This window comes from Dendrobates tinctorius, unplaced genomic scaffold (genome assembly GCF_039654945.1).
Source record: "Dendrobates tinctorius isolate UK_male_01 unplaced genomic scaffold, ASM3965494v1 ptg000063l, whole genome shotgun sequence".
In the NCBI taxonomy this organism is placed as follows: Eukaryota; Metazoa; Chordata; class Amphibia; order Anura; family Dendrobatidae; genus Dendrobates; species Dendrobates tinctorius.
This window is the reverse complement of record NW_027361731.1, coordinates 29,778,860-30,050,676: the sequence shown is the minus strand read 5'-3', so window position 1 is coordinate 30,050,676 and position 271,817 is coordinate 29,778,860. Positions and strand designations below refer to the sequence as shown.

General features: G+C 47.7%; 2 protein-coding genes across 2 annotated transcripts; both read left to right on the top strand.

The window, feature by feature from the left end:
• Positions 1 to 16,004: 16,004 nt before the first annotated feature.
• On the top strand, positions 16,005 to 40,809 carry SCO1 (synthesis of cytochrome C oxidase 1). The gene is made up of 7 exons (XM_073579772.1): positions 16,005 to 16,161; positions 38,912 to 39,019; positions 39,189 to 39,279; positions 39,452 to 39,649; positions 39,815 to 39,907; positions 39,979 to 40,094; positions 40,508 to 40,809. The coding sequence occupies exons 1-7, from the start codon at positions 16,066 to 16,068 to the stop codon at positions 40,640 to 40,642; spliced, it is 837 nt and encodes a 278-aa protein (XP_073435873.1). The 5' UTR covers positions 16,005 to 16,065; the 3' UTR covers positions 40,643 to 40,809.
• A 26,999-nt stretch (positions 40,810 to 67,808) lies between these two features.
• LOC141094061 (myosin-3-like) lies at positions 67,809 to 199,082 on the top strand. Its single transcript, XM_073579770.1, has 40 exons — positions 67,809 to 68,030; positions 72,685 to 72,896; positions 73,095 to 73,238; positions 90,034 to 90,190; positions 90,424 to 90,451; positions 90,596 to 90,707; positions 91,060 to 91,152; positions 91,233 to 91,296; positions 92,772 to 92,870; positions 93,005 to 93,108; positions 93,198 to 93,336; positions 95,223 to 95,341; positions 95,425 to 95,574; positions 95,647 to 95,817; positions 97,127 to 97,436; positions 97,587 to 97,660; positions 98,004 to 98,091; positions 98,168 to 98,285; positions 98,435 to 98,558; positions 171,843 to 171,979; positions 173,553 to 173,808; positions 175,531 to 175,773; positions 175,850 to 176,026; positions 176,174 to 176,319; positions 176,461 to 176,551; positions 176,739 to 177,128; positions 178,916 to 179,042; positions 179,637 to 179,755; positions 179,845 to 180,041; positions 180,329 to 180,512; positions 182,721 to 182,886; positions 182,962 to 183,086; positions 184,059 to 184,367; positions 184,642 to 184,845; positions 185,036 to 185,161; positions 185,249 to 185,419; positions 191,131 to 191,235; positions 191,308 to 191,403; positions 195,928 to 196,065; positions 196,914 to 199,082. The coding sequence occupies exons 2-40, from the start codon at positions 72,693 to 72,695 to the stop codon at positions 196,935 to 196,937; spliced, it is 5,829 nt and encodes a 1,942-aa protein (XP_073435871.1). The 5' UTR covers positions 67,809 to 68,030; positions 72,685 to 72,692; the 3' UTR covers positions 196,938 to 199,082.
• The last annotated feature ends 72,735 nt before the right edge of the window (positions 199,083 to 271,817 follow it).

Here is a 271,817-nt window from a genome sequence, read left to right as displayed (position 1 = left end):
ATTGTCTCCACATACCCAGAACATGTCACTAGGTAGGTCCCATAGGGCTGAATGTTGTAATACCAGTCTATGAACTAAATCTATGAACGCAGATACATTCTGAAGCATACACCAATTTGGAAGTTGTCCTAGAGGGCTACAATACCCTACATCGGGATTTCCACAGGTGGGAGTTCCTTTCTCATATCCAGATGACTCGTTGCAAGGTATATTACCTGAAATATTAAAACAAGTTTCATTATTGCCCTGGGGAAATAAATTGGAATACTCCCAGGACGTGTTATGCAACCTTCTTTCTAGCAGTATTGGTTTGAAGGCATCAGTAGAGTGGGAAGTTACATTAAAACTAACTTGTAGGCCATACATTGGAATTTGCCCCAGGTAGGTTAATCGAGTTCTATTCCTGGGTACCCAAGCCCCCCTTTATATGCCAGATATTGAAGGTATGTGTTACTTCCTGAAAGATTACCCTGCCACCAAGGGTATCCTACCCATCCCACAATAGGTATTCCAACAGTTGTGTTCCATAACTTCACATTATTTGTGGCATTATTAGCAAGTGTATCAGAACAACTGGTCCAGGCAAATAATTCCTCGGGTGGCACAGGAATAACAAGGAACGGAATACTAGTGGCTGATACTGGTGAATGTGTGCAGATCCAGCAAATGATTTGACCAATCATTCAGTAATTTTTCATGATGTTGTATAAACTTATTATTCAAGGACATTGGAGAATTTAAACTATCCCACGCAGCTACCATTATTACAGAAAATGCAACAAAACCAAAACATTATGCACTCTTATGCTTTGTTAACTCCTGTGGCTAGTTTGCAATGCGATGCGTGGATCCAGGTTGGTCGTCCTTCCAACTTAACAGAAGTAGGCGTTGTTAGGAGTACTTGGTAAGGTCCTTGATATCGGGGTTCAAGGGTCTTTCTGGAGTGTTTCTTGACATATACGTAATCACCAGGTTGTAGACAGTGAGTTCCTTCCACACTATCTGGATCTGGAATGGAAGAGAAAACTAGAGAATGCATTTGAGTTAAATGCTTTTGCAACTGGATTACGTAACTTGTCAAATTATCCACATTGAGTGTTAAGACCTGTGGGTAGTACAACCCTGTGTTCGGTGGTCTTCCAAACAGTATCTCGAAGGGTGACAGTTTAGTTTTCCCCGTGGGTGTGTACCTTACTGAGAATAATGTTAATGGGAGACACTCTGGCCATGGTTTATGGGTTTGTTCCATGGTTTTCTGTATTTTCAATTTTAGTGTCCCGTTCATTCTCTCTACCTTCCCTGAACTCTGTGGGTGGTAGGGTGTATGAAATGCTTGTTCTACACCTATCATTTGCATTACATTTTGCATTACCTCAGCAGTAAAGTGTGTACCTCTGTCTGATTCAATTGTTTCAGGGACACCGAATCGTGGTATTAGTTCCATCACCAGTTTCTTTGCAGTAGCTCGAGCTGTAGCCGTTTTCACCGGGTAGGCCTCTGGCCATCCAGAGAAGAGATCTACACATACTAGGATATTTGCATACACTCCTACCTTGGTAGCTGTATGTCGTCAATCTGCCGTCTCTGAAACGGGTAGAGAGGCCTAGGTGTCGCTTTCTTAGGGACTTTTACTGTTTTACCTGGGTTGTGCTGTGCACAGATGAGGCATGATTGTACAAGTTTCGCGGCTGCGCAACTGAAGCCAGGAGCGATCCAGAAGGCATCTACCATGGCACACATGTGACTTTTTGAGGTGTGATTGGGGCCATGTGCTGCTTGCGCCATGATTGGGAACAGGGACTTTGGTGGGCACATTTTATCCTTATTCTCCCATACTCCATTTGAGTTCAGCTCAGCTCCCAGTCTCCCCCGGTGTACCTTCTCTGTTTGGGCAGCCTTTTGCTGGAGGGATTTCAGGACATCTAGACCCAATGTGGCTGGAATACGCTGACTCCCCGCCACCGTCCACTGCTCTCTCTAGGCCGCCTTGTGCTATTTTAGCAGCCTCGTTCGCCCTTCTATTGCCCTCTACCTCCACGGAGTCACCTTTGTGTGTGCTTTTACCTTGACAATGCCAACCTGGACTGGTAACATCAATGCCTCCATCAATTGTTTCACCAGCTCTGCATTTTTAATGGGCTTCGAATCTGTGAAAATATTAGCGACCTTACCTGCAGCGGCTCTACACGCCTCAGTGAGTGCCTTCAACTCTGCCTCCTGCGCCGACATGTGAGGAGAGAGTGGTTCCGCTCGGATTACCTCATGTGAGGATACTACTGCATATCCACTGTAGAATCGTCCATCCTGGTGGTATCTGGGGCCATCTACAAAAAAGAAACTCAAAGTCTGCATTAGGAACAGGTTTTTCATGAATGTGTGCAAACCCAACTGTCTCCTGACTCATCAGTTCTATGCAGACATGTTCATGCGTCATGTCAAAGTATCCTTCCTCACTTGCCAATACGGTCACCAATTCCCCCTTTTCTGAATCCATAGGCAGGAGGGTGGCTGGATTCAGAACGTTACATCTTTTGAGGAGTGACATACTCAGGAATTAGTAGAGCACACTCAAGTCGGAGCAGTCTGGCCATAGACAAATGTTTTGGTTGAACTTGTAGGAGTATGGCATGGATGTCATGTGGGGAATAGATTGTCAAAAGAAACGTCAGTGTCATCTCACATGCCTTCCCTATTACGTCTCCACTTTTTTCCTTGTGCTCCAGCATACATGACAGGTCGTTTTATTGTCCTTGTTTGCTCAATTTCTTTAGCTACCTTAAGGAGGTCTTTCGGATCTACATGTCTCCATTCAGGTCTGGCTGTCTGTACTGCGTCTCGTAAGTCTTTGTTCATACCGTCAATGAATGCATTCACCAGTATTCTAACATCAAGTGGGTTTATGCAAATGTACCCCATGTCTGCCCATTTCAGCTGTAACCGTCCAAGGTATATCTCTACTCTCTCTCCTTTTTGCTGTGTCACATTAGTCAGGAGTACAGACTGCTCTGATTGTTCCACTGCAGCCCATTGTCTTAGTGACTCACAGTACGTCTCCCCAGATCGTGCAGATTTATCATCCATGCCCCAAGCCTGATTCTTTGTCACATCTGTGTGTGTCTTAATTATATGATCTAGTGCGTCACCTGCCTTTAAACTCACCAACCTCTCTAGGTCTGCCCAGGTACACTTATATGTCTGCTGTACTTCCTTTATGTGTCTGTAAAACGGGAATGGTTGGTCTTCAGGGGCAGGCAGCTGCTTCAGCAAAGCTAGCTGGTCAGAGGGGCTCCAGGGATAATACACCTGCATCTTTCTTATTCTAGTCACACTTCTAGGTCCTGCTGGGGTTGGCCGTCTGATGTCTACTGTCAGCTTACTCCTCAAGGGCCAATGTCCCCACTACCCACTATCCACACTATTATGTCAGCTTCTTATGATCTTGTCTGGATAGGATTTAGTGCAATTCTCTTAGGTCAGTAGCACAGGTCACACAAGTAGCTATTCAGTCTGGGTTTGTCTGAGTCTGACCACAGTGTTTACAAGTCCATCTGTTTTGTCTGGGTCTCTGGTTACACTTTGTCAATCAAACATTCATAATACACCTTCCACACTGCTGCACATTCTCAAGCATCATTTATTCACTTGCTATTTTCTTCCCTTGTCTGTGCCTTTTTCTACATCCAAACATTCACACTCTGGTATTTTTGCCTTTTTCAATATTTGTCCCACTTGTTTTACTGCTTCCTTCCTTCTCTGTCTTTTGTAATTTGACACAATTTGCTATACAAATCAATCACACAACTAGAAGCAGGTTCAAACACATTAATGACCAAGCAATCACTTACAATTCCCTTCTAAATTAGGCACCATATCTTACTTTTAACTTCCAATCTTCAATTAAGTACTGTTGCTTTAAAATGCACAAATCTTTCAGCGTGTACCTTACGGATAGAATTACAGAGAATTTTGAGCACAGCTCACACTCAGCAGAGATAAGAGCGAAGGGAGAAGAAAAACTACGCAGCGCCATCCTTCACCCCTCCCGTCAGAATGCAGCGTCGTCCTTCACAGAATTCTGTAGTTCTTTAGACTTATCAAAATCAATTTCTACAAAGAAACTCAAAATCACGGGATTTCACTGTAAGGGCAGATAACTGTATAATGAGATTAACCATGCCTTGCCCTTTTTCTGGCCAAATGCATTCAGGAAACTTTACAATGTAATGCCACATATAACACGAACTATATCATTACTCAATTCATTCAGTCTCAGATGTAGATTTGAAATATCTATAACGCATCTGTCCGGGATTCCACCACAACTAGAAAGGTCACAAATCTCTTGACACAAAAATGATGTGTGATGATTCATTCATACGTGCTCATTCACTGATTTTTATTTTTTTTATTTTTTTTTTTTTTATACTCAATTACTCATCTCTCATCTTATTCAGAGGTTCTCATAGACATATATACAAGGATTCACACAGCCTGCCTATCTTGCACTTTGGATTTGATTAATACTTTTTCCAGGTTCTTTGCTGCACTACTTCCATATCTATCCTCAATTATATCACATAACCGATTTCCTTCTTCAGGTGTCTTTCCCTGACTGTTCCCCATCTTATCTTTTATTCTTATCCTGTCTCTCTTGTTGTCTTCCTGTTAGTCCCCTGCCTTAGGTGGTGTATTGGGTAAGCTCAAGACTAGGCTCTACTATACCTCGTTACCTTCTTCCTAAGGTGCTAACAGGCTAAATGGAGTGTCTGTTCCTCGGTGTACTACGTGTTTCGTGTACTTATATGCTATGTAGCATCCGAACAGAAATACTCCCACAACACACAGGATTGTAAACAAAGTATCCATCTATCGGGGTTTTTCAGTCATATCTTGTCACAGGCTCATTTCACGGTCCTGTGCTCATTCGGTCACACTCTTATCTGTCACAAGGTTTATTCGTAAAGGGTGTTGATTTAAGCTTAGGCGGTGACCTCCCCGAAAGGACGCTGTCACATGACCCAGTTAGGCAATATCACCACTCTTTGAACGAATACCTACTGTGCAGCTTATTTGTCTACTTTCCACAACCTTTCAAATCAAAGTAGCCATTCAACAACCTCCTCTATTCCTAGTGCGGAATCGTCTATTGTGAAAAACTTGTCCGTCCGGGCTGCGCAGTATGAACTGTTCACCCAGCCTTATATTCCATAATGTCAGACCTCTCCCATTTTGATTTGCATCAGCTCTTTTTCTAAAAATAGCTGTGCACACACAGAACCTACAGTAACCTCTCATTCGAGCAGAAATTACATATGCGTGTCACACCCGATTTCCTCAGAGTTCTTATATGGACCTGATTTTACGGCCCCCTCCTCTACTAGATTCCCCTTTATACGGACCTTAGTTATAATGATAGATTATGAAGAGCAGAGAAGAGAAAAATTGATCTCTTACCTGGCCAGGTGTTTAGGTCTGCTGTTCACAATTTCATCAGTAACTGGAGTGGTCTGTAGATCGGGTAGTCTTGGAGAGGTGCCTATATCAGGTCCCTGTTTCGGGCGCCAGGAAACTGTCGGGATCCCTCAGATTACTCTTTCATCTGAAGGACCGATGTTCTTAGGTGTGAAGCACCATATGTCTCTAATCAATTGCTCCGTCGAGAAGGATAACACAGACACGGCTGTATAATACCACTCCCCAGATACCTGATCTATGAGGGGTATTTACCTCACATATCCCCAGATACCTGATCTATGAGGGGTATTTACCTCACATATCCCCAGATACCTGATCTATGAGGGGTATTTACCTCACATATCCCCAGATACCTGATCTATGAGGGGTATTTACCTCACATATCCCCAGATACCTGATCAATGAGGGGTATTTACCTCACATATCCCCAGATACCCGATCTATGAGGGGTATTTACCTCACAAATCCCCAGATACCCGATCTATGAGGGGTATTTACCTCACATATCCCCAGATACCTGATCTATGAGGGGTATTTACCTCACATATCCCCTGATACCTGATCTATGAGGGGTATTTACCTCACATATCCCCAGATACCTGATCAATGAGGGGTATTTACCTCACATATCCCCAGATACCCGATCTATGAGGGGTATTTACCTCACATATCCCCAGATACCCGATCTATGAGGGGTATTTACCTCACATATCCCCAGATACCTGATCTATGAGGGGTATTTACCTCACATATCCCCAGATACCTGATCAATGAGGGGTATTTACCTCACATATCCCCAGATACCTGATCTATGAGGGGTATTTACCTCACATATCCCCAGATACCTGATCTATGAGGGGTATTTACCTCACATTTCCCCAGATACCTGATCAATGAGGGGTATTTACCTCACATATCCCCAGATACCCGATCTATGAGGGGTATTTACCTCACATATCCCCAGATACCCGATCTATGAGGGGTATTTACCTCACATATCCCCAGATACCTGATCTATGAGGGGTATTTACCTCACATATCCCCAGATACCTGATCTATGAGGGGTATTTACCTCACATATCCCCAGATACCTGATCTATGAGGGGTATTTACCTCACATATCCCCAGATACCTGATCTATGAGGGGTATTTACCTCACATATCCCCAGATACCCGATCAATGAGGGGTATTTACCTCACATATCCCCAGATACCCGATCTATGAGGGGTATTTACCTCACATATCCCCAGATACCCGATCTATGAGGGGTATTTACCTCACATATCCCCAGATACCCGATCTATGAGGGGTATTTACCTCACATATCCCCAGATACCTGATCTATGAGGGGTATTTACCTCACATATCCCCTGTCGGGATCCCTCAGATTACTCTTTCATCTGAAGGACCGATGTTCTTAGGTGTGAAGCATCATATGTCTCTAATTAAATCAGCTCCGTCGAGAAGGATAACACAGACACCAGCTGTATAATACCACTCGGGATGCCTCTCAAGACGCCTCTGGCTTATCAGTTAGGCTTCCGTCTTTTATAGTAAAGAATTTAAACATTTTACAGACATGCGCAGTACAAATGATTTTACAACTTGTTTTCGACAAAGAAAGTCATTTAGGCGAAAAAGCAGAGGTATTTGACCTTGGTTCACAAGGGAGATGTCTGAGACATCTCCTCGAAGAACAGATAAGGTTTTAAACAAGAGAATGCAACATAGACAGAACTCAATTTAACTCCTTCAGTTCCTATCACCCCAGATACCTGATCAATGAGGGGTATTTACCTCACATATCCCCAGATACCTGATCTATGAGGGGTATTTACCTCACATATCCCCAGATACCTGATCTATGAGGGGTATTTACCTCACATATCCCCAGATACCTGATCAATGAGGGGTATTTACCTCACATATCCCCAGATACCCGATCTATGAGGGGTATTTACCTCACATATCCCCAGATACCCGATCTATGAGGGGTATTTACCTCACATATCCCCAGATACCCGATCTATGAGGGGTATTTACCTCACATATCCCCAGATACCTGATCAATGAGGGGAATTTACCTCACATATCCCCAGATACCTGATCTATGAGGGGTATTTACCTCACATATCCCCAGATACCTGATCTATGAGGGGTATTTACCTCACATATCCCCAGATACCTGATCAATGAGGGGTATTTACCTCACATATCCCCAGATACCCGATCTATGAGGGGTATTTACCTCACATATCCCCAGATACCCGATCTATGAGGGGTATTTACCTCACATATCCCCAGATACCTGATCTATGAGGGGTATTTACCTCACATATCCCCAGATACCTGATCTATGAGGGGTATTTACCTCACATATCCCCAGATACCTGATCTATGAGGGGTATTTACCTCACATATCCCCAGATACCTGATCTATGAGGGGTATTTACCTCACATATCCCCAGATACCCGATCAATGAGGGGTATTTACCTCACATATCCCCAGATACCCGATCTATGAGGGGTATTTACCTCACATATCCCCAGATACCCGATCTATGAGGGGTATTTACCTCACATATCCCCAGATACCTGATCTATGAGGGGTATTTACCTCACATATCCCCAGATACCTGATCAATGAGGGGTATTTACCTCACATATCCCCAGATACCTGATCTATGAGGGGTATTTACCTCACATATCCCCAGATACCTGATCAATGAGGGGTATTTACTGACATATCCCCAGATACCTGATCTATGAGGGGTATTTACTGGCATATCCCTAGATAGCTGATCTATGAGGGATATTTACCTGACACATCCTCATGTTCTCAGATAACTGATCTATGAGGGGTATTTACCTCACATATCGCTGATCTGATCTAAGAGAAGCATTTACCTCACATACTCCCAGATACCTGATCCATGAGAGGTGATAGGAACTGAAGGAGTTAAATTGAGTTCTGTCTATGTTGCATTCTCTTGTTTAAAACCTTATCTTTTCTTCGAGGAGATGTCTCAGACATCTCCCTTGTGAACCAAGGTCAAATACCTCTGCTTTTTCGCCTAAATGACTTTCTTTGTCTAAAACAAGTTGTAAAATCATTTGTACTGCGCATGTCTGTAAAATGTTTAAATTCTTTACTATAAAAGACGGAAGCCTAACTGATAAGCCAGAGGCGTCTTGGAGGCATCCTGAGTTGTACCATACAGCTGGTGTCTGTGTAGTTCTTCTCGACGGAGCTGATTTAATTAGAGACATATGATGCTTCACACCTAAGAACATCGGTCCTTCAGATGAAAGAGTAATCTGAGGGATCCCGACAGTTTCCTTGCGCCCGAAACAGGGACCTGATATAGGCACCTCTCCAAGACTACCCGATCTACAGACCACTCCAGTTACTGATGAAATTGTGAACAGCAGACCTAAACACCTGGCCAGGTAAGAGATCAATTTTTCTCTTCTCTGCTCTTCATAATCTATCATTATAACTAAGGTCCGTATAAAGGGGAATCTAGTAGAGGAGGGGGCCGTAAAATCAGGTCCATATAAGAACTCTGAGGAAATCGGGTGTGACACGCATATGTAATTTCTGCTCGAATGAGAGGTTACTGTAGGTTCTGTGTGTGCACAGCTATTTTTAGAAAAAGAGCTGATGCAAATCAAAATGGGAGAGGTCTGACATTACGGAATATAAGGCTGGGTGAACAGTCCATACTGCGCAGCCCGGACGGACAAGTTTTTCACAATAGACGATTCCGCACTAGAAATAGAGGAGGTTGTTGAATGGCTACTTTGATTTGAAAGGTTGTGGAAAGTAGACAAATAAGCTGCACAGTAGGTATTCGTTCAAAGAGTGGTGATATTGCCTAACTGGGCCATGTGACAGCGTCCTTTCGGGGAGGTCACCGCCTAAGCTTAAATCAACACCCTTTACGAATAAACCTTGTGACAGATAAGAGTGTGACCGAATGAGCACAGGACCGTGAAATGAGCCTGTGACAGGATATGACTGAAGAACCCCAGTAGATGGACACTTTATTTACAATCCTGTGTGTTGTGGGAGTATTTCTGTTCGGATGCTACATAGCATATAAGTACACGAAACACGTAGTACACCGAGGAACAGACACTCCATTTAGCCTGTTAGCACCTTAGGAAGAAGGTAACGAGGTATAGTAGAGCCTAGTCTTGAGCTTACCCAATACACCACCTAAGGCAGGGGACTAACAGGAAGACAACAAGAGAGACAGGATAAGAATAAAAGATAAGATGGGGAACAGTCAGGGAAAGATACCTGAAGAAGGAAATCGGTTATGTGATATAATTGAGGATAGATATGGAAGTAGTGCAGCAAAGAACCTGGAAAAAGTATTAATCAAATCCAAAGTGCAAGATAGTCAGGCTGTGTGAATCCTTGTATATATGTCTATGAGAACCTCTGAATAAGATGAGAGATGAGTAATTGAGTAAAAAAAAAAAAAAAAAATCAGTGAATGAGCACGTATGAATGAATCATCACACATCATTTTTGTGTCAAGAGATTTGTGACCTTTCTAGTTGTGGTGGAATCCCGGACAGATGCGTTATAGATATTTCAAATCTACATCTGAGACTGAATGAATTGAGTAATGATATAGTTCGTGTTATATGTGGCATTACATTGTAAAGTTTCCTGAATGCATTTGGCCAGAAAAAGGGCAAGACATGGTTAATCTCATTATACAGTTATCTGCCCTTACAGTGAAATCCCGTGATTTTGAGTTTCTTTGTAGAAATTGATTTTGATAAGTCTAAAGAACTACAGAATTCTGTGAAGGACGACGCTGCATTCTGACGGGAGGGGTGAAGGATGGAGCTGCGTAGTTTTTCTTCTCCCTTCGCTCTTATCTCTGCTGAGTGTGAGCTGTGCTCAAAATTCTCTGTAATTCTATCCATAAGGTACACGCTGAAAGATTTGTGCATTTTAAAGCAACAGTACTTAATTGAAGATTGGAAGTTAAAAGTAAGATTTGGTGCCTAATTTAGAAGGGAATTGTAAGTGATTGCTTGGTCATTAATGTGTTTGAACCTGCTTCTAGTTGTGTGATTGATTTGTATAGCAAATTGTGTCAAATTACAAGAGACAGAGAAGGAAGGAAGCAGTAAAACAAGGGGACAAACATTGAAAAAGGCAAAAATACCAGAGTGTGAATGTTTGGATGTACAAAAAGGCACAGACAAGGGAAGAAAATAGCAAGTGAATAAATGATGCTTGAGAATGTGCAGCAGTATGGAAGGTGTATTATGAATGTTTGATTGACAAAGTGTAACCAGAGACCCAGACAAAACAGATGGACTTGTAAACACTGTGGTCAGACTCAGACAAACCCAGACTGAATAGCTACTTGTGTGACCTGTGCTACTGACCTAAGAGAATTGCACTAAATCCTATCCAGACAAGATCATAAGAAGCTGACATAATAGTGTGGATAGTGGGTAGTGGGGACATTGGCCCTTGAGGAGTAAGCTGACAGTAGACATCAGACGGCCAACCCCAGCAGGACCTAGAAGTGTGACTAGAATAAGAAAGATACAGGTGTATTATCCCTGGAGCCCCTCTGACCAGCTAGCTTTGCTGAAGCAGCTGCCTGCCCCTGAAGACCAACCATTCCCGTTTTACAGACACATAAAGGAAGTACAGCAGACATATAAGTGTACCTGGGCAGACCTAGAGAGGTTGGTGAGTTTAAAGGCAGGTGACGCACTAGATCATATAATTAAGACACACAGATGTGACAAAGGATCAGGCTTGGGGCATGGATGATAAATCTGCACGATCTGGGGAGACGTACTGTGAGTCACTAAGACAATGGACTGCAGTGGAACAATCAGAGCAGTCTGTACTCCTGACTAATGTGACACAGCAAAGAGGAGAGAGAGTAGAGATGTACCTTGGACGGTTACAGCTGAAATGGGCAGACATGGGGTACATTTGCATAAACCCACTTGATGTTAGAATACTGGTGAATGCATTCATTGACGGTATGAACAAAGACTTACAAGACGCAGTACAGACAGCCAGACCTGAATGGAGACATGTAGATCCGAAAGACCTCCTTAAGGTAGCTAAAGAAATTGAGCAAACAAGGACAATAAAACGACCTGTCATGTATGCTGGAGCACAAGGAAAAAAGTGGAGACGTAATAGGGAAGGCATGTGAGATGACACTGACGTTTCTTTTGACAATCTATTCCCCACATGACATCCATGCCATACTCCTACAAGTTCAACCAAAACATCTGTCTATGGCCAGACAGCTCCGACTTGAGTGTGCTCTACTAATTCCTGAGTATGTCACTCCTCAAAAGATGTAACGTTCTGAATCCAGCCACCCTCCTGCCTGTGGATTCAGAAAAGGGGGAATTGGTGAGCGTATTGGCAAGTGAGGAAGGATACTTTGACATGACGCATGAACATGTCTGCATAGAACTGATGAGTCAGGAGACAGTTGGGTTTGCACACATTCATGAAAAACCTGTTCCTAATGCAGACTTTGAGTTTCTTTTTTGTAGATGGCCCCAGATACCACCAGGATGGACGATTCTACACTGGATATGCAGTAGTATCCTCACATGAGGTAATCCGAGCGGAACCACTCTCTCCTCACATGTCGGCGCAGGAGGCAGAGTTGAAGGCACTCACTGAGGCGTGTAGAGCCGCTGCAGGTAAAGTCGCTAATATTTTCACAGATTCGAAGCCCATTAAAAATGCAGAGCTGGTGAAACAATTGATGGAGGCATTGATGTTACCAGTCCAGGTTGGCATTGTCAAGGTAAAAGCACACACAAAGGTGACTCCGTGGAGGTAGAGGGCAATAGAAGGGCGAACGAGGCTGCTAAAATAGCACAAGGCGGCCTAGAGAGAGCAGTGGACGGTGGCGGGGAGTCAGCGTATTCCAGCCACATTGGGTCTAGATGTCCTGAAATCCCTCCAGCAAAAGGCTGCCCAAACAGAGAAGGTACACCGAGGGAGACTGGGAGCTGAGCTGAACTCAAATGGAGTATGGGAGAATAAGGATAAAATGTGCCCACCAAAGTCCCTGTTCCCAATCATGGCGCAAGCAGCACATGGCCCCAATCACACCTCAAAAAGTCACATGTGTGCCATGGTAGATGCCTTCTGGATCGCTCCTGGCTTCAGTTGCGCAGCCGCGAAACTTGTACAATCATGCCTCATCTGTGCACAGCACAACCCAGGTAAAACAGTAAAAGTCCCTAAGAAAGCGACACCTAGGCCTCTCTACCCGTTTCAGAGACGGCAGATTGACGACATACAGCTACCAAGGTAGGAGTGTATGCAAATATCCTAGTATGTGTAGATCTCTTCTCTGGATGGCCAGAGGCCTACCCGGTGAAAACGGCTACAGCTCGAGCTACTGCAAAGAAACTGTTGATGGAACTAGTACCACGATTCGGTGTCCCTGAAACAATTGAATCAGACAGAGGTACACACTTTACTGCTGAGGTAATGCAAAATGTAATGCAAATGATAGGTGTAGAACAAGCATTTCATACACCCTACCACCCACAGAGTTCAGGGAAGGTAGAGAGAATGAACGGGACACTAAAATTGAAAATACAGAAAACCATGGAACAAACCCATAAACCATGGCCAGAGTGTCTCCCATTAGCATTATTCTCAGTAAGGTACACACCCACGGGGAAAACTAAACTGTCACCCTTCGAGATACTGTTTGGAAGACCACCGAACACAGGGTTGTACTACCCACAGGTCTTAACACTTAATGTGGATAATTTGACAAGTTATGTAATCCAGTTGCAAAAGCATTTAACTCAAATGCATTCTCTAGTTTTCTCTTCCATTCCAGATCCAGATAGTGTGGAAGGAACTCATTGTCTACAACCTGGTGATTACGTATATGTCAAGAAACACTCCAGAAAGACCCTTGAACCCCGATATCAAGGACCTTACCAAGTACTCCTAACAACGCCTACTTCTGTTAAGTTGGAAGGACGACCAACCTGGATCCACGCATCGCATTGCAAACTAGCCACAGGAGTTAACAAAGCATAAGAGTGCATAATGTTTTGGTTTGGTTTTGTTGCATTATCTGTAATAATGGTAGCTGCGTGGGACAATCTAAATTCTCCAATGTCCTTGAATAATAAGTTTATACAACATCATGAAAAAATACTAAATGATTGGTCAAAAGACACTCAGTCTCCAGCAGATTGCTGGATCTGCACACATTCACCAATATCGGCCACTAGTATTCCGTTCCTTGTTATTCCTGTGCCACCCGAGGAATTATTTGCCTGGACCAGTTGTTCTGATACACTTGCTAATAATGCCACAAATAATGTGAAGTTATGGAACACAACTGTTGAAATACCTATTGTGGGATGGGTAGGATACCCTTGGTGGCAGGGTAATCTTTCAGGAAGTAATACTCACCTTCAATATCTGGCATATAAAGGGGGGGCTTGGGTACCCAGGAATAGAACTCGATTAACCTACCTGGGGCAAATTCCAATGTATAGCCTACAAGTTAGTTTTAATGTAACTTCTCACTCTACTGATGCCTTTAAGCCAATACTGCTAGAAAGAAGGTTGCATAATACGTCCTGGGAGTATTCCAATTTATTTCCCCAGGGCACTAACGAAACTTGTATTAATATTTCAGGTAATATACCTTGTAACGAGTCATCTGGATATGAGAAAGGAACTCCCACCTGTGGAAATCCCGATGTAGGGTATTGTAGCCCTTTAGGACAACTTCCAAATTGGTGTATGCTTCAGAATGTATCTGCGTTCATAGATTTAGTCCATAGACTGGTATTACAACATTCAGCCCTATGGGACCTACCTAGTGACATGTACTGGGTATGTGGAGACAATGCATATAAATGGTTGCCAGTAGGGGTAAAAGGTGCTTGTACTCTGGGTCGTTTGACTCCAGCTACCTTTGTTATTCCGAATGACCAGTTGAATACTCAGAGCATACCTAAACACACGTTGTACAAAAGAGCTGCTGACAATACACCTCGCCTCTCTGGGAGACCACATATAGTGCAGATGAGTGTGGCCAATAAAATTGTCAGCTCTATTTTTATTTATCCTATGATTACTCAAATGTGGGATAAATTAGTCAGGGCTACAGATTACTTAGATGACCAAATATGGGATATATTGGATATATTGAACACCACCGTTGCTGTCCAAAATCAGCTCATCATAGCCACTAATCAGCATACCATAGTATTAGATTATTTAACTGCAGCGCAAGGAGGTATGTGTCAAGTCATCGGACCAGCTTGCTGTCATTATATAGATCCCAACAGTAGTTTAAAGTTAAGATCAAAAATAGAGGATGTTCAAAAACTTAGAGATCAGTACAATAAAGACAATGATCCTACTAAGGATAGTTGGTGGTCAGATACATTCTCCTTTCTTAATCCAGCTAATTGGTTTAAGGGTATTGGAGGCTGGATAGCTGGGATTATACTAAGTCTATTACGTATTGTTGTCTGTATCTTCGTAATATATGTGCTATTGAAACTTGTTTTTTGGTGTATCTCTGTATGCAAGAAAAGATGTAGAAATAGATAAGGAAGTTTGACTGTAAACAACAAGAATTTAACTATTATTCCTTTGAGTCCTAGATTGACATCTCATTTCTGGCATGAAGGAGCGTACTCTTGCAATGATGGACGTGGCTTCAGTATCTGGGGGATGGAGAAGGTAGAAGACCTGTCTCCCTTGGGCAACCCGTCGGCCTGGGATAGTACCTGGTGAACGAGCCACTATCCGCTGTTGTTGCAGGATCCAGTGTTCCAGAGTGTGGAAAATGAAGATGTCAAAGGGGGGAATGATAGGAACTGAAGGAGTTAAATTGAGTTCTGTCTATGTTGCATTCTCTTGTTTAAAACCTTATCTGTTCTTCGAGGAGATGTCTCAGACATCTCCCTTGTGAACCAAGGTCAAATACCTCTGCTTTTTCGCCTAAATGACTTTCTTTGTCGAAAACAAGTTGTAAAATCATTTGTACTGCGCATGTCTGTAAAATGTTTAAATTCTTTACTATAAAAGACGGAAGCCTAACTGATAAGCCAGAGGCGTCTTGGAGGCATCCTGAGTTGTACCATACAGCTGGTGTCTGTGTTATCCTTCTCGACGGAGCAATTGATTAGAGACATATGATGCTTCACACCTAAGAACATCGGTCCTTCAGATGAAAGAGTAATCTGAGGGATCCCGACAGAGGCATTTAGCTCATTTATTTCCATGGTCACCGTATCTGTGATGGCCGTTAATTCTACGGTCACCGTGTCTGTGAGGGACAGTTATTTCAGAGTTTTCAGCTGCATTTACCTCATGTAATACCCGGCTGAATCGGAAACATTGTCCCCGGCTCTCCTGCTCCATGGAGATGAACACAGATGTGCCGGATAACAATAATCTTTCATTACTGGAGAATATCACGATTCACTTTGTTGTTATGAGCCCGGAACCATAATGACAGGAGTTGTGTCAGGCGGAGCGGAGGGGAGCGCACAGCGGAAGCGCTGGTATCCTGATGCTGGAGGTCACTGTCATGGCGGCTCAGTGTGCAGTGTTATGTGCGCGGCTGAGCCCGAGAGGAATGACGCGGGGTCTCCCGGTCTCCTGCAGGGTGAGTCCTGACCCTCCCCCATATATACTGCACCCAGAATACACCCCTCCCCCAATATATAGTGCACCCAGAATACACCCCTCCCCCAATATATAGTGCACCCAGAATACACCCCTTCCCCAATATATACTGCACCCAGAATACACCCCTTCCCCAATATATACTGCACCCAGAATACACCCCTCCCCCATATATACTGCACCCCAGAATACACCCCTTCCCCAATATATACTGCACCTAGAATACACCCCTTCCCCAATATATACTGCACCCAGAATACACTCCTCCCCCAATATATACTGCACCCAGAATACACCCCTCCCCCAATATATACTGCACCCCAGAATACACCCCTCCCCAATATATACTGCACCCAGAATACACCCCTTCCCCAATATATACTGCACCCCAGAATACACCCCTCCCCAATATATACTGCACCCCAGAATACACCCCTCCCCAATATATACTGCACCCCAGAATACACCCCTCCCCCAATATATACTGCACCCAGAATACACCCCTTCCCCAATATATACTGCACCCCAGAATACACCCCTTCCCCAATATATACTGCACCCAGAATACACCCCTTCCCCAATATATACTGCACCCAGAATACACTCCTCCCCCAATATATACTGCACCCAGAATACACCCTTCCCCAATATATACTGCACCCAGAATACACCCCTTCCCCAATATATACTGCACCCAGAATACACCCCTCCCCAATATATACTGCACCCAGAATACACTCCTCCCCCAATATATACTGCACCCCAGAATACACCCTTCCCCAATATATACTGCACCCAGAATACACCCCTTCCCCAATATATACTGCACCCCAGAATACACCCCTTCCCCAATATATACTGCACCCAGAATACACCCCTTCCCCAATATATACTGCACCCAGAATACACTCCTCCCCCAATATATACTGCACCCCAGAATACACCCCTCCCCAATATATACTGCACCCAGAATACACTCCTCCCCCAATATATACTGCACCCCAGAATACACCCTTCCCCAATATATACTGCACCCAGAATACACCCCTTCCCCAATATATACTGCACCCCAGAATACACCCCTTCCCCAATATATACTGCACCCAGAATACACCCCTCCCCAATATATACTGCACCCCAGAATACACCCCTCCCCAATATATACTGCACCCAGAATACACCCCTTCCCCAATATATACTGCACCCCAGAATACACTCCTCCCCCAATATATACTGCACCCCAGAATACACCCCTCCCCAATATATACTGCACCCCAGAATACACCCCTCCCCCAATATATACTGCACCCAGAATACACTCCTCCCCAATATATACTGCACCCAGAATACACCCCTCCCCCAATATATAGTGCACCCAGAATACACCCCTCCCCCAATATATACTGCACCCCAGAATACACCCCTTCCCCAATATATACTGCACCCAGAATACACTCCTCCCCAATATATACTGCACCCAGAATACACCCCTCCCCCAATATATACTGCACCCAGAATACACCCCTCCCCCAATATATAGTGCACCCAGAATACACCCCTCCCCCAATATATACTGCACCCCAGAATACACTCCTCCCCAATATATACTGCACCCAGAATACACCCCTCCCCAATATATACTGCACCCCAGAATACACTCCTCCCCAATATATACTGCACCCAGAATACACCCCTCCCCCAATATATACTGCACCCAGAATACACCCCTTCCCCAATATATACTGCACCCAGAATACACCCCTTCCCCAATATATACTGCACCCCAGAATACACTCCTCCCCCAATATATACTGCACCCCAGAATACACCCCTCCCCAATATATACTGCACCCCAGAATACACCCCTCCCCCAATATATACTGCACCCAGAATACACTCCTCCCCAATATATACTGCACCCAGAATACACCCCTCCCCCAATATATACTGCACCCAGAATACACCCCTTCCCCAATATATACTGCACCCAGAATACACCCCTTCCCCAATATATACTGCACCCAGAATACACCCCTTCCCCAATATATACTGCACCCAGAATACACCCCTTCCCCAATATATACTGCACCCAGAATACACCCCTCCCCCAATATATACTGCACCCAGAATACACCCCTTCCCCAATATATACTGCACCCAGAATACACCCCTTCCCCAATATATACTGCACCCAGAATACACCCCTCCCCCAATATATACTGCACCCCAGAATACACTCCTCCCCAATATATACTGCACCCAGAATACACCCCTCCCCAATATATACTGCACCCCAGAATACACTCCTCCCCAATATATACTGCACCCAGAATACACCCCTCCCCCAATATATACTGCACCCAGAATACACCCCTTCCCCAATATATACTGCACCCAGAATACACCCCTTCCCCAATATATACTGCACCCCAGAATACACTCCTCCCCCAATATATACTGCACCCCAGAATACACCCCTCCCCAATATATACTGCACCCCAGAATACACCCCTCCCCCAATATATACTGCACCCAGAATACACCCCTCCCCCAATATATAGTGCACCCAGAATACACTCCTCCCCAATATATACTGCACCCCAGAATACACTCCTCCCCCAATATATACTGCACCCCAGAATACACCCCTCCCCCAATATATACTGCACCCAGAATACACCCCTCCCCAATATATAGTGCACCCAGAATACACTCCTCCCCAATATATACTGCACCCCAGAATACACCCCTTCCCCAATATATACTGCACCCAGAATACACTCCTCCCCAATATATACTGCACCCAGAATACACCCCTCCCCCAATATATACTGCACCCAGAATACACCCCTCCCCCAATATATAGTGCACCCAGAATACACCCCTCCCCCAATATATACTGCACCCCAGAATACACTCCTCCCCAATATATACTGCACCCAGAATACACCCCTCCCCAATATATACTGCACCCCAGAATACACTCCTCCCCAATATATACTGCACCCAGAATACACCCCTCCCCCAATATATACTGCACCCAGAATACACCCCTTCCCCAATATATACTGCACCCAGAATACACCCCTTCCCCAATATATACTGCACCCCAGAATACACTCCTCCCCCAATATATACTGCACCCCAGAATACACCCCTCCCCAATATATACTGCACCCCAGAATACACCCCTCCCCCAATATATACTGCACCCAGAATACACCCCTTCCCCAATATATACTGCACCCAGAATACACCCCTTCCCCAATATATACTGCACCCCAGAATACACTCCTCCCCCAATATATACTGCACCCCAGAATACACTCCTCCCCAATATATACTGCACCCAGAATACACTCCTCCCCAATATATAGTGCACCCAGAATACACCCCTTCCCCAATATATACTGCACCCAGAATACACCCCTTCCCCAATATATACTGCACCCAGAATACACTCTTCCCCAATATATACTGCACCCAGAATACACCCCTCCCCCAATATATACTGCACCCAGAATACACCCCTCCCCCAATATATACTGCACCCCAGAATACACTCCTCCCCAATATATACTGCACCCAGAATACACCCCTCCCCCAATATATACTGCACCCAGAATACACCCCTCCCCCAATATATACTGCACCCAGAATACACCCCTTCCCCAATATATACTGCACCCAGAATACACCCCTTCCCCAATATATACTGCACCCAGAATACACCCCTTCCCCAATATATACTGCACCCAGAATACACCCCTTCCCCAATATATACTGCACCCCAGAATACACCCCTCCCCAATATATACTGCACCCCAGAATACACTCCTCCCCAATATATACTGCACCCAGAATACACCCCTCCCCCAATATATACTGCACCCAGAATACACCCCTCCCCCAATATATACTGCACCCAGAATACACCCCTTCCCCAATATATACTGCACCCAGAATACACCCCTTCCCCAATATATACTGCACCCAGAATACACCCCTTCCCCCATATATACTGCACCCAGAATACACCCCTTCCCCAATATATACTGCACCCCAGAATACACCCCTTCCCCAATATATACTGCACCCAGAATACACCCCTTCCCCAATATATACTGCACCCAGAATACACCCCTCCCCCAATATATACTGCACCCAGAATACACCCCTTCCCCAATATATACTGCACCCAGAATACACCCCTTCCCCAATATATACTGCACCCAGAATACACCCCTTCCCCAATATATACTGCACCCCAGAATACACCCCTCCCCAATATATACTGCACCCCAGAATACACTCCTCCCCAATATATACTGCACCCCAGAATACACTCCTCCCCAATATATACTGCACCCAGAATACACCCCTCCCCAATATATACTGCACCCAGAATACACCCCTCCCCAATATATACTGCACCCCAGAATACACCCCTCCCCAATATATACTGCACCCAGAATACACCCCTCCCCCAATATATACTGCACCCAGAATACACCCCTTCCCCAATATATACTGCACCCAGAATACACCCCTTCCCCAATATATACTGCACCCCAGAATACACTCCTCCCCCAATATATACTGCACCCCAGAATACACTCCTCCCCAATATATACTGCACCCCAGAATACACCCCTCCCCAATATATACTGCACCCCAGAATACACTCCTCCCCAATATATACTGCACCCCAGAATACACTCCTCCCCAATATATACTGCACCCAGAATACACCCCTTCCCCAATATATACTGCACCCAGAATACACCCCTCCCCCAATATATACTGCACCCAGAATACACCCCTTCCCCAATATATACTGCACCCAGAATACACCCCTTCCCCAATATATACTGCACCCAGAATACACCCCTTCCCCAATATATACTGCACCCAGAATACACCCCTCCCCCAATATATACTGCACCCAGAATACACCCCTTCCCCAATATATACTGCACCCAGAATACACCCCTTCCCCAATATATACTGCACCCAGAATACACCCCTTCCCCAATATATACTGCACCCCAGAATACACTCCTCCCCAATATATACTGCACCCCAGAATACACTCCTCCCCAATATATACTGCACCCCAGAATACACTCCTCCCCAATATATACTGCACCCAGAATACACCCCTCCCCCAATATATACTGCACCCAGAATACACCCCTTCCCCAATATATACTGCACCCAGAATACACCCCTTCCCCAATATATACTGCACCCCAGAATACACTCCTCCCCCAATATATACTGCACCCCAGAATACACTCCTCCCCAATATATACTGCACCCCAGAATACACCCCTCCCCCAATATATACTGCACCCCAGAATACACCCCTCCCCAATATATACTGCACCCCAGAATACACTCCTCCCCAATATATACTGCACCCCAGAATACACTCCTCCCCAATATATACTGCACCCCAGAATACACTCCTCCCCAATATATACTGCACCCCAGAATACACCCCTCCCCCATATATACTGCACCCCAGAATACACCCCTCCCCCAATATATACTGCACCCCAGAATACACCCCTCCCCCAATATATACTGCACCCCAGAATACACCCCTCCCCCAATATATACTGCACCCCAGAATACACCCCTCCCCAATATATACTGCACCCCAGAATACACTCCTCCCCAATATATACTGCACCCCAGAATACACCCCTCCCCCATATATACTGCACCCCAGAATACACCCCTCCCCCAATATATACTGCACCCCAGAATACACCCCTCCCGTAATATATACTGCACCCCAGAATACACCCCTCCCCCAATATATACTGCACCCAGAATACACCCCTCCCCAATATATACTGCACCCCAGAATACACCCCTCCCCCATATATACTGCACCCCAGAATACACCCCTCCCCCAATATATACTGCACCCCAGAATACACCCCTCCCCCAATATATACTGCACCCCAGAATACACCCCTCCCCCAATATATACTGCACCCCAGAATACACCCCTCCCCCAATATATACTGCACCCCAGAATACACCCCTCCCCCAATATATACTGCACCCCAGAATACACCCCTCCCCCAATATATACTGCACCCCAGAATACACCCCTCCCCCAATATATACTGCACCCCAGAATACACCCCTCCCCCAATATATACTGCACCCCAGAATACACCCCTCCCCCAATATATACTGCACCCCAGAATACACCCCTCCCCCAATATATACTGCACCCCAGAATACACCCCTCCCCCAATATATACTGCACCCAGAATACACCCCTCCCCAATATATACTGCACCCCATAATACACCCCTCCCCAATATATACTGCACCCCAGAATACACCCCTCCCCCAATATATACTGCACCCCAGAATACACCCCTCCCCCAATATATACTGCACCCCAGAATACACCCCTCCCCAATATATACTGCACCCCAGAATACACCCCTCCCCAATATATACTGCACCCCAGAATACACCCCTCCCCAATATATACTGCACCCCAGAATACACCCCTCCCCAATATATACTGCACCCCAGAATACACCCCTCCCCAATATATACTGCACCCAGAATACACCCCTCCCCCAATATATACTGCACCCAGAATACACCCCTTCCCCAATATATACTGCACCCCAGAATACACCCCTCCCCCAATATATACTGCACCCCAGAATACACTCCTCCCCAATATATACTGCACCCCAGAATACACCCCTCCCCAATATATACTGCACCCCAGAATACACTCCTCCCCAATATATACTGCACCCCAGAATACACTCCTCCCCAATATATACTGCACCCCAGAATACACTCCTCCCCAATATATACTGCACCCCAGAATACACCCCTCCCCCATATATACTGCACCCCAGAATACACCCCTCCCCCAATATATACTGCACCCCAGAATACACCCCTCCCCCAATATATACTGCACCCCAGAATACACCCCTCCCCAATATATACTGCACCCCAGAATACACTCCTCCCCAATATATACTGCACCCCAGAATACACTCCTCCCCAATATATACTGCACCCCAGAATACACCCCTCCCCCATATATACTGCACCCCAGAATACACCCCTCCCCCAATATATACTGCACCCCAGAATACACCCCTCCCCAATATATATTGCACCCCAGAATACACTCCTCCCCAATATATACTGCACCCCAGAATACACCCCTCCCCCATATATACTGCACCCCAGAATACACCCCTCTCCCAATATATACTGCACCCCAGAATACACCCCTCCCCCAATATATACTGCACCCCAGAATACACCCCTCCCCCAATATATACTGCACCCAGAATACACCCCTCCCCAATATATACTGCACCCCAGAATACACCCCTCCCCCATTTATACTGCACCCCAGAATACACCCCTCCACCAATATATACTGCACCCCAGAATACACCCCTCCCCCAATATATACTGCACCCCAGAATACACCCCTCCCCAATATATACTGCACCCCAGAATACACCCCTCCCCCATATATACTGCACCCCAGAATACACCCCTCCACCAATATATACTGCACCCCAGAATACACCCCTCCCCCAATATATACTGCACCCCAGAATACACCCCTCCCCCAATATATACTGCACCCCAGAATACACCCCTCCCCCAATATATACTGCACCCCAGAATACACCCCTCCCCCAATATATACTGCACCCCAGAATACACCCCTCCCCCAATATATACTGCACCCCAGAATACACCCCTCCCCCAATATATACTGCACCCCAGAATACACCCCTCCCCCAATATATACTGCACCCCAGAATACACCCCTCCCCCAATATATACTGCACCCCAGAATACACCCCTCCCCCAATATATACTGCACCCCAGAATACACCCCTCCCCCAATATATACTGCACCCCAGAATACACCCCTCCCCCAATATATACTGCACCCCAGAATACACCCCTCCCCCAATATATACTGCACCCCAGAATACACCCCTCCCCCAATATATACTGCACCCCAGAATACACCCCTCCCCCAATATATACTGCACCCCAGAATACACCCCTCCCCCAATATATACTGCACCCCAGAATACACCCCTCCCCCAATATATACTGCACCCCAGAATACACCCCTCCCCAATATATACAGCACCCCAGAATACACCCCTCCCCAATATATACTGCACCCCAGAATACACCCCCTCCCCAATATATACTGCACCCCAGAATACACCCCTCCCCCAATATATACTGCACCTCAGAATACACCCCTCCCCCAATATATACTGCACCTCAGAATACACCCCTCCCCCAATATATACTGCACCCCAGAATACACCCCTCCCCCAATATATACTGCACCCCAGAATACACCCCTCCCCCAATATATACTGCACCCCAGAATACACCCCCCAATATATACTGCACCCCAGAATACACCCCTCCCCCAATATATACTGCACCCCAGAATACACCCCTCCCCCATATATACTGCACCCCAGAATACACCCCTCCCCCAATATATACTGCACCCCAGAATACACCCCTCCCCCAATATATACTGCACCCCAGAATACACCCCTCCCCCAATATATACTGCACCCCAGAATACACCCCTCCCCCAATATATACTGCACCCCAGAATACACCCCTCCCCCAATATATACTGCACCCCGGAATACACCCCTCCCCCAATATATACTGCACCCCGGAATACACCCCTCCCCCAATATATACTGCACCCCGGAATACACCCCTCCCCCAATATATACTGCACCCCGGAATACACCCCTCCCCCAATATATACTGCACCCCGGAATACACCCCTCCCCCAATATATACTGCACCCCGGAATACACCCCTCCCCAATATATACTGCACCCCGGAATACACCCCTCCCCCATATATACTGCACCCCGGAATACACCCCTCCCCCAATATATACTGCACCCCAGAATACACCCCTCCCCCAATATATACTGCACCCCAGAATACACCCCTCCCCCAATATATACTGCACCCCAGAATACACCCCTCCCCCAATATATGCTGCACCCCAGAATACACCCCTCCCCCAATATATACTGCACCCCAGAATACACCCCTCCCCCAATATATACTGCACCCCAGAATACACCCCTCCCCCAATATATACTGCACCCCAGAATACACCCCTCCCCCAATATATACTGCACCCCAGAATACACCCCTCCCCCAATATATACTGCACCCCAGAATACACCCCTCCCCCAATATATACTGCACCCCAGAATACACCCCTCCCCCAATATATACTGCACCCCAGAATACACCCCTCCCCCAATATATACTGCACCCCAGAATACACCCCTCCCCCAATATATACTGCACCCCAGAATACACCCCTCCCCCAATATATACTGCACCCCAGAATACACCCCTCCCCCAATATATACTGCACCCCAGAATACACCCCTCCCCCAATATATACTGCACCCCAGAATACACCCCTCCCCCAATATATACTGCACCCCAGAATACACCCCTCCCCCAATATATACTGCACCCCAGAATACACCCCTCCCCCAATATATACTGCACCCCAGAATACACCCCTCCCCCAATATATACTGCACCCCAGAATACACCCCTCCCCCAATATATACTGCACCCCAGAATACACCCCTCCCCAATATATACAGCACCCCAGAATACACCCCTCCCCAATATATACTGCACCCCAGAATATACCCCCTCCCCAATATATACTGCACCCCAGAATACACCCCTCCCCCAATATATACTGCACCTCAGAATACACCCCTCCCCCAATATATACTGCACCCCAGAATACACCCCTCCCCCAATATATACTGCACCCCAGAATACACCCCTCCCCCAATATATACTGCACCCCAGAATACACCCCCCAATATATACTGCACCCCAGAATACACCCCTCCCCCAATATATACTGCACCCCAGAATACACCCCTCCCCCAATATATACTGCACCCCAGAATACACCCCTCCCCCAATATATACTGCACCCCAGAATACACCCCTCCCCCAATATATACTGCACCCAGAATACACCCCTCCCCAATATATACTTCACCCCATAATACACCCCTCCCCAATATATACTGCACCCTGAATACACCCCTCCCCCAATATATACTGCACCCCGAATACACCCCTCCCCAATATATACTGCACCCCAGAATACACCCCTCCCCAATATATACTGCACCCCAGAATACACCCCTCCCCAATATATACTGCACCCCAGAATACACCCCTCCCCAATATATACTGCACCCCAGAATACACCCCTCCCCAATATATACTGCACCCCAGAATACACCCCTCCCCAATATATACAGCACCCCAGAATACACCCCTCCCCAATATATACTGCACCCCAGAATACACCCCCTCCCCAATATATACTGCACCCCAGAATACACCCCTCCCCCAATATATACTGCACCCCAGAATACACCCCTCCCCAATATATACTGCACCCCAGAATACACCCCTCCCCAATATATACTGCACCCCAGAATACACCCCTCCCCCAATATATACTGCACCCCAGAATACACCCCTCCCCCATATATACTGCACCCAGAATACACCCCTCCCCAATATATACTGCACCCAGAATACACCCCTCCCCAATATATACTGCACCCCAGAATACACTCCTCCCCAATATATACTGCACCCCAGAATACACCCCTCCCCCATATATACTGCACCCCAGAATACACCCCTCCCCCAATATATACTGCACCCCAGAATACACCCCTCCCCCAATATATACTGCACCCCAGAATACACCCCTCCCCCAATATATACTGCACCCCAGAATACACCCCTCCCCCAATATATACTGCACCCCAGAATACACCCCTCCCCAATATATACTGCACCCCAGAATACACCCCTCCCCCAATATATACTGCACCCCAGAATACACCCCTCCCCAATATATACTGCACCCCAAATACACCCCTCCCCAATATATACTGCACCCCAGAATACACCCCTCCCCAATATATACTGCACCCCAGAATACACCCCTCCCCAATATATACTGCACCCCAGAATACACCCCTCCCCCAATATATACTGCACCCCAGAATACACCCCTCCCCAATATATACTGCACCCCATAATACACCCCTCCCCAATATATACTGCACCCCGAATACACCCCTCCCCAATATATACTGCACCCCAGAATACACCCCTCCCCAATATATACTGCACACCAGAATACACCCCTCCCCAATATATACTGCACCCCAGAATACACCCCTCCCCAATATATACAGAACCCCAGAATACACCCCTCCCCCAGTATATACTCCACCCCAGAATACAACCCTCCCCCAGTATGTACTGCACCCCAGAATACACTCCTCCCCAATATATACGACACCCCAGAATACACCCCTCCCCCAATATATACTGCACCCCAGAATACACCCCTCCCCCAATATATACTGCACCCCAGAATACACCCCTCCCCCAGTATATACTGCACCTCAGAAAAAACCCTCTTCCAATTTACACTACACCCCTCTCCAATATACAGCTCTGGCAAAAATTAAGAGACCACTTTCAAATGTTCAGTTTGTCTGATTTTCCTCTTTATATTTTTGAGTAAAATGTAAATTGCTCTTTTATTCTATAAACTACCGGCAACATGTCCGAATTTCCAAGCAATAAATTTTGTATTTATTTTCAGAAAATGGGAAATGGTCAAAATAACAAAAAAAATGCAAAGCTCAAATAATGCTAAGAAAACAAGTTCATAATGATTTAGAAACAGCAATACTAATGTTTTACCTCAGGAAGAGTTCAGAAATCAATATTTTGTGGAATAACCATGATTGTTAATTCCAGCTTTCCACCAGTCTCTCACACTGCTTTTGGGTGACCTTATGCCTGGTACACAATGTCAGCAGTTCTTTGTTTGATGGCTTGTGACTATCCGTCTTCCTCTTGATTACATTCCAGAGGTTTTCAGTGGGGTTCAGTTCTGGAGATTGGGCTGGCCATGACAAGGATTTGATGTGGTGGTCCTTCATCCACACATTGATTGACCTAGCTGTGTGGCATGGCGCATTGCCCTCAGAGTTGGGGAACATTGCCTGAGCAGAAGGAATCAGCTGTTTTTCCAGGATAACCTTGTATGCGGCTTGATTCATACATCCTTTGTAAAGGTTAACCTGCCCAATTCCAGCCTTGTACGCCTCTTCCAGGTCTCCGTCTAACCATTAAACTGTGTTCCAAATTATTATGCAAAAAGAGTTTAGGAGTGATAAGGTTAGAATTTTGTTGTTTGTCTTTTAAACTCCTTGATGGTGATGTGTGTCAGGGCTCTTTATATCACTGAGAGCAATTGCAGATACCTGTGCACATTAGTTTGGCCGGTGTGTCCAAATAAAGGCAAGACTACTTAAGAAGGCTGTTCCACATTATTAAGCAACCTACATTTTTTGCCAAAATGGGAAAGAAAAAGGATGTGTCGGCTGCTGAGAAGCAACAAATTGTGGAGTATTTAGGTCAAGGCATGACTACAATCAACATTGCCAAGACACTTCATCGTGATCATCGCACAATCAAGAAGTATGTAGCTGATTCCCAGCACACACGTGTGCGTGCTGATAAGGAAAAATTAAGGACTCTTTCCAACAGGCAATTGCGTCAGGTTAAAAGAGCAGCTGCAAAAATGCCTTGTCATAGCAGCAGACAAGTTTTTGAAGCTGCTGGTGCCTCCAACGTCCCCCGAACAACAAGATGCAGGGTCCTTCGGAGGTTTGCAGCTGTGCGTAAGCCATCCTGTCGACCACCTCTATCCACTGCACACAAGCAGAAACGGCTCCAGTGGGCCAAACGATACATGAAGACTGATGAGTGCCGTGCAACGCTCGATGGTCCAGATGGATGGAGTGGAGGATGGCTGGTTGATGGACACCCCATGAAAACACGGCTAAGGCGCCAACAAGGAGGAGGTGGAGTAATGTTTTGGGCTGGAATCATGGGGAGAGAGATTGTCGGCCCCTTTAGGATCCTTGAAGGGGTAAAGATGAACTCCATAATCTATGTGGAGTTTCTAAAACAGCACTTCCTGCCATGGTTCAAGAGGAAGAACCGTGTTTTCCACAGCAAGATCATTTTCATGCATGATAATGCACCGTCTCATGCTGCAAATAACACATCTGCATCTCTGGCTGCTATGGGCATAAAAGAGGACAAACATATGGTGTGGCCACCATCTTCCCCTGACCTCAACCCCATTGAGAACCTCTGGAGCATCATCAAAAGGAGTGTCTATGATGGCGGGAGGCAGTTCACATCTAAGCAACAGCTCTGGGAGGGGATTCTGTCCACATGCAAAACAATTGAAGCACAAACCATCCAAAAACTGACAAATTCAATGGACGAGAGAGTTCAGAAGCTTCTTTCCAACAAGTAGTCCTATGTGCAAATGTAGCATCACCTAGAATAACGTTTTGACTTGAAAACTGTTTGATTTCATTTTGTAATAAGCTGATAATGCTTATAATTTCACAATTCACCATTTTTTTGTTCAAAATATAAAGGTTGAAAACTCTTCTGTGCATAATAATTTGGAACATGCATTTTGAGTTTCTTATTTTTAAAAATATACTGTTTTCATAGGCAGTTTGTTCAAAAACATTGCAATTATACTAGAATAGTAGATGACTGGAAAATAAGAATGACTGCAATTCATATAGGTAATTTAGAGAAAATATGAGGAAATATTTTTTGCATAATAATTTGGAACACAGTGTAGACGACCAGGTGTTGGGCAAAGCTGAAAATTAGACTCATCAGAGAAGATTACCTTACTCCAGTCCTCCATGGTCCAATCCTTAATGGTCTTTGGCAAACTTCAGCCTGGCTCTTCTTTGCTTCTCATTGATGAAAGGCTTTTTTCTAGCTTTACATGACTGGAGCCCTGCCTCTAGGGTCCTGTTACGAATTGTTCTTGCCGTGCACTTCACCCCAGCTGCCATTTGCCATTCCTTTTGTAGGTCACTTGATGTGCTGCGGTTGCTGAGTGACATTCAAATAAGATGAAAAACATATATGTGACATGCACAAGTGTGAACAAGTCGGTAAGACAATGTCCACACCACCCAATGGCTGAACCACAACAAGAGAGCACAAAATGGCAAATATGAAAAAATACTCTGCAGTAAAAAACATATAAAAGTAATCAGCAAGTGCTGTATAACAAATACAGGGTATTTAGTCGACACATTTTTTGCAAAAAATACATACCAAGCTGCTTCACCACTTCACGGTAACCCTTCACAAAGCAGTCCCTATCTAATGTATTCAAAACCTGAACATGTGAACAGTGTCTGAATGAACAGGATACAGACAGGCGCTTCCCAGTATATGGGCTTGTTGGTGAAAGACAGCTCATTTATGTGCATGTCACATATACTGGGAAGCGCCTGTCTGTATCCTGTTCATTCAGACACTGTTCACATGTTCAGGTTTTGAATACATTAGATAGGGACTGCTTCGTGAAGGGTTACCGCGAAGTGGTGAAGCAGCTTGGTATGTATTTTTTGCAAAAAATGTGTCGACTAAATACCCTGTATTTGTTATACAGCACTTGCTGATTACTTTTATATGTTTTTTACTGCAGAGTATTTTTTCATATTTGCCATTTTGTGCTCTCTTGTTGTGGTTCAGCCATTGGGTGGTGTGGGCATTGTCTTACCGACTTGTTCACACTTGTGCATGTCACATATATGTTTTTAATCCTTTTTTTCCGTGCTCAGCACGGTTTGGGAGACCCCACCCTCCTCCTTTGTGACATGCACATAAATGAGCTGTCTTTCACCAACAAGCCCATATACTGGGAAGCGCCTGTCTGTATCCTGTTCATTCAGACACTGTTCACATGTTCAGGTTTTGAATACATTAGATAGGGACTACATTGTGAAGGGTTACCGTGAAGTGGTGAAGCAGCTTGGTATGTATTTTTTGCAAAAAATGTGTCGACTAAATACCCTGTATTTGTTATACAGCACTTGCTGATTACTTTTATATGTTTTTTACTGCAGAGTATTTTTTCATATTTGCCATTTTGTGCTCTCTTGTTGTGGTTCATTCAAATAAGATGGTCATCCCGATCAGTGGAGAGTTGTTTTTGCCCTATGTCGGCCTGTAGCTTTGTTGTCCCCAATGTCTGCTGCTTGACCTTGTTGTAATGGACTGCGGTCTTAAAAATTTTAAGGAAGGTGGCAACATGATGCTCACTGTGTCCCTCTGCTAGTAAAGCCAGAATTCAGCCCTTCTTTTCCTCACTCAAGACTTTTCTTTGATCACCTGAACCAAATTTATTTAATGAAGGAAAGTATAAAAGAAAAACCCTGCTGTAGTGTTCACAATCCTCTTGCAATAGGACAAGCTGGATGGCAAAACAAGTGCTAGTAATATCCCAAAAGTAATAGAAATGAAAAAATTACTTTTAACCGTGCCAAAGGAGTTGAAACAGCACAATAAGTAGAATGAGGTGTCCTCTGCTTGGAATTCAACTGACACTGGAATGGAATGGCTGTCAGACATGGAGAGAAGATGATTTTTATAAAACTGTGCAGTGGTCTCTTAATTTTTACCAGAGCTGTATCCTAGACCCAGAATACACCCCTACCCCAATATTTACTGTACCTTTCCCCAATATATACTACACCCTAGAACAGGGGTGGCAATTAATTTTCTTAAGGAGCCACATGAGAGACTGTGACTGTTGTTGAGGGCCAAACAAATAGGCCAAAATTAATTCTTCTCAATATTAATATCAGAATACAGTATTATAATTATACTATAATAATAAATAATAAATTTTATTTCTATAGCGCCGACATATTCCGCAGCACTTTACATGTCAGAGGGGATTTGTACAGACAATAGACATTACAGCATAACAATAATCACATACAGTAGATTATAACAAAATACCAAGAGGAATGAGGGCCCTGCTCGCAAGCTTACAGTCTATGAGTCATACTAGCTGAAGAGCCCGGCGCTGCCCGGGCATAGTAACTAACTGTGGTTAGTTATAGCAAATTATAATTATCCTCCATTGCATAGTCCCGTGCCCATATACCCATCATACATATCCTCCATCCCATAGTCCCGTGCCCATATACCCATCATACATATCCTCTATCCCATAGGCCCGTGCCCATATACCCATCATACATATCCTCCATCCCATAGTCGAGTGCCCATATACCCATCATACATATCCTCCATCCCATAGTCGAGTGCCCATATACCCGTCATACATATCCTCCATCCCATAGTCGAGTGCCCATATACCCATCACACATCCTTCATCTCATAGTCCCATGACCATATACCCATCACACATCCTTCATCCCATAGTCCCATGCCCATATACCCATCATACATATTCTCCATCCCATAGTCGAGTGCCCATATACCCATCACACAGCCTTCATCTCATAGTCCCATGCCCATATACCCATCATACATACATCATACATCTGACATCCTCATTTGAACCCAAATACAGCCCCTTCTGTATATTGTATGAGCCCCCCTAATATATTGTAAGAGCCCCTACACAGACTCCCTGTATATACTGCATGAGCCCCACACAGCCTCCCTGTATATACTGCATGAGCCCCTACACAGACTCCCTGTATATACTGCATGAGCCCCACACAGACTCCCTGTATATACTGCATGAGCCCCACACAGCATCCCTGTATATACTGCATGAGCCCCTACACAGACTCCCTGTATATACTGCATGAGCCCCACACAGACTCCCTGTATATACTGCATGAGCCCCACACAGCCTCCCTGTATATACTGCACGAGCCCCACACAGCCTCCCTGTATATACTGCACGAGCCCCACACAGACTCCCTGTATATACTGCACGAGCCCCACACAGCCTCCCTGTATATACTGCACGAGCCCCACACAGCCTCCCTGTATATACTGCACGAGCCCCACACAGCCTTCCTGTGTATACTGCACGAGCCCCACACAGCCTTCCTGTGTATACTGCACGAGCCCCACACAGCCTCCCTGTATATACTGCACGAGCCCCACACAGCCTCCCTGTATATACTGCACGAGCCCCACACAGCCTCCCTGTATATACTGCACGAGCCCCACACAGCCTCCCTGCATACACTGCACGAGCCCCACACAGCCTCCCTGTATATACTGCACGAGCCCCACACAGCCTCCCTGTATACACTGCACGAGCCCCACACAGCCTCCCTGTATATACTGCACGAGCCCCACACAGCCTCCCTGTATATACTGCACGAGCCCCACACAGCCTCCCTGTATATACTGCACGAGCCCCACACAGCCTCCCTGTATACACTGCACGAGCCCCACACAGCCTCCCTGTATACACTGCACGAGCCCCACACAGCCTCCCTGTATACACTGCATGAGCCCCACACAGCCTCCCTGTATATACTGCACGAGCCCCACACAGCCTCCCTGTATATACTGCACGAGCCCCACACAGCCTCCCTGTATATACTGCACGAGCCCCACACAGCCTCCCTGTATATACTGCACGAGCCCCACACAGCCTCCCTGTATATACTGCATGAGCCCCACACAGCCTCCCCGTATATACTGCACGAGCCCTACACAGCCTCCCAATGTGCCGGACAAGGCCCCATAGCCTCCCCTTGTAAAGTTCAACACCCCCATAGCCTCCCCTTGTAAAGTTCAACACCCCCATAGCCTCCCCATGCCCACCCAAACATCTCATACACATGAAAAAAATGAACACCACTTACTCACCTTGGTCTTGTTCCCTGGCGCTCTGCTTGTCTCCCTGCCTCCGGTACACTGACTCTTCGTACCGAAGCACACAGCTGACGCGATGAAATGATGTAATCGCGTCATCTGTTTCACACGCTGATTGTTGGAGGAAGTGGCCGGCAGCTCCTCCTCCACCAATGCTGTCAGCGGCGTCTATGGATACAAAGTAGAATGGAGACAGTGAGCGGGCATGGTGCGGCCCGTGGAACGCTGTTTTCCAGCCTTTCGGCTGTCTCAGTCCGCTGGCCGGACTGAGACAGCCAAAGGGCCGTATGTGGCCTGCAGGCCACACTTTGCCCAGGACTGCCCTAGAATATACCCCTCCCCCAATATATACTATTCCCCAGAGTACACCCCACCCCCCAATTTATACCACACCCCAGAATACATCCTTCCCCCAATTCATACTACACCTCAAAATAACCCCTCCCCCAATATATACTGCTCTCCAAAATACTTCCCTCCCCCAATATATAGTGCACGCCAAAATACACCCCTCCACAAATATATTCTACACCCTAGAATACATTACTCCCCAATATATACTGCACCCCTCCCCAAAATACAGCTCTGTAAAAATTTAGAGACCACCACATCAAAACTCTGTCATGGGCAGCCCATTCTCCAGACCTGAACCCCATTGAAAACCTCTGGAATATAATCAAGAGGAAGATGGATGGTCACAAGCCATCACACAAAGAAGAGCTGCTTAAATGTTTGCACCAGAAGCAGTGTGAAAGACTGGCGGAAAGCATGCCAAGATGCATGAAAGCTGTTTTTAAAAATCATGGTTATTCCAAGAAATATTGATTTCTGAACTCTTCCTGAGTTAAAACATTAGAATTGTTGTTTCTAAATGATTATGAACTTGTTTTCTTAGCATTATTTTATTTTTAATCTTGACCATTTTTCTTTGTCAGGAAAAAAGTACAAAATGTATTGCTTGGAAATTCGGAGACATGTCAGTAGTTTATAGAATAAAAGACCAATTTACATTTTACTCAAAAATATAAAGAGAAAAATCAGACAAACTGAACATTTGAAAGTGGTTTCTTAATTTTTGCCAGAGCTGTATACTACACCCCAAAATACACACCTTCCCAACATATACTACTCCCCAAAATACTCCCCTCCCCAATATATTCTACACCCAAGAATATGCCCCTACCCAAATATATCCTACACCACAAAACACGCTTTCCCAAATATATCCTATACAACAGAATACACCCCTCCCTAATATATACTAAACCCTCCCCCCCATATATACTACACCCCTCCCCCAATTTATACTACACCGAAGAACACACCCTTTTTTACATTGCATATCTCCAAATTTCTTATTTCTGAGGGTTTTTTACCTCGCGTATCTCCAGATTTCTTAGTTCTGAGGGTTTTTTACCTCACGAATCTCTAAATTTCTTATTTCTGAGTTTTTTTACCTCGCGTAGCTCCAATTTTCTTATTTATCAGGGTTTTTGCATCGTGTATCTCCAGATTTCTTAGTTCTCAGCAGGGCTGTGGAGTCGGTAAGCCAAACCTGCGACTCCGACTCCTCAATTTCCCTTCCACCGACTCCACGACTCCGACTCCCACATATATTGCTTATATTTAAGTGAAAAATTTATTGTAGTACTGTACAATGTGAACATCAGAAATTAAATCATTTCTATAATCAAGATATTTAGGTAGAACATAATATCTATTTATTGGAATACAACTTTAGAACACAAAAAACTAATAAATTGTAAATATGTAATACACTATGTAATATCGATTACATACATACGGTACAGACTAAAGTTTGGACACATCTTCTCATTCAAAGAGTTTTCTTTATTTTCATGACTATGAAAATTGTAGATTCACTCTGAAGGCATCAAAACTATGAATTATCACATGTGGAATTATATAATTAACAAAAAAGCGTGAAACAACTGAAAATACTGTGTCTTATATTCTAGGTTCTTCAAAGTAGCCACCTTTTGCTTTGATTACTGCTTTGCACACTCTTGGCATTCTCTTGATGAGCTTCAAGAGGTAGTCACTGGAAATGGTCTTCCAACAGTCTTGAAGGATTTCCCAGAGATGCTTAGCACTTGTTGGCCCTTTTGCCTTCACTCTGCAGTCCAGATCACCCCAAACCATCTCGATTGGGTTCAGGTCTGGTGACTGTGGAGGCCAGGTCATCTGGGGTAGCACCCCATCACTCTCCTTCTTGGTCAAATAGCCCTTACACAGCCAGGAGGTGTGTTTGGGGTCATTGTCCTGCTGAAAAATAAATGATGGTCCAACTAAACGCAAACCGGTTGGAATAGAGTGCCGCTGCAAGATGCTGTGGTAGCCATGCTGGTTCAGTATGCCTTCAATTTTGAATAAATCCCCAACAGTGTCAGCAGCAAAGCACCCCCCACACCATCACACCTCCTCCTCCATGCTTCACGGTGGGAACCAGGCATGTAGAGTCCATCCGTTCACCTTTTCTGCGTCACGCAAAGACACGGTGGTTGGAACCAAAGATCTCAAATTTGGACTCATCAGACCAAAGCACAGATTTCCACTGGTCTAATGTCCATTCCTTGTGTTCTTTAGCCCAAACAAGTCTCTTCTGCTTGTTGCCTGTCCTTAGCAGTGGTTTCCTAGCAGCTATTTTACCATGAAGGCCTGCTACACAAAGTCTCCTCTTAACAGTTGTTGTAGAGATGTGTCTGCTGCTAGAACTCTGTGTGGCATTGACCTGGTCTCTAATCTGAGCTGCTGTTAACCTGCGATTTCTGAGGCTGGTGACTCGGATGAACTTATCCTCCGCAGCAGAGGTGACTCTTGGTCTTCCTTTCCTGGGGTGGTCTCGTGAGCCAGTTTCTTTGTAGCGCTTGATGGTTTTTGCCAATGCACTTGGGGACACTTTCAAAGTTTTCCTAGTTTTTTGGACTGACTGACCTTCATTTCTTAAAGTAATGATGGCCACTCATTTTTCTTTACTCAGCTGCTTTTTTTCTTGCCATAATACAAATTCTAACAGTCTATTCAGTAGGACTATCACCTGTGTATCCACCAGACTTCTGCACAACACAACTGATGGTCCCAACCTCATTTATAAGGCAAGAAATCCCACTTATTAAACCTGACAGGGCACACCTGTGAAGTGAAAATCATTTCCGGTGACTACCTCTTGAAGCTCATCAAGAGAATGCCAAGAGTGTGCAAAGCAGAAATCAAAGCAAAAGGTGGCTACTTTGAAGAACCTAGAATATAAGACATACAATATTTTCAGTTGTTTCACACTTTTTTATTAATTATATAATTCCACATGTGTTAATTCATAGTTTTGATGCCTTCAGAGTGAATCTACAATTTTCATAGTCATGAAAATAAAGAGAGCGCTTTGAATGAGAAGGTGTGTCCAAACTTTTGGTCTGTTCTGTGTGTGTGTATATATATATATATATGTATATATGTGTGTATATATGTGTATATATGTATATATATGTGTGTATATATATATATATATATATATATATGTGTATATATGTGTATATATATATATGTATGTGTATATATATATATATATATATATGTGTATATATACACACACACACACACACACACACTATGACTTATAGCAGGATAAAGCCTAGATCCTCAGGCTACATTCACACTATGGGCGCAGACAGGATCAAACCTGGGGGGGCAGAACCTCATACTGCACACCTCAGCTGCTGCAGAACCTCATACTGCACACCCCTACACTTGAAAATAAAGCCTGCACCTTAAGAAGATGTGGTGATGAATGCAGTCTATTTATTCCAACTATCAGTTGATGTTGATGTTACTGAAGATGAGCAATGCCTGTCCTGGGCGTCCTTTTGGGCAGCTATGAGGTGTACCTGACTAGTGCTAAAAAAAGGGAGTGTTAGTCTGTGTACTACCTGGCTTTCATTCATTTTGGTACAGATATGATATGGATAGACAGATATGGATAAATGGATATACACATACAGTAGATAGAGCAGATTTCTAATCTGCTTTTGCTATTGAAAACATTACCTATGAGCTCAAAAACCTTTCAGGTGATGCGGTTTTTTAAAAAGCTGATTGGCTTTTGCAACTGAAAAACGTATCCTCAAAAAACGCAGGAAAAACGCTGTGTGTGAATGTAGCCTTAGATCAGGAATAGAACAGTCATTTATAGGACATTTCATAACTTTCCCAAATTCCTATGAAAAAATATTCAGCACATCCTGCATTGAACTACTGTACCCAATTTATTATATATTTTAGGAGTCGGAGTCGGTCCATTTTATACCGACTCCACCAAAATGAGCTCCGACTCCACAGCCCTGGTTCTCAGGGGTTTTTACCTTGTGTATCTCCAGATTTCTTAGTTCTCAGGGTTTTTTACCTTGCGTATCTTCAGATTTCTTTTTTCTCAGGGTTTTTTTTTTTTTACTTTCAACAATATTTATGGTCTGTGAGGGGTATTTATTTCATGCACAAGGAGTATGATCTATGCAGAGTTTTGACCTCCTGTATGTCCAGATACATAATATATGAGGCAACATCTGGTACCCAGCCGACAAGGCACATGCTTCCCCAGTTCCACCTCTGACCCCAGTGTGAGGTATCCGTATTACCACCGACCCTCATCCTAAGTGCTCTACACCCCCATAATCAGAGGCCCCCACCCTTTAATATTTCCTCCACCACAACACTACTCCACCCCATACATAGTCTACACCCTGTCATCAATCACTCCCATCATATGTTCTACACCCCACCCCTGTTTTTTTCTGCCACCATTCACCACAGTTTTTTGCTGTTGATTCCTTCAGATTTATATTTCGGGAAACACATGGCGGAGCTGCGCCTGTTCTGGTCGGTTGCTGAGTACCCTTCCCCCACCCCCTCCAGGATACAAGAAGAGGGAATCAAAAGCAGGGGTAAGGCTACAAAATGGTGGATGTCTCTCACTGTTGCCCCTTCATCATTGGGAGTCTTGGGTGTATGCGCATCTCCCATGTCTCTTCTATGGCGGTGTAATTTGCCCCTTTTGTCAGCCCTTTCCATATAGAGTGGCCATCTGACCTTTCTTGCCTTCTGTCCCAGTAGCCGGTGTCCTGGAAGTCCTTGGCGATCACTGTGGCGGTGGGAGGAGCGCTGATGGCTGGCATGAAATACGTTAAAAAGGAGAAAGAGGAAAGTGAGTTTGTAGCTTTTGAAACGGGGGACATACAGCCAAGCAAATAAGTCACCAGAGGGGTTATCCCAGCGAATCACACCCGTCAGCAGACATGAACCGGCCCTGTAAGACAAAACTTTTTCTTCTCTTTACGGGTGGCTGGATATTTTAATATTTTTTTTTTTTCACTCAGAGATTGAGCAGGAAAAGAACCGGTCACTGGGGAAGCCATTACTTGGTGGACCCTTCTCTTTAATCGATCACAACGGCCTCCCGAAGACGGACCAGCATTTCCTGGGCCAGTGGATCCTGCTGTACTTCGGGTTCACACACTGCCCGGACATCTGCCCCGAAGAGATCGAGAAGATGGTGCAGGTCGTGGACGAGATAGGTAAATTGCTGCGATTCTCACCTTGTTGCCTATCTTTCCCTGACTCCTACACAATCTGACAGATGTGTGGAGGTGGCCATATTGTTGGTTTTTCAACATTCCCAGGGAGAGAGCACAGCGGGTGAGTATTTTATCAGTAGTGACCCCCCCATCTTACGCTTTCAGAAGCCCTCAAAGACGTTCCGAACCTCACCCCTGTGTTCATCACCATTGATCCGGAACGGGACGATAAAGACGCAGTCGCCAGTTATATTAAAGGTATGATGGGGGTTATTACTCCTGGAGATCTCGTGGTGAATATCACCCCCAATAACTTGTTCTCTGTGCAGAATTCTCTCCAAGATTGGTGGGTCTGACCGGTACGGTGGGGCAGATCGAACAGGTGGCCAAGGCGTATCGGGTGTACTTCAGCCCAGGACCAAAAGACGATGATAGCGACTACATTGTGAGTAGGGCGGCCATGTCTGTGGTTTGCTTGGCACCTGAAAATCACCTCTGGAATTTAAAGGGGATTCCCTATTAGATCTGTGGGGGTCCAACACCTGCCATCTCAATTATCAGCAAACTAATACACTGTGCCATCGTGGTTTTGTAGCTCAGTGCCCATTAAAGTGAATGTGATATCTGAGCTACTGTTTCGAGAACGAGCACTGCACGGAATTGTGCTCTGTTCCTTGTAAATAGGCCCTTGCCCCCCATAATGCATAAAGCATAAGCTGCCCCCTGCTGACTGCCTCCAAAAACGCTTTCATTTACCAACAGTATCATGTTTATTTTGCCTCCCATCAAAACCTCCCGTTATCAATGAGATCGAATGTTCCCACCCACAATGTAACCGTATCCTCTCCTCCCCCGCAGGTGGACCATACCATTGTCATGTACCTAGTGGGACCAGATGGTGGCTTTGTAGATTATTATGGACAGAACAAGACAAGCTCAGAAATCACAGCCTCCATAGCGCTACATATGACGCGATTCCAGAACGCGCGATAACTACCGCGTTCTCCATGTTTACTGTGGACTAGATCTTCCCTTTCCAAGGTGGCAGCTGCCAGTTTACACTCTCCATTTTCTATATTTTATACATATATAGGCTGCTATGAGCAATGATTATAAATTATAAATATTATTAAACAGAAATGATCAGAATGATTTTTCTACAGACGAGTCCTGGGTTTTATTTTTATATAATATAGTAGTTATATTCTTGTACATAGGAGCAGTATTATAGTAATTATATTCTTGTACATAGGAGCAGTATTATAGTAATTATATTCTTGTACATAGGAGCAGTATTATAGTAGTTATATTCTTGTACATAGGGGAAGTATTATAGTAGTTATATTCTTGTACATAGGGGGCAGTATTATAGTAGTTATATTCTTGTATATAGGAGCAGTATTAGTAGTTATATTCTTGTACATAGGGGGCAGTATTATAGTAGTTATATTCTTGTACATAGGAGCAGTATTATAGCAGTTATATTCTTGTACATAGGAGCAGTATTATAGTAGTTATATTCCTGTACATAGGGGGCAGTAATGTAGTAGTTATATTCTTGTATATAGGGGCAGTATTATAGTTGTTATATTCTTGTACATAGGGGCAGTATTATAGTAGTTATATTCTTGTACATAGGAGCAGTATTATAGTAATTATATTCTTGTACATAGGAGCAGTATTATAGTAATTATATTCTTGTACATAGGAGCAGTATTATAGTAGTTATATTCTTGTACATAGGGGAAGTATTATAGTAGTTATATTCTTGTACATAGGGGGCAGTATTATAGTAGTTATATTCTTGTATATAGGAGCAGTATTAGTAGTTATATTCTTGTACATAGGGGGCAGTATTATAGTAGTTATATTCTTGTACATAGGAGCAGTATTATAGCAGTTATATTCTTGTACATAGGAGCAGTATTATAGTAGTTATATTCCTGTACATAGGGGGCAGTAATGTAGTAGTTATATTCTTGTATATAGGGGCAGTATTATAGTTGTTATATTCTTGTACATAGGGGCAGTATTATAGTAGTTATATTCTTGTACATAGGGGGCAGTATTATAGTAGTTATATTCTTGTACATGGGGCAGTATTATAGTACTTATATTCTTGTACATAGGAGCAGTATTATAGTAGTTATATTCTTGTACATAGGGGCAGTATTATAGTACTTATATTCTTGTACATAGGAGCAGTATTATAGTAGTTATATTCTTGTACATAGGAGCAGTATTATAGTAGTTATATTCTTGTACATAGGGGGCAGTATTATAGTAGTTATATTCTTGTACATAGGAACAGTATTATAGTAGTTATATTCTTGTACATAGGGGGCAGTATTATAGTAGTTATATTCTTGTACATAGGGGGCAGTATTATAGTAGTTATATTTTTGCACATAGGGGCAGTATTATAGTAGTTATATTCTTGTACATAGGGGCAGTATTATAGTAGTTATATTCTTGTACATAGGGGGCAGTATTATAGTAGTTATATTCTTGTACATGGGGCAGTATTATAGTACTTATATTCTTGTACATAGGAGCAGTATTATAGTACTTATATTCTTGTACATAGGGGCAGTATTATAGTACTTATATTCTTGTACATAGGAGCAGTATTATAGTAGTTATATTCTTGTACATAGGAGCAGTATTATAGTAGTTATATTCTTGTACATAGGGGGCAGTATTATAGTAGTTATATTCTTGTACATGGGGCAGTATTATAGTACTTATATTCTTGTACATAGGGAGCAGTATTATAGTAGTTATATTCTTGTACATAGGAGCAGTATTATAGTAATTATATTCTTGTACATAGGGGCAGTATTATAGTAATTATATTCTTGTACATAGGAGCAGTATTATAGTAGTTATATTCTTGTACATAGGGGAAGTATTATAGTAGTTATATTCTTGTACATAGGGGGCAGTATTATAGTAGTTATATTCTTGTATATAGGAGCAGTATTAGTAGTTATATTCTTGTACATAGGGGGCAGTATTATAGTAGTTATATTCTTGTACATAGGAGCAGTATTATAGCAGTTATATTCTTGTACATAGGAGCAGTATTATAGTAGTTATATTCCTGTACATAGGGGGCAGTAATGTAGTAGTTATATTCTTGTATATAGGGGCAGTATTATAGTTGTTATATTCTTGTACATAGGGGCAGTATTATAGTAGTTATATTCTTGTACATAGGGGGCAGTATTATAGTAGTTATATTCTTGTACATGGGGCAGTATTATAGTACTTATATTCTTGTACATAGGAGCAGTATTATAGTAGTTATATTCTTGTACATAGGGGCAGTATTATAGTACTTATATTCTTGTACATAGGAGCAGTATTATAGTAGTTATATTCTTGTACATAGGAGCAGTATTATAGTAGTTATATTCTTGTACATAGGGGGCAGTATTATAGTAGTTATATTCTTGTACATAGGAACAGTATTATAGTAGTTATATTCTTGTACATAGGGGGCAGTATTATAGTAGTTATATTCTTGTACATAGGGGGCAGTATTATAGTAGTTATATTTTTGCACATAGGGGCAGTATTATAGTAGTTATATTCTTGTACATAGGGGCAGTATTATAGTAGTTATATTCTTGTACATAGGGGGCAGTATTATAGTAGTTATATTCTTGTACATGGGGCAGTATTATAGTACTTATATTCTTGTACATAGGAGCAGTATTATAGTACTTATATTCTTGTACATAGGGGCAGTATTATAGTACTTATATTCTTGTACATAGGAGCAGTATTATAGTAGTTATATTCTTGTACATAGGAGCAGTATTATAGTAGTTATATTCTTGTACATAGGGGGCAGTATTATAGTAGTTATATTCTTGTACATGGGGCAGTATTATAGTACTTATATTCTTGTACATAGGGAGCAGTATTATAGTAGTTATATTCTTGTACATAGGGGGCAGTATTATAGTAGTTATATTCTTGTACATGGGGCAGTATTATAGTACTTATATTCTTGTACATAGGAGCAGTATTATAGTAGTTATATTCTTGTACATAGGGGCAGTATTATAGTAGTTATATTCTTGTACATAGGAGCAGTATTATAGTAGTTATATTCTTGTACATAGGAGCAGTATTATAGTAGTTATATTCTTGTACATAGGAGCAGTATTATAGTAGTTATATTCTTGTACATAGGAGCAGTATTATAGTAGTTATATTCTTGTACATAGGAACAGTATTATAGTAGTTATATTCTTGTACATAGGGGGCAGTATTATAGTAGTTATATTCTTGTACATAGGGGGCAGTATTATAGTAGTTATATTTTTGCACATAGGGGCAGTATTATAGTAGTTATATTCTTGTACATAGGAGCAGTATTATAGTAGTTATATTCTTGTACATAGGAGCAGTATTATAGTAGTTATATTCTTGTACATAGGAGGATTATTATAGTAGTTATATTCTTGTACATAGGGGGCAGTATTATAGTAGTTATATTCTTGTACATAGGGGCAGTATTATAGTAGTTATATTCTTGTACATAAGGGCAGTATTATGGTAGTTATATTCTTGTACATAGGGGCAGTATTATAGTAGTTATATTCTTGTACATAGGGGTCATTATTATAGTAGGTATATTCTTGTACGTAGGGGGCAGTATTATAGTAGTTATATTCTTGTACATAGGAGCAGTATTATAGTAGTTATATTCTTGTACATTGGAGCAGTATTATAGTAGTTATATTCTTGTACATTGGAGCAGTATTATAGTAGTTATATTCTTGTACATAGGAGCAGTATTATAGTAGTTATATTCTTGTACATAAGGGCAGTATTATGGTAGTTATATTCTTGTACATAGGGGCAGTATTATAGTAGTTATATTCTTGTACATAGGAGCAGTATTATAGTAGTTATATTCTTGTACATAGGAGCAGTATTATAGTAGTTATATTCTTGTACATAGGAGCAGTATTATAGTAGTTATATTCTTGTACATTGGAGCAGTATTATAGTAGTTATATTCTTGTACATAGGAGCAGTATTATAGTAGTTATATTCTTGTACATAAGGGCAGTATTATGGTAGTTATATTCTTGTACATAGGGGCAGTATTATAGTAGTTATATTCTTGTACATAGGGGTCATTATTATAGTAGGTATATTCTTGTACGTAGGGGGCAGTATTATAGTAGGTATATTCTTCTACATAGGGGGCAGTATTATAGTAGTTATATTCTTGTACATAGGGGGAGTATTATAGTAGTTATATTCTTGTACATAGGGGCAGTATTATAGTAGTTATATTCTTGTACATAGGGGGCAGTATCATTGTACTTTGATCTTCTTTTATGATTTTTTTACATTTTCGGACCCTTCTCTTGCTGCCTCCTATTGATTGCCTGATGTGTGGGTGTGCCGGTCTGGTGCTGGTCTGGTCTTGTGAGTGCGGTGTCATCTGGTTGTAATCCTTTGCCCTTTGAAGTCCATTCTCCGCTGGGTCTTTAGGCTGCGGATCTTCTTTCTCGTGGGACATCTGCCGCATTCTCTGGAGTCGACAATGAATCTTCCTTCTATAAAAGGCCCACGGATTTCTTATGTCAAAGTCAGGGTGAAGGAGACGTCTCCTTTATTTGCTGCTTATGACTCATCGGACGTCTTGGATGGACTGGGCCGCGGCTTCCTCAGACTGTTAACAGCAGTAGCTGCTAATGCTTCAGCGTCTGCACCATTTAATGTGTCAATATTATCAATTGTATGATACAGAACCTGATTTCCGGGATAAGCGGTTCTGTATACCTAAGCTCCATTTATTAGGGAATTGTATTATGAGCATTTGCTTCTTGTAGGAATTGCACTTTTTATGTGAGATGTATGCCTCTGTTACATCCTCTCTCTTTAAATAAGGTACGTATAGTGTTGTTCTCACCACATTGCTGGTTTACTTAACCCCCGACCTGACGGGATCATATTCACTGTGAATGTGACCAGCTTATCCCCAGCAGCTGAGTATTTCCCGCAGTAGTAATAGCTAGATAACTACTTAAATAGCAATCAACTACAATCTGTTATTCCTCCATTCAGCACTTCATACTCCTCTGTTTTGTAAATGCATCCAATTTATAACTGGTTTCTTTATAAATACTCAATGCAACTGCTCAACTGGCAATTCCTTCATTTACTAGAGCCGTGTCACGGATAACAGCCGGGCAGGAGCTGTTTTTGGAATGTGCTCATCTTTTCAGAATTATTTAAGATCCCCAACTTGCAGGTTATCTTTAACCCTGGAGGTCTCAGGCAGAAGATATCGTCATCATGTTTGCTATCGGGATTTTACCTTTCGGTAGAAATTATGGCATGTATAGCATCATCTCTCTGCCGTTATTTAGTTGGATGGGTTCTGTCGGCCTTACGGTGATTTGAGTGACTGATTTCTGTTCAGCCCTTAGATATAACATTGAAAATATATCTGCTATAAATATCGGATCGATGCAAGCCCCAGTATTAATATCTGGACACCGAAGACAAAGTCTTAAAAAGATTTTTTTATCGGAGGAAGCACTATCCTTGAAACGACAGCAGTCATGCAGTTCTCGGGCTATGCGCAAACAGATCTCAGACATGTATTCTTCATAGCAAATCTCTCTGTTGTAATGATCTGGTCACCGCAGGAGGTCCCTACTTCAATGGAGATGGAAGTGTCCGATCTCTATCTCATTTCCCTTGTTTTAATTAGTCCAATAAGAAGGCCGACTTCAATGAGGTTGAAGTGTCAGCACTTCTCCCTTCTATGGAGACATTTTATGGATGTTAGGTAATAACTCAACAGTTCTTCCTGACTTTGCAGAAAAGTGAATTTTAAAGCTAAGATAGTCGCTCAGATAGCAATTACCTAATAGGAACAGATTTGCTTAGTTGTGAAGGAGCAAATAGCTGCCATAAAATCACTCAGAATGCAATTCCCCAATAAGTGCTGGACAGCAGAGCTTGACATTGCTTTTCTTGCTCCGAGTGTCTTGAGCCGCCTCTAATCCCTCCATATAATGTTTCTTGGCTTAGGCTGGGGGCTCAGGATGCCCGTTATTAGCAGCTGGCATTTACCCATTGTCTTGGGGGGCTGCGTCCAACCCTCATCTTCTTGGAGGAACGAGACGCTTTCATAGAGATGGCATCTGGAGCAGATGGAGGAGATTTAGGGGCAAATGTCATGAAAGTCTGAGCGACGACAGACAGGTCTATATCGGGGCGACACCCGAAGGGGGAGGGGCCACCACTTATAGCTGGAAAATATCTCTTTTTTTCGATATGATGTCACGTAACATCCCAGGGTGGCGTCATCTCATCTAGCAGAAAGTGGTATAACGTAAAATCTCTTACATCTAGAGCACTTAAAGGGCTCTTCCACTTTTTTCCTATTATCCACATATGGCCTGCCTGTCCTAGCGCAGTACTGGTGTTCATATACTGGAGAGCTACTACTTTGTGCCATTTTCATGGTAGTAAAATTCAGAAAAAACGATGCTTTACAGCATGCTGCACACAATCCGGAGGCGGAGCTTACTACATGAGCTTGTTTCACTGTTGTGTGGGGGAGTAGGAAGCACCGCATTTGCGGTTGAACGCATGGTGGACACCATATTTGGAGTCCTGGGTTGGGTTGAGCACTGTATTTGTGAGTCGACCCTTTGCCAGGCATTGTATTTTGGGTTCCGGCCCTGTGGTGACCACTGTTTTGGGGGTCCTGTCCTGTAGCGGGCATTGTATTTGGTTTCTGGTCCTGTGCTGACCACTGTTATGGGGTCCTGTCGTGTTGCTGACATTGTATTTGGAGTCTAGTTCTGTGGTGGGCACTGTAATTGGGGTCTGGTCCAGTGGCGAGCAATATATTTTTGGTCTGGCATTAGGCTGGGCACTGTATTTGCTGTCCAGCAAATTATTTGGCTTTAGACCTGTGGTGTGCACTGTATTTGGGTCTAGTTCCGTGGTGGACACTGTATTTGGGTCTAGTCCCGTGGTAGGCACTGAATTTGGGTCTAGTCATGGTAGGCACTGTATTTGGTTCTACTCCCATGGTGGGTATTGTATTTTAGTCTAATCCCTTGATGGGCACTGTATTTGTGGTCCGGCATTGGGCCGTGTTCTGTATTTGTTGTCTGCCCCTGTGGAAGACACTGTATTTGGGTCTAGTCCCATCATGGGCACTGTATTTTGGTCTAGTCCCATGGTGGTCACTGTATTTTGGTCTAGTTCCATGGTGGGCACTGTATTTGGGTCTAGTACCGTGGTGTGCACTGTATTTGGGTCTAGTCCCATGGTGGGCGCTGTATTTGGGTCAAGTCCCATGGTGGGCACTGTATTTGGGACTAATTCCATGCTGGGCACTGCATTTTTGTGTAGTCCCGTGGTAGGCTCTGTATTTGGGTCTAGTCCCGTGGTAGGCACTGAATTTGGGTCTAGTCCCATGGTAGGCACTGTATTTGGGTCTAGTCCCATGGTGGGTATTGTATTTTGGTCTAATCCCATGATGGGCACTGTATTTGTGGTCCGGCATTGGCCCATGTTCTGCATTTGCTGTCTGCCCCTGTGGAAGACACTGTATTTGGGTCTAGTGCCATGGTGGGCACTGTATTTGGGTCTAGTGCCATGGTGGGCACTGTATTTGGGTTTAGTCCCATGGTGGGCACTGTATTTGAGGTCTGACATTGGGGATGGCACTGTAGGGTCTTGTCTAGTGGCGTGCACTGTATTTTTGGTCTGGCATTAGGCTGGGCATTGTATTAGCTGTCTGGCCCTGTGGAGGGCACAGTATTTTGGGTCTAGTCCCGTGGTGGGCACTGTATTTGGGTCTAGACCCGTGGTGCGCACTGTATGTGGGTGTAGTCTCATGGTGCGTACTGTATTTAGGGTCTAGTCCTATGGTGGGCACTGTATTTGAGGTCTAGTCCCGTGGTGGGCACTGTATTTGGGTCTAGTTCCATGGTGGGCACTGTATGTGGGTGTAGTCTCATGGTGGGCACGATATTTGGGGTCTAGTCCTGTTGTGGGCACTGTATTTGGGTCTAGTCCCGTGGTGGGCTCAGTATTTTGGGTCTAGTCCTATGGTGGGCACTGTATTTGGGTCTAGTCCCGTGGTGGGCACTGTATTTGGGTCTAGTCTCGTGGTGGGCACTGTATTTGGGTCTAGTCTCATGGTGGGCACTGTATTTGGGTCTAGTCCCGTGGTGGGCACTGTATTTGGTTCTAGTCCCGTGGTGGGCACTGTATTTTGGGTCTAGTCCCCTGGTGGGCACTGTATTTTGGGTCTAGTCCCCTGGTGGGCACTGTATTTGGGTTTAGTCCCGTGGTGGGCACTGTATTTGGGTCTAGTCCCGTGGTGGGCACAGTATTTTGGGTCTGGTCCCGGGGTGGGCACTATTTTTTAGGTTGGTTCATTTTAAGGACTATGTGGAGTCTGGCATTGTATTTCGGGTCCTGTTCACTGTATTTGGTGATCTTGTCCTGTGGTGGGCACTCCGGTGCTATAAAGAGAACAGTATTTGAGTCTGCTACTTGGGCGGGCACTATATTTTGCAGTTCAGATGAAGAGTAGGAGAGAGTCCGGCTCCGAGAACAGTGTTGGGCCTGGAGCAAAGTAAGAAGGTGGGAGGCCGTAATGTACACAGTGACTGCACCAGCAGAATAGTGAGCGCAGCTCTGGTGTATAATACAGAATGTAACTCAGGAACAGTAATGTATGTACACAGTGACTCCACAAGCAGAATAGTGAGTGCAGCTCTGGGGTATAATACAGGATGTAACTCAGGATCAGTAATGTATGTACACAGTGACTGCACCAGCAGAATATTGAGTGCAGCTCTGGGGTATAATACAGGATGTAACTCAGGATCAGTAATGTAATGTATGTACACAGTGACTGCACCAGCAGAATAGTGAGTGCAGCTCTGGGGTATAATACAGGATGTAACTCAGAATCAGTAATGTATGTACACAGTGACTGCATTAGCAGAATAGTGCAGCTATATTCAGCTGTTTCTCCCTCTGGTGATTGTGGGTGCGGTCGCTACTGATCCTGCTTTGTGCTCTTGAGCTCCAGAGATCTATCACCTCTCCACCCGGGGACCTGCTCTCTCTCTTACCCAGGGGAGTGGGTTTCCTGGGATGAGTGAAGGAGTCAAGTCCCCAGGCTTCTGTTTCCCGGATCAGGCCGGCAGGGGCAGAAGAAACCAGCCTGCACATCTGAGGACTCGGAGGTGAGACGCTCCAACAGGAGTTACAGCAATGTGGCTCCTACTCCCCCCAGGTCTGCTGAGACCCAGAGAAGCCGCAAGGCTTCCAACATGGAGAAGAAGACTGCTCGCGTGCATGATGGCGGTTCTTCCAGAGGAAGACAGTGCTCACGGAGGTGAGGCTCACCTCATTGAGAAAGGTTGGGGGCTGCTGAGACCCCGGGAGTCTCTGTCCACCTACGGCTCCCTGGTCATGAGCCACCTCCGTGAGTATGAAGATGCAAGCAAGACCTTCAGGAGGCTCTGGGAGGATCTGCGCTGCACAAGCGCCAAAGCTGCAGGTTCCTCCAAGCCGAGGAAGATGCAACTCCAGGCGGAGGTAAAGAGGCTGAAGCTTGAAATTAATGAGTTGGAGGTGAGGAAAGCATTCCTTAGAGAAAAAAAAGTGTATGAGGACAGATTCAGAGAAATGGCTGACACCAAAGAGCAAAGGCAGATGGGGCTGCAGCCTGAGAGCCAGGTGGATGAGGAGGATGACCAGCAGAAAGCCTCACCTGGCAGCCTGCAAAGTCACCCGCAGGCCACGTGCAGCAAGCTCCCTCCAGGATAGGTGACATTGACATCTGGTCACGTTTCTGCTGGCTCTGGGGAGGACAGTGATAACAGCGGCCATGGAGGGACACTAATGGAGATTAAGCTCCTGGAGTCCCCAGTGTGCCTTCAAAATTTCCATCTTGGTGACGATTTACCAGGAGGCACCTGGGGGCCAGAAGAAAAATGCAAAGACCACCAAGCCAAAACTGTAGGAAGCGGTAAGCTATCTATATGCCCCCTCCCTGTACTCCCTGAGTCAGCTGCAATGTCAGCTCGCTGTATAAGCCCCGTTGCCCAGCCCAACCCGGGTTCTGCTGTGGATGCGGTGAAAAGGCGCAGGGAGAGTACAAAGCATTGTAGTGAGGTACAGAGCTCCATCTCTGCTTGTAGCAGGAGGTGCATCAGTCGAGAGGCTGGACAGTGAGGGTGGCCCGGCGACGGGGGATCGGTCAGGCCACGATACTGTGGTGCAGTCCTCAGTGGGAGGGGGGAGTGGCCCACTGTCAGGGGCAGCTCCGGTAGCCAGTGCTCCTGAATACTGTTGCCGCTGATCACTTAGTTGAGAAGCGGCGGCAGTGTGAGGAGGTTTCCGGGGCTGGGAGTTCCGGTCCTCCCAAAGTCTTATTCTGTGTTGGCACCGCTGATCAGCAAGATCCTGATATAAAGGATCAGCGGCTCCTCACAGCAGCAAAAGATCAACGGTGCCTGGTATCAACAGTGAAACAACGGAAAATATCAACTGATGATGCGGAGGGCACACATAAGACCAGAGGTGAGGTTGTCCCTAGTGCCTGATGCGGAGGTCAAAATGTCACCCCCTGGTCCGGTTGCCCCTCGGTGGTGGCAGAATCCATCAGGAGTTATGCCACTGTCACCTTCGGGGGAAGTAGGGCGTCCTCGGCTTTGGGAACAGCATGCTGCAACGGCGTCTCCTGGAGGTTCTAATGAAGGGGGAGGGATTACTAATGGTAGAGGGTCGAAAGGTTGATCTATCCTTATGGATAGAGAGGCATGGCCTCGAGGCCTTCCGAGAGTAAAAAGGGGTGGAATGCAGTGTGGTCGCTCCCAACAGCCGGCTGGTAGTGTGCATGTCCCCCAAGGTCTAAGGTTATGGAGCTCCTACTGAGGATGGGCTTCAAGTCAATTGACATTTATGCCTTGATACATCCCTATTCCACACCTGAGTTTGATGTCAACTTTGTTCGGCCAGAGTGGCTTGAGCTCTTCTGGTCGAATTATGAGTTGGCAAAAAATTAGCCCGGCTGGCAAGACTTTGCCATTCAGGCGGTGTCTCGCCAAAACCAAGTCAAGAAAGTGACCATGATGACTTGTAACAAGTCACTTTTTTGTTATGACATCATGAGGTGGTGGAGATGCCAAAGAAGAACCGTGATGAGTTTGGTTATCTGGTCAGGGGCCTGGACGTTTATGGTAAAACTTAAGTGTTCATGTGGTACGGTTGCCCACATTCCATCATCTGCCTTCCTGGGTAGGGATCATATCCAGGTCTTCTACCAGGGGCAACCGAAGCTCTGTCACAAGTGCAGCAACCCCACACACTTCAATGCAAACTGCACTCTGCATAAATGTGCATTGTGTGGGGATTATCTGCCATCTTGCTGCATCTTGTGTGGAGATTAGGTGCCATCTCTGTGGTCACTTAGGTCACCCATTCAGCCGTTGTCCTCGCTCCTTCGCTACTGCGGTCGTGACACTGGTGGGAGAAAGCCGTGAGGCTGATTCTGCTGGGGAAGGGACTAGCAGGGATGAGGGAGATGAGGGGCCAAGGAGGAAAAGCATTAAAAAGATGCCTGCCCAGCTGAGATGTCTTGACTGGCGCAGACAGGAGAGGAAGTTGGGAGAACCCCGGGCTACTGAGGTGGCCCCTGTCCTGGACGCCAGTCTTGCTGCTGAGGCACTGAGGGATGATGAGTTAGATGAGGAGGTCAGGAGGATCCACAGGTAGGAAAGCGCAACTGCCTCTGAATCCTCCCATTATGAAAGTATGGATGAGGATAATAGGCAGTGGCTAGAGGACAAGAGTAAGTTTGGCACCAAAAAGAAGAGATATAAAACATCTTCTCCCACTCTGACCAAGCTACCAATGGAAGGAAAAACTGACTCGCCTCTGGTTGGTCTTTCCAACCAGTTCCAAGCCCTTAAGAACATCTCTCCTGAGGAGGAGGAATCTGAGGGTGAGTTTCCGGCTTCTGCGGGGCTCACGGGGTGCCGAGTATCCTTATGGGAATGTAAGGCTCTTCGAGGGAGGGACTGGCCCAGACTCTGGAGATGAGGACGACAAAAAGAAAAAACACGTGGGAATAGACACCTCTGTGTCAAAGAGAGGGAAGGATTCCTCCTCTGAGTCAGAGGATAAGGGAGAGTGGGAAGAAGAAAGTCATCTAACTCAATCACCAATGATGGCGGTACCCTCTCTGTTGACCCTGACGTCCATTAATGTTGCCAGCATAAAGTCAAATACAGCAAGATTTGCGGGCTTTGATTTTCTCAGTCGGGTTGAAGCTGACATTTTCTTTTTGCAAGAGACCAGGCTGCCAAACATGTGTTTAAAGCTAAGAGGGAGTGGAGACTCGGGCCCTCATTTTGATCTCTTGCGGCTGAACCGTATAACGGAGTGGCTTTCCTTTTTACCGCACTGGTGGAATGCCGACAGGTTATTGAGTTAGAAATGGGGAGTTGCCTGATCTTAGATGTCCTCATGAAGGGACAAGAGCTCCGGCTCATTAACATCTATGGTCCCCAATCTAAGTGAGACCGGAAGTGTCTTTTTATGAGGATGAAGCCGTAGCTTTTTACAAGTCGACAGGTTGTCTTTGGAGGGGACTTCAATACTGTCACGAGGCCCCGAGAGAGGAGGTTCCAGAGACAATCTGACTTATGATAACGTCACCCTTAATAGTATAGTTAGTGAGGCTCGCCTGGTGGATGTCCACATTCGGCACACCCCAGGCCACGAGGGGTTCACCTATCATAGAGGTAACTGTAGGTCCAGAATAGATAGCTTCATCCTTTAAATAAAACCTATCTCTTCAGCAGTGTCTGTTGTTGAGGTGGAGTTTTCCGACCACTATTTAATTTTGTTTTCTCTGAATGTTGCAAAGACCCTCCGGATGGGAAGAGGCTTTTAGAGGCTCAATTCCTCTCTTGGAAGAAGCGGAGATAAGACAGTCCTTTGAGGATGGGAAGAGGCTTTTTGAGGCTCAATTTATCTCTCTTGGAAGAAGCGGAGATAAGACAGTCCTTTGAGGATTTTCTTCAGAGCCAGGTACCCTTACTGGATCTTTGTAGTAGTAAGTCAGAGTGGCCTCCAGATCAAGGATCCTGGAGGTTGTCAAATCCTTCTACTCTTGGGGAAAAGGGATCTTGATTGGGATGAGATGTTAGCTTTCCTGGCTGAAGCCTTCCCCGAACCAGGGGTAGACCCCTCTCTTGACATTTTGACAGAGATGATCAGGGAAGAGGAAGTTAACTTGGAGATTGAAAGGCTTGCCCCCAAAAATTTCGCCCGGTCCAGATGGCTTAACATCTGAGTTCTATAAGACCTTTAAGGACGCTTTGGTTCCCCTCTTGACTGAGGTATTCAATGAGTGTCTTTCCTCGGGCACTCTGCCAAAGTCAATGAGGAAGTCTGCCCTGATCATCTTGTCAAACGGTAAGGACCCATCTTGCATTGAGAATTGGCATTCCATAGCGCTTCTCAATACAGACAGGAAGGTTCTGGCAAAGGCGCTGTTTAATCGGCTGGTGAAATTTGCACCCAGACTCCTTTTGGAGGCCCAGTGTTGCTCTGTTCCAGGTCGCAGCATGTTTAGTGCTGTGCTCAGTGTCCGAGAGGCAGTGGAGCAGGGTAGTGCTGTCGAGGTAGCTATTTTGGGAGGGCTAATTAACCCTTCACGGTTGAGCCAGTGATTTCCAAATTATTCCAGTGTTGCTAGCAACTCAAATGACCACACGGAGACTGGGGTCTCTGTACGGGAGGATCGAGGCAGATCACTAAGCCCCTTTATTTTAGTCACATCTTTTATAATCTTTTGCTTAATTATGCAAGGTTCTCAAGTACCAATAGCATCATTTCACTTTATAAGCCAATAATATTGCAAGAAAACCGGAAACTACATATATGTCCGTACCTAGATAGCGTAGAAAGTAGTATAATGGCATATTCTTCAGAGTTTTACACCCCCCGCCTCCCTTATCTTATACAGATGGGAACAGTCTGGTTTCATGACAGCCCATGCCAATTATAAAAATTTATCTTACAACAACAAAAACGGAGAAACGAAACCTTACAGAGAAATGGAGAAGTGAAACTCAAGCTCTGATTTTAGTATTAACCCTTCACATTGCTGGTCACTGGAAGGGGTGCATGATGTCACTGGACCAGGCAAAAGCGTTTGATTGGATTAATAACAAGTACCTCTGGTTTGTCCTTCTGAGATATGGCCTGCCGGGAGGCTTTGTTGATTGGCTTAAGACCTTGTATGGTGGGGCAGAGAGTTTCCTGCTTGTGATCGGTTGGACTGGCAGCTCTTTTGAGGTTGAATCTGGTGTTCGCCAGGGTTGTCCCTTCAGCCCGCTGCTGTACGTGTTTGCGATTGACCCACTTCTTAGGAGGGTGGAGCGTGGACCGTTGGCTGGGATCGGGATGGACCGAGCAGCACTGGAAGCCACTCTGAGGGTATGTGCACACGCTGAGGATTTTGCTGCGGATCCGCTGCGGATTTGGCCTCTGCGGATCCGCAGCAGTTCTGCAGACAGTGTACAGTACCATGTAAGTCTATGGGATTTACAATCCGGTGTGCACATGCTGCGTTTTTTTCACTGCGGAAAAGCTGCGGTTTTGAATCCGCAGAAAGAATTGACATGTCAATTCTTTCTGCGGATTCCGCTGCGGTTTGCCACCTATTCTATTGTCCAGGTGTCAAACCGCAGGGGAAAACCGCTGGCCAATCCGCAGATAAAACCGCAGGTCATTTTACCTGCGGTTTTACCTGCGGATCCGCAGAGAAAAATCCGCAGGTGAATCCGCAGCGTGTGCACATAGCCTCAGGGTGGTGGCTTATGCCGATGTCACTGTTTTTGTTTCCTCTCACGAGGAGGCAGGGTGGCTGTTGTTAGAGGTAGATCGCTTCTAGGAAAAAATCCGGGTCCAAGATCAACTGATATAAATGTGAGAGTCTCTGGCTGGGAGGAGGAGATCCTGGTTTTGATCTCCCGAACATCCTTCCAGGACTCAAAGTCTCTGCAAAATTCCTTTGCATCGAATTTGGCCTTGGGGATTACTCCAAACAAAATTGAGACAGCAGGCTAGAGATCGCCACTCAGAAGGTGAACCAATGGAAGGGTTGGTCTTTGACCCTAAGGGAAAAGGTAAACCTGATCGAAACTTACCTGCTTCCTTTACTGATTAATTTGGGCAGCATGGGCATCTTGCCGGAGTCTCTCTGGACTCGGGTCTACAGTTTGTTATTCCAACTGTTATGGGGGAATAGACTGAACCTGGTCAAGAGGATGGTTACTTACCATATGAGGAGACTAGGAGGGTTGGGTATGGTCAACCATGTGGTATTCCTTGTGTATACCTTCATTAAGATCAGTATTGCAAACCTCTGGAAAGAGAGGGCTCCTGTAGAAGATGGTTTCAGCCTTTCTTCTAGGAATGGGAGACAGGAGGGCAAGTGATCTTTGGACACCGCTTGGACATCTTCCGGCTTACGCTACCTTGGTTCTGAAGGTAATTCGCCGGTGGGGTCTGGGAATGTGGGAAATCAGGACTCTGCCATGGAAACTCCTTAACAAAAAGATTCTGTTGACCCATTTCCAGCGGCCTCTGGCGCTCAGGGATTGCTCAAGTCGGGATCTTCGGGTAGGTTTGCATCTTTTGAATTCTATCAGGATCCCCTCAAAGTTTTGGGACTTGGCTTGGCGCTGCTTCCATGGGAAACTGTGTGTGAGAGACAATCTGTAGGAGCTCTGAGGACAGGAACTGTCCTCGGGAGTAGAGTTGAGCGACTTTGGTTGGATCGGGTTTCATGAAACAAAATTTGAGTCGGATGAAACTGGTCCGACTAGAGCAAAAAAAGTCGGAGTTTCGTCTGAAACCCGACCCCAATGCAAGTCAATAGGGAATAAAATTCGGCATTGAGCGGATGACATTCATCCACTCAATGCCGACTTTTATTCCCCATTGACTTGCATTGGGGTCGGGTTTCGGACGAAACTCCGACTTTTTTTTGCCCTAGTCGGACCAGTTTCATCCGACTCAAATTTTGTTTCATGAAACCCGATCCAACCAAAGTCGCTCAACTCTACTCGGGAGCATTGTGGTACCGTGCTGGAAAGCATGGACCATTTCCTGCTTCATTGTCCCTTCAACACAGAGGTGTACAACAGGGTGGGCGCCTCCATTGGCTGGTCTCGGCTGGCCAGTCTCTCCTATGTGGAATGGGCCTATGGAGCATTCGGAGACCTTGGTGGCCGGGACCGCTGCACCTTATTTCTAGTCAGCGCAGTGGTTAGGTATCACACGTGTAACGAACGGTGCTTAGTATCGCCGCAACAGAAAATCCTTCCAGTGAACGATGTGTTTAGGACCATATTCTGTGATCTGGTGAAGGTGCGCTCTCTGGAGTATGAGACTGGGCAAACGTAGGGTCGCTCCCCTCTGGAGGGGCTTTTCTTTTAGTGTGCCCTAGTCTGGTCATCTCCTTTCCTGGTGGCGGGCTGATGCTGACACTGTAGCATTTTGTTTTGTTTATCAGTATGCAGTGATGTAGGGCTGCAGGCGCCAAACTTGGGATTTGTGATTTGTGGTTATTGTAGTGTTTGTTTCTGTATATATTGTATATAGGGATCTAGATTTGGGTGTAGGTGTTAGGTTGGGTGGTGGGAAAAGAGGGAAGGTGGGGTCATCTTTTGGGACTATGGGACACTGATCTGGCCTATAGACGTTGGACATGGACTGAGGCATGAGACACAGGACCAGCTCTCAGGTCAGTGCAGGGGTTGGGAATGGTGGGCTTGAGCGTGGGGTGTTTAGTTTAGTCTTGTATATGTGTCACGTCAGCGGTGACCGCCGCCGTTCTGCCTCCACTTACCCGTCCATGGCTCGTTGCGCTGTGCCCGCCTCCTCCTCGCTCCCGTCCTCCCGGCGCGTGGCTGTCCCGCGCAGGTGCCCTAGGCCGTGGGCGCGCACTCTGCAGGTTTCTTAACCCTGCAGTGCCCGCCCAGAGGTCCTGGCCGACCAATCATCCAGCGGCCTATGGTATATCAGGCGTCTCCAAGATGGTGGAGACGCCTGATTATCGTGTGCTAACCCTTGCAATATTCTGGCCGAGTTGTAGGGGTCCCCCCTACAACTTCTTTCTGTACTCAGTCCTGTACTCTGTACCCCGTCCTGTACTTTGTACCCCGTCCTGTACTCTGTACTCAGTCCTGTACTCTGTACTCAGTCCTGTACTGTGTACTCCGTCCTGTACTCCACACTCAGTCCTGTACTCCGTACTCCGTTCTGTACCCTGTCCCCGTCCTGTACTCTACTCAGTCCTGTACTCCGTCCTGTACTCCTTACTCCGTCCTGTACTCCGTACTCCGTACTCCGCCCTGTGTTCCTGATCCGTCCTGTATCTCCGGTCCTTCCTGTGCTCTGGTTCCCCCAGTTGTTCTCTGGTCCTTTGAGCCGCCCCTCTTGGTTCTAGCTGTCGCGGTATCTGTCTTCCGAGGGTCTGCCCCGAACGGTCCCTGTATAGGGGTCGGCTCCACCTGGCGCGCTCGCCCCCAGGAGCTCCAGTTCCGTGATCCAGAGGGTCCACTCGGACGTTGCCTTCCTTGGTCGTCACAGCATAATCAGGCCATGGACCCCGCTAGTGCTTCGGTGGCCACGCAGAAAGAATTGCTCTTTTTGCGGGAGAACCAGACTAGAATAATGTCCTTCATGAAGTCCATGGACACCCAGCTTTCCGCCTTACAAACTGCTGACCCTGGGAACGCTCCGTTGCTAGCTGGGCTCCAGCAGGAGCTCGCGCAGCAGCGTGATGCCCAGTCCCACATTCTGAGTTACATGGCGTCTGTAGATGACCGACTTCTGTCTCTTCAGTCCTCTGTGGCCGCTTCGGCTCTACCTCGGGACCCCGTATCTCACCCGCCACCACGCCTAGGAAAGCCCCCCAGGTATAGCGGTGACCCCAAGTTATGTCGGGGTTTTTTAAATCAGTGCCGGTTACACTTTGAGCTCCTGCCCCAGCAATACCTCTCTGATCGAGCCAAAGTAGCGTTTATTGTGTCCCATCTTGAGGGGGAGGACTTGGCTTGGGTGAATCCCCTGTGGGGGAGAGATGACCCGGTGGTATCTAGCATACAGAACTTCTTGGATACTTTCCGCAGGGTATTTGACGAGCCTGGACGCGTGGCCTCTACCACTGAGGCTCTTTTCAACCTCCGTCAGGGATCTCTCACAGTAGGACAGTTTGCCATCCTCTTCCGGACACTATCCTCTGAGCTGGGGTGGAAAAATGAGGCCTTGGATGGGGCCTTTTGGAGGGGACTCTCGGGCAAAATAAAAGATGAGCTTGCCGGCCGAGACACTTCAACCACCCTGGAGGATCTCATATCACTTGCCACTCGTATAGATTTACGGTTTCAAGAACGCTCCTGAGAGACAGTTAGGGAGAGGAGACCCTTTAGGCTATACAGGTGTGGCCAAAAGTATTGACACCCCTGCATTTCTGTCAGATAATACTCAGTTTCTTCCTGAAAATGATTGCAAACACAAATTCTTTGGTATTATTATCTTCATTTAATTTGTCTTAAATGAAAAAACACAAAAAGAATTGTCCTAAAGCCAAATTGGATAAAATTCCACACCAAACATAAAAAAGAAGGTGGAAAAAAGTATTGGCACTGTTCGAAAAATCATGCGATGCTTCTCTAATTTGTGTAATTAACAGAACCTGTAACTTACCTGTGGCACCTAACAGGTGTTGGCAATAACTAAATCACACTTGCAGCCAGTTGACATGGAGTAAAGTTGACTCAACCTCTGTCCTGTGTCTTTGTGTGTACCACATTGAGCATGGAGAAAAGAAATAAGACCAAAGAACTGTCTGAGGACTTGAGAAACCAAATTGTGAGGAAGCATGAGCAATCTCAAGGCTACAAGTCCATCTCCAAAGACCTGAATGCTCCTGTGTCTACCGTGCGCAGTGTCATCAAGAAGTTTAAAGCCCATGGCACTGTGGCTATCCTCCCTAGATGTGGACGGAAAAGAAAAATTGACAAGAGATTTCAACGCAAGATTGTGCGGATGTTGGATAAAGAACCTCGACTAACATCCAAACAAGTTCAAGCTGCCCTGCAGTCCGAGGGTACAACAGTGTCAACCCGTAATATCCGTCGGCGTCTGAATGAAAAGGGACTGCATGGTAGGAGACCCAGGAAGACCCCACTTCTTAGCCCGAGACATAAAAAAGCCAGGCTGGAGTTTGCCAAAACTTACCTGAAAAAGCCTAAAACGTTTTGGAAGAATGTTCTCTGGTCAGATGAGACAAAAGTAGAGCTTTTTGGGCAAAGGCATCAGCATAGAGTTTACAGGAGAAAAAAAGAGGCATGGTCCCTACAGTCAAACATGTCGGAGGTTCCCTGATGTTTTGGGGTTGCTTTGCTGCCTCTGGCACTGGACTGCTTGACCGTGTGCATGGCATTATGAAGTCTGAAGACTACCAACAAATTTTGCAGCATAATGTAGGGCCCAGTGTGAGAAAGCTGGGTCTCCTTCAGAGGTCATGGGTCTTCCAGCAGGACAATGACCCAAAACACACTTCAAAAAGCACTAGAAAATGGTTTGAGAGAAAGCACTGGAGACTTCTAAGGTGGCCAGCAATGAGTCCAGACCTGAATCCCATAGAACACCTGTGGAGAGATCTAAAAATGGCAGTTTGGAGAAGGCACCCTTCTAATATCAGGGACCTGGAGCAGTTTGCCAAAGAAGAATGGTCTAAAATTCCAGCAGAGCATTGTAAGAAACTCATTGATGGTTACCGGAAGCGGTTGGTCGCAGTTATTTTGGCTAAAGGTTGTGCAACCAAGTATTAGGCTGAGGGTGTCAATACTTTTGTCTGGCCCATTTTTGGAGTTTTGTGTGAAATGATCAATGTTTTGCTTTTTGCTTCATTCTCTTTTGTGTTTTTTCATTTAAGACAAATTAAATGAAGATGATAATACCAAAGAATTTGTGTTTGCAATCATTTTCAGGAAGAAACTGAGTATTATCTGACAGAATTGCAGGGGTGTCAATACTTTTGGCCACAACGGTATCAAGCACCCATTCCCTGCTCCCCGGTGTCTGCTAGTAATTCCGCTCCTGAGCCCATGCAGGTGGACAGAGTAAAGTTGTCTGAACAACGGCGCAGGGAGAGGATGACTCAGGGGTTATGCCTTTACTGCGGCGGGGCCAATCATTTTGTGCGTACCTGCCCGGAGAGGCTGGGAAACGCCTCCCCCTAGGCCAGGTAAGAGAGGCCTCCCTAGGTGATACTGATTCCTCTCTGCCCCTTACCATTTTGGCTCTAATTGTTTTAGGTCGGGAGCATAGATCTGTGGAGGCGTATGTGGACTCGGGTGCGGCTGGTAACTTCATCCGGCTCAAGGAAGTGGATCAGTTCCAGATTCCTGTGGTTACTCTAGAGAATCCACGCACAATCGCCTCTGTGGATGGCAAACCACTACCTGAACCCATCACCATGGTCACCGTCGAGGTGGAATTTCAAGTTGGAGCACTTCACCGGGAGAAGATTGCCTTTTACGTCCTGCCTAAATTGTCCCACGCCGTGCTCCTCGGCCTACCCTGGCTACGCTTACATGAGCCCGTTCTGGACTGGCACTCTGGGGAGATCCTACGTTGGGGACACTCCTGCCATGAACACTGTTTGTTGTCGGTACCTCATTCTGGATCACTGCAAGCTCCGGCCGATCTTCCTGGACTTCCTACGGCTTATCATCTGTACGCCGATGTCTTCAGCAAGAAAGAGGTAGAGACCCTGCCGCCGCATCGGTCCTACGATTGCCCAATAAAGTTGATTCCGGGAGCTACTCCCCCCAGGGGCAGAACCTATCCACTATCTCCAGCGGAAACCTCGGCCATGTCCGAGTACATCCTGAAAAACTTGGCCCGGGGTTTTATTCGGAAGTCTTCCTCTCCTGCCGGAGCAGGGTTCTTCGTCCGGAAGAAAGATGGATCCCTGCGGCCGTGTATTGACTACCGAGGCTTGAACAGTATCACAGTCAAAAATAGGTATCCCCTCCCGCTAATCCCAGAACTCTTTGACCGTTTGAGAGGGGCCCGGATCTTTTCCAAATTGGATCTGCGGGGAGCCTATAACTTGATCCAAATCCGTGCCGGGGACGAGTGGAAGACAGCCTTCAATACTCGGGATGGCCATTACGAGTATTTGGTCATGCCTTTTGGTCTCTGCAATGCCCCGGCAGTGTTCCAGGAGTTCATTAATAAGATCTTCCGAGACCTGCTGTACTCATGTGTTGTTGTATATCTAGATGACATCCTCGTGTTTTCACCTGACTTGTCCTCCCATCGGAGGAGTGTTCGGCTGGTCCTGCAATGTCTACGGGAGAACTGACTCTATGCTAAACTGGAGAAATGCCTGTTTGAGCAGACTTCATTGCCCTTCTTAGGGTATATTATCACGGACTCCGAGGTGAACATGGACCCTGAGAAATTATCTGCTGTTCTCAATTGGCCACGTCTGGTCGGAGTAAAAGCCATCCAACGGTTCCTGGGTTTCGCCAATTATTACAGGCAGTTCATCCCTCACTTTTCTTCAGTGACCAAGCCCATCTCCGCTCTGACATGAAAAGGGACAAAAGCAAACGTTTGGCCTTCAGAGGCCGAGGAGGCCTTTCTTGCCCTGAAACGGTTCTTTGCTACAGCCCGATTTTACACCGGCCGATAGTTAGTAGGCCCTTCATCCTAGAGGTGGATGCGTCCTCCACCGGAGCTGGGGCGGTCCTTTCCCAGCGAACATCTTCGGGTCACTTGGTGCCTTGCGGGTTCTTCTCTAAATCATTCTCTCCCGCAGAATGCAACTATTCAATTGGAGATCGTGAGTTACTGGCCATTAAGATGGCTCTGGAGGAGTGGCGGTATCTTCTAGAGGGGGCGGTCCATCCATTCATAATCTTCACGGACCACAAAAATTTGTCATATCTTCAGTCTGCGCAAAGGCTCAACTCCAGGCAAACCAGGTGGTCGCTGTATTTTTCCCGCTTTGTCTTCAAACTCCATTTTCGGCCTGGGGATAGCAATACCAAAGCTGATGCCCTATCCAGGTCCTTGCAATCACCTGAGACTGAAGAGGTTCCTTCATATATCATTGAGCCTGCCAAAGTTATCACCGTGTCACCTGTGGCGCTCTCTCCCATTCCGCCAGGCAAGACTTTCGTCCCACAGAATAAGAGGTCAGAAGTACTGGACTGGGGGCACTCCTCCAAGATTGCAGGTCACGTCGGAGTCAAGAAGACCCTCAGCCTTCTTTCTCGCTACTATTGGTGGCATTCTCTTCGTCAAGATGTGATAGATTTTGTAGCCTCCTGCATGACTTGTGTGCAGAACAAAGTACCAAGGAGTCTGCCGTCCGGTCTACTTCACCCTCTGCCTCCCCCTGAGGCCCCTTGGCGACAGATCGGTATGGACTTCGTTACTGATTTACCTTGCTCTTCTGGGTGTACTACTATCCTAGTAGTGGTCGATCGCTTCTCCAACATGGCCCATTTTATCCCGTTGCCCGGATTACCTACGGCACCTGAGTTGGCAAAGGTCTTCATCCACCAGATCTTTAGACTTCATGGACTCCCTCAACGAATTGTCTCGAGGGGTCCAGTTTACCTCCCGATTCTGGAGAGCACTCAGCAAACTCATGGGTATATCGCTGGATTTCTCCTCCACCTATCATCCTCAGTCCAATGGGCAAGTGGAACGGACCAATCAGGTATTGGCAGCCTACCTGCGTCACTTTTCTAACGCCCATCAAGACAACTGGGTGTCCCTCCTGCCATGGGCAGAGTTTGCCCATAACAATCATCCTAATGAGTCCACCACTAAAACGCCGTTCTTTGTGGTTTCTGGCCAGAACCCTGGTGTTCCGCTACCTCTCCACGCCTTCTGGTGTGCCTGCAGCAGATGCCCTCTCTTCTGAGTTTTCTCAGGTCTGGAGGGAGACCAGAGAGGCACTTGAAAAATCCAGTATCCGGATTAAGAGACATGCTGACAAGAGACGCAGGGACCTTCCGCCATACCAACCTGGCGACGAAGTCTGGCTTTCGACCAAGCATATCTGCCTAAAGATGCCTTCTTTCAAACTGGGTCCCCGGTACATCGGCCCGTTTGAGGTTCTTGGACGCATTAAGAACGTGGCTTACAAATTGAGGTTGCCGGCTTCACTCCGGGTCCCTAACGCCTTCCATGTCTCACTCCTTAAACCTGTAGTTCTTAATCGGTATCGCCCTGTACCACCTCCTTCCCCTCAGCCAGTAGGGGCCGATAACATCTTTGAAGTAAGAGACATTCTAGCCATGAAAAGAGTTCAGGGGCGAACGTTCTTCCTTATCGATTGGAAGGGTTTTGGTCCTGAAGTGAGGTCCTGGGAACCTAGAGAGAATGTTACTGCTCCACTTATTTTAAGGAAGTTTTTGTCCAATCTCAGGAAGGGGAGACGTAAAGGGGGGGGGTACCGTCATGTTGGCGGTGACCGCCACCGTTCCAGCAGCGGCAGGGCCCGCTGCCGCCTCCACTTACCCGCCCATGGCTCGTCGCGCTGTGCCCGCCTCCTCCTCCTCGCTCCCGTCCTCCCGGCGCGTGGCTGTCCCGTGCAGGCGCCCTAGGCCGCGGGTGCGCGCTCTGCAGGTTTCTTAACCCTGCAGTGCCCGCCCAGTGGTTCCGGCTGCCCAATCATCCAGCGGCTTATGGTATATCAGGCGTCTCCAAGATGGGGAAGACGCCTGATTATCGTGTGCTAACCCTTGCGGTATTCTGGCCGAGTTGTAAGGGTCCCCCCTACAACTTCTTCCTGTACTCAGTCCTGTACTCCGTCCTGTACTCCATACCCCGTCCTGTACTCCGTCCTGAGACTATCACAGAGCAGGTGCATTTATACAGGGACTTGATTACACACAGGTGGATTATATTTATCATCATTAGTCATTTAGGACATTGGATCATTCAGAGATCCACAATGAACTTCTGGAGCGAGTTTGCTGCACTGAAAGTAAAGGGCCGAATAATATTGCACGCCCCACTTTTCAGTTTTTGACTTTCCACAAAAATTTAAAATAACCAATAAATTTCGTTCAACTCCACAATTGTGTCCCACTTGTTGATTCTACACCAAAAATTTATATTTGGTATCTTTATGTTTGAAGCATGATATGTGGGAAAACATTGAAAAGTTCCAGGGGGCCGAAACTTTCGCAAGGCACTGAATATAGAGTGGAATATTACGGAGGTGAGCTGTGTGTGGGGGACATTATGGAAAGGGGCAGTGTGGGTGGAATATTATGGAGAGGAGCAGTTTGGGAGGGATATCAAGCACAATAAGGGACAATTACTTATTCAGGGGTGCAGCATAGGAGATATCTTTATTTATGGGGCAGTATAATGATACTTTTATTTCTAAGGGTACTGTATAGGATGTGTTGCTGGAGATGGAGAAGAGGGAAGTTTGCAGAGAATGCTGTAGGCATGAAATCTCATCATGGCATCTGCCTACGTGGAGACAAAAAGGATGGGAATGATCAGAGAAGATGTCACCTATATGGTACCTGGATGTAAATGTTTACATCCTTTCTGCATCTCATGAGTACTATTGTTTCTGTATGGTCCACAATCTGATGATGGCTGGTAACAACAACTCCTAGTATCTCCTTACCATTGTTAAGGCCATATTGGGAGTTGCAGATTTAAGTGACACAAATAAAGTCCTGACCTGACACTGTAATTGATCACTGTACTGTGCCTGGTGATGTGTTCATGTACTGATTGTGGTTCTGGCGCTGTATTCATGTACTGATAGTGGTTTTGGTGCTGTATTCATGTACTGATGATGGTTCTGGCACTGTATTCATTTACTGATGGTGGTTCTGACGCTGTATTCATGTGCTAGTGGTGGTTCTGCTGCTGTATTCATGTACTGACAGTGGTTCTGGTGCTGTATTCATGTACTGATGATGGTTCTGGCACTGTATTCATTTACTGATGGTGGTTCTGACACTGTATTCATGTGCTAGTGGTGGTTCTGGTGCTGTATTCATGTACTGATGGTGGTTCTGGTGCTGTATTAATGTACTGATGGTGGTTCTGGTGCTGTATTCATGTACTGATGATGGTTCTGGCGCTGTATTCATGTACTGATGGTGGTTCTGGTGCTGTATTCATGTACTGATGATGGTTCTGCTGCTGTATTCATGTACTGATGGTGGTTCTGACGCTGTATTCAAGTACTGACGGTAGTTCTGATCATTTAGCAATCCATACCGTGCTTCATGTTAAAACTGAAAAATCCTTAAAATTTAGTTTTGAGATTATGAATAGGATTTGATTGAATATCTGCTGCAAAAACTTTGAGGTTACCTACGATGTTATAGGTGCACATATAACAGTACTTACCCTAGGGCTCCCCCCATTGTGCCGCAGTTAGAACTAAAGGGCCTGTCACACTAAGCGATATCGCTAGCAATATCGCTATAACGTCACTGGTTTTTGTGACATTATAGCGATATTGCTAGCGATATCGCTATGTCTGATACTTACCTCCGACCGCTCCCCCGCTGGTTATCGCTGATCGCGCGAGAACGTCCTGGACTGTTTCTCGTCGTCACCTTCCTGCTGGGGCTTCCTGCTGTGGAGACGAGCGACGCATGGACGCGGGCGGGAGGACGTCAGGATCGCCTCGTCTGACAGGTAAGTAGCGACCCCCGACCCCTGCTATGTCGCTGGTGAGATCTGCCTGTGTGGCAGCTCACTAGTGACCACTTAGCGATGCACCAGCGATCCTGACCGCGTCATATCGCTGGTCGGGATCGCTGGTGCATCGCTAAGTGTGACAATACCTTTAGGGTAACATATCATATGTAGAAATCAGCATTTAACCCTTCAGAGTAGGTGTTTCTCTGTGTTCCCTGGTCCTGCATAGTGCAGCATCTCATGCTGTGTTCATCAGGGGGCGCCATGGAAGAGGCAGCCTCTTGGTGCTAATCCTATTATTAAGGCCCAGGGGTCGTGACTTCTCACCTTCGCCAAATTCTTAAGTGGAAACAAAATCGAGAAAGCGACATCATCGCTATATATACATTGTAAAGCCAACGAAAAAAAAGCATCCCCCGTACGGAGGAGCGTCCAATTATAGAGGAGGGATAAACAGTAGGGATTAGCTGAGCACTTTATAAAGCTCAGTGCTCCTCACCCACAGGACTCTGTGAGGATCTGCCATCTGTAAGTCCTTGTCCTGGTCAAGTGTCCCGGGCACAGGTGGGGCGAGGGAGGGGGATGAGCATGTTATATTATTACAGTCCAGTATATTACATCCATGACCTGGGGCTGCTGTTAAACTACGATTCCCAGAATGCACTGCAGCCGTTACGGTGGAGAAGCGTCCGGAGAGCCATGTTGTAAATTATGTGGTATCATTTGTTATATATCTGCTTTTATACTACGTTGTGTTGCAGTCAGTTACGTTCCATGTGATATTGTGTTTTACATCAGGTTTTATATCATATATATATTGTATTGTTGTGTTTTATGCTTTACATCAGGTTTTATACTGTATCATTGTGTTTTATGTTTTATATCAGGTTGTATATTGTATGGTTGAGTTTTATGCCTTACATCAGGTTTTATATTATATAATATATCACTGTGTTATATATCCGGATTTATATCATATATTATATCAGTGTTTTATATCAGTATTTATATCATATACTATATTGTTGTGATTTATGTTTTACATCAGGATTTATAGCATATATTATATTGTTGTGATTTATGTTTTACATCAGGTTTTATATTATAATTTTAGAGTTGACCATGAAGATTTGCACTGCCCCGGTCCGGTGTCCGGTCGTCGCCTGCGCTGCTCTTCATTTCTCCACTCGGTGTCCTGGGTGCTTTCTTCCTTTATGTCACAAGGTGCCAGGCCTCACATAGCATCATGGTGGGGGGGGGGGTCGTTCTACAACAGCACGGGGCCTAGTGAGGACAAGAAGCTTCGGGAGACTGCTGTGGAAGGAACGGACACTGGAGCAAGGCAGCGCAAATCATGGCTCAACGCTGTATATTATATTTCTCCAACTTGTTATATTATGTATCATGTTGCGTTCTTATATATGACAGTATTGCACTGTATACTATTACGTTATAGTCATTTATAACATGTCATGTGAATCACGAGCTGATCCCTCCATACCTTTCTTGTGACCCTGCAGATCTTCATTGCACCTTATCAGTTGGTGGCTGGACTGAAGAGGTAAGATTTTTTTTTTAATGAAGTTCCCCTTTAAATATCAGCCGCAGGGCAGTACACCTGTCACCAGTACACCTTTTATGTGGGTGGATGGCTGACTTTGGAGGATGAGGTCTCCAGCACTGAAATAGCTCCCGTCTTACAAGAACCTTATAAATACTGTGGTTACATTCTAGAGTCATGATGAAGACTCCAAGTTCTTCTCGTCCTGGCCCCTGAGTCATCCCTATAGTGCACATGTACGCTTTTAAAGTGACCCAACACCTTTAACCCCTTACCAACATTTTATTTAGAGGAAACTGAGCAGTAATCTATATTATTGTATTTTTTTTTAGGAAGATTTTGTGAGTTTCTGCTCAAAAAATCCATTGTGGAAACTTTCCAAAACTCCTAAAAAAATAAAAACTCCTAAAAAAATAAAAACTTCTGAAAACTTAATGAAAAGGCTCAGATACGCACACACAGAATTTTTTTGAGTAGTTTTTCAAGCAAAAATTGAGCAGAAACTCTGAGTTCCTGCTCCAAAAACTGAGTAAAAAGATCTTGTGTACGTGTAGGTAGGACCAACCGACAGGGGGGTGGTCCGTTACTGGCCGCAGACAGACTCGAGACAGAGACAGGATCATGTCCAACAGTTCTTCTTTATTGATCGTACTTTCCACGACCCGCAGCACCACACAGCAGCTGCGCGACAAACTCCACAGCTCCACACAGCAGCTGTGCGGCAAACTCCGCAGCTCCACACAGCAGCTGCTCAACTCGGCACTCAGGCTCGGGTACCTTCACTTCCTTCCTTTAGCTAATTAACGTCCCTTGCGGCTCTTTCACTGTGGCTGCCCTAAGCCTACCACCACAGCGTTTCACCAGTCCGAGTCCATTCGTTTTGTGGTACCCCAGGCTGTCTCTGTCTGCGGCCCCTCCTGTCACGGCCACCCCTCGTGACCTATTTCAGCTGTCAGTCCCCCTCCGGAGCTTCTTTTCTGTCCTCTCTCTTCAGCAGACCTTTCTGTCTCCTGCGCTCCTCTCACTGACTGACCTTTCCAGAACCTTCTCTAAACCTTTTATATCCTTCACGTTCTGGTAACCCCGCCCCCATGACTTGACAGTTTCTTTAGCCAATGGCTGTTGTTCAGTCCTATCCTCACAACTCTCCACTGCCCGCTAATGGTCAAACTCTAATATTACACTCTTCCTCTTCATCTCCAGCTGTTTGCCATCTTTCACTATAACAGTCCTCATACACTAGCTACACCTCTGCCCTCACACTGCCGACAGGTCCGTCCGTCAGTCCACCTTCCCTACACTCCCCCTTCCTTTATCCATTGTCATCCTCGACAATCTTGTCTCCCTCTTTTCCGTTCTGAAACTTCCCCACCTTTTGTCGGACCGGTTGTTGAGCCAAACCCGTGATACGCGGGGACTGAACCAAACCGGGAGCAATCATGCTCGGAGTAGCTTACGGCTTACTCGCCAGTGCATATGCCATCATGACAATTCCTTCAGGTTGGGTTAGGTCCATCCGGACTACTCTACGGATGCATACCTCCCACTGTTCTCCCTTTCTGTCACCCTCTTCCATTCGGACCGCCGTGACTGAGGCCCTAACCTATCAGGTCATCGTCAGCGTCCTCCTGTCTTTTGTGGGGGTGTATGTCTGGTACTCAGGGTCTGACTTAGGGACTGTTGTCTGCTCTGATCCCATCAGTCTCTCTCTGTCCCATCAATTTTTAAATAGTCATGGTCGGCGTTTTCCTCTTTACTCTCAGTACCCGGGACCTGTTGAACATCTTCATTTTGCATACAGATAACATTTCCAACTTCACTATATATACTAAACACAGTTTTCAACTATACTCTGTTTTAATGCTTCTACTTTTAAACCTCTTTTTTTTTTTTAGCATTTTTTTTTAAAGTAAAGCATAACCTTTCTTTTTTTTTTTAAACAACACATAAACATTGTAAACCTTGGTGCTCCCCCTTCCTTTGAAGAGAGCACCCCTCCACAGTATGCATCCCTTTTCAATCAGGAGTGGGCTACTTTTACCCCATCGAGGACTTAGAACTGTCCCCCAGGCCATGCAATGGTGCACAGCAGTCCCGGCAGTCCATTTTCACGGATACTCTGGGCCACCTCCTGGCGGCCGATTTTTCACCAACAACAAGGGGCTCCACACCCGTGGAGTCTCTGGGATTCTTGCAGTGTCTCTGGGCCTCGAGTGTCCCTGATGCCCGAGGCCCAGGAGTCCTTGTCTCTTTATGGGGGCTCATACCCCTCAGGGTAGGTAATGACTGCTACCGCATAGTAGCCGCGAGGGCAATACTCCTTGTAATAGGAGACCAGGTTTCCCTCCCGCAGATCCCGGCTGTGCTTGATGGTTGTTACAATCAAATATATTTTGTAGCCGGTGGCGAGGTCCTGGATGAAGCTGTAGCCCCTGGCGGTATTCATATGCACCAGCCGCCCATACGACCGAGGGGTAGACAAGGCGGCCTCCCCTTTCTCGTGGAGCAGCGCCCACACCTCCCGCTCTTTGGCCTTCTTCTGCTCGATAACCTCCACAACCCAGGCGGAGGGTCCGGTGTAGGCTGCAGAGTCGGGTGGGCGGGCCGCGGTCGAGAGTGGAGCAGAGGCGGCCGCAGACATTGAGCAGGCCGCAACCGGAGTAGCGGACGGGACAGAGGCGGCCACAGGCATCGGCGGGTAGGCTGTGGAGTAGGCCGCAGCCGGGATCAAGGCGGCTGTGGGCTTCGGCGAGTAGGCCGCAGCTGAGGCTGTGGATGGAACAGCGGTGGCCGCGGATACCGGTAAGTAGGACGTGGTCATCTGAGGCGGGCCCGAAGTGGCGGCAGGCCCCTATGGATAGGCCGCCGCCGGAAGGCGGAGCGTGGCAGGGGGGCCGCAGGTTGGTTCCGCGCTGGCGCTGCCAGGCGGGGCGGCTCGGGTCATTGGCAGGAGCCGCGGTGTCATCCGGGGCCGGGGTCGCTGGAGGTCGGCCGGGGAGGCCGAGGGCCGGTGTCAGAGCCCTGGGGCCTGTCTTGTGCATGGGGCGTGGGGGCGGGATCTGCCTGCGGTGCCGCCGGCTGGGCCGAGGGAACGCTCACCTTCCGCGGCTCCCGGCAGGCTTTCCCGCAGCTCCTTCAGCAGCTGTTGATTTTCACCCCGCCATCCGGCAGGGCTGGCCTCCAGGCCCGGTGGTTCCGCAGGGAAGTTCTGTGAATATTCCTCCAGCGGCTGTTCCAGCTGGGTCCGGATTCGCTCCTCTTCCCTGGCAGACATCCGAGGTAACGAGAGCGGCTCCAAGGGACAGGTCTCTCGACGGGACTCAACCTCCTGACGCCATCTCCATTCCAGGCGTCCGAGGCCACGGCAGCTGCAGCGTCGCATCTTTGTCCGAGTTCCCGAAGCTCAATGGTGCCAAGCAGCAGCATCCAGTCTCTCCACCTGGGCAACTCCCGTTCTTGGGTGGGGCGTTGATCGACCTCTCCACCCACCTTCCAGGGTCCAGCATGGGAGGGCAGCTGTCTCCTGATGTAGGCCGCTCCCCCCAGGGGCGGGTGCGCCATAGTCTCAGATTGTCCAGTGTGGTTGCAAACTCCTGAGGTTCTTTTTGGCGCTGAAATGCCACAGCCATTTTGTCAAAGCACTTTTTCCTCTCCGGATCCACATGACGACAGCCAGCAATCCACAGTCTGGTTTTTTTTTTTTTTATCATCCACAAGGAAAAAAAAAAAAACAACTTGGGTCCTTTGGTTCTTTTGTCGCAGGCTTGCCGCAGAAGATGATGTATTTGCGGCAATGATCCTGCCGACTGCGCCAAATGTAGGTAGGGCCAGCCGACAGGGGGGTGGTCCGTTACTGGCCGCAGACAGACTCAAGACAGAGACAGGATCGTGTCCAACAGGTCTTCTTTATTGATCGTACTTTCCACGACCCACAGCACCTCACAGCAGCTGCGCGACAAACTCCACAGCTCCACACAGCAGCTGCGCACAGCAGTTGCTCGACTCTGCACACAGGCTCCACACAGCTCCACACAGCAGCTGCTCGACTCCGCACACAGGCTCGGGTACCTTCACTTCCTTCCTTTAGCTAATTAACGTCCCTCGCGGCTCTTTCACTGTGGCTGCCCTAGGCCTACCACCACAGCGTTTCACCAGTCCGAGTCCGTTCGTTTTGTGGTACCCCAGGCTGTCTCTGTCTGCGGCCCCTCCTGTCACGGCCACCCCCGTGACCTATTTCAGCTGTCAGTCCCCCTCCGGAGCTTCATTTTTGTCCTCTCTCTTCAGCAGACCTTTCTGTCTCCTGCGCTCCTCTCATTTACCTTTCCAGAACCTTCTCTCAACCTTTTATATCCTTCACGTTCTGGTAACCCCGCCCCCATGTCGTGACAGTTTCTTTAGCCAATGGCTGTTGTTCAGTCCCATCCTCACAACTCTCCACTGCCCTCTAATGGTCAAACTCTAATATTACACTCTTCCTCTTTATCTCCAGCTGTTTCCCATCTTTCACTATAACAGGCCACCTACACTATGCTACACCTCTGCCCTCACACTGCCGACAGGTCCGTCAGTCCACCTTCCCTACATACGCGTAATCCCAAGAGCGTGAAGGGGAAGGTGGCAGATTATTAAACTTTCCCACTTTCTGCTCCGTTAGCTGCAGCCATGAGTAGTGACCAGGAGATGATGGTGTTCGGCGTGGCAGCTCCTTTCCTAAGAAAAACCGAGAAGGAAAGGACGGAGGCACAGAATCAGCCCTTCGATGCCAAAACCTACTGCTTCGTTACCGACCCAACCATCGAATACATCAAAGGGAAAATCAAGAGTTCAGAGGCCGGAAAGACAACTGTGGACACAGAGAACGGGCAGGTAAGATCCATGACGGCATAGGTATACGGTGACGCTCCCCGGTGGGAATCTGTTAGATAACTCCGGGGGGTGGAGTACCGACTGTTAACACTGGAGGAGCCACCAACCATGTGGACAATTCAGTGGTCAAAGGAACAATCACAGGGATTGTCAGGCAGGGTCAGGACTTACGCCGTCCCTTCTTTCTTGACATTTTAGACCGTCACAGTGAAGCCTGAAAATGTCTTCCCCATGAACCCACCCAAGTTCGATAAAATCGAAGACATGGCGATGCTAACTCATCTGCACGAGCCGGCTGTCCTGTTCAACCTCAAGGATCGCTACAAGGCCTGGATGATTTATGTAAGAGAATGAGTAATGATAAGTACTATACCCAGATCACAAGGACATAGAGCGGTGATATCACTGTATATACATCACTGGTGAGAGGTCAGTATAGTGATCAGTACTACACCCAGATCACCAGGATATAGAGCGGTGATATCACTGTATATACATCACTGGTGAGAGGTCAGTATAGTGATCAGTACTACACCCAGATCACCAGAATATAGAGCGGTGATATCACTGTGTATACATCACTGGTGAGAGGTCAGTATAGTGATCAGTACTACACCCAGATCACCAGGATATAGAGCAGTGATATCACTGTATATACATCACTGGTGAGAGGTCAGTATAGTGATCAGTACTACACCCAGATCACCAGGATATAGAGCTGTGATATCACTGTATATACATCACTGGTGAGAGGTCAGTATAGTGATCAGTACTACACCCAGATCACCAGAATATAGAGCGGTGATATCACTGTGTATACATCACTGGTGAGAGGTCAGTATAGTGATCAGTACTACACCCAGATCACCAGGATATAGAGCGGTGATATCACTGTATATACATCACTGGTGAGAGGTCAGTATAGTGATCAGTACTACCCCCAGATCACCAGGATATAGAGCGGTGATATCACTGTATATACATCACTGGTGAGAGGTCAGTATAGTGATCAGTACTACACCCAGATCACCAGAATATAGAGCGGTGATATCACTGTGTATACATCACTGGTGAGAGGTCAGTATAGTGATCAGTACTACACCCAGATCACCAGGATATAGAGCAGTGATATCACTGTATATACATCACTGGTGAGAGGTCAGTATAGTGATCAGTACTACACCCAGATCACCAGGATATAGAGCGGTGATATCACTGTATATACATCACTGGTGAGAGGTCATTATAGTGATCAGTACTACACCCAGATCACCAGGATATAGAGCAGTGATATCACTGTATATACATCACTGGTGAGAGGTCAGTATAGTGATCAGTACTACACCCGGATCACCAGGATATAGAGCTGTGATATCACTGTATATACATCACTGGTGAGAGGTCATTATAGTGATCAGTACTACACCCAGATCACCAGGATATAGAGCGGTGATATCACTGTATATACATCACTGGTGAGAGGTCATTATAGTGATCAGTACTACACCCAGATCACCAGGATATAGAGCGGTGATATCACTGTGTATACATCACTGGTGAGAGGTCAGTATAGTGATCAGTACTACACCCAGATCACCAGGATATAGAGCAGTGATATCACTGTATATACATCACTGGTGAGAGGTCAGTATAGTGATCAGTACTACACCCGGATCACCAGGATATAGAGCTGTGATATCACTGTATATACATCACTGGTGAGAGGTCATTATAGTGATCAGTACTACACCCAGATCACCAGGATATAGAGCGGTGATATCACTGTATATACATCACTGGTGAGAGGTCATTATAGTGATCAGTACTACACCCAGATCACCAGGATATAGAGCAGTGATATCACTGTATATACATCACTGGTGAGAGGTCAGTATAGTGATCAGTACTACACCCAGATCACCAGGATATAGAGCTGTGATATCACTGTATATACATCACTGGTGAGAGGTCATTATAGTGATCAGTACTACACCCAGATCACCAGGATATAGAGCAGTGATATCACTGTATATACATCACTGGTGAGAGGTCAGTATAGTGATCAGTACTACACCCAGATCACCAGGATATAGAGCAGTGATATCACTGTATATACATCACTGGTGAGAGGTCAGTATAGTGATCAGTACTACACCCAGATCACCAGGATATAGAGCTGTGATATCACTGTATATACATCACTGGTGAGAGGTCATTATAGTGATCAGTACTACACCCAGATCACCAGGATATAGAGCAGTGATATCACTGTATATACATCACTGGTGAGAGGTCAGTATAGTGATCAGTACTACACCCAGATCACCAGGATATAGAGCAGTGATATCACTGTATATACATCACTGGTGAGAGGTCAGTATAGTGATCAGTACTACACCCAGATCACCAGGATATAGAGCGGTGATATCACTGTATATACATCACTGGTGAGAGGTCAGTATAGTGATCAGTACTACACCCGGATCACCAGGATATAGAGCTGTGATATCACTGTATATACATCACTGGTGAGAGGTCATTATAGTGATCAGTACTACACCCAGATCACCAGGATATAGAGCGGTGATATCACTGTATATACATCACTGGTGAGAGGTCAGTATAGTGATCAGTACTACACCCAGATCACCAGGATATAGAGCGGTGATATCACTGTATATACATCACTGGTGAGAGGTCAGTATAGTGATCAGTACTACCCCCAGATCACCAGGACATAGAGCGGTGATATCACTGTATATACATCACTGGTGAGAGGTCAGTATAGTGATCAGTACTACCCCCAGATCACCAGGATATAGAGCGGTGATATCACTGTATATATGTAGGGTCGGTAGGGCGAGCTGGAGGGGTGGTCCCTCTTCTTACCGCGCAGAGACGAAAACAGAGACACGATGAGGCAGATTCTGGGTGCAACAGGTCCAAGTTTATTGTTCACCGTCCGACTGACGGTCCTCGCAGCACACCGCGATATCTCTCTCTCAGCCCTCCGTGTCCAGGGCCGCTTCAACACCGTACGTTACACTAGGGACGTATTTATACGTACCATCCCGTCTCACACTGTGACAATCCTGACAGCACTGTGGCCGCCTTAGGCCCGTACACCATCAGCACTTTACTGGCCAGTTTCGTCGTTACACATACGGTGTCCTTCACCCAGAGCCTCGTCTCTGCTGCGGTCCTTTCCTGTCAGGACCACCCCCTGACGTTTCCTCTCCTCAGTCCCCTTGGTCGGATTCTCCTCAGGGCACACAGACTGGCGTAGTCCTCCTGTCACCTGAGCTCCCCCTGGGGACTGGAACCTTCTGGAACCCTCCCTCAGTATTTATAACTCCCCCGGTTCATTGAAACTGTCACTAACTGTCACCACGCCCCCCATGACCAACGGTTTCTAAAGCCCTAAGCTGCTGTAAAGTCCTTTGCTCACACTCCACCCTGCCATCTAATGGTCATCCCAAGGTACTGCACGTCCACTACACTTTCCTAGTTGTTTCCCCACTGTAATCACTGACTCCTACCTACATTGTGCAAACCTATCTTTCTTCACTCTGACTAGTCCGTCCGTCCGTCAGGTCACCTTCCCTACATATACATCACTGGTGAGAGGTCAGTATAGTGATCAGTACTACTCCCAGATCACCAGGACATAGAGCGGTGATATCACTCTATATACATCACTGGTGAGAGGTCAGTATAGTGATCAGTACTACTCCCAGATCACCAGGATATAGAGCGGTGATATCACTGTATATACATCACTGGTGAGAGGTCAGTATAGTGATCAGTACTACACCCGGATCACCAGGACATAGAGCGGTGATATCACTGTATATACATCACTGGTGAGAGGTCAGTATAGTGATCAGTACTACACCCGGATCACCAGGACATAGAGCGGTGATATCACTGTATATACATCACTGGTGAGAGGTCAGTATAGTGATCAGTACTACTCCCAGATCACCAGGACATAGAGCGGTGATATCACTGTATATACATCACTGGTGAGAGGTCAGTATAGTGATCAGTACTACACCCAGATCACCAGGATATAGAGCGGTGATATCACTGTATATACATCACTGGTGAGAGGTCAGTATAGTGATCAGTACTACCCCCAGATCACCAGGACATAGAGCGGTGATATCACTGTATATACATCACTGGTGAGAGGTCAGTATAGTGATCAGTACTACACCCAGATCACCAGGATATAGAGCGGTGATATCACTGTATATACATCACTGGTGAGAGGTCAGTATAGTGATCAGTACTACACCCAGATCACCAGGATATAGAGCGGTGATATCACTGTATATACATCACTGGTGAGGTCAGTATAGTGATCAGTACTACACCCAGATCACCAGGATATAGAGCGGTGATATCACTGTATATACATCACTGGTGAGAGGTCAGTATAGTGATCAGTACTACACCCAGATCACCAGGATATAGAGCGGTGATATCACTGTATATACATCACTGGTGAGAGGTCAGTATAGTGATCAGTACTACCCCCAGATCACCAGGACATAGAGCGGTGATATCACTGTATATACATCACTGGTGAGAGGTCAGTATAGTGATCAGTACTACACCCAGATCACCAGGATATAGAGCGGTGATATCACTGTATATACATCACTGGTGAGAGGTCAGTATAGTGATCAGTACTACACCCAGATCACCAGGATATAGAGCAGTGATATCACTGTATATACATCACTGGTGAGAGGTCAGTATAGTGATCAGTACTACACCCAGATCACCAGGACATAGAGCGGTGATATCACTGTATATACATCACTGGTGAGAGGTCAGTATAGTGATCAGTACTACACCCAGATCACCAGGACATAGAGCGGTGATATCACTGTATATACATCACTGGTGAGAGGTCAGTATAGTGATCAGTACTACCCCCAGATCACCAGGACATAGAGCGGTGATATCACTGTATATACATCACTGGTGAGAGGTCAGTATAGTGATCAGTACTACACCCAGATCACCAGGATATAGAGCGGTGATATCACTGTATATACATCACTGGTGAGAGGTCAGTATAGTGATCAGTACTACACCCAGATCACCAGGACATAGAGCGGTGATATCACTGTATATACATCACTGGTGAGAGGTCAGTATAGTGATCAGTACTACACCCAGATCACCAGGATATAGAGCGGTGATATCACTGTATATACATCACTGGTGAGAGGTCAGTATAGTGATCAGTACTACACCCAGATCACCAGGATATAGAGCGGTGATATCACTGTATATACATCACTGGTGAGAGGTCAGTATAGTGATCAGTACTACCCCCAGATCACCAGGACATAGAGCGGTGATATCACTGTATATACATCACTGGTGAGAGGTCAGTATAGTGATCAGTACTACACCCAGATCACCAGGATATAGAGCGGTGATATCACTGTATATACATCACTGGTGAGAGGTCAGTATAGTGATCAGTACTACACCCAGATCACCAGGATATAGAGCAGTGATATCACTGTATATACATCACTGGTGAGAGGTCAGTATAGTGATCAGTACTACACCCAGATCACCAGGACATAGAGCGGTGATATCACTGTATATACATCACTGGTGAGAGGTCAGTATAGTGATCAGTACTACACCCAGATCACCAGGACATAGAGCGGTGATATCACTGTATATACATCACTGGTGAGAGGTCAGTATAGTGATCAGTACTACCCCCAGATCACCAGGACATAGAGCGGTGATATCACTGTATATACATCACTGGTGAGAGGTCAGTATAGTGATCAGTACTACACCCAGATCACCAGGATATAGAGCGGTGATATCACTGTATATACATCACTGGTGAGAGGTCAGTATAGTGATCAGTACTACACCCAGATCACCAGGACATAGAGCGGTGATATCACTGTATATACATCACTGGTGAGAGGTCAGTATAGTGATCAGTACTACCCCCAGATCACCAGGATATAGAGCGGTGATATCACTGTATATACATCACTGGTGAGAGGTCAGTATAGTGATCAGTACTACACCCAGATCACCAGGACATAGAGCGGTGATATCACTGTATATACATCACTGGTGAGAGGTCAGTATAGTGATCAGTACTACCCCCAGATCACCAGGATATAGAGCGGTGATATCACTGTATATACATCACTGGTGAGAGGTCAGTATAGTGATCAGTACTACACCCAGATCACCAGGATATAGAGCGGTGATATCACTGTATATACATCACTGGTGAGAGGTCAGTATAGTGATCAGTACTACACCCAGATCACCAGGATATAGAGCAGTGATATCACTGTATATACATCACTGGTGAGAGGTCAGTATAGTGATCAGTACTACACCCAGATCACCAGGACATAGAGCAGTGATATCACTGTATATACATCACTGGTGAGAGGTCAGTATAGTGATCAGTACTACTCCCAGATCACCAGGATATAGAGCAGTGATATCACTGTATATACATCACTGGTGAGAGGTCAGTATAGTGATCAGTACTACTCCCAGATCACCAGGATATAGAGCTGTGATATCACAGTATATACATCACTGGTGAGAGGTCAGTATAGTGATCAGTACTACTCCCAGATCACCAGGATATAGAGCGGTGATATCACTGTATATACATCACTGGTGAGAGGTCAGTATAGTGATCAGTACTACACCCAGATCACCAGGCTATAGAGCGGTGATATCACTGTATATACATCACTGGTGAGAGGTCAGTATAGTGATCAGTACTACACCCAGATCACCAGGATATAGAGCGGTGATATCACTGTATATACATCACTGGTGAGAGGTCAGTATAGTGATCAGTACTACACCCAGATCACCAGGACATAGAGCAGTGATATCACTGTATATACATCACTGGTGAGAGGTCAGTATAGTGATCAGTACTACCCCCAGATCACCAGGATATAGAGCGGTGATATCACTGTATATACATCACTGGTGAGAGGTCAGTATAGTGATCAGTACTACACCCAGATCACCAGGATATAGAGCGGTGATATCACTGTATATACATCACTGGTGAGAGGTCAGTATAGTGATCAGTACTACACCCAGATCACCAGGATATAGAGCTGTGATATCACTGTATATACATCACTGGTGAGAGGTCAGTATAGTGATCAGTACTACTCCCAGATCACCAGGATATAGAGCGGTGATATCACTGTATATACATCACTGGTGAGAGGTCAGTATAGTGATCAGTACTACTCCCAGATCACCAGGATATAGAGCAGTGATATCACTGTATATACATCACTGGTGAGAGGTCAGTATAGTGATCAGTACTACTCCCAGATCACCAGGATATAGAGCGGTGATATCACTGTATATACATCACTGGTGAGAGGTCAGTATAGTGATCAGTACTACTCCCAGATCACCAGGATATAGAGCAGTGATATCACTGTATATACATCACTGGTGAGAGGTCAGTATAGTGATCAGTACTACACCCGGATCACCAGGATATAGAGCGGTGATATCACTGTATATACATCACTGGTGAGAGGTCAGTATAGTGATCAGTACTACACCCAGATCACCAGGATATAGAGCAGTGATATCACTGTATATACATCACTGGTGAGAGGTCAGTATAGTGATCAGTACTACACCCAGATCACCAGGACATAGAGCAGTGATATCACTGTATATACATCACTGGTGAGAGGTCAGTATAGTGATCAGTACTACCCCCAGATCACCAGGATATAGAGCGGTGATATCACTGTATATACATCACTGGTGAGAGGTCAGTATAGTGATCAGTACTACACCCAGATCACCAGGATATAGAGCGGTGATATCACTGTATATACATCACTGGTGAGAGGTCAGTATAGTGATCAGTACTACACCCAGATCACCAGGATATAGAGCTGTGATATCACTGTATATACATCACTGGTGAGAGGTCAGTATAGTGATCAGTACTACTCCCAGATCACCAGGATATAGAGCGGTGATATCACTGTATATACATCACTGGTGAGAGGTCAGTATAGTGATCAGTACTACTCCCAGATCACCAGGATATAGAGCAGTGATATCACTGTATATACATCACTGGTGAGAGGTCAGTATAGTGATCAGTACTACTCCCAGATCACCAGGATATAGAGCGGTGATATCACTGTATATACATCACTGGTGAGAGGTCAGTATAGTGATCAGTACTACTCCCAGATCACCAGGATATAGAGCAGTGATATCACTGTATATACATCACTGGTGAGAGGTCAGTATAGTGATCAGTACTACACCCGGATCACCAGGATATAGAGCGGTGATATCACTGTATATACATCACTGGTGAGAGGTCAGTATAGTGATCAGTACTACACCCAGATCACCAGGATATAGAGCAGTGATATCACTGTATATACATCACTGGTGAGAGGTCAGTATAGTGATCAGTACTACACCCAGATCACCAGGCTATAGAGCGGTGATATCACTGTATATACATCACTGGTGAGAGGTCAGTATAGTGATCAGTACTACACCCAGATCACCAGGATATAGAGCAGTGATATCACTGTATATACATCACTGGTGAGAGGTCAGTATAGTGATCAGTACTACACCCAGATCACCAGGATATAGAGCGGTGATATCACTGTATATACATCACTGGTGAGAGGTCAGTATAGTGATCAGTACTACACCCAGATCACCAGGACATAGAGCGGTGATATCACTGTATATACATCACTGGTGAGAGGTCAGTATAGTGATCAGTACTACCCCCAGATCACCAGGACATAGAGCGGTGATATCACTGTATATACATCACTGGTGAGAGGTCAGTATAGTGATCAGTACTACACCCAGATCACCAGGATATAGAGCGGTGATATCACTGTATATACATCACTGGTGAGAGGTCAGTATAGTGATCAGTACTACACCCAGATCACCAGGACATAGAGCGGTGATATCACTGTATATACATCACTGGTGAGAGGTCAGTATAGTGATCAGTACTACCCCCAGATCACCAGGATATAGAGCGGTGATATCACTGTATATACATCACTGGTGAGAGGTCAGTATAGTGATCAGTACTACACCCAGATCACCAGGACATAGAGCGGTGATATCACTGTATATACATCACTGGTGAGAGGTCAGTATAGTGATCAGTACTACCCCCAGATCACCAGGATATAGAGCGGTGATATCACTGTATATACATCACTGGTGAGAGGTCAGTATAGTGATCAGTACTACACCCAGATCACCAGGATATAGAGCGGTGATATCACTGTATATACATCACTGGTGAGAGGTCAGTATAGTGATCAGTACTACACCCAGATCACCAGGATATAGAGCGGTGATATCACTGTATATACATCACTGGTGAGAGGTCAGTATAGTGATCAGTACTACACCCGGATCACCAGGATATAGAGCGGTGATATCACTGTATATACATCACTGGTGAGAGGTCAGTATAATGATCAGTACTACACCCAGATCACCAGGATATAGAGCGGTGATATCACTGTATATACATCACTGGTGAGAGGTCAGTATAGTGATCAGTACTACACCCGGATCACCAGGATATAGAGCGGTGATATCACTGTATATACATCACTGGTGAGAGGTCAGTATAGTGATCAGTACTACACCCAAATCACCAGGATATAGAGCGGTGATATCACTGTATATACACTGGTGAGAGGTCAGTATAGTGATCAGTACTACACCCAGATCACCAGGATATAGAGCGGTGATATCACTGTATATACATCACTGGTGAGAGGTCAGTATAGTGATCAGTACTACACCCAGATCACCAGGATATAGAGCGGTGATATCACTGTATATACATAACTGGTGAGAGGTCAGTATAGTGATCAGTACTACCCCCAGATCACCAGGATATAGAGCGGTGATATCACTGTATATACATCACTGGTGAGAGGTCAGTATAGTGATCAGTACTACCCCCAGATCACCAGGATATAGAGCGGTGATATCACTGTATATACATCACTGGTGAGAGGTCAGTATAGTGATCAGTACTACTCCCAGATCACCAGGATATAGAGCGGTGATATCACTGTATATACATCACTGGTGAGAGGTCAGTATAGTGATCAGTACTACACCCAGATCACCAGGATATAGAGCCGTGATATCACTGTATATACATCACTGGTGAGAGGTCAGTATAGTGATCAGTACTACTCCCAGATCACCAGGATATAGAGCTGTGATATCACTGTATATACATCACTGGTGAGAGGTCAGTATAGTGATCAGTACTACTCCCAGATCACCAGGATATAGAGCGGTGATATCACTGTATATACATCACTGGTGAGAGGTCAGTATAGTGATCAGTACTACACCCAGATCACCAGGCTATAGAGCGGTGATATCACTGTATATACATCACTGGTGAGAGGTCAGTATAGTGATCAGTACTACTCCCAGATCACCAGGATATAGAGCAGTGATATCACTGTATATACATCACTGGTGAGAGGTCAGTATAGTGATCAGTACTACTCCCAGATCACCAGGATATAGAGCGGTGATATCACTGTATATACATCACTGGTGAGAGGTCAGTATAGTGATCAGTACTACTCCCAGATCACCAGGATATAGAGCAGTGATATCACTGTATATACATCACTGGTGAGAGGTCAGTATAGTGATCAGTACTACACCCGGATCACCAGGATATAGAGCGGTGATATCACTGTATATACATCACTGGTGAGAGGTCAGTATAGTGATCAGTACTACACCCAGATCACCAGGATATAGAGCAGTGATATCACTGTATATACATCACTGGTGAGAGGTCAGTATAGTGATCAGTACTACACCCAGATCACCAGGATATAGAGCGGTGATATCACTGTATATACATCACTGGTGAGAGGTCAGTATAGTGATCAGTACTACACCCGGATCACCAGGATATAGAACAGTGATATCACTGTATATACATCACTGGTGAGAGGTCAGTATAGTGATCAGTACTACACCCAGATCACCAGGATATAGAGCGGTGATATCACTGTATATACATCACTGGTGAGAGGTCAGTATAGTGATCAGTACTACACCCAGATCACCAGGATATAGAGCAGTGATATCACTGTATATACATCACTGGTGAGAGGTCAGTATAGTGATCAGTACTACACCCAGATCACCAGGATATAGAGAGGTGATATCACTGTATATACATCACTGGTGAGAGGTCAGTATAGTGATCAGTACTACTCCCAGATCACCAGGATATAGAGCGGTGATATCACTGTATATACATCACTGGTGAGAGGTCAGTATAGTGATCAGTACTACACCCAGATCACCAGGACATAGAGCGGTGATATCACTGTATATACATCACTGGTGAGAGGTCAGTATAGTGATCAGTACTACACCCAGATCACCAGGATATAGAGCGGTGATATCACTGTATATACATCACTGGTGAGAGGTCAGTATAGTGATCAGTACTACACCCAGATCACCTGGATATAGAGAGGTGATATCACTGTATATACATCACTGGTGAGAGGTCAGTATAGTGATCAGTACTACTCCCAGATCACCAGGATATAGAGCGGTGATATCACTGTATATACATCACTGGTGAGAGGTCAGTATAGTGATCAGTACTACTCCCAGATCACCAGGATATAGAGCCGTGATATCACTGTATATACATCACTGGTGAGAGGTCAGTATAGTGATCAGTACTACACCCAGATCACCAGGACATAGAGTGGTGATATCACTGTATATACATCACTGGTGAGAGGTCAGTATAGTGATCAGTACTACACCCGGATCACCAGGATATAGAGCGGTGATATCACTGTATATACATCACTGGTGAGAGGTCAGTATAGTGATCAGTACTACACCCAGATCACCAGGATATAGAGCGGCGATATCACTGTATATACATCACTGGTGAGAGGTCAGTATAGTGATCAGTACTACTCCCAGATCACCAGGATATAGAGCGGTGATATCACTGTATATACATCACTGGTGAGAGGTCAGTATAGTGATCAGTACTACACCCAGATCACCAGGATATAGAGCGGTGATATCACTGTATATACATCACTGGTGAGAGGTCAGTATAGTGATCAGTACTACACCCAGATCACCAGGATATAGAGCGGTGATATCACTGTATATACATCACTGGTGAGAGGTCAGTATAGTGATCAGTACTACACCCGGATCACCAGGATATAGAGCGGTGATATCACTGTGTATACATCACTGGTGAGAGGTCAGTATAGTGACCAGTACTACACCCATATCACCAGCATATAGTGCAGTGATATCACTGTATATACATCACTGGTGAGAGGTCAGTATAGTGATCAGTACTACACCCAGATCACCAGGATATAGAGCGGTGATATCACTGTGTATACATCACTGGTGAGAGGTCAGTATAGTGACCAGTACTACACCCATATCACCAGCATATAGTGCAGTGATATCACTGTATATACATCACTGGTGAGAGGTCAGTATAGTGATCAGTACTACTCCCAGATCACCAGGACATAGAGCGGTGATATCACTGTATATACATCACTGGTGAGAGGTCAGTATAGTGATCAGTACTACACCCGGATCACCAGGATATAGAGCGGTGATATCACTGTATATACATCACTGGTGAGAGGTCAGTATAGTGATCAGTACTACACCCAGATCACCAGGATATAGAGCGGTGATATCACTGTATATACATCACTGGTGAGAGGTCAGTATAGTGATCAGTACTACACCCAGATCACCAGGATATAGAGCGGTGATATCACTGTATATACATCACTGGTGAGAGGTCAGTATAGTGATCAGTACTACTTCCAGATCACCAGGATATAGAGCAGTGATATCACTGTATATACATCACTGGTGAGAGGTCAGTATAGTGATCAGTACTACACCCGGATCACCAGGATATAGAGCGGTGATATCACTGTATATACATCACTGGTGAGAGGTCAGTATAGTGATCAGTACTACACCCAGATCACCAGGATATAGAGCCGTGATATCACTGTATATACATCACTGGTGAGAGGTCAGTATAGTGATCAGTACTACACCCAGATCACCAGGACATAGAGTGGTGATATCACTGTATATACATCACTGGTGAGAGGTCAGTATAGTGATCAGTACTACACCCGGATCACCAGGATATAGAGCGGTGATATCACTGTATATACATCACTGGTGAGAGGTCAGTATAGTGATCAGTACTACACCCAGATCACCAGGATATAGAGCGGTGATATCACTGTATATACATCACTGGTGAGAGGTCAGTATAGTGATCAGTACTACACCCAGATCACCAGGATATAGAGCAGTGATATCACTGTATATACATCACTGGTGAGAGGTCAGTATAGTGATCAGTACTACACCCAGATCACCAGGATATAGAGCGGTGATATCACTGTATATACATCACTGGTGAGAGGTCAGTATAGTGATCAGTACTACACCCAGATCACCAGGATATAGAGCGGTGATATCACTGTATATACATCACTGGTGAGAGGTCAGTATAGTGATCAGTACTACACCCAGATCACCAGGATATAGAGCAGTGATATCACTGTATATACATCACTGGTGAGAGGTCAGTATAGTGATCAGTACTACACCCAGATCACCAGGATATAGAGCAGTGATATCACTGTATATACATCACTGGTGAGAGGTCAGTATAGTGATCAGTACTACACCCAGATCACCAGGATATAGAGAGGTGATATCACTGTATATACATCACTGGTGAGAGGTCAGTATAGTGATCAGTACTACACCCAGATCACCAGGATATAGAGCGGTGATATCACTGTATATACATCACTGGTGAGAGGTCAGTATAGTGATCAGTACTACACCCGGATCACCAGGATATAGAACAGTGATATCACTGTATATACATCACTGGTGAGAGGTCAGTATAGTGATCAGTACTACACCCAGATCACCAGGATATAGAGCGGTGATATCACTGTATATACATCACTGGTGAGAGGTCAGTATAGTGATCAGTACTACACCCAGATCACCAGGATATAGAGCAGTGATATCACTGTATATACATCACTGGTGAGAGGTCAGTATAGTGATCAGTACTACACCCAGATCACCAGGATATAGAGCGGTGATATCACTGTATATACATCACTGGTGAGAGGTCAGTATAGTGATCAGTACTACTCCCAGATCACCAGGATATAGAGCGGTGATACCACTGTATATACATCACTGGTGAGAGGTCAGTATAGTGATCAGTACTACACCCAGATCACCAGGATATAGAGCGGTGATATCACTGTATATACATCACTGGTGAGAGGTCAGTATAGTGATCAGTACTACACCCAGATCACCTGGATATAGAGAGGTGATATCACTGTATATACATCACTGGTGAGAGGTCAGTATAGTGATCAGTACTACTCCCAGATCACCAGGATATAGAGCGGTGATATCACTGTATATACATCACTGGTGAGAGGTCAGTATAGTGATCAGTACTACACCCAGATCACCAGGATATAGAGCGGTGATATCACTGTATATACATCACTGGTGAGAGGTCAGTATAGTGATCAGTACTACTCCCAGATCACCAGGATATAGAGCCGTGATATCACTGTATATACATCACTGGTGAGAGGTCAGTATAGTGATCAGTACTACACCCAGATCACCAGGACATAGAGTGGTGATATCACTGTATATACATCACTGGTGAGAGGTCAGTATAGTGATCAGTACTACACCCGGATCACCAGGATATAGAGCGGTGATATCACTGTATATACATCACTGGTGAGAGGTCAGTATAGTGATCAGTACTACACCCAGATCACCAGGATATAGAGCGGTGATATCACTGTATATACATCACTGGTGAGAGGTCAGTATAGTGATCAGTACTACACCCAGATCACCAGGATATAGAGCGGTGATATCACTGTATATACATCACTGGTGAGAGGTCAGTATAGTGATCAGTACTACACCCGGATCACCAGGATATAGAGCGGTGATATCACTGTGTATACATCACTGGTGAGAGGTCAGTATAGTGACCAGTACTACACCCATATCACCAGCATATAGTGCAGTGATATCACTGTATATACATCACTGGTGAGAGGTCAGTATAGTGATCAGTACTACACCCAGATCACCAGGATATAGAGCGGTGATATCACTGTGTATACATCACTGGTGAGAGGTCAGTATAGTGACCAGTACTACACCCATATCACCAGCATATAGTGCAGTGATATCACTGTATATACATCACTGGTGAGAGGTCAGTATAGTGATCAGTACTACTCCCAGATCACCAGCATATAGTGCAGTGATATCACTGTATATACATCACTGGTGAGAGGTCAGTATAGTGATCAGTACTACACCCAGATCACCAGGACATAAATAGGTGAAATCAATGTACATACAGCTGGTGAAATAAGTATTTAACACATCACCAATTTTCTAATTAAATATATTTGTATAGGTGCTTTTAACATGACATTCTCACCAGATGTCTAGAACAACCTATTGTATCCACACAGTTTATGAAATCAAACCATAAATTAAATAATGTGTAATAATGAGGAATGGCACAGGGAAAAGTATTAATCACATGAAGAGAGGAGCAAAGAGATGAGATCTATCAGTAATTAGAAAGTAATCCTGCCACTGAGTGACAACTAATATCAGCTAGATCACCTGATGGTCTATAAAAAGGGAAAACCAGTGAGCTTTCTCAAGACCTTCACAACCTTATTGTTGTAAAACATACTGATAGCGTTGGTTACAGAAGAATTTCTGTACTACTGAAGGATTCAGTGAGCACTGTTGGGACATAATCCGGAAGTGGAAGGAATATAATTTCAACTTAACCAGCCACATTCAGGTGCTCCCAGCAAGATTACAGACAGAGGAGTAAACAAAATTACCAAAAAAGTTATGCAAAAGCCAAGAATCACCTGTGGAGAACTGCAGAACGACCTGGAATCAGCAGATACAATTGTTTCAATGAAAATACTAATTAATGCACTCAAGCTCCATAGCCTTTATGCACACTCACCACACAACCTCTATTGCTTGAATGTATGCTCACCATGCAACCTCTATGGCCTGTATGAACGCTCATCACCCAACATCCATTACCTATATACACACTTACCATGCAACATCCATGATCTGTATGCACACTCACTATGCAAGACTCCATTGCAGAACAAAAGCATGTTCAAGCGCATTTAAAGTTTGTGCAATAACATTTAGACAAGCATGTGAAATACTGGTAGAATATGAAATGAGACTAAAATTGAACTCTTTGGATGCCGTAATACACATCATATTTGGAGATCAAAAGGAACTGCATATCACTTCAAAAACACCATACTAAAAGTGAAGTTTGGAGGTGGCATCATCTTGTTGTTGGGCAGTTTTTGCAGCATACGGCACTGGCAAACTTAATGTGTTTGAAGTAAGGATGAATGGACAAATGTACCGAGACATTAATAAACAAAACCTCTGCTGCCATCTACCAGGATGATGAAGATAAAACAAAGCTGGACATTTCAGCAGGGCAATTATCCCAAACACGCGGCCAAGGAAACTCTCAATAGGTTTCAGAGAAAGAAAATAAAGCTGCTAGTTTGGCCGAGCCGATGACCGGATCTGAGTCCAATAGAGAATGTATGAAAGGAACTAAAGCTCAGAGTTCATAGAAGGAGACATGGAAACATCAGGATGTGTTTGTGTGGACGAGTGGGCCAAAGTCACACCTGAGCAATGCCTGCGACTAGTTTCTCCATACATGAGACGTCTTGAAGCTTCATTACCAACAGAGGCATTTATACCAAGTATTAGTTACATGTCAATAACGTGATCAATCCTCGTTTCCGGTATCATTTCTCATTATTACACATAATTTATGGACCTCTCTTTGCTGACATCTACTATAAGCCTCACTCCTGTGTTGCAGACATATTCGGGATTGTTCTGTGTCACCGTGAACCCCTACAAGTGGCTGCCTGTGTACAACCCCGAGGTGGTCAATGCCTACCGAGGCAAGAAGCGTCAGGAGGCCCCACCTCACATCTTCTCCATCTCCGATAACGCCTATCAGTTCATGCTGACCGGTGAGTCTCTGTGCTTTATCGAGCTTTAAACTACATTATGTTGTATTCTTTTGTCGCATCCAGAGCTGCATTCACAATTCTGAATCACAAAAAATAAGAAGCCGAACCAGTACAGTTCAGAAGCGAGGATGACCGATCAGGCAGTGCAGCTCTGGCTGTGACTAGAGTATAAGATGTAATAGTACAGTAGCCAAAGAACTTGTCAGTGAAAATGTTTCCTCCTTCACCCACAGATCGTGAAAACCAGTCTATCCTGATCACGTATGTGTACACTGAACTTTTTTTCCTTCCCATGATTACTTCAAATATTATTTTTTTTAACAGTTAAATATATTATTTAATTAGTATTTTTTTTAAAATGAGATTTCGGTATTGTAATGAGAGGGTGATTGTGATGTTCTGTAGCGGAGAATCCGGGGCTGGGAAGACCGTGAATACGAAACGCGTCATCCAATACTTTGCAACAATTGCAGCTGTTGGCGACACAAAGAAGAAGGAGTCAGGAAGCGGCATGAAGGTGAGGTGCGAAAATCGTCGAGATTCTGCCGGAGAGTTCGAAACTCAAACAGAAAGTTTGCAAGAAAAGCCATCTTAAAATATGATAATAAATATATGAAATATTATTATTATATTATACCATTTTCAGTTTTGTATTTCTTTTTTCTCTTAGCAATTAACCCATTTTAGACCTTCTTTGACTTACAAGAAAGCTGAAGATTTTGTCAAAATTTTTCATCGGAAAAATGGCCAATTTTTTGGTTATGTGTTTTTCTGTATTAGCAGAAACTTGAAATATTGCTTTACTGACTTGGGTTTTAATCTTCTGTTTTATTTTATTTCTAATAGTTTTTTTTCCTTTTTGTGTACAGGGAACCCTGGAAGATCAAATCATCCAGGCCAATCCCCTCCTGGAAGCCTTCGGCAACGCCAAGACCGTGAGGAATGACAACTCTTCCCGATTTGTATGTTTTTTGTTTCTATTTTTTTTTTACATTTTATATTATGCTATATATGAATTATAGATTTTTTTTCTACCCATTAGGGAAAATTTATTCGTATCCACTTCGGAACTACAGGAAAACTCGCTTCAGCGGATATCGAAACATGTAAATATTTATTTATGTAACTGCGCTTTCAAAAATGCGTGTAAATATTTATATTTTAATTTATTTCCTTTTTGGAATATTTACAGATGTAAAAAAATAAATAAATTGTAATTTCTATAAATTTTTAATTTATAAAAATACATTTTTTAATTTTGTATTTTATTCTTAGAAAATATATCAAATAAATATAAATAGATTCAAAGTAAATGTGTAATATGTGTATAAATTATGTAGTTTATAAAAATAGCATTTTTAATTTTGGATATTATTTTTGCAAAATATATAAAAGAAATATATTAATAGATTTAAAATAAATCTAATATATATTTATACATTATTTAGGTTCTAAAAATATGATTTTTAAAAAATATATCTAATAAATGTAAATTAATAGATTTAAAATAAATGTGTAATATATTTGTTTAAATTATTTAATTTATAAAAATGTGTAATTTTGCATTTTTTTCTTAGAAAATATCTCAAATCTATATTAATAGAATTAAAATAAATGTGTAAGATATTTTTATTAATTATTTAATTTATAAAAAATAAAAATTGTAATTTTGCATTTTATTAGAAAATATATCAAATAAATATATATTAATAGATTTAAAATAAATGTGTAATGTGTATAAATTATGTAGTTTATAAAAAATAGCATTTTTAATTTTGTATTTTATTCTTAGAAAATATATAAAATATATATTAATAGATTTAAAATAAATGTGTAATATGTGTATAAATTCTGTAATTTATGAAAATAACATTTTTAATTTTGTATGTTATTCTTAGAAAATATATAAAATAAATATTCATTAATAGATTTAAAATAAATCTAATATATTTATAAATGATTTAAGTTATAAAAATATATTTTTTTAAAAAGATATCAAATATAAATTAATAGATTTAAAATAAATGTGTAATATATTTGTTTAAATTATTTTATTTATAAAAATTTGTAATTTTGCATGTTTTTCTTAGAAAATATCTCAAATCTATAATAATAGAATTAAAATAAATGTGTAAGATATTTTTATTAATTATTTAATTTATAAAAAATAAATTTTTTAATTTTGCATTTTAGTCTTAGAAAGTATCAAATAAATATGTATTAATAGAATAAAAATAAATTTGTAATATATTTTAATACATTATAAAAATATATTTTTTATTTTGCATTTTATTCTTAGAAAATATATAAAATAAATATATATTAATAGAATTAAAATAAATTTGTAATTTTTATAAATTATTTATAAAAATATAATTTTTCATTTTGTATTTTATTCTTCAAACATATATCAAATAAATATATATTTTTAGAATTAAGCTAAATTTGTAATATATTTTTATAAATTATTTAATTTATAAAAATAAAACATTTTTTTACAGGAAAATTTTTAACTCGATTAATACATTTTAATAATTTGTGGGTCCTCTGAGATTCCCGTTTCTCAATAATCTCATTGCAGATCTTTTGGAGAAATCGAGAGTAACTTTCCAGCTTCTGGCAGAACGAAGTTATCACATTTTCTACCAAATCTTGTCAAACAAGAAGCCTGAATTAATCGGTTCGTAGTCACTTTGATCAGACAACTTTTTTTTGCAATAATAAAGTGTTGAAAAACTTGTTTAAAATTTTAAAATTTAAAAAAAATAAAAGAAATATAAAGTTTTTTTAATAGTTATTTCACATTTTTTTCAGATATGCTATTGATCACTACAAATCCATACGATTTTCCATACATCAGCCAAGGGGAGATTAAGGTGGCCAGCATCGATGATTCCGAGGAGCTGCTGGCCACAGATGTACGTTGTGTGTTTATAATGAGTTTTTCACATGGTTTGGATAGGACTGATTTTTATTTTTTTATTTGATTTTTGGCTTGTGATTGCAGAACGCCATCGATATTTTGGGTTTTTCACCTGAGGAGAAAGTTGGCATTTACAAATTGACGGGCGCAGTCATGCATTATGGAGTCATGAAGTTCAAGCAAAAGCCAAGAGAAGAGCAAGCGGAACCCGATGGGACTGAAGGTGAGCCCTGAGCGGGGATGGTTCACTTTGGTAGCTTCAGGTTCCATCTTAAGGACTAGATTAGGTTCCAAGAGTACGATGAATGGCAAGTAGACCAGGTGGACAGGAAAGGCTGCTATGATTGCCCAAGTTTGATTTACATGGCTGTCTTCTTCCATCTATGAGTGAGCAGTGTCAAGTGTTTTTGGCAACAGTCTCATTCCTGAAAACTGTATTCACACCTTCCAGGACTCACCTGAATATATCTTCAAGACAGTAGTCAAGGCAGTCCTACGAATATAGTTAGGGATAGTGCTAGTTGTAGGGATAGAGTCGAGTGCTATTTTCTTTCATCCAAGAGTCAGAGGTGCAAAGTGTTTTAAATCCTAACCCTAAGGACTGTGTTCCCACCTTCCAGAACAACCCTGATTATACCTTCAAGACAGTAGTCATAACAGTCCTAAAGTTAGGGATAGTGGTAGGGTTAAGGGATAGGGTTAGATTCAGGGCTATTTTCTTCCATCCAAGAGTTAACGTTGCCAAGTTTTTTTTAGTACCAACCCTAAAGACTGTGGTCACACCTTACAGGCCAGCCCTGTTTATACCTTTAAGACAGTAGTCATCTAATACTGGGTTAGGGATAGAGTTAGGTTTAGGTCTATTTTCTTCTATACAAGAGTCGGAGGTGTCAAGTGTTTTTAGCATAAGTCTCAACCCTGAAGACTGTGGTCACATCTTCTGAGCCATCCATAAACACAGTAGTCATAGGAGTGTTAGGACTAGGGTTAGGGATGGTGCTAAGGTTAGGTGTAGGGATTAGGTTGATGGCTATTTTCTTCCATTCAAGACCTGGAGATACCAAGTGTTTTTAGTCCCAGCCCTAAAGACTGTGGTCACACTTTTCAGAACACCCTAATTATACCTTCAAGACAGTAGTAATAGCAGTCCTAGGGTTAGAGATAGTTCTAAGGTTAAGGATACGGTTACGTTAAGTACTATTTTCTTTCATTCAAGAGTTGGAGGTGCCAAGTGTTTTTTAATCCCAACCCAAAAGGCTGTGGTCACACCTTCCAGGCCATACGTGAATATACCTTCAAGACAGAGATGTAATTATAGCAGTCCTAGCGTTAGGGATAGGGTTAGGTTGAGAGTTATTTTCTTCCATCCAAGAGTTGCAGATGACAAATGTTTTTAGAACAAATCTCATCCTTGAAGATGGTGGGTACACCATCCAGACCACCTGTGAATATACCTTCAAGGCAGAATTCATAGCAGTCCTAGGACTAGGGTTAGTGCTAGGGTTGGGTGTAGGGATAATGTTAGATTGAGTACTATGTTTTTCCATTCAAGAGTCGAAGGTGCCAAGAGTTCTAGTTGTAATGCTAAACACAGTGGTCACATCTTCCAGGCCACACCCGATTATATGTTCACAACAATAGTCAGAGCAGTTCTTAATTGGTGCCCATGGCACTGCTCTCATCATAATCTCTATGATGAGACTGATTGATTGAGTTAATTTAACCCCCCACATTTACAGCAGATTTGTGCACTGAATTTATGGAGCAGGCTCCATGAAGGAAGAGTGCCAGCTACATTATATAAGTGGCACCTGAGAATACCTGCTGCGATCACAACAGTTTGACCTATTAGATGCAGCAGGAATTTCGGAAAGGGGTGGGTTGCTTCCTTCACCCATCATAGTGAAGTGACAATGGTTTGTCATGGGAGCCAGAATTCTACTGATGACTTTTGTGTCTGCCATATTGGTACACCTATGAAGTCTGTGGCCGGTCTTCACAAGAGACTGTTAGTTATACAATACACTGCAATACCATAATATGGAAAAGTGAGAATGTGCTCTTTGGTGTCAGCTGGAGGCTTACTCACCATCACTGTCTCTACCCCAGTGGCTGATAAAACCGCGTACCTGACGGGCCTGAACTCTGCAGACTTGCTGAAAGCTCTCTGCTATCCCAGGGTCAAAGTGGGCAATGAATACGTGACCAAGGGCCAAACCGTGGAGCAAGTAAGGACACAATGACCCCCAGCTCTCCGTCTCATCGTGAGCTGACTGGCAGCTGACATCAAACACATCATTATATTGTGCAGGTCCATCATAACGTCAACGCCCTCAGCAAGTCAGTGTACGAGAAGCTCTTCTTGTGGATGGTAGCGCGTATAAACCAGCAGCTCGATACCAAACTCCCCAGACAGCACTTCATCGGGGTCCTGGATATTGCCGGCTTTGAGATCTTTGAGGTTGGTCTCTGTGGTCCCGGTCGCCCTCGATGAGAGGTCCTCAATTGTATAACCAATATATGTCACTTGTAGTTGAACAGCTTGGAACAACTGTGCATCAACTTCACCAACGAGAAGCTGCAGCAGTTCTTCAACCACCACATGTTTGTCCTGGAGCAAGAGGAGTACAAGAAGGAAGGAATCGAGTGGGAGTTCATCGACTTCGGCATGGACCTGGCCGCCTGCATCGAGCTCATTGAGAAGGTATTTTTGTCCTTTTAGATTCTTACCTTCGGTTTCTTGGCTAGAAAAACAAAACATTTGTATTAAGTTTTGACTGGCCTAGTGCGGGCTGCAAGTATTTTTCATAAACTATCCCATGGACCATTAACACTCTCTTAGTTCCTTCCACCAATCCATTATTGAACCCCTTATGTTTTATGTAGCTACTTTATTATACTAACCCTAGCCCTAGTCCTATCCCTAACCCTAGACCTGTCCCTATCCCTAGTCCTGTTCCTAACCCTAGTCCTGTCCATAACCCTAGTCCTGTCCCTAACTCTGGAACTGTCCCTAACCGTAGTCCTGTCCCTAACCCTAGTCCTGCCCCTAGCCCTAGTCCTAAACCTGACCCTAGTCCTATCCTTAACCCTAGCTGTATCATCTAACATAGTTTTATCCTTAACTCTAGTCCATGTCCTAACACTAGTCTTATCCCTAACTCTAGTCCTAAACCTGACGCTAGACCTATCCTTAACCCTAACTGTATCTTCTAACATAGTTTTATCCTTAACTCTAGTCCTACCCCTTACCCTAGACCTATCTTTAACCCTGGTCCTACCCCTTACCCTAGACCTATCCCTTACTCTAGACCTATCCCTAACCATAGACCTATCCCTAACCATAGTCCTCTCCCTAACCATAGTCCTCTCCCTAACCATAGTCCTCTCCCTAATCTTGATTTTATGCTTAACCCTAGTTTTATCTTTAACCCTAGCCTCAACCACTTTTACCAGCCCTAACCAGATTCCTAACCCTAGTCCTAGCCCTAACCACAGTCCTGGCCATAACAATAGTCCTAGCCCTTACCCAAGTGCCCTTGTCCTAGCCATAACCACAGTCCTGGCCATAACAATAGTCCTAGCCCTTACCCTAGTGCACATGTCCTAACCCTAACCACAGTCCTGGCCATAACAATAGTCCTAGCCCTTACCCTAGTGCCCTTGTCCCTTGGCCTAGCCCTAACCACAGTCCTAGCCCTTACCCTAGTGCTATCCATAACCCTAGTCTTATCCCTATCCTTAACTGTACCCCTGTAGCTGTGGGAAAAAATAATGCAGCCCTTGTCACCACAGTCACTGCTATGCCAAGTGCAGCAGCCGAGGACAAATTCATCTTGACTGCTGCCCTCTGCACAGGAACCTACTGCACAGCGGCAATCAAACCGCCTGCCGGGCAGGCATTCACTATGCCCCTGCTCCGATCAAACAAAATGAGGCAGCGGGATCGGGAGGCAAAATTTTGCGCCCTCTTTTGCCCCACCACTGAAACCCACATCCCATGTGTTCGGCAGCCGATGGGCATCTTCTCCATCCTGGAAGAGGAGTGCATGTTCCCCAAGGCCACCGACACTTCATTCAAGAACAAGCTGTACGATCAACATCTTGGCAAATCCAACAACTTCCAGAAGCCGAAACTGACCAAGGGTAAAGCTGAGGCTCACTTCTCCCTGGTCCACTATGCTGGGACTGTGGACTACAACATCTCTGGCTGGCTGGAGAAGAACAAGGACCCGCTGAACGAGACTGTGGTAGGACTCTATCAGAAGTCATCAATGAAGATCCTGGCTAACCTCTACTCAACATACTCCGGAGCGGAAGCAGGTGAGAACCAGTGGGACTATTCAGGGGTCACACCTTCGGGACAGCCATCCTTCACTCTCAGCTTGGTGGTAAGAAGACAGGGCCCATGTAAAAAAAACTTGAAGGTTTTCATTTTCCCTCAATAATTGTGAAATGCTGCTCCTGTTACAGCTGAAGGGGCAACGGCCAAGAAAGGAGCGAAGAAGAAGGGCTCCTCCTTTCAGACCGTCTCTGCCCTTTTCCGGGTAAGATGTTTGTCTTTATCCATTGTGTGTTACATAGGACTGCAGGTGACATCTGTGCTGTTACATATGTGGTGTTACATATGACTGCAGGTAACATTTCTGGTGTTACATAGAACTGCAGGTGACATCTGTGCTGTTACATAGGACTGCAGGAGACATCTGTGGTGTGACATATGTGGTGTCATATATGACTGCAGGTGACATATCTGGTGTTATATAGGATTGCAGGTGACATCTGTGGTGTTACGTAGGACTGCAGGTGACATCTGTGTTACATAGGACTGCAGGTGACATCTGGGGTGTTACATAGGACTGCAGGTGACCTTTTCATCCTTCTGTGTAGGAGAATCTGAATAAGTTGATGTCTAACCTGCGGACCACTCATCCACATTTTGTGCGCTGCCTTATCCCCAATGAGACCAAGACCCCCGGTAATGTGACTTTCCGCCCTGATATCTTTCTCCGCCCGTGGGTCATGTGACTGACTGTCCGTTTACCTTCCGACAGGTGAAATGGATCACCATCTGGTCCTGCACCAGCTGCGGTGTAACGGGGTGCTGGAGGGGATCCGCATCTGCAGGAAAGGGTTTCCTAATAGGATCCTGTATGGAGACTTCAAGCAAAGGTGCAACAGCTTGTGCTCATCCTGAATGGCAGATACCAGAGAACAGTAGATCTGCTCCACCTGTTCTGCAGTCAGCCTCTGCCAAGTTACTGTTCTCTGTTATCCTCCATTTTGTATGGCAGTACTTTATCATGATTTTTATTGGGCAGATATCGAATCCTGAACGCCAGCGCCATCCCTGAGGGGCAATTCATTGACAGCAAGAAAGCGTGTGAGAAGCTGCTGGGCTCCATCGACATCGATCACAATCAGTATAAATTCGGGCACACCAAGGTAACGCCAAAATGTCGCCAGGCTGAGTGGGTGTCCTGTGTCATCCTGACACCTGCTGGTAGCGTTGAGGTATTACAATGCACTGCCCCTTCCTCATGTGGCCGCCTGCTTGGGGTATATGAGCGTTTTTCTACCCCTTCCTCGTACATATGACCTCTTGCTCGGGGGTATATCAGCGTTTTTCTGCCTCTTCCTCATACATATGGCCGCCTGCTCGGGGGTATATGAGCGTTTTTCTGCCCCTTCCTCGTACATATGACCTCCTGCTCAGGGGTATATGAGTGTTTTTTTGCTTCCTCCTCATACATATGGCGCCTGCTCGGGGGTATATGAGCGTTTTTCTGCCTCTTTCTTGTACATATGGCCTCCTGCTCGGGGGTATATCAGCGTTTTTCTGCCTCTTCCTCATACATATGGCCTCCTGCTCGGGGGTATATGAGTGGTTTTCTGCCTCTTCCTAGTACATATGGCCTCCTGCTCGGGGGTATATGAGTGGTTTTCTGCCTCTTCCTAGTACATATGGCCTCCTGCTCGGGGGTATATGAGTGGTTTTCTGCCTCTTCCTCATACATATGGCCTCCTGCTCGGGGGTATATGAGCGTTTTTCTGCCTCTTCCTCATACATATGGCCTCCTGCTCGGGGGTATATGAGCGTTTTTCTGCCTCTTCCTCATGCATATGGCCTCCTGCTCGGGGGTATATGAGTGTTTTTCTGCCTCTTCCTCATACATATGGCCTCCTGCTCGGGGGTATATGAGCGTTTTTCTGCCTCTTCCTCATACATATGGCCTCCTGCTCGGGGGTATATCAGCGTTTTTCTGCCTCTTCCTCATGCATATGGCCTCCTGCTCGGGGGTATATGAGCGTTTTTCTGCCTCTTCCTTGTACATATGGCCTCCTGCTCGGGGGTATATGAGCGTTTTTCTGCCTCTTCCTCGTACATATGGCCTCCTGCTCGGGGGTATATGAGCGTTTTTCTGCCCCTTCCTCGTACATATGGCCTCCTGCTCGGGGGTATATCAGCGTTTTTCTGCCTCTTCCTCATACATATGGCCTCCTGCTCGGGGGTATAGAAGCGTTTTTCTGCCTCTTCCTCATACATATGGCCTCCTGCTCGGGGGTATATGAGCGGTTTTCTGCCTCTTCCTCATACATATGGCCTCCTGCTCGGGGGTATATCAGCGTTTTTCTGCCCCTTCCTCATACATATGGCCTCCTGCTCGGGGGTATAGCAGCGTTTTTCTGCCTCTTCCTCATACATATGGCCTCCTGCTCGGGGGTATATCAGCGTTTTTCTGCCTCTTCCTCATACATATGGCCTCCTGCTCGGGGGTATATCAGCGTTTTTCTGCCTCTTCCTCATACATATGGCCTCCTGCTCGGGGGTATATGAGCGTTTTTCTGCCTCTTCCTCATACATATGGCCTCCTGCTCGGGGGTATATGAGCGTTTTTCTGCCTCTTCCTCATACATATGGCCTCCTGCTCGGGGGTATATCAGCGTTTTTCTGCCTCTTCCTCATGCATATGGCCTCCTGCTCGGGGGTATATGAGCGTTTTTCTGCCTCTTCCTCATGCATATGGCCTCCTGCTCGGGGGTATATCATCGTTTTTCTGCCTCTTCCTTGTACATATGGCCTCCTGCTCGGGGGTATAGAAGCGTTTTTCTGCCTCTTCCTCATACATATGGCCTCCTGCTCGGGGGTATATGAGCGTTTTTCTGCCCCTTCCTCGTACATACGGCCTCCTGCTCGGGGGTATAGAAGCGTTTTTCTGCCTCTTCCTCATACATATGGCCTCCTGCTCGGGGGTATATGAGCGGTTTTCTGCCTCTTCCTCATACATATGGCCTCCTGCTCGGGGGTATATCAGCGTTTTTCTGCCCCTTCCTCATACATATGGCCTCCTGCTCGGGGGTATATGAGCGTTTTTCTGCCCCTTCCTCATACATATGGCCTCCTGCTCGGGGGTATAGCAGCGTTTTTCTGCCTCTTCCTCATACATATGGCCTCCTGCTCGGGGATATATGAGCGTTTTTCTGCCTCTTCCTCATACATATGGCCTCCTGCTCGGGGGTATATGAGCGTTTTTCTGCCTCTTCCTCATACATATGGCCTCCTGCTCGGGGGTATATGAGCGTTTTTCTGCCTCTTCCTCATACATATGGCCTCCTGCTCGGGGGTATATCAGCGTTTTTCTGCCTCTTCCTCATACATATGGCCTCCTGCTCGGGGGTATATGAGCGTTTTTCTGCCTCTTCCTCATACATATGGCCTCCTGCTCGGGGGTATATCAGCGTTTTTCTGCCTCTTCCTCATACATATGGCCTCCTGCTCGGGGGTATATCAGCGTTTTTCTGCCTCTTCCTTGTACATATGGCCTCCTGCTCGGGGGTATATGAGCGTTTTTCTGCCTCTTCCTCGTACATATGGCCTCCTGCTCGGGGGTATATGAGCGTTTTTCTGCCTCTTCCTCATACATATGGCCTCCTGCTCGGGGGTATAGAAGCGTTTTTCTGCCTCTTCCTCATACATATGGCCTCCTGCTCGGGGGTATATCAGCGTTTTTCTGCCCCTTCCTCATACATATGGCCTCCTGCTCGGGGGTATATGAGCGTTTTTCTGCCCCTTCCTCATACATATGGCCTCCTGCTCGGGGGTATATCAGCGTTTTTCTGCCCCTTCCTCATACATATGGCCTCCTGCTCGGGGGTATATGAGCGTTTTTCTGCCTCTTCCTCATACATATGACCTCCTGCTCGGGGGTATATGAGCGTTTTTCTGCCTCTTCCTCATACATATGGCCTCCTGCTCGGGGGTATATGAGCGTTTTTCTCCCCCTTCCTCATACATATGGCCTCCTGCTCGGGGGTATATGAGCGTTTTTCTGCCTCTTCCTCATACATATGGCCTCCTGCTCGGGGGTATATCAGCGTTTTTCTCCCCCTTCCTCATACATATGGCCTCCTGCTCGGGGGTATATGAGCGTTTTTCTGCCTCTTCCTCATACATATGGCCTCCTGCTCGGGGGTATATGAGCGTTTTTCTGCCCCTTCCTCATACATATGGCCTCCTGCTCGGGGGTATATCAGCGTTTTTCTGCCCCTTCCTCATACATATGGCCTCCTGCTCGGGGGTATATGAGCGTTTTTCTGCCTCTTCCTCATACATATGGCCTCCTGCTCGGGGGTATATCAGCGTTTTTCTCCCCCTTCCTCATACATATGGCCTCCTGCTCGGGGGTATATGAGCGTTTTTCTGCCTCTTCCTCATACATATGGCCTCCTGCTCGGGGGTATATCAGCGTTTTTCTCCCCCTTCCTCATACATATGGCCTCCTGCTCGGGGGTATATGAGCGTTTTTCTGCCTCTTCCTCATACATATGGCCTCCTGCTCGGGGGTATATGAGCGTTTTTCTGCCCCTTCCTCATACATATGGCCTCCTGCTCGGGGGGTATATGAGCGTTTTTCTGCCCCTTCCTCATACATATGGCCTCCTGCTCGGGGGTATATCAGCGTTTTTCTGCCTCTTCCTCATACATATGGCCTCCTGCTCGGGGGTATATCAGCGTTTTTCTGCCCCTTCCTCATACATATGGCCTCCTGCTCGGGGGTATATCAGCGTTTTTCTGCCTCTTCCTCATACATATGGCCTCCTGCTCGGGGGTATATCAGCGTTTTTCTGCCTCTTCCTCATACATATGGCCTCCTGCTCGGGGGGGGTATATGAGCGTTTTTCTGCCTCTTCCTCATACATATGGCCTCCTGCTCGGGGGTATAGCAGCGTTTTTCTGCCTCTTCCTCATACATATGGCCTCCTGTTCGGGGGTATATGAGCGGTTTTCTGCCTCTTCCTCATACATATGGCCTCCTGCTCGGGGGTATATGAGCGTTTTTCTGCCTCTTCCTCATACATATGGCCTCCTGCTCGGGGGTATATGAGCGTTTTTCTGCCTCTTCCTCATACATATGGCCTCCTGCTCGGGGGTATATGAGCGTTTTTCTGCCTCTTCCTCATACATATGGCCTCCTGCTCGGGGGTATATGAGCGTTTTTCTGCCTCTTCCTCATACATATGGCCTCCTGCTCGGGGGTATATGAGCGTTTTTCTGCCTCTTCCTCATACATATGGCCTCCTGCTCGGGGGTATATCAGCGTTTTTCTGCCTCTTCCTCATACATATGGCCTCCTGCTCGGGGGGTATATGAGCGTTTTTCTGCCTCTTCCTCGTACATATGGCCTCCTGCTCGGGGGGTATATGAGCGTTTTTCTGCCTCTTCCTCATACATATGGCCTCCTGCTCGGGGGTATATCAGCGTTTTTCTGCCTCTTCCTCATACATATGGCCTCCTGCTCGGGGGGTATATGAGCGTTTTTCTGCCTCTTCCTCATACATATGGCCTCCTGCTCGGGGGTGTATCAGCATTTTTCTGCCTCTTCCTCATACATATGGCCTCCTGCTCGGGGGTATATGAGCGTTTTTCTGCCTCTTCCTCATACATATGGCCTCCTGCTCGGGGGTATATCAGCGTTTTTCTGCCTCTTCCTCATGCATATGGCCTCCTGCTCGGGGGTATATGAGTGGTTTTCTGCCTCTTCCTCATACATATGGCCTCCTGCTCGGGGGTATATCAGCGTTTTTCTGCCCCTTCCTCATACATATGGCCTCCTGCTCGGGGGTATATCAGCGTTTTTCTGCCCCTTCCTCATACATATGGCCTCCTGCTCGGGGGTATATCAGCGTTTTTCTGCCTCTTCCTCATACATATGGCCTCCTGCTCGGGGGTATATGAGTGGTTTTCTGCCTCTTCCTCATACATATGGCCTCCTGCTCGGGGGTATATCAGCGTTTTTCTGCCTCTTCCTCATACATATGACCTCCTGCTCGGGGGTATATCAGCGTTTTTCTGCCTCTTCCTCATACATATGGCCTCCTGCTCGGGGGTATATCAGCGTTTTTCTGCCTCTTCCTCATACATATGGCCTCCTGCTCGGGGGTATATGAGCGTTTTTCTGCCTCTTCCTCATACATATGGCCTCCTGCTCGGGGGTATATCAGCGTTTTTCTGCCTCTTCCTCATGCATATGGCCTCCTGCTCGGGGGTATATGAGTGGTTTTCTGCCTCTTCCTCATACATATGGCCTCCTGCTCGGGGGTATATCAGCGTTTTTCTGCCCCTTCCTCATACATATGGCCTCCTGCTCGGGGGTATATCAGCGTTTTTCTGCCCCTTCCTCATACATATGGCCTCCTGCTCGGGGGTATATCAGCGTTTTTCTGCCTCTTCCTCATACATATGGCCTCCTGCTCGGGGGTATATGAGCGTTTTTCTGCCTCTTCCTCATACATATGGCCTCCTGCTCGGGGGTATATCAGCGTTTTTCTGCCTCTTCCTCATACATATGACCTCCTGCTCGGGGGTATATCAGCGTTTTTCTGCCCCTTCCTCATACATATGGCCTCCTGCTCGGGGATATATCAGCGTTTTTCTGCCTCTTCCTCATACATATGGCCTCCTGCTCGGGGGTATATCAGCGTTTTTCTGCCCCTTCCTCATACATATGGCCTCCTGCTCGGGGGTATATGAGCGTTTTTCTGCCCCTTCCTCATACATATGGCCTCCTGCTCGGGGGTATATCAGCGTTTTTCTGCCCCTTCCTCATACATATGGCCTCCTGCTCGGGGGTATATGAGCGTTTTTCTGCCTCTTCCTCATACATATGGCCTCCTGCTCGGGGGTATATCAGCGTTTTTCTGCCCCTTCCTCATACATATGGCCTCCTGCTCGGGGGTATATGAGCGTTTTTCTGCCTCTTCCTCATACATATGGCCTCCTGCTCGGGGGTATATCAGCGTTTTTCTGCCCCTTCCTCATACATATGGCCTCCTGCTCGGGGGTATATGAGCGTTTTTCTGCCTCTTCCTCATACATATGGCCTCCTGCTCGGGGGTATATGAGCGTTTTTCTGCCTCTTCCTCATACATATGGCCTCCTGCTCGGGGGTATATGAGCGTTTTTCTGCCTCTTCCTCATACATATGGCCTCCTGCTCGGGGGTATATCAGCGTTTTTCTGCCTCTTCCTCATACATATGGCCTCCTGCTCGGGGGTATATGAGCGTTTTTCTGCCTCTTCCTCATACATATGGCCTCCTGCTCGGGGGTATATGAGCGTTTTTCTGCCTCTTCCTCGTACATATGGCCTCCTGCTCGGGGGTATATGAGCGTTTTTCTGCCCCTTCCTCATACATATGGCCTCCTGCTCGGGGGTATATGAGCGTTTTTCTGCCTCTTCCTCATACATATGGCCTCCTGCTCGGGGGTATATCAGCGTTTTTCTGCCTCTTCCTCATACATATGGCCTCCTGCTCGGGGGTATATCAGCGTTTTTCTGCCTCTTCCTCATACATATGGCCTCCTGCTCGGGGGTATATCAGCGTTTTTCTGCCTCTTCCTCGTACATATGGCCTCCTGCTCGGGGGTATATCAGCGTTTTTCTGCCCCTTCCTCATACATATGGCCTCCTGCTCGGGGGTATATGAGCGTTTTTCTGCCTCTTCCTCATACATATGGCCTCCTGCTCGGGGGTATAGCAGCGTTTTTCTGCCTCTTCCTCGTACATATGGCCTCCTGCTCGGGGGTATATCAGCGTTTTTCTGCCCCTTCCTCATACATATGGCCTCCTGCTCGGGGGTATATGAGCGTTTTTCTGCCTCTTCCTCATACATATGGCCTCCTGCTCGGGGGTATATCAGCGTTTTTCTGCCCCTTCCTCATACATATGGCCTCCTGCTCGGGGGTATATGAGCGTTTTTCTGCCTCTTCCTCATACATATGGCCTCCTGCTCGGGGGTATATGAGCGTTTTTCTGCCTCTTCCTCATACATATGGCCTCCTGCTCGGGGGTATAGCAGCGTTTTTCTGCCTCTTCCTCATACATATGGCCTCCTGCTCGGGGGTATATGAGCGTTTTTCTGCCTCTTCCTCATACATATGGCCTCCTGCTCGGGGGTATATCAGCGTTTTTCTGCCTCTTCCTCATACATATGGCCTCCTGCTCGGGGGTATATGAGCGTTTTTCTGCCTCTTCCTCATACATATGGCCTCCTGCTCGGGGGTATATCAGCGTTTTTCTGCCCCTTCCTCATACATATGGCCTCCTGCTCGGGGGTATATCAGCGTTTTTCTGCCTCTTCCTCGTACATATGGCCTCCTGCTCGGGGGTATATGAGTGGTTTTCTGCCTCTTCCTCATACATATGGCCTCCTGCTCGGGGGTATATGAGCGTTTTTCTGCCTCTTCCTCATACATATGTCCTCCTGCTCGGGGGTATATGAGCGTTTTTCTGCCTCTTCCTCATACATATGGCCTCCTGCTCGGGGGTATATCAGCGTTTTTCTGCCTCTTCCTCATACATATGGCCTCCTGCTCGGGGGTATATCAGCGTTTTTCTGCCTCTTCCTCATACATATGGCCTCCTGCTCGGGGGTATATCAGCGTTTTTCTGCCTCTTCCTCATACATATGGCCTCCTGCTCGGGGGTATATGAGCGTTTTTCTGCCTCTTCCTCATACATATGGCCTCCTGCTCGGGGGTATATCAGCGTTTTTCTGCCTCTTCCTCATACATATGGCCTCCTGCTCGGGGGTATATGAGCGTTTTTCTGCCTCTTCCTCATACATATGGCCTCTTGCTCGGGGGTATATGAGCGTTTTTCTGCCTCTTCCTCATACATATTGCCTCCTGCTCGGGGGTATATGAGTGGTTTTCTGCCCCTTCCTCATACATATGGCCTCCTGCTCGGGGGTATATGAGCGGTTTTCTGCCCCTTCCTCATACATATGGCCTCCTGCTCGGGGGTATATGAGTGGTTTTCTGCCCCTTCCTCATACATATGGCCTCCTGCTCGGGGGGGGTATATGAGCGTTTTTCTGCCTCTTCCTCATACATATGGCCTCCTGCTCGGGGGTATATGAGCGTTTTTCTGCCTCTTCCTCATACATATGGCCTCTTGCTCGGGGGTATATGAGCGTTTTTCTGCCTCTTCCTCATACATATGGCCTCCTGCTCGGGGGTATATGAGTGGTTTTCTGCCCCTTCCTCATACATATGGCCTCCTGCTCGGGGGTATATGAGTGGATTTCTGCCTCTTCCTCATACATATGGCCTCCTGCTCGGGGGTATAGCAGCGTTTTTCTGCCTCTTCCTCATACATATGGCCTCCTGCTCGGGGGTATATGAGCGTTTTTCTGCCTCTTCCTCATACATATGGCCTCCTGCTCGGGGGTGTATCAGCGTTTTTCTGCCTCTTCCTCATACATATGGCCTCCTGCTCGGGGGTATATGAGCGTTTTTCTGCCTCTTCCTCATACATATGGCCTCCTGCTCGGGGGTATATGAGCGTTTTTCTGCCTCTTCCTCATACATATGGCCTCCTGCTCGGGGGTATATGAGCGTTTTTCTGCCTCTTCCTCATACATATGGCCTCCTGCTCGGGGGTGTATCAGCGTTTTTCTGCCTCTTCCTCATACATATGGCCTCCTGCTCGAGGGTATATGAGCGTTTTTCTGCCTCTTCCTCATACATATGGCCTCCTGCTCGGGGGTATATGAGCGTTTTTCTGCCTCTTCCTCATACATATGGCCTCCTGCTCGGGGGTGTATCAGCGTTTTTCTGCCTCTTCCTCATACATATGGCCTCCTGCTCGGGGGTATATGAGCGTTTTTCTGCCTCTTCCTCATACATATGACCTCATGCTCGAGGGTATATGAGCGTTTTTCTGCCTCTTCCTCATGCATATGGCCTCCTGCTCGGGGGTATATGAGCGTTTTTCTGCCTCTTCCTCATACATATGGCCTCCTGCTCGGGGGTATATCAGCGTTTTTCTGCCCCTTCCTCATACATATGGCCTCCTGCTCGGGGGTATATGAGCGTTTTTCTGCCTCTTCCTCATACATATGGCCTCCTGCTCGGGGGTATAGCAGCGTTTTTCTGCCTCTTCCTCATACATATGGCCTCCTGCTCGGGGGTATATGAGCGGTTTTCTGCCTCTTCCTCATACATATGGCCTCCTGCTCGGGGGTATATCAGCGTTTTTCTCCCCCTTCCTCATACATATGGCCTCCTGCTCGGGGGTATATGAGCGTTTTTCTGCCTCTTCCTCATACATATGGCCTCCTGCTCGGGGGTATATGAGCGTTTTTCTGCCTCTTCCTCATACATATGGCCTCCTGCTCGGGGGTATATCAGCGTTTTTCTGCCTCTTCCTCATACATATGGCCTCCTGCTCGGGGGTATATGAGCGTTTTTCTGCCTCTTCCTTGTACATATGGCCTCCTGCTCGGGGGTATATGAGCGTTTTTCTGCCTCTTCCTCATACATATGACCTCCTGCTCGGGGGTATATCAGCGTTTTTCTGCCTCTTCCTTGTACATATGGCCTCCTGCTCGGGGGTATATGAGCGTTTTTCTGCCTCTTCCTTGTACATATGGCCTCCTGCTCGGGGGTATATGAGCGTTTTTCTGCCTCTTCCTCATACATATGGCCTCCTGCTCGGGGGTATATCAGCGTTTTTCTGCCCCTTCCTCATACATATGGCCTCCTGCTCGGGGGTATATCAGCGTTTTTCTGCCCCTTCCTCATACATATGACCTCCTGCTCGGGGGTATATCAGCGTTTTTCTTCCTCTTCCTCATACATATGGCCTCCTGCTCGGGGGTATATCAGCATTTTTCTGCCTCTTCCTCATACATATGGCCTCCTGCTCGGGGGTATATGAGCGTTTTTCTGCCTCTTCCTCATACATATGGCCTCCTGCTCGGGGGTATATCAGCGTTTTTCTGCCTCTTCCTCATACATATGGCCTCCTGCTCGGGGGTATATGAGCGGTTTTCTGCCTCTTCCTCATACATATGGCCTCTTGCTCGGGGGTATATGAGCGTTTTTCTGCCCCTTCCTCATACATATGGCCTCCTGCTCGGGGGTATATGAGCGTTTTTCTGCCTCTTCCTCATACATATGGCCTCCTGCTCGGGGGTATATGAGCGTTTTTCTGCCTCTTACTCATACATATGGTCTCCTGCTCGGGGGTGTATCAGCGTTTTTCTGCCTCTTCCTCATACATATGGCCTCCTGCTCGGGGGTATATGAGCGTTTTTCTGCCCCTTCCTCATACATATGGCCTCCTGCTCGGGGGTATAGCAGCGTTTTTCTGCCTCTTCCTCATACATATGGCCTCCTGCTCGGGGGTATATGAGCGTTTTTCTGCCTCTTCCTCATACATATGGCCTCCTGCTCGGGGGTATATGAGCGTTTTTCTGCCTCTTCCTCATACATATGGCCTCCTGCTCGGGGGTATATGAGCGTTTTTCTGCCTCTTCCTCATACATATGGCCTCCTGCTCGGGGGTATATGAGCGGTTTTCTGCCTCTTCCTAGTACATATGGCCTCCTGCTCGGGGGTATATGAGCGTTTTTCTGCCTCGTCCTCATACATATGGCCTCCTGCTCGGGGGTGTATCAGCGTTTTTCTGCCCCTTCCTCATACATATGGCCTCTTGCTCGGGGGTATATGAGCGTTTTTCTGCCTCTTCCTCATACATATGGCCTCCTGCTCGGGGGTATATCAGCGTTTTTCTGCCTCTTCCTTGTACATATGGCCTCCTGCTCGGGGGTATATGAGCGTTTTTCTGCCTCTTCCTCATACATATGGCCTCCTGCTCGGGGGTATATGAGCGTTTTTCTGCCTCTTCCTTGTACATATGGCCTCCTGCTCGGGGGTATATGAGCGTTTTTCTGCCTCGTCCTCATACATATGGCCTCCTGCTCGGGGGTGTATCAGCGTTTTTCTGCCTCTTCCTTGTACATATGGCCTCCTGCTCGGGGGTATATGAGCGTTTTTCTGCCTCTTCCTTGTACATATGGCCTCCTGCTCGGGGGTATATCAGCGTTTTTCTGCCTCTTCCTCATACATATGGCCTCCTGCTCGGGGGTATATGAGCGTTTTTCTGCCCCTTCCTCATACATATGGCCTCCTGCTCGGGGGTATATCAGCGTTTTTCTGCCTCTTCCTTGTACATATGGCCTCCTGCTCTGGGGTATATGAGCGTTTTTCTGCCTCTTCCTCATACATATGGCCTCCTGCTCGGGGGTATATCAGCGTTTTTCTGCCTCTTCCTTGTACATATGGCCTCCTGCTCGGGGGTATATGAGCGTTTTTCTGCCTCTTCCTCATACATATGGCCTCCTGCTCGGGGGTATATGAGCGTTTTTCTGCCTCTTCCTCATACATATGGCCTCCTGCTCGGGGATATATCAGCGTTTTTCTGCCCCTTCCTCATACATATGGCCTCTTGCTCGGGGGTATATGAGCGTTTTTCTGCCTCTTCCTCATACATATGGCCTCCTGCTCGGGGGTATATCAGCGTTTTTCTGCCTCTTCCTCATACATATGGCCTCCTGCTCGGGGGTATATGAGCGTTTTTCTGCCCCTTCCTCATACATATGGCCTCCTGCTCGGGGGTATATCAGCGTTTTTCTGCCTCTTCCTCATACATATGGCCTCCTGCTCGGGGGTATATGAGCGTTTTTCTGCCCCTTCCTCATACATATGGCCTCCTGCTCGGGGGTATATGAGCGTTTTTCTGCCCCTTCCTCATACATATGGCCTCCTGCTCGGGGGTATATCAGCGTTTTTCTGCCTCTTCCTCATACATATGGCCTCCTGCTCGGGGGTATATGAGCGTTTTTCTGCCCCTTCCTCATACATATGGCCTCTTGCTCGGGGGTATATGAGCGTTTTTCTGCCTCTTCCTCATACATATGGCCTCCTGCTCGGGGGTATATGAGCGTTTTTCTGCCTCTTCCTCATACATATGGCCTCTTGCTCGGGGGTATATCAGCGTTTTTCTGCCCCTTCCTCATACATATGGCCTCCTGCTCGGGGGTATATCAGCGTTTTTCTGCCTCTTCCTCATACATATGGCCTCCTGCTCGGGGGTATATGAGCGTTTTTCTGCCTCTTCCTTGTACATATGGCCTCCTGCTCGGGGGTATATCAGCGTTTTTCTGCCTCTTCCTCATACATATGGCCTCCTGCTCGGGGGTATATCAGCGTTTTTCTGCCCCTTCCTCATACATATGGCCTCTTGCTCGGGGGTATATGAGCGTTTTTCTGCCTCTTCCTCATACATATGGCCTCCTGCTCGGGGGTATATCAGCGTTTTTCTGCCTCTTCCTCATACATATGGCCTCCTGCTCGGGGGTATATCAGCGTTTTTCTGCCCCTTCCTCATACATATGGCCTCTTGCTCGGGGGTATATGAGCGTTTTTCTGCCTCTTCCTCATACATATGGCCTCCTGCTCGGGGGTATATGAGCGTTTTTCTGCCTCTTCCTCATACATATGGCCTCCTGCTCGGGGGTATATCAGCGTTTTTCTGCCTCTTCCTCATACATATGGCCTCCTGCTCGGGGGTATATCAGCGTTTTTCTGCCCCTTCCTCATACATATGGCCTCCTGCTCGGGGGTATATGAGCGTTTTTCTGCCTCTTCCTCATACATATGGCCTCCTGCTCGGGGGTATATGAGCGTTTTTTTGCCTCTTCCTCATACATATGGCCTCTTGCTCGGGGGTATATGAGCGTTTTTCTGCCTCGTCCTCATACATATGGCCTCCTGCTCGGGGGTATATGAGCGTTTTTTTGCCTCTTCCTCATACATATGGCCTCTTGCTCGGGGGTATATGAGCGTTTTTCTGCCTCTTCCTCATACATATGGCCTCCTGCTCGGGGGTATATGAGCGTTTTTCTGCCTCTTCCTCATACATATGGCCTCCTGCTCGGGGGTGTATCAGCGTTTTTCTGCCCCTTCCTCATACATATGTCCTCCTGCTCGGGGGTATATGAGCGTTTTTCTGCCTCTTCCTCATACATATGGCCTCCTGCTCGGGGGTATATCAGCGTTTTTCTGCCTCTTCCTCATACATATGGCCTCCTGCTCGGGGGTGTATCAGCGTTTTTCTGCCCCTTCCTCATACATATGGCCTCCTGCTCGGGGGTATATGAGCGTTTTTCTGCCTCTTCCTCATACATATGGCCTCCTGCTCGGGGGTATATGAGCGTTTTTCTGCCTCTTCCTCATACATATGGCCTCCTGCTCGGGGGTATATGAGCGTTTTTCTGCCTCTTCCTCATACATATGGCCTCCTGCTCGGGGGTGTATCAGCGTTTTTCTGCCCCTTCCTCATACATATGGCCTCCTGCTCGGGGGTATATGAGCGTTTTTCTGCCTCTTCCTCATACATATGGCCTCCTGCTCGGGGGTATATCAGCGTTTTTCTGCCTCTTCCTCATACATATGGCCTCCTGCTCGGGGGTATATGAGCGTTTTTCTGCCCCTTCCTCATACATATGGCCTCCTGCTCGGGGGTATATGAGCGTTTTTCTGCCTCTTCCTCATACATATGGCCTCCTGCTCGGGGGTATATGAGCGGTTTTCTGCCTCTTCCTCATACATATGGCCTCCTGCTCGGGGGTATATGAGCGTTTTTCTGCCTCTTCCTCATACATATGGCCTCCTGCTCGGGGGTATATGAGCGTTTTTCTGCCTCTTCCTCATACATATGGCCTCCTGCTCGGGGGTATATGAGCGTTTTTCTGCCCCTTCCTCATACATATGGCCTCCTGCTCGGGGGTATATGAGCTTTTTTCTGCCTCTTCCTCATACATATGGCCTCCTGCTCGGGGGTATATCAGCGTTTTTCTGCCCCATCCTCATACATATGGCCTCCTGCTCGGGGGTATATGAGCGTTTTTCTGCCTCTTCCTCATACATATGGCCTCCTGCTCGGGGGTATATCAGCGTTTTTCTGCCCCTTCCTCATACATATGGCCTCCTGCTCGGGGGTATATCAGCGTTTTTCTGCCTCTTCCTAGTACATATGGCCTCCTGCTCGGGGGTATATGAGCGTTTTTCTGCCTCTTCCTCATACATATGGCCTCCTGCTCGGGGGTATATGAGCGTTTTTCTGCCTCTTCCTCATACATATGGCCTCCTGCTCGGGGGTATATCAGCGTTTTTCTGCCTCTTCCTCATACATATGGCCTCTTGCTCGGGGGTATATGAGCGTTTTTCTGCCTCTTCCTCATACATATGGCCTCCTGCTCGGGGGTATATGAGCGTTTTTCTGCCTCTTCCTCATACATATGGCCTCCTGCTCGGGGGTATATGAGCGTTTTTCTGCCTCTTCGTCATACATATGGCCTCCTGCTCGGGGGCATATGAGCGTTTTTCTGCCTCTTCCTCGTACATATGGCCTCCTGCTCGGGGGTATATCAGCGTTTTTCTGCCCCTTCCTCATACATATGGCCTCCTGCTCGGGGGTATATCAGCGTTTTTCTGCCTCTTCCTCATACATATGGCCTCCTGCTCCGGGGTATATGAGCGTTTTTCTGCCTCTTCCTCGTACATATGGCCTCCTGCTCGGGGGTATATGAGCGTTTTTCTGCCTCTTCCTCATACATATGGCCTCCTGCTCGGGGGTATATGAGCGTTTTTCTGCCTCTTCCTCATACATATGGCCTCCTGCTCGGGGGTATATCAGCGTTTTTCTGCCCCTTCCTCATACATATGGCCTCCTGCTCGGGGGTATATCAGCGTTTTTCTGCCTCTTCCTCATACATATGGCCTCCTGCTCGGGGGTATATGAGCGTTTTTCTGCCTCTTCCTCATACATATGGCCTCCTGCTCGGGGGTATATGAGCGTTTTTCTGCCTCTTCCTCATACATATGGCCTCCTGCTCGGGGGCATATGAGCGTTTTTCTGCCTCTTCCTCGTACATATGGCCTCCTGCTCGGGGGTATATGAGCGTTTTTCTGCCTCTTCCTCATACATATGGCCTCCTGCTCGGGGGTATATGAGCGTTTTTCTGCCTCTTCCTCATACATATGGCCTCCTGCTCGGGGGCATATGAGCGTTTTTCTGCCCCTTCCTCATACATATGGCCTCCTGCTCGGGGGTATATCAGCGTTTTTCTGCCCCTTCCTCATACATATGGCCTCCTGCTCGGGGGTATATCAGCGTTTTTCTGCCTCTTCCTCATACATATGGCCTCCTGCTCCGGGGTATATGAGCGTTTTTCTGCCTCTTCCTCGTACATATGGCCTCCTGCTCGGGGGCATATGAGCGTTTTTCTGCCTCTTCCTCATACATATGGCCTCCTGCTCGGGGGCATATGAGCGTTTTTCTGCCTCTTCCTCATACATATGGCCTCCTGCTCGGGGGTATATCAGCGTTTTTCTGCCTCTTCCTCATACATATGGCCTCCTGCTCGGGGGTATATCAGCGTTTTTCTGCCCCTTCCTCATACATATGGCCTCCTGCTCGGGGGTATATCAGCGTTTTTCTGCCTCTTCCTCATACATATGGCCTCCTGCTCCGGGGTATATGAGCGTTTTTCTGCCTCTTCCTCGTACATATGGCCTCCTGCTCGGGGGTATATCAGCGTTTTTCTGCCCCTTCCTCATACATATGGCCTCCTGCTCGGGGGGTATATGAGCGTTTTTCTGCCTCTTCCTCATACATATGGCCTCCTGCTCGGGGGTATATGAGCGTTTTTCTGCCTCTTCCTCATACATATGGCCTCCTGCTCGGGGGTATATGAGCGTTTTTCTGCCTCTTCCTCATACATATGGCCTCCTGCTCGGGGGTATATGAGCGTTTTTCTGCCTCTTCCTCTTACATATGGCCTCCTGCTCGGGGGTATATGAGCGTTTTTCTGCCTCTTCCTCATACATATGGCCTCCTGCTCGGGGGTATATGAGCGTTTTTCTGCCTCTTCCTCATACATATGGCCTCCTGCTCGGGGGTATATCAGCGTTTTTCTTCACCTTCCTCATACATATGGCCTCCTGCTCGCGGGTATGTGAGCGTTTTTCTGCCCCTTCCTCATACATATGGCCTCCTGCTCGGGGGTATATCAGCGTTTTTCTGCCTCTTCCTCGTACATATGGCCTCCTGCTCGGGGGTATATCAGCGTTTTTCTGCCCCTTCCTCATACATATGGCCTCCTGCTCGGGGGTATATGAGCGTTTTTCTGCCTCTTCCTCATACATATGGCCTCCTGCTCGGGGGTATATCAGCGTTTTTCTGCCTCTTCCTCATACATATGGCCTCCTGCTCGGGGGTATATGAGCGTTTTTCTGCCTCTTCCTCATACATATGGCCTCCTGCTCGGGGGTATATGAGCGTTTTTCTGCCTCTTCCTCATACATATTGCCTCCTGCTCGGGGGTATATCAGCGTTTTTCTGCCTCTTCCTCATACATATTGCCTCCTGCTCGGGGGTATATCAGCGTTTTTCTGCCTCTTCCTCATACATATGGCCTCCTGCTCGGGGGTATATGAGCGTTTTTCTGCCTCTTCCTCATACATATGGCCTCCTGCTCGGGGGTATATCAGCGTTTTTCTGCCTCTTCCTCATACATATGGCCTCCTGCTCGGGGGTATATGAGCGTTTTTCTGCCTCTTCCTCATACATATGGCCTCTTGCTCGGGGGTATATGAGCGTTTTTCTGCCTCTTCCTCATACATATTGCCTCCTGCTCGGGGGTATATGAGCGGTTTTCTGCCCCTTCCTCATACATATGGCCTCCTGCTCGGGGGTATATGAGTGGTTTTCTGCCCCTTCCTCATACATATGGCCTCCTGCTCGGGGGTATATGAGCGGTTTTCTGCCCCTTCCTCATACATATGGCCTCCTGCTCGGGGGTATATGAGTGGTTTTCTGCCCCTTCCTCATACATATGGCCTCCTGCTCGGGGGGGGTATATGAGCGTTTTTCTGCCTCTTCCTCATACATATGGCCTCCTGCTCGGGGGTATATGAGCGTTTTTCTGCCTCTTCCTCATACATATGGCCTCTTGCTCGGGGGTATATGAGCGTTTTTCTGCCTCTTCCTCATACATATTGCCTCCTGCTCGGGGGTATATGAGTGGTTTTCTGCCTCTTCCTCATACATATGGCCTCCTGCTCGGGGGTATATGAGCGTTTTTCTGCCTCTTCCTCATACATATGGCCTCCTGCTCGGGGGTATATGAGCGTTTTTCTGCCTCTTCCTCATACATATGGCCTCCTGCTCGGGGGCATATGAGCGTTTTTCTGCCTCTTCCTCGTACATATGGCCTCCTGCTCGGGGGTATATCAGCGTTTTTCTGCCCCTTCCTCATACATATGGCCTCCTGCTCGGGGGTATATCAGCGTTTTTCTGCCTCTTCCTCATACATATGGCCTCCTGCTCCGGGGTATATGAGCGTTTTTCTGCCTCTTCCTCGTACATATGGCCTCCTGCTCGGGGGTATATCAGCGTTTTTCTGCCTCTTCCTCATACATATGGCCTCCTGCTCGGGGGCATATGAGCGTTTTTCTGCCTCTTCCTCATACATATGGCCTCCTGCTCGGGGGTATATCAGCGTTTTTCTGCCCCTTCCTCATACATATGGCCTCCTGCTCGGGGGTATATCAGCGTTTTTCTGCCTCTTCCTCATACATATGGCCTCCTGCTCGGGGGGTATATGAGCGTTTTTCTGCCTCTTCCTCATACATATGGCCTCCTGCTCCGGGGTATATGAGCGTTTTTCTGCCTCTTCCTCGTACATATGGCCTCCTGCTCGGGGGTATATCAGCGTTTTTCTGCCCCTTCCTCATACATATGGCCTCCTGCTCGGGGGGTATATGAGCGTTTTTCTGCCTCTTCCTCATACATATGGCCTCCTGCTCGGGGGTATATGAGCGTTTTTCTGCCTCTTCCTCATACATATGGCCTCCTGCTCGGGGGTATATGAGCGTTTTTCTGCCTCTTCCTCATACATATGGCCTCCTGCTCGGGGGTATATGAGCGTTTTTCTGCCTCTTCCTCTTACATATGGCCTCCTGCTCGGGGGTATATGAGCGTTTTTCTGCCTCTTCCTCATACATATGGCCTCCTGCTCGGGGGTATATGAGCGTTTTTCTGCCTCTTCCTCATACATATGGCCTCCTGCTCGGGGGTATATCAGCGTTTTTCTTCACCTTCCTCATACATATGGCCTCCTGCTCGCGGGTATGTGAGCGTTTTTCTGCCCCTTCCTCATACATATGGCCTCCTGCTCGGGGGTATATCAGCGTTTTTCTTCCTCTTCCTCGTACATATGGCCTCCTGCTCGGGGGTATATCAGCGTTTTTCTGCCCCTTCCTCATACATATGGCCTCCTGCTCGGGGGTATATGAGCGTTTTTCTGCCTCTTCCTCATACATATGGCCTCCTGCTCGGGGGTATATGAGCGTTTTTCTGCCTCTTCCTCATACATATGGCCTCCTGCTCGGGGGTATATGAGCGTTTTTCTGCCTCTTCCTCATACATATGGCCTCTTGCTCGGGGGTATATGAGCGTTTTTCTGCCTCTTCCTCATACATATTGCCTCCTGCTCGGGGGTATATGAGTGGTTTTCTGCCCCTTCCTCATACATATGGCCTCCTGCTCGGGGGTATATGAGCGTTTTTCTGCCTCTTCCTCATACATATGGCCTCCTGCTCGGGGGTATATGAGCGTTTTTCTGCCTCTTCCTCATACATATGGCCTCCTGCTCGGGGGTATAGCAGCGTTTTTCTGCCTCTTCCTCATACATATGGCCTCCTGCTCGGGGGTATATGAGCGTTTTTCTGCCTCTTCCTCATACATATGGCCTCCTGCTCGGGGGTGTATGAGTGGTTTTCTGCCTCTTCCTCATACATATGGCCTCCTGCTCGGGGGTGTATCAGCGTTTTTCTGCCTCTTCCTCATACATATGGCCTCCTGCTCGGGGGTATATGAGTGGTTTTCTGCCTCTTCCTCATACATATGGCCTCCTGCTCGGGGGTGTATCAGCGTTTTTCTGCCTCTTCCTCATACATATGGCCTCCTGCTCGGGGGTATATGAGTGGTTTTCTGCCTCTTCCTCATACATATGGCCTCCTGCTCGGGGGTATAGCAGCGTTTTTCTGCCTCTTCCTCATACATATGGCCTCCTGCTCGGGGGTATATGAGCGTTTTTCTGCCTCTTCCTCATACATATGGCCTCCTGCTCGGGGGTGTATGAGTGGTTTTCTGCCTCTTCCTCATACATATGGCCTCCTGCTCGGGGGTATAGCAGCGTTTTTCTGCCTCTTCCTCATACATATGGCCTCCTGCTCGGGGGTATATGAGCGTTTTTCTGCCTCTTCCTCATACATATGGCCTCCTGCTCGGGGGTATATGAGCGTTTTTCTGCCTCTTCCTCATACATATGGCCTCCTGCTCGGGGGTGTATCAGCGTTTTTCTGCCTCTTCCTCATACATATGGCCTCCTGCTCGGGGGTATATGAGCGTTTTTCTGCCTCTTCCTCATACATATGGCCTCCTGCTCGGGGGTATATGAGCGTTTTTCTGCCTCTTCCTCATGCATATGGCCTCCTGCTCGGGGGTATATGAGCGTTTTTCTGCCTCTTCCTCATACATATGGCCTCCTGCTCGGGGGTATATGAGCGTTTTTCTGCCTCTTCCTCATACATATGGCCTCCTGCTCGGGGGTGTATCAGCGTTTTTCTGCCTCTTCCTCATACATATGGCCTCCTGCTCGGGGGTATATGAGCGTTTTTCTGCCCCTTCCTCATACATATGGCCTCCTGCTCGGGGGTATATGAGCGTTTTTCTGCCTCTTCCTCATACATATGGCCTCCTGCTCGAGGGTATATGAGCGTTTTTCTGCCTCTTCCTCATGCATATGGCCTCCTGCTCGGGGGTATATGAGCGTTTTTCTGCCTCTTCCTCATACATATGGCCTACTGCTCGGGGGTATATGAGCGTTTTTCTGCCTCTTCCTCATACATATGGCCTCCTGCTCGGGGGTATATCAGCGTTTTTCTGCCCCTTCCTCATACATATGGCCTCCTGCTCGGGGGTATATGAGCGTTTTTCTGCCTCTTCCTCATACATATGGCCTCCTGCTCGGGGGTATAGCAGCGTTTTTCTGCCTCTTCCTCATACATATGGCCTCCTGCTCGGGGGTATATGAGCGGTTTTCTGCCTCTTCCTCATACATATGGCCTCCTGCTCGGGGGTATATGAGCGTTTTTCTGCCTCTTCCTCATACATATGGCCTCCTGCTCGGGGGTATATCAGCGTTTTTCTGCCTCTTCCTCATACATATGGCCTCCTGCTCGGGGGTATATGAGCGTTTTTCTGCCTCTTCCTTGTACATATGGCCTCCTGCTCGGGGGTATATGAGCGTTTTTCTGCCTCTTCCTCATACATATGACCTCCTGCTCGGGGGTATATCAGCGTTTTTCTGCCTCTTCCTTGTACATATGGCCTCCTGCTCGGGGGTATATCAGCGTTTTTCTGCCCCTTCCTCATACATATGGCCTCCTGCTCGGGGGTATATCAGCGTTTTTCTGCCCCTTCCTCATACATATGGCCTCCTGCTCGGGGGTATATCAGCGTTTTTCTTCCTCTTCCTCATACATATGGCCTCCTGCTCGGGGGTATATCAGCATTTTTCTGCCTCTTCCTCATACATATGGCCTCCTGCTCGGGGGTATATGAGCGTTTTTCTGCCTCTTCCTCATACATATGGCCTCCTGCTCGGGGGTATATGAGCGGTTTTCTGCCTCTTCCTCATACATATGGCCTCCTGTTCGGGGGTATATGAGCGGTTTTCTGCCTCTTCCTCATACATATGGCCTCTTGCTCGGGGGTATATGAGCGTTTTTCTGCCCCTTCCTCATACATATGGCCTCCTGCTCGGGGGTATATGAGCGTTTTTCTGCCTCTTCCTCATACATATGGCCTCCTGCTCGGGGGTGTATCAGCGTTTTTCTGCCTCTTCCTCATACATATGGCCTCCTGCTCGGGGGTATATGAGCGTTTTTCTGCCTCTTACTCATACATATGGTCTCCTGCTCGGGGGTGTATCAGCGTTTTTCTGCCTCTTCCTCATACATATGGTCTCCTGCTCGGGGGTATATGAGCGTTTTTCTGCCCCTTCCTCATACATATGGCCTCCTGCTCGGGGGTATATCAGCGTTTTTCTGCCTCTTCCTCATACATATGGCCTCCTGCTCGGGGGTATATGAGCGTTTTTCTGCCTCTTCCTCATACATATGGCCTCCTGCTCGGGGGTATATGAGCGTTTTTCTGCCTCTTCCTCATACATATGGCCTCCTGCTCGGGGGTATATGAGCGTTTTTCTGCCTCTTCCTCATACATATGGCCTCCTGCTCGGGGGTATATGAGCGGTTTTCTGCCTCTTCCTAGTACATATGGCCTCCTGCTCGGGGGTATATGAGCGTTTTTCTGCCTCGTCCTCATACATATGGCCTCCTGCTCGGGGGTGTATCAGCGTTTTTCTGCCCCTTCCTCATACATATGGCCTCTTGCTCGGGGGTATATGAGCGTTTTTCTGCCTCTTCCTCATACATATGGCCTCCTGCTCGGGGGTATATCAGCGTTTTTCTGCCTCTTCCTTGTACATATGGCCTCCTGCTCGGGGGTATATGAGCGTTTTTCTGCCTCGTCCTCATACATATGGCCTCCTGCTCGGGGGTGTATCAGCGTTTTTCTGCCTCTTCCTTGTACATATGGCCTCCTGCTCGGGGGTATATGAGCGTTTTTCTGCCTCTTCCTTGTACATATGGCCTCCTGCTCGGGGGTATATCAGCGTTTTTCTGCCTCTTCCTCATACATATGGCCTCCTGCTCGGGGGTATATGAGCGTTTTTCTGCCCCTTCCTCATACATATGGCCTCCTGCTCGGGGGTATATCAGCGTTTTTCTGCCTCTTCCTTGTACATATGGCCTCCTGCTCTGGGGTATATGAGCGTTTTTCTGCCTCTTCCTCATACATATGGCCTCCTGCTCGGGGGTATATCAGCGTTTTTCTGCCTCTTCCTTGTACATATGGCCTCCTGCTCGGGGGTATATGAGCGTTTTTCTGCCTCTTCCTCATACATATGGCCTCCTGCTCGGGGATATATCAGCGTTTTTCTGCCCCTTCCTCATACATATGGCCTCTTGCTCGGGGGTATATGAGCGTTTTTCTGCCTCTTCCTCATACATATGGCCTCCTGCTCGGGGGTATATCAGCGTTTTTCTGCCTCTTCCTCATACATATGGCCTCCTGCTCGGGGGTATATGAGCGTTTTTCTGCCCCTTCCTCATACATATGGCCTCCTGCTCGGGGGTATATCAGCGTTTTTCTGCCTCTTCCTCATACATATGGCCTCCTGCTCGGGGGTATATGAGCGTTTTTCTGCCCCTTCCTCATACATATGGCCTCCTGCTCGGGGGTATATGAGCGTTTTTCTGCCCCTTCCTCATACATATGGCCTCCTGCTCGGGGGTATATCAGCGTTTTTCTGCCTCTTCCTCATACATATGGCCTCCTGCTCGGGGGTATATGAGCGTTTTTCTGCCCCTTCCTCATACATATGGCCTCTTGCTCGGGGGTATATGAGCGTTTTTCTGCCTCTTCCTCATACATATGGCCTCCTGCTCGGGGGTATATCAGCGTTTTTCTGCCCCTTCCTCATACATATGGCCTCCTGCTCGGGGGTATATCAGCGTTTTTCTGCCTCTTCCTCATACATATGGCCTCCTGCTCGGGGGTATATGAGCGTTTTTCTGCCTCTTCCTTGTACATATGGCCTCCTGCTCGGGGGTATATCAGCGTTTTTCTGCCTCTTCCTCATACATATGGCCTCCTGCTCGGGGGTATATCAGCGTTTTTCTGCCTCTTCCTTGTACATATGGCCTCCTGCTCGGGGGTATATCAGCGTTTTTCTGCCCCTTCCTCATACATATGGCCTCTTGCTCGGGGGTATATGAGCGTTTTTCTGCCTCTTCCTCATACATATGGCCTCCTGCTCGGGGGTATATCAGCGTTTTTCTGCCTCTTCCTCATACATATGGCCTCCTGCTCGGGGGTATATCAGCGTTTTTCTGCCCCTTCCTCATACATATGGCCTCTTGCTCGGGGGTATATGAGCGTTTTTCTGCCTCTTCCTCATACATATGGCCTCCTGCTCGGGGGTATATGAGCGTTTTTCTGCCTCTTCCTCATACATATGGCCTCCTGCTCGGGGGTATATCAGCGTTTTTCTGCCTCTTCCTCATACATATGGCCTCCTGCTCGGGGGTATATCAGCGTTTTTCTGCCCCTTCCTCATACATATGGCCTCCTGCTCGGGGGTATATGAGCGTTTTTCTGCCTCTTCCTCATACATATGGCCTCTTGCTCGGGGGTATATGAGCGTTTTTTTGCCTCTTCCTCATACATATGGCCTCTTGCTCGGGGGTATATGAGCGTTTTTCTGCCTCTTCCTCATACATATGGCCTCCTGCTCGGGGGTATATGAGCGTTTTTTTGCCTCTTCCTCATACATATGGCCTCTTGCTCGGGGGTATATGAGCGTTTTTCTGCCTCTTCCTCATACATATGGCCTCCTGCTCGGGGGTATATGAGCGTTTTTCTGCCTCTTCCTCATACATATGGCCTCCTGCTCGGGGGTGTATCAGCGTTTTTCTGCCCCTTCCTCATACATATGTCCTCCTGCTCGGGGGTATATGAGCGTTTTTCTGCCTCTTCCTCATACATATGGCCTCCTGCTCGGGGGTATATCAGCGTTTTTCTGCCTCTTCCTCATACATATGGCCTCCTGCTCGGGGGTATATGAGCGTTTTTCTGCCCCTTCCTCATACATATGGCCTCCTGCTCGGGGGTATATGAGCGTTTTTCTGCCTCTTCCTCATACATATGTCCTCCTGCTCGGGGGTATATCAGCGTTTTTCTGCCCCTTCCTCATACATATGGCCTCCTGCTCGGGGGTATATGAGCGTTTTTCTGCCTCTTCCTCATACATATGGCCTCCTGCTCGGGGGTATATGAGCGTTTTTCTGCCTCTTCCTCATACATATGGCCTCCTGCTCGGGGGTATATGAGCGTTTTTCTGCCTCTTCCTCATACATATGGCCTCCTGCTCGGGGGTATATGAGCGTTTTTCTGCCCCTTCCTCATACATATGGCCTCCTGCTCGGGGGTATATGAGCTTTTTTCTGCCTCTTCCTCATACATATGGCCTCCTGCTCGGGGGTATATCAGCGTTTTTCTGCCCCTTCCTCATACATATGGCCTCCTGCTCGGGGGTATATGAGCGTTTTTCTGCCTCTTCCTCATACATATGGCCTCCTGCTCGGGGGTATATCAGCGTTTTTCTGCCCCTTCCTCATACATATGGCCTCCTGCTCGGGGGTATATCAGCGTTTTTCTGCCTCTTCCTAGTACATATGGCCTCCTGCTCGGGGGTATATGAGCGTTTTTCTGCCTCTTCCTCATACATATGGCCTCCTGCTCGGGGGTATATGAGCGTTTTTCTGCCTCTTCCTCATACATATGGCCTCCTGCTCGGGGGTATATGAGCGTTTTTCTGCCTCTTCCTCATACATATGGCCTCCTGCTCGGGGGTATATGAGCGTTTTTCTGCCTCTTCCTCATACATATGGCCTCCTGCTCGGGGGCATATGAGCGTTTTTCTGCCTCTTCCTCGTACATATGGCCTCCTGCTCGGGGGTATATCAGCGTTTTTCTGCCCCTTCCTCATACATATGGCCTCCTGCTCGGGGGTATATCAGCGTTTTTCTGCCTCTTCCTCATACATATGGCCTCCTGCTCCGGGGTATATGAGCGTTTTTCTGCCTCTTCCTCGTACATATGGCCTCCTGCTCGGGGGTATATGAGCGTTTTTCTGCCTCTTCCTCATACATATGGCCTCCTGCTCGGGGGTATATGAGCGTTTTTCTGCCTCTTCCTCATACATATGGCCTCCTGCTCGGGGGTATATCAGCGTTTTTCTGCCCCTTCCTCATACATATGGCTTCCTGCTCGGGGGTATATCAGCGTTTTTCTGCCTCTTCCTCATACATATGGCCTCCTGCTCCGGGGTATATGAGCGTTTTTCTGCCTCTTCCTCGTACATATGGCCTCCTGCTCGGGGGTATATCAGCGTTTTTCTGCCCCTTCCTCATACATATGGCCTCCTGCTCGGGGGTATATCAGCGTTTTTCTGCCTCTTCCTCATACATATGGCCTCCTGCTCGGGGGTATATCAGCGTTTTTCTGCCCCTTCCTCATACATATGGCCTCCTGCTCGGGGGTATATCAGCGTTTTTCTGCCCCTTCCTCATACATATGGCCTCCTGCTCGGGGGTATATCAGCGTTTTTCTGCCTCTTCCTCATACATATGGCCTCCTGCTCCGGGGTATATGAGCGTTTTTCTGCCTCTTCCTCGTACATATGGCCTCCTGCTCGGGGGTATATCAGCGTTTTTCTGCCCCTTCCTCATACATATGGCCTCCTGCTCGGGGGTATATGAGCGTTTTTCTGCCTCTTCCTCATACATATGGCCTCCTGCTCGGGGGTATATGAGCGTTTTTCTGCCTCTTCCTCATACATATGGCCTCCTGCTCGGGGGTATATGAGCGTTTTTCTGCCTCTTCCTCATACATATGGCCTCCTGCTCGGGGGTATATGAGCGTTTTTCTGCCTCTTCCTCTTACATATGGCCTCCTGCTCGGGGGTATATGAGCGTTTTTCTGCCTCTTCCTCATACATATGGCCTCCTGCTCGGGGGTATATGAGCGTTTTTCTGCCTCTTCCTCATACATATGGCCTCCTGCTCGGGGGTATATCAGCGTTTTTCTGCACCTTCCTCATACATATGGCCTCCTGCTCGGGGGTATATGAGCGTTTTTCTGCCCCTTCCTCATACATATGGCCTCCTGCTCGGGGGTATATCAGCGTTTTTCTGCCTCTTCCTCATACATATGGCCTCCTGCTCGGGGGTATATCAGCGTTTTTCTGCCCCTTCCTCATACATATGGCCTCCTGCTCGGGGGTATATGAGCGTTTTTCTGCCTCTTCCTCATACATATGGCCTCCTGCTCGGGGGCATATGAGCGTTTTTCTGCCTCTTCCTCATACATATGGCCTCCTGCTCGGGGGTATATCAGCGTTTTTCTGCCCCTTCCTCATACATATGGCCTCCTGCTCGGGGGTATATCAGCGTTTTTCTGCCTCTTCCTCATACATATGGCCTCCTGCTCCGGGGTATATGAGCGTTTTTCTGCCTCTTCCTCGTACATATGGCCTCCTGCTCGGGGGTATATCAGCGTTTTTCTGCCCCTTCCTCATACATATGGCCTCCTGCTCGGGGGGTATATGAGCGTTTTTCTGCCTCTTCCTCATACATATGGCCTCCTGCTCGGGGGTATATGAGCGTTTTTCTGCCTCTTCCTCATACATATGGCCTCCTGCTCGGGGGTATATGAGCGGTTTTCTGCCTCTTCCTCATACATATGGCCTCCTGCTCGGGGGTATATGAGCGTTTTTCTGCCTCTTCCTCATACATATGGCCTCCTGCTCGGGGGTATATCAGCGTTTTTCTGCCTCTTCCTCATACATATGGCCTCCTGCTCGGGGGTATATGAGCGTTTTTCTGCCTCTTCCTCATACATATGGCCTCCTGCTCGGGGGTATATCAGCGTTTTTCTGCCTCTTCCTCGTACATATGGCCTCCTGCTCGGGGGTATATGAGCGTTTTTCTGCCTCTTCCTCATACATATGGCCTCCTGCTCGGGGGTATATGAGCGTTTTTCTGCCCCTTCCTCATACATATGGCCTCCTGCTCGGGGGTATATCAGCGTTTTTCTGCCTCTTCCTCATACATATGGCCTCCTGCTCGGGGGTATATGAGCGTTTTTCTGCCCCTTCCTCATACATATGGCCTCCTGCTCGGGGGTATATGAGCGTTTTTCTGCCCCTTCCTCATACATATGGCCTCCTGCTCGGGGGTATATGAGCGTTTTTCTGCCTCTTCCTCATACATATGGCCTCCTGCTCGGGGGTATATCAGCGTTTTTCTGCCTCTTCCTCATACATATGGCCTCCTGCTCGGGGGTATATGAGCGTTTTTCTGCCTCTTCCTCATACATATGGCCTCCTGCTCGGGGGTATATCAGCGTTTTTCTGCCCCTTCCTCATACATATGGCCTCCTGCTCGGGGGTATATCAGCGTTTTTCTGCCTCTTCCTCATACATATGGCCTCCTGCTCGGGGGTATATGAGCGGTTTTCTGCCCCTTCCTCATACATATGGCCTCTTGCTCGGGGGTATATGAGCGTTTTTCTGCCTCTTCCTCATACATATGGCCTCCTGCTCGGGGGTATATCAGCGTTTTTCTGCCCCTTCCTCATACATATGGCCTCCTGCTCGGGGGTATATCAGCGTTTTTCTGCCTCTTCCTCATACATATGGCCTCCTGCTCGGGGGTATATGAGCGTTTTTCTGCCTCTTCCTCATACATATGGCCTCCTGCTCGGGGGTATATGAGCGTTTTTCTGCCTCTTCCTCGTACATATGGCCTCCTGCTCGGGGGTATATCAGCGTTTTTCTGCCCCTTCCTCATACATATGGCCTCCTGCTCGGGGGTATATCAGCGTTTTTCTGCCTCTTCCTCATACATATGGCCTCCTGCTCCGGGGTATATGAGCGTTTTTCTGCCTCTTCCTTGTACATATGGCCTCCTGCTCGGGGGTATATGAGCGTTTTTCTGCCTCTTCCTTGTACATATGGCCTCCTGCTCGGGGGTATATCAGCGTTTTTCTGCCTCTTCCTCATACATATGGCCTCCTGCTCGGGGGTATATCAGCGTTTTTCTGCCTCTTCCTTGTACATATGGCCTCCTGCTCGGGGGTATATCAGCGTTTTTCTGCCCCTTCCTCATACATATGGCCTCCTGCTCGGGGGTATATGAGCGTTTTTCTGCCTCTTCCTCATACATATGGCCTCCTGCTCGGGGGTATATCAGCGTTTTTCTGCCTCTTCCTCATACATATGGCCTCCTGCTCGGGGGTATATGAGCGTTTTTCTGCCTCTTCCTCATACATATGGCCTCCTGCTCGGGGGTATATGAGCGTTTTTCTGCCTCTTCCTCGTACATATGGCCTCCTGCTCGGGGGTATATCAGCGTTTTTCTGCCCCTTCCTCATACATATGGCCTCCTGCTCGGGGGTATATCAGCGTTTTTCTGCCTCTTCCTCATACATATGGCCTCCTGCTCGGGGGTATATGAGCGTTTTTCTGCCTCTTCCTCGTACATATGGCCTCCTGCTCGGGGGTATATGAGCGTTTTTCTGCCTCTTCCTCATACATATGGCCTCCTGCTCGGGGGTATATGAGCGTTTTTCTGCCTCTTCCTCATACATATGGCCTCCTGCTCGGGGGTATATCAGCGTTTTTCTGCCCCTTCCTCATACATATGGCCTCCTGCTCGGGGGTATATCAGCGTTTTTCTGCCTCTTCCTCATACATATGGCCTCCTGCTCGGGGGTATATGAGCGTTTTTCTGCCTCTTCCTCGTACATATGGCCTCCTGCTCGGGGGTATATCAGCGTTTTTCTGCCCCTTCCTCATACATATGGCCTCCTGCTCGGGGGTATATGAGCGTTTTTCTGCCTCTTCCTCATACATATGGCCTCCTGCTCGGGGGTATATGAGCGTTTTTCTGCCTCTTCCTCATACATATGGCCTCCTGCTCGGGGGTATATGAGCGTTTTTCTGCCTCTTCCTCATACATATGGCCTCCTGCTCGGGGGTATATCAGCGTTTTTCTGCCTCTTCCTCTTACATATGGCCTCCTGCTCGGGGGTATATGAGCGTTTTTCTGCCTCTTCCTCATACATATGGCCTCCTGCTCGGGGGTATATGAGCGTTTTTCTGCCTCTTCCTCATACATATGGCCTCCTGCTCGGGGGTATATCAGCGTTTTTCTTCACCTTCCTCATACATATGGCCTCCTGCTCGGGGGTATATGAGCGTTTTTCTGCCTCTTCCTCATACATATGGCCTCCTGCTCGGGGGTATATCAGCGTTTTTCTGCCCCTTCCTCATACATATGGCCTCCTGCTCGGGGGTATATCAGCGTTTTTCTGCCTCTTCCTCATACATATGGCCTCCTGCTCGGGGGTATATGAGCGTTTTTCTGCCCCTTCCTCATACATATGGCCTCTTGCTCGGGGGTATATGAGCGTTTTTCTGCCTCTTCCTCATACATATGGCCTCCTGCTCGGGGGTATATCAGCGTTTTTCTGCCCCTTCCTCATACATATGGCCTCCTGCTCGGGGGTATATCAGCGTTTTTCTGCCTCTTCCTCATACATATGGCCTCCTGCTCGGGGGTATATGAGCGTTTTTCTGCCTCTTCCTTGTACATATGGCCTCCTGCTCGGGGGTATATCAGCGTTTTTCTGCCTCTTCCTCATACATATGGCCTCCTGCTCGGGGGTATATCAGCGTTTTTCTGCCTCTTCCTCGTACATATGGCCTCCTGCTCGGGGGTATATCAGCGTTTTTCTGCCCCTTCCTCATACATATGGCCTCCTGCTCGGGGGTATATGAGCGTTTTTCTGCCTCTTCCTCATACATATGGCCTCCTGCTCGGGGGTATATCAGCGTTTTTCTGCCTCTTCCTCATACATATGGCCTCCTGCTCGGGGGTATATGAGCGTTTTTCTGCCTCTTCCTCATACATATGGCCTCCTGCTCGGGGGTATATGAGCGTTTTTCTGCCTCTTCCTCATACATATGGCCTCCTGCTCGGGGGTATATCAGCGTTTTTCTGCCCCTTCCTCATACATATGGCCTCCTGCTCGGGGGTATATCAGCGTTTTTCTGCCTCTTCCTCATACATATGGCCTCCTGCTCGGGGGTATATGAGCGTTTTTCTGCCTCTTCCTCGTACATATGGCCTCCTGCTCGGGGGTATATGAGCGTTTTTCTGCCTCTTCCTCATACATATGGCCTCCTGCTCGGGGGTATATGAGCGTTTTTCTGCCTCTTCCTCATACATATGGCCTCCTGCTCGGGGGTATATCAGCGTTTTTCTGCCCCTTCCTCATACATATGGCCTCCTGCTCGGGGGTATATCAGCGTTTTTCTGCCTCTTCCTCATACATATGGCCTCCTGCTCGGGGGTATATGAGCGTTTTTCTGCCTCTTCCTCGTACATATGGCCTCCTGCTCGGGGGTATATCAGCGTTTTTCTGCCCCTTCCTCATACATATGGCCTCCTGCTCGGGGGGTATATGAGCGTTTTTCTGCCTCTTCCTCATACATATGGCCTCCTGCTCGGGGGTATATGAGCGTTTTTCTGCCTCTTCCTCATACATATGGCCTCCTGCTCGGGGGTATATGAGCGTTTTTCTGCCTCTTCCTCATACATATGGCCTCCTGCTCGGGGGTATATGAGCGTTTTTCTGCCTCTTCCTCTTACATATGGCCTCCTGCTCGGGGGTATATGAGCGTTTTTCTGCCTCTTCCTCATACATATGGCCTCCTGCTCGGGGGTATATCAGCGTTTTTCTTCACCTTCCTCATACATATGGCCTCCTGCTCGCGGGTATGTGAGCGTTTTTCTGCCCCTTCCTCATACATATGGCCTCCTGCTCGGAGGTATATCAGCGTTTTTCTGCCTCTTCCTCGTACATATGGCCTCCTGCTCGGGGGTATATCAGCGTTTTTCTGCCCCTTCCTCATACATATGGCCTCCTGCTCGGGGGTATATGAGCGTTTTTCTGCCTCTTCCTCATACATATGGCCTCCTGCTCGGGGGCATATGAGCGTTTTTCTGCCTCTTCCTCATACATATGGCCTCCTGCTCGGGGGTATATCAGCGTTTTTCTGCCCCTTCCTCATACATATGGCCTCCTGCTCGGGGGTATATCAGCGTTTTTCTGCCTCTTCCTCATACATATGGCCTCCTGCTCCGGGGTATATGAGCGTTTTTCTGCCTCTTCCTCGTACATATGGCCTCCTGCTCGGGGGTATATCAGCGTTTTTCTGCCCCTTCCTCATACATATGGCCTCCTGCTCGGGGGGTATATGAGCGTTTTTCTGCCTCTTCCTCATACATATGGCCTCCTGCTCGGGGGTATATCAGCGTTTTTCTGCCCCTTCCTCATACATATGGCCTCCTGCTCGGGGGTATATCAGCGTTTTTCTGCCTCTTCCTCATACATATGGCCTCCTGCTCGGGGGTATATGAGCGTTTTTCTGCCTCTTCCTTGTACATATGGCCTCCTGCTCGGGGGTATATCAGCGTTTTTCTGCCTCTTCCTCATACATATGGCCTCCTGCTCGGGGGTATATCAGCGTTTTTCTGCCTCTTCCTTGTACATATGGCCTCCTGCTCGGGGGTATATCAGCGTTTTTCTGCCCCTTCCTCATACATATGGCCTCTTGCTCGGGGGTATATGAGCGTTTTTCTGCCTCTTCCTCATACATATGGCCTCCTGCTCGGGGGTATATCAGCGTTTTTCTGCCTCTTCCTCATACATATGGCCTCCTGCTCGGGGGTATATGAGCGTTTTTCTGCCTCTTCCTCATACATATGGCCTCCTGCTCGGGGGTATATCAGCGTTTTTCTGCCCCTTCCTCATACATATGGCCTCCTGCTCGGGGGTATATCAGCGTTTTTCTGCCTCTTCCTCATACATATGGCCTCCTGCTCGGGGGTATATGAGCGTTTTTCTGCCTCTTCCTCATACATATGGCCTCCTGCTCGGGGGCATATGAGCGTTTTTCTGCCTCTTCCTCATACATATGGCCTCCTGCTCGGGGGTATATCAGCGTTTTTCTGCCCCTTCCTCATACATATGGCCTCCTGCTCGGGGGTATATCAGCGTTTTTCTGCCTCTTCCTCATACATATGGCCTCCTGCTCGGGGGTATATGAGCGGTTTTCTGCCTCTTCCTCATACATATGGCCTCCTGCTCGGGGGTATATGAGCGTTTTTCTGCCTCTTCCTCATACATATGGCCTCCTGCTCGGGGGTATATGAGCGTTTTTCTGCCTCTTCCTCATACATATGGCCTCCTGCTCGGGGGTATATCAGCGTTTTTCTGCCCCTTCCTCATACATATGGCCTCCTGCTCGGGGGTATATCAGCGTTTTTCTGCCTCTTCCTCATACATATGGCCTCCTGCTCGGGGGTATATGAGCGTTTTTCTGCCTCTTCCTCGTACATATGGCCTCCTGCTCGGGGGTATATCAGCGTTTTTCTGCCCCTTCCTCATACATATGGCCTCCTGCTCGGGGGTATATGAGCGTTTTTCTGCCTCTTCCTCATACATATGGCCTCCTGCTCGGGGGTATATGAGCGTTTTTCTGCCTCTTCCTCATACATATGGCCTCCTGCTCGGGGGTATATGAGCGTTTTTCTGCCTCTTCCTCATACATATGGCCTCCTGCTCGGGGGTATATGAGCGTTTTTCTGCCTCTTCCTCTTACATATGGCCTCCTGCTCGGGGGTATATGAGCGTTTTTCTGCCTCTTCCTCATACATATGGCCTCCTGCTCGGGGGTATATGAGCGTTTTTCTGCCTCTTCCTCATACATATGGCCTCCTGCTCGGGGGTATATGAGCGTTTTTCTGCCTCTTCCTCATACATATGGCCTCCTGCTCGCGGGTATATGAGCGTTTTTCTGCCCCTTCCTCATACATATGGCCTCCTGCTCGGGGGTATATCAGCGTTTTTCTGCCTCTTCCTCGTACATATGGCCTCCTGCTCGGGGGTATATCAGCGTTTTTCTGCCCCTTCCTCATACATATGGCCTCCTGCTCGGGGGTATATGAGCGTTTTTCTGCCTCTTCCTCATACATATGGCCTCCTGCTCGGGGGTATATGAGCGTTTTTCTGCCTCTTCCTCATACATATGGCCTCCTGCTCGGGGGTATATCAGCGTTTTTCTGCCCCTTCCTCATACATATGGCCTCCTGCTCGGGGGTATATCAGCGTTTTTCTGCCTCTTCCTCATACATATGGCCTCCTGCTCCGGGGTATATGAGCGTTTTTCTGCCTCTTCCTCGTACATATGGCCTCCTGCTCGGGGGTATATCAGCGTTTTTCTGCCCCTTCCTCATACATATGGCCTCCTGCTCGGGAGTATATGAGCGTTTTTCTGCCTCTTCCTCATACATATGGCCTCCTGCTCGGGGGTATATGAGCGTTTTTCTGCCTCTTCCTCATACATATGGCCTCCTGCTCGGGGGTATATGAGTGGTTTTCTGCCTCTTCCTCATACATATGGCCTCCTGCTCGGGGGTATATGAGCGTTTTTCTGCCTCTTCCTCATACATATGGCCTCCTGCTCGGGGGTATATGAGCGTTTTTCTGCCTCTTCCTCATACATATGGCCTCCTGCTCGGGGGGTATATGAGCGTTTTTCTGCCTCTTCCTCATACATATGGCCTCCTGCTCGGGGGTATATCAGCGTTTTTCTGCCTCTTCCTCATACATATGGCCTCCTGCTCGGGGGTATATGAGCGTTTTTCTGCCTCTTCCTCATACATATGGCCTCCTGCTCGGGGGTATATCAGCGTTTTTCTGCCTCTTCCTAGTACATATGGCCTCCTGCTCGGGGGTATATGAGCGTTTTTCTGCCTCTTCCTCATACATATGGCCTCCTGCTCGGGGGTATATGAGCGTTTTTCTGCCTCTTCCTCATACATATGGCCTCCTGCTCGGGGGTATATGAGCGTTTTTCTGCCTCTTCCTCATACATATGGCCTCCTGCTCGGGGGCATATGAGCGTTTTTCTGCCTCTTCCTCGTACATATGGCCTCCTGCTCGGGGGTATATCAGCGTTTTTCTGCCCCTTCCTCATACATATGGCCTCCTGCTCGGGGGTATATCAGCGTTTTTCTGCCTCTTCCTCATACATATGGCCTCCTGCTCGGGGGTATATGAGCGTTTTTCTGCCTCTTCCTCGTACATATGGCCTCCTGCTCGGGGGTATATGAGCGTTTTTCTGCCTCTTCCTCATACATATGGCCTCCTGCTCGGGGGTATATCAGCGTTTTTCTGCCCCTTCCTCATACATATGGCCTCCTGCTCGGGGGTATAGAAGCGTTTTTCTGCCTCTTCCTCATACATATGGCCTCCTGCTCGGGGGTATATGAGCGTTTTTCTGCCCCTTCCTCATACATATGGCCTCCTGCTCGGGGGTATATGAGCGTTTTTCTGCCTCTTCCTCATACATATGGCCTCCTGCTCGGGGGTATATGAGCGTTTTTCTGCCTCTTCCTCGTACATATGGCCTCCTGCTCGGGGGTATATCAGCGTTTTTCTGCCCCTTCCTCATACATATGGCCTCCTGCTCGGGGGTATATCAGCGTTTTTCTGCCTCTTCCTCATACATATGGCCTCCTGCTCGGGGGTATATGAGCGTTTTTCTGCCTCTTCCTCATACATATGGCCTCCTGCTCGGGGGTATATGAGCGTTTTTCTGCCTCTTCCTCGTACATATGGCCTCCTGCTCGGGTGTATATGAGCGTTTTTCTGCCTCTTCCTCATACATATGGCCTCCTGCTCGGGGGTATATCAGCGTTTTTCTGCCTCTTCATAGTACATATGGCCTCCTGCTCGGGGGTATATGAGCGTTTTTCTGCCTCTTCCTCATACATATGGCCTCCTGCTCGGGGGTATATGAGCGTTTTTCTTCCCCTTCCTCATACATATGGCCTCCTGCTCGGGGGCATATGAGCGTTTTTCTGCCTCTTCCTCATACATATGGCCTCCTGCTCGGGGGCATATGAGTGTTTTTCTGCCTCTTCCTCATACATATGGCCTCCTGCTCGGGGGTATATGAGCGTTTTTCTTCCCCTTCCTCATACATATGGCCTCCTGCTCGGGGGTATATGAGCGTTTTTCTGCCTCTTCCTCATACATATGGCCTCCTGCTCGGGGGTATATGAGCGTTTTTCTGCCTCTTCCTCATACATATGGCCTCCTGCTCGGGGGTATATGAGCGTTTTTCTGCCTCTTCCTCATACATATGGCCTCCTGCTCGGGGGTATATCAGCGTTTTTCTGCCTCTTCCTCATACATATGGCCTCCTGCTCGGGGGTATATGAGCGTTTTTCTGCCTCTTCCTCATACATAAGGCCTCCTGCTCGGGGGCATATGAGCGTTTTTCTGCCTCTTCCTCATACATATGGCCTCCTGCTCGGGGGTATATGAGCGTTTTTCTGCCTCTTCCTCATACATATGGCCTCCTGCTCGGGGGCATATGAGCGTTTTTCTGCCTCTTCCTCATACATATGGCCTCCTGCTCGGGGGTATATCAGCGTTTTTCTGCCTCTTCCTCATACATATGGCCTCCTGCTCGGGGGTATATCAGCGTTTTTCTGCCTCTTCCTCATACATATGGCCTCCTGCTCGGGGATATATGAGCGTTTTTCTGCCTCTTCCTCATACATATGGCCTCCTGCTCGGGTGTATATCAGCGTTTTTCTGCCTCTTCCTCATACATATGGCCTCCTGCTCGGGGGTATATCAGCGTTTTTCTGCCTCTTCCTCATACATATGACCTCCTGCTCGGGGATATATGAGCGTTTTTCTGCCTCTTCCTCATACATATGGCCTCCTGCTCGGGTGTATATCAGCGTTTTTCTGCCTCTTCCTCATACATATGACCTCCTGCTCGGGGATATATGAGCGTTTTTCTGCCCCTTCCTCATACATATGGCCTCCTGCTCGGGGGTATATGAGCGTTTTTCTGCCCCTTCCTCATACATATGGCCTCCTGCTCGGGGGTATATCAGCGTTTTTCTGCCTCTTCCTCATACATATGGCCTCCTGCTCGGGGGCATATGAGCGTTTTTCTGCCTCTTCCTCATACATATGGCCTCCTGCTCGGGGGTATATCAGCGTTTTTCTGCCTCTTCCTCATACATATGACCTCCTGCTCGGGGGTATATGAGCGTTTTTCTGCCTCTTCCTCATACATATGGCCTCCTGCTCGGGGGTATATCAGCGTTTTTCTGCCTCTTCCTCATACATATGACCTCCTGCTCGGGGATATATGAGCGTTTTTCTGCCTCTTCCTCATACATATGGCCTCCTGCTCGGGGGTATATGAGCGTTTTTCTGCCTCTTCCTCATACATATGGCCTCCTGCTCGGGGGTATATGAGCGTTTTTCTGCCTCTTCCTCATACATATGGCCTCCTGCTCGGGGGTATATGAGCGTTTTTCTGCCTCTTCCTCATACATATGGCCTCCTGCTCGGGGGTATATGAGCGTTTTTCTGCCTCTTCCTCATACATATGGCCTCCTGCTCGGGGGTATATGAGCGTTTTTCTGCCTCTTCCTCATACATATGACCTCCTGCTCGGGGGTATATGAGCGTTTTTCTGCCCCTTCCTCATACATATGGCCTCCTGCTCGGGGGTATATGAGCGTTTTTCTGCCTCTTCCTCATACATATGGCCTCCTGCTCGGGGGTATATCAGCGTTTTTCTGCCTCTTCCTCATACATATGACCTCCTGCTCGGGGGTATATCAGCGTTTTTCTGCCTCTTCCTCATACATATGACCTCCTGCTCGGGGATATATGAGCGTTTTTCTGCCTCTTCCTCATACATATGGCCTCCTGCTCGGGTGTATATCAGCGTTTTTCTGCCTCTTCCTCATACATATGACCTCCTGCTCGGGGATATATGAGCGTTTTTCTGCCCCTTCCTCATACATATGGCCTCCTGCTCGGGTGTATATCAGCGTTTTTCTGCCTCTTCCTCATACATATGGCCTCCTGCTCGGGGGCATATGAGCGTTTTTCTGCCTCTTCCTCATACATATGACCTCCTGCTCGGGGGCATATGAGCGTTTTTCTGCCTCTTCCTCATACATATGACCTCCTGCTCGGGGATATATGAGCGTTTTTCTGCCTCTTCCTCATACATATGGCCTCCTGCTCGGGGGCATATGAGCGTTTTTCTGCCTCTTCCTCATACATATGGCCTCCTGCTCGGGGGTATATGAGCGTTTTTCTGCCTCTTCCTCATACATATGACCTCCTGCTCGGGGGTATATGAGCGTTTTTCTGCCTCTTCCTCATACATATGGCCTCCTGCTCGGGGGTATATGAGCGTTTTTCTGCCTCTTCCTCATACATATGGCCTCCTGCTCGGGGGTATATGAGCGTTTTTCTGCCTCTTCCTCATACATATGGCCTCCTGCTCGGGGGTATATGAGCATTTTTCTGCCTCTTCCTCATACATATGGCCTCCTGCTCGGGGGTATATGAGCGTTTTTCTGCCTCTTCCTCATACATATGGCCTCCTGCTCGGGGGTATATGAGCGTTTTTCTGCCTCTTCCTCATACATATGGCCTCCTGCTCGGGGGTATATGAGCGTTTTTCTGCCTCTTCCTCATACATATGGCCTCCTGCTCGGGGGTATATGAGTGGTTTTCTGCCTCTTCCTCATACATATGGCCTCCTGCTCGGGGGTATATGAGCGTTTTTCTGCCTCTTCCTCATACATATGGCCTCCTGCTCGGGGGTATATGAGCGTTTTTCTGCCTCTTCCTCATACATATGGCCTCCTGCTCGGGGGCATATGAGCGTTTTTCTGCCTCTTCCTCATACATATGGCCTCCTGCTCGGGTGTATATCAGCGTTTTTCTGCCTCTTCCTCATACATATGGCCTCCTGCTCGGGGGTATATGAGCGTTTTTCTGCCTCTTCCTCATACATATGGCCTCCTGCTCGGGGGCATATGAGCGTTTTTCTGCCTCTTCCTCATACATATGGCCTCCTGCTCGGGTGTATATCAGCGTTTTTCTGCCTCTTCCTCATACATATGGCCTCCTGCTCGGGGATATATGAGCGTTTTTCTGCCTCTTCCTCATACATATGGCCTCCTGCTCGGGGGCATATGAGCGTTTTTCTGCCTCTTCCTCATACATATGGCCTCCTGCTCGGGGGTATATGAGCGTTTTTCTGCCTCTTCCTCATACATATGACCTCCTGCTCGGGGGTATATGAGCGTTTTTCTGCCTCTTCCTCATACATATGGCCTCCTGCTCGGGGGTATATGAGCGTTTTTCTGCCTCTTCCTCATACATATGGCCTCCTGCTCGGGGGTATATGAGCGTTTTTCTGCCTCTTCCTCATACATATGGCCTCCTGCTCGGGGGTATATGAGCGTTTTTCTGCCTCTTCCTCATACATATGGCCTCCTGCTCGGGGGTATATGAGCGTTTTTCTGCCTCTTCCTCATACATATGGCCTCCTGCTCGGGGGTATATGAGTGGTTTTCAGCCCCTTCCTCATACATATGGCCTCCTGCTCGGGGTGTATCAGCGTTTTTCTGCCTCTTCCTCATACATATGGCCTCCTGCTCGGGGGTATATGAGTGGTTTTCTGCCTCTTCCTTGTACATATGACCTCCTGCTCGGGGGTATATGAGCGTTTTTCTGCCTCTTCCTCATACATATGGCCTCCTGCTCGGGGGTATATGAGCGTTTTTCTGCCTCTTCCTCATACATATGGCCTCCTGCTCGGGGGTATATGTGCGTTTTTCTGCCTCTTCCTCATACATATGGCCTCCTGCTCGGGGGTATATGAGTGGTTTTCAGCCCCTTCCTCATACATATGGCCTCCTGCTCGGGGGTGTATCAGCGTTTTTCTGCCTCTTCCTCATACATATGGCCTCCTGCTCGGGGGTATATGAGTGGTTTTCTGCCTCTTCCTTGTACATATGACCTCCTGCTCGGGGGTATATGAGCGTTTTTCTGCCTCTTCCTCATACATATGGCCTCTTGCTCGGGGGTATATGAGCGTTTTTCTGCCCCTTCCTCATACATATGGCCTCCTGCTCGGGGGTGTATCAGCGTTTTTCTGCCTCTTCCTCATACATATGGCCTCTTGCTCGGGGGTATATGAGCGTTTTTCTGCCTCTTCCTCATACATATGGCCTCTTGCTCGGGGGTATATGAGCGTTTTTCTGCCCCTTCCTCATACATATGGCCTCCTGCTCGGGGGTGTATCAGCGTTTTTCTGCCCCTTCCTCATACATATGGCCTCTTGCTCGGGGGTATATGAGCGTTTTTCTGCCTCTTCCTCATACATATGGCCTCTTGCTCGGGGGTATATGAGCGTTTTTCTGCCCCTTCCTCATACATATGGCCTCCTGCTCGGGGGTATATGAGCGTTTTTCTGCCCCTTCCTCATACATATGGCCTCCTGCTCGGGGGTGTATCAGCGTTTTTCTGCCTCTTCCTCATACATATGGCCTCCTGCTCGGGGGTATATGAGTGGTTTTCTGCCTCTTCCTTGTACATATGACCTCCTGCTCGGGGGTATATGAGCGTTTTTCTGCCTCTTCCTCATACATATGGCCTCCTGCTCGGGGGTATATGAGCGTTTTTCTGCCCCTTCCTCATACATATGGCCTCCTGCTCGGGGGTGTATCAGCGTTTTTCTGCCTCTTCCTCATACATATGGCCTCCTGCTCGGGGGTATATGAGTGGTTTTCTGCCTCTTCCTTGTACATATGACCTCCTGCTCGGGGGTATATGAGCGTTTTTCTGCCTCTTCCTCATACATATGGCCTCCTGCTCCGGGGTATATGAGCGTTTTTCTGCCTCTTCCTCATACATATGGCCTCCTGCTCGGGGGTATATGAGTGGTTTTCTGCCCCTTCCTCATACATATGGCCTCCTGCTCGGGGGTGTATCAGCGTTTTTCTGCCTCTTCCTCATACATATGGCCTCCTGCTCGGGGGTATATGAGTGGTTTTCTGTCTCTTCCTCATACATATGGCCTCCTGCTCGGGGGTGTATCAGCGTTTTTCTGCCTCTTCCTCATACATATGGCCTCCTGCTCGGGGGTATATGAGCGTTTTTCTGCCTCTTCCTCATACATATGGCCTCCTGCTCGGGGGTATATGAGCGGTTTTCTGCCTCTTCCTCATACATATGGCCTCCTGCTCGGGGGTATATGAGTGGTTTTCTGCCCCTTCCTCATACATATGGCCTCCTGCTCGGGGGTATATCAGCGTTTTTCTGCCTCTTCCTCATACATATGGCCTCCTGCTCGGGGGTATATGAGTGGTTTTCTGCCCCTTCCTCATACATATGGCCTCCTGCTCGGGGGTATATCAGCGTTTTTCTGCCTCTTCCTCATACATATGGCCTCCTGCTCGGGGGTATATGAGCGGTTTTCTGCCTCTTCCTCATACATATGGCCTCCTGCTCGGGGGTATATGAGTGGTTTTCTGCCCCTTCCTCATACATATGGCCTCCTGCTCGGGGGTGTATCAGCGTTTTTCTGCCTCTTCCTCATACATATGGCCTCCTGCTCGGGGGTATATGAGCGTTTTTCTGCCTCTTCCTCATACATATGGCCTCCTGCTCGGGGGTATATGAGCGGTTTTCTGCCTCTTCCTCATACATATGGCCTCCTGCTCGGGGGTATATGAGTGGTTTTCTGCCCCTTCCTCATACATATGGCCTCCTGCTCGGGGGTATATGAGTGGTTTTCTGCCCCTTCCTCATACATATGGCCTCCTGCTCGGGGGTATATCAGCGTTTTTCTGCCTCTTCCTCATACATATGGCCTCCTGCTCAGGGGTATATGAGTGTTTTTTTGCTTCCTCCTCATACATATGGCCTCCTGCTCGGGGGTATATGAGCGTTTTTCTGCCTCTTCCTCATACATATGGCCTCCTGCTCGGGGGTATATGAGCGTTTTTCTGCCTCTTCCTCATACATATGTCCTCCTGCTCGGGGGTATATGAGCGTTTTTCTGCCTCTTCCTCATACATATGGCCTCCTGCTCGGGGGGTATATGAGCGTTTTTCTGCCCCTTCCTCATACATATGGCCTCCTGCTCGGGGGTATATGAGCGTTTTTCTGCCTCTTCCTCGTACATATGGCCTCCTGCTCGGGGGTGTATCAGCGTTTTTCTGCCCCTTCCTCATACATATGGCCTCCTGCTCGGGGGTATATGAGCGTTTTTCTGCCTCTTCCTCATACATATGGCCTCCTGCTCGGGGGTGTATCAGCGTTTTTCTGCCCCTTCCTCATACATATGGCCTCCTGCTCGGGGGTATATGAGCGTTTTTCTGCCTCTTCCTCATACATATGGCCTCTTGCTCGGGGGTATATGAGCGTTTTTCTGCCTCTTCCTCATACATATGGCCTCCTGCTCGGGGGTATATCAGCGTTTTTCTGCCTCTTCCTCATACATATGGCCTCCTGCTCGGGGGTATATGAGCGTTTTTCTGCCTCTTCCTCATACATATGGCCTCCTGCTCGGGGGTATATTAGCGTTTTTCTGCCCCTTCCTCATACATATGGCCTCCTGCTCGGGGGTATATGAGCGTTTTTCTGCCTCTTCCTCATACATATGGCCTCTTGCTCGGGGGTATATGAGCGTTTTTCTGCCCCTTCCTCATACATATGGCCTCCTGCTCGGGGGTATATCAGCGTTTTTCTGCCTCTTCCTCATACATATGGCCTCCTGCTCGGGGGTATATGAGCGTTTTTCTGCCTCTTCCTCATTCATATGGCCTCCTGCTCGGGGGTATATGAGCGTTTTTCTGCCTCTTCCTCATACATATGGCCTCCTGCTCGGGGGTATATCAGCGTTTTTCTGCCTCTTCCTCATACATATGGCCTCCTGCTCGGGGGTATATGAGCGTTTTTCTGCCCCTTCCTCATACATATGGCCTCCTGCTCGGGGGTATATGAGCGTTTTTCTGCCTCGTCCTCATACATATGGCCTCCTGCTCGGGGGTATATGAGCGTTTTTCTGCCCCTTCCTCATACATATGGCCTCCTGCTCGGGGGTGTATCAGCGTTTTTCTGCCCCTTCCTCATACATATGGCCTCTTGCTCGGGGGTATATGAGCGTTTTTCTGCCTCTTCCTCATACATATGGCCTCCTTCTCGGGGGTATATGAGCGTTTTTCTGCCTCTTCCTCATACATATGGCCTACTGCTCGGGGGTATATGAGCGTTTTTCTGCCTCTTCCTCATACATATGGCCTCCTGCTCGGGGGGTATATGAGCGTTTTTCTGCCCCTTCCTCATACATATGGCCTCCTGCTCGGGGGTATATGAGCGTTTTTCTGCCTCTTCCTCATACATATGGCCTCCTGCTCGGGGGTATATGAGCGTTTTTCTGCCTCTTCCTCGTACATATGGCCTCCTGCTCGGGGGTATATGAGCGTTTTTCTGCCCCTTCCTCATACATATGGCCTCCTGCTCGGGGGTGTATCAGCGTTTTTCTGCCCCTTCCTCATACATATGGCCTCCTGCTCGGGGGTATATGAGCGTTTTTCTGCCTCTTCCTCATACATATGGCCTCTTGCTCGGGGGTATATGAGCGTTTTTCTGCTTCTTCCTCATACATATGGCCTCCTGCTCGGGGGTATATCAGCGTTTTTCTGCCTCTTCCTCATACATATGGCCTCCTGCTCGGGGGTATATGAGCGTTTTTCTGCCTCTTCCTCATACATATGGCCTCCTGCTCGGGGGTATATTAGCGTTTTTCTGCCCCTTCCTCATACATATGGCCTCCTGCTCGGGGGTATATGAGCGTTTTTCTGCCTCTTCCTCATACATATGGCCTCCTGCTCGGGGGTATATGAGCGTTTTTCTGCCTCTTCCTCATACATATGGCCTCCTGCTCGGGGGTATATGAGCGTTTTTCTGCCTCTTCCTCATACATATGGCCTCCTGCTCGGGGGTATATGAGCGTTTTTCTGCCTCGTCCTCATACATATGGCCTCCTGCCCGGGGGTGTATCAGCGTTTTTCTGCCCCTTCCTCATACATATGGCCTCTTGCTCGGGGGTATTTGAGCGTTTTTCTGCCTCTTCCTCATACATATGGCCTCCTGCTCGGGGGTATATCAGCGTTTTTTTGCCTCTTCCTCGTACATATGGCCTCCTGCTCGGGGGTATATCAGCGTTTTTTCTGCCTCTTCCTCATACATATGGCCTCCTGCTCGGGGGTATATGAGCGTTTTTCTGCCTCTTCCTCATACATATGGCCTCCTGCTCGGGGGTATATCAGCGTTTTTCTGCCCCTTCCTCATACATATGGCCTCCTGCTCGGGGATATATGAGCGTTTTTCTCCTTCGTCTCATTGGGGGACACAGAGACTGTGGGTGTGTGCTTCTGCCGTCTGGAGGCCGACACTAAGTGTACAAAAAAAGAGTTACCTCCTCCTCCGCCGCATACACCCTCGCCCCTAGGCCGGGCGTAACTCAGTTTTTTGCTTAGTGTCTGATGGAGGCACACGCAGTCTGGAGTTCCAGACTAGATTTTTTTTTTTTTTTTTTTCCTCCCTTTTTTCTATGAAGATAAGATAGGGGCGACGGATCCTATAGAGAGGATCCGATCTCCCCAAATCACCAACGGGCGACCACGTGTGAGTAACCCTCCACGTGTCCTCTCCCGCACCGAGGGACACATCTGGGACTTTTTTCCAGACATCTATTTTTTTAACGAAAGAGGGGCAACGCGTCCTGATTAGAGGACTCGGTTTCCCCACAACTTCATCAGGAGCACGTGTGAGCAGAACCAGGGGTCAGCCTCCGCGTTGCTACTCTCCTACAACAGCAGTGTATGGAGGACCCGTCCACCCCTTGGTAGTGAGTCCAGGGGGTTGAATCGGAGGCGCAGGTGAGAGCGTACAGGGGGAAGAGGCCGCGAGTAAGACCGACAGAGCCCCCCCCCCCGCGCGCCTGCACGGCGGATGGCCCTGCTCACCTGTTTAGTATATGGGGGATCCGCTCCTGGAGCGCACCGCAAGTTGGCGCTGGTGGGTAGCGGTAGCCAGGGCGTTGCACCCGGGCTCCGCACGCCGCGTGTATCGCGGCCGGAAGCCCGCCGGCGGCCGCGGCCCCACTGCAGGAGGGCGCGAGTATCGCGCGAGGCCGCGCGCCGACTTCCGGTGGTAGCCGGAAGTCCCGCCCGCTGACTTCCGGTGGTAGCCGGAAGTCCCGCCCGCTGACGCGGCGGTGACAGCGGCGATGGTGGAGACGCGCGATATAGGGCAGGAGGTCAGAGGCGCAGATCCCGGAGAGACTTCCGCCCTAACACATCGCATCCACGCAAGGAGCCGGTGGGTGAGTGTAACTCCGTTTGGAGAACCACGCTGCTTGTCAGGGAAGAGGTTACCCTCCTCCTCCTTCTACTCTGCCTTCAGCCTGTGCAAGTATGTCTGCAAAAGGAAAAGCTCACTCTTTCCTTTACGCGGTTTGCGTGTCCTGTGGGGTCAGGCTGCCAAAGGCACAGGCGGGTAAATATTGTGAAGCCTGTGAGTCGGAGCGCGCCCAGGAGCCCCCCACTGTTTCTGAACCAAGGGGTCAGGACCCCCCGGAATGGGCGGTGTCCTTATCGCAGTCTATGCTGTCCCTTACAAGGGCAATTGAATCCCTTCAGGGCCCGGGCGGGAGCAGGGAGGGGGGTCTGCCAGCGGAAGAGAGCTCGTCCTCGTCTCAGGACCCTCCAACCATTAGAGGTCGCTCCAGTACCAGGCAAGCTCATATCAAGAGGGTTCGTTCCCCGTCGGCCGGACCCTCCGGGGCTTCGGCGGCGGGTATTAGGGCATCCCGTTCCCCGTCACTGAGCTCTGGGAGCGATCAGGATGAAGGAGAGGAGGAAGGAGCCTGGAATCTAGAAAGTCTGGGGTTCCAGGATTCGGTGGACAGTCTCATTGAGGCAGTCAACCAGACATTAGAGATCGAGGACGATGTGCCCACAGCCTCAGGTCACAAGGTCTCTTTTAAGAAATCCAGGCGACCACATAGAAGATTTGCCACGCATCCGGAGTTTGAGGAGCTAGTCCAGAAACATAGAGATCACCCGGATAAGCGCTTTGCAATGCAAAAAGCGCTACAGGCAAAGTATCCGTTTCCTCCTGAGCTCCATAAGGCTTGGGTAGAGTCGCCAGTAGTGGACCCTCCCGTGTCACGTTTAGCATCTAGGTCGCTATTGTCAATACCCAGTGTTTCCTCTATTAAGGACCCAACTGATCGCCTCATGGACGGGCTTGCCCGCTCGGTATATGAGGCAGCAGGGTCGGCTCTGGCCCCCTCCTTTGCGGCGACTTGGGTGGCTAAAGCCATGGTTTCGTGGGGGGAAGCTCTGTATAAGGCCCTCCAGGACAGGGATCTGCCCGCGGAGATCTTAGAGGTGGCAAATCAGATGTCAGGGGCAAGTGATTATCTTGTCAGCGCCTCACTGGACGCGGCCGAGTGTTCGGCGGTGGCAGCGGCGAATGCGATCGCCATTAGGCGTGCATTATGGCTGAGGCTGTGGAAAGCGGATTCTATCTCTAAAAAATCCTTGACCTCATTGCCTTTTCAGGGCAATCGATTGTTCGGTGAGAAGCTGGATAGGCTTATCTCAGAAGCCACAGGGGGGAAGAGTAGTTTCCTTCCGCAGCAGAGAAGTTGCCCGGCATTCAGGCAAACGCAAAGGCGTTTTCGACCCTTTCGTAGCCCCTGGGGGGGGACTCCGGCCAGGACATACTCCTCCGCAAACGATGGCCAGAGTAGGGAAAAACAAGTCTCTTACAGGGCCAATCCGCTGGGTAGAGGCCGAGGCCATTTACCCAGAGCGAAGGGGGCCAAGCCCCAAAAGCCTCCAGCTAAATGACTGGAGGCGCTCCGTACCTACGGACGACAGGGTGGGCGGATGCCTACTAAGGTTCAGCCACGTTTGGGTCGCAGTGACACGCGACACTTGGGTGGCAGAACTTGTATCGTCCGGGTACAAGATAGAGTTTGTCGGACGGCCACCACAGCGATTCTTCCGTTCGCGACTTTCCAAGAGAGAGGCGGAGAGTTTGTTACAGGCTGTAACGACGCTAGAGCACAAAGGGGTTATCGCCCCAGTGCCGCAGGGCGAAGAGTCGCAGGGGTTTTACTCCAATCTTTTTTCGGTCCCCAAAAAGGACGGGACTGTGAGGCCGGTTCTGGATCTAAAGATCCTAAACAGATTCATCAGGGTCAGGCGATTCCGGATGGAATCCCTCCGCTCGGTCATTGCAGCCATGGATCCAGGGGAATTCCTGGCCTCAATCGATGTGCAGGATGCATATCTGCATATTCCGATATTCCCCCCACACCAGAGGTTCCTGCGATTTGCGATCGGAGGACGTCACTTCCAATTCGTGGCTCTGCCCTTTGGTCTGGCCACTGCCCCCAGAGTCTTTACAAAGATAATGGCGGTGGTTATGGCCATCCTGCATGCACGGGGCATAACGGTGTTACCTTACCTGGACGACCTTTTGGTAAAGGGGCCGTCGTTTCAGGAGTGCCAGGACAATGTCAATATTACTCTGGATACCCTGGCCCGTCTGGGCTGGCTGATCAATTGGAGCAAGTCGTCCTTGATTCCAGCCCAAAAAATCGTGTTCCTGGGCATGATTTTCGACACCTCCCGGGGGCTGGTGATCCTCCCTCAGGACAAGGCGCAAAAAATCAAGCAAGGGATACGGAACCTTCTACAGCCGGGCTCCAGATCCATCCGGTATGGCATGAGTGTGTTGGGCAGAATGGTGGCGGCGATAGAAGCAATCCCGTTTGCCCAGTTCCATCTCCGTCCGCTTCAGCATGCGCTCTTGACAGCATGGGACCGGAGGCTGCTGTCTCTCAGTCATCGGTGCAAATTGTCTCCGCTAGTACGGGGTTCACTCCGGTGGTGGACTCGCGACTCGTCTCTGGTCCAGGGGAAGCCCTTTCCCCCGGAACAATGGTTGGTGGTGACGACCGATGCAAGCCTGCAGGGTTGGGGAGCAGTTTTCCAGAGTCACATAGCCCAGGGGCGATGGTCGGTTCAGGAGGTAATTCTCCCGATCAACATTCTGGAGATACGGGCAATACGATTGGCCCTACGACATTTCCAGTGTTTCCTGAGACACCGGCCGGTGCGCATCCAGACGGACAATGCTACAGCAGTAGCATATGTCAACCATCAAGGGGGCACGCGCAGCCAGGCAGCCATGCGCGAGGTCGGACTGGTACTACGTTGGGCGGAGAAGAACCGCGTGGTAATTTCAGCGGTGCACATTCCAGGAGTCGAAAACTGGGCGGCAGATTTTCTCAGCCGACAGGGGGTTGCGGCAGGGGAATGGTCCCTGCACCCCGAGATCTTTCAGCAGATCTGCCAACGGTGGGGGACACCAGACGTGGACCTTATGGCATCCAGAGAGAATGCCAAGGTACTAAGGTTTGTCGCTCGATCCCTCGATCCGCAGGCAATCGCAGCAGACGCACTGGTGCTCCCGTGGAGCCAGTTTCGTCTCCCGTACTTGTTCCCCCCGCTGCCGCTGCTTCCAAGAGTTATCAGGAAAATAAGGAGAGAGAAGGTTCCAGCAATTCTGCTGGCCCCAGACTGGCCCCGGCGGGCCTGGTACGCAGATCTGGTCCAACTAGTGGTGGACGTACCCTGGCGTCTTCCAGATCGGCCGGACTTACTGTCCCAAGGGCCGATCTGCCATCCGAACTTAGGGGCCCTGTGTTTGACGGCGTGGCCATTGAATCTTGGCTGTTAACACAGGCAGGATTCAGACGCGATGTGGCGGCCACGATGGTGAGTGCCCGAAAGCCTTCCTCGGCGAGGGTGTATCATCGGACTTGGGAAGTATTCTTCCGTTGGTGTAGGGATCGTGAAGTGGCTCCTCTGGTTTTTTCGATCCCCAACGTACTGGCTTTTCTACAGGCAGGGCTGGACGCAGGGTTGGCCCCGAGTTCCCTCAGAACGCAAATCTCGGTCCTGTCGGTACTTTTCCAACGAAAAGTCGCTTCCGTCTGGCAGGTTAGGACGTTTATGCAGGGGGTCGCACATTTAGTACCCCCCTATAAGGCGCCGACGGAATCATGGGACCTGAATTTGGTGCTCAGAGCCCTTCAGGAGGCCCCTTTCGAACCATTGCAAGAGGTCTCCTTACCTTACCTGTCCAGAAAGGTAGTTTTTCTAGTAGCCATAACGTCTATTAGGCGGGTTTCGGAATTGGCGGCCTTATCTTGTAAACCACCGTTCCTAACCTTTTATAAGGATAAGGTAGTTTTAAGGCCAGCTCCCCCCTTCTTGCCGAAGGTTGTGTCTGCATTTCATATCAACGAAGACATCGTCTTACCCTCGTTTTGCCCGGCACCGGTGCACAGGGTAGAGAAGGCTTTGCACACTCTGGATCTGGTAAGCGGCGGAAGGGGCTCGCTGCGTCCAGAGCGACTTTGGCCAGATGGGTTCGCCTGACGGTCCAAGAAGCTTATCAAATCAGTGGCACGCCAGTTCCGGCAGGGATCAAGGCTCACTCGGCACGGGCAGTGGGTGCCTCATGGGCACTACGACACCAGGCTTCAGCGGAGCAGGTATGCAAAGCAGCTACCTGGTCCAGTTTACATACGTTTGTCAAGCATTATAACGTACATACCCAGGCATCCTCGGATGCAAGCCTGGGAAGAAAGATCCTCCAGGCAGCAGTTGCGCACCTCTAATCAGGGGCGCAAATTAGCATGGATTGGGTGAGTTAAGATCCCGCCCAGAGGACTGCTTTAGGACGTCCCACAGTCTCTGTGTCCCCCAATGAGACGAAGGAGAAACATGGATTTTTGTGAGTACTCACCGTAAAATCCTTTTCTCCGAGACGCTCATTGGGGGACACAGCACCCACCCTATCAGCCAGTTGGCTTTTACTTATTTTGAGTTTTACAAATCCTTGTACAAGGTTTAGGGTGGCCCCTTTTTCAGACATATAGTTTCTTGCCTGAGTTTAAGGCGCGTTCTCCTACTGCTTATGCACTAAACTGAGTTACGCCCGGCCTAGGGGCGAGGGTGTATGCGGCGGAGGAGGAGCTAACTCTTTTTTTGTACACTTAGTGTCGGCCTCCAGACGGCAGAAGCACACACCCACAGTCTCTGTGTCCCCCAATGAGCGTCTCGGAGAAAAGGATTTTACGGTGAGTACTCACAAAAATCCATGTTTCTGCCTCTTCCTCATACATATGGCCTCCTGCTCGGGGGTATATGAGCGTTTTTCTGCCTCTTCCTCATACATATGGCCTCCTGCTCGGGGGTATATCAGCGTTTTTCTGCCTCTTCCTCATACATATGGCCTCCTGCTCGGGGGTATATGAGCGTTTTTCTGCCTCTTCCTCATACATATGGCCTCCTGCTCGGGGGTATATCAGCGTTTTTCTGCCCCTTCCTCATACATATGGCCTCCTGCTCGGGGGTATATGAGCGTTTTTCTGCCTCTTCCTCATACATATGGCCTCCTGCTCGGGGGTATATCAGCGTTTTTCTGCCTCTTCCTCATACATATGGCCTCCTGCTCGGGGGTATATGAGCGTTTTTCTGCCTCTTCCTCATACATATGGCCTCCTGCTCGGGGGTATATCAGCGTTTTTCTGCCCCTTCCTCATACATATGGCCTCCTGCTCGGGGGTATATGAGCGTTTTTCTGCCTCTTCCTCATACATATGACCTCCTGCTCGGGGGTATATGAGCGTTTTTCTGCCTCTTCCTCATACATATGGCCTCCTGCTCCGGGGTATATGAGCGTTTTTCTGCCTCTTCCTCATACATATGGCCTCCTGCTCGGGGGTATATGAGCGTTTTTCTGCCCCTTCCTCATACATATGGCCTCCTGCTCGGGGGTATATGAGCGTTTTTCTGCCTCTTCCTCATACATATGGCCTCCTGCTCGGGGGTATATGAGCGTTTTTCTGCCTCTTCCTCATACATATGGCCTCCTGCTCCGGGGTATATGAGCGTTTTTCTGCCTCTTCCTCATACATATGGCCTCCTGCTCGGGGGTATATCAGCGTTTTTCTGCCTCTTCCTCATACATATGGCCTCCTGCTCCGGGGTATATGAGCGTTTTTCTGCCTCTTCCTCATACATATGGCCTCCTGCTCGGGGGTATATCAGCGTTTTTCTGCCTCTTCCTCATACATATGGCCTCCTGCTCGGGGGTATATGAGCGTTTTTCTGCCTCTTCCTCATACATATGGCCTCCTGCTCGGGGGTATATGAGCGTTTTTCTGCCTCTTCCTCATACATATGGCCTCCTGCTCGGGGGTATATGAGCGTTTTTCTGCCTCTTCCTCATACATATGGCCTCCTGCTCCGGGGTATATGAGCGTTTTTCTGCCTCTTCCTCATACATATGGCCTCCTGCTCGGGGGTATATGAGCGTTTTTCTGCCCCTTCCTCATACATATGGCCTCCTGCTCGGGGGTATATGAGCGTTTTTCTGCCTCTTCCTCATACATATGGCCTCCTGCTCCGGGGTATATGAGCGTTTTTCTGCCTCTTCCTCATACATATGGCCTCCTGCTCGGGGGTATATGAGCGTTTTTCTGCCTCTTCCTCATACATATGGCCTCCTGCTCGGGGGTATATCAGCGTTTTTCTGCCTCTTCCTCATACATATGGCCTCCTGCTCCGGGGTATATGAGCGTTTTTCTGCCTCTTCCTCATACATATGGCCTCCTGCTCCGGGGTATATGAGCGTTTTTCTGCCCCTTCCTCATACATATGGCCTCCTGCTCGGGGGTATATGAGCGTTTTTCTGCCTCTTCCTCATACATATGGCCTCCTGCTCCGGGGTATATGAGCGTTTTTCTGCCTCTTCCTCATACATATGGCCTCCTGCTCCGGGGTATATGAGCGTTTTTCTGCCTCTTCCTCATACATATGGCCTCCTGCTCGGGGGTATATGAGCGTTTTTCTGCCTCTTCCTCATACATATGGCCTCCTGCTCGGGGGTATATCAGCGTTTTTCTGCCTCTTCCTCATACATATGGCCTCCTGCTCGGGGGTATATGAGCGTTTTTCTGCCTCTTCCTCATACATATGGCCTCCTGCTCGGGGGTATATCAGCGTTTTTCTGCCCCTTCCTCATACATATGGCCTCCTGCTCGGGGGTATATCAGCGTTTTTCTGCCTCTTCCTCATACATATGGCCTCCTGCTCGGGGGTATATGAGCGTTTTTCTGTCTCTTCCTCATACATATGGCCTCCTGCTCGGGGGTATATGAGCGTTTTTCTGCCCCTTCCTCATACATATGGCCTCCTGCTCGGGGGTATATCAGCGTTTTTCTGCCCCTTCCTCATACATATGGCCTCCTGCTCGGGGGTATATGAGCGTTTTTCTGCCTCTTCCTCATACATATGGCCTCCTGCTCCGGGGTATATGAGCGTTTTTCTGCCTCTTCCTCATACATATGGCCTCCTGCTCGGGGGTATATGAGCGTTTTTCTGCCCCTTCCTCATACATATGGCCTCCTGCTCGGGGGTATATCAGCGTTTTTCTGCCTCTTCCTCATACATATGGCCTCCTGCTCGGGGGTATATCAGCGTTTTTCTGCCCCTTCCTCATACATATGGCCTCCTGCTCGGGGGTATATGAGCGTTTTTCTGCCCCTTCCTCATACATATGGCCTCCTGCTCGGGGGTATATCAGCGTTTTTCTGCCTCTTCCTCATACATATGGCCTCCTGCTCGGGGGTATATCAGCGTTTTTCTGCCTCTTCCTCATACATATGGCCTCCTGCTCGGGGGTATATGAGCGTTTTTCTGCCCCTTCCTCATACATATGGCCTCCTGCTCGAGGGTATATGAGCGTTTTTCTGCCCCTTCCTCATACATATGGCCTCCTGCTCGGGGGTATATGAGCGTTTTTCTGCCTCTTCCTCATACATATGGCCTCCTGCTCGGGGGTATATGAGCGTTTTTCTGCCCCTTCCTCATACATATGGCCTCCTGCTCGGGGGTATATGAGCGTTTTTCTGCCCCTTCCTCATACATATGGCCTCCTGCTCGGGGGTATATGAGCGTTTTTCTGCCTCTTCCTCATACATATGGCCTCCTGCTCGGGGGTATATCAGCGTTTTTCTGCCTCTTCCTCATACATATGGCCTCCTGCTCGGGGGTATATCAGCGTTTTTCTGCCCCTTCCTCATACATATGGCCTCCTGCTCGGGGGTATATGAGCGTTTTTCTGCCCCTTCCTCATACATATGGCCTCCTGCTCGGGGGTATATCAGCGTTTATCTGCCTCTTCCTCATACATATGGCCTCCTGCTCGGGGGTATATGAGCGTTTTTCTGTCTCTTCCTCATACATATAGCCTCCTGCTCGGGGGTATATGAGCGTTTTTCTGCCCCTTCCTCATACATATGGCCTCCTGCTCGGGGGTATATCAGCGTTTTTCTGCCCCTTCCTCATACATATGGCCTCCTGCTCGGGGGTATATGAGCGTTTTTCTGCCTCTTCCTCATACATATGGCCTCCTGCTCGGGGGTATATGAGCGTTTTTCTGCCTCTTCCTCATACATATGGCCTCCTGCTCGGGGGTATATGAGCGTTTTTCTGCCCCTTCCTCATACATATGGCCTCCTGCTCGGGGGTATATCAGCGTTTTTCTGCCTCTTCCTCATACATATGGCCTCCTGCTCGGGGGTATATGAGCGTTTTTCTGCCCCTTCCTCATACATATGGCCTCCTGCTCGGGGGTATATCAGCGTTTTTCTGCCTCTTCCTCATACATATGGCCTCCTGCTCGGGGGTATATGAGCGTTTTTCTGCCTCTTCCTCATACATATGGCCTCCTGCTCGGGGGTATATGAGCGTTTTTCTGCCTCTTCCTCATACATATGGCCTCCTGCTCGGGGGTATATGAGCGTTTTTCTGCCTCTTCCTCATACATATGGCCTCCTGCTCGGGGGTATATGAGCGTTTTTCTGCCTCTTCCTCATACATATGGCCTCCTGCTCGGGGGTATATGAGCGTTTTTCTGCCTCTTCCTCATACATATGGCCTCCTGCTCGGGGGTATATGAGCGTTTTTCTGCCTCTTCCTCATACATTTGACCTCCTGCTCGGGGGTATATCAGCGTTTTTCTGCCTCTTCCTCATACATATGGCCTCCTGCTCGGGGGTATATCAGCGTTTTTCTGCCTCTTCCTCATACATATGGCCTCCTGCTCGGGGGTATATGAGCGTTTTTCTGCCCCTTCCTCATACATATGGCCTCCTGCTCGGGGGTATATCAGCGTTTTTCTGCCTCTTCCTCATACATATGGCCTCCTGCTCGGGGGTATATGAGCGTTTTTCTGCCTCTTCCTCATACATATGGCCTCCTACTCGGGGGTATATGAGCGTTTTTCTGCCTCTTCCTCATTCATATGGCCTCCTGCTCGGGGGTATATCAGCGTTTTTCTGCCTCTTCCTCATACATATGGCCTCTTGCTCGGGGGTATATCAGCGTTTTTCTGCCTCTTCCTCATACATATGGCCTCCTGCTCGGGGGTATATGAGCGTTTTTCTGCCTCTTCCTCATACATATGGCCTCCTGCTCGGGGGTATATCAGCGTTTTTCTGCCTCTTCCTCATACATATGGCCTCCTGCTCGGGGGTATATGAGCGTTTTTCTGCCCCTTCCTCATACATATGGCCTCCTGCTCGGGGGTATATCAGCGTTTTTCTGCCTCTTCCTCATACATATGGCCTCCTGCTCGGGGGTATATGAGCGTTTTTCTGCCTCTTCCTCATACATATGGCCTCCTGCTCGGGGGTATATGAGCGTTTTTCTGCCTCTTCCTCATTCATATGGCCTCCTGCTCGGGGGTATATCAGCGTTTTTCTGCCTCTTCCTCATACATATGGCCTCTTGCTCGGGGGTATATCAGCGTTTTTCTGCCTCTTCCTCATACATATGGCCTCCTGCTCGGTGGTATATCAGCGTTTTTCTGCCTCTTCCTCATACATATGGCCTCTTGCTCGGGGGTATATCAGCGTTTTTCTGCCTCTTCCTCATTCATATGGCCTCCTGCTCGGGGGTATATCAGCGTTTTTCTGCCTCTTCCTCATACATATGGCCTCCTGCTCGGGGGTATATGAGCGTTTTTCTGCCTCTTCCTCATACATATGGCCTCCTGCTCGGGGGTGTATCAGCGTTTTTCTGCCTCTTCCTCATACATATGGCCTCCTGCTCGGGGGTGTATCAGCGTTTTTCTGCCTCTTCCTCATACATATGGCCTCCTGCTCGGGGGTGTATCAGCGTTTTTCTGCCTCTTCCTCATACATATGGCCTCCTGCTCGGGGGTATATGAGTGGTTTTCTGCCTCTTCCTTGTACATATGGCCTCCTGCTCGGGGGTATATCAGCGTTTTTCTGCCTCTTCCTCATACATATGGCCTCCTGCTCGGGGGTGTATCAGCGTTTTTCTGCCTCTTCCTCATACATATGGCCTCCTGCTCGGGGGTATATGAGTGGTTTTCTGCCTCTTCCTCATACATATGGCCTCCTGCTCGGGGGTATATGAGCGTTTTTCTGCCTCTTCCTCATACATATGGCCTCTTGCTCGGGGGTATATGAGCGTTTTTCTGCCTCTTCCTCATACATATGGCCTCCTGCTCGGGGGTATATGAGCGTTTTTCTGCCTCTTCCTCATACATATGGCCTCCTGCTCGGGGGTGTATCAGCGTTTTTCTGCCTCTTCCTCATACATATGGCCTCCTGCTCGGGGGTATATGAGCGTTTTTCTGCCTCTTCCTCATACATATGGCCTCCTGCTCGGGGGTATATCAGCGTTTTTCTGCCCCTTCCTCGTACATATGGCCTCCTGCTCGGGGGTATATGAGTGGTTTTCTGCCTCTTCCTCATACATATGGCCTCCTGCTCGGGGGTATATGAGCGTTTTTCTGCCTCTTCCTCATACATATGGCCTCTTGCTCGGGGGTATATGAGCGTTTTTCTGCCTCTTCCTCATACATATGGCCTCCTGCTCGGGGGTATATGAGCGTTTTTCTGCCTCTTCCTCATACATATGGCCTCCTGCTCGGGGGTGTATCAGCGTTTTTCTGCCTCTTCCTCATACATATGGCCTCCTGCTCGGGGGTATGTGAGCGTTTTTCTGCCTCTTCCTCATACATATGGCCTCCTGCTCGGGGGTATATGAGCGTTTTTCTGCCTCTTCCTCATACATATGGCCTCCTGCTCGGGGGTATATGAGCGTTTTTCTGCCTCTTCCTCATACATATGGCCTCCTGCTCGGGGGTATATCAGCGTTTTTCTGCCCCTTCCTCGTACATATGGCCTCCTGCTCGGGGGTATATGAGCGTTTTTCTGCCTCTTCCTCATACATATGGCCTCTTGCTCGGGGGTATATGAGCGTTTTTCTGCCTCTTCCTCATACATATGGCCTCCTGCTCGGGGGTATATGAGCGTTTTTCTGCCTCTTCCTCATACATATGGCCTCCTGCTCGGGGGTGTATCAGCGTTTTTCTGCCTCTTCCTCATACATATGGCCTCCTGCTCGGGGGTATGTGAGCGTTTTTCTGCCTCTTCCTCATACATATGGCCTCCTGCTCGGGGGTATATGAGCGTTTTTCTGCCTCTTCCTCATACATATGGCCTCCTGCTCGGGGGTATATGAGTGGTTTTCTGCCCCTTCCTCATACATATGGCCTCCTGCTCGGGGGTATATCAGCGTTTTTCTGCCTCTTCCTCATACATATGGCCTCCTGCTCAGGGGTATATGAGTGTTTTTTTGCTTCCTCCTCATACATATGGCCTCCTGCTCGGGGGTATATGAGCGTTTTTCTGCCTCTTCCTCATACATATGGCCTCCTGCTCGGGGGTATATGAGCGTTTTTCTGCCTCTTCCTCATTCATATGGCCTCCTGCCCGGGGGTATATCAGCGTTTTTCTGCCTCTTCCTCATACATATGGCCTCCTGCTCAGGGGTATATGAGTGTTTTTTTGCTTCCTCCTCATACATATGGCCTCCTGCTCGGGGGTATATGAGCGTTTTTCTGCCTCTTCCTCATACATATGGCCTCCTGCTCGGGGGTATATGAGCGTTTTTCTGCCTCTTCCTCATTCATATGGCCTCCTGCTCGGGGGTATATCAGCGTTTTTCTGCCTCTTCCTCATACATATGGCCTCCTGCTCAGGGGTATATGAGTGTTTTTTTGCTTCCTCCTCATACATATGGCCTCCTGCTCGGGGGTATATGAGCTTTTTTCTGCCTCTTCCTCATACATATGGCCTCCTGCTCGGGGGTATATGAGCGTTTTTCTGCCTCTTCCTCATTCATATGGCCTCCTGCTCGGGGGTATATGAGCGTTTTTCTGCCTCTTCCTCATACATATGGCCTCCTGCTCGGGGGTATATGAGTGGTTTTCTGTCTCTTCCTCATACATATGGCCTCCTGCTCGGGGGTATATCAGCGTTTTTCTGCCTCTTCCTCATACATATGGCCTCCTGCTCGGGGGTATATGAGCGGTTTTCTGCCTCTTCCTCATACATATGGCCTCCTGCTCGGGGGTATATGAGTGGTTTTCTGCCCCTTCCTCATACATATGGCCTCCTGCTCGGGGGTATATCAGCGTTTTTCTGCCCCTTCCTCATACATATGGCCTCCTGCTCGGGGGTATATGAGTGGTTTTCTGCCCCTTCCTCATACATATGGCCTCCTGCTCGGGGGTATATCAGCGTTTTTCTGCCTCTTCCTCATACATATGGCCTCCTGCTCAGGGGTATATGAGTGTTTTTTTGCTTCCTCCTCATACATATGGCCTCCTGCTCGGGGGTATATGAGCGTTTTTCTGCCTCTTCCTCATACATATGGCCTCCTGCTCGGGGGTATATGAGCGTTTTTCTGCCTCTTCCTCATACATATGGCCTCCTGCTCGGGGGTATATGAGCGTTTTTCTGCCTCTTCCTCATTCATATGGCCTCCTGCTCGGGGGTATATCAGCGTTTTTCTGCCTCTTCCTCATACATATGGCCTCTTGCTCGGGGGTATATCAGCGTTTTTCTGCCTCTTCCTCATACATATGGCCTCCTGCTCGGGGGTATATCAGCGTTTTTCTGCCTCTTCCTCATACATATGGCCTCTTGCTCGGGGGTATATCAGCGTTTTTCTGCCTCTTCCTCATTCATATGGCCTCCTGCTCGGGGGTATATCAGCGTTTTTCTGCCTCTTCCTCATACATATGGCCTCCTGCTCGGGGGTATATCAGCGTTTTTCTGCCTCTTCCTCATACATATGGCCTCTTGCTCGGGGGTATATGAGCGTTTTTCTGCCTCTTCCTCATACATATGGCCTCCTGCTCGGGGGTATATCAGCGTTTTTCTGCCTCTTCCTCATACATATGGCCTCCTGCTCGGGGGTATATCAGCGTTTTTCTGCCTCTTCCTCATTCATATGGCCTCCTGCTCGGGGGTATATCAGCGTTTTTCTGCCTCTTCCTCATACATATGGCCTCCTGCTCGGGGGTATATGAGCGTTTTTCTGCCTCTTCCTCATACATATGGCCTCCTGCTCGGGGGTATATGAGCGTTTTTCTGCCTCTTCCTCATACATTTGACCTCCTGCTCGGGGGTATATGAGTGGTTTTCTGCCTCTTCCTCATACATATGGCCTCCTGCTCGGGGGTATATGAGCGTTTTTCTGCCTCTTCCTCATACATATGGCCTCCTGCTCGGGGGTATATGAGCGTTTTTCTGCCTCTTCCTCATACATATGGCCTCCTGCTCGGGGGTATATGAGCGTTTTTCTGCCTCTTCCTCATTCATATGGCCTCCTGCTCGGGGGTATATCAGCGTTTTTCTGCCTCTTCCTCATTCATATGGCCTCCTGCTCGGGGGTATATCAGCGTTTTTCTGCCTCTTCCTCATACATATGGCCTCTTGCTCGGGGGTATATGAGCGTTTTTCTGCCTCTTCCTCATACATATGGCCTCCTGCTCGGGGGTATATGAGCGTTTTTCTGCCTCTTCCTCATACATATGGCCTCCTGCTCGGGGGTATATGAGTGGTTTTCTGCCTCTTCCTAGTACATATGGCCTCCTGCTCGGGGGTATATGAGCGTTTTTCTGCCCCTTCCTCGTACATATGACCTCCTGCTCGGGGGTATATCAGCGTTTTTCTGCCCCTTCCTCGTACATATGACCTCCTGCTCGGGGGTATATCAGCGTTTTTCTGCCTCTTCCTCATACATATGGCCTCCTGCTCGGGGGTATATGAGCGTTTTTCTGCCTCTTCCTCATACATATGGCCTCCTGCTCGGGGGTATATGAGCGTTTTTCTGCCTCTTCCTCATACATTTGACCTCCTGCTCGGGGGTATGTGAGTGGTTTTCTGCCTCTTCCTCATACATATGGCCTCCTGCTCGGGGGTATATGAGTGGTTTTCTGCCTCTTCCTCATACATATGGCCTCCTGCTCGGGGGTATATGAGTGGTTTTCTGCCTCTTCCTCATACATATGGCCTCCTGCTCGGGGGTATATGAGTGGTTTTCTGCCTCTTCCTCATACATATGGCCTCCTGCTCGGGGGTATATGAGTGGTTTTCTGCCTCTTCCTCATACATATGGCCTCCTGCTCGGGGGTATATGAGCGTTTTTCTGCCCCTTCCTCATACATATGGCCTCCTGCTCGGGGGTATATGAGCGTTTTTCTGCCTCTTCCTCATACATATGGCCTCCTGCTCGGGGGTGTTTCAGCGTTTTTCTGCCTCTTCCTCATACATATGGCCTCCTGCTCGGGGGTATATGAGCGTTTTTCTGCCTCTTCCTCATACATATGGCCTCCTGCTCGGGGGTATATGAGCGTTTTTCTGCCTCTTCCTCATACATATGGCCTCCTGCTCGGGGGTATATCAGCGTTTTTCTGCCCCTTCCTCATACATATGGCCTCCTGCTCGGGGGTATATCAGCGTTTTTCTGCCCCTTCCTCGTACATATGACCTCCTGCTCGGGGGTATATCAGCGTTTTTCTGCCTCTTCCTCATACATATGGCCTCCTGCTCGGGGGTATATGAGCGTTTTTCTGCCTCTTCCTCATACATATGGCCTCCTGCTCGGGGGTATATGAGCGTTTTTCTGCCTCTTCCTCATACATTTGACCTCCTGCTCGGGGGTATATGAGCGTTTTTCTGCCTCTTCCTCATACATATGGCCTCCTGCTCGGGGGTATATCAGCGTTTTTCTGCCTCTTCCTCATACATATGGCCTCCTGCTCGGGGGTATATGAGTGGTTTTCTGCCTCTTCCTCATACATATGGCCTCCTGCTCGGGGGTATATGAGTGGTTTTCTGCCTCTTCCTCATACATATGGCCTCCTGCTCGGGGGTATATGAGTGGTTTTCTGCCTCTTCCTCATACATATGACCTCCTGCTCGGGGGTATATGAGCGTTTTTCTGCCCCTTCCTCATACATATGGCCTCCTGCTCGGGGGTGTATCAGCGTTTTTCTGCCTCTTCCTCATACATATGGCCTCCTGCTCGGGGGTATATGAGCGTTTTTCTGCCTCTTCCTCATACATATGGCCTCCTGCTCGGGGGTATATGAGCGTTTTTCTGCCTCTTCCTCATACATATGACCTCCTGCTCGGGGGTATATGAGCGTTTTTCTGCCCCTTCCTCATACATATGGCCTCCTGCTCGGGGGTGTATCAGCGTTTTTCTGCCTCTTCCTCATACATATGGCCTCCTGCTCGGGGGTATATGAGCGTTTTTCTGCCTCTTCCTCATACATATGGCCTCCTGCTCGGGGGTATATGAGCGTTTTTCTGCCTCTTCCTCATACATATGGCCTCCTGCTCGGGGGTGTATCAGCGTTTTTCTGCCTCTTCCTCATACATATGGCCTCCTGCTCGGGGGTATATGAGCGTTTTTCTGCCTCTTCCTCATACATATGGCCTCCTGCTCGGGGGTATATCAGCGTTTTTCTGCCTCTTCCTCATACATATGGCCTCCTGCTCGGGGGTGTATCAGCGTTTTTCTGCCTCTTCCTCATACATATGGCCTCCTGCTCGGGGGTATATCAGCGTTTTTCTGCCCCTTCCTCATACATATGGCCTCCTGCTCGGGGGTGTATCAGCGTTTTTCTGCCTCTTCCTCATACATATGGCCTCCTGCTCGGGGGTATATGAGCGTTTTTCTGCCTCTTCCTCATACATATGGCCTCCTGCTCGGGGGTATATGAGCGTTTTTCTGCCCCTTCCTCATACATATGGCCTCCTGCTCGGGGGTATATGAGCGTTTTTCTGCCTCTTCCTCATTCATATGGCCTCCTGCTCGGGGGTATATCAGCGTTTTTCTGCCTCTTCCTCATACATATGGCCTCCTGCTCGGGGGGTATATGAGCGTTTTTCTGCCCCTTCCTCATACATATGGCCTCCTGCTCGGGGGTATATCAGCGTTTTTCTGCCTCTTCCTCATACATATGGCCTCCTGCTCGGGGGTATATGAGCGTTTTTCTGCCTCTTCCTCATTCATATGGCCTCCTGCTCGGGGGTATATCAGCGTTTTTCTGCCTCTTCCTCATACATATGGCCTCCTGCTCGGGGGTATATGAGCGTTTTTCTGCCCCTTCCTCATACATATGGCCTCCTGCTCGGGGGTATATGAGCGTTTTTCTGCCTCGTCCTCATACATATGGCCTCCTGCTCGGGGGTGTATCAGCGTTTTTCTGCCCCTTCCTCATACATATGGCCTCTTGCTCGGGGGTATATGAGCGTTTTTCTGCCTCTTCCTCATACATATGGCCTCCTGCTCGGGGGTATATGAACGTTTTTCTGCCTCTTCCTCATACATATGGCCTCCTGCTCGGGGGTATATGAACGTTTTTCTGCCTCTTCCTCATACATATGGCCTCCTGCTCGGGGGTATATGAGCGTTTTTCTGCCTCTTCCTCATACATATGGCCTCCTGCTCGGGGGTATATGAACGTTTTTCTGCCTCTTCCTCATACATATGGCCTCCTGCTCGGGGGTATATGAGCGTTTTTCTGCCCCTTCCTCATACATATGGCCTCCTGCTCGGGGGTATATGAGCGTTTTTCTGCCTCGTCCTCATACATATGGCCTCCTGCTCGGGGGTGTATCAGCGTTTTTCTGCCCCTTCCTCATACATATGGCCTCCTGCTCGGGGGTATATGAGCGTTTTTCTGCCTCTTCCTCATACATATGGCCTCCTGCTCGGGGGTATATGAGCGTTTTTCTGCCCCTTCCTCATACATATGGCCTCCTGCTCGGGGGTATATGAGCGTTTTTCTGCCTCGTCCTCATACATATGGCCTCCTGCTCGGGGGTGTATCAGCGTTTTTCTGCCCCTTCCTCATACATATGGCCTCCTGCTCGGGGGTATATGAGCGTTTTTCTGCCTCTTCCTCATACATATGGCCTCTTGCTCGGGGGTATATGAGCGTTTTTCTGCCTCTTCCTCATACATATGGCCTCCTGCTCGGGGGTATATCAGCGTTTTTCTGCCTCTTCCTCATACATATGGCCTCCTGCTCGGGGGTATATGAGCGTTTTTCTGCCTCTTCCTCATACATATGGCCTCCTGCTCGGGGGTATATTAGCGTTTTTCTGCCCCTTCCTCATACATATGGCCTTCTGCTCGGGGGTATATGAGCGTTTTTCTGCCTCTTCCTCATACATATGGCCTCCTGCTCGGGGGTATATGAGTGTTTTTCTGCCTCTTCCTCATACATATGGCCTCCTGCTCGGGGGTATATGAGCGTTTTTCTGCCTCTTCCTCATACATATGGCCTCCTTCTCGGGGGTATATGAGCGTTTTTCTGCCTCGTCCTCATACATATGGCCTCCTGCCCGGGGGTGTATCAGCGTTTTTCTGCCCCTTCCTCATACATATGGCCTCTTGCTCGGGGGTATTTGAGCGTTTTTCTGCCTCTTCCTCATACATATGGCCTCCTGCTCGTGGGTATATCGGCCTTTTTCTGCCTCTTCCTCATACATATGGCCTCCTGCTCGGGGGTATATCAGCGTTTTTTTGCCTCTTCCTCGTACATATGGCCTCCTGCTCGGGGGTATATCAGCGTTTTTCTGCCTCTTCCTCATACATATGGCCTCCTGCTCGGGGGTATATGAGCGTTTTTCTGCCTCTTCCTCATACATATGGCCTCCTGCTCGGGGGTATATCAGCGTTTTTCTGCCCCTTCCTCATACATATGGCCTCCTGCTCGGGGGTATATGAGCGTTTTTCTGCCTCTTCCTCATACATATGGCCTCCTGCTCGGGGGTATATGAGCGTTTTTCTGCCTCTTCCTCATACATATGGCCTCCTGCTCCGGGGTATATGAGCGTTTTTCTGCCTCTTCCTCATACATATGGCCTCCTGCTCGGGGGTATATGAGCGTTTTTCTGCCTCTTCCTCATACATATGGCCTCCTGCTCGGGGGTATATGAGCGTTTTTCTGCCTCTTCCTCATACATATGGCCTCCTGCTCGGGGGTATATCAGCGTTTTTCTGCCCCTTCCTCATACATATGGCCTCCTGCTCCGGGGTATATGAGTGTTTTTCTGCCTCTTCCTCATACATATGGCCTCCTGCTCCGGGGTATATGAGCGTTTTTCTGCCTCTTCCTCATACATATGGCCTCCTGCTCCGGGGTATATGAGCGTTTTTCTGCCCCTTCCTCATACATATGGCCTCCTGCTCCGGGGTATATGAGCGTTTTTCTGCCTCTTCCTCATACATATGGCCTCCTGCTCCGGGGTATATCAGCGTTTTTCTGCCTCTTCCTCATACATATGGCCTCCTGCTCCGGGGTATATGAGCGTTTTTCTGCCTCTTCCTCATACATATGGCCTCCTGCTCCGGGGTATATGAGCGTTTTTCTGCCTCTTCCTCATACATATGGCCTCCTGCTCCGGGGTATATGAGTGTTTTTCTGCCTCTTCCTCATACATATGGCCTCCTGCTCCGGGGTATATGAGCGTTTTTCTGCCTCTTCCTCATACATATGGCCTCCTGCTCCGGGGTATATGAGTGTTTTTCTGCCTCTTCCTCATACATATGGCCTCCTGCTCCGGGGTATATGAGCGTTTTTCTGCCTCTTCCTCATACATATGGCCTCCTGCTCCGGGGTATATGAGTGTTTTTCTGCCTCTTCCTCATACATATGGCCTCCTGCTCGGGGGTATATGAGCGTTTTTCTGCCTCGTCCTCATACATATGGCCTCCTGCCCGGGGGTGTATCAGCGTTTTTCTGCCCCTTCCTCATACATATGGCCTCTTGCTCGGGGGTGTTTGAGCGTTTTTCTGCCTCTTCCTCATACATATGGCCTCCTGCTCGTGGGTATATCGGCCTTTTTCTGCCTCTTCCTCATACATATGGCCTCCTGCTCGGGGGTATATCAGCGTTTTTTTGCCTCTTCCTCGTACATATGGCCTCCTGCTCGGGGGTATATCAGCGTTTTTCTGCCTCTTCCTCATACATATGGCCTCCTGCTCGGGGGTATATGAGCGTTTTTCTGCCTCTTCCTCATACATATGGCCTCCTGCTCGGGGGTATATGAGCGTTTTTCTGCCCCTTCCTCATACATATGGCCTCCTGCTCGGGGGTATATGAGCGTTTTTCTGCCTCTTCCTCATACATATGGCCTCCTGCTCGGGGGTATATCAGCGTTTTTCTGCCCCTTCCTCATACATATGGCCTCCTGCTCGGGGGTATATGAGCGTTTTTCTGCCTCTTCCTCATACATATGGCCTCCTGCTCGGGGGTATATGAGCGTTTTTCTGCCTCTTCCTCATACATATGGCCTCCTGCTCCGGGGTATATGAGCGTTTTTCTGCCTCTTCCTCATACATATGGCCTCCTGCTCGGGGGTATATGAGCGTTTTTCTGCCTCTTCCTCATACATATGTCCTCCTGCTCGGGGGTATATGAGCGTTTTTCTGCCTCTTCCTCATACATATGGCCTCCTGCTCCGGGGTATATGAGTGTTTTTCTGCCTCTTCCTCATACATATGGCCTCCTGCTCGGGGGTATATGAGCGTTTTTCTGCCTCTTCCTCATACATATGGCCTCCTGCTCCGGGGTATATGAGCGTTTTTCTGCCTCTTCCTCATACATATGGCCTCCTGCTCCGGGGTATATGAGTGTTTTTCTGCCTCTTCCTCATACATATGGCCTCCTGCTCGGGGGTATATGAGCGTTTTTCTGCCTCTTCCTCATACATATGGCCTCCTGCTCGGGGGTATATCAGCGTTTTTCTGCCCCTTCCTCATACATATGGCCTCCTGCTCCGGGGTATATGAGCGTTTTTCTGCCTCTTCCTCATACATATGGCCTCCTGCTCGGGGGTATATCAGCATTTTTCTGCCTCTTCCTCATACATATGGCCTCCTGCTCCGGGGTATATGAGCGTTTTTCTGCCTCTTCCTCATACATATGGCCTCCTGCTCCGGGGTATATGAGCGTTTTTCTGCCTCTTCCTCATACATATGGCCTCCTGCTCCGGGGTATATGAGTGTTTTTCTGCCTCTTCCTCATACATATGGCCTCCTGCTCCGGGGTATATGAGCGTTTTTCTGCCTCTTCCTCATACATATGGCCTCCTGCTCCGGGGTATATGAGTGTTTTTCTGCCTCTTCCTCATACATATGGCCTCCTGCTCCGGGGTATATGAGCGTTTTTCTGCCTCTTCCTCATACATATGGCCTCCTGCTCCGGGGTATATGAGTGTTTTTCTGCCTCTTCCTCATACATATGGCCTCCTGCTCGGGGGTATATGAGCGTTTTTCTGCCTCGTCCTCATACATATGGCCTCCTGCCCGGGGGTGTATCAGCGTTTTTCTGCCCCTTCCTCATACATATGGCCTCTTGCTCGGGGGTATTTGAGCGTTTTTCTGCCTCTTCCTCATACATATGGCCTCCTGCTCGTGGGTATATCGGCCTTTTTCTGCCTCTTCCTCATACATATGGCCTCCTGCTCGGGGGTATATGAGCGTTTTTCTGCCTCTTCCTCATACATATGGCCTCCTGCTCGGGGGTATATCAGCGTTTTTTTGCCTCTTCCTCGTACATATGGCCTCCTGCTCGGGGGTATATCAGCGTTTTTCTGCCTCTTCCTCATACATATGGCCTCCTGCTCGGGGGTATATGAGCGTTTTTCTGCCTCTTCCTCATACATATGGCCTCCTGCTCGGGGGTATATCAGCGTTTTTCTGCCCCTTCCTCATACATATGGCCTCCTGCTCGGGGGTATATGAGCGTTTTTCTGCCTCTTCCTCATACATATGGCCTCCTGCTCGGAGGTATATGAGCGTTTTTCTGCCTCTTCCTCATACATATGGCCTCCTGCTCCGGGGTATATGAGCGTTTTTCTGCCTCTTCCTCATACATATGGCCTCCTGCTCGGGGGTATATGAGCGTTTTTCTGCCTCTTCCTCATACATATGGCCTCCTGCTCGGGGGTATATGAGCGTTTTTCTGCCTCTTCCTCATACATATGGCCTCCTGCTCGGGGGTATATCAGCGTTTTTCTGCCCCTTCCTCATACATATGGCCTCCTGCTCCGGGATATATGAGTGTTTTTCTGCCTCTTCCTCATACATATGGCCTCCTGCTCCGGGGTATATGAGCGTTTTTCTGCCCCTTCCTCATACATATGGCCTCCTGCTCCGGGGTATATGAGCGTTTTTCTGCCCCTTCCTCATACATATGGCCTCCTGCTCCGGGGTATATGAGCGTTTTTCTGCCTCTTCCTCATACATATGGCCTCCTGCTCCGGGGTATATGAGCGTTTTTCTGCCTCTTCCTCATACATATGGCCTCCTGCTCCGGGGTATATGAGCGTTTTTCTGCCTCTTCCTCATACATATGGCCTCCTGCTCCGGGGTATATGAGCGTTTTTCTGCCTCTTCCTCATACATATGGCCTCCTGCTCCGGGGTATATGAGTGTTTTTCTGCCTCTTCCTCATACATATGGCCTCCTGCTCCGGGGTATATGAGCGTTTTTCTGCCTCTTCCTCATACATATGGCCTCCTGCTCCGGGGTATATGAGTGTTTTTCTGCCTCTTCCTCATACATATGGCCTCCTGCTCCGGGGTATATGAGCGTTTTTCTGCCTCTTCCTCATACATATGGCCTCCTGCTCGGGGGTATATGAGCGTTTTTCTGCCTCGTCCTCATACATATGGCCTCCTGCCCGGGGGTGTATCAGCGTTTTTCTGCCCCTTCCTCATACATATGGCCTCTTGCTCGGGGGTATTTGAGCGTTTTTCTGCCTCTTCCTCATACATATGGCCTCCTGCTCGTGGGTATATCGGCCTTTTTCTGCCTCTTCCTCATACATATGGCCTCCTGCTCGGGGGTATATCAGCGTTTTTTTGCCTCTTCCTCGTACATATGGCCTCCTGCTCGGGGGTATATCAGCGTTTTTCTGCCTCTTCCTCATACATATGGCCTCCTGCTCGGGGGTATATGAGCGTTTTTCTGCCTCTTCCTCATACATATGGCCTCCTGCTCGGGGGTATATGAGCGTTTTTCTGCCCCTTCCTCATACATATGGCCTCCTGCTCGGGGGTATATGAGCGTTTTTCTGCCTCTTCCTCATACATATGGCCTCCTGCTCGGGGGTATATCAGCGTTTTTCTGCCCCTTCCTCATACATATGGCCTCCTGCTCGGGGGTATATGAGCGTTTTTCTGCCTCTTCCTCATACATATGGCCTCCTGCTCGGGGGTATATGAGCGTTTTTCTGCCTCTTCCTCATACATATGGCCTCCTGCTCCGGGGTATATGAGCGTTTTTCTGCCTCTTCCTCATACATATGGCCTCCTGCTCGGGGGTATGTGAGCGTTTTTCTGCCTCTTCCTCATACATATGGCCTCCTGCTCCGGGGTATATGAGCGTTTTTCTGCCTCTTCCTCATACATATGGCCTCCTGCTCCGGGGTATATGAGCGTTTTTCTGCCTCTTCCTCATACATATGGCCTCCTGCTCGGGGGTATATCAGCGTTTTTCTGCCCCTTCCTCATACATATGGCCTCCTGCTCCGGGGTATATGAGCGTTTTTCTGCCTCTTCCTCATACATATGGCCTCCTGCTCGGGGGTATATCAGCATTTTTCTGCCTCTTCCTCATACATATGGCCTCCTGCTCCGGGGTATATGAGCGTTTTTCTGCCTCTTCCTCATACATATGGCCTCCTGCTCCGGGGTATATGAGCGTTTTTCTGCCTCTTCCTCATACATATGGCCTCCTGCTCCGGGGTATATGAGTGTTTTTCTGCCTCTTCCTCATACATATGGCCTCCTGCTCCGGGGTATATGAGCGTTTTTCTGCCTCTTCCTCATACATATGGCCTCCTGCTCCGGGGTATATGAGTGTTTTTCTGCCTCTTCCTCATACATATGGCCTCCTGCTCCGGGGTATATGAGCGTTTTTCTGCCTCTTCCTCATACATATGGCCTCCTGCTCCGGGGTATATGAGTGTTTTTCTGCCTCTTCCTCATACATATGGCCTCCTGCTCGGGGGTATATGAGCGTTTTTCTGCCTCGTCCTCATACATATGGCCTCCTGCCCGGGGGTGTATCAGCGTTTTTCTGCCCCTTCCTCATACATATGGCCTCTTGCTCGGGGGTATTTGAGCGTTTTTCTGCCTCTTCCTCATACATATGGCCTCCTGCTCGTGGGTATATCGGCCTTTTTCTGCCTCTTCCTCATACATATGGCCTCCTGCTCGGGGGTATATCAGCGTTTTTTTGCCTCTTCCTCGTACATATGGCCTCCTGCTCGGGGGTATATCAGCGTTTTTCTGCCTCTTCCTCATACATATGGCCTCCTGCTCGGGGGTATATGAGCGTTTTTCTGCCTCTTCCTCATACATATGGCCTCCTGCTCGGGGGTATATGAGCGTTTTTCTGCCCCTTCCTCATACATATGGCCTCCTGCTCGGGGGTATATGAGCGTTTTTCTGCCTCTTCCTCATACATATGGCCTCCTGCTCGGGGGTATATCAGCGTTTTTCTGCCCCTTCCTCATACATATGGCCTCCTGCTCGGGGGTATATGAGCGTTTTTCTGCCTCTTCCTCATACATATGGCCTCCTGCTCCGGGGTATATGAGCGTTTTTCTGCCTCTTCCTCATACATATGGCCTCCTGCTCGGGGGTATATGAGCGTTTTTCTGTCTCTTCCTCATACATATGGCCTCCTGCTCCGGGGTATATGAGCGTTTTTCTGCCTCTTCCTCATACATATGGCCTCCTGCTCGGGGGTATATCAGCGTTTTTCTGCCCCTTCCTCATACATATGGCCTCCTGCTCCGGGGTATATGAGCGTTTTTCTGCCTCTTCCTCATACATATGGCCTCCTGCTCGGGGGTATATCAGCATTTTTCTGCCTCTTCCTCATACATATGGCCTCCTGCTCGGGGGTATATGAGCGTTTTTCTGCCTCTTCCTCATACATATGGCCTCCTGCTCGGGGGTATATCAGCATTTTTCTGCCTCTTCCTCATACATATGGCCTCCTGCTCCGGGGTATATGAGCGTTTTTCTGCCCCTTCCTCATACATATGGCCTCCTGCTCGGGGGTATATGAGCGTTTTTCTGCCTCTTCCTCGTACATATGGCCTCCTGCTCCGGGGTATATGAGCGTTTTTCTGCCCCTTCCTCATACATATGGCCTCCTGCTCGGGGGTATATGAGCGTTTTTCTGCCCCTTCCTCATACATATGGCCTCCTGCTCGGGGGTATATCAGCGTTTTTCTGCCTCTTCCTCATACATATGGCCTCCTGCTCCGGGGTATATGAGCGTTTTTCTGCCTCTTCCTCATACATATGGCCTCCTGCTCGGGGGTATATGAGCGTTTTTCTGCCCCTTCCTCATACATATGGCCTCCTGCTCCGCGGTATATGAGCGTTTTTCTGCCTCTTCCTCATACATATGGCCTCCTGCTCGGGGGTATATGAGCGTTTTTCTGCCTCTTCCTCATACATATGGCCTCCTGCTCGGGGGTATATCAGCGTTTTTCTGCCCCTTCCTCATACATATGGCCTCCTGCTCCGGGGTATATGAGCGTTTTTCTGCCTCTTCCTCATACATATGGCCTCCTGCTCAGGGGTATATCAGCGTTTTTCTGCCTCTTCCTCATACATATGGCCTCCTGCTCGGGGGTATATCAGCGTTTTTCTGCCTCTTCCTCATACATATGGCCTCCTGCTCGGGGGTATATGAGCGTTTTTCTGTCTCTTCCTCATACATATGGCCTCCTGCTCGGGGGTATATCAGCGTTTTTCTGCCTCTTCCTCATACATATGGCCTCCTGCTCGGGGGTATATGAGCGTTTTTCTGCCTCTTCCTCATACATATGGCCTCCTGCTCGGGGGTATATGAGCGTTTTTCTGCCCCTTCCTCATACATATGGCCTCCTGCTCGGGGGTATATCAGCGTTTTTCTGCCCCTTCCTCATACATATGGCCTCCTGCTCGGGGGTATATGAGCGTTTTTCTGCCTCTTCCTCATACATATGGCCTCCTGCTCCGGGGTATATGAGCGTTTTTCTGCCTCTTCCTCATACATATGGCCTCCTGCTCGGGGGTATATGAGCGTTTTTCTGCCCCTTCCTCATACATATGGCCTCCTGCTCGGGGGTATATCAGCGTTTTTCTGCCTCTTCCTCATACATATGGCCTCCTGCTCGGGGGTATATGAGCGGTTTTCTGCCCCTTCCTCATACATATGGCCTCCTGCTCGGGGGTATATCAGCGTTTTTCTGCCTCTTCCTCATACATATGGCCTCCTGCTCGGGGGTATATGAGCGTTTTTCTGTCTCTTTCTCATACATATGGCCTCCTGCTCGGGGGTATATGAGCGTTTTTCTGCCCCTTCCTCATACATATGGCCTCCTGCTCGGGGGTATATCAGCGTTTTTCTGCCCCTTCCTCATACATATGGCCTCCTGCTCGGGGGTATATGAGCGTTTTTCTGCCTCTTCCTCATACATATGGCCTCCTGCTCGGGGGTATATCAGCGTTTTTCTGCCTCTTCCTCATACATATGGCCTCCTGCTCGGGGGTATATGAGCGTTTTTCTGCCTCTTCCTCATACATATGGCCTCCTGCTCGGGGGTATATGAGCGTTTTTCTGCCCCTTCCTCATTCATATGGCCTCCTGCTCGGGGGTATATCAGCGTTTTTCTGCCTCTTCCTCATACATATGGCCTCCTGCTCGGGGGTATATGAGCGGTTTTCTGCCCCTTCCTCATACATATGGCCTCCTGCTCGGGGGTATATCAGCGTTTTTCTGCCTCTTCCTCATACATATGGCCTCCTGCTCGGGGGTATATGAGCGTTTTTCTGTCTCTTTCTCATACATATGGCCTCCTGCTCGGGGGTATATGAGCGTTTTTCTGCCCCTTCCTCATACATATGGCCTCCTGCTCGGGGGTATATCAGCGTTTTTCTGCCCCTTCCTCATACATATGGCCTCCTGCTCGGGGGTATATGAGCGTTTTTCTGCCTCTTCCTCATACATATGGCCTCCTGCTCGGGGGTATATCAGCGTTTTTCTGCCTCTTCCTCATACATATGGCCTCCTGCTCTGGGGTATATGAGCGTTTTTCTGCCTCTTCCTCATACATATGGCCTCCTGCTCGGGGGTATATGAGCGTTTTTCTGCCCCTTCCTCATACATATGGCCTCCTGCTCGGGGGTATATGAGCGTTTTTCTGCCTCTTCCTCATACATATGGCCTCCTGCTCGGGGGTATATCAGCGTTTTTCTGCCTCTTCCTCATACATATGGCCTCCTGCTCGGGGGTATATCAGCGTTTTTCTGCCCCTTCCTCATACATATGGCCTCCTGCTCGGGGGTATATGAGCGTTTTTCTGCCTCTTCCTCATACATATGGCCTCCTGCTCGGGGGTATATCAGCGTTTTTCTGCCTCTTCCTCATACATATGGCCTCCTGCTCTGGGGTATATGAGCGTTTTTCTGCCTCTTCCTCATACATATGGCCTCCTGCTCGGGGGTATATGAGCGTTTTTCTGCCCCTTCCTCATTCATATGGCCTCCTGCTCGGGGGTATATCAGCGTTTTTCTGCCCCTTCCTCATACATATGGCCTCCTGCTCTGGGGTATATGAGCGTTTTTCTGCCTCTTCCTCATACATATGGCCTCCTGCTCCGGGGTATATGAGCGTTTTTCTGCCTCTTCCTCATACATATGGCCTCCTGCTCGGGGGTATATGAGCGTTTTTCTGCCCCTTCCTCATACATATGGCCTCCTGCTCGGGGGTATATCAGCGTTTTTCTGCCCCTTCCTCATACATATGGCCTCCTGCTCGGGGGTATATCAGCGTTTTTCTGCCTCTTCCTCATACATATGGCCTCCTGCTCCGGGGTATATGAGCGTTTTTCTGCCTCTTCCTCATACATATGGCCTCCTGCTCGGGGGTATATGAGCGTTTTTCTGCCTCTTCCTCATACATATGGCCTCCTGCTCGGGGGTATATCAGCGTTTTTCTGCCTCTTCCTCATACATATGGCCTCCTGCTCGGGGGTATATCAGCGTTTTTCTGCCTCTTCCTCATACATATGGCCTCCTGCTCCGGGGTATATGAGCGTTTTTCTGCCTCTTCCTCATACATATGGCCTCCTGCTCGGGGGTATATGAGCGTTTTTCTGCCTCTTCCTCATACATATGGCCTCCTGCTCGGGGGTATATCAGCGTTTTTCTGCCTCTTCCTCATACATATGGCCTCCTGCTCGGGGGTATATGAGCGTTTTTCTGCCTCTTCCTCATACATATGGCCTCCTGCTCGGGGGTATATGAGCGTTTTTCTGTCTCTTCCTCATACATATGGCCTCCTGCTCGGGGGTATATGAGCGTTTTTCTGCCCCTTCCTCATACATATGGCCTCCTGCTCGGGGGTATATCAGCGTTTTTCTGCCCCTTCCTCATACATATGGCCTCCTGCTCGGGGGTATATGAGCGTTTTTCTGCCTCTTCCTCATACATATGGCCTCCTGCTCGGGGGTATATCAGCGTTTTTCTGCCTCTTCCTCATACATATGGCCTCCTGCTCGGGGGTATATGAGCGTTTTTCTGCCTCTTCCTCATACATATGGCCTCCTGCTCGGGGGTATATGAGCGTTTTTCTGCCCCTTCCTCATACATATGGCCTCCTGCTCGGGGGTATATCAGCGTTTTTCTGCCTCTTCCTCATACATATGGCCTCCTGCTCGGGGGTATATGAGCGTTTTTCTGCCCCTTCCTCATACATATGGCCTCCTGCTCGGGGGTATATCATCGTTTTTCTGCCTCTTCCTCATACATATGGCCTCCTGCTCGGGGGTATATCATCGTTTTTCTGCCTCTTCCTCATACATATGGCCTCCTGCTCGGGGGTATATGAGCGTTTTTCTGTCTCTTCCTCATACATATGGCCTCCTGCTCGGGGGTATATGAGCGTTTTTCTGCCTCTTCCTCGTACATATGGCCTCCTGCTCGGGGGTATATCAGCGTTTTTCTGCCTCTTCCTCATACGTATGGCCTCCTGCTCGGGGGTATATGAGCGTTTTTCTGCCTCTTCCTCATACATATGGCCTCCTGCTCGGGGGTATATGAGCGTTTTTCTGCCTCTTCCTCATACATATGGCCTCCTGCTCGGGGGTATATGAGCGTTTTTCTGCCTCTTCCTCTTACATATGGCCTCCTGCTCGGGGGTATATGAGTGGTTTTCTGCCTCTTCCTCATACATATGGCCTCCTGCTCGGGGGTATATCAGCGTTTTTCTGCCTCTTCCTCATACATATGGCCTCCTGCTCGGGGGTATATGAGCGTTTTTCTGCCTCTTCCTCTTACATATGGCCTCCTGCTCGGGGGTATATGAGCGTTTTTCTGCCTCTTCCTCATACATATGGCCTCCTGCTCGGGGGTATATGAGTGGTTTTCTGCCTCTTCCTCATACATATGGCCTCCTGCTCGGGGGTATATGAGTGTTTTTCTGCCTCTTCCTCATACATATGACCTCCTGCTCGGGGGTATATGAGCGTTTTTCTGCCTCTTCCTCGTACATATGGCCTCCTGCTCGGGGGTATATGAGCGTTTTTCTGCCTCTTCCTCATACATATGGCCTCCTGCTCGGGGGTATATCAGCTTTTTTCTGCCTCTTCCTCATACATATGGCCGCCTGCTCGGGGGTATATGAGCGTTTTTCTGCCTCTTCCTTGTACATATGGCCTCCTGCTCGGGGGTATATGAGCGTTTTTCTGCCTCTTCCTCATACATATGGCCTCCTGCTCGGGGGTATATGAGCGTTTTTCTGCCTCCTCCTCATACATATGGCCTCCTGCTCGGGGGTATATCAGCGTTTTTCTGCCCCTTCCTCATACATATGGCCTTCTGCTCGTGGGTATATGAGCGTTTTTCTGCCTCTTCCTCATACATATGGCCTCCTGCTCGGGGGTATATCAGCGTTTTTCTGCCCCTTCCTCATACATATGGCCGCCTGCTCGGGGGTATATGAGCGTTTTTCTGCCCCTTCCTCATACATATGACGACTCGCTCAGGGGTATATGAGCTCTTCTTTCTTGTAGGTGTTTTTTAAGGCTGGTCTCCTGGGGACCCTGGAGGAGATGAGGGACGACCGCCTGACTCTGCTCATCACCCGCACACAAGCCTTATGTCGGGGATTCCTGATGAGGCAGGAGTTCCAGAAGATGATGGAGAGGAGGTGAGGAAGGTTACATTATGAGGCCACACTGCGTATAGGGGCATACTTACATCTGGTGCACAGCACTGGTGCGGGTCTTTTAGGGTGATCCTGGGTAGAGCTCCCTGTATTTAGTATATTCAGTGGCCAGACTGTGGCCTGGTGCACAGTGCCATGCATGCAGTTTAGCTAAGTATTGTTCTACAGTTTACATACTGTATAAGTCCCATGCAGAGCCATGTACAATAATACCGCCACACAGTGTTCATATAACAGTGCCATGACAAAATTCCACTATACAGTGTCAACACTGCACCGCCCTACATTTCCTCTATATCATTCTACCTGTCCTCTATATAGAGCTGCACTGCACTACATCTCCTCCTCAATCTGTCTATCACCCTACCTGTCCTCTGTATACTGCTGCACCGCCCTACATCTTCTCCCCATCTCTGTCTACCACCTTACCCGTCCTCTCCACAGTGCTGCGCCGTCCTACATCTCCTCTTCACCTCTGTCTACCACCCTACCTGTCCTCTCCATAGTGCTGCACCGCCCTATATCTCCTTTTCACCTCTGTCTACCACCCTACCTGTCCTCTCCATAGTGCTACACCGCACTGCATCTCCTCTTCATTTCTGTCTACCACCTACCTGTCCTCTCCATAGTGCTGCACCTCACTGCATCTCCTCTTCACCTCTGTCTACCACCCTACCTGTCTTCTCCACAGTGCTGCACCATCCTACATCTCATTCTCATCTGTCTACCATCCTACCTGTCCTCTCCATAGTGCTGCACCTCACTGCATCTCCTCTTCACTTCTGTCTACCACCCTACCTGTCCTCTCCATAGTGCTACACCGCACTGCATCTCCTCTTCACTTCTGTCTACCACCCTACCTGTCCTCTCCATAGTGCTGCACCTCACTGCATCTCCTCTTCACCTCTGTCTACCACCCTACCTGTATTCTCCACAGTGCTGCACCACCCTACATCTTATTCTCATCTCCTCTTCACCTCTGTCTACCACCCTACCTGTCTTCTCCACAGTGCTGCACCATCCTACATCTCATTCTCATCTGTCTACCATCCTACCTGTCCTCTCCTTAGTGCTGCACCTCACTGCATCTCCTCTTCACTTCTGTCTACCACCCTACCTGTCCTCTCCATAGTGCTGCACGGCCCTACATCTCCTCTTCACCTCTGTCTACCATCCTACCTCTCCTCTCCACAGTGCTGTACCACCCTACGTATCTTCCTCACCTCTGTCTACCATCCTACCTATCCTCTCCATAGTGCTGCACGGCCCTACATCTCCTCTTCACCTCTGTCTACCATCCTACCTGTCCTCGCCACAGTGCTGTACCACCCTACATATCTTCTTCACCTCTATCTACCATCCTATCTGTCCTCTCCACGGTGCTGCACCATCCTACATCTCCTCGTCTGTCTACCATCCTACCTGTCCTCTCCATAGTTCTGCACTGCCCTACACTGTCCTTCTCTTAGATTGTCCATCCTATAATCCAGCTCTGCAGCTGTAGGACAGCGAGGACGCAGACTCTGAAGTCACAAGGTAATGTCTCTATCTCCAGGGAGGCCATCTTCTCCATCCAGTACAACATCCGTGCTTTCATGAACGTAAAACACTGGCCATGGATGAAGCTTTACTTCAAGATCAAGCCTCTTCTCAGGAGCGCTGAGACTGAGAAGGAGATGGCGGCCATGAAGGAGGAATTCACCAAAACCAAGGATAATCTGGCAAAGTCGGAGGCGAAAAGGAAGGAGTTAGAGGAGAGGATGGTGAAACTTCTCCAGGAGAAGAATGACCTGCATCTACAAGTTCAGTCTGTAAGTATGGAGACCTTTATGCAGCGACCACTAAAGAAGGTGATGTATGTAGAGCTCTCTGGAGGGATATAAAGGTGTGTGATCCCCTCTGGAGGAGGTGGGGTCTATAGTATTCTCTGAAGGAAGTGGCATCTGTAGCGCCTTCTGGAGGAGGTGGAATCTGCGGTGCCTTCTTGATGGTGTGGTGTCTGTAGCGCCCTCTGGAGGAGGTGGTGTCTGTAGTGCCTCTGTAGTGCGTGGTGTCGGTAGTGCCTTCTGGAGTGCGTGGTGTCTGTAGCGCCCTCTGGAGGAGGTGGTGTCTGTAGTGCCCTCTGGAGCAGGTGGTGTCTGTACTGCCCTCTGGAGGAGGTGGTGTCAGTAGTGCCCTCTGGTGTGCGTGGTGTCAGTAGTGCCTTCTGGAGTGTGTGGTGTCAGTAGTGCTCTCTGGAGGATGTGGTGTCTGTAGTGCCCTCTGGAGGAGGTGGTGTCTGTAGTGCCTCTGTAGTGCGTGGTGTCAGTAGTGCCTTCTGGAGTGCGTGGTGTCTGTAGTGCCTTCTGGAGTGCGTGGTGTCTGTAGCGCCCTCTGGAGGAGGTGGTGTCTGTAGTGCCCTCTGGAGCAAGTGGTGTCTGTACTGCCCTCTGGAGGAGGTGGTGTCTGTAGTGCCCTCTGGTGTGCGTGGTGTCAGTAGTGCCTTCTGGAGTGCGTGGTGTCTGTAGTGCCCTCTGGAGGATGTGGTGTCTAGTGCCCTCTGGAGGATGTGGTGTCTGTAGTGCCCTCTGGAGGATGTGGTGTCTGTAGCGCCCTCTGGAGGAGGTGGTGTCTGTAGCGCTCTCTAAAGGAGGTGGTGTCTGTAGCATCCTCTGTCTGGAGGGTGTGGTGTCTGTAGCACCCTCTGGAGGAGGTGGTGTCTGTAGTGCCCTCTGGAGGAGGTGGTGTCTGTAGTGCCCTCTGGAGGAGGTGGTGTCTGTAGTGCCCTCTGGAGGAGGTGGTGTCTGTAGTGCCCTCTGGAGGAGGTGGTGTCTGTAGTGCTCTCTGGAGGAGATGGTGTCTGTAGCGCGTTCTGGAGGAAATGGTGTCTGTAGTGCCCTCTGGAGGAAGTGGTGTCTGTAGCGCCCTCTGGAAGAGGTGACATCTCAGGAGGAGGTGGGGTCTACAGTATTCTCTGCAGGAGGTGGTGGTCTGTAGCGCTCCATGAATGAGGTGGCATCTGTATCGCCCTTTGCAGCAGGTGGTGTCTGTAGCACCCTCGGGAGGGCATGGGTCTGTAGCGCCCTCTGGAGGGCGTGGGGTCTGTATCGCCATCTGGAGGGCATGGTGTCTGTATTGCCCTCTGGAGGGTGTAGTGTCTGTAGCGCCCTCTGGAGGGTGTAGTGTCTGTAGCGCCCTCTGGAGGGTGTAGTGTCTGTAGCGCCCTCTGGAGGAGTTGGTGTCTGTGGCCCCCTTCTGGAGGAGATTATGTCTGTAGCGCCCTATGGAGGGCATGGTGTCTGTAGCGCACTCTGGAGCAAGTAGAACCTGTAGTGCCCTTTGGAGGGTGTGGTGTCTGTAGCATCCTCTGGACGGCGTAGTGTCTGTAGCGCCCTCTGGAGGGCGTGGTGCCTGCAGCGCCCTCTGGAGGAGATGGTGTCTGTAGTGGAGGGGGTGAATATGTGTCTGCAGTGTCCCAGCAGGAATAGCAGTCTGAATCACTCCCTGGAGGTGCTGTACTGGTGGCCGCTAATCAGTTTTTCTCTTACGATAAGGAAACAGAGAACCTGACAGACGCAGAGGAGCGATGTGATCAGTTGATCAAGAGTAAAATTCAACTGGAGGCCAAAATCAAGGAACTGAATGAGAGGCTGGAAGACGAGGAAGAGTCCAGCGCCGAACTCACAGCCAAGAAACGGAAACTGGAGGACGAGTGCTCCGAGCTGAAGAAGGACATCGATGACCTAGAATTGACATTGGCCAAGGTCGAGAAGGAGAGACATGCTGTCGAGAACAAGGTAGGTTCCTCTGCAGGAGGTATGGGGTGCGGAGACATGTCCAGCCACACATGTACATCGTCCTCTTCTGTAATAGGTTAAAAACCTGACCGAGGAGATGGCCGCCCTGGACGAGACCATCGCCAAGCTGACCAAGGAGAAGAAGGCCCTCCAGGAGGCCCACCAGCAGACCCTGGACGACCTTCAGGCTGAAGAAGACAAAGTCAATGCCTTGACCAAGCTGAAAACCAAACTGGAGCAGCAGATCGATGATGTGAGGACAGACAGATGCTGGGAACAGCGTTACTATATGGAGACAATACCTGGGTGTTGCTTATTTACATATGTGAAGAAGAGTTACCCTTTAGGTTTGTGACTCCTTCCTGGCCTCAATGAATTATTTATTAATCCTTCCCTGTAGCTGCAAGGCTCTCTGGAACAGGAGAAGAAATCCCGGATGGACAACGAGCGGGCCAAGAGGAAGCTCGAGGGGGACCTGAAACTGGCCCAGGACTCCATCATGGACCTAGAGAACGACAAGCAGCAGCTAGACGAGAAACTGAAAAAGTAAGGATGAGGCTGGAGGCCTCCACTACATATATTGCTCTATAGGGGAGTCAACAGAGCCTCACAATTTCTCCTCATCTAAAGCCTCACTTTCTTCTCCAGATGGTTTATAAGGGTTCCTGTTGTCCCATCTATTCACAGGAAAGATTTTGAGATCAGTCAACTGCTGAGCCGGATTGAAGATGAGCAAGTGCTGGGGAACCAACATCAGAAGAAGATCAAAGAGCTACAGGTGCAACCGCAGTCACTTACATGTATCCCATAGGACATACAGGTCAAGGGTCACACAGAGGACACAGACCTGCTTGGTGATAGAGGGGTCCGTCCCCATTCAGGGCTACAATATGATCAGTAGTCCCATCCTGCTTGTATGGCCTCGCTGTGATGTTTCTGACCCTTCTCCACTATTTTATTCTTAGTCTCGTATTGAAGAACTGGAGGAAGAGATAGAAGCTGAGAAGGCAACGCGAGCAAAGGCAGAAAAACAGCGATCTGAGCTGTCCCGGGAGCTGGAGGAGATCAGCGAGAGGTTGGAGGAGGCTGGAGGGGCGACTGCGTCCCAGATCGAGATGAACAAAAAGCGGGAGACAGATTTCCAGAAGATGCGCCGAGACCTGGAGGAGATCTCTCTGCAGCACGAGGCCACAGTGGCCACTCTGCGCAAGAAGCACGCCGACAGCGGGGCCGAGTACGGCGAGCAGATCGACAACCTGCAACGCGTGAAGCAAAAGCTGGAAAAAGAGAAGAGCGAGATGAGGATGGAGATCGACGACATCAACGGCAACCTGGAGGCCATGACTAAGTCCAAGGTCAGGAGGGTGAAGGGTTGGCAATGATCACGTGTGGCTAATAGGAGTATGGATGGTGCATGGGTTAGACGATCTAGTCTCCTGGAAAGCGCTGCAGATTTCGAACATACTTTTCAAGACCTCGCAGTTAGAGAATGAAAACCTTCTCACAGTTGAGGGTTCGCTGCAATTATTTCCGGTCTACTATGACCAAAACTGGAAGGAGATCCTTGGGCTCCTGCAGTTTATGGCTTCACCTGACTAACACAATCCTTCAGCTGTTCGAACAGTATTAGATCAGGACATCCAAATGACTCTGATCAAAAGTTCACATACCCTGGTGATTTCGGCCAGATAAAACATGCACAGGAGTTGACACAAATGGATATGAATGGCTACTAAAGGTAACTTCCTCAACTGTGACCTATTTGCTTGTAATCAGTGTGTGTGCATAAAAGCTGAGTGAGTTTCTGGGATCCAGACAGACTCTTGCATCTTTCATCCAGCCACTGACGTTTCTGGATTGTGAGTCATGGGGAAAGCAAAAGAATTGTCAACGGATCTACAGGAAAAGGTAGTTGAACTGTATAAAACAGGAAAGGGATACAAAAAGATAACCGAGGAATTGATAATGGCAGGCAGCAACATTCAAACTATGATTAACAAATGGAAAATCAGGGGCTCTGTAAAAACAAAATCACGGTCAGGTAGACAAATAAAAATATAGTCCACAACTGCCAGGAAAATTGTTCAGGATGCAAAGAAAAACCCACAAATATCATCAGCTGAAATACTGGACTCTCTGAAAACTAGTGGGGTGGCTGTTTCAAGGTACACAATAAGGAGGCACTTGAAGAAAAATGGGCTGCATGGTTGAGTCGCCAGTAGAAAGCCATTACTGTACAAATGCCACAAAGTATCTCACCTACAATATGCAAAGACAAGCCTCAAAACTTCTGGAACATGGTAATTTGGAGTGATGAGACCAAAATTGAACTTTTTGGCCACAACCATAAACGTTACATTTGGAGAGAGGTCAACAAGGCCTGTGATGAAAGGATCACCATTCCTACTGTAAAGCACGGAGGTGGATTGCTGATTTTTTGGGGATGTGTGAGCTACAAAGGCACAGGAAACTTGATTAAAGTTGAAGGAAAGATGAATGCAGCACATTATCAGCAAATACTGGAGGCAAATTTGCAATCATCAGCCCAGAAGCTGCGCATGGGACGTACTTGGACATTCCAACAAGACAGCGATCCAAAACACAAGGCCAAGTCAGCCTGTTATTGGCTACAGCAGAACAAAGTGAAAGTTCTGGGGTGTCCATCTCAGTCTCCTGACCTCAATGTCATTGAGCCACTCTGGGGAGATCTCACACGTGCAGTTCATGCTAGACAGCCCAGGGAATTACAGGAATTGGAGGCTTTTTGCCAAGAAGAGTGGGCAGCTTTACCATCTAAGAAAATAAAGAACCTCATCCACAACTACCACAAAAGACTTCAAGCTGTCATTGATGTTAGAGGGGGCAATACACGGTATTAAGAAATGGGGTATGTGAACTTTTGATCAGGGTCATTTGGATGTTTTCGGTTGTCATTATGATTTAAAAAGAGAAAACACAGTAGTCTGACAATAAATGGCTTCACCCAAACACTAACCATGAGCAGAGAAAAAGGTTTGGTGTTATCATTCATATTCTCTGAAAAATGGGCCAAGAAAGCAAAAATTCTGCTGGCGCATATGTAAACTTTTGAGTACAACTATATATAAAATAACCTAAGTCTGTTCTTATGTGAACGCTTCAGATGAACCTGGAGAAGATCTGCCGCACGCTGGAGGACCACCTGAGTGAGTTCAAGGCCAAGACTGAGGAGAACCAGCGGACCGTGGTGGAGCTCACTATGCACAGGGCTCGTCTGCAAACCGAGACAGGTGATAAGGACAATGCATGTTCCCTATGTGAAGCTACAGCCACCCACGGACTGTCTCCTTGTCAGAAGGACATCATGTTTTTTAAGCAGCTTTCTGATGTTATTTTATGTCCAGTCAACCATACTGGTTGTAAATATAGACATGTACGGCCAGATGATGGTGAATGGGGGGGCCTTTCATAAATAAAGGGGAGCCACAGAAAAGATCACATCTGTGGGGTCTGTGAGCTTCGACGGCCTCCAAGTTTCATGGTGAGGGCACCTAACACAACACATATGGCAGGCAGTATTAATGTAGAAGACCCTTCGTAAAAGAGTCAGAGGAGCGCCCACATTGTGTGACCCAGGGTTATGGTGGTAGCTCAGGCCTATGGTAGTGAGCTCAGGATTATAGTGCTGGGCTCAGGCTTATGGTTGAGAGCTCAGACCTATGGTTGTGGGCTCAGGCTTATGGTACTGGTCCGGAGTTATGCATGTGACCTTGTCACATACATTTTTGACACATCTAGAGATGACTTTTGGGTCTGGAGAACATCTGTCGATGCTTCGGGGGGATGGAAACCACTAGTATTTTACACTTTGCTTTTGATTTCAGGCGAGTTGTCCCGACATCTGGAAGAGAAGGAGACTCTGGTGTCTCAGCTGTCGAGATCTAAGCAAGCGTTCATCCAGCAGATCGAGGAGCTGAAGAGAAGTCTGGAGGAAGAAGTGAAGGTGAGATAATGGAGACCTGCAGATCTTCTCCAGGCCACGTAACGAGTCTGATTGCCTGTCTCCCCCCTCCATCGTTTCTAAATAACCAGACCAAGAATGCCCTGGCTCATGGCCTGCAGTCGTCTCGCCATGATTGTGACCTCCTGAGGGAACAGTACGAGGAAGAGCAGGAGGCCAAGTCAGAGCTTCAGAGAGTCCTGTCCAAGGCCAACGGTGAAGTGGCGCAATGGAGGACAAAGTATGAGACCGATGCCATTCAGCGCACTGAGGAACTGGAAGATGCTAAGTAAGCACTCATATATATGATCTGGTAAAATACGGCGGGAGTCTCTACAGTTAGAGAGGTATAACGCACAATATGAACTTGGACGAGAGGACATCACTTTCATCTCTAACATAAAGGTTTCCAGCCAGAGAGTCGTTGGTATTATACTAATATTTTTATGTAGTTTCCTAATGAAAGGCTGTTGGGAGTTTCAGCAGATACAGCAATATTGTCCAGTATAGTAAAGGTAAAGTGACCTACAATATACAGTCAGTACGGACCAGTGAGATCATTACTGCCCTCTGCAGGAGGAAGTTGGCGCAGCGCCTCCAGGAGGCAGAGGAGCACATCGAGGCTGTAAATTCTAAGTGCGCCTCCCTGGAGAAGACTAAGCAGAGGCTTCAAGCAGAGGTGGACGACCTAATGATTGATGTGGAGAGGGCAAACTCGCTGGCGGCTGCTCTAGACAAGAAGCAGAAGACCTTTGACAAGGTATTAGCATGTGTAAAATCCTCAACAGCATTGGGAGAAATTCAATAACTTACAATGTCCAGACCCTGAGATAATAAGTCAGAGCACTGAGACAGTATATCAGATGAAAGGGATTTGAGAAAAAAACATCAGTTACTTCATAAATCAGGGCTCTGAGATGATCCCTGATATGAGGTCAGGAGAATCCTACAAAATAATTTTGGGATTTCTGGTAAATCTGATACTATACAATAAGTATCTGAGATAATGTCTAATATGTGGTCTGAAACTGAGATAATAAGTCATGATCTGTAATAATAAATCAGAACACTGATATAATAGGTTTGAGGTCAGGATATGAGATGATAATAGATATGTAGTCAGGAAATGAGATAATAAGGTGGAGCTCTGAAGTATTATATAATATAGTAAGATCTGAGACAATATCAGATGTAAGTTGTGGTTCTGAGATAATAACTCGAGGCTCTAAGATACTATCAGATGTGAGGTTAGAGCTATGACATGTGAGTTTAGAATTTGAGATAGTAAGAGCTGTGAAATAGATAAACAGTCAGGATCTGAGATAACAAGGAAGAGCTTTGAGATAATAGATAAAAGGTCAGGATATAAGACAATAAGTAAGAGATTTGAGATAATAGAAAAAAGGTCAGGATCTGAGATAATAAGTAAGAGCTTTGAGATAATACATACATGGTCAGGATATGAGATAATAAGTAACAGCTTTGAGATAACAGATACAAGGTAAGGATCTGAGATAAGAGCTTTGCGATAATACATAAATGGTCAGGATCTTAGATAGTAAGAGCTTTGAGATAATAGAAAAAAGGTCAGGATCTGAGATAATAAGTAAGAGCTTTGAGATAATACATACATGGTCAGGATATGAGATAAGTAAGAGCTTTCAGATAATAGATACAAGTAAGGATGTGAGATAAGAGCTTTGAGATAATACATAAATCGTCAGGATCTGAGATAGTAAGTAAGAGCTTTGAGCTAATAGATACAAGGTCAGGAACGGAGATAATAGCTCTGAATTAGATAAACAGACAGGATCTGAGATAGTAAGTAAGAGCTTTTAAGATAATAGAAACAAGGTCAGGGTCGGTGATAATTCAGGGCTCTGGCATGATGTCACATACAATGTTAGGATCTGAGGAAAAAAACGAGGTCAGAGTTTTGAGATAATATCACATAAAAGGTCAGGATCTTGGGTAAGCCATAGTTTTTAACTATTATCTCAGATCTTGACTTCTTATCTGATATTATCTAAGAGCCCTGAAGTAGTATGTCAAATTTTGACATTTTGTCTGATATTATGTCAGGGCTGGATAATATCAGATATGTATTATCTGGGATAATAATTAAGGGCTCTGAGATGATATCAGATCTGTGGTTAGGATCTGAGATAAGCCAGGGCTCTGGGATAATATCAGATATGTGGTCAGGATCTGATCTAATAATTCGGGACTCTGATATATCAGATATGAGGTTAGGATCTGAGATAATTCAAGACTCTGATATAATATCAAATATGAGGTAAGGATCTGGGATAATAAGTCAGGTCTCTGAGATAGTATCAGATCTGTCATTAGAACCTGAGATAGTAAGTAAGGAATCTGAAATAACATATGAGGTCAGGATATGAGATAATAAGTCAGGGCTCTGATAATATCAGATCTGTGATTAAGATATGAGATACTAAGTCAGGGCTCTGAGATAATATCAGATATGTGGTTAGGATCTGAGATGATAAGTTAGGGGTCTGGGATAATATCAGAAATGAGGTCAGGATCTGGGATAATAAATAAGGGTGCCTGGATAATATCAGATCTGTGGTTATGATTTGAGATAATAAGTCCGAGTTCTGGGATAATGTCCGATATGAGGTCAGGATCAGGAATAATAAATTAGGGCTCTGGGACAATATCAGATCTGTGGTTAGGATCTGAGATAATAAGTCAGAGCTCTAGGATAATATCAGATATGAGGTCAGGATCTGGGATAATAAATTAGGGCTCTGGGACAACATCAGATCTGTGGTTAGGATTTAAGATAATAAGTCCGAGCTCTGTGATAATGTCAAATATGAGGTCAGGATCTGGGATAGTAAGTCAGGGCACTGAGATAATATCACATATAAGATCAGGATCTGGGATAATAAGTCAGAGCTTTGATATTTGACTTTTGGTTGTAATTTTCCCACATTAGATCCTCCTAGAATGGCGACAGAAATACGAGGAATCTCAGTCTGAACTTGAATCTTCTATGAAAGAATCGAGATCTCTAAGCACGGAGCTCTTCAAAATGAAGAACGCATACGAGGAGACCCTGGACAGTCTGGAGACGATAAGGAGGGAAAACAAGAACCTGCAAGGTGACTGCAGCACCTGCGCATGAGCAGCCTCATGTACTGGGAATTATGGGAAATAACCCCCTGTGTCTCACACAGAGGAGATCACAGACCTCACGGAACAAGTGGCCATGAGCACTAAGACCATTCATGAGCTGGAGAAGGCCAAGAAGCAGGTGGAGATGGAGAAGAGTGAAATGCAGGCTTCACTGGAGGAAGCGGAGGTAACCCGCCTGCCGTACATCAGATCACGCTGCAGTTCCCGATCCCCACAGGCAGGGGGCGGTGAAGTCCTCCTGCTTCATCTACGGACATGAACAGGAGAATCATGCCCTCCTGACCTATTCAAAAAATAGGCTTTTTTTGCTCATATAGGTTATGTTCACACAATGTAATTTTGGAGCATTGTAGCAAAAAAACACATTGTGTGAACATATCCTTTGACTCCTGCATTTAGATTTTGGGGGTGAAATAAATTCCATTTTAAGGTGAAAAATGCCACTTAAAGGGGTGCTCTAGTCTGTCAAAAAAATCCACCATCTGAGTCCATGTGAATCAGTGGGAGAGAAAATTGTCCAGGTGGACCAACTCCGGGAGAGAGGTGGGATTTTTCTCACGTCTTGTTCTCGTTGTCTCGATGGATTATTATATCACCTGTTTGTCATGGGGTCCTTCTCCGATACCACACAATCAACAGAGCGAGGGAAGTGTGAACAATGCCAAGACCTTTATTATAGGCAAAACTAAAAGGTCCATAAACAATCCACCACACTGAGGATACAATAGTCCAGAACACGAATGCAGTTCAGTAACAGGACGAATATCCAGGGAGATGAGAGTCCAAAAATCCAGCAGCCAGAGGATAAAATGCATCCATATGCTTCCTTCTGTCTGGCGTGCCGTCTTCACACAATCATCACCACACACTGTCTGACTTGTCCAGCCCCTGTCCTCCCCAGCCCCATCCTTATGTCCAGGGGTAGTCGGACAGGTTGGGGCAGTTTGCAGGCCTCCCAGACGTGACAAAGGAGCTTTGGTGATTAAGGAACTACAGGGGGTCATCAAGAGACAGATACAGTCAGGCTGTAGACATACAAGGCAACAAGAAAAACACTATGAAAATCAGTGAAATAGAAATATACACAAAATGATATCCACATAGCATATCACACCATCACACTGTTGTCTACTTAAAGGCAACTCTGGAGCATGAAGAGGCCAAGATCCTCCGCATCCAGCTGGAACTGACCCAAGTGAGGACCGACATCGAACGCAGAGTGGCAGAGAAGGATGAGGAGATCGAACAGATGAAGAGGAACTACCAGAGGACATTTGAGACTATGCAGACGGCCCTGGATTCTGAGATCAGGAACAGAAACGAGGCTATCAGAATTAAGAAGAAGATGGAGGGCGACCTCAATGAGATGGAGATACAGCTCAGTCATTCACACCGCATTGCGGCAGAAGCTCAGAAACACCTGAGGAACGTTCAAGGGCAACTCAAGGTGAGTCCCGTGTGGGTTAGAAGATGGCAACAACTCAATCATCGCTGTTGACCTACCATTGACTGCTGCCTTCAGAGTAGTCCATGAAATAGTCACTATTGTGTAGTCCTCTCTTCTTATGGACAGTGGACTTCTGCTGATAAGTCTAGTTCTGTGAAGTTTCGTCATGAAAATTCAACAGTTGTTGGTTTTTCACCCAAAGCTGTAGAGTCCTCTATCTGGTGGACATTCTGCCTGTTCCCCAATGACTCTAGGGTTATCTTTCTCCTGCTAGGACGCTCAGATCCACCTTGATGATGCTCTCCGTGGTCAGGAAGAGCTCAAGGAGCAGCTTGCCATCGTTGAACGTAGAAACAACCTCTTAGTGGTGGAGATCGAGGAGCTGAGGACTTCACTAGAGCAGACAGAGAGATCCAGGAAGGTCGCGGAACAGGAGCTCATGGACTCCACCGAGCGAGTTCAGCTCTTGCATTCCCAGGTAAGGGAATGACTTCATGATGCGTAACTTATGGGTGAAGAGGGTACATGGTGAACCCAGTACTGACTATCTCCAGATCATCATGCCTGTGAAGGTCTTCATCAGTCACAAAGACATCAGGCCCTCTCATTGGCAGGTAGTGACTGTGATTGCAATGGGTTTTCAGAAGATACTTTTTTTTTTTCATCAGAACACGAGCCTCATCAGCATCAAGAAGAAGCTGGAGAGCGACGTCTCACAGCTGCAAGGTGACATTGAGGACGTGACCAAGGAGGCCAGGAACGCCGAGGAAAAAGCAAAGAAAGCCATCACTGACGTAAGACAAGCATGACTGTTATACACTGACGGAACCTGTAAATCAGTGATCACATCAGGGAAAGTTGTTGTTCTTTGTACATTTCAGGCAGCCATGATGGCCGAGGAACTAAAAAAGGAGCAAGACACCAGCGCCCACCTCGAGAGGATGAAGAAGAATCTGGATCAGATGGTGAAGGATCTACAATTGCGTCTGGAAGAAGCCGAACAGCTGGCACTTAAGGGTGGCAGGAAACAACTTCAGAAGCTCGAGGCTAGAGTAAGAACCTAGCAAAACCTATAAAATGTATAACAATGTAGCTCCTATACTACTGCCCCGTATATGCAAGAATATATCTACTATTCTACTGCCCCCCATATGCAAGAATATAACTACTATACTACTGCCCCTATATACAAGAATATAACTACTATAATACTGCCCTATACACAAGAATATAACTACTATAATACTGCCTCCTATGTACAAGAATATAACTACTATAATACTGCCCCTATGTACAAAAATATAACTACTATAATACTGCCCCCTATGTACAAGAGTATAACTACTATAATACTGCCTCCTATGTACAAGAATATAACTACTATAATACTGCTCCCTATGTACAAGAATATAACTACTATAATACTGCTCCTATGTACAAGAATATAACTACTATAATACTGCTCCTATGTACAAGAATATAACTACTATAATACTGCCCAGTAGTTACAAGAATATAACTACTATAATACTGCTCCCTATGTACAAGAATATAACTACTATAATACTGCCCCTATGTACAAGACTACAACTACTATAATACTGCTCCTATGTACAAGAATATAACTACTATAATACTGCCCCCTATGTACAAGAGTATAACTACTATAATACTGCTCCTATGTACAAGAATATAACTACTATAATACTGCTCCTATGTACAAGAATATATCTACTATAATACTGCTCCTATGTACAAGAATATAACTACTATAATACTGCCCCTATGTACAAGACTACAACTACTATAATACTGCTCCTATGTACAAGAATATAACTACTATAATACTGCCCCCTATGTACAAGAATATAACTACTATAATACTGCTCCTATGTACATGAATATAACTACTATAATACTGCCCCCTATGTACAAGAATATAACTACTATAATACTGCTCCTATGTGCAAGAATATAACTACTATAATACTGCCCCTATGTACAAGAATATAACTACTATAATACTGCTCCTATATACAAGAATATAACTACTATAATACTGCTCCTATGTACAAGAATATAACTACTATAATACTGCCCCTATGTACAAGAATATAACTACTATAATACTGCTCCTATGTACAAGAGTATAACTACTATAATACTGCCCCCTATGTACAAGAATATAACTACTATAATACTGCTCCTATGTACAAGAATATAACTACTATAATACTGCCCCCTATGTACAAGAATATAACTACTATAATACTGCCCCCTATGTACAAGAATATAACTACTATAATACTGCCCCTATGTACAAGAATATAACTACTATAATACTGCTCCTATATACAAGAATATAACTACTATAATACTGCTCCTATGTACAAGAATATAACTACTATAATACTGCCCCTATGTACAAGAATATAACTACTATAATACTGCTCCTATGTACAAGAGTATAACTACTATAATACTGCCCCCTATGTACAAGAATATAACTACTATAATACTGCTCCTATGTACAAGAATATAACTACTATAATACTGCCCCCTATGTACAAGAATATAACTACTATAATACTGCCCCCTATGTACAAGAATATAACTACTGTAATACTGCCCCCTATGTACAGGAATATAACTACTTTAATACTGCCCCCATATACAAGAATATAACTACTATAATCCTGCCCCTATGTACAAGAATACAGTTGACACCCCTGCAATTCTGTCAGATAATACTCAGTTTCTTCCTGAAAATGATTGCAAACACAAATTCTTTGGTATTATCTTCATTTAATTTGTCTTAAATGAAGAAACACAAAAGAGAATGAAGCAAAAAGCAAAACATTGATCATTTCACACAAAACTCCAAAAATGCCTCCTATGTACAAGAATGTAGCTACTATAATACTGCCCCTATGTACAAGACTACAACTACTATAATACTGCTCCTATGTACAAGAATATAACTACTATAATACTGCCCCCTATGTACAAGAATATAACTACTATAATACTGCCCCCTATGTACAAGAATATAACTACTATAATACTGCTCCTATGTACAAGAATATAACTACTATAATACTGCCCCCTATGTACAAGAATATAACTACTATAATACTGCTCCTATGTACATGAATATAACTACTATAATACTGCCCCTATGTACAAGAATATAACTACTATAATCCTGCCCCTATGTACAAGAATACAGTTGACACCCCTGCAATTCTGTCAGATAATACTCAGTTTCTTCCTGAAAATGATTGCAAACACAAATTCTTTGGTATTATCTTCATTTAATTTGTCTTAAATGAAAAAACACAAAAGAGAATGAAGTAAAAAGCAAAACATTGATCATTTCACACAAAACTCCAAAAATGCCTCCTATGTACAAGAATGTAGCTACTATAATACTGCTCCTATGTACAAGAATATAACTACTATAATACTGCCTCATATGTACAAGAATATAACTACTATAATACTGCCCCTATGTACAAGAATATAACTACTATAATACTGCCCCCTATGTACAAGAATATATCTACTATAATACTGCCCCTATGTGCAAGAATATAACTACTATAATACAGCTCCTATGTACAAGAATATAACTACTATAATACTGCCCCCTATGTACAAGAATATAACTACTATAATACTGCCCCCTATGTACAAGAATATAACTACTATAATACTTCTCCTATGTACAAGAAAATAACTACTATAATACTGCCTCCTATGTACAAGAATATAACTACTATAATACTGCCTCCTATGTACAAGAATATAACTACTGTAATACTGCCCCCTATGTACAAGAATATAACTACTATAATAATGCCCCTATTATAACTACTATAATACTGCTCCTATGTACAAGAATATAACTACTATACTACTGCCCCTATATACAAGAATATAACTACTATAATACTGCCCCTATACACAAGAATATAACTACTATAATACTGCCTCCTATGTACAAGAATATAACTACTATAATACTGCCCCTATGTACAAAAATATAACTACCATAATACTGCCCCCTATGTACAAGAATATAACTACCATAATACTGCCCCCTATGTACAAGAATATAACTACTATAATACTGCTCCTATGTACAAGAATATAACTACTATAATACTGCCCCCTATGTACAAGAATATAACTACTATAATACTGCTCCTATGTACAAGAATATAACTACTATAATACTGCCCCCTATGTACAAGAATATAACTACTATAATACTGCCCCCTATGTACAAGAATATAACTACTGTAATACTGCCCCCTATGTACAGGAATATAACTACTATAATCCTGCCCCTATGTACAAGAATACAGTTGACACCCCTGCAATTCTGTCAGATAATACTCAGTTTCTTCCTGAAAATGATTGCAAACACAAATTCTTTGGTATTATCTTCATTTAATTTGTCTTAAATGAAAAAACACAAAAGAGAATGAAGCAAAAAGCAAAACATTGATCATTTCACACAAAACTCCAAAAATGCCTCCTATGTACATGAATGTAGCTACTATAATACTGCCCCTATGTACAGGAATATAACTACTATAATACTGCTCCTATGTACAAGAATATAACTACTATAATACTGCCTCCTATGTACAAGAATATAACTACTATAATACTGCCCCTATGTACAAGAATATAACTACTATAATACTGCCCCCTATGTACAAGAATATATCTACTATAATACTGCCCCTATGTGCAAGAATATAACTACTATAATACTGCCCCCTATGTACAAGAATATAACTACTATAATACTGCCCCCTATGTACAAGAATATAACTACTATAATACTGCTCTTATGTACAAGAAAATAACTACTATAATACTGCCTCCTATGTACAAGAATATAACTACTATAATACTGCCTCCTATGTACAAGAATATAACTACTATTATACTGCTCCTATGTACAAGAATATAACTACTATAATACCACCCCTATGTACAAGAATATAACTACTATAATACTGCCCCCTATGTACAAGAATATAACTACTATAATAATGCCCCTATTATAACTACTATAATACTGCTCCTATGTACAAGAATATAACTACTATAATACTGCCCCCTATGTACAAGAATATAACTACTATAATACTGCCCCTATGTACAAGAATATAACTACTATAATACTGCCCCTATATACAGGAATATAACTACTATAATACTGCCCCCTATGTACAAGAATATAACTACTATAATACTGCCCCTATATACAAGAATATAACTACTATAATACTGCCCCCTATGTACAAGAATATAACTACTATAATACTGCCTCCTATGTACAAGAATATAACTACTATAATACTGCTCCCTATGTACAAGAATATAGCTACTATAATACTGGCCCCTATGTACAAGAATATAACTACTATAATACTGCCCCTATATACAAGAATATAAGTACTATAATACTGACCCTATGTACAAGAATAATATAGCTACTATAATACTGCCCCTATGTACAAGAATATAACTACTATAATACTGCCCCTATGTACAAGAATATAACTACTATAATACTGCCCCTATGTACAAGAATATAACTACTATAATACTGCCCCTATGTACAAGAATATAACTACTATAATACTGCCCCCTATGTACAAGAATATAACTACTATAATACTGCCCCTATATACAAGATTATAACTACTATAATACTGCTCCTATGTACAAGAATATAACTACTATAATACTGCCTCCTATGTACAAGAATATTACTACTATAATACTGCTCCTATGTACAAGAACATATCTACTATAATACTGCTCCTATGTACAAGAATGTAACTACTATAATACTGCCCCCTATGTACAAGAATATAACTACTATAATACTGCCCCCTATGTACAGGAATATAACTACTTTAATACTGCCCCCATGTACAAGAATATAACTTCTATAATCCTGCCCCTATGTACAAGAATACAGTTGACACCCCTGCAATTCTGTCAGATAATACTCAGTTTCTTCCTGAAAATGATTGCAAACACAAATTCTTTGGTATTATCTTCATTTAATTTGTCTTAAATGAAAAAACACAAAAGAGAATGAAGCAAAAAGCAAAACATTGATCATTTCACACAAAACTCCAAAAATGCCTCCTATGTACAAGAATGTAGCTACTATATTACTGCCCCTATGTACAGGAATATAACTACTATAATACTGCTCCTATGTACAAGAATATAACTACTATAATACTGCCTCCTATGTACAAGAATATAACTACTATAATACTGCCCCTATGTACAAGAATATAACTACTATAATATTGCCCCCTATGTACAAGAATATATCTACTATAATACTGCTCTTATGTACAAGAAAATAACTACTATAATACTGCTCCTATGTACAAGAATATAACTACTATAATACTGCCTCCTATGTACAAGAATATAACTACTGTAATACTGCCTCCTATGTGCAAGAATATAACTACTATAATACTGCCCCCTATGTACAAGAATATAGCTACTATAATACTGCTCCCTATGTACAAGAATATAACTACTATAATACTGCTCCCTATGTACAAGAATATAACTACTATAATACTGCTCCCTATGTACAAGAATATAACTACTATAATACTGCTCCCTATGTACAAGAATATAACTACTATAATACTGCCCCTTGTGGCCGGTTTCTGCAGTGTCGCCTTCATTCCCTGTTTCTGCACAGGTGAGAGAACTGGAGGCAGAGTTGGATCTGGAGCAGAAGAGAAGTGCAGACGTGGTTAAGGGCATTAGGAAGTTTGAGAGACGGGTGAAGGAGCTTACGTTCCAGGTAAGAGACAATCTTGGGATCTGGTTGATCCCCTCCACTGAACGTATTATTTACCTTCTTTCTGTACATCAGGCTGAGGAGGACAAGAAGAATAATCTGCGGCTGCAGGATCTGGTGGATAAACTGCAGCTGAAAGTGAAGTCCTACAAGAGACTTACGGAGGAAGCGGTGAGTGTGAGCAGCGGGAGGGAGGAGGCCCCGGGGCTGCAACAGGGCATCTTAGGGGTTAAATGTGCACAATACGTGCTCATAAACAAGTCACCTCCAGAGCTGCACTCACTATTCTGCTGTTACATCGTATCTTATCCTCCAGTCACCTCCAGAGCTGCACTCACTATTCTGCTGTTACATTGTCTTATCCTCCAGTCACCTCCAGAGCTGCACTCACTATTCTGCTGTTACCTTGTCTTATCCTTCAGTCACCTCCAGAGCTGCACTCACTATTCTGCTGTTACATCCTGTCTTAGGGTGGTTTAACATTAGCGTTTAAGGCCGCAGCGTCGGCCTGCGCACGGCCGCCGCTAAGCCCCACCCCCTGCCGTGCCTCCGCCAGTAGCTCCGCCTACGGGCTCATGACGCTGCATGCGTCCTACGTCCCCTATCTTTAGCACTGCGGACGCAGTCTGTGCGCAGGTATGCGTTTGGCGGCTCATGCGTCCTTTTGACGGTGCGCCGAGCGCACCAAATTGGACCAGGTTGCGTTTGGCGCTGGTCGGCGCACCCATCAAAAGGACGCATGCGCCGCCAAACGCATACCTGCTCACGGCCTGCGTCCGCAGTGCTAAAGATAGGGGACGCAGGACGCATGCAGCATGACGCTGCATGCGTCTTGCGTCCCCTATCTTTAGCATGACGCGCCCGTAGGCGGAGCTACCGGTGGAGGCGCGGCAGGGGGGCGGGGCTTAGCTGCGGCCGTGCGCAGGCCGACGCTGCGGCCTTAAACGCTAATGTGAAACCACCCTTATCCTCCAGTTACCTCCAGAGCTGCAGTCACTATTCTGCTGTTACATCATGTCTTATCCTCCAGTCACCTCCAGAGCTGCACTCACTATTCTGCTGTTACATCATGTCTTATCCTTCAGTCGCCTCCAGAGCTGCATTCACTATTCTGCTGTTACATCATGTCTTATCCTCTGGTCACCTCCAGAGTTACATCATGTCTTATCCTCCGATCACCTCCAGAGCTGCAGTCAGTATTCTGCTGTTGCATCATGTCTTATCCTCCTGTCACCTCCAGAGTTACATCATGTCTTATCCTCCAGTCACCTCCAGAGCTGGGGTCACTATTCTGCTGTTACATCATGTCTTACCCTCCAGTCACCTCCAGAGCTGCACTCTGCTGTTACATTGTGTCTTATGCTCCAGTCACCTCCAGACCTGCACTCACTATTCTGCAGTTATATTGTGTCTTATGCTCCAGTCACATCCAGAGCTGCAGTCACTATTCTGCTGCTACATCATGTCTTATCCTCCATTCACCTCCAGAGCTGCAGTCATTATTCTGTTATATTATGTTATACCCTCCAGTCACCTCCAGAGCTGCAGTCATTATTCTGTTATTTTATGTTATACCCTCCAGTCACCTCCAGAGCTGCAGGCTTTATTCTGCTGTTACATTGTGTATTATCCTCCAGTCACCACCAGAGCTGCAGTCACTATTCTGCTGTTGCATCATGTATTATCATCCAGTCACCTCCAGAGCTGCAGTCGCTATGTCTACCCTAATAACACACAGCAATGCTCACCATGTTCCAGTTCTCTGCCAGCAGGAGGCAGAAGACAGCTGTGAGGCTCTGTACACTAAGTGGGATGATTTAGCGAATCCTGCTTTGAGCAGGGGGTTGGACCAGATGGCCCAGGAGGTCCCTTCCAACTCTACGATTCTATGAGGGGGTGTCGCATTGTATGTTAGAAACGCGTATATCTGCACAGAGATTGAAGCTTCAGAGACTGGGAGTTCTGTGGAAACTGTTTGGGTAAGAATACAAGGACAGAACAATGGAAAGGACACCATTGTAGGCATTTACTACAGGCCACCTGTGCAAGCCGAAGATATAGATGAACTCTTTATGCATCAGATGGCCAAGTTCTCCAAAAAATATGACATGGTTGTCATGGGAGATTTCAACTATCCAGACATTTGTTGGGAATCTCTCTCAGGCAAAACTAACAGGTCAAGGAAATTCTTATCCTCTCTTGCTGACAACTTTATCTTCCAAAAGGTAAGGGAGAAAACAAGGGGAACTGCTACCTTGGATCTAATCCTTATAAACAGGGAGGAAATGGTTGAGGAGGTAAAAGTGGCTGGGACCCTAGGAGGTAGTGACCATGCTATTTTAGAATTTTGGATAACTAGAGGCGGAAGACCTGTGAAGACTCAGACATCAAGGTTAGATTTCAGAAAGGCAGATTTTAAGGGATTCAGAAAGAGAATTGGAGGGATCCAATGGCTGGATATCCTTAAAGACAAAAATGTCCAGGAAGGATGGGAAATCTTGAAAAATGAAATTCTCAAAGCACAGTTGTTAACAATTCCGAAAAGAGGGAAGAATAGGAAGCAGTTAAGGAAACCAGGATGGATGAACACAGAACTTAAGCACATGCTAAAAAGGAAGAAAAAAATGTTTATAAAATGGAAAGAGGGAGGCATATCTAAAGAAGAATATAATGCTGTCTGCAGAACCTGCAGGGCACAAATCAGATTACCTAAAGCTGAAAATGAATTGAGGCTTGCAAGAGATGTCAAAAGCAATAATAAAGGATTTTGGGGATATGTCAAAAGTAAAAGAAAAGTCAAAGATGCTATAGGATTTTTACAGGATGAAAATGATGAAATGGTAAGACAGGATGTTGAGAAGGCTGAACTTTTAAATTCCTATTTTGCATCTGTTTTCTCTCAGAAAGGAAATGTAACATCAACTGTTATTCACTGTCCTATTAAGGGAATAGAAGAATCCAGGATATCTATAAACAGAAAGATAGTGAGGAAACACTTAGCTAGCCTAAATGAATTCAAGTCTCCAGGTCCAGATGAATTACACCCCAGAGTACTGAAGGAGATAGCAGAAGAAATTTTTGAACCCCTCTCTATAATCTTTGAAAATTCTTGGAGAACAGGAGAAGTGCCAGAAGACTGGAGAAGAGCAAATGTTGTTCCTATCTTCAAAAAGGGGAAGAAGGTGGACCCAGGTAACTATAGGCCGGTGAGTCTGACTTCTATACCAGGAAAGATCTTTGAACAAATTATTAAACAACATGTATGTCAATACCTGGATAAGAATGAAGTGATTAAACAGAGTCAGCATGGGTTTGTAACTAATAAGTCATGTCAGACTAACTTAATTTCCTTCTATGACGGTATCACTGATTGGGTGGATCAAGGAAATGCTGTAGATATAGTATATCTTGACTTCAGCAAAGCATTTGACAAAGTCTCTCATACAATCCTTATTGAAAAAATGATTAAGTATGGAATGGACAAGGCAACTGTTAGGTGGATTCATAACTGGCTTAGTGATCGGACCCAAAGAGTGGTCGTAAATGGCTGCACATCCAGTTGGAAGAATGTCTCAAGTGGGGTACCACAGGGCTCTGTCCTGGGCCCTGTATTGTTCAACATCTTTATCAACGATTTAGATGAAGGAATTGAGGGTAAACTGATTAAATTTGCTGATGACACAAAGCTAGGAGGGATAGCTAATACTAGAGAAGAGAGAGAGAGGATTCAAAAAGATTTAAATAAACTGGAGAAGTGGGCAGCAACTAACAGAATGGTTTTTAACAGGGAGAAATGCAAAGTACTACATCTGGGCAATAAAAATGGAAAAAACATATATAGAATGGGAGGAATAGGGCTAAGTGACAGCACATGTGAAAAAGACTTGGGTATACTAATAGATCACAGACTGAATATGAGTCAACAGTGTGATGCAGCAGCAAAAAAGGCAAATGCAATTCTAGGATGTATTAACAGAAGCATACAGTCTAGATCACGTGAAGTCATTATTTCCCTCTACTCCTCTTTGGTCAGACCTCATCTGGAATATTGTGTCCAGTTTTGGGCACCACATTTTAAAAAAGACATCAACAAACTGGAGCAAGTTCAGAAAAGAGCGACCAGAATGGTGACCGGTCTGCAAACCCTGTCTTATGAGGAAAGGTTGCAGGATTTGGGAATGTTTAGTTTGCAAAAGAGAAGACTGAGAGGAGACTTAATAGCTGTCTACAAATATCTAAAGGGCTGTCACATTGTAGAAGGATCAACTTTATTCTCATTTGCACAAGGAAAGACTAGAAGCAATGGGATGAAACTGAATGGGAGGAGACACAGATTAGATATTAGAAAAAACTTTTTGACAGTTAGAGTGATCAATGAGTGGAACAGGCTGCCACGAGAAGTGGTGAGTTCTCCTTCAATGGAAGTCTTCAAACAGAGGCTGGACAGACATCTGACTGGGATGATTTAGCGAATCCTGCTTTGAGCAGGGGGTTGGACCAGATGGCCCAGGAGGTCCCTTCCAACTCTACGATTCTATGATTCTATGATTCTATGATTCTAACAGGAGAGCATTATTTTTGTGCCTGCAGCTTTGGAAGTGACTAGAGTATAATAAATTAAATTTTTCTGGATAGTTACACTGTATCCACTCTTCCTTGATGCCATTGATTAATTCTTTCATGTCTCATGTACAGGAAGAACATTCTAACACCCACATGTCCAAGTGCAGGAGGGTTCAGCATGACCTGGAGGAGGCCGAAGAGCGGGCGGACATTGCCGAATCCCAGGTCAACAAGCTGCGGCTGAAGACTCGGGAAACCATCACCACCAAGGTGGGTTCTGCACGAGCCTGATGTAGGTTCTGCAGGGGCGGAGTTTACCTTATGCACACCAATGGGGACTCTGCAGGGGTGGGGTTCCATAGTCCACTGAATAATGTTGTTTGCTGATATGTTGATTACTCATTATACCAGACCATGCAGTTTGTTGACTTGCAAACATTGAAGGATGAACTATACCTCCACCATTGGCACCCCGCATTTGGCGGGCACCCACAAAGAGGTAACGGCAAGCGTAGGAAGCTGACCGAGAGCAGAGAGGTATGTGACCAGGTGACCTGATTGTCCCAACCTGGATTCTTCAAGACATCTTTGAGGATTCAGCGATGGTCGATGGAGCAGATCTGTGTTCATCCAGCTGGGGCCGTGGTCCCCTAAGCTGACATTCTGTAGAGTCACTGGGAACAGAGGCAAAGTCTCCTTATATAGCTCACAACTGGCCTTCAAGCCATCATTCACAGGGGGAAGGGGTGATGATGTTGACCTACAGTGTTTAATTATTTATAGTTTATCCTTCATTGTTTATAACAAACATGGCCTGGTATTTCCAATAAAGAAGTTTCAGGGAGCTTCCTTCAGGGGATCCTTAACCCAATTTGGAGAGAGGGGGTTATATAGCCAAAGAACTAAGTATCTCTGATGTTAAATCAGATGATATTTTATTGGCTAGGTAAAATGCAAAATTTTATAACAGACAATAAAAACATTAAAACATTTTTGTTAGAAAAAAAAACAACGCGTTTCGGCCATGTAGGCCTTCATCAGGTTTGAGGACAACTCCAGATGTGACTGGAGTGTACGCTGAGCTGCTTTTGCATCATTCGCTTCCTTTGTGCTTTTAGGTGTTTATGACGACTCAGGAATAAATCCGCAGACGGGAAGATGGCGGTCACGGTGACCGAAAGACGCTGACTACATCCACGGGACTGAAATCAATTCTGTATGGCGGAAGTTGTCAAGAGCGTTTATCCTACAGCGCCAGATGGGCATGGAGATGGCGGGTATCGGGGTGTGGGGATGGCGGGTATCGGGGTGTGGGGATGGCGGGTATCAGGGTGTGGGGATGGCGGGTATCAGGCATGGAAGTGGTGGGTATCAAGCCGTGGGGATGGCAGGTATCAGGGTATGGGGATGACGGGTATCGGGCATGGAGGTGGCGGGTATCGTGGTGTGGGGATGGCGGGTATCAGGGTATGGGGATAGCGGGTATCGAGGCGTGGGGATGGTGGGTATCAGGGTATGGCGATGGTGGGTATCAGGCTGTGGAGGTGGTGGGTATCGGGGTGTGGGGATGGCGGATATCAAGGCTTGGGGATGGCGGGTACCAGGGTATGGGGATAGCGGGTATCGAGGCGTGGGGATGGTGGGTATCAGGGTATGGCGATGGTGGGTATCAGGCTGTGGAGGTGGTGGGTATCGGGGTGTGGGGATGGCGGATATCAAGGCTTGGGGATGGCAGGTATCAGGGTATGGGGATGGCAGGTATCAGGGTATGGGGATGGCGGGTATCAGGCATGGAGGTGGCGGGTATCGGGGTTTGGGGATGGCGGGTTTCGAGGTGTGGGGCTGGCGGGTATCGAGGTGTGGGGATGGTGGGTATCAGGGTATGGGGATGGCGGGTATCAGGCTGTGGAGGTGGCGGGTATCGGTGTGTGGGGATGGCGGGTATCAGGATGTGGGGATGGCGGGTATCGGTATGGGGATGGCGGGTATCAGGTATGGAAGTGGTGGGTATCAAGGCGTGGGGATGGCAGGTATCAGGGTGTGGGGATGGCGGGTATCAGGGTATGGGGATGGCGGGTATCAGGCATTGAGGTGGCGGGTATCGTGGTGTGGGGATGGCAGGTATCGGGGTGTGGGGATGGCGGATATCCAGGCGTGGGGATGGCAGGTATCAGGGTATGGGGATGGTGGGTATCAGGCATGGAGGTGGCGGGTATCGGGGTGTGTGGATGGCGGGTATCGGGGTGTGGGGATGGCAGATATCAAGGCATGGGGATGGCAAGTATCAGGGTATGGGGATGGCGGGTATCAGGCATGGAGGTGGCGGGTATCGGGGTGTGGGGATGGCGGATATCAAGTCGTGGAGATGGAAGGTATCGGGGTATGGGGATGGCGGGTATCAGGCATGGAGGTGGTGGGTATCGGTGTGTGGGGATGGCGGGTATCAGGGTGGGGATGGCGGGTATCAGGGTATGGGGATGGTGGGTATCAAGGCGTGGGGATGGCAGGTATCAGGGTGTGGGGATGGCGGGTATCAGGGTGTGGGGATGGCGGGTATCAGGGTATGGGGATGGCGGGTATCAGGCATTGAGGTGGCGGGTATCGGGGTGTGGGGATGGCGGATATCAAGGCGTGGGGATGGCAGGTATCGGTATGGGGATGGTGGGTATCAGGCATGGAGGTGGCGGGTATCGGGGTGTGTGGATGGCGGGTATCGGGGTGTGGGGATGGCGGATATCAAGGCGTGGGGATGGCAGGTATCAGGGTATGGGGATGGCGGGTATCGGGGTGTGGGGATGGCGGATATCAAGTCGTGGAGATGGAAGGTATCGGGGTATGGGGATGGCGGGTATCAGGCATGGAGGTGGCGGGTATCGTGGTGTGGGGATGGCGGGTATCGTGGTATGGGGATGGTGGGTATCAGGCATGGAGGTGGCGGTTATCGGGCGTGGAGATGATGGGTATCGGGATGGTGTATATCGGGGTGTGGGGATGGCGGATATCGGGGTGTGGGTATGGTGGGTATCTGCTGTGTCCAGGAATTCCTTCTAGAGATATCTGGTGAATGTCACATGAAGCCGCGAATATCCGCCATCACTAATGGAGAATCACGCCGTCGGTGGCGCTGTGCTTCAGATGGGGAGGGGCCCTCCTGACTGCCAGATCCCATTACCCACAATGCCCCTGCACCCTGACGTTCTGCCGCTGATTCAGTCTCGCCGTGTAGTCATCTTTCACGCTGCGTCCGTCTGATCAGTCCGGATACAATAAATTAAATGTAGAAACTGCTCGTGGCTCCTTTAATCGCAGCGTTGTCACTTCTATATGGAAGCCTGAATCCTTCCATATAAGCGTCTGTGACACCCGGTGTCATTCATACATCCGGCCACCAGAGAGGCAACGCTGTCAGAGGATGTATCAGAAACCTGTCTCTTGAAGCAACCAATCACATCTTAGCTCGCCCGCCAACTTCCCCCAAAGCAACCAATCACATCCCACCCCTTATGCCATCTGCCCCTAGCAAGCAATTACATTTTCAGCTCTTCTGTCATCTGACCCTTAGCAACCAATTACATCTCATCTCTTATGTCTCCTTTGCTCCATAGCTGCCAATCACATTACAGCTCTTGTCATCTGCCCCCTAACAACTAATCACTTTCCAGCTCTTATTTCTCCTTTGTCCAATAGCAATCATATTCCTGCATTTGCTCAATCTTCCCCATAGCAACCTTCCTTCCAGCTGTTGTCATCTGCCCCATAGCAACCAATCATATTCCTGCGCTTGTTCAATCTGACTCCTAGCAACCAATCACATCCTAGCTCTTGTGCGATCTGTCCCCTAGCAATCAATCAATTTTCAGCTCTAATGCCATCTGCCCCATAGCAACCAATCACATTTCACCTCTTGTATCATCTGACACATAGCAAGCAATCACATTACAGCTCTTATGCGTCATTTGCCCCATAGCAATCAATCACATTCCTTCTCTTATTTCTCCTTTGCTACATGGCATCCAATTATATTACAGCTATTATTTCTCCTTTGCCAATAGCAACCAATCACACTTTAGCTATTGTGTGTTCTGCCCCATAGCAACCAATCACATCCCAGCTCTTGTCACCCAGATTATAGCAACCAACCACATTCCAGCTTTTATTCCATTTGCACCTAGCAAACAATCACATCGCAGGTGTTATTTTTTTATCTGACACATAGCAACCAATCACATCTTAGCTCTTGTGTCATCTGACCCCTAGCAGCCAATCACCTTCCAGCTCTTGTGTCATCTGCCCCATCGCACAAGAACTGGCATGTGATTGGTTGCTATCTGGCCCATAGCAACCAATCACATTCCACTTCTTATGCCATGTGCCCCTTAGCAACCAATCACATCACAGGTCTTATTTTTCATCTGCCACATAGCAACCACTCACATCTTAGCTCTTGTGTCATCTGACCCTTAGTAACCAATCACTTCACAGCTCTTTTGTCATCTGCCCCATAGCAACCAATCACATCATAGGTTTTATTTTTCATCTGCCACATATCAACCATAAGGATAAAAAGTTATTCTCGGGCTTACTGTGCGCTGCTTGACCAGGATAAAATCACCACAATGTGAGAAATTTAACCATTTAATTCCCAACGCGTTTCAAAGTGTGAACCACTTCTTCCTCGGGATGACATAAAGGCTTTATGTCATCCCCTGAGGAAGAAGTGGTTCACACTTTGAAACGCGTTGGGAATTAAATGGTTAAATTTCTCACATTGTGGTGATTTTATCCTGGTCAAGCAGCGCACAGTAAGCCCGAGAATAACATTTTATCCTTAAGGATCCGTATTGGAGGTCACGCAGTGGACCTTCGGGCGAGCAGCAGGCTGACAGCGGGTTTATATGCTTATACCTTTCCTGGAAAGGGTGAGTAGACCTTTACTATATCTATTCAATTGTCCACCAGATAAGACCCTATTGCGCTTTTCTGTTTCCTAGTTTTATTACATATCAACCATACACATTCCTCCTCTTATTTCTCCTTGGCTTCATAACAAGCTGTCATAGAAAATATTAAGATCTCTGAAGCCACTAGTGAGGGGCATTAACCCCCTCCCACCGCCTCTCTCTTTTGCAGAAGGTCAAGAGCTTGCAATCTAAGGTGCGTTGAAGTAGAATTGCCCAGTTGACATAGAGGAAATTACCTATAGTTGGGAAGTAACCAATCTAATTAAAATTCTTTTTGAAGCCAAGACCTCCTGGTGGGAACAGGTAAGACAGGAAGGGTCTTTTCCAAGAGTTGGATAAAAAAAGGGACATGTGTTTACACATAGATAGAGAAGTGGAAGAGTATTTAGTCCACAATAAATACATCCTGAGTTAAAATTAAACTTTTGTTCCTCTCATGGGAAATATACATTTATACCAGATACAGCGGCACTGTTAAGATTGTGTCATGTCGTCCCGGGATATCTGGGGGTAGAAGAGCACTACATATTGTGAATCGCAGATCTTCCATTTAGCCTGTGTGTTTGTGTTTCAAATTAAATGGATTTGGTTTCCTTTGGTGCTGAAGAGGGTAACAACCTTTTCTATGCTGATCAGAAACTTGCAGCTCCATTTCAGCTGCTTCTGATCTGGTCATTACCTCTCCCTATTAAACCTGACCAGACCTTCTCTGACTTGCCAGTGAAAACTTTGCTTCCTTGCTCCTTAGAGACGCTGTGCTGAATAGAGGAGATCATTGTTGCTCCTGGAGATTGTTGTGCGCTGTTTTTGGGTGTTTGCTTTCCTCATTGTCTTATTCCCATTTGGTTGGTGTATTCCTATCCTTCCCTATATAACTTTTTACCTTTGGTAAGTGTTTGTTTGTTGCTTTCTGTTATCCCTGTTTTGCCTTTGTATCTTTTGTACCTTTATATTTCTGCCCCAGCCCTCATGGGATGGGGGAGGGGACAGATCAGGGTTTAACAGGAGCATAGTAAAGTGGGAGACTCACGGAGACTGGGCCTCTCTACCTTCAAGAGAACCCCCGCGACAGGGATAGTTAGGGTCCCAGTTCCAGGGACAGTTTGAGGCCCTCTTTCCTTACCGAAGACCGTCACACTATGAGGCCTGGGACAGAAATATAATGCAAACAAGACACAAAGACAAAACAGGGATAACAGAAAGTAACAAACATACAAACACTCACCAAAGGTAAAAAGTTATATAGGGAAGGATAGCAATATACCAACAAAATGGGAATAGGACAATGAGGAAGGCATACACCCAAAAATGACGCACAACAATTCCAGGAGCAACAACAAACTCCTATTCAGCACAGCATCTCCAAGGAGCTAGGAAGCAAAGCTTTCACTGGCAAGGCAGAGAAAGGTTTTATAGGGAGAGGTAATGGCCAGATCAGTAGCAGCTGAAATGGAGTTGCAAGTTTCTGACCAGCATAAAAAGGGTCATTATCCTCTTCAGCACCAAAGGAAAGCAAATCTATTTAATATGGGACACAAACACAGGCTAAATGAAAGCTCTCTGACTCATAATACGTAGTAATCAAACCCCAGATCTTTAAGGAGGATGTGACACACGCGTGACAGTCCCCCCCCCTCTTCTACAAGGTGCCAAAGGACACTTGGGGCCGGGGTTATCCAGATGGGCCAAATGAAAACACCCTCATCCACTTCTCCGGCCATACCCCTTCCAATTTACTAAGTACTGTACAAACCAGTGAACACTACGGTAATCAATGATTTTTGACACCTTAAATTCTAAATTGCCATCAATAATAACCTGTTGCTGTGGTAAAGGTGGCAAAAAAAATTTTGAGCAAAGACCTGTGAAAAACATTATGGGTCATGAGACGAAAAGCTGCAGGGTTGCATATGGCGATCACCTTATAAAGACCAGTAAACCTGGGACCTAATTTCCAAGAAGGAACTTTCAGTTTGATAATTTTGGTGGACAGCCATACTAAATCATTCACCCCAAGGTCCGGACCTGACATTCGGTTCTTATCAGCCATACATTTTTATTTGTCCTCCCTATAATCTTTAATTTATTCTGAACCCCTACCCACACAGATGAGATTACAATTGTTGCTCCCCAGGAACTTCCGAAGACTCATCTTTACTGAAGGTACAGAATTATGGCTACTTACCAATGGACTCTCTACGATGATTGTGTAATGCAAAGTCAACCAGTGGTGGAAAAGAAAACCAATCCTCCTGGTTATGGTTTAGGCATTCAGTCTGGACATAAGTTTGAGGATGGAACGCTGAAGAAAAGGATAAATGCATCCCTAAACGCCCTCCAAAATTTAGTTACAAATTGGATCTCCCAATCTGACACCACCACATCTGAGGGAACCCCGTGAAGCTTCATGATCTCAGTAACAAACACCTGAGCCAATGTCTTGGCGTTAGGGAGACCAAGTAAAGCAATAAAGTGCTCCATTTTACTAAGCCTATCCACCACAACTAAGATAACAGTTTTACCAGAGGACGAAGGTAGATCCGTAATGAAATCCATGGATAAATGAGGCCATGGTCGGTCAGGAATGATTAATGGTAAGCCCGAGACGGACGAGTAAGCGGGGTCTTGGAACACGCACAGACACAACAGGAGGACACAAAGTCAACTACATCCTTACGCAACCTTGGCCACCAAAAACTGCAAGAATAGATTTACTCACTTCTATGAGTGCAAACCACTAAGTGGCGCTCATAGCAAGCCAGCACTGACAACCATAGAGGTCTCCAGGAGACCTCCGGTTGTCATGCCAATACACCGGTGAGCTGCGATCACCGGTGGGCGTATTTCCGGCACTATTGCTGGAAGCGCTTATTAAATGCCGCTGTCAGCATTTGACAGTGGCATTTAACGGGTTAATAGCCGCGGATGCATCGCGATTCCACCCGCGGGTATTGTGGGCACATGTCAGCTGTTCAAAATAGTTGACGTGTCCCTGGAAAGATGTGGGCTCACCACCGGAGCCCACATCAAAGGGAAGGAGTCCGACATCGGCGTAAATGTACACCCAATGTCGGAAAGGAGTTAATAATCTCTCTGACCTGCCCGTCTATGACCGAATAATCCTTAGTCAACCAGGGAAGACCCAACACAATAGGAGTAGGCAGACCTTCCAAGATACAACACGTGAAGAGCTCCCTTTGAAAATCCCCTATGCGCAGGTTCACATTATGCACAATTGCATAAAATTTCCCTGACCGAGAGGTGCAGCGTCAATTGCAAATATGGGGAAGGGCTTCGCCAGAGTGCTACAGGAAAGACCAAGGTCCCAGGCGGACCGAGCACCCATCATATTGGCTCCCGCCCCACTATCCAAGAGGATAGAAATTTTCTCAGTTTTTATACCAATAACCATTTCTGCGGGTAGGAAAAACTGAGGTAGACATGCAGAGGAGATATATACACCAAGATTGTTAACCTTCATACAACCTGGGGTAAGAAGTTTTCCAATGGCTTTTTGTGCTTTGGAAAAGAATGACAGACCCCAATAAAATGCACCTTTTGACCACAGAAAAAAAAACCCTGTTTTGCGGCTAACCGTAAAAGACTCATACCGAGGGGAGGCCCCTCCTAACTGCATCGGTTCTTCAGAGCACACAGGGAGAACCTCGGTTTTAGGACGTACCATGGCAGGGTTGAGTGACAACAGGTCTACCCCTGAGGGTTCTATCTATGGGTAAGGCCAGAGCCACGGTGGTCGCCAACGACTCAGGAGTCTCGTAAAGCACTAGTGTGTCTTTTAATCTTTCTGACAGGTCCTGACAAAACTTACTCCTAAGAGCAGGATTGTTTCATAGGGTGGCAGTAGCCCATCTAAATAGCAATGAGCAGAATTCCTCTGCCGGCCAGTCTCCCTGCTGGAGCTTACATAGCTTAGACTCAGCAAGGGAGACACAGTCCAGATCATCATATAAGAGGCCTAGAGCCTCAAAAAACCATCAACCAACTGTAGAGACAGTGAGTCCAGCGGAGTGAAAAGATCCAAGATTGAGGATCTCCTTGAAGAAGACAACAATCCGAACCCGTTGCTCCTCACTCCCAGATGAATGAGGACAAAGCCTAAAATAAAGCTTGCAGGTTTCAGACTTGCAGGCTATCCCGTCACCAAGAAAACCCATCCAGGAGGACCGCCATAGTAGCCAATCACATTCCATCTCTTGTACAATCTACCCCGTAGCAACCAATCACATTCTACCTCGTATGCCATCTGCCCCATATCAACCAATCATATTACAGCTCTTGTGTCATCTGCTCAATAGCAACCAGTCACATTCCAACTTTTATTTCTTAATTGCCCCATAGCAACAAATCATATTTCTGCTCTTTTGCCATCTGCCCCATAGCAACCAATCACATCCCAGCTCTTGTGCTCGATCGCAACCAGTCGTATTCCACATCTTATGCCATCTGCTCCACAGCAACCAATCACATTCCAGCTCTTGTGGAATCTGTCCCATAGCAACCAATCACATTCCAGCTCTTGTGGAATCTGCACCATAGCAACCAATCACATTCCAGTTCTTGCACCCCATTGCAGCCAATTATATTCCACCTCTTATGCCTTCTGCTCCATAGCAATCAATCACATTCCAGGTCTTGCGCCCCATTGCAACCTATCACATTACACCTCTTTTTCCATATGCCCAATAGCAACCAATCACATTCCAGCTCTTGCGCAATCTGCCTCATTGCAACCAAGCACATTCCAGCTCTTGTGTCATCTGCTACATAGCAACCAATCACATTCCATCTCTTAATTCTTTATTGCCCCATAGCAACCAATCGCATTCCTGCTCTTGTGGCATCTTCCCCATAGCAACCAATCACATTCCAGCTCGTATGCCATCTGTCCAATAGCAACCAATCACATTCCAGCTCTTGCTTCAACACAGACCGCCCCCTCATGACCTCTTATACACTTTCCTTCTCCCACCTGCTAACACTTTCTCTGCTCCTCCTCACTATCGGTGATATTTATCCAAATCCTGGTCCTCCTCAACACATCCCCACAGTCATTTCTACCTCCCATACATGCTCTATCACAAATTTCTGTAACCTCTCTAACCTTATACCCATTTGCCCAGCCCCCGCTTCCCCAGTCCCACCAACAGGAGCTCTGTAGAACGCTCGCTCCGCCTGCAACAAACTCTCCTACATCCATGATCGTTTCATTACTCACAAACATTCCTTCCTCGCCATCATCGAAACCTGGCTCATTTTCTCTGACACAACATCTCCTGCTGCACTCTCGTATGGTGGATTCCACCTTTCCCACACACCCCGTGTCCCAGCAGCAAGCATGGCGGAGGAGTTGGTTTTCTCCTGTCAGATAACTGCTCCTTCACTCCAATCCCACTGCCGCCCTCTGTTACCCTCCCTTCCTTTGAGGTGCACTCTGTGCGCATCTACTCCCCCTCCAACCTCCAACTGGCTGTCATTTACCGCCCCCCCCAGGGCCAGCCAGCACCTTCTTCGACAACTTCACCACCTGGCTACTTAATTTCCTTTCCGCTGACATCTTCACTATCATCATGGGTGACTTCAACATTCCCATTGACATTTCCCTCTCAGCTGCTACTAAACTTCTATCTCTCACTTCCTCCTTCAGGCTCATTCAATGGTCTTCTGCAGCCACTCACAAAGATGGCCACACACTAAACCTCATCTTCCCCCGCCTCTGCTCCCTATCTAACCTCTCTAACTCACTGTTCCCGCTTTCTGACCACAACCTACTTACATTCTCTTCCCTCCCCACTCCTTGTCCACAATCCCCACCCCACAAACTTGTACACCCTCGCAGAAATCTTACACACCTCGATCTACTCTCATTGTCTGAATCCCTCCTCCCTCTTACAGACATAAGTTCCCTACACAGTGCGGATGCTGCTGCCGCTCTATATAGCACCACAATAGCTGCAGCTCTGGAATCAGTCACCCCTCTCACACTTACCAAAGCTCGTAAAATCAACAGACAGCCCTGGCACACCAGCCTGAGCAAAGAACTGAGACGGGCTATGAGAGTTGCTGAGCAGAGATGGAAAAAATTTCACTCCAACGAGGAATTCATTGCATTCAAACAATCCAGCACTACTTTCAAGACCACACTCATCACAGCAAAGCAAACCTACTTCTCTTCTCTCATATCCTCCCTGTCTCACAACCCTAAACAGCTATTCCACACTTTCAACTCTCTCCTCCGTCCCCCATCACCCCATCCCTCTCCACTCATCTCAGCCGAAGACTTTGCCTCATTTTTCAAGCAGAAGATTAATAACATCAGAGACAATTTTGGTCAACCATCCCCAGAGCCCTTCCTCCTAACTGCCCAGCCCTCCTCCAAAACCAACTTCTCCACCATTACAGAAGATGGACTCTCCACTCTACTCTCAAGATCACATCTTACCACCTGTGCCCTTGACCCAGTCCCATCCTACATCATCCCAAACCTCACCACAGTCTTCATCCCAACCCTAACCCATCTCTTCAACCTATCACTAACAACTGGTGTTTTCCCCTCAAGCTTTAAACATGCATCAATCACACCTATCCTCAAAAAGCCCTCTCTTGACCCATTCTCTGTATCTAGCTATCACCCTATATCACTTCTGCCCTATGCCTCAAAACTACTGGAGCAACACGTCCATCTCGAACTGTCCTCCCACCTCTCTTCTTGCTCCTTCTTTGACCGCTTACAATTTGGCTTCCGGCCACATCACTCCACTGAAACTGCCCTAACTAAAGTCACTAATGACCTATTAACTGCCAAAGCCAAGCGACACTACTCTGTCCTCCTCCTCCTCCTGGACCTGTCCTCTGCCTATGACACAGTGGACCATTCCCTAATACTACAGACCCTCTCATCTCTTGGCATCACTGACTTGGCCCTATCCTGGATCTCATCATACCTAACAGACCGGACATTCATCGTCTCCCCCTCACACACCACCTCCTCACCTTGCCCCCTATCTGTCAGAATCCCGCAAGGTTCAGTCCTAGGGACCCTGCTCTTCTCCATTTACACTTTCGGCCTTGGACAGCTCATAGAATCTCACAGCTTTTAGTATCACCTCTATGCAGGTGACACAAATCTACATCTCTGGACCAGATATCACCTCCCTACTAACCAGAATCCCACAATGTCTGTCTGCTATTTCATCGTTCTTCACGAGATTTCTAAAACTTACTATGGACAAAACAGAATTTATCATCTTTCCCCCATCTCACGCGACTCCCCCAACGGACCTATCCATTAAAGTAAATGGCTGCTCGCTCTCCCCAGTCCCACAAGCTCGCTGCCTCGGGGTTATCCTTGACACTGATCTCTCCTTCAAACCACATATCGAAGCCCTTTGCACATCTTGCCGACTTCAACTCAAAAATGTTTCCCGGATCCGTACATTGATCAACCAAGAATTTGCAAAAACCCTAGTCCATGCCCTGATCATCTCCCGCCTTGACTACTGCAATCTCCTGCTCTGTGGCCTCCCCTCTAACACTCTTGCACCCCTCCAATCTATCTAAACTCTGCTGCCCGACTAATCCACCTGTCCCCCCGCTATTCCCTGGCCTCCCCTCTCTGTCAATCCCTGCACTGGTTCCCCATTACCCAAAGACTCCAGTTCAAAACCCTAACCATGACATACAAAGCCATCCACAACCTGTCTCCTCCGTACATCTGTGACCTTGTCTCCTGGTACTTACCTGCACGAAAACTCCGATCCTCACAAGATCTCCTTCTCTACTCCCCTCTTCCCACAACCATATACAAAACTTCTCCCGTGCTTCCTTTCTACTCTGGAACTCTCTACCACAACATATCAGACTCTCGCCTACTATGGAAACCTTCAAAAAGAACCTGTAGACCCACCTCTTCCGACAAGCCTACAACCTGCAGTAACCACCGATCCACCAAACCGCTGCATGACCAGCTCTACCCTCGCCTACTGTATCCTCACCCATCCCTTGTAGATTGTGAGCCCTCGCGGGCAGGGTCCTCTTTCATCCTGTACCAGTCGTGACTTGTATTGTGTAAGATTACTGTACTTGTATGTATTATGTATACCCCTTCTCACATGTAAAGCGCCATGGAATAAATGGCGCTATAATAAAAAAATAATAATAATAATTTGACCTACATAACAATAAATCATCATGGTTCTTGCGTCTTCTGATCCACAGAAACAAATCACATTCCAGCACTTATTTCTTCCTTGCCCCAGAGCAACCAATCATATTCCAGCTCTTGTGTCATCTGACCCATAGTAACCAATCACATCCCAGCTCTTACGTGTCACCTGCCCCATAGCAACCAATTACCAGCTCTTATTTTTCACATTTCTGCTCCTACGTTGTCTCCATCATAGCAACCAATCACATACCTCCTTTGCGCTATAGCAACCAATCACATCCCAGCTCTTCTGTCATCTGACACATAACAACCAATCACATTCCAGCTCTTATTTCTCTTTTTCCCCATATCAACAAATCACGCCCCAGCTCGTGTCATCTGACCCATAGCAACCCATCACATTTCTCCTTTGCGCCAAAGCAACCAGTCACATCCCAGCTCTTACACAATCTGCCCCAATGAGCCAATCACATTCCAGCTCTGCTGTCATCTGACTCATATCCTCCAATCACATTCCAGCTCTTATTTCTTCATTGCTCCATAGCAACCAATTACAATCCAGATCTTATATCATCTGCCCCATAGAAACCTACAGTGGGTGCGGAAAGTATTCAGACCCCTTTAAATTTTTCACTTTTTGTTTCATTGCAGCCATTTGATAAATTCAAAAAAGTTCATTTTTTTCTCATTAACCCCTTTGTGACCCAGCCTGTTTTCACCTTTCTGACCGGGCCAATTTTTACAATTCTGACCACTGTCCCTTTATGAGATAATAACTCTGGAACGCTTCCATGGATCCCGGTGATTCTGACATTGTTTTCTCGTGACATATTGTTCTTCATGTTAGTGGTAAAATTTCATTCATATAACTTGCGTTTATTTGTGAAATAAATGGAAATTTGGCGAAAATGTTGAAAATTTTGCAATTTTTCAAATTTTAATTTTCATGCCCTTAAATCATAGCGATACGGCACACAAAAAACTTAATAAATATCATTTCCCACATGTTTACTTTACATCAGCACAATTTTGGAACCAACATTTTTTTTCTTAGGAAGTTATAAGGGTTAAAAGTTAACCAGCAAATTTCTCATTTTTAAAACACCATTTTTTTAGGGGCCACATCACATTTGAAGTCTCTTTGAGGGGTCTATATGATAGAAAATACCCAAAAGTGACACCATTCTAAAAACTGCACCCCTCAGGGTGCTCAAAAACAGATTGAAGAAGTTTATTAACCCTTCAGGTGCTTCACAGGAATTTTTGGAACGTTTAAGAAAAAAAAATTGAACATTTGACCTTTTTTCACAAAAAATTTATTCCAGATCCCATTTGTTTTACTTTACCAAGGATAACGGGAAATTGGATCCCAAAAGTTGTTGTGCAATTTGTCCTGAGTACGCTGATACCTGATATGTGGGGGGGGAACCACTGTTTGGGCGCATGGCAGAGCTCAGAAGGGAAGGAGCGCCGTTTGACTTTATAATGCAAAATAGGTTGAAATTGAGATCGGACGCCACGTCATGTTTGGAGAGCACCTGATGTGCCTAAACATTGGAAACCCCCCACAAGTGACACCTTTTTTTATTTATTTGGGGATTTTAAAAAATATATTTTTACACACTATATATATATTTTTTTACTTTATTACATTGTCCCAGGATGGGACATTACTATATAAAGTCAGATCGCTGATCTGACACTCTGCATAGCACAGTGTCAGATCAGCAATCTGACAGGCAGTGAAGGAGGCTTGCTGGCGTCTACTCTCAGCAGGCGCTGACAAGCCACCTCACTGAAGGACCCAGAAGGACCCCGCGGCCATCTTGGAGCCCACAGGAATGTGATCGCATCGCGTTGTTTCGGTGGGAGCGCGCAGTCAGTACTGACAGTGGCATCAGAGGGGTTAAATGCCCACAACCGGTGCTAGCACCGATCGTGGGCATTGCTACAGGGTGTCAGCTGTCACATACAGTTCACACCCACATCTGATCTCCGCAATGCTCAGTGTGAGGCCGCGGTGATCATGCTGCTGTACTAGTACTGCTGCGGGCAGAAATGCAGTTCCTGCAGAGCAGCAACCAATCATATCCCAGATCTTATATCATCTTCCCCATAGCAACCTACTGCATTCCAGCTGTTGTTTTGTGACCCATAGCACCAATCACATTCCAGTTGTTGTCATGTGACCCATAGCACCAATCACATTCCAGCTTTTGTCATGTGACCCAAAACAACCAATCACCTTCCAACAGTTGTCATGTGACCCATAGCACCAATCACATTCCAGTTGTCATGTGACCCATAGCACCAATCACATTCCAGCTTTTGTCATGTGACCCAAAGCAACCAATCACCTTCCAACAGTTGTCATGTGACCCATAGCACCAATCACATTCCAGTTGTCATGTGACCCATAGCACCAATCACATTCCAGCTTTTGTCATGTGACCCAAAGCAACCAATCACCTTCCAACAGTTGTCATGTGACCCATAGCAACCAATCGCATTCCATCTCTTCTTTCTCAGGGCCATTTTGGATGGGTCATGGCACAAGTCTCTCCCTCGTTCCTTGGGGCCTAAACGACACAAATGTTCTGCTTTAGATGTTGGTAACTATAGACGACGTTCTCTGTAACCTGATTGGTTGCTGTGGACAGCTCCTCCATTTTCTCCCCCAAGCATTACAGGTCTGTCGCTGTCGCCGCCGTCGCCTCCGTTATTTGTACGGCCTGGAGGCGGCGCGGACCCCGGCGCTATTCTGAGCCTGTTCATGTATAGACATGAGAGTCTCCGGAATGTTCCGTCTTACAAGAAGGAAACACAAGACGTTAATATAAATATATCCGAGATAATCTCCGAGGATGGAGCCAAGATCCCGCGTAACCTGAGGAGGGAGCCAAGATCCCGCGTAACCCAAAACTGACAACTGCACAAAGCTGCGCCTAAAAATAACCCCGATAAAGATCAGACCTCAAGATGTCTTCTGTCTGAGAGCAAATACCGTCACTATAGTCACCACGGCAACAAAACATGACACGTTACATAGGACTGCAGGAGATAGACACTACATTAAGTGGTGTTACATAGGACTGCAGGTGACATCTACTACATTATCTGTACTCAGAGTTATCACTGTGTTATTTGTGGTGTTACATAGGACTGCAAGTGACATCTACTACATTATATGTACTCAGAGAATTATCACTGTGTTATCTGTGGTGTTACACAGGACTGCAGGTGACATCTACTACATTATATGTACTCAGAGAGTTATCACTGTGTTATCTGTGGTGTTACACAGGACTGCATGTGACATTTTGCTGTAATCACAATGCACTCCAGTGGGTTTAATATGTCTCTATACGCATCCTCGGGGACACATATCGGCCCTCGTACATGATCCCCCTCACTGCCTCACATATCCCCCCCCCTTCAAACTTGTGTGGTTGAACACTTGTCACCACACAGGAGGCCCAAGACAGGGCATCTGCATTTCCTTGTGCCTTTTCCGCTCAATGTTCCACCTTGAAGCTTAAGTTTTGCAGTGATGGGAACCATCTGGTGACACGAGAATTCCTCTCCTTGGCATTTCTCATCCAGACCAGGGGTGAATGGTCTGTCACCAAGCAAAACGGTCGCCTGAGCAAATAATACCGTAGGTACTCCAAGGCTCACTTAATAGCAAGGCACTACTTCTCCACTACTCTAATTTTTCTCGGCGGGGGTAAATTTCCTAAAAAGGTAGGTGACCACCTGTGACAAGACCGCTCTTAAGCCTACCTCCGAGGTAGTCTACGATGAAGTCTTGAAGTTGCGGCTGGTGAGGACAGGCTGTCCGCACAACGCCAACTTCATAGATTGGTACGCTTTCTCCGCCTGGGGGTTCCCCTTGAGGAGATCGGTAAGGGGTGTTGCTCTCCCAGCAAAATTAGGTATGAACCATCGATAATACCCAATGATTCCAAGGAACTCTCTCACCTGTTTGGTGGTAACAGGTTGGGGTCAGTTCTGAATGGCCTCGATTTTATTTATTTGGGGTTTAATAACTCCACGTCCGATCACGTATCCAAGTACCTTGCTTCCTCAAACCCGATCGCACATTTCTTGGGATTCGCCATCAAGTCCATGGCTCTGAGTGAATCTACTATCGCTTGTACCCAGGACAAGTGGGTATGCTAGTCAGTGGTAAAGATGACGTCATCTAAGTACGCTGACGTATACTTCTGATCGGGTTCCAGCACTATGTCCATCAGCCTCTGGAATGTGGCTGAGGCACCATGTAGTCCTAAGGGCAAGACTACATAGTGGTAAATAAACAAAGCAGCAATCTGTATTGCTATAGCCTGCAAACATGAAATATGAAAATTGAATTGCATTACTGCACTAGAAATATGAAAAGTTGAGAAGGCTTACAGCATAAATTGGCCAATTCATGTGTACCTGGCAGCCACGATAAGACGATTCTCGTTGCCAGGACCTAATGCCAATCTTCTCTTAGACAGTTGACATCTCTCTGGGAACCTAATGTGAATTCTCTTAGACTAAGCATTCTACAGTTCTGCTTTATTTGATTGTATATGAGTTGGCGACTCTAGGTAAGCACCTGTTCAGACCCAATTTATGTTTGGATGTGACGGTCAGTTTTTTATATTGAACTAGCCTTCTGACTGAGCACTCCGCCCCTTAACTTCAGGCATTTTTAATTGCAACAGGATCCTACCCCTCCATAGAGATATAGACTTTAGTCTAAGAGAGAATTCATATTAGGTTCCCAGAGAGATGTAGACTGTCTAAGAGAGGATTGGCATTAGGTCCTGACCGAGAATCGACCTTATCATGGCTGCTAGGTACACATGAATTGGCCAATTTATACCCTAAGCATTATCAGTTCTTCATATTTCTAGTGCAGTTATGCAATTCAATTTTCATATTTCATGTTTGCATGCTATAGCGCTATAGAGTCCTGCTTTATTTGTTTGATTGTATATGAGTTGGCGACTCTAGGTAAGCACCTGTTCAGACAAAGTTTATGTTTGGATGTGATGGTCAGTTTCTTTGATACATAGTGGTAAAGACCTTCCGATGTTATGAAGGTGGTCTTTTCTCTAGCCGACTCTGTAAGAGGCACCTGCCAATAACCCTTGGTCAGATCAAGCATGGTAAAGTACTGGACCTGACCCAGGTGCTCAATCAGCTCATCTACCTGGGGCATTGGTTAAAGGTCAAACTCTGACATTCAAGTTTCGGAAATCATTACAGAAGCGTAGTGACCCGTCCGGCTTCGGGATTAGCACAATCGGGCTAGCCCAGTCACTCCGGGATTCCTCAATTACTCCCAGCTGAAGCATTTGTCTAACCTCACTCATGATGGCTTGTCTCCAGTCCTCGGGCACACGGTACGGTTTCATCCACACCCTTACGTGAGGCTCTGTGACAATGTCATGCTGGATAACAGAAGTATGGCCTGGTAGTTCCAAGAATACATCCATATTCTCTTGCACTAATTTCCGCACCTCTAGACGCTGCTGTTTAGAGAGAGTGTCGTTTATCCTTACCTCCATCAGGGCCGATATCGGAGGGACCCCAGATGATTCTTCTGGAGTCGCATCTGTAAGCATACACTCCCAGTCCTTCCATTCTTTTAAAAGATTGACATGATGCAACTGTTCGGGTTTTCTCTTCCCAGGCTGATATACTCGGTAGTTTACGTCCCCAACTTTTTCCCAGACTTCATATGGCCCTTGCCACTTGGCCATAAGATTGCTTTTTGGTGACTAAAACCCGATCTCGTGCTTTAAAGGAGCGGACTGTGGCCTTTTAGTAATATACGCAGCACTGTGTCGCCTGAGCATCCACCAAAAGCTCTTTTACTATAGACATGACCACTGTTATTCGGTCCTGCATATTGGCCACATGCTCTATTACACTTTTATGCGGCGTAGGTTTTTGCTCCCATGTCTCTTTGTCTACATTCAGCAGACCCCTAGGATGCCTGCCATACAGTAGTTCAAAGGGTGAAAATCCCGTGGAAGTCTGCGGTATCTCTCGAATGGCGAACATCAAGTAGGGCACCAACATGTCCCAATCCCATCCATCCTTGGAAACCACCCTTTTTCAACATGGATTTGAGGGTTTTGTTGAACCGTTCGACTAGTCAGTCGGTCTGGGGGTGATACAACGACTTGCGCAACTGCTTTATTCTGAGAAGCTTGCATAGTTCCTTCGTCACCTTGGACATGAAAGGAGTCCCATGATCAGTGAGGATCAAGGCGACAGAACATGGCAAACAACTCCAGGGCGATAAGTTTGGCTGAGGTGTGCTGAAGCGGAATGGCCTCTGGGTACCAGGTTGCGTAGTCTACGGCCACCAATATGTGTTGGTGGCCCCAAGCAGATTTTACTATCGGCCCCACTAGATCCATCGCAATCCGCTCTAAAGGCACCTCTATGATGGGCAGAGGTACCAATGGACTCTGGTAGTTGGAGGTGGGTGAGGTCAGTTGACACTCGGGACACGTCTTACAAAACCTCTGTACCTCGGCGTAAATCCCAGGCCAAAAAAAAGTTGTAAAATATGTCCATGTGTCTTTTTAACCCCTAAGTGCCCCCCAGCATGTGTGTGAGCCATTTTGAGCACCACCCCACAGTAGGATTGAGGCACTTCCAGCTGTTCCACTAATTCGTTCTGGATGTTTTCAACTCTATAAAGTAACTCCTGGTTGACCGCCAGGTGCAGAAGTACCGCCCCCGCACCCGGTTGCTGAGCCATCCCACCTTGATTACTCTTTCGCGTGCTAGGGTCAGTGTGGCATCCTGTAGCTGGGCTGTCCTAAAAGTCCCCTGGGGCACTTCCAACTTTGAGATTGTTGTGGTCTCCTCGACCTCTCCTGCTATCTCCTCTAGGGGAAACCTGTCGGGTTCACATTCTTTCTCTATGTAGGTGACCCCCTACGATTTGAATCTCTGTGTTGGGATCTTCGAGCTCTGCACCTGGAAAAATATTTGCCTTTTGAGGGTTAATTTTATTCTTCCACAAGGGCCAGAACAGGGGCAAGTCCCTAAGGAATGGTCTTAGCCACTCCCACCACATGTTTAACCCCTTAAGCCCCAAGGGTGGTTTGCACGTTCATGACCGGGCCAATTTTTACAATTCTGACCACTGTCCCTTTATGAGGTAATAACTCTGAAATGCTTCCATGGATCTTGGTGATTCTGACAGTGTTTTCTCGTGACATATTGTACTTCATGTTAGTGGTAAAATTTCATTCATATAACTTGCGTTTATTTGTGAAAAAAACGGAAATTTGGCGAAAATTTTGCAATTTTCCAAATTTGAATTTTTATGCCCTTAAATCACAGAGATATGGCACACAAAAAACTTAATAAATAACATTTCCCACATGTTTACTTTACATCAGCACAATTTTGGAACCAACATTTTTTTTCGTTAGGAAGTTATAAGGGTTAAAAATTGACCAGCGATTTCTCATTTTTGCAACACCATTTTATTTTTACGGACCACATCACATTTGAAGCCACTTTGAGGGGTCTATATGATAGAAAATACCCAAAAGTGACACCATTCTAAAAACTGCACCCCTCAAGGTGCTCAAAACCACATTCAAGAAGTTTATTAACCCTTTAGGTGCATTACAGGAATTTTTTGAATATTTAAAAAAAAATGAATATTTATCTTTTTTCACAAAAAAAATACTTCAGGTTCAATTTTTTTTATTTTACCAAGGGTAACAGGAGAAATTGGACTGCAAAAGTTATTGTGCAATTTGTCCTGAGTACGCTGATACCTGATATGTGGGGGGGAACCACTGTTTCGGCCATGGCAGACCTCAGAAGGGAAGGAGGTTTGACTTTTTCAATGCATAATTGGCTGGAATTCAGATCGGACGCCATGTCGCGTTTGGAGAGCCCCGATGTACCTAAACAGTGGAAACCCCCACAAGTGACCCCATTTTGGAAACTAGACCCCCCAAGGAACTTATCTAGATATGTGGTGAGAACTTTGAACCCACAAGGGCTTCACAGAAGTTTATAACGTACAGCGGTACAATTAAAAAAATCATATTGTGCAATTTGTTCTGAGTACGCTGATACCCCATATGTGGGTGTAAATGACTATTTGGGCGCATGGCAGAGCTCGGAAGGGAAGCAGCGCCATTTGACGTTTTTGTCTGGAATTGAGATCGGACACCATGTCGCGTTTGTAAAGCCCCTGATGAACCAAAACAGTTGAAACCCCCCACAAATAACACTATTTTGCAAAGTAGACCCCCCAAGGAACTTATCTAGATGTGTGGTGAGAACTTTGAACCCCCCAGTGCTTCACAGAAGTTTATAACGCCCATGCATGAAAATAATAAAATCGTATTTTTTCCACAAGCATGAACAATTAGTCTCCAATTTTTTTATTTTCCCAAGGGTAACAGGAGAAATTGGACCCCAAAAGTTGTTGTCCAATTTGTCCTGAGTACCCTGATACCTCATATGTGGGAGAAAACTACTGTATGGGCACACGTCGGGGCTCGGAAGGGAAGTAGTGACGTTTTGGAATGCAGACTTTGATGGATTGGTCTGCGGGTGTCATGTTGCTTTTGGAGAGCCCCTGATGTACCTAAACTATTGAAACTCGCCGCAAGTAACCCCATTTTCGAAACTAGACCCCCCAAGGAACTTATCTAGATGTGTGGTGAGCACATTGAACCCCCAAGTGCTTCACAGAAGTTTATAACGCCTGGGCGTGAAAATAAAAAAATCATTTTTTTTCCACAAAAATGATATTTTTGCCCCCAATTTTTTATTTTCCTAAGGGTAACAGGAGAAATTGGACCCCAAAAGTTGTTTTGCAATTTGTCCTGAGTATGCTGATACCCTATATGTGGGGGTAAAACACTGTTTGGGCGCATGGCAGAGCTTGGAAAGGAAGGACCACCATTTGACTTTTTCAACGCAGAATTGGCTGGAATTGAGATCAGACGCCATGTTGCATTTGGAGAGCCCCTGATGTGCCCAAACAGTGGAAACCCCCCCAATTATAACTCCAACCCTAACCCCAACACACCCCTAACCCTAATCTCAGCCCTAACCCTAGCCCTAACCCTAACCCTAACCCAAGCCCTAACCCTAATGGGAAAATGGAAATAAATACATTTTTTTTATTTTATTATTTTTCCCTAACTAAGGGGGTGATAACGGGGGGTTTGATTTACTATTTATGGCGGTTTTTTATGTTTGGCGGCTGTCATACGCTAAAAGACGCTTTTTATTGTAAAAATAGTTTTTGCATCACCACATATTGAGAGCTATAATTTTTCCGTATTTTGACCCACCGAGTCATGTGAGGTCTTATTTTTTGCGGGACGAGTTGACATTTTTATTGGTACCATTTTCAGGCATGTGACATTTTTTGATCACTTTTTATTCCGATTTTTGGGACGCAGAATGAACAAAAACCAGCGTTTCATGAATTTCTTTTGGGGGGGTGCGTTTACACCGTTCTGCTTGCGGTAAAATTGATCAAGCGGTTTTATTCTTTGGGTCAGTACGGTTACAGCGATACCTCATTTAGGTCTTTTTTTTATGTTTTGGCGGTTTTATGCAATGAAAACTATTTTATATAAAAAATAATTATTTTTGCATCGCTTTATTCTGCGAGCTCTAACTTTTTAAATTTTTTGCGGATGACGCTGTATGGTGACTCGTTTTTTGCAGGACAAGCTGACGTTTTCAGTGGTACCATGAATATTTATATGCGTCTTTTTGATCGCGCGTTATTGCACTTTTTGTTCGGTGGTATGATAATAAATCATTATTTTTTGCTTCGTTTTTTATTTTTATTTTTTAAGGGGTTCGCTAAAGGGGTTAACTAATGGGACAGTTTTATAGGGCGGGTCATTACGGACGCGGCGATACCAAATATGTGTACTTTTATTGTTTGTTTTTTTTAATTTTCAAAAAATGAATTTATTGGGGAATATTTATTTATTTATTTTACTAATTTAATTAGTGATTTTTTTAAAATTATTTTTACACTTTTTTTTTTTTTTTTTTAACTTTATTACATTGTCCCAGGTGGGACATCACTGTCCTGTGACAGATCACTGACCTGTCACATCACAGATCGCTGTGACAGATCAGCAATCTGTCACAGGCACTGCTGCAGACTTCCTCATGCCTGTGCTTTGCAGGCAGTGAGGAAGTCAGCTCCCTACAGGCCCCCGAAGGTCCCCGTCGCCATCTTGGATCCGGGGGCCTGTAGGGAAAGAGCCCCCCGCAGTAGCGCTGCACATTGCGCTGCTGTGGGGGGCTCAGGGAAGCATGGAGGGAGCCCCCTCCCTGCCGATGCTTCCCTTTAACCCCCGGTACACCGCGATCGTGTTTGATCGCGGTGCACAAGGGGTTAATGTGTCAGGGGCGGCATTGTGCCGGGTGTCAGCTGTGATAATCAGCTGACACCCGGCCGCGATCAGCGGTGCTCACCACGTGGGCACCGCTGATCGCTATGACGTACTATCCCGTCTCTGGGGATTAAGTCCCAGGGCACATGGACGGGATAGTACGTCTTATGGCAGAAAGGGGTTAACCTCTGGGCACTGAGTAAAAAATGTAACTTCCACTGTTGGGTACTTGCGGAGTTCACCATGAATACATATGACACCAACCTTTTTCCCAGTGAGTTCTAACCCAGAGCTCAATTGCCCATGCACAAGTGCCATTAGGCTCCCTGAGTCCAGAAGCCTTGGCTTGGTGTCCATTGAGGTGCAGCTGGAACAGAAGGATCGGCGGTGAAGACAGCTTGGGCGTACATCGATACTGTTAGGCGTCGGATTTCTGCGTTTACTCCGGAGGGATCCAGACCCTCACATTCTGCAGTCTCCTGCTGTTTATCTACTGCAGAGGAGATTGCCTTGCAGCAAATCTCTCCTGAGGCGAAGTCCTTCTGTCCTCCTACTGAGCATGCTCATGGGACAATCTCCCATTGGAGATCGGGAGTCAGGGGCTCAGGTCCTGCTCCAGATCTCATTGGTCCATCTCAGAGATCTGGAGGCTTGCGTAAGGTCCCGGCTGCTATAAAAGGTGCGTATGGCTGTTCCGCCATGCGCTAGTATAGACTTACTTGCTGCTGTGTGTATGAGGACGGATGTATGATTCTGGTGAATGACTCATTATAAAACCCCTTCCCTCTGATATTACGTATGTGGTCAGGGACTGAGTTAGAATCAGCACCAACGCGCCTCTGCTGCAACATCCACAGCTGCTAGCGTCCGACATTGCGCTTGCGTCATAGCTTTGTCGTTTGGCGGCAGAGTCCACGCTGCGCTGCAGTAGGAGCCTTCCTTAGTGTCCGCAGCTGCGATGCCGCACACGGTAGGTCTAGACGGACGTAGTGCCGCCGTCTTGGGCTACTCCTGTGACCTGATACCATGTGTGTATTTATACTGAGTACTGTGACCTCAACAGGCTCAGTCTGTGTATTTGTGTTTATTTGGCATCTCTGTGACTTAACAGAGCCCGCTCTGCGCATCTGGGTGACGTTTAACCCTATGCGCATTACCGCCATATTGCTCCTGCCATCACTCAGCAGCGGTTGTTACACCTACTGCACGGTGGACCCCGAGTGGCGAACGCACTTTATTGTTATTTTTATTTAGTGCGTTCCGCCATTCCTAACATTATAATAGCGCCAGGGTCTGGCTAGTGATGGCAGAACAGCAGCAATTGTTACAGTGTATTCGGCGGATCGAGGGCCGGTTGGCCACTCTTGAGAGGGCTCTCTCAGCTGCACAATCCACCGAAGCTGCTGTAAAGGCAATCACAGACGCGGTTTCCCGTATGTCCACGTCCTCCCTCGCGCCGACAGTTACCCGCCTCCCGCTGCCAGATAATTTTCTGGCGATGGCGCCTCCTGTAGGGTTTCATCAGTCAGTGCTCTATTCAGCTGGAGCTACTGGCTGCGCGATTCCCTACAGAACGGGCCAAGGTGGGGTTTATTGTTTCCCTTCTGTCGGGCAAGGCGTTGGAGTGGGCTACGCCTTTATGGGAGCATGGTGACCCAGATGTTCGGACTGCTGCTCACTTTCTAACAGCTATTAAGCAGGTCTTCCTCGGTCCACGGGTCACGCACGATACCTCTCTTCAGCTTCTTGCTTTGACTCAGGGTGCTCTCTCGGTTAGTCAGTATGCCGTCCGTTTTCGGACACTGGCTTCCGAGCTGGAGTGGTCCGATAAAGCCCTCATCCCTGTGTTTTGGAGAGGTTTGGCGGAGCATGTTAAAGATGCTCTCTCTACCAGAGATGTTCCTGCAAGTTTGGAGTAGCTGATTGCCATTTCCACCCGTATTGACCTCCATTTTTCGGAACGCGGTATGGAGCGTGCTCAATCCAAACGGAAGGTTACCTCGGCTCCCAATTTTTTTGAGCCTCTGGAACTACCCGATACCACCCCAAGAGCCCATGGAGGTGTCTCGCGCCGTTCTCCAGGCGTGTCCGGCACAAGACTCCAGTTGCGGTTATACTTGTCAACACGCTGTGTCTCAGAACAACAGTGCCCCGCAACAGCCAAATTCTGTGCCACCGGGCAAGACCCTTGTTCCTCCCTGCCTTCGGCCGAAGGTGCTCGCGTGGGCACACGCGTCCAGGAGGGGTGGTCACTGTGGCTATATGCAGACCACAAAACTCCTGGCAGGGTCTTACTGGTGGCCGCACAAGGCTCGGGATGTTAAAAAATATATTCGGGCCTGTGTCTTTTGTGCTCGGAATAGCCTCCTTAAACGAAGGGTGGAGACGCCTGCCGACACACGGTGGCGTTCCACTTTAACTTCTGCTCCCGTTGTCTCCCATGGGTCCCTTCTCAAACCTGGCGATCTTGTTGCCCCTCCGCCTTCTACTTGTCCCGGGTCTCTTTGTCACCTACCGGGACATCAGACTTGTCTTCGGACGAGTCTGAGGCCTATATCTCTGATGGGCACAAGTTGGTGGATCAGAAGGCTCAGGGAGGAGGGGGCCCTAGGAGGGGGGGAATGTTAGGCGTCGGATTACTGCGTTTACTCCGCAGAGATCAAGACCCTCACATTCTGCAGTCTCCTGCTGTTTATCTACTGCAGAAGAGATTGCAGAGGAGATTGCCTTGCAGCAAATCTCTCCTGAGGCCAAGTCCTTCTGTCCTCCTACTGAGCATGTGTGGCGCCCCTAAGGGTTCAGTCGTCACAGAGGTACTGCACCTCCTCCTGAGGTGTGGTACCCCACTATCCAGGTAAGGTGGAGACACCTGACCACGCTCCAACATCTGCACCCGACACCACAAAGTAGTGTAGCAAAGCACCTTCGGCGGCTCCCTGCTTGGAGTGTAGCATAGCACCCCTTGGTGGCTCCCTGCTTGGAACACGAAACGTGCTTTGAGGTGGGTGGAGCTGAGTTTTTGCACTAAAAGAGCGGAAAGAGTTTAGGAGTCAGTCAGTCAGTCTGACGGAGAGAGTTTGAGAGATCCCCAGGAGAGGGATGGATGGATGGATGGAAGTGCTGCAGCAGACCTCAGTGACCTGGGTCTACTGGCACAGGAAAGAGACATTTTAGAAAGCCTGATTCTCCATAAGAAGGAAAGGATTAATACGGAGATTGAGGAGAATAAGAGAACAAGGACCAGGGTTAGAGGAGTACCCTTCCCAAGTTCTAAGCACAAGGCCGGGGCCCGGTCCCCGAGGTTGTATGGATACTAATGGCCCTGCAGCAGACACCGGAGGAATAGAAGTAGTGACCACTTTATTCCCACACAAGACTTGGGGGCACAACAGCAACGATAGTGAGCCGGGACTAGGTAGAAGGAGTCCCCGAAGCAGGCTACAGCTGTCTGCCGTACAAGTAGAGTTCATAAGAACATCTGACAGGAGGAACTCCAGTGTAACTCACTACTGTGAGTACTTCACTCAGAGGCGCTAAGAGGGAGACGTTCAGAAAAGGCACATATGTTGGCGGAGTGTTGGAAAGGAGTACTTCATCTTGCCTGGAAGTTGGCTGAGCTTCTGACCCGGAGGACACGGCACGGATGCGGGCACCTGTGCCTGCAACAGACTGTGAGTAAAGCTTTGGAACTACATGCCCTGGTGTCCTCCACTTATTCCTGTGCCAACCCGTCCAGCACTGCTACATTCCTTGCGCCCGACACTACACCATCTAAGTGTCACTTCACCTACTCTGCCCTGGGACTACAGCCCTGCCTGTGGAGGGCTATAACATCTTTGCTGCACCACACCATCTGTCCCACAGGATATGTCTGCAGCACCGGCTTACATCTTCATTGCCGAACACCACAGGTGGCGTCACGAATCACCTATAACCTTTCACCACCATAAGCACACTGAAACAACCCCCTTTGGTAATGGAGCCCCAGGGCCACGAACCGAGTCACTGCTGCCGTGACAACCCCCCGTTGAGAAGATCAACTGGCCCGGTACCGAGTACCCCACAGCCCTGGTGAGTGAAGGCGCTCCACATGCTCATGGGACGATCTCCCATTGGAGATCGGGAGTCATGTGCTCAGGTCCTGCTCCAGATCTCATTGGTCCATCTCAGAGATCTGGAAGCTTGCTATAAAAGTCGCGCATGGCTGTTCCGCCATGCGCTAGTATAGACTTACTTGCTGCTGTGTGTATGTGGACGGATGTATGATTCTGGTGACTGACTCATTATGAAACCCCTTCCCTCTGATATTACGTATGTGGTTAGGGACTGATTTAGAATCAGCGCCAGCGCTCCTCTGCTGCAACATCCACAGCTGCTAGTGTCCGACATTGCGCTTGCGCCTTAGCCTTGTGGTTTAGCGGCAGTGTCCACGCCGCGCTGCAGTAGGAGCCTTCCTTAGCGTCCGCAGCTGCGATGCCGCACACGGTAGGTCTAGATGGACGTAGTGCCGCCGTCTTGGGCTACTCCTGTGACCTGATACCGTGTGTGCATTTATACTGAGTACTGTGACCTCAACAGGCTCAGTCTTTGTATTTGTGTTTATTTGGCATCTCTGTGACTTAACAGAGATTGCTCTGCGCACCTGGGTGACGTTTAACCCTGTGCGCATTACCGCCATAGTGCTCCTGCCACCACTTAGCAGCGGTTATATCACCTACTGCACGGTGGACCCCGAGCGGCGAACGCACTTTATTATTATTTTTATTTAGTGCGTTCCGCCGTTCCTAATAGATACACAGTGAGTAAACCTGCAGTCCATGGGTTCAGCTGTCAGGGGGCAGTTTGCAGCCCCATGTCCTGGCTCTTGGCACCCCCAACACTTTATAGCTGCGGCAGCGCTAGTCCAAGAGACCAGTTTAGGGGGAAATGGTCTCCTGCCACCCTCACTCTGGAGTACCCCCTCAATATGGGTTCGGTCCTGACTGACCCCAGCAGAGGGTCGTGTCCCTTTTCCAGGTTCCTGGGCTGGCGGGGGCCGGCATGATAACCGTAGTGGGGCAGAGTCCTGTATGAAGTCCCGAGTGGCCGTATATGACTTTATGACTTGATCAGGCTAACCACCTGGTCCAGAGTGCCTAGATACCTTTGGCCCAGCCAACACTGTATAGCACCTGGCAGAGTTCTCACAAGCCAGTCGACCACCACCCTCTTTACCATCTGGGAAAGAGTCAAGGTCTCAGGCTGAAGCCATTTTTTTACTAGCTGCACCAAGTCATACGTCTGAGATCTGGCCGGTCGGACCTCCATAAAGGACCTCTGAAACACTAGTTGTGCCCGGACATACGTTTTAACCCCCAGTTGGGCAAGTATTTCACCTTTCAGTTTTCCATAGTTCTGTGCATCCTGCCGACTGAGGTCAAAGAAGACCTTCTGGGCATCTCCCATCAGGAAGTGGGCCACCACATAAGCCCACTGGGAAGTAGACAGGCTCTCCCACTCCGCGGTACATTCGAAAATGGTGAGGAAGGCTTCCATGTTGTTCCCCAAACTCAACTTCCTCATCGCTAACTGGTCTTTGCCACGGGCCTCAGAACGGATTGGAGTCGCTGGTGAGGTTGTCTCTCGCTGGGCCGCAATCTGCTGCAGAATCAGATCGTTAGTCTTCTGCTGCTGCTGGTACCACAGCAGCTGATGATCGTGCTGCTGTTGCTGCTGCTCCAATTGTCACTGAGAACCAACTGCTTAAGTAGCTCCTCCATTTTAACAGCCGGACAGGGCTGTAGTGTCGCATGCTTTATTAGCAACATGCAACTTGCTTTTGGGTATGCCTCCGTTCACACTGCCTGCATTCTCCACCATATGTAGTGCAGCGGTGTTCGCACAGTGCAACAGATAGACAGGGACCACAAAAAGTTTAACACAAAATGTCTTTACTGCAGAAAACTCACATAAACAGGTAAGCGATATCCTCTGGTTCGTAGCCGGGTCCACCTAACAGTCCGTGTCCAACCTGCACCGCCGAAACTCTTGGATGCGTCAGACGCTGTGAAGTCCCTGGATCTGGGAATCATGGACGTAGAGCCACTCTCAAATCCCGGAGTGGAGGAAGGGATTCGCCCCACTACCAAACCTGCAAACCTATTCCACTGTCGCCGGCACTCAGAACTGGAGTGTGCGGCTGCATGTATTTCTCTGCAGCCGAGTGCTCCGGTCTGAGTGCCGAAGGCAGTGCCGGGTATTGACGTGTGAGACTCGTGCAAGTTTCTTGCAAGTGTGACCCCGGCCTTAGACCAAATCTACACTTCCTTTTATTTAGTCTTGTAATTCACAGGCATTCTGCTGTAAATACAATGCATTATCACTCTGTTATCTGTGGTGTTACATAGGACTGCAGGTGACATCTACTACATTATTGAACTCAGAGAGTTATCACTGTGCTATCTGTGATGTTACATAGGACTGCAGGTGACATCTACATTATCTGTACACAGAGAGTTATCACTGTGTCTTCTGTGGTGTTGCATAGGACTGCAGGTGACATCTATTACATTATCTGTACTCAGAGAGTTATCACTGTGCTATCTGTGATGTTACATAGGACTGCAGGTGACATCTACTACATTGTTGTACACAGAGAGTTATCACTCTGTTATCTCTGGTGTTACATAGGACTGCAGGTGACATCTACTACATTATCTGTACTCAGAGAGTTATCACTGTGTTATCTGTGGCGTTACATAGGACTGCAGGTAACATTTACTATATTATCTGTACTCAGGGAGATATCACTGTGTTATCTGTGGTATTACATAAGACTGCAGATGATACCTCATACATTATCTGTACTCGGAGAATTATCACTGTGTTATCTGTGGTGTTACATAGGACTGCAGGTGACATATACTACATTATCTCTACTTAGAGAGATATCACTGTGTTATCTGTGGTGTTACATAGGACTGCAGGTGACATCTACTACATTATCTGTACTCAGAGAGATATCACTGTGTTATCTGTGGTGTTACATAGGACTGCAAGTGACATCTACTACATTATCTCACTCAGAGAGTTATCACTATGTCATCTGTGGTGTTACATAGGACTGCAGGTGACATCTACCACATTATCTCTACTTAGATATCACTGTGTTATCTGTGATGTTACATAGGACTGCAGGTGACATCTACTACATTATGTGTACTCAGAGAGTTATCACTGTGTTATCTGTGGTGTTACATAGGACTGCAGGTGACATCTACTACATTATCTGTACTCAGAGAGTTATCACTGTGTTATTTGTGGTGTTACATAGGACTGCAGGTGACATCTAATACATTGTCTGTACATAGATAGTTAATGAAGAGAGGAGGATGCCACCAAGTGGAAACAATGAGAATGCAGAAGGGATTACATAAATCATGGCAGCACACAATGTACATTAGAAACTAGAAGACAGCTGCTGAGAGTTCGGGAATTACCAAACTTGAGCAAAAAAATGGTTTTATCTATCACATGGAAAACAAACAATTTAAGAAGAATTTTTTTAAAAAACAAGAAATGTTTCAATAACAAGTTCTGCGCACCATATACTGAGAACGATCCTCCCACATGTCGCTCGTCAGGAATGATTAGCGCAAGCAAAGATCTATCTAAGTATCAGTGCTATGGTGAGGGAGATGCAGCTGAGACCTCAGACACCTCACTGATCGTTATACAGGTTATTGATAGGAAAAATATTTTTTCAAAAAAGTGTTTTTTTCATTAAATAGATATTTATCCTGCACACATCGGACATCAAATAAGGTCTAAAAAGAGTCCAGAAAGGATCAATACTCAGGACGTCCCCACATAACCCCGCAGTTATATGTGACCCCACACTGATCTATACACAGGACGTCCCCACATAACCCCGCAGTGATATGTGACGCTGCACTGATCTATACACAGGACGTCCCCACATAACCCCGCAGTGATATGTGACCCCGCACTGATCTATAAACAGGATGTCCCCACATAACCCCACAGTGATATGTGACCCCACACTGATCTATACACAGGACGTCCCCACATAACCCCGCAGTGATATGTGACCCCGCACTGATCTATAAACAGGATGTCCCCACATAACCCCGCAGTGATATGTGACCCTGCACTGATCTATACACAGGACGTCCCCACATAACCCCGCAGTGATATGTGACCCCACACTGATCTATACACAGGACGTCCCCACATAACCCCGCAGTGATATGTGACCCCACACTGATCTATACACAGGACGTCCCCACATAACCCCGCAGTGATATGTGACGCTGCACTGATCTATACACAGGACGTCCCCACATAACCCCGCAGTGATATGTGACCCCACACTGATCTATACACAGGACGTCCCCACATAACCCCGCAGTGATATGTGACCCTGCACTGATCTATACACAGGACGTCCCCACATAACCCCGCAGTGATATGTGACCCCACACTGATCGATACACAGGACGTCCCCACATAACCCCGCAGTGATATGTGACCCCGCACTGATCGATACACAGGACGTCCCCACATAACCCCGCAGTGATATGTGACCCCGCACTGATCTATAAACAGGATGTCCCCACATAACCCCGCAGTGATATGTGACCCCGCACTGATCTATACACAGGACGTCCCCACATAACCCCACAGTGATATGTGACGCTGCACTGATCGATACACAGGACGTCCCCACATAACCCCGCAGTGATATGTGACCACTCACTGATCTATACACAGGACGTCCCCACATAACCCCGCAGTGATATGTGACGCTGCACTGATCGATACACAGGACGTCCCCACATAACCCCGCAGTGATATGTGACCCCACACTGATCTATACACAGGACATCCCCACATAACCCCGCAGTGATATGTGACCCCACACTGATCTATACACAGGATGTCCCCACATAACCCCGCAGTGATATGTGACCCCTCACTGATCTATACACAGGACGTCCCCACATAACCCCGCAGTGATATGTGACCCCACACTGATCTATACACAGGACGTCCCCACATAACCCCGCAGTGATATGTGACCCCACACTGATCTATACACAGGATGTCCCCACATAACCCCGCAGTGATATGTGACCCCACACTGATCTATACACAGGACGTCCCCACATAACCCCGCAGTGATATGTGACCCCACACTGATCTATACACAGGACGTCCCCACATAACCCCGCAGTGATATGTGACCCCTCACTGATCTATACACAGGACGTCCCCACATAACCCCGCAGTGATATGTGACGCTGCACTGATCGATACACAGGACGTCCCCACAAAACCCCGCAGTGATATGTGACCCCACACTGATCTATACACAGGACGTCCCCACATAACCCCGCAGTGATATGTGACCCTGCACTGATCTATACACAGGACGTCCCCACATAACCCCGCAGTGATATGTGACCCCACACTGATCGATACACAGGACGTCCCCACATAACCCCGCAGTGATATGTGACCCCGCACTGATCGATACACAGGACGTCCCCACATAACCCCGCAGTGATATGTGACCCCGCACTGATCGATACACAGGACGTCCCCACATAAGCCCGCAGTTATATGTGACCCCACACTGATCTATACACAGGATGTCCCCACATAACCCCGCAGTGATATGTGACCCCGCACTGATCGATACACAGGACGTCCCCACATAACCCCGCAGTGATATGTGACCCCGCACTGATCTATACACAGGACGTCCCCACATAACCCCGCAGTGATATATGACCCCGCACTGATCTATACACAGGACGTCCACACATAACCCCGCAGTGATATATGACCCCGCACTGATCGATACACAGGACGTCCCCACATAAGCCCGCAGTTATATGTGACCCCACACTGATCTATACACAGGATGTCCCCACATAACCCCGCAGTTATATGTGACCCCGCACTGATCTATACACAGGACGTCCCCACATAACCACGCAGTGATATGTGACCCCGCACTGATCTATACACAGGACGTTCCCACATAACCCCGCAGTGATATATGACCCCGCACTGATCTATACACAGGACGTCCACACATAACCCCGCAGTGATATATGACCCCGCACTGATCGATACACAGGACGTCCCCACATAACCCCGCAGTGATATGTGACCCCGCACTGATCGATACACAGGACGTCCCCACATAACCCCGCAGTGATATGTGACCCCGCACTGATCGATACACAGGACGTCCCCACATAAGCCCGCAGTTATATGTGACCCCACACTGATCTATACACAGGATGTCCCCACATAACCCCGCAGTGATATGTGACCCCGCACTGATCGATACACAGGACGTCCCCACATAACCCCGCAGTGATATGTGACCCCGCACTGATCGATACACAGGACGTCCCCACATAAGCCCGCAGTTATATGTGACCCCACACTGATCTATACACAGGATGTCCCCACATAACCCCGCAGTGATATGTGACCCCGCACTGATCTATACACAGGACGTCCCCACATAACCCCGCAGTGATATGTGACCCCGCACTTATCTATACACAGGACGTCCCCACATAACCCCGCAGTGATATGTGACCCCGCACTGATCGATACACAGGACGTCCCCACATAAGCCCGCAGTGATATGTGACCCCGCACTGATCTATGCACAGGACGTCCCCACATAACCCCGCAGTGATATGTGACCCCGCACTGATCTATACACAGGACATCCCCACATAACCCCGCAGTGATATGTGACCCCGCAATGATCTATACACACGACGTCCCCACATAACCCCGCAGTGATATGTGACCCCGCACTGATCTATACACAGGACGTCCCCACATAACCCTGCAATGATATGTGACCCCGCACTGATCTATATACAGGACGTCCCCACATAACCCAGCAGTGATATGTGACCCCGCAATGATCTATACACACGACGTCCCCACATAACCCCGCAGTGATATGTGACCCCGCACTGATCTATACACAGGACGTCCCCACATAACCCTGCAGTGATATGTGACCCCGTACTGATCTATACACAGCACGTCCTCACATAACCCCGCAGTGATATGTGACCTTGCACTGATCTATACACAGGACGTCCCCACATAACCCCGCGGTGATATGTGACCCCGCACTGATCGATACACAGGACGTCCCCACATAAGCCCGCAGTGATATGTGACCCCACACTGATCTATACACAGGACGTCCCCACATAACCCCGCAGTGATATGTGACCCCGCACTGATCTATACACAGGACGCCCCCACATAACCCCGCAGTGATATGTGACCCCGCAATGATCTATACACACGACGTACCCACATAACCCCGCAGTGATATGTGACTCCGCACTGATCTATACACAGGACGTCCCCACATAACCCCGCAGTGATATGTGACCCCGTACTGATCTATACACAGCACATCCTCACATAACCCCGCAGTGATATGTGACCCTGCACTGATCTATACACAGGACGTCCCCACAAAACCCCGAAGTGATATGTGACCCCGCACTGATCTATACACAGGATGTCCCCACATAACCCCGCAGTGATATGTGACCCCGCACTGATCTATACACAGGATGTCCCCACATAACCCCGCAGTGATATGTGACCCCGCACTGATCTATACACAGGATGTCCCCACATAACCCCGCAGTGATATATGACCCCGCCCTGATCTATACACAGCACATCCTCACATAACCCCGCAGTGATATGTGACCCCGCACTGATCTATACACAGGATGTCCCCACATAACCCCGCAGTGATATGTGACCCCGCACTGATCTATACACAGGATGTCCCCACATAACCCCGCAGTGATATATGACCCCGCACTGATCTATACACAGGACGTCCCCACATAACCCCGCAGTGATATGTGACCCCACACTGATCTATACACACAAAGTCCCCACATAACCCCGCAGTGATATGTGACCCCGCAGTGATCTATACACACAACGTCCCCACATAACCCCGCAGTGATATGTGACCCCGCACTGATCTATACACAGGACGTCCCCACATAACCCCGCAGTGATATGTGACCCCGCACTGATCTATACACAGGACGTCCCCACATAACCCCGCAGTGATATATGACCCCGCACTGATCTATACACAGGACGTCCCCACAAAACCCCGCAGTGATATATGACCCCGCACTGATCGATACACAGGACGTCCCCACATAAGCCCGCAGTTATATGTGACCCCACACTCATCTATACACAGGATGTCCCCACATAACCCCGCAGTGATATGTGACCCCGCACTGATCTATACACAGGACGTCCCCACATAACCCCGCAGTGATATATGACCCCGCACTGATCTATACACAGGACGTCCCCACATAACTCCGCAGTGATATATGACCCCGCACTGATCGATACACAGGACGTCCCCACATAACCCCGCAGTTATATGTGACCCCACACTGATCTATACACAGGATGTCCCCACATAACCCCGCAGTGATATGTGACCCCGCACTGATCTATACACAGGACGTCCCCACATAACCCCGCAGTGATATGTGACCCCGCACTGATCTATACACAGGACGTCCCCACATAACCCCGCAGTGATATGTGACCCCGTACTGATCTATACACAGCACATCCTCACATAACCCCGCAGTGATATGTGACCCTGCACTGATCTATACACAGGACGTCCCCACAAAACCCCGAAGTGATATGTGACCCCGCACTGATCTATACACAGGATGTCCCCACATAACCCCGCAGTGATATGTGACCCCGCACTGATCTATACACAGGATGTCCCCACATAACCCCGCAGTGATATGTGACCCCGCACTGATCTATACACAGGATGTCCCCACATAACCCCGCAGTGATATATGACCCCGCCCTGATCTATACACAGCACATCCTCACATAACCCCGCAGTGATATGTGACCCCGCACTGATCTATAAACAGGATGTCCCCACATAACCCCGCAGTGATATGTGACCCCGCACTGATCTATACACAGGATGTCCCCACATAACCCCGCAGTGATATGTGACCCCGCAGTGATCTATACACACAACGTCCCCACATAACCCCGCAGTGATATGTGACCCCGCACTGATCTATACACAGGACGTCCCCACATAACCCCGCAGTGATATGTGACCCCGCACTGATCTATACACAGGACGTCCCCACATAACCCCGCAGTGATATATGACCCCGCACTGATCTATACACAGGACGTCCCCACAAAACCCCGCAGTGATATATGACCCCGCTCTGATCGATACACAGGACGTCCCCACATAAGCCCGCAGTTATATGTGACCCCACACTGATCTATACACAGGATGTCCCCACATAACCCCGCAGTGATATGTGACCCCGCACTGATCTATACACAGGACGTCCCCACATAACCCCGCAGTGATATATGACCCCGCACTGATCTATACACAGGATGTCCCCACATAACCCCGCAGTGATATATGACCCCGCACTGATCGATACACAGGACGTCCCCACATAACCCCGCAGTTATATGTGACCCCACACTGATCTATACATAGGATGTCCCCACATAACCCCGCAGTGATATGTGACCCCGCACTGATCTATACACAGGACGTCCCCACATAACCCCGCAGTGATATGTGACCCCGCACTGATCTATACACAGGACGTCCCCACATAACCCCGCAGTGATATGTGACCCCGCACTGATCTATACACAGGACGTCCCCACATAACCCCGCAGTGATATGTGACCCCACACTGATCTATACACAGGACGTCCCCACATAACCCCGCAGTGATATGTGACCCCGTACTGATCTATACACAGGACGTCACCACATAACCCCGCAGTGATATGTGACCCCGCACTGATCGATACACAGGACGTCCCCACATAACCCCGCAGTGATATGTGACCCCGCACTGATCGATACACAGGACGTCCCCACATAACCCCGCAGTGATATGTGACCCCGCACTGATCGATACACAGGACGTCCCCACATAAGCCCGCAGTTATATGTGACCCCACACTGATCTATACACAGGATGTCTCCACATAACCCCGCAGTGATATGTGACCCCGCACTGATCGATACACAGGACGTCCCCATATAAGCCCGCAGTTATATGTGACCCCACACTGATCTATACACAGGACGTCCCCACATAACCCCGCAGTTATATGTGACCCCACACTGATCTATACACAGGATGTCCCCACATAACCCCGCAGTGATATGTGACCCCGCACTGATCTATACACAGAACGTCCCCACATAACCCCGCAGTGATATGTGACCCCGCACTTATCTATACACAGGACGTCCCCACATAACCCCGCAGTGATATGTGACCCCGCACTGATCGATACACAGGACGTCCCCACATAAGCCCGCAGTGATATGTGACCCCGCACTGATCTATGCACAGGACGTCCCCACATAACCCCGCAGTGATATGTGACCCCGCACTGATCTATACACAGGACATCCCCACATAACCCCGCAGTGATATGTGACCCCGCAATGATCTATACACACGACGTCCCCACATAACCCCGCAGTGATATGTGACCCCGCACTGATCTATACACAGGACGTCCCCACATAACCCTGCAGTGATATGTGACCCCGCACTGATCTATATACAGGACGTCCCCACATAACCCAGCAGTGATATGTGACCCCGCAATGATCTATACACACGACGTCCCCACATAACCCCGCAGTGATATGTGACCCCGCACTGATCTATACACAGGACGTCCCCACATAACCCTGCAGTGATATGTGACCCCGTACTGATCTATACACAGCACGTCCTCACATAACCCCGCAGTGATATGTGACCTTGCACTGATCTATACACAGGACGTCCCCACATAACCCCGCGGTGATATGTGACCCCTCACTGATCGATACACAGGACGTCCCCACATAAGCCCGCAGTGATATGTGACCCCACACTGATCTATACACAGGACGTCCCCACATAACCCCGCAGTGATATGTGACCCCGCACTGATCTATACACAGGACGCCCCCACATAACCCCGCAGTGATATGTGACCCCGCAATGATCTATACACACGACGTCCCCACATAACCCCGCAGTGATATGTGACTCCGCACTGATCTATACACAGGACGTCCCCACATAACCCCGCAGTGATATGTGACCCCGTACTGATCTATACACAGCACATCCTCACATAACCCCGCAGTGATATGTGACCCTGCACTGATCTATACACAGGACGTCCCCACAAAACCCCGAAGTGATATGTGACCCCGCACTGATCTATACACAGGATGTCCCCACATAACCCCGCAGTGATATGTGACCCCGCACTGATCTATACACAGGATGTCCCCACATAACCCCGCAGTGATATATGACCCCGCCCTGATCTATACACAGCACATCCTCACATAACCCCGCAGTGATATGTGACCCCGCACTGATCTATACACAGGATGTCCCCACATAACCCCGCAGTGATATGTGACCCCGCACTGATCTATACACAGGATGTCCCCACATAACCCCGCAGTGATATATGACCCCGCACTGATCTATACACAGGACGTCCCCACATAACCCCGCAGTGATATGTGACCCCACACTGATCTATACACACAAAGTCCCCACATAACCCCGCAGTGATATGTGACCCCGCAGTGATCTATACACACAACGTCCCCACATAACCCCGCAGTGATATGTGACCCCGCACTGATCTATACACAGGACGTCCCCACATAACCCCGCAGTGATATGTGACCCCGCACTGATCTATACACAGGACGTCCCCACATAACCCCGCAGTGATATATGACCCCGCACTGATCTATACACAGGACGTCCCCACAAAACCCCGCAGTGATATATGACCCCGCACTGATCGATACACAGGACGTCCCCACATAAGCCCGCAGTTATATGTGACCCCACACTGATCTATACACAGGATGTCCCCACATAACCCCGCAGTGATATGTGACCCCGCACTGATCTATACACAGGACGTCCCCACATAACCCCGCAGTGATATATGACCCCGCACTGATCTATACACAGGACGTCCCCACATAACCCCGCAGTGATATATGACCCCGCACTGATCGATACACAGGACGTCCCCACATAACCCCGCAGTTATATGTGACCCCACACTGATCTATACACAGGATGTCCCCACATAACCCCGCAGTGATATGTGACCCCGCACTGATCTATACACAGGACGTCCCCACATAACCCCGCAGTGATATGTGACCCCGCACTGATCTATACACAGGACGTCCCCACATAACCCCGCAGTGATATGTGACCCCGTACTGATCTATACACAGCACATCCTCACATAACCCCGCAGTGATATGTGACCCTGCACTGATCTATACACAGGACGTCCCCACAAAACCCCGAAGTGATATGTGACCCCGCACTGATCTATACACAGGATGTCCCCACATAACCCCGCAGTGATATGTGACCCCGCACTGATCTATACACAGGATGTCCCCACATAACCCCGCAGTGATATGTGACCCCGCACTGATCTATACACAGGATGTCCCCACATAACCCCGCAGTGATATATGACCCCGCCCTGATCTATACACAGCACATCCTCACATAACCCCGCAGTGATATGTGACCCCGCACTGATCTATACACAGGATGTCCCCACATAACCCCGCAGTGATATGTGACCCCGCACTGATCTATACACAGGATGTCCCCACATAACCCCGCAGTGATATATGACCCCGCACTGATCTATACACAGGACGTCCCCACATAACCCCGCAGTGATATGTGACCCCACACTGATCTATACACACAAAGTCCCCACATAACCCCGCAGTGATATGTGACCCCGCAGTGATCTATACACACAACGTCCCCACATAACCCCGCAGTGATATGTGACCCCGCACTGATCTATACACAGGACGTCCCCACATAACCCCGCAGTGATATGTGACCCCGCACTGATCTATACACAGGACGTCCCCACATAACCCCGCAGTGATATATGACCCCGCACTGATCTATACACAGGACGTCCCCACAAAACCCCGCAGTGATATATGACCCCGCACTGATCGATACACAGGACGTCCCCACATAAGCCCGCAGTTATATGTGACCCCACACTGATCTATACACAGGATGTCCCCACATAACCCCGCAGTGATATGTGACCCCGCACTGATCTATACACAGGACGTCCCCACATAACCCCGCAGTGATATATGACCCCGCACTGATCTATACACAGGACGTCCCCACATAACCCCGCAGTGATATATGACCCCGCACTGATCGATACACAGGACGTCCCCACATAACCCCGCAGTTATATGTGACCCCACACTGATCTATACACAGGATGTCCCCACATAACCCCGCAGTGATATGTGACCCCGCACTAATCTATACACAGGACGTCCCCACATAACCCCGCAGTGATATGTGACCCCGCACTGATCTATACACAGGACGTCCCCACATAACCCCGCAGTGATATGTGACCCCGCACTGATCTATACACAGGACGTCCCCACATAACCCCGCAGTGATATGTGACCCCACACTGATCTATACACAGGACGTCCCCACATAACCCCGCAGTGATATGTGACCCCGTACTGATCTATACACAGGACGTCACCACATAACCCCGCAGTGATATGTGACCCCGCACTGATCGATACACAGGACGTCCCCACATAACCCCGCAGTGATATGTGACCCCGCACTGATCGATACACAGGACGTCCCCACATAACCCCGCAGTGATATGTGACCCCGCACTGATCGATACACAGGATGTCCCCACATAAGCCCGCAGTTATATGTGACCCCACACTGATCTATACACAGGATGTCTCCACATAACCCCGCAGTGATATGTGACCCCGCACTGATCGATACACAGGACGTCCCCATATAAGCCCGCAGTTTTATGTGACCCCACACTGATCTATACACAGGACGTCCCCACATAACCCCGCAGTGATATGTGACCCCGCACTGATCTATACACAGGACGTCCCCACATAACCCCGCAGTGATATATGACCCCGCACTGATCTATACACAGGACGTCCCCACATAACCCCGCAGTGATATATGACCCCGCACTGATCGATACACAGGACGTCCCCACATAACCCCGCAGTGATATGTGACCCCGCACTGATCGATACACAGGACGTCCCCACATAACCCCGCAGTGATATGTGACCCCGCACTGATCGATACACAGGACGTCGCCACATAAGCCCGCAGTTATATGTGACCCCACACTGATCTATACACAGGATGTCCCCACATAACCCCGCAGTGATATGTGACCCCGCACTGATCGATACACAGGACGTCCCCACATAACCCCGCAGTGATATGTGACCCCGCACTGATCGATACACAAGACTTCCCCACATAAGCCCGCAGTTATATATGACCCCACACTGATCTATACACAGAACGTCCCCACATAACCCCGCAGTGATATGTGACCCCGCACTGATCTATACACAGGATGTCCCCACATAACCCCGCAGTGATATATGACCCCGCACTGATCTATACACAGCACATCCTCACATAACCCCGCAGTGATATGTGACCCCGCACTGATCTATACACAGAACGTCCCCACATAACCCCGCAGTGATATGTGACCCCGCACTGATCTATACACAGGATGTCCCCACATAACCCCGCAGTGATATATGACCCCGCACTGATCTATACACAGGACGTCCCCACATAACCCCGCAGTGATATGTGACCCCACACTGATCTATACACACAACGTCCCCACATAACCCCGCAGTGATATGTGACCCCGCTCTGATCTATACACACAACGTCCCCACATAACCCCACAGTGATATGTGACCCCGCACTGATCTATACACAGGACGTCCCCACATAACCCCGCAGTGATATGTGACCCCGCACTGATCTATACACAGGACGTCCCCACATAACCCCGCAGTGATATGTGACCTCGCACTGATCAATACACACAACGTCCCCACATAACCCCCCAGTGATATGTGACCCCGCACTGATCTATACACACGAAGTCCCCACAAAACCCCCCAGTGATATGTGACCCCGCACTAATCTATACACACGACGTCCCCACATAACCCCGCAGTGATATGTGACCCCGCACTGATCTATACACAGCACATCCTCACTTAACCCCATAGTGATATGAGACCCCACACTTATCTATACACAGGACGTCCCTACAAAACCCGCAGTGATATGTGACCCCGCACTGATCTGTACACAGTACGTCCCCACCTAACCCCGCAGTGATATGTGACACCACACTGATCTATACATAGGACGTCCCTACATAACCCCGCAGTGATATGTGACCCCGCACAATTCTGTACACAGGACGTCCCCACATAACCCCGCAGTGATATGTGACCCCGCACTGATCTATACACAGGACGTCCCCACCTAACCCCGCAGTGATATGTGACCCCACACTTATCTATACACAGGACGTCCGCACATAACCCTGCAGTGATATGTGACCCCGCACTGATCTATACACAGGACGTCCCCACCTAACCCTGCAGTGATATGTGACCCCACACTGATCTATACACAGGACGTCCCCACCTAACCCTGCAGTGATACATGACCCCACACTGATCTATACACAGGACGTCCCCACATAACCCCGCAGTGATATGTGACCCCACACTGATCTATACACAGGACGTCCCCACATAACACCGTAGTGATATGTAACCCCGCACTAATCTATACACAGGATGTCCCCACATAACCCCCCAGTGATATGTGACCCCGCACTAATCTATACACACGACGTCCCCACATAACCCCGCAGTGATATGTGACCCCGCACTGATCTATACACAGCACATCCTCACATAACCCCACAGTGATATGAGACCCCACACTTATCTATACACAGGACGTCCCTACATAACCCGCAGTGATATGTGACCCCGCTCTGATCTGTACACAGGACGTCCCCACATAACCCCGCAGAGATATGTGACAACACACTGATCTATACATAGGACGTCCCTACATAACCCCGCAGTGATATGTGACCCCGCACTAATCTGTACACAGGACGTCCCCACATAACCCCGCAGTGATATGTGACCCCGCACTGATCTATACACAGGGCGTACCCACTTAACCCCACAGTGATATGTGACCCCGCACTGATCTATGCACAGGACGTCCCCACATAACCCCGTAGTGATATGTAACCCCGCACTAATCTATACACAGGATGTCCCCACATAACCCCGCAGTGATATGTGACCCCGCACTGATCTATACACAGGGCGTACCCACTTAACCCCACAGTGATATGCGACCCCGCACTGATCTATGCACAGGACGTCCCCATCTAACCCCGCAGTGATATGTGACGCCGCACTGATCTATACACAGGACGTCCCTACATAACCCGCAGTGATATGTGACCCCGCTCTGATCTGTACACAGGACGTCCCCACCTAACCCCGCAGTGATATGTGACCCCGCACTGATCGATACACAGGATGTCCCCACATAACCCCACAGTGATATGTGACCCCGCACTGATCTATACACAGGACGTCCTCACATAACTCCCAAGTGATATATGTCCCCGCACTGATCTATACACAGGACGTCCCCACATAACCCCGCAAAGATATGTGACCCCCGCTCTGATCTATACACAGGACGTCCCCACATAACCCCGCAGTGATATGTGACCCCACACTGATCTATACACAGGACGTCCCCACATAACCCCGCAGAGATATGTGACCCCGCACTGATCTATACACAGGACGTCCCCACATAACCCCCAGTGATATGTGACCCTGCACTGATCTATACACAGGACATCCCCACATAACCCCGCAGTGATGTGACCCGCACTGATCTATACATACGACGTCCCCACATAACCCTGCAGTGATATTTGACCCTGCACTGATCTATACACAGGACGTCCTCACATAACTCACAAGTGATATGTGACCCCGCACTCATCTATACGCAGGACGCCCCCACATAGCCCCGCAGTGATATGTGACCCCGCACTGATCTATGCACATGATGTCCCCACATAACCCCGCAGTGATATGTGACCTCGCTCTGATCTATACACATGACGTCCCCACATAACCCTGCAGTGATATGTGACCCCGCACTGATCTATACACAGGATGTCCCCACATACTGTAACCCCGCAGTGATACGTGATGCCACACTGATCTGTACACAGGACGTCCCCACATAACCCCCAGTGATATGTGACCCCGCACTGATCTATACACAGGACGTCCCTACATATCCCCGCAGTAATATGTGACCCCGTACTGATCTATACACAGGATGTCCCCACATAACCCCGCAGTGATATGTGACCCCGCACTGATCTATACACAGGACGTCCCTACATAACCCCGCAGTAATATGTGACTCCCGTACTGATCTATACACAGGACGCCCCACATAAACCCATAGTGATATGTGACCCCGCACTGATCTATACACAGGACATCCCCACATAACCCTCAGTGATATGTGACCCCGCACTGATCTATACACAGGACATCCCCACATAACCCCGCAGTGATATGTGACCCCGCACTGATCTATACACAGGATGTCCCCACATAACCCTGCAGTGATATGTGACGCCACACTGATCTGTACACAGGACGTCCCCACATAACCCCGCAGTAATATGTGACCCCGTACTGATCTATACACAGGATGTCCCCACATAACCCCGCAGTGATATGTGACCCCGCACTGATCTATACACAGGACTTCCCTACATAACCCCGCAGTAATATGTGACCCCCGCACTGATATATACACAGGACATCCCCACATAACCCTCAGTGATATGTGACCCCGCACTGATCTATACACAAGACATCCCCACATATCCCCACAGTGATATGTGACCCCTTACTGATCTATAAACAGCACGTCTCCACATAACCCCGCTGTGATATGTGACCCCACACTGATCTATACACAGGACGTCCCCACATAACCCCGCACTGATCTATACACAGGACATCCCCACATAACCTTCAGTGATATGTGACCCCGCACTGATCTATACACAGGACGCCCCCACATAACCCTGCAGTGATATGTGACCCCGCACTGATCTATACACAGGACGTCCCCACATAACCCCGCTGTGATATTTGACCCCACACTGATCTATACACTGGACGTCCCCACATAACCCCGCTCTGATGTGACCCTGCACTGATCTATACACAGGACGTCCCCACATAACCCCGCAGTGATATGTGACCCCACACTGATCTATACACAGTCCGTCCCCACATAACCCCGCTCTGATATGTGACCCCGCACTGATCTATACACAGGATGTCCCCACATAACCCCGCTGTGATATGTGACCCCGCACTGATCTATACACACGACCTCCCCACATAACCCCGCTGTGATATGTGACCCCGCACTGATCTATACACAGGACGTCCCCACATAATCCCACTGTGATATGTGACCCCGCACTGATCTATACACACAACCTCCCCACATAACCCCGCTGTGATATGTGACCCCGCACTGATCTATACACAGGACGTCCCCACATAACCCCGCTGTGATATGTGACCCCGCACTGATCTATACACACGATCTCCCCACATAACCCCGCAGTGATATGTGACCCCGCACTGATCTATACACAGGACGTCCCCACATAACCCTGCAGTGATATATGACCCCGTACTGATCTATACACAGCACGTCCTCACATAACCCCGCAGTGATATGTGACCCTGCACTGATCTTTACACAGGACGTCCCCACATAACCCCGCGGTGATATGTGACCCCGCACTGATCGATACACAGGACGTCCACACATAAGCCCGCAGTGATATGTGACCCCACACTGATCTATACACAGGACGTCCCCACATAACCCCGCAGTGATATGTGACCCCGCACTGATCTATACACAGGACGTCCCCACATAACCCCGCAGTGATATGTGACCCCGCAATGATCTATACACACGACGTCCCCACATAACCCCGCAGTGATATGTGACCCCGCACTGATCGATACACAAGACTTCCCCACATAAGCCCGCAGTTATATATGACCCCACACTGATCTATACACAGAACGTCCCCACATAACCCCGCAGTGATATGTGACCCCGCACTGATCTATACACAGGATGTCCCCACATAACCCCGCAGTGATATATGACCCCGCACTGATCTATACACAGCACATCCTCACATAACCCCGCAGTGATATGTGACCCCGCACTGATCTATACACAGAACGTCCCCACATAACCCCGCAGTGATATGTGACCCCGCACTGATCTATACACAGGATGTCCCCACATAACCCCGCAGTGATATATGACCCCGCACTGATCTATACACAGGACGTCCCCACATAACCCCGCAGTGATATGTGACCCCACACTGATCTATACACACAACGTCCCCACATAACCCCGCAGTGATATGTGACCCCGCTCTGATCTATACACACAACGTCCCCACATAACCCCACAGTGATATGTGACCCCGCACTGATCTATACACAGGACGTCCCCACATAACCCCGCAGTGATATGTGACCCCGCACTGATCTATACACAGGACGTCCCCACATAACCCCGCAGTGATATGTGACCTCGCACTGATCAATACACACAACGTCCCCACATAACCCCCCAGTGATATGTGACCCCGCACTGATCTATACACACGAAGTCCCCACAAAACCCCCCAGTGATATGTGACCCCGCACTAATCTATACACACGACGTCCCCACATAACCCCGCAGTGATATGTGACCCCGCACTGATCTATACACAGCACATCCTCACTTAACCCCATAGTGATATGAGACCCCACACTTATCTATACACAGGACGTCCCTACAAAACCTGCAGTGATATGTGACCCCGCACTGATCTGTACACAGTACGTCCCCACCTAACCCCGCAGTGATATGTGACACCACACTGATCTATACATAGGACGTCCCTACATAACCCCGCAGTGATATGTGACCCCGCACAATTCTGTACACAGGACGTCCCCACATAACCCCGCAGTGATATGTGACCCCGCACTGATCTATACACAGGACGTCCCCACCTAACCCCGCAGTGATATGTGACCCCACACTTATCTATACACAGGACGTCCGCACATAACCCTGCAGTGATATGTGACCCCGCACTGATCTATACACAGGACGTCCCCACCTAACCCTGCAGTGATATGTGACCCCACACTGATCTATACACAGGACGTCCCCACCTAACCCTGCAGTGATACGTGACCCCACACTGATCTATACACAGGACGTCCCCACATAACCCCGCAGTGATATGTGACCCCACACTGATCTATACACAGGACGTCCCCACATAACACCGTAGTGATATGTAACCCCGCACTAATCTATACACAGGATGTCCCCACATAACCCCCCAGTGATATGTGACCCCGCACTAATCTATACACACGACGTCCCCACATAACCCCGCAGTGATATGTGACCCCGCACTGATCTATACACAGCACATCCTCACATAACCCCACAGTGATATGAGACCCCACACTTATCTATACACAGGACGTCCCTACATAACCCGCAGTGATATGTGACCCCGCTCTGATCTGTACACAGGACGTCCCCACATAACCCCGCAGAGATATGTGACAACACACTGATCTATACATAGGACGTCCCTACATAACCCCGCAGTGATATGTGACCCCGCACTAATCTGTACACAGGACGTCCCCACATAACCCCGCAGTGATATGTGACCCCGCACTGATCTATACACAGGACGTCCCCACCTAACCCCGCAGTGATATGTGACCCCACACTGATCTATACACAGGACGTCCCCACATAACCCCGTAGTGATATGTAACCCCGCACTAATCTATACACAGGATGTCCCCACATAACCCCGCAGTGATATGTGACCCCGCACTGATCTATACACAGGGCGTACCCACTTAACCCCACAGTGATATGTGACCCCGCACTGATCTATGCACAGGACGTCCCCATCTAACCCCGCAGTGATATGTGACGCCGCACTGATCTATACACAGGACGTCCCTACATAACCCGCAGTGATATGTGACCCCGCTCTGATCTGTACACAGGACGTCCCCACCTAACCCCGCAGTGATATGTGACCCCGCACTGATCGATACACAGGATGTCCCCACATAACCCCACAGTGATATGTGACCCCGCACTGATCTATACACAGGACGTCCTCACATAACTCCCAAGTGATATATGTCCCCGCACTGATCTATACACAGGACGTCCCCACATAACCCCGCAAAGATATGTGACCCCCGCTCTGATCTATACACAGGACGTCCCCACATAACCCCGCAGTGATATGTGACCCCACACTGATCTATACACAGGACGTCCCCACATAACCCCGCAGAGATATGTGACCCCGCACTGATCTATACACAGGACGTCCCCACATAACCCCCAGTGATATGTGACCCTGCACTGATCTATACACAGGACATCCCCACATAACCCCGCAGTGATGTGACCCGCACTGATCTATACATACGACGTCCCCACATAACCCTGCAGTGATATTTGACCCTGCACTGATCTATACACAGGACGTCCTCACATAACTCACAAGTGATATGTGACCCCGCACTCATCTATACGCAGGACGCCCCCACATAGCCCCGCAGTGATATGTGACCCCGCACTGATCTATGCACATGATGTCCCCACATAACCCCGCAGTGATATGTGACCTCGCTCTGATCTATACACATGACGTCCCCACATAACCCTGCAGTGATATGTGACCCCGCACTGATCTATACACAGGATGTCCCCACATACTGTAACCCCGCAGTGATACGTGATGCCACACTGATCTGTACACAGGACGTCCCCACATAACCCCCAGTGATATGTGACCCCGCACTGATCTATACACAGGACGTCCCTACATATCCCCGCAGTAATATGTGACCCCGTACTGATCTATACACAGGATGTCCCCACATAACCCCGCAGTGATATGTGACCCCGCACTGATCTATACACAGGACGTCCCTACATAACCCCGCAGTAATATGTGACTCCCGTACTGATCTATACACAGGACGCCCCACATAAACCCATAGTGATATGTGACCCCGCACTGATCTATACACAGGACATCCCCACATAACCCTCAGTGATATGTGACCCCGCACTGATCTATACACAGGACATCCCCACATAACCCCGCAGTGATATGTGACCCCGCACTGATCTATACACAGGATGTCCCCACATAACCCTGCAGTGATATGTGACGCCACACTGATCTGTACACAGGACGTCCCCACATAACCCCGCAGTAATATGTGACCCCGTACTGATCTATACACAGGATGTCCCCACATAACCCCGCAGTGATATGTGACCCCGCACTGATCTATACACAGGACTTCCCTACATAACCCCGCAGTAATATGTGACCCCCGCACTGATATATACACAGGACATCCCCACATAACCCTCAGTGATATGTGACCCCGCACTGATCTATACACAAGACATCCCCACATATCCCCACAGTGATATGTGACCCCTTACTGATCTATAAACAGCACGTCTCCACATAACCCCGCTGTGATATGTGACCCCACACTGATCTATACACAGGACGTCCCCACATAACCCCGCACTGATCTATACACAGGACATCCCCACATAACCTTCAGTGATATGTGACCCCGCACTGATCTATACACAGGACGCCCCCACATAACCCTGCAGTGATATGTGACCCCGCACTGATCTATACACAGGACGTCCCCACATAACCCCGCTGTGGTATTTGACCCCACACTGATCTATACACTGGACGTCCCCACATAACCCCGCTCTGATGTGACCCTGCACTGATCTATACACAGGACGTCCCCACATAACCCCGCAGTGATATGTGACCCCACACTGATCTATACACAGTCCGTCCCCACATAACCCCGCTCTGATATGTGACCCCGCACTGATCTATACACAGGATGTCCCCACATAACCCCGCTGTGATATGTGACCCCGCACTGATCTATACACACGACCTCCCCACATAACCCCGCTGTGATATGTGACCCCGCACTGATCTATACACAGGACGTCCCCACATAATCCCACTGTGATATGTGACCCCGCACTGATCTATACACACAACCTCCCCACATAACCCCGCTGTGATATGTGACCCCGCACTGATCTATACACAGGACGTCCCCACATAACCCCGCTGTGATATGTGACCCCGCACTGATCTATACACACGATCTCCCCACATAACCCCGCAGTGATATGTGACCCCGCACTGATCTATACACAGGACGTCCCCACATAACCCTGCAGTGATATATGACCCCGTACTGATCTATACACAGCACGTCCTCACATAACCCCGCAGTGATATGTGACCCTGCACTGATCTTTACACAGGACGTCCCCACATAACCCCGCGGTGATATGTGACCCCGCACTGATCGATACACAGGACGTCCACACATAAGCCCGCAGTGATATGTGACCCCACACTGATCTATACACAGGACGTCCCCACATAACCCCGCAGTGATATGTGACCCCGCACTGATCTATACACAGGACGTCCCCACATAACCCCGCAGTGATATGTGACCCCGCAATGATCTATACACACGACGTCCCCACATAACCCCGCAGTGATATGTGACTCCGCACTGATCTATACACAGGATGTCCCCACATAACCCCGCAGTGATATGTGACCCCGCACTGATCTATACACAGGATGTCCCCACATAACCCCGCAGTGATATAAGACCCCGCACTGATCTATACACAGGACGTCCCCACATAACCCCGCAGTGATATGTGACCCCACACTGATCTATTCACACAACGTCCCCACATAACCCCGCAGTGATATGTGACCCCGCTCTGATCTATACACACAACGTCCCCACATAACCCCGCAGTGATATGTGACCCCGCACTGATCTATACACAGGACGTCCTCACATAACTCCCAAGTGATATGTGACCCCGCACTGATCTATACACAGGACGTCACCACATAACCCCGCAAAGATATGTGACCCCCGCTCTGATCTATATACAGGACGTCCCCACATAACCCCGCAGTGATATGTGACCCCACACTGATCTATACACAGGACGTCCCCACATAACCCCGCAGAGATATGTGACCCCGCACTGATCTATACACAGGACGTCCCCACATAACCCCCAGTGATATGTGACCCTGCACTGATCTATACACAGGACGTCCCTACATAACCCCGCAGTGATATGTGACCCCGCACTGATCTATACACAGTACGTCCTCACATAACTCCCAAGTGATATGTGACACCGCACTGATCTATACGCAGGACGCCCCCACATAGCCCCGCAGTGATATGTGACCCCGCACTGATCTATGCACAGGATGTCCCCACATAACCCCGCAGTGATATGTGACCCCGCTCTGATCTATACACATGACGTCCCCACATAACCCTGCAGTGATATGTGACCCCGCACTGATCTATAAACAGGATGTCCCCACATACTGCAACCCCGCAGTGATACGTGATGCCACACTGATCTGTACACAGGACGTCCCCACATAACCCCCAGTGATATGTGACTTCGCACTGATCTATACACAGGACGTCCCTACATATCCCCGCAGTAATATGTGACCCCGTACTGATCTATACACAGGACGTCCCCACATAACCCCGCAGTGATATGTGACCCCGCACTGATCTATACACAGGACGTCCCTATATAACCCCGCAGTAATATGTGACTCCCGTACTGATCTATACACAGGACGCCCCACATAAACCCATAGTGATATGTGACCCCGCACTGATCTATACACAGGACATCCCCACATAACCCTCAGTGATATGTGACCCCGCACTGATCTATACACAGGACATCCCCACATAACCCCGCAGTGATATGTGACCCCGCACTGATCTATACACAGGATGTCCCCACATAACCCTGCAGTGATATGTGACGCCACACTGATCTGTACACAGGACGTCCCCACATAACCCCGCAGTAATATGTGACCCCGTACTGATCTATACACAGGATGTCCCCACATAACCCCGCAGTGATATGTGACCCCGCACTGATCTATACACAGGACGTCCCTACATAACCCCGCAGTAATATGTGACCCCCGCACTGATATTTACACAGGACATCCCCACATAACCCTCAGTGATATGTAACCCCGCACTGATCTATACACAGGACATCCCCACATATCCCCACAGTGATATGTGACCCCATACTGATCTATAAACAGCACGTCTCCACATAACCCCGCTGTGATATGTGACCCCACACTGATCTATACACAGGACGTCCCCACATAACCCAGCACTGATCTATACACAGGACATCACCACATAACCTTCAGTGATATGTGACCCCGCACTGATCTATACACAGGACGCCCCCACATAACCCTGCAGTGATATGTGACCCCACACTGATCTATACACTGGACGTCCCCACATAACCCCGCTCTGATGTGACCCTGCACTGATCTATACACAGGACGTCCCCACATATCCCCGCAGTGATATGTGACCCCACACTGATCTATACACAGTCCGTCCCCACATAACCCCGCTCTGATATGTGACCCCGCACTGATCTATACACAGGATGTCCCCACATAACCCCGCTGCGATATGTGACCCCGCACTGATCTATACACACGACCTCCCCACATAACCCCGCTGTGATATGTGACCCCGCACTGATCTATACACAGGACGTCCCCACATAACCCCACTGTGATATGTGACCCCGCACTGATCTATACACACGTCCTCCCCACATAACCCCGCTGTGATATGTGACCCCGCACTGATCTATACACAGGACGTCCCCACATAACCCCGCTGTGATATGTGACCCCGCACTGATCTATACACAGGACGTCCCCACATAACCCCACTGTGATATGTGACCCCACACTGATCTATACAAAGGACGTCCCCACATAACCCCGCAGTGATATGTGACCCTGCACTGATCTATACACAGGACGTCCCCACATAACCCCGCAGTGATATGTGACCCTGCACTGATCTGTACACAGGACGTCCCCACATAACCCCGCAGTGATATGTGACCCTGCACTGATCTGTACACAGGACGTCCCCAAATAACCCTACAGTGATATGTGACCCTGCACTGATCTATACACAGGACGTCACCACATAACCCCGCAGTGATATGTGACCCTGCACTGATCTATACACAGGACGTCACCACATAACCCCGCAGTGACATGTGACCCCGAACTGATCTATACACAGGACGTCCCCACATAACCCCGCAGTGATGTGTGACCCTGCACTGATCTATACACAGGACGTCCCCACATAACCCCGCAGTGATATGTGACCCTGCACTGATCTGTACACAGGACGTCCCCAAATAACCCTGCAGTGATATGTGACCCCGAACTGATCTATACACAGGACGTCCCCACATAACCCCGCAGTGATATGTGACCCCGAACTGATCTATACACAGGACGTCCCCACATTACCCCGCAGTGATATGTGACCCCGCACTGATCTATACACAGGACGTCCCCAAATAACCCTGCAGTGATATGTGACCCTGCACTGATCTGTACACAGGATGTCCCCACATAAGTCCGCAGTGATATGCGACCCCGCGCTTATCTATACAGAATACGTCACAACATAACCCCGCAGTTATACGAGATCCCGCACTGATCTACTTTATACACAGGCACTGCATGGCGATGTTACATGCTTACTATATGGCGGTATTTTCTTGTGTAGCTTATTTACTCTGTATTTTGCGGAGTACAGCGGTGGCACTGTATGGCCGTTATGTTCTCATTATATAGCGGTATTTATTTTTGTTTCTTTGTTGCTCAGTTAATCTGTATTTTGCAGTGTACGGTGCTGGCACTATATGGCATTGTTATGTGCTCACTATATGGCAGTATTCTTTTGTGGTTATTTTGCCTAGTTACTTTGTAATTTGCAGTGTTTGATGTTGACACTGTATGATGGTGTTATCTGCTCACTATATGGCAGTATTTTCTTGTGTGGTTTTGTTGCTTAGTTACTCTGTAATTTGCTGTGTACACTGGTGGCACGTATGGCGGTGTTATATGCTCACTATATGGCGGTATTTTCTTGTGTGACTATATTGCTTAGTTACTCTGTAATTGCAGTGTTTGGCGGTGGCACTGTATGGTGGTATTATGTGCTCACTACATGCCGGTATTCTCTTGGCAGGTTTGTTGCTCTGTATTTTACAGTGCTTGGCGATGGCACTGTATTGCGTTGTTATGTGCTCACTATATGGTGGTATTTTCTTGTGTGGCTTTGTTGCTTAGTTTATATTTTGCATTGTACGACGGTGTCACTGTATGGCGGTGTTATGTGCTTACTATTTGGCGGTATTTTATTATGTGTAGCTTTGTTACTCTATTTTGCAGAGTAGGGCAGCAGCACTGTATGGCAGTGTAATGTGCTCAGCATTTGGCGGTATTTTCTTGTGTAGCTTTGTTGCTTAGTTACTCTGTATTTTGCAGTGTATGGCGGTGGCAGTGTAGGCCATTTTATGTGCTCTCTATATGGAGGTATTTTCTTTTGTTTCTACTTTGCTTAGTGACTCTGTATTTTGCAGTGCACAGCGGTTGCAGTGTATGGCGGTGTAATGTTCTTACTACATGGTGGTACTTTCTTGTGTAGCTTTGTTGCTTAGTTGCTCTGTATTTTGCAGTGTAGGGCAGTGCCACTGTATGGCGGTGTTATGTGCTCACTATATGGCGGTATTTTCTTGTGTGGTTTTGTTGCTTATTTACTTTGTATTCTGCAGTGTACGACGGTGGCACTGTATGGCGGTGTTATGTGCTTACTATTTGGCGGTATTTTAGTGAATGTAGCTTTGTTACTCTATTTTGCAGTGTAGGGTGGCGGCACTGTATGGCAATGTTATGTGCTCAACATATGGCGGTATTTTCTTGTGTAGCTTTGTTGCTTAGTTACTCTGTATTTTGCAGTGTTGGGTGATGGCACTGTATGGCAGTATTATGTGCTCACTATATGGCGGGATTTTAATGTGTGGCTATGTTGCTTGCTCTGTATTTTGCAGTTTATGGAGGTTGCACTGTATGGCAGTGTTATGTGCTCACTATATGGAGGTATTTTCTTTTGTGGCTATCTTGCTTAGTTACTGTGTATTTTGCAGTGTATGACGGTGACACTGTAGGCCGTTTTATGAGCTCACTATATGGAGGTGTTTTCTTTTGTTTCTGTGTTGCATAGTTTCTCTGCGTTTTGCAGTGTACGGGTGATGGCACTGTATGGCAGTATCATGAGCTCACTACATGGCAGTATTTTATTCTGTAGCTTTGTTACCCTATTTTACAGTGTACGGTGGTGGCACTGTACGGCAGTGTTATGTGCTCACTATATGGTGGTATTTTCGCGTGGCTACGTTGCTTAGTTACTCTGTATTTTGTAGTGTATGGCGGTGTCACTATATGGCAGTTTTATGTGCTCACTATATGGCGGTATTTTATTGTGTGTTGCTTAGTTACTTTGTATTTTGCATTGTATGGCGATGGCACTGTAGGCTGTTCTATGTGCTCACTATATGGAGGTATTTACTTGTGTAGTTTTTTGCTTAGTTACTCTGTATTTTGCAGTGTAGGGAGGCGGCTGTGTATGGCGCTGTTCTGTGCTCACTATATAGCGGTATTTTATTGTATGGCTTTGTTGCTTAGCTACTCTATTTTACAGTGTACGGTGCTGGCACTGTATGGCGGTGTTATGTGCTCACTTTATGGCGGTATTTTCTTTTGTGGTTATGTTGCCTAGTTACTTTGCAATTTGCAGTGTTTGGTGATGGCACTGTATGATGGGTGTTATGTGCTCACTATATGGTGGTATTTTCTTGTGTAGCTTTGTTGCTTAGTTACTCTGTATCTTCACTGTATGGCGGTGTTATGTGCTCACTATATGGCGGTATTTTCTTTTGTGGTTATGTTGCCTAGTTACTTTGTAATTTGCAGTGTTTGGCGGTGACACTGTATGATGGTGTTATGTGCTCACTATATGGTGGTATTTTCTTGTGTAGCTTTGCTGCTTAGTTACTCTGTATTTTGCAGTGTACGCTCGTGTCACTGTATTTCAGTGTTATGTGCTCAGTGCTCACTATATAGCTGCATTTTTTTGTGTAGCTTTGGTACTCTGTATTTTGCAGTGTTTGGCGGGGGCACTGTATGGAGGTGTTATGTGCTCACTATATGGCAGTATTTTCTTGTGTAGCTTTGTTGCTTAGTTACTCTGCATTTTGCAGTGTACGCTGGTGTCACTGTATTTCAGTGTTATGTGCTCACTATATGGTGGCATTTTCTTCCCCGTCGTCAGGGGTTAATGCGCAGTTATTCCCGCAGATGCCCTGACATCTGGAGAAGCCATCGGGCTGCTGCCTCCGGACCTGACAGGACGATGGTTGCGCTGAGATCAGATCTCTGGGATTATGGCCAAAACAAAAGCTGCGCCGCGCAGCTGTCACCGGGGATTTATGGGACACCTGCCTCCTCTGAGCAATGCGGCAGTCACCATAGCAACCATTAATGAGTGATCAGAGGGGACAATGGTGGCCACCAGCCCTGACACATCCCCTTCTGGGTACAACCAGGCGGACATTACTGTCTTCGTCCTCACATAACACCCGACTATGGATGACGGGAGAGAGGGAGGCAAGGGGTGGCGGACAGTGCCCCCAAACAGGATCACCCCCCACACAGGATGACCCCCCACAGGATGCCTTCCCAATCCCCATACACAGGATGCCCCATACAGGATCACCCCACTCACAGGACATCCTCCCACACAGGATGCCCCATACAGGATCACCCCACTCACAGGACATCCTCCCACACAGGATGCCCCATACACAGGATGCCCCATACAGGATCACCCCACTCACAGGACATCCTCCCACACAAGATGCCCCATACAGGATCACCCCACTCACAGGACATCCTCCCACACAGGATGCCCCATACACAGGATGCCCCATACAGGATCACCCCACTCACAGGACATCCTCCCACACAGGATGCCCCATACAGGATCACCCCACTCACAGGACATCCTCCCACACAGGATGCCCCATACACAGGATGCCCCATACAGGATCACCCCACTCACAGGACATCCTCCCACACAGGATGCCCCATACAGGATCACCCCACTCACAGGACATCCTCCCACACAGGATGCCCCATACAGGATCACCCCACTCACAGGACATCCTCCCACACAGGATGCCCCATACACAGGATGCCCCATACAGGATCACCCCACTCACAGGACATCCTCCCACACAGGATGCCCCATACAGGATCACCCCACTCACAGGACATCCTCCCACACAGGATGCCCCATACAGGATCACCCCACTCACAGGACATCCTCCCACACAGGATGCCCCATACACAGGATGCCCCATACACAGGATGCCCCATACACAGGATGCCTCCACACAGGATGCCCCCCCACACAGGATGACCCCCTACACAAGATGCCCCATACACAGGATGCCCCATACTTGGGGTGACCCCCCAACACAGGATGCCCTCCACACAGGATGCCCCATACACAGTATTCCTCCACACTGGATGCACCCGTATACAGGATGTCCCCCACAAAGGATGCCCTCCACACAGGATGCACCCCCACACAGGATGCACCCCCATACAGGATGTCCCTCACACAGGCTGACCCCCACACAGGATGCCCTCCACACAGGATACCCCATACACAGGATGCCCTCCACACAGAATGTCCCATACACAGGATGCCCTCCACACAGGATGCCCTCCACACAGGATGTCCCATACACAGGATGCCCTCCACACAGGATGTCCCATACACAGGATGCCCTCCACACAGGATGTCCCATACACAGGATGCCCTCCACACAGGATGATATTCACTATGCCATGAACGAAGCCACAGAGGAGACCTCATCTGCTGATATTCACGTGTATTTTTACAGGTGAGTAGAAGAGACTTCATAACCTGTACAGAGCAGCATAGGAGACCTCCTGGTCACCACAGAGGAGACCTCGGAAGCTGATACTAACCATGTCTTATATACACTGCTCAAAAAAATAATGGGAACACTTCGACAACACAATGTAACTCCAAGTCAATCACTTCTGTGAAATGAACCTGTCCAGTTATGATTCAACACCGATTGTGAATCAGTTTCTCCTGCTGTTGTGCAAATAACAGGTAGAAATGATCGTCAATTAGCAAGACAACGCCTATAAAGGAGCAGTTCTGCAGGGGGGACCACAGACCATTTCTCTGTTCTCATCCTATTTGGTCACTTTTGCATTTTGTCATTGCTCTCATTACCTAGAGATACTGTACAGTAGCATGAGGCGGTGTCTACAACCCACAGAACATACTAAGGTAGTGCAGCTCATCCAGGATGGCACATCAATGCAAGCTGTGTGTTGGTGGATGGAACAAAACATGATGCCACAGATGTGCTCAATTGAATTCAGGTCTGGGGAACGGGCAGGCCAGTCCATAGTATCAATGCCTTCATCATGCATGAACTGCTGACACACTTCAGCAACATGAGGCCTAGCATTGTCATGCATCAGAAGGAACCCAGGGCCCAGTGCACTTGTGTATGGTCTCAAAAATGTTACGCCACAGACTGTCCAGGAGTAGACTGAAGCTTTAATCCAGGTCTGAGAGGAGATTCCTCAGGAGAACATCCACCACCTCATCAGGAGCATGCCAAGGCATTGTAGGGTTGTCATACAGGCGCTTGGAGGTCACACACACTACTGAGCATCATTTCCTTGTCTTGAGGCATTTCCACTGAAATTGGATCAGCCTGTAATTTGATTTTCCAACTAGATTTTGTTTATCATTCCAAACCCTTTTTATGCTTTATTGTTCTCATAGTAACATAGTAACATAGTTTTGAAGGCTGAAGGAAGACCTTATGTCCATCTAGTTCAGCCTATTTTTAGTGCAGCTGTTCTGCATTGTTGATCCTGGGGAAGGCAAAAAACCCACAGAGTAGAAGCCAATTTTCTCCATAGGGAAAAAAATTCCTTCCCCTAAGCTGGGTCAACCATCTACCTATAATATTATGCTATTCGTAACCTTCTATACTGTTACTCACAAGAAAAGAATCCATTCCTTTCTTAAATTCATTCAGTGAGTTGGCCATCAACACTTCCTCAGGAAGAGAATTCCAGAGTCTCACTGCTCTTACCGTGAAGAACCCTCTTCTATGCTGGTGCAGAAATTGTCTTTCCTCCAAACGAAGAGACTGCCCCCTTGTTCTTGTCACAGTCCTTGGTACAAACAGTTCATTTGAGAGATCTCTGTATTGCCCTCTGATATACTTGTACATATATATTAGGTCTCCCCTAAGTCTTCTCTTTTCTAGAGTAAATAGACCTAATTTTGATAACCTTTCTGGGTATTGTAGTGAACCATCTCCATTTATCATTTTAGTAGCCCGCCTTTGAACCCTTTCAAGTTCAGTAATGTCTTTCTTGAGCACCGGCGTCCAAAATTGCACACAATACTCCAAGTGTGGTCTGACGAGTGATTTGTACAGAGGGAGAATTATGTTGTCATCTCGTGTCCCCAGACCTCTTCTAATGCATCCCATGACCCTATTTGCTTTGGTGGCAGCTGCCTGACACTGGGCACTCCAATTTAGCTTCTTATTGACTAAGATGCCTAAGTCTTTTTCCACGTCTGATTTCCCCAGCAGTTCCACTATGTAATGAATAAAGTTTTGCATGTCTTTTGCTGAGCTGCAGAGGAGACCTCATGTCTTTTGCTGAGCTGCAGAGGAGACCTCATGTCTTTCGCTGAGCTGCAGAGGAGACCTCATGTCTAGTATGGAGCTGCAGAGGAGACCTCATGTCTTGTATGGAGCTGCAGAGGAGACCTCATGTCTTGTACGGAGCTGCAGAGGAGACTTCATTTCTTGAATGGAGCTGCAGAGGAGAACTCATCTTGAACGGAGCTGCAGAGGAGACCTCATGTCTTGCACTGAGCTGCAGAGGACCCTTCATGTCTAGTATGGAGCTGCAGAGGAGAACTCATATCTTGAACGGAGATGCAGAGGAGACCTCATGTCTTGTGTGGAGCTGCAGAGGAGACCTCATGTCTTGTGTTGAGCTGTAGAGGAGACCTCATGTCTCGTACGGAGCTGCAGAGGAGACCTCATGTCTTGTACGGAGCTGCAGAGGAGACTTCATGTCTTGTATGGAGCTGCAGAGAAGTCATATCTTGAACAGAGCTGCAGAGGAGACCTCATGTCTTGTGTGGAGCTGCAGAGGAGACCTCATGTCTTGAACGGAGCTGCAGAGGAGACTTCATATCTTGTATGGAGCTGCAGAGGAGACCTCATGTCTTGTACTGAGCTGCAGAAGAGACCTCATGTCTTGTGTGGAGCTGCAGAGAAGACCTCATGTCTCGTACTGAGCTGCAGAAGAGACCTTATGTCTTGTATGGAGCTGCAGAGAAGACCTCATGTCTTGTACGGAGCTGCAGAGGAGACTTCAGGAGCAGATATTCACCATGTTTTGAACTGAGCTGCAGAGGAAATCCCATGTCTTGTACAGAGCCGCAGAGGAGACCTCAAGAGTTGATATTCACTGTATTTCTCTCTCAACCATGACAGCACCACGGAGAGAGGGGATCTTCCCATCCGGGACAGGAACCTACAGATAAAAAGGGCGCTACCTCCCCTCCGCCTTCAGTTGGGTTCCTGTCCCTGACGGGTGACCTACAGAACCAGCAGCAGCTTACCAAAGAAGGAAGGAGATCCAGGGCCGTACCGTCCGAGGGTTGACAGCGGGGAAGCCCCTGTCACGGCGGGGTCGGTTCCTGAAGCCACCACCGCTGCAGCCAACGGGCTCGACAGGGTGGTCGGGGGGGGGGAAGAGGACCGAGCCCCCGCTCCGGAACGGAGGCTGGGGCTGGTGGGGACCCGGTCACGCGCGGGCCGCACTATGGTACAGAGGTGTACCAATATGGCACTGCCCCGGAAATGAACAAACGACTCCCAGGTCCCCGCGGTCAGTGCATGCGCACTGTGCACTCCCTGGACAGAGTGGTGCAGCCTGGTAGAGGAGGTGACGTCACACGCCGGGATATTCGAAAATGAAAGCGCTGAAAGCGCTCCTGGCTGGAAGCATCCTGTAAGTGGAGGACAGCAACCAGCAAGAGGAACAGCAGGAGCAGCAGCCCAAGCAGGAGCCTAGGCAGCAGTGACAACTCCATCACTGGCAAAAAAGAGCAGAACAGACGTGATGGCCGGTCTAGTAGCCACTCCATGCAGCGCAGCAGATCGGCTGCAAGGAGCAGTCACCATCCTTGGATTAGCCCGAATGGGACCTGAATCCACCCCCCGAACTGGTACCTGCAACCGCGCATACCTGGTGAGTGACCTTCGAGAATGTTAACCATTGTAACAGACTTCTTTTCCCTTATCAGGGAAATAAGAAGGGGGAAAACAAAGAACAGGGTATGCCCCACTGGTAGCAGAACCCTACCAGTCTCATGGGATAAGAGGCTCTGAATCCCGCATGCAGGAAGTTCCTTGTGAGGAAACTCCAGATTTCGCCTCAGACCTAAGAGCTGTAATCAGTTCAGAGTATCCCCTTTCATCCCTGACATAGGGGGAAAAAGTTAAAGGGAGGTACGCCATAGCGGGTTCCCAGTCAGATGTCTCGACGTCAGAGGAGATTACCTCACATACCTCGGACACCGGCTCATCATCCTCAGATGAGGAAACGGGGGGCCGTCATTGTTTTCCCCTAGAGGAGGTAGACACGCTGGTAAAGGCAGTAAAATCTACCATGGGGGTAGCAGACCCTTGCCCTGATAGGCAGTTCAGGACATAATGTTTGGGGGAGTGGGCCAAAAGAAACGCAGGGTGTTCCTGCTAAATGAGAATGTACAGGGCCGGAGGAAAAGAAGAAGAGAAAAAAAAAAAAAAAGGAAAAAGGGAAAAGCCGGATAGGCGGTCCCTTCCCTTAAGGGGAAATATCCCTTTGATGAAGGGGCGTCCACATCTTGGGACAAGGTCCCGAAATCCAAAGTAGCTGTCGCCAAGGCCTCCAAAAAAAAAAAAAAAAGTTGCACTCCCCTTTGAGGACAGGGGTACTCTGAATGACCCCTTAGATAGAAAGGCCGATACCTTCCTCAAGGGCGCTTGGGAAGCAACTGGGGAACATCTTAGGCCAGCTATAGCGGCAACATGTACCTCCAGAGCCTTATGGTATGAGTGGCTCAATTTGAGAAATAGTTGAGGGAAGGTACACCCAGGGGAAAAGATTCGGGAATCTATTCCAGTAATAAGGGAAGCGGGCGGCCTTCTTGGCAGACTTATCAGCTGACTCAGTGAGATTATCATCCAAAGCGGCAGGCCTGTGAAACGCAGCCCGAACAAAGTTGTGGCTCAGATGTGGGCCAGGGGACTTACAAATTTAAAGGAAGCTATGCTCGATCCCCTGCAAAGGGAAGTTCCTATTCAGGGAGACACTGGATCATATCCTCCAAAGGCAGGGGATAAAATGAAGGGATGCAGAAACCTGGGGCCTATAGCTTTTAAAAGGTCCTTTCATAACAAAAAGTTCTTTCAGAGGAGGTCACCGAGGAAACAGGAATGGGATGAGAGAAGGAGAGATAGAGGGGTCCTCTTCGGTAACTCGTCCCGAGACAAGAAACCTTCTAACTGACAGTTTGTGGAGGAAAATCTTTGACAGTCCTTGGTTATTAAGTCTGATTGGCTCGCGCCTAAGGATAGACTTTCTCTCTCTGCCACCTCAAAAATACGTAGTGACTCCACTAAGATCCTCTATACGAGAACAAAAGCTCTCGAAAACGAGGTCCTAAGCTTAGTAAAGAAAGGAGTCCTCCATGAGGTTTCCCTGCAGGAGAGGGGCAGAGGCTTCTATTCCCCTCTTTTTCTGGTGACCAAACCGGACGGCACCTTCCGGAAAATTATAAATTTAAAAAGCCTAAACGTTTATGTCAAAAAACAAAATTTCAAAATGGAGTCAATCAATTTAACCACCAAAATCCTGTTCCCACACTGCTTCAGGACAGTATTAGATCTCAGCGACACGTACTATCACGTCTCCATCCACGAAGACTCCAGAAAATACCTCAGACTATAGATGGTGAGATAAAAGGGGTCCAATACAGGACCTTGCTGTTCGGAATATCTATAGCCCCACTAATATTCACGAAAACTAGTAGCAGAAATGATGGCCCATCTAAGGGAGCAGGACATATTAATAATCCCATATTGGACGACTTTTAATAGCGACTCGCCCCTAAAATGCAAGGAACAGAGGGACAGAGTGATGAACACTCTACAGAACCTCGGCTAGCTTCTAAACCTGAGAAAATTGAGGTTGGAGCCAGCAAGTTCGGGAGTTCCTAGGACTAACACAAGAGTGTTACCTCCCGGACCGCCAAAAAAAGAGCATCGCTCAAATGGTAGCAAGAGTGATTCAGAACCCTTCCATGACACTAAGAAAAGCAATGTCATTACTAGGGTCTCTCTCTGCCTGCTTACCGGCGGTCCAATGGGCTCAGCTACATACGAGACATCTCCATTGGGATGTATTAGCCAACCAGTTAGCATTACAAGGTCACTGAGGGGGCCGCATTACCCTAGATTCTAAAACTATTCATTTCCTAGCTTGGTGTGGAAATAGACAACCTATCCAAAGGGATTCCTTGGGTAATAAAAATCACACATATAAATTACCCCGGATGGCAGTCCCACAGGATGGGGAGCTGTGGCGCCCCCAGGAGTAAGGTCGCCACAGTGGCTTTGCCTTCCTCTAGGGGAGGGTAATGCCAGGCTTGGAGGCAAAGATGGGTCTCTCTCGCAGTCAATCTATGCATGCAACACAGTTCCACTCCAGGCCAGCGGGGGGAACTCTGAACCGGGATTAAGGGGAGGAGTGCTCTCTGAGGGCCAAGAGGAAGGAGGGAGTAGTTAGTCTGCGGAGGGTGAAGTGTGCAGACGTGTGGAAGGAGCGCTGAGATAGAGCTGAGAGGAAGAGCTCATCTCTGGAGAGAGCGCATGAACTGGAGCCTGGTCTCCACGGTTGTACGGATACTAACGGTCCTGCAACAGACACCAGAGGAGTAGGAGGCTGTAAATGCCCTACTTCCATATAAGACTTGAGGGCACAACAGCAGCTTGGATAGTGAGCCGGGACTCAGGAGTAGAGGAATCCCCGAGATAGGCTACAGCTGTCTGCCGTGCAAGTGAGGTTCTTGAGAACATCTGACAGGAGGAACCTCATCGTAACTTGGTACTGGAGATCCCGCAAACAAGCGCTAGTAAGGAGACTGCACAGCCCATCTGCTGAGAGCGAATCCCTGAATTGCCTCCAGGCTAGCCTGCTCCAATACCATGTGTAATCAGGACCCTGGACTGCAGTTATCAAGTAAAGGACCAGAAATTGCACTCCGCTGTGTCTTGTCTGCTTCCTACCCTTCCGGCACCGCTACATCCCCGTGCCAACCACATCTACACTGCCCTGGGACTGCAGCTTTACCTGTGGGGAGCTTTTACATCTTTGCTGCACCACACCATCAGTCCCAGCGGATCTGCATGCAGCGTCGGCTTAACACCTCCCTTGCCGAGCACCACAGGTGGCGTCACAAACTATTCATCTAACTACATTCCACCATTCACATCTTCCTATTACTTGGGCGCCCAGGGTCACGGTCCGGGTCACCGCTGCTGTGACACATCCCACTGATACCGGCCCGGTACCGAGTACCCCACGGCCCTGGGAGGGCGACCCAGAGCATACATGAACAGCAGGATGGCTCAGAGGGAATGGGGAGACCAGGAATTAGAAGCCTCCTCGAAACCAAAAGGAATTCTTGGCAGTAGGCTACGCCTTAACACACTTCCTACCTGTACTGCGAGGTCATCATGTCCGCATATTTTCGGACAATCAGGTGACGGTGGCCTATATAAATCATCAGGGGGGAACCAGGTCCCGAGCCCTAATGAACACATCTTCCAAAATCCTCACCCTATCCAAGACATACTGACTATCTCTCTCGGCACTGCACAAACGTGGTACAGAGAACCGGAGAGCAGACTTTGAGTCGCACCATATTACGACAGGGAGAATGGTTCCTAAAACAGACCTTTTTTTCGGCAGATTGTAGAAATGTGGGGAACCCCAGACATAGATCTGTTTACCAACTACAAAAGCAAAAAAGGAAACCTTTTTTCGTTCCCTAGACCCCAGGGGGAATCCTCGGGCCCTGGACGCTCTTATGCTCCCGTGGACTCAGAGCCTAATGTATGCCTTTCCCCCGATCATTCTCATTCCAGCGGTCATAATAAAAGTCAGAGAGGACGGAGCGAGATTGATACTAATAGCTCCCTTCTGGCCAAAAAGAACCTGGTTCTCCTGGCCCAGAATGCTCGCGAAAACCGACCCTTGGGTCCTACCAGATCTCTCGGACCTACTGTCTCAGAGACCAGTGTTACACCCTCAGGCAGTGAACCTCCAGTTAACACCATGGAATTTGAAAGGGTACTGCTAAGGGAAAGGGGTTTCTCCGAAAGCCTAGTTTCTACACTACAAAAGAGTAGGAAACCGGTCACGACAAGAGCCTATGGGAGAACTTGAAGGAAATTTCTGTCCACCTCCGGGACAAGGGTCCAGGATGGGGTCCAGATTGACAAAATTCTTGAATTTCTGCAGAGAGGCTTAGAGCAGGGACTGGTGATTAACACACTGAAAGTACAGATAGCGGCCTTAGGTGCCCTTTATAACCAGGATGTGTCAGGCAATTCCCTGGGTAGCACGGTTTATCAGGGCTGCAACCAGGTCTAGGTCAATAGTTAGCCTGAAATTATCATCGTGGGGCCCGAATCTCTTACTATCTGCAATAACAGGTCCCCCATTCGAACCTATCCAGTCAGCTCCCCTAAAAATCTTATCATTAAAAACTGTGCTTCTATTGGCGCTAGCATCAACTCACAGGGTGAGCGATATTCAGACTCTATCAACAGCGCCACCGTTGACCAAAATTCTAGACGATAGAGTCATCTTGAAGCCTGACCCGGCATATCTACCTATAGTGGCATCACATTTTTCATAGGTCCCAAGAGGTAGTCGTTCCTTCCTTCTACCCAAATCCCAGGAATAGGGGAGAAGAAAGATTTCGCAACCTAGATGTGAAGAGGTGCCTAGTTCAGTATTTAGAGGCCACCAAAGGATGTAGAAAGGAAGGCTCTCTCTCTCTTTGTTGTGTTTCCAGGGACCTCAGAGGGGACTCAAAGCATCTAAGAGTACCCTGGCAAGATGGATAAGGGATATGGCATATTCATCCAGTGGGAATACCATCCCGGAGGGGTCTAGAGCTCATCCCACAGGAGCAATAGCGACCTCAGGGACTGAAGGATCATGAGGTATCGATAGAACAGATCTGTAAGGCGGCCACCTGGCCAACACCTACCTTTTTTCAGACACTATCATTTAGAGCTAGCCTCTATGTCTGACCTGACCTTCGGGAGAAGGGTCCTTCAGGCGGTGGTCCCTCCCTAAGCTACCAATCTCTGTAATTCTCTCCGTGGTGCTGTCATGGGTGAGAGAGAATAGCTTAGTTACTCACCGATAATGGTGTTTCTCAGAGCCCATAACAGCACCCGCTTATTCCCCCGCTTCACGAGTGTGGTGAGCACGTTTTACTGTCCGTAGAGTGTTTCCGTTTAGGCACGGTGCTTCTTGATAATAAGCAATATTATAATGTTATATATATTCTTTTGTTGTTAACTAACCGGGAGACCCTCTGATGCTCTGTAACCAACTGAAGGCGGAGGGGAGGTACCGCCCTTTTTATCTGTAGGTTCCTGTCCCGGATGGGCAGATCCCCTCTCACCGTGGTGCTGTCATGGGCTCCGAGAAACACCGTTATCGGTGAGTAACTAAGCTATTTGTATGGAGCCACAGAGGACACCTCATGTCTTGTATGAAGCTGTAGAGGCCTCAGGAGCTGATATTCACCGTCTTTTGAACTGAGCTGCAGAGGAGACCTCAAGAGCAGATATTCACTGTGTCTTGTAGTGAGCTACAGAGGAGATCTCAGGAGCTGATAATGTGTCCTGTATGGATCATCTCTGCTACAGGAGATTGGACAGGAGATTGTAAGAAATCTCATAACTTTCAGATGATCAGAATACTGAGCACCCACACTATGAAGGCAATTTACTGCTGATGACACCAATACATACGGTAAGAAAGGTACGCAGCAAAACTGCAGAGAAGAAATTGTGTTATACATAAAATGATCGGATCAAAAAATAAATTCCTACAAATCACAATTGTAATTATGTTCAGTTAGCAAAGAAACAGGAGACGTTGGAGCGGACGCAGACAGGAGCGGACGCAGACAGGAGCGGACGCAGACAGGAGCGGACGCAGACAGGAGCGGACGCAGACAGGAGCAGACGCAGACAGGAGCGGACACAGACAGGAGTAGATGGAACTAACGGACACCGACAGCGACGGACACATCCCCAAAAAAATACAAATAAACCAGCATCCAAAAAAATTCCAAAATTTATTTGTTCACAGATAAAAACAGGATAAAACAGGACATAGTTCACATGGTCAAGTGTAGCAGCTACGCATTTCAAACACGCTAGGTGCTCTTTCTCAGCTTTGTTGCACATGAAACTACATGCTGCAACAGGAGAGCTGGTTCTTTTCTTCTTTTCATTTTGCATGCTAGTAATGGACACAGACAGGAACGGACACAGACAGGAGGGAACAATGACAGGAACGGACACCGACAGGAACTGGCACCGACAGAAGCGGGCAGGAACCGGCACTGACAGGAGCGGACACCGACAGGAGCGGACATAACAGTAGCAGGCACCAACAGGAATGGACATCAACAGGAGCGGACACTGACAGGAGCGGACATAATAGGAGCGGGCAGAGACACCGACAGGAACAGGCATGGACAGGAGCGGACACAAACAGGAATGACCACCGACAGGAACGGACACCGACAGAAACAGGAGAGGACAGGAGCGGACACAGACAGGAACGACCACCGACAGGAACGGACACTGACAGAAACAGGAGAGGACAGGAGCGGACACAGACAGGAATGCACACAGACGGGAATGGGCATGGACAGGAGTGGGCACAGACAGGAATGGACACTGACAGGAATGGGCACGGACAGGAGCGGACACAGACAGGAACGCACACCGACAGGAATGGGCACGGACAGGAGTGGGCACAGACAGGAACGGACACCGACCGGAATGGGCACAGACATGAACAGGCACCGACAGGAGCGCACACCGACAGGAATGGGCACGGACAGGAGTGGGCACAGACAGGAACGGACACCGACCGGAATGGGCACAGACATGAACGGGCACCGACAGGAGCGCACACCGACAGGAATGGGCACGGACAGGAGTGGGCACAGACAGGATCGGACACCGACCGGAATGGGCACAGACATGAACGGGCACCGACAGGAGCGCACACCGACAGAAACAAGAGAGGACAGGAGCGGACACAGACAGGAACGCACACCGACAGGAATGGGCACGGACAGGAATGGGCACAGACAGGAAGGGGCACAGACATGAACGGACACCGACAGGAGCGGGCACCGTCAGGAACGGACACCAACAGGAGCAGCCCCTGTGCACGGACAGTATAAGGGCCCTGTGCAGCCCAATATCTCATCATAATGCACAATCCTACCTGCTAGGAGGTGGATGTGGCCCCCTCACCTCCTGGGCCCCAGCTACAGCCACATTCAGACCTTTCATTATACTTGCATCGCACACAGACTTTTCTTGCACCTAACATAGTAACAGTTATTAAGGTTAAACACTAGATGCCAAAAAATACAATAAATGGCACAAGGAATGTGAAACTCAAAATACAGATATTTAATTTAATTGCCTCTTCCGGAAGTTTGCTTCTATTAATTATTATATAACTAATCTGTTTTAATAGGAAGCAAACTTCTGGAAGAGGTAATTCGAGGCAGAATCTTCACCAAGATGATCAAATCACATAAGATCTTCGTATATCTGTATTTTAAATATCTATATTTTGAATTTCACATTCCTTGTGCCATTTATTGCATTATTTGGCATCTAGTGTTTATTAGTCATTACGGAATGTACCCATGGTTGGTTTTGGGTTTTAAGGACTAACATGTACACAGTTATTAAGGTTGCAGGGAGACTTTAAGTCCATCTAGTTCAACCCATATCCTGTCCTAACTTGCCCTAACATGTCGATCCAGAGGAAGGCAAAAAAACCCTCGTGGCAAACAGTAAGCTTCACATTGGGGAAAAAAATTCCTTCCCGACTCCACATACGGCAATCAGACTAGCTCCCTGGATCAACGCAATATTAAGGAAACCAGTGTTCTCTGTCACAGTCTTTCACGTCGTCTACAACTTCTAAGAGCTGATGATTGTTCTCCCAGATGTCTGAGCTTCAGAGCTGTTATCAGACTGCACCTGGGTGTATTTAATTGGGTGCTAATGGAGCTGTCACACGTCGCTTCCACGCTGCGCCTGGCCGCCGCTGTAACGTGAGCGCTTCTCAGCAGATATGGTTACAGGCGCCTATCAATATGAGGGCAGAGGTCCGCGCCCTACACCCAGGGCCATCCTCACTTCCTCCTCACCCTGTCACCTCCTCGTACGGTGCGAAATCAGTGATAACCAGAACCAAGGCTACCAGAAACATGTCCCCATGTGTCCACAGGGTACTATGAAGTGCATCTCAGTCTGTCATATGTGATACTGACTGCTGAGCCGTGTATCTAATCCTATCCTGTGTGATACTGTCTGCTGAGCCGTGTATCTAATCCTATCCTGTGTGATACTGTCTGCTGAGCCGTGTACCAAATCCTCTCCTGCGTGATACTGTCTGCTGAGCCGTGTATCTAATCCTCTCCTGTGTGATACTGACTGCTGAGCCTTGTATTTAATCCTCTCTTGTGTGATACTGACTGCTGAGCTCTGTATCTAATCCTATCCTGTGTGATACTGTCTGCTGAGCCGTGTATCTAATCCTCTCCTGTGTGATACTGACTGCTGAGCCGTGTAGATAATCCTCTCCTGTGTGATACTGACTGCTGAGCTGTGTATCTAATCCTATCCTGTGTGATACTGACTGCTGAGCTGTGTATCTAATCCTATCCTGTGTGATACTGACTGCTGAGCTGTGTATCTAATCCTCTACTGTATGATACTGACTGCTGAGCCGTGTATCTAATCCTATCCTGTGTGATACTGACTGCTGAGCCGTGTATCTAATCCTATCCTGTGTGATACTGACTGCTGAGCCGTGTATATAATCCTATCCTGTGTGATACAGTCTGCTGAGCTGTGTATCTAATCCTATCCTGTGTGATACTGACTGCTGTGCTGTGTATCTAATCATATCCTGTGTGATACTGACTGCTGAACTGTGTATCTAATCCTCTCCTGTGTGATACTGACTGCTGTGCCGTGTATCTAATCCTATCCTGTGTGATACTGACTGCTGAGCCGTGTATATAATCCTATCCTGTGTGATACTGACTGCTGAGCCGTGTATCTAATCCTATCCTGTGTGATACAGTCTGCTGAGCTGTGTATCTAATCCTATCCTGTGTGATACTCACTGCTGAGCTGTGTATCTAGTCCTCTCCTGTGTGATACTGACTGCTGAGCTGTGTATCTAATCCTATCCTGTGTGATACTCACTGCTGAGCTGTGTATCTAATCCTCTCCTGTGTGACACTGACTGCTGAGCCGTGTATATAATCCTATCCTGTGTGATACTGACTGCTGAGCTGTGTATCTAATCCTATCCTGTGTGATACTGACTGCTGAGCCGTGTATCTAATCCTCTCCTGTGTGATACTGACTGCTGAGCTGTGTATCTAATCCTTTCCTGTGTGATACTCACTGCTGAGCTGTGTATCTAATCCTATCCTGTGTGATACTGACTGCTGAGCTGTGTATCTAATCCTATCCTGTGTGATACTGACTGCTGAGTTGTGTATCTAATCCTATCCTGTGTGATACTGACTGCTGAGCCGTGTATCTAATCCTATCCTGTGTGATACTCACTGCTGAGCTGTGTATCTAATCCTTTCCTGTGTGATACTGACTGCTGAGCTGTGTATATAATCCTATCCTGTGTGATACAGTCTGCTGAGCTGTGTATCTAATCCTATCCTGTGTGATACTCACTGCTGAGCTGTGTATCTAATCCTCTCCTGTGTGATACTGACTGCTGAGCTGTGTATCTAATCATATCCTGTGTGATACTGACTGCTGAGCTGTGTATCTAATCCTCTCCTGTGTGATACTGACTGCTGTGCCGTGTATCTAATCCTATCCTGTGTGATACTGACTGCTGAGCCGTGTATATAATCCTATCCTGTGTGATACTGACTGCTGTGCCGTGTATCTAATCCTATCCTGTGTGATACTGACTGCTGAGCCGTGTATCTAATCCTATCCTGTGTGATACAGTCTGCTGAGCTGTGTATCTAATCCTATCCTGTGTGATACTCACTGCTGAGCTGTGTATCTAGTCCTCTCCTGTGTGATACTGACTGCTGAGCTGTGTATCTAATCCTATCCTGTGTGATACTCACTGCTGAGCTGTGTATCTAATCCTCTCCTGTGTGACACTGACTGCTGAGCCGTGTATATAATCCTATCCTGTGTGATACTCACTGCTGAGCTGCGTATCTAATCCTCTCCTGTGTGACACTGACTGCTGAGCTGTGTATCTAATCCTCTCCTGTGTGATACTGACTGCTGAGCTGTGTATCTAATCCTATCCTGTGTGATACTGACTGCTGAGCTGTGTATCTAATCCTATCCTGTGTGATACTGACTGCTGAGCCGTGTATCTAATCCTCTCCTGTGTGATACTGACTGCTGAGCTGTGTATCTAATCCTTTCCTGTGTGATACTCACTGCTGAGCCGTGTATCTAATCCTATTCTGTGTGATACTGACTGCTGAGCTGTGTATCTAATCCTATCCTGTGTGATACTGACTGCTGAGCCGTGTATCTAATCCTATCCTGTGTGATACTCACTGCTGAGCTGTGTATCTAATCCTTTCCTGTGTGATACTGACTGCTGAGCTGTGTATCTAATCCTCTCCTGTGTGATACTGACTGCTGAGCCGTGTAGCTAATCCGCTCCTGTGTTTTCAGGGATATAGCAGCATTGGGGAACTCACTGTGAGCATATGGTATATACACCTTCGATTCCAACGCATGGAATATATATATCTGCAAGGTCACTGCCAGCTCCTCAATAACCAAAAGAACTACTAGCTGTCACCACTAGTCATTTATCGCTGATTGGACGCCCGTTACAGGTAGTGTATGGCTTCAGTAATAAAGAAAGTCCTGTACTTCTCCCCTACTTAAACAGATGTCAGTTTTGGTTTATGGTTCCCAGAAAAGATCTTGATTCTGCTTAACTAACTGCAGGAGATATCTGCTTCAAAGGTTGTTTTAATTAGTTTCTCTCTCCCTTGCTATAATTAATTGTAGTTTTCCCTCTTCCCCCCTGGATTCTCCTAATCATCAGACGAGTTAGTTGATCGCAGTTGCAGAGGTGCCGCAGCAGCCGCAGCTTCAGGATGGGATGGGATGTGGGATCTCCAGTCTCTGGAGACATATCTGAGCCGCTAGTGTACCACCGCCCAATCTTGGGGCTTAGACACAGAGCCTTATATCTCACATTGTTCTGGATCTGGTTTCACAACTATGTGGACTATGGCCGGCGGCTACACAAGGATTCTGAGGATGGGCTGTAAAGGGCACAATCGCCGCGCTCCCATCAGGTTCACCTTGTGGGATTATTTTTAGGGGATAACTTCAGATCGGCCACGAAAAAATCATTTCTAAATATAACGAGGGATCAGGTCATCCTTTTTAAGAATGGGGGGATTGTCCTGATGATATCACAATTCCCCCTCTTATAAAAGTAACAGCAGCACTAGAGAGTACCCTGTATCCATCCTGTGCCGGTACCCAGGTATGTAATCGGCGTGAGAGATGCTGTGATACACCATATCTACTACACAGAGAGAGGCTAGGGATACACCATATCTACTACACAGATACAGGATCTGGATACACCATATCTACTACACAGATAGAGGCTCTGGATACACCATATCTACTACACAGAGAGAGGCTAAGGATACACCATATCTACTACACAGATACAGGATCTGGATACACCATATCTACTACACAGAGGCTCTGGATACACCGTATCTACTACACAGATAGAGGATCTGGATACACCATATCTACTACACAGATAGAGGCTCTGGATACACTGTATCTACTACACAGATAGAGGCTCTGGATACAACTTATCTACTACACAGAGGGAGGCTAAGGATACACCATATCTACTACACAGAGAGAGGATCTGGATACACCATATCTACTACACAGAGGGAGGCTAAGGATACACCATATCTACTACACAGAGAGAGGATCTGGATACACCATATCTACTACACAGATAGAGGCTCTGGATACACTGTATCTCCTACATAGAGGCTCTGGATACACTATCTACTACACAGATAGAGGCTCTGGATACACTGTATCTCCTACATAGAGGCTCTGGATACACTGTATCTACTACACAGATAGAGTCTCTGGATACAATGTATCTACTACATAGAGAGGCTCTGGATACAATGTATCTACTACACAGAGAGAGGCTCTGGATACAATGTATCTACTACACAGATAAAGGCTCTGGATACACCATATTTACTACACAGATAGAGGCTCTAGATACACTGCATCTACTACACAGATAGAGGCTCTGCCTACACCGTATCTAAAACACAGATAGAGGCTCTGGATAGACTCTATCTACTACACAGATAGAGGCTCTGGACACACTGTATCTCCTGCACAGACAGAGGCTCTAGATATATCTACTACACAGATAGAGGCTCTGAATACATTGTATCTACTACACAGAGGCTCTGGATACACTGTATCTACTACACAGAGAGAGAGGCTCTGGATACACTGCATCTACTACATAGATAGAGACTCAGGATACAATGTATCTACTACACAGAGAGAGGCTCTGGATACACTGTATATAGTACACAGAGAGAGGCTCTAGATACAATGTATCTACTATACAATGATGCTCTGGATACACTGCAACTACTATACAGACAGAGGCTCTGGATACATTGCAACTACTACACATATAGAGGCTCGGATACACTGCATCTCCTACACAGATGGAGGCTCTAAATACACTGCATTTACTACACAGATAGAGGCTCTGGATACACTGCATCTACTACACAGATAGAGGCTCTGGATACACAATATCTACTACACAGATAGAGGCTTTGAATACACTGTATCTACTACACAGATAGAGGCTCTGGATACAATGTATCTTCTATACAATGAGGCTCTGGATACACTGCATCTACTACACAGATAGAGCCTCTGGATACACTGCATCTACTACACAGATAGAGGCTCTAAATACACTGCATTTAACACAGAGATAGAGGCTCTGGATACACTGCATCTACTACACAGATAGAGGCTCTAAATACACTGCATTTACTACACAGATGGAGGCTCTGGATACACTGCATCTACTACACAGAGACTCTGGATACACTGTATCTACTACACAGACAGAGGCTCTGGATATACTGCATCTACTACACAAAGAGTGGCTCTGGATACACCATATCTACTACACAGAGAGAGAAGCTCTGGATACACTGTATCTACTACACAGACAGATGCTCTGGATACAATGTATTTACTACACAGAGAGTGAGGCTCTGGGTACACTGTATCTACTACACAGACAGAGGCTCTGGATATACTGCATCTACTACACAGAGAGAGTGGCTCTGGATACACTGTATCTACTACACAGACAGAGGCTCTGGATACACTGTATCTACTACACAGATAGAGGCTCTGGATACACCATATCTACTACACAGAGAGAGGCTCTGGATACACCATATCTACTACACAGACAGAGGCTCTGGATACACTGTATCTACTACACAGATAGAGGCAATGGATACATTGTATCTAC

Bases quoted from the DNA above. Each gene is read 5' to 3' on its own strand.
- LOC141094061 (XM_073579770.1), top strand. From the start codon at position 72,693: ATGAGTAGTGACCAGGAGATGATGGTGTTCGGCGTGGCAGCTCCTTTC. The intron at 185,162-185,248 runs GTAAGACAAGCA...TGTACATTTCAG, and splicing joins CAAAGAAAGCCATCACTGAC to GCAGCCATGATGGCCGAGGA. The intron at 191,404-195,927 runs GTGAGTGTGAGC...TCTCATGTACAG, and splicing joins AGAGACTTACGGAGGAAGCG to GAAGAACATTCTAACACCCA.
- SCO1 (XM_073579772.1), top strand. From the start codon at position 16,066: ATGCTGGAGGTCACTGTCATGGCGGCTCAGTGTGCAGTGTTATGTGCG. The intron at 39,280-39,451 runs GTGAGTTTGTAG...TTTTTCACTCAG, and splicing joins TAAAAAGGAGAAAGAGGAAA to AGATTGAGCAGGAAAAGAAC. The intron at 39,908-39,978 runs GTATGATGGGGG...TTCTCTGTGCAG, and splicing joins AGTCGCCAGTTATATTAAAG to AATTCTCTCCAAGATTGGTG.